Source organism: Xiphophorus hellerii, chromosome 20 (genome assembly GCF_003331165.1).
Source record: "Xiphophorus hellerii strain 12219 chromosome 20, Xiphophorus_hellerii-4.1, whole genome shotgun sequence".
NCBI classification, from domain to species: Eukaryota; Metazoa; Chordata; class Actinopteri; order Cyprinodontiformes; family Poeciliidae; genus Xiphophorus; species Xiphophorus hellerii.
This window is the reverse complement of record NC_045691.1, coordinates 7502711-7758038: the sequence shown is the minus strand read 5'-3', so window position 1 is coordinate 7758038 and position 255328 is coordinate 7502711. Positions and strand designations below refer to the sequence as shown.

General features: G+C 37.9%; 13 protein-coding genes and 1 non-coding gene across 22 annotated transcripts; 8 read left to right on the top strand and 6 right to left on the bottom strand.

Moving 5' to 3' along the window:
• Positions 1 to 9108: 9108 nt before the first annotated feature.
• Positions 9109 to 11774, top strand: LOC116709946 (guanylin-like). The gene is given in 4 exon segments (XM_032548674.1): positions 9109 to 9376; positions 9640 to 9738; positions 9740 to 9827; positions 11011 to 11774. Coding segments are annotated over 4 exon segments (345 nt in total). The 5' UTR covers positions 9109 to 9289; the 3' UTR covers positions 11082 to 11774.
• Positions 11775 to 12698: 924 nt separating this feature from the next.
• On the top strand, positions 12699 to 12770 carry trnap-agg (transfer RNA proline (anticodon AGG)). The gene has a single exon. It is a non-coding gene; the product is annotated as a tRNA-Pro (tRNA).
• An 18221-nt stretch (positions 12771 to 30991) lies between these two features.
• Positions 30992 to 49397, bottom strand: alpl (alkaline phosphatase, biomineralization associated). Its single transcript, XM_032549872.1, is given in 14 exon segments — positions 30992 to 32994; positions 32996 to 33058; positions 33060 to 33097; positions 34876 to 34995; positions 35097 to 35288; positions 35843 to 35977; positions 36108 to 36177; positions 36294 to 36434; positions 36642 to 36817; positions 37561 to 37735; positions 39001 to 39116; positions 40175 to 40291; positions 43776 to 43941; positions 49226 to 49397. Coding segments are annotated over 13 exon segments (1581 nt in total). The 5' UTR covers positions 43849 to 43941; positions 49226 to 49397; the 3' UTR covers positions 30992 to 32829.
• A 3362-nt stretch (positions 49398 to 52759) lies between these two features.
• Positions 52760 to 74163, top strand: ece1 (endothelin converting enzyme 1). Of its 3 annotated transcripts, none has more exons than XM_032549811.1 (19): positions 52760 to 52896; positions 61449 to 61535; positions 62635 to 62773; positions 63869 to 64081; positions 64920 to 65044; positions 65159 to 65305; positions 65677 to 65742; positions 65980 to 66168; positions 66289 to 66431; positions 66575 to 66689; positions 68632 to 68742; positions 68833 to 68931; positions 69079 to 69156; positions 69269 to 69372; positions 69684 to 69794; positions 70186 to 70253; positions 70371 to 70561; positions 71090 to 71185; positions 73284 to 74163. In XM_032549811.1, exons 2-19 carry the CDS (start codon positions 61449 to 61451, stop codon positions 73458 to 73460), a joined length of 2259 nt encoding a protein of 752 aa, XP_032405702.1. In that variant the 5' UTR covers positions 52760 to 52896; the 3' UTR covers positions 73461 to 74163. The 3 variants fall into 3 exon arrangements, with proteins under 3 accessions (XP_032405702.1, XP_032405701.1, XP_032405700.1); XM_032549810.1 differs by lacking the exon at positions 52760 to 52896 and adding an exon at positions 56225 to 56354 and having other exon boundaries at positions 63893 to 64081; XM_032549809.1 differs by lacking the exon at positions 52760 to 52896 and adding an exon at positions 56226 to 56354.
• Positions 74164 to 75523: 1360 nt separating this feature from the next.
• LOC116710633 (eukaryotic translation initiation factor 4 gamma 3) lies at positions 75524 to 131510 on the top strand. The gene is given in 36 exon segments (XM_032549777.1): positions 75524 to 76120; positions 88916 to 88985; positions 92612 to 92779; positions 96295 to 96387; positions 99046 to 99078; positions 104455 to 104475; positions 106410 to 106589; positions 107108 to 107219; positions 107364 to 107524; positions 108521 to 108646; positions 109624 to 109777; positions 110638 to 110858; positions 110861 to 111371; positions 112079 to 112167; positions 113928 to 114210; positions 114335 to 114459; positions 116211 to 116330; positions 116951 to 117106; positions 117216 to 117413; positions 117531 to 117677; positions 117751 to 117987; positions 119922 to 120026; positions 121593 to 121731; positions 122044 to 122150; positions 124098 to 124188; positions 125229 to 125346; positions 125425 to 125645; positions 125822 to 125934; positions 126150 to 126322; positions 127372 to 127497; positions 127615 to 127696; positions 127952 to 128050; positions 128237 to 128383; positions 128856 to 128937; positions 129050 to 129196; positions 130507 to 131510. Coding segments are annotated over 36 exon segments (5292 nt in total). The 5' UTR covers positions 75524 to 75965; the 3' UTR covers positions 130689 to 131510.
• Positions 131511 to 133301: 1791 nt separating this feature from the next.
• Positions 133302 to 142234, top strand: hp1bp3 (heterochromatin protein 1, binding protein 3). 2 transcript variants are annotated; one of them, XM_032549778.1, is made up of 13 exons: positions 133302 to 133432; positions 133846 to 133926; positions 134260 to 134419; positions 135588 to 135656; positions 135771 to 135927; positions 136013 to 136156; positions 136993 to 137052; positions 137822 to 137961; positions 138710 to 138800; positions 138977 to 139136; positions 140357 to 140468; positions 140554 to 140706; positions 140793 to 142234. In XM_032549778.1, the coding sequence occupies exons 2-13, from the start codon at positions 133860 to 133862 to the stop codon at positions 141376 to 141378; spliced, it is 1899 nt and encodes a 632-aa protein (XP_032405669.1). In that variant the 5' UTR covers positions 133302 to 133432; positions 133846 to 133859; the 3' UTR covers positions 141379 to 142234. The 2 variants fall into 2 exon arrangements, with proteins under 2 accessions (XP_032405669.1, XP_032405670.1); XM_032549779.1 differs by lacking the exon at positions 135588 to 135656.
• Positions 142235 to 143859: 1625 nt separating this feature from the next.
• sh2d5 (SH2 domain containing 5) lies at positions 143860 to 150992 on the top strand. The gene is given in 11 exon segments (XM_032549781.1): positions 143860 to 144260; positions 144644 to 144700; positions 144774 to 144854; positions 144925 to 144999; positions 145205 to 145351; positions 147603 to 147803; positions 148086 to 148172; positions 148174 to 148270; positions 148576 to 148681; positions 148768 to 148927; positions 150061 to 150992. Coding segments are annotated over 10 exon segments (1197 nt in total). The 5' UTR covers positions 143860 to 144260; positions 144644 to 144649; the 3' UTR covers positions 150253 to 150992.
• Positions 150993 to 151311: 319 nt separating this feature from the next.
• kif17 (kinesin family member 17) lies at positions 151312 to 184216 on the top strand. Its single transcript, XM_032549782.1, is given in 15 exon segments — positions 151312 to 152268; positions 152270 to 152368; positions 152508 to 152654; positions 152846 to 152947; positions 153935 to 154124; positions 154339 to 154773; positions 155386 to 155465; positions 155565 to 155730; positions 155854 to 155951; positions 156087 to 156202; positions 156773 to 157001; positions 157218 to 157476; positions 157593 to 157654; positions 157741 to 157861; positions 182943 to 184216. Coding segments are annotated over 15 exon segments (2394 nt in total). The 5' UTR covers positions 151312 to 152136; the 3' UTR covers positions 183101 to 184216.
• Positions 184217 to 184511: 295 nt separating this feature from the next.
• On the bottom strand, positions 184512 to 189438 carry LOC116710635 (specifically androgen-regulated gene protein). The gene is made up of 4 exons (XM_032549780.1): positions 189322 to 189438; positions 186721 to 186856; positions 186332 to 186527; positions 184512 to 186221 (listed from the first exon to the last, which is right to left on the bottom strand). The coding sequence occupies exons 2-4, from the start codon at positions 186823 to 186825 to the stop codon at positions 185134 to 185136; spliced, it is 1389 nt and encodes a 462-aa protein (XP_032405671.1). The 5' UTR covers positions 186826 to 186856; positions 189322 to 189438; the 3' UTR covers positions 184512 to 185133.
• Positions 189439 to 190772: 1334 nt separating this feature from the next.
• On the bottom strand, positions 190773 to 195744 carry yod1 (YOD1 deubiquitinase). Its single transcript, XM_032550218.1, has 3 exons — positions 195660 to 195744; positions 194276 to 194488; positions 190773 to 193364 (listed from the first exon to the last, which is right to left on the bottom strand). Exons 2-3 carry the CDS (start codon positions 194481 to 194483, stop codon positions 192670 to 192672), a joined length of 903 nt encoding a protein of 300 aa, XP_032406109.1. The 5' UTR covers positions 194484 to 194488; positions 195660 to 195744; the 3' UTR covers positions 190773 to 192669.
• Positions 195745 to 197492: 1748 nt separating this feature from the next.
• On the bottom strand, positions 197493 to 210708 carry pfkfb2b (6-phosphofructo-2-kinase/fructose-2,6-biphosphatase 2b). 4 transcript variants are annotated; one of them, XM_032549856.1, is made up of 17 exons: positions 210509 to 210707; positions 210014 to 210182; positions 209373 to 209498; positions 208356 to 208452; positions 206371 to 206437; positions 206181 to 206255; positions 204073 to 204129; positions 203816 to 203941; positions 203458 to 203664; positions 202876 to 203022; positions 202437 to 202541; positions 202198 to 202327; positions 202046 to 202108; positions 201896 to 201960; positions 200733 to 200900; positions 200008 to 200030; positions 197493 to 198127 (listed from the first exon to the last, which is right to left on the bottom strand). In XM_032549856.1, the coding sequence occupies exons 2-17, from the start codon at positions 210099 to 210101 to the stop codon at positions 198058 to 198060; spliced, it is 1614 nt and encodes a 537-aa protein (XP_032405747.1). In that variant the 5' UTR covers positions 210102 to 210182; positions 210509 to 210707; the 3' UTR covers positions 197493 to 198057. The 4 variants fall into 4 exon arrangements, with proteins under 4 accessions (XP_032405747.1, XP_032405750.1, XP_032405748.1 ...); XM_032549859.1 differs by lacking the exon at positions 200733 to 200900; XM_032549857.1 differs by lacking the exon at positions 200008 to 200030 and having other exon boundaries at positions 210509 to 210706.
• Positions 210709 to 211346: 638 nt separating this feature from the next.
• On the bottom strand, positions 211347 to 222369 carry phtf1 (putative homeodomain transcription factor 1). 3 transcript variants are annotated; one of them, XM_032550408.1, is made up of 17 exons: positions 222088 to 222369; positions 221838 to 221931; positions 220118 to 220174; positions 219955 to 220024; positions 219671 to 219829; positions 218338 to 218518; positions 217917 to 218037; positions 217299 to 217487; positions 216254 to 216499; positions 215935 to 216063; positions 214637 to 214906; positions 213432 to 213563; positions 213261 to 213347; positions 212959 to 213114; positions 212772 to 212867; positions 212289 to 212414; positions 211347 to 212080 (listed from the first exon to the last, which is right to left on the bottom strand). In XM_032550408.1, exons 2-17 carry the CDS (start codon positions 221871 to 221873, stop codon positions 212060 to 212062), a joined length of 2076 nt encoding a protein of 691 aa, XP_032406299.1. In that variant the 5' UTR covers positions 221874 to 221931; positions 222088 to 222369; the 3' UTR covers positions 211347 to 212059. The 3 variants fall into 3 exon arrangements, with proteins under 3 accessions (XP_032406299.1, XP_032406301.1, XP_032406300.1); XM_032550410.1 differs by having other exon boundaries at positions 218338 to 218404; XM_032550409.1 differs by lacking the exon at positions 222088 to 222369 and having other exon boundaries at positions 221838 to 221954.
• A 634-nt stretch (positions 222370 to 223003) lies between these two features.
• On the bottom strand, positions 223004 to 224427 carry ora1 (olfactory receptor class A related 1). Its single transcript, XM_032550181.1, has 2 exons — positions 224329 to 224427; positions 223004 to 224241 (listed from the first exon to the last, which is right to left on the bottom strand). The coding sequence occupies exon 2, from the start codon at positions 224228 to 224230 to the stop codon at positions 223289 to 223291; it is 942 nt and encodes a 313-aa protein (XP_032406072.1). The 5' UTR covers positions 224231 to 224241; positions 224329 to 224427; the 3' UTR covers positions 223004 to 223288.
• A 3591-nt stretch (positions 224428 to 228018) lies between these two features.
• On the top strand, positions 228019 to 230594 carry LOC116709791 (olfactory receptor class A-like protein 1). The gene is given in 5 exon segments (XM_075074309.1): positions 228019 to 228569; positions 228571 to 228636; positions 228638 to 228757; positions 228759 to 229034; positions 229036 to 230594. Coding segments are annotated over 5 exon segments (966 nt in total). The 5' UTR covers positions 228019 to 228155; the 3' UTR covers positions 229126 to 230594.
• The last annotated feature ends 24734 nt before the right edge of the window (positions 230595 to 255328 follow it).

Below are 255328 nucleotides of genomic sequence, written 5' to 3'. Positions count from 1 at the left end.
TTACTTTTATAGAACAAACTAGATCTTACTGGTTGTTTGTCTAAATCATTTTACATGCGTTCCTTAAACAAAATACAAAAGAGTTAGACCTGAGAAATTATAATGTCAATGTGAAAAAAAAAAAAAACATTTTCAAAACATACCAATTTTACCTAGGCTTTTACTTGTCGTCGAATTTAAAGTTTTATTCAAAATCGTTTTAAATGGATGTAAATCAAAACAAAAATCCAGTTTAGAAAAATCATTATAATCCCACATCTCAGACCCACCTGAGGACTTTTCCTGATTAGTGATAACTTAATCAATGACAGATTCTTCAAAACATTTCTTAAAACATTCTTACTCCATTAAATTAATGCTCTGAAAATGGCTGACACAATAATATTTTTAATTTCTATAATTAATTTCCCAAGTTAATTAACCAAAATATGCTTCATTATCACTATAAATTTTTCTATTGATTTCAAAATACTTTAGCCCATTGTCAGAACATCTTTTAATGGAGAACAACTCAAATCCATGTAAAATAAGCACATATAGTACCAGACCATATTTTCCTTTCACTTTTATGTGTAACCCAGATCAGACATGTCCTCTTAAATTTGTTTAAGTATTATAAAAGATAAACCCATACATATTCTCCCCCTTAATGATGCATGACTTGCTAATGCATCATTATTTCTATTACGTTAAATAACGATGTTGCTGAAACAGGGTTATTATTTAAGCTGAGAAAATCCACCCATATACAATGCTGCCCCCGTCCTAACAGGCAAACTTTCAAAACAAACAGAACAATTTATTGTAGCATGCTTTAAACCTTCAAGAGTGCTATCTTCCCAAAACACGTCACATTACAGTTTTAAAGCTGGTAATTCAATTTTACTCTCATGATTTTCAAATAATTAATTGTATGGCTTCTCAAAAACTTTCAGCAGTGTTTGACAAAACGTGTTTACCAATTAAGACTCAGTGAAGGTTATGCATAAACCAGCCAGAGAGACGTTGAAAAAGAAAAAAAAAAATCCAAAACATAGTCTTAATTAAGAAAATCCAAAAATGATAAATTGTGACAGATACTGGTCAGAATATTACCAAATCAACAAATGAAAGAAATTAAACTAAAGACCAAAGTTCCCTGTCCCCTGGTGAACGGGTCCAGAGGAACTGGTAACTCCAAAGAAAGAAATTAATTTGTTAGATTTAACAAAATATAAAGAACTGACACTTAAAATTAACTAAATGGGGGTCAAACTAATGAAAACAAATTTTAGAGAAAACGTTCCACTAAATCTAGGAAACCAAACTGCATCAAAATCCTGCCTCAATGTGATGGTAAAAACTCCCTAAAATTTATGAAATCCTTATATGTTTAGATTGCACAAGTTATATTGTAAAGTCACTACACTATCCTGAGCAATCTCTATTGTCAGACCATAAAACAAATTCTTAAGCCCACCATAAAACCCCCTTTCACCTCTCGGAGGAACCGACTTGTATGGCAGGAAAGAGAGCCAATAAGGATTTCAGGAAGAACTCCCAATTCTTTAAATACTTTAGTAGGCTTTGGCACTTAAAGCATCAGATATGTTTTAGTCTCTAATTGTAAAATTTGAACTTAAAAACCTTTTGTCGTGCCACTACTAAAATTGTAACTTATATTCAGACATTTTGTCAGGAGGTACTTTAAACGATGGGAGAGAAAATTATTTGCCTTACAGCTGCTCGTTCTCCCTTGCTGAACTTCTGTGAGCAGAGGTTGCTTTGTACTTAAAAATAGTGGTTTGCAAAGAGGCTTCACATGTTAATTAGTTGAATCTAGTGGGGTAGCAGTTACAGCCCAGCTCTGTGGCCCCCTGATCTACATTATTCTCTACAAAAGTTCCACCAGATCCTCTTTGATTAACCCATAAGTTATTTCTAACTTAACATTATCCTTCAACAACAAATTTGTACAGTGTAGCAAACTTTTTCTATATTTGATCAATTTCTATTTAACAAGAGAGTTACTTCTAATTTATCCTGTCTAATTAACAGTAAGTCCTGTAGATTTAATAATATTTTATCTATGCTAAAGTTTTGGTCAGTTTTAAAAAGACTGATTGTGAAACTATCTAAAATCGGTTGCATGCTACAGTTTGTTGTTATCTGAGCAATTCCTCTTACAGTTAGAGCCTGTTTCTCTAAAGATCTTTTCTGTTTTTTCTTTTATCCTCAACTCATTAAAAAGGTCCTATTTTAACTCATTGTATTTTATGCTATTTTTCTGCTACCTTCTCAGCCTAGAATGAATAATTAACATTTTTATCTACCATTTTAGTTGTCAATTCTGTTATACAGTTTTATTTTATGTATTTCTCTACTTAATCAGTCATGTATTTAGCTATTTATTCATTCACTTTATTTTCATCCAGTCATGTATTACTTTTGCCAATACATCATTTCCACAATCCCCTATGATCACAATTTTCATTTTATGTATTTACTTCATCCCATATTAGAACCCATAATTTTCCAATTTGTTCTCGCTTAATATTAATAATTTAGTCCAGTCTAACACATAGGGTGTCCTAAAAACTGGAAATTTAACACCACGGGACAGCACGAAAAAATACTCTGCAGGGTAATTTCTGCTTCTACTTGGCATCCAAGTGAGAAATTCTTGCTTATTGCATCCACTTACAGAGGTGCTGTTTACAGTCCCGTTGTATTCACATGAGATAAAATACCAAGTGGTATCCCATCTCCAGACACACACTCTGTCACACCAGCATGAATGACAACACAAACGAAGACATAAAACACAAAACACAACACATCTGGCCAGTTTTGTAGTCCGTCAAAGTTTCAGTCAGTCCTTATTTTATCAAAGTTTCACTGTAATTTTTATCAAATTTTACTGTAATTTATATCAAATTTACTGAAATTTATATCAAATTTACTGAAATTTATATCAAATTTACTGAAGCTTCAGAAATTGTCCAATGTTTTATTAATCTATTTTAATGTGTCAATTTAATTAATTTTAAACTCCAATCTTCAGGAACTTTTTAAATCCCGTGCACGTTTATGAATTAAGCAGCAGCTGTTAGCATAGCTTGAGCCTCCCTCTGTTTCTGTCTTGCAAGACGAAGTTTCTGTCTAGCTTCACCTAATTGAAGCCGTAGTAATCGTGTCTGCAAATTTACTTGCTCATATATATTAATTAAATCAGCAATCTGGTCCCGCGGCGCCAGACTACATGAATGGCCTATAGCATCGTTCGTCAACTCAGTGTCCATAATAACTTTACGATAAAACGCAGCAAAAGCAACGCAAATTCACACAAGCAGCGCTTTTCAAACACAGCGTTCCGCACAGACACTTAGCGCATACACACGCACACATACACACAGACACACACAGAGCTCTGAGGACAAACAGCGCACTTCCACGGCAGCCGGCACACAAATCAGTACACACAGAGAAATACAGAGACACAAACACGGTTTCAGACAAACGGAAGAGACAGAGGGGAAAAAATAAAAATAAAATGCCGGCTAAAAAATAAAAGATGCACCCTATTAAAATCTACCCCAGACTATTTTCAAAAATCTAAAGCCTACCCCAGGCTATTTAAAAAATCTAAAGCCTACCCCAGGCTATTTTAAAAAATCTAAAGCCTACCCCAGGCTATTTTAAAAAATCTAAAGCCTACCCCAGGCTATTTTAAAAATCTAAAGCCTACCCCAGGCTATTTTAAAAATCTAAAGCCTACCCCAGGCTATTTTAAAAAACACAATTCCTAAATTCCTTATTTTAAGGAGCACAGTAATGAATCTCCAGGGCAAAAAGAACATAAACTAAGAAAACCCAGCATTTATGGCAGAGGTAGCGCAAACTCCTCTGTCTGAATCCGCCACGATTCACTGTAAAGTGTACCACACACCACTATGAAAGTCTACCTCAGACAAGCGTTCCAGCCTTTTAATCCAATTCTAAGTCAACAAACTCTTGTAGAAACAATCTATCCTCTCCTGCAGCTTCGAAACTCCGCATGGCTGCAACTAGCCGCGACAAGTCACTCCGGCCCGACCACACGGTGCTACAAATAATCAAATAGCATCTTACCGCACCAAGTCGTCGAGCCGAAACAGGCCGAGCCGCCCGCCAAGATGTCAGAACCGGACGAAGCCCCCAATTATTAAAAAAGAGAAGTGGTTTCATGCTAGTTTTGGATAAAACGTTTGGCTCCTTCTTCCTCTTTTAATTTTTCCCGGGATGCTCGGCGAGCGGCGTTCTCCGTGGGCAACGTGCAGCGACGGCGTGCTGCTAAAACGAAACAACAACAAAGCGTGTTGACGTCACAGATCACAGAGTTTAATCTCATACAAAGCAATGAACAACAAAGCTGCAGAGGAACAGAGATATGCATTTTCTCATAAAAAATAAAGACACACAAGGGGGAAGACAGACGAACACAAAGACAGACAAAGGCGCCCACGTGGAGAAAAGATGGAAAAAACCTCTCTCTTTCGGCATGCTGTCCTGGAATTTTAAACTAAAAAGGTGTTTCCCTATTTAATGTATGCAAAGAAGGCGTTCTGTTGTTCGACCACTCAGAGACCTGTTCGGCCCCCCAAAGAAACTTGGAAACTCCCCTCATTACAGCTCAGATGTCTGGTTTTTATCTGAGTAAGAGGGCGGACCACTTCGTGCCCATCGCTGCCTGATACGGAAGATCCCTGGCGCCAAACGTCCTAAGATGAGATTTCACAGACACCTCCGAAGTCCCTTCTCCCATTGGAATTTAAATTTTATTGCTGTGGTGTCAGCGGGGAGGAAAAAGGGCCCTGCTTTGTCTGCTTACCGCATCTCAGACGAGACCTGTTCCAAATAAGAGTATTATACATAACTGTTACACATGTCGTAGATTAACTGTATTTAAGCAGTAAAATTAATCCTTTTTCTTAACAACAGATATGTTAACTTTTACAACCACATATATATAGTGTAACTCAGTTTACTATCGTTGTAAAAATGTTGCTAGAATTAAAGGTTTCTTTTTGTGATGGCCAAGTCTATAGTTACACTCCACTAAAGTTGAGTGCACCTTTGCACCTTTTATTCATCCAAACACATTCACACTTGAATTTGGAATGAAATTTTCATTGGTTGGTATAAATACAGTTGTTCTACTTGTAACCATGAACATTTAGCTCCTCATGTATTCATTGTTCATCTTTGTTTGTGCTTATGACTAATACTTGTTTCTTTTACCGGTTACCAGCCACGGCCCCTGACAGTTGCCAGACAAAAGATGGTGCCTAGAGCTAAGCACACCTAAATACATGGATTTGATTGGACTGCACTACCAGTTCTTACTAGAGAGGGGGGACTTGTATTTTCTTTTTTTAAAACAAATTTTGTACTTACCTAAATATTTATATTATAAAGTGTAATATTTTAGATTTCCATGTTTGGTGCTTAGTTTATTAACAAGCTTAGCTGCACTCTGTTGGTAGTTGTAGTTACTGGTTGTAGTGAGTTTTCTTACCCCTATTTTGTTGCAATGGTGTTATCAGCCAGTATATATACACCCTTTGTGTCATTTCTTTAAGTCAGTTATGTTTTGTTCGTACAGTCACCTAGTTTGCTCAGTTTTCCTTCTTTGACATTATTTATGAGCACAACATTTATTTTTTGTAAATACTATTTACAAAAAATATTTTTCTAATGATTCCTGTGACTCGATTTCCTCTCAGCCCATCACGCTTGTCTTAACATGACTCAAAAAAATTGGTGCATGAATTTATGTCCAGTAGGTTAGTTTACTACTCTGATGTGTTTACTGGTAGAAAAATCAATCAGGCAGCTGCAGCTCATTCAAAATGCTGCTCTGAGAGCCCTGAGCAGCACAAGGAAAATTGATTCTATTATTTTTACTGCCATAATTTTAGTTGACATGTTTTATTTTGTATTATGCACATTTTTTGTTATTACGACTCTTATTTTGAAAGGTTAAAGTAGGAAGGCCCATCCAGCATATTGCTAGGGAACCAGAAAAAGAAGATGCATGCGATATGAAAGCATAGCTTTAGCAAGTGACTATAAAAGGGTCATTTATGTTAAAGAATTTATTTAATAACCTCATTTCTACCTCGAAAGGAAGGGTCAGCCAGCGAGCTATGTTTATATGTAATTATGTCATTTTATGTCGTTATCGTACTCATGACACCGTCTCACTTAAGTTTATGTTGTATTTTAGTTCGACGGTGGTGTTGGTGTCAGTGGGTCAAGGGAAATTGTAACAAGAGCAACTTTAAGATTGACATTAAAGCTGACTTCACACCAGCAGCTCAACAAACTCTTTATTGCCATTAAGAAGAAGAGGCGGAAGTGATAATTATGATTCTTAAGTCACTGCAGTTAGGATTAGATAGATTTCAAATTTAGCAATTGGTCCATAATGCAATAAATTCTGTATCTGTTTTCTCAGTTTCTCATGAATGATAAAGAAATGGACTGAAGATTATACTAGCATATTAACATTAGTTTTTTTGTTTGTTTTTATAGTGCAGTAGTTTTAAAATCTTAGAGGATTTTTTTTTATTTTGATGTTTATCCTGTGTTTTGTGAAAAGCGGTTTAAATCAGATAATGTATTGGATGGTGCAGTATTAACAAACATTCCTTGCCTTGTACTATTTTTGTTTTATTGTAACTTCAAATATGAAATATATCTGAAATAATCCTCCCTTTGAACCTTCATTTTCTGGTCTCCATCTGCTCAAAGCTTCATCTCACCATGCAGTGGTATGCCTATTAGGTCCAATTTCAAAATTGGCTCACGATTTGAGACGTGAAAGTGCATGGTCCTCTGACTCTGTCATGGTTCCATGATGGATTGGACGCCTGTGCTTGTTCTAATGCTAATGAAAGCATGCATATGCACTGAGCAGTCTCCCATATAAAATTCAGCCAAATATAACGCTTATTTTGAGGAGGAACTTTTAAAGAGAAATTTATAGACAAAACTGAGAACAGGAAACTGACAAATGTGTGGAGAGCTGTGGTGCAGCTGACATAAATTGTATTGCAACACAGCCTTGAGCGCAACAAGGTCTCAAATTAGATCACTCCCACACTTCAACCATGAACTGGCTTTTCATTGCTGATCAAATAAATCCAGACACTGACTCACCATTACATCACAGATGCAGACGCAGGAAGATAGAAACTTCTCCTCTAGGAGAACAACATTCTCTGTTCAAAAGTACAAGATAATACATCCACTTTTTCCTTTTTCTAATTTTGGGGGAATTTGGGTTTATTTATTCTTGGAAAACTTTTTTGGATAACAAAAATGTCCAAACAGTAATAAAATTTGTACTACGAGGCTGTTTTTACTACCATCCATTCCTTTGATTTGTCAATGAACTGCTCTGTGACTGTAGGGGAAAGAGTAGAGAACAAACAGTGGAGAACTTAAACTGTCATGTTTTGTGGTAGCAGGTGGTGAGGAAGATGCTGTGGACCAAGGTTGAAATGAAGAAATGACTATTTTAATGATGATGAAGTCAGAAATACTAAGTCCAGGCAGGACAGAATGAGCTGAAGGCTAATAGCTCAATACTGGTAGCAATTAGTAAAACAAGAGACATCTGACAGCAGATTTGACACGACAAGATGACTAGACAGATTAGGAACAAGGACCACAGGTGAACACAGAAGGTAATCAGGGAAACGAGACACAGCTGGGAACAATCAAGGGGTAGACAGGACAACAGGGAGACTCATAGATACAGAAACCTAAATGAATACACAGGAAAAATGAAATCCTTACATAAACGCTAAATATTTAAATGTTTAAACTCTTTGCGTGGTTATTAAGATGGTATTTTTAGTTCAATCAAGCCACACTTTAAAGGTCTAGCAGTCGACTATTTCAGTCAAAAAAAGCATCTGCTGAAATTATTATTTTTAAAACACACTCTGATTCTTGCTGTGTATCTTTAGGTATGAAAGCATTCTCACCTACTCTTATAAAGTTTTTTTGTTTTGCTCCTAAATTGTGCATTTTGTTCTTGTCTGGACTGCCTGGCTCAACTGCATCAAGTTGTCTCATTCAGCTGGCAGAATGTAGTGAAAGAACTGTTGCACAATTAAAGATTTATATGACAACAACTGAAGGTGACATAGTTACTTGATTGTGCTATAAAATGGCACTGTGTGCCTAGAAAAACACATAGTGAACCTTTAATCATTGTCCTGTTCTTAAACAGTTTGTTGTCGTAGTGAAATTATTAAAGACATGAATTTCTTCTATTTGCTTTACCTGACAACAAAGTTCATGTACAACTTGTTCAATATTTTTTGCCTCTTTTAGCAAAAGTATAATTAAACTGAAGTTTTTGTTTATTTGTGCTTGAAATAAGAAGCTAAATTCTAACTTATTCTAATTTGTGTTAAGAGATTGGGATTGTATGGATTCTATTAAGTTTTAAATATTTTATCCTACTGCCTGGAGTTACAGTAACAGGACTGAATTTCCAGCTTTTCAATAATTTACTAATTTATTTGATTTTATATTGCACTTCGCTGGTCTTATCACTCAAAGCACTTCATGCTCCAAGACACATTCACCCAACTAAACCACACATTCATAAATCAACACACCAACTGATAGGCAATATGGGATTAAGTGTATTGGGTGTACATGGACAAATAAACATCTGATAAAATGCACATTTACTTGAATTTACCATTTTTATTTGAATTGCATTTAATTCACAAAAAAAATCTGTTCTTAATGAGTAAAAACACATCGGTGTTGCAGGTGGGAATTCCAGACACTTGCAAATATTATAAACACTTCAACAAATGACCTACATGATTCCGCTCCTTATGCATACAGTTTGTTTATCGTCCAACAGCTCTGCAGCTTCTATCTGTGAGAAAAGTCAAGAGATGAGATTTATTAGGTGGCACTGCGGGATGTTGAGAGTTGGTTTTAAATCCAAAGTCAACACTGGTTTATGATGATGGCACAGAGACCCAAGATAAGTGCTTAAAACACATGACAGAAGAGACACCATAAACAAAAAAAGAGGATCTAAATCACTCACTGTACATTGGAACAGCCTTTGATTATCTTTCTGAAGTCTCCGTTCTTTTACTCCCCCTGTCTTTCTCACTGTCAGGTGTCCATGTTAATAAATTACTTAACAATCTGTTCTACCACTTTATAAAGAGATTGTGAAGGAATCCAGAGATCACAGAAGAAACACTGCTTGAAACTGAAAGGTATTATGAATCATCTGAAAATGAGGGTACTCGCTGTTGTCCTTGTTTTGGTGCTTTGTGTGTGGAGGGGAACTTTGAGTGTTCAAGTCATGGTATGTAAAATATATAGTTTTACTTTATTTTTATTTTCTGAATTATTTTCTTTCTGGTTCACACTTGCATGTGTTCTTTTAATTAATCATGGTGCAAATCTTTCCAAGTAGCCCTTCCAATTTTGTTTAATTTAAAAAATAGGAATGTACTGGTCAAAGAAAACTTGTAAAGAAGTATTTTTCTAACTCTCTGTATGTCAAAGATTTGGGTTGAGCAACACAATTATTATACCTACAGCCTGTTCTCGAACTTTCCTCTGCAGGTTGGGGACAGGAGTTTTCCCCTGGAGGCAGTGAAGCAGCTGAAGGAGCTGATGGACTTGGAAGACAACCTTAACCCTCACCTCACAGAGACAAGTACCTGCTGCCGTTTGCGCCCACCCTCTCCTGCCTCAAGTCTTTCGCCCAGTGTGCCAAGGGAAGGGCGCGGGAATTATTTTCTCACGACTTGGTAAGGACAGGATGTTGGGGATTCTTTAGGCAACATAATTATGGGTTTTATCATAAAATACTCTTTTCCCAAACTTGCACTTAATCCACTTTTTGACCGTCATAAAAATGCAAACAACTTGTCAAACAACCTTGTTTTACATCCACTGTTTTGCAGTGGACGTAAAACAGAATGGTGAAATAAGAACGCAGTACAGTTATTGTACTGATTCAGTCAAAGTCCAACCTCACCCACATAGTGGAATTTATTAGTATTATGTTCTGCATAAATGAATTCCAATAAACCACAAAAAACTGAAACAATATGATATAAAAAGGAGATTCACCAAATTCTTCCACAAGGATTTGAGACTCATAAAAACACTCTGATTTATCTGGTTGTAGCAATGTTTCGAAGTAATAATTTTCAAAGGTTGTACTTATGTTGTTTTTGTCATTTTAGAATCTCTTATGTTCATTTTATACACTGAGCAAAGATTTGCACAATAACAAATCTGTTAAAAACAAAATCATTTGTTTTATTTGTATAAAACCTTCAAAGAGGTTGCACTCCTTTACGTCAACTTTTATAGTTTTATTGTGTTGAATGTAGTAGATTGGGGGAACGGTTGTAAGAAGCAAAATTACTTTATAACCAATCTTCTGTTCTAGATTGAAATCAATAAATGTGCTTCTTAAAATGTCAGATTGTTTAATATCAACTTTGCCTCTCGAACACCTGTGCTCTTATTTTTCCTTTAACACAGAAGTTTATTTCTGACTTTTGAAACAATAATACAGGAAAGGCCTCCTTCCTATTCCAGCTTAACCTTTAGGTTTATCACTCACACACTCTCCTTAAGAGTTTTTGCTTGGATACTGACACTATACACACGCTTTGGTTAGTTTACTCAAATACATTCCTAGAGTTCAAAGTTTACACAATGTATTATCCACATTCTGCAACCCCTGCACCATAAAGTACCTCTAGAATTATAATGCCAGAGAGAAGTGGCTTGTGAAAACTGAGCAAATAGTCTTTGGGGCCCTTTGAACCTCATCAAGCAGCATAATTGCAACTGTTCTGAAAGGGAAATGGACCCCCATTATAATTATAGGCAGCATTTAATTAAGCTGAAAAGTTTGTGAATGATAGTACAAGGTAGAATGAATACGAATTTACCCTTTGTTTCTTGTTTTTCCAGTGCACATCATCATGTCACCTGATCCTTGTGAGATATGTGCCAACCCTTCCTGCTTTGGATGTCTGGACTAAAAGTCCCAACTGTTAGATGCTCAAACACATCGATTGAGAGCCTCAAGGGGGACTCGTCTTCAATAGCTTCATTTTCCACATCTCTATGTTTAAGGCTTCCATGGAAATAACAAAACCCAGCTCGTCACCCAGCAATAAGCCCTTAAGGCCTCATGGCTCAGCGGTCAACAGAATGAATTTTGGATAGCAGTTACATTTAAAAATTATTAGATGTGGTATTTTTTTTATACATGCACATTCCAGATGTTGGTAATTATCTATTATTGCTTCAAAGTTTGTTTCAGAGATTTACCACATCACTTGAATAAGACATTCAATTTGGTAGAAAGCCAATGAAGTAGCAACTACATGTAACATAGATTTTTGCATGTCTATTATTGGGCTTATGTTTGGACACTCATGAATGACGCCTTTAATCACAGCTTCCACAGGAGTCACTCATCTACCCTTTAGACAACCTTCATTTAGTTTTATTTAAAGCTGCTCTCCTGCCTACGTCGCCTCTAAATTGCAGCTGCTCATCTATAAACTGCACAACCAAATGAGACTAATGGATCAGTTAATGGATAGATCAAATGAAAGAGGTGAACCATAACAATTACTGTAAAAAAAAACAAAACAAAAAAACAGTGGTGACTTATGCATGTTTGTACCAGTTTGTTCCTACAAAATTTGCATTAAAATGTTTTCAAATAAAAATATGATTTATTGCTTTGGTTAATGTTGTTCTTTTAATTATAATTCCAACAAATATTGTAACTGGGACATCAACAAAATGTTTATACCTTTGTAAAAGAAAATGCAAGCATCCATCTATTCATCCATCCATCTACTTATTCCAGTCGCGGGAGAAACCAGAAATCCACACGTCTCTTTTTCCACTCTAAAGTTCATTCTGGAGAGTGTTGCTGTGGAAGACAGTTATAGTCCCTCCAATGCTTTCCAGGGTCAAATAGGATGTGACAAAAACCTCCAAAGGGAAGCAGTCTGAGAGGCATTTTGATCACATCCCTCAACCACTTCATACATCTCAGGATTGAGGAGAATTTAAACCCTGAGCAGACTGTTTTTTATGAGCTAGCACAAAAATAGAAAAGAGGGAGACCTCTTGAATTAGTTCGGCCTTTGATTTTTGTCACTGCTGGACAACTGTCGCCCTCTCGCGTTAATTCACTGACATTACAACCAAGTAAAGGATATCAAAGTTTTTAACCGACAGGTATCCGAACTTAATGCGCAATCCCTTGATGACTAAGTAAACAAATGAAACGTCAAACTCTTTTTACGCATGTCAGTTACAATGAGTAGTAATAACAGTCGTTCTTGTTCAGTGAAAATCTCTAGCGTGTTAAAGCAATGTTGGAGCTGAGTGAAAGCGCCGAAGAACACTCGCTGCAAAATAGCACAGTAGTACGGCGCCCCCTACGGGACATGGGGAATTTTTTTCTTTTGCGTTCCCTCGCAAATTTGCGAGGGAACGCAAAAGAAAAAAATTCCCCATGTCCCCTAGGGGGCACCGTACAGTAGCGTATCAACATCACAAAACTGCAAAAAAAAAAAAAAAAAAAAAACGTATTACGTCAGACACGGACTTAGGCTCTCATTCATTCTACCGCGGGCTCGTTGGTCTAGGGGTATGATTCTCGCTTAGGGTGCGAGAGGTCCCGGGTTCAAATCCCGGACGAGCCCTCTTTTAATGTTCAGCCTTCTGACCTAAGTGATTGACACATATTGTAGACACAACCCATGCATTTAGTATCAATATTATAGAAATGTATTGAAAGTAGTATGTCAAAGTTAATTTTAGTTCTTGTGTAATCATACTGTTGTGACAGTATTATAACTACTATCTTGAGTTTTGATGTTTTATTAACATCGAACATGTTTTTTGATGTTAAATTAAACATGAAATATATGTCAAAAGACGTTTGTTTTGATGGTATCAAAACAGTGTTAGTTTTCATCTCAAGCTTTTAGTGAATAACCCAATAAGTTAACTTTATTTATGTTATGTAGTTTACATGCATACTTTTTTCTTAATAAATTGTGAAGTTGCTTTTTAACTGTCAGGAAATTTGCAAAAGAATATCATAAATATAATTTCTTTCTTCAGCTTTGGTGGGGGGTTTTCTAGGTTATTCCCACCAGAGGGCGCCCTACACTAAAATATCTTTTGTTCATACCATTTACTCCATGTTGCATAAAACTGTAAAATCCACAGCAAAGCAGCATGAGATTTCTTTACTATGTCCCTCTTCTTTGTTGATTTCTTTTTCATCCTTACCTTTTATCATCTAGATTTTGTTCATTTAGCTAGTTTGAATTCAATTTAGATTATTTACATAAAGCCAATACATAAAACAATTGTGATCTTGGGGAACTTTAGAGAACCAACAGATCCAATTTAAATACAAAATGTAAATCCATTTATCCATTGTCTCTACCCGCTTATCCACGTAGGGTCACGAACAGGGCTGATGATTTACTCCAACAGGTCACTGGATGAGAGGCCTGTGACCCTGGACAGGCTCGGCAGACCATCATAGATTGTAAATAATCACCATAATCCATTCATATTATGGTGTAACTGATTCAAATTCACTTGCACACATACCAATATAGTCTTAGCTATAATACTATGCAACCAAGTTCAGCTTATTCAGCTGGTGAATAAGTTTATAAGCAAGAAAGCCCAGATGATTGCATCAAGTCACAGATTTTGCAGCAATTATTATAAATGAGTTGGTTAATTTTGAAACAATCCCTCATGAGTAATAACTTGGCAATAGAGTGTTATTAATAAAATTGGATGTTTTTAAAATTATATTGCGTAACACAGATTATCTGTATCTCCACTGCCTTCTCCTTGCGCTCCCAGTACTAACTGCAAAAATACACCACTCAGTTAGAAATAACTGTAAATATACAGTACTGATACCAGGAAAATGGTATCAGTACTGTAAATCCTGCTTGTGTACAAGCTGCTCACACTCTCCCTCTTGCTCTCTGCTACAGTTCACCACATGAATGTAAATGTGCAGGCTAGTTAGCATGGCCATTGATGATGGCGGACAAACAGTTTTCCTCTGATGGTAAGTTGTTTCTCCACCATAAGTACATTGAGCAGCGTGTCCACAAGAATGATTGTCAACATTAAGACTTGCTCTGATTGGATGTTTTTAACCAGAGGTGCATTTCTGCAAATCGCAATAGTAGCTCAGGGAAAAGGTAAAGTAGCTTGATTTTTTTCACATCTTATCTGTCTGGTGTTATACTGCCAGTGTAGTTTTAACAAATACTTAAGAAACATATATATATATATATTTTTTTTTCTCCGAAGAGTTTTTGCGGCGCTAGTGGCTCGTATTTTTTTCCACAGTAGGCAGACAGAAAGAAGGGTGAGGAGACATGCGGTAAAGGTCGTCGGGACTGGGAGTCGAACCTGCGACGTCCGCATCGAGGACTAAGGGGCGTGCTAACCCCCTGCGCCACCACAGCACGCCCCAAGAAACATATATTTTTTATAAAGGTTACATAGTGCAGCTTAAAAGCAGATTAAATTTGGGGGTAGAAATTACAAAGGGACTTAATTACAAAGTTAGCAATGTAATCCATTTTGTCATACTAGTATTGCTCGACATAAATGAACAAAATGTAAATGTCTAAATAAAGCAAAATATTAAATGTGAGAGATAAATCTTTTACTGTAATTGTACAGTAAGGCAACTGTCCAATAAAAGTCATTGAAAGCAATAAAGTCATAACATCTTTCTAAACATTGCAAGGAGTAAAAAGAGGCATGAAAAATATTTGTCAATGTTTTGACAAATAATTTTCATGGGTTTTTTTTAACACTATTTCCTCCTTCTGGGATCTTACTTTGTCTTAGACAAAATAATTAAGTTTCAGACAATTACCAGTCTTTATTGGAAATGACCAAGACATGTCAGTTAACCCACAGTCCTGAAAAGGGATGGGGTGTGTGTGTGTGTGTGTTTTAGTACAGTGATCATTGAAATTACACTTTACTTTCATACAAGCTTCTGTTATTCAGCTCTTGTGGCTTCAAACGCACACACTGTTGGGAGCAGTACTCCTAGTCGGGGTGTCCTTGCAAAGTTCACAATAACCTCAGCCTTGTTTCCTGTCTCATGGAGTGAGATTACTCGGTGATGTTTGTAGGAACATTTGATATCTTTGAGAAAAGAGTTCTTTCATTTTCACAGCATGATTTATATGGAAAGAGACGTCTCTTATCCTGTTTAGGGTCACGTTTATGGAGCTTATCCCAGTTTACATGAACAGAGAGGCCAATGCTCTGTGTCTGCAGCATGGCAGGCAAACAAACATAAAGAGGGAAAATACCATCAATTTGTTTGGACACATTCGGAGTCCAAATGACTTTTGTTCTCTATGTCTTTGAACTAGTTCTTGCAAAAGAAAAAAACAGCAATGTGCCCCCTGGTGGGACAGATTCTAATCCAAATACTGTGGTTTGTGAACTATAACACTGCGCAGTTTGGAGAAAATGAGATTCAACCAGACTTTCAACCCTTTCTACAAAGTATAAATGTAAGGATTCTGTTTTTAGTCTCTGCTGTTTTTCTCTAATTTGAATTTCAAACTAAAACCAAGCCCCAGAGATGTAAAGATGAGAGTTGTTGTTCAACATGCTGTTCTCAGTCAAATCAAATCAAAACATTCTACTCCACCATTTTGAGCTTTGAATCACTTTGTAAAGCTCAAGAGCACTTAGGTTATGCAGCAGGAAAATAATCCAAAGCACACTAGAAAAAAATAAATAAAAAACAAAAATAAAGGTTTGAAGTAGCCAAGTCAAAGTTTAATCTTAAATCCTTTTGAGATGTTGCATTGTGATCATAAAAAACAATGCTTGAAAACCTTACAATATGTCTGAATTGAGATAATTCTGGAAAGAAGAGTGGACTAAAAATGCCTAACGGAGTTGCTGCCAGCAAAAGTGGTAGAACAAGTTATGTTTAGGAGACAATTGTATTTCACGTAAAAACTTGGATTGATTTTGTCTTCTGCTAAATAAAATTTCTGTAATAAATTGCACAAATCATCTTTCGCTTCTTTAGTTTACATGTCAGTTTAGGAGTGGAGAAATGGAGGTGGGGTGTATCACTCATTTAAGCCAAATGTATCTCACAATGCAACACTGTTCAGATTATTATTACAACATTGGATGGCCCAGTAGATGTTCATAGGATTGTCACAAGGAGTGCAGTGTACTGAGTTGCTGTCTTTGTCATTTATTGGAAACATTGACCAATATTTAAATCCTGTCAAAATCCTCTTTTTCGCAACACCATCAGAATGTTTCATGCAGTCACACCTTAAATTAACGGGACGTCAGGGACTATTTTTGATGTCCAGAAGCAAATATGTGTCAATCAACATTTCTCTAAAGCAGTTTCAACACTCAGTGTGAGGAAAGATGTTTAATAAGGTAGCCCATTTGGGGATGCAGGAGTGTGCTATGCGGTTAACACTGAAAACTTCTACATCTTCTCCAAATCCTGTGTGTTTTGGCTTGGTGATAACCAAAGGAGGTTAAAAAGTACAAATAAATGTTTCTAACGTATCTATGTAAAAATGTTAATTCAATAATAAATGTTGACTAAATAAATTAGAAATCATGTTAGCCAGCAAGTGCAAAGCTTGATTCTTACTTCCTGCATAAGTCAAAGCTTCCTTGTGCAACATAAAAACCTACGATAACCCTAATGTGGCCATGTGATTTCTATGCACATAAGTGCTAGGTAATTTTATCTAATTATTAATATTTCAAATGCATTTAATGCAATACTTTGAATATTCAAACTAAGAATATACAGTACACTTTATAAAATGTGTGTTTTTCTTGTTTTTGGCATATAAATTTCACAGTTTCTGTTTTCTTCTTTATTTTATTTTGTGTCCCAGAGATTTTCCAACATTGGCACAAGAAGAGGCTCCAAAAGCAAACTTTACTGAAAGTCACAACACATACAGTACATCCCCTCTGCTGAAATATTTGTCATTCTTCTCTACGGACCGTATACTTCTGAAGAACAGCTTTGCCAATTTAACTCTCAGCTTTTTACTGGAAATTAACGGCTTCAGCTGAATTAATAACATGGCATGTTTAAATAATTAAACATAACAATTATATAACAAATTAAAACTATCGAAGGACCTAGACTTTTTAAAAGCTTGACAAGTGAACAGTTTTAAAGTCAGTTTGTAGTGTTGTGACAATTTTTATCAATGTATCTCTGAAGATTTCAAAACTGAAATATTGCATTCATATTTTTAAGCAATGGTCATTTAAGCAGGCATACTGTGAGGACTTTAAGGTGTCATATGAGTAAAAATAATGACACCAGTTGCTCTGTTTTACTTGACGTTTGGTTATATTCGTTGTTATGCTTCAAATTGATCGTTTCATGTTTTGCCTCATATTTAACACATGCAGAATATTTTAAAGTTACTCCCTGTATTATCTGCCGTTTCAATGGTAGAAACTCTCCAGAACAGTGGGGGAATATATGTAAGTTCCAAATTTGGTCACTTTACAACCACAAACTTCAGTGCATTTTTGCTGAGAATGTAAGTGCTACACCAATACCAGGGAAGCATAACTGTGTGCTCGGAAGAAAAGGGCTCTTGCTTTCCAAAGTATTCAACAAACAAAAATCTGTCACATGTATTTGTATTCAGCCTGTAGGAAGAAAATTTGCATAACCGCATTTTCTCTGCAGACACAGCTGAAAGACTTTTGTGGTTTGTCTCTACCTGTTTTGCACATGCATGGACTGGAATTCGTACCCTGTCTTCTGTGTAAAATAACTCCATCAGAATTATTCTGTAGATTTTCAGTTAGATTAAATCTGAATTTTGACTTGGACCTTCTAAAGTAAGAACACCTTACTACGCCACCTGTAACTCTGCCTGGATGTTGAGTTTTGTTCCCTTGCAGGAAGCTGAACCTCTGCCCCAGTCTCTGGTGTTCTAACAGGTTTAAACTCAACCATTTCATTTCATTTCATTTAAATTTCCATTGTTTCTGATGAAAAGAAGCATTCTCACAGCATATTGTATTGTTTACTACTTTCTCTTGCTCTCTTAGCTAACATTGCAATAAAGTACATTGAGGTTGGAGGTTATGACATTGCAAAATTTGAAAAAATTGAAAGGAGGTGTGTAAGCAATTTTGTGTATCGCGTTTCAATAAAAATATTTTGTTTTCTACTATAGGGGCTAACTCTACTAAACTCAAATTTCCACTATAATACTTCATTGCCAAATCATTTGTGTTGTATCACTTGAAAGAAATAAATAACACAAAAAAGTAAATCTGATTGACTCTAGTCTGCAAGATTACTTAATCTTTTAACTCTTGCTTTCATTCTGCTGTAGTTTGCAAATAATCCGACTTATCTCGCTGCATGAGCAGATGGACAGATAGGCGTTGATTTCAGCAGTGAGATAATGCTGTGATTAACAACTTGTTACTTTTTAATGCTCTTGTGCTTGATCACGAACAAGGAGAAACTTTGGGTTTTCCAAATAAGGCAACTGTTGATGGACACTGAGATTGTAGCTAATTTTTTGCATGAGCTTAAGGGGTTTTCCACTGCATATAAATATATGTTTACTACAACTAATGGCCTCAGTTGATTGAATAGAAGAAAGCAAATGATGATTAACCCAGAAAGTTTGCTAGGGTATAAGTAAATCCCGAACTGAGGCTCATTAACATCCATCAAAGACTCCTTTGTTTCTGCCAATTTTTATACAGCCTTTCATGTGCCGTCATACTAAATTAGCAGCCAGAAGCGATCCGTTTAAATAAACAATAACTGGACATTCAGTTCATTTCATGCAACAAGGCAAATTCTTCAAATATTTTGTTGTATTTGAGCAATTATAAACAATAAAAAGAAACTGTGGCTTTAATAATTAGAATAATTAAAAATCCAAAGTACTTTGCTTTTAATTTCCTACTTTATCCAACAAATGAATTCAGCAGTTTTGAAGATCAGCCAATATGACGAGTGCCTTGATCCAGCTTTCTGGAAGATGATGGCTAACCTTCGCATTCCATGTTTTTGTCCAGCACAAAAAGAAAACAAGTGTCTAGGGGGCAGTGGATTATTGATTTTCTTTGGTTAATCTGTTAGGAGTTTCTCAACTCCTAGAGCAGATTTGTGTGGATTTCATGCTGAACAGTCCTTCAGAACTGCACCACAGGTCTGACCAATCAGCTGGAGTCTTTGGTCTCATAAAGCCATATCCAGTGGTGTCCATTTGAAAAATGTCCAGAAAATCTCACAGTCAAGATTAAAGAGGCTCTGACCTTTTTTTAGCTGATCCCCTACATTAAACCCCTTAAACTGGATGAAGACTGAAATATAAATTACAGTATATCATTTCTAAATAGAACAAAATAAAAGCCCCAACCTGTTTTGTGTAATTTAAGCCTAACTTCAGAAGAAGAGCTGAGAGTTTTTGTTCTATTTATTTTTATTGAAGTTAACGTTTAAAAAAATATCTACATATAATAGTGCTAGAGCAAGATGTAGGAGCCTGGGTCATCTAAAGCCTAATAATGAATAATGAAAAACAAAGAAATAATTATGGAAAACAATTTTATTGAAATAGTTTAGATTGTTTGTTTTTTTCTTGTTGTTTTGCCAGTTATTTTTTTTTCAGTAAAACTGCAAAAGTATGTGAACATGCAGGTGATACAAAATATAATTAATATTCAATATGGATATTTTAGTTCAGAGTAGGTTTAAAAAGCATACTTGTTTAAAGTAAGTAAGAATGGTAATATATAATTTTTATAGCAATTTTTGTGACGCAGACAGTTTTTGTCCTTAGGAACAAATACATGAAGATTTTAATCAATGTCTTAGGAATTAAATTTACATTTCTTTTCACATAGTTTTAAATGTTGGTTTAGAAATTAGGGTAAATAATTGAGCTCTGTTTAATTTTGGTTTATTATTATTATTATTATTATTACATAATTACTTTACCTGTTAGGGTTAAGCCTACTTTTTTTTTTTTTTCGCAGATTCCTGGATGTCTGATTCTCAGTAGTCTGACTGCCACCTGTCTTAAATTCTTAAATCATCAGTCTGTGTGTGTGGCTGTTGGGAAAGTGAATAATGATTGAAAAGAGAGGGCAAAGGGAAAATATGGTGCCCTGAGAGAAGTTAAAGGAGGCATCCTCTTAGCTTAAATGCTCTGAACACAAAACACAATACAGTTAGTCAAGCACAAAACCTGCAAATGCTTTGCTGAAAGCCTTTCCAAACTTTAACTGAAGATTGGTGGAAACCCCCTGAATATTCAACATTTCTGTGAAATGTTTAGCTTACGTAAAACACAAAACCACAGTGTTAACATTCTAGTCAAATCATGACTGCTATCTACAAATTCTGTTTACACTGCATTTTTTGGGGGGGGGGTTACATTGCATTTTTTATTTTACTTCTTGTTTTGTTTGCTGTTGCACAAACAAATTGGGTTTCGGAGTCAGAAAATGAGTGTACTCAAGGCGAGATGGTGGTCAATGAAGGAAACAGGATTATGATTTTGAGCTAAAAATTTAGGCCACTATGTTTCCAAAGCAAAACTAACACAGAAGAAAAAAAAACAGAAAAAATAACTTTTTGAAGACAAACCCCAACATCTTATGTCCTGTCAACATCTACACTTATTGAAAAGAGCTGCTATTAATCTATGCTATGTCTATATCTGCTCATTCTTGGAGGATCTCTAGCAGGGGTGGGGTCTATCGCTAGTGGTCATTGGGTGGGAAGAGGGATACACCTTGGACGGGTCACCAGTTTGTCACAGGGCAACATAGAGTCACACATGCAAGACAAATTACCATGCACACACTACTCACCAAAGGACAATGGAGATCAGTTACACACACTCGCAGGGAGAAGATGCAAACTGATTGCAGAAAGATCCCAGGCTGGGATCTGAACCCATATTACTACTTATTATACTACAAGGCTACATAAGAAGTGACTGAAAGTAAATTACACATTACACATTACTTTTAAAGGGGACACAGATAGGTTTTCTTCTTCATACTAACTGTAAAATGTTTGCAGTTCTTTGGAGCTGAGGGCTGCACAAACATTTCATAAGACACTTTCATGGTCACAGGATTTGATGGAGGTTCTGTAAACATTAAGGTCAAAGTTCTAAAAATAGACAAATAGGATACAAAGCACAAGCTGTAGCTGAAATCTGATGATTGTACAAGAGTTGCAAACGAAACAGCAAGAAACAATCAGCGGCACCACAGAATAAAAACAAAAACTTTCAGCCCTGAGACAATCCAACAAATGAATAATATAAGCTTAAGAGCATATCGACTGTAGACTCTATTGAGGTGAGTGTAACCGGGGGGAAGTAATATTTCATGCTTTTTCTATACATGCCATTCTTGCTCTTTAAATTTTACACGTGGGAAGAAAGCAGCTGTCATCTTACAAGTTAAAAAACAGCCCCTTCATCCATTAGACAGTTAACTTGCAACAGGTTTCAGCACGTTTCAGAAAAGGTTTCCTTTGGATCCTGTCACAACATTCCCTTTTTTCTTAGTAAATCAAAGCAGCAATGCATGTACATGCTGTTTAATTGGCCAATAAAGCTGATTCTGATTTCTTTGGTAAAAAAACAAGCAATCAAAGTGTCACTTTGCCACCTTCTGTCACATTATAGTCACAAACGTTTATATTCTTGCTTCCACATTACTTTATGGATATTTTATGAATAGTTTTCAAAACGTTCAAAAGCATGGCCTACATTTTTACTCAGTCGTCTGTACTCCTGAGTAAAACCAAAGATGAAAAGTTAAATAGTTACTAAATAGATACTCTACTGTATATTATATTCTCAGTATAAACTCAACTGTGCTGCCAACTTTTTTGAAAGAAAAAAAGTTAATAGCATCATGAAGACCCTTAGAGACAGGTTTGGTAATAAACTAATATCCTAACATTTCAATGTCTCCGTGTTCATTCCAAAATAGAGCATATTGTGGTCAGATGGGACACAAAACTGACCCTTTTGTCCCATTGTATGTCAACAAAATAAGATGCCAGCATTTTATTTTGCAGACATAAAAAAAAAAATTTGTCAGCAAATCTTTCCTGAAAACTGACAAATCATGTCGCTCTTAATGCATAATCTCAACTTTGAAACATAATGACAGAGATTAACAGATTAACTATTAACAGAGACTGTCAAAGTCTCTTTTAATAGGAAAAGGGATGGAGATGAATACAGCACAACTTTGAAAGATAATTCATTAGAAGCTGTACAGAACTGTTCACTGGGACAGAGATTTGTCTGCTACCAAACCCTAAATATGCAAATATAAAAATTAATGGTTTAGATTAAAATCATAATGACTTCAATTCAGTTGAGAATCTGTGGCAAGACTTGCTGTCAAAAGTTGCTCTTGAATGATTGTGCCTCAGCTTGAGTGTCAGTATTTGCAAATAAGGATGATCAAAGATTTTGGTTTCTACATGAGCAAAGGTCAAGGAAACATATTGCAATAGACGTGCGGCTTTAACTGCAGCAAAATGTGGTCCGTGCAAATTTCTGGGTCAGGAACATAAATGCAGGTCATGCTTTTAAATATAAATTTATACGTTTGAAAAACATGTTCTTCATTATGATGGTCACATAAATCACATATAATCTCATTAAAATACATCAAAGTTTATCGTTTTAATTCTGACTGAATGTGTAACAGTTGAACAAGTTTGAGAACTATTGCAAGGAACTTATCCTTCTGAAAAAAGAATGACTTTTGAATCAAACTGTGCAGAAGCCTGTTGCTAAGTTTTTACACAGCAATGTGGACGACCATCTGTTGACACCTAATCTGCATGTATGTGCTACCCTCTCTTTCCTCTCACTACCAGCACAGTGGGGCAGCCTCTCTTTGCCTCAAGCTTCCTCTTCTTTCACAGTAAGAACGGTGTTGGAAAATCGAACTGCTGTTACAGCAACAGCAGTTAACACATAAATACTGTGTGAAATTCTTCTGCTAACGTAACCTTCAGAAATGAAACATTAAAGCGTCTTTTTAATGAAAGATATGTATAAAAAAAGCAAATATATGACTAACTAGACAAAGACTGTTATTGACAGATCCACCAACTTCTGCAAATAGAAGGTAAATAACCAATTACATAGTGCTCTGACTTCAAATATATATCTGTTCATTTAGCATAAGGTTAATCAACCATCACAGTTTGACTTTTCTGGTGTGTTCCTTTGTGTTAGGCTCAGTCTTTGTGCATAATGTAAAATCTCATTAAAATACAATTAAGTTTGAAATTGTATTTCAAACTTAATTGAAATAATTAAGTTTGAAATACATATTTGTTATATTATTTTGTTATAATATAACAAAATATTTAAACTTTAGGGAGGTATTGACATGTTCGGATTTAATCTTCTGACCCACATGCAGAATCAACTAAGTTCAATTAAGGATATAGGTTTTATTTCTTTCAAACAAGCAACAATTTACAGGTTTCCTTGATGTATCAGGGAGTGGCAGTGTCATGCAATCCATGGCGTCTGGAATGAGAGTTGGGTTATTGGTGGCCTGTAATGAGTTGATCAGATGCAGTATAAAAAAAGGCTTACTTTTGAATGGACTTGGTGAAGCGTGGGAGAAAGGTGCCCAGGGGTCCTGTGTGGAGAATGGAGATGGAGCTTCTGGAGGCGAGTGCGAGGTAGGCGATGACCGAGAGCCAGGGGTCTGACTGAGCGGAGTGGAGATGGGGGGAACGGTGGAGCAGGCAGGCAGGTACTTGCTGGGGAGTTTCACAGGAGGAGAAAATGGTTGAACCGATTCCTCTAGAGCAGCGTTTCCCAATTCCGGTCCTCAGGCCCCCTTGCTCTGCATGTTTTAGATGTGCCTCTATTCCAGAGCAGCTGATTCAAATGATTACATGACCATCAAGTGCTGCAGAAACCTGTTGATCACCCATATATTCAATCCAGAAGGGAAACACCTAAAACATGCAGGGCAGGGAGGCCTGAGGACCGGAATTGGGAAACGCTGCTCTAGAGAGATCCAGTGACAAAAACCTAAAGGAAGCAAAAACAAGAACTATGAACTTCAGGTAGGTTCTCAAGAGACTGATCAAAAGCTAAAAATAGCCAACAACAAGAGGTGGCCAGAGTGACTACCAGTAGAGGTTAATCATCCAGCACTGAGTGAAGGCTCTGCTGCTCCTTTATCCCCAGCACTCTGATGAGGCTGATGAGCTCCACCTGTGAAGGCTGCCCAGGCTCTCCACCAAGATTCTCGCTGGAAGAGATGTGTTACTTGCACTCGCACACAGGAAGCCTGACAGGTATGATGCAAGACCCTGTGGTTTAAATAAGGATAGCACACTGGTAGCCCATTCTCAGTTTCTCAGCATATTTTTCTGTGGAATGTAACTTCAAATTATTTGCAAAATATTCAAAGTTGCCTGTTCACAATTTCTTTTTCTAAAATATTTGAAAGAAAATGCCACTTTGGAGCCCAAAATGCCTAGGTTCAATTGCTATTTGACCTGCTATTTGCTGGCATTTATAAAGCAACCGATCCATGGGGGCCATTATTTTCCTTGGCACTGATTGCCTGTACCCTATAGAGCTGAGATAAGGAACACTCTTATCTAAAACAGTTTTCATTTCTATATATTTGGTGTTTGAACTATTAAAATAAGCAGTTATAAGAGTTTTTAGAGGGGGTCTCAGGTTTTTTGCAATTTTTAGCTATTTGCCATTAACTGGGGCAGTAACCTCTATGAATAGGTCAACTGTAAAACCATGAGAGATTGTCACTAAATTGATCTGACATCAAACCTTAACAGAAACTCCTCTGCAATGTTTATCTCCATATATTGCCATAGTTTGCACTACAATTGTCTCTGCAGTTCCTGAAATGTTTTTTTGTTTGTTTTATTATTGTTGTTTTTTTTTGTTTTTTTTAATAAAATAAATATTTTAGTTGTAGTTGATATGTATTGATATTGTATTTGATATGACAAATCCCAGTATTGTTGTAGCTTTATGCCTGGCAGTGCAACACCGGGTACTTTATCTCAGGTGGACAAGGACTCTGGATAAATAATAAAGAGATTTTTGCATAAGTTCAAATATATAATGGAAGCAAATCTCAATCAAATACAAAGCAAAAATGTTATACTCATCACAATACATCATTGCAACAGTTCACCATCCAGCGCTGGAGCTTTCAGCTTGGTCTACCTAAAGGATAAACCAAGAGAAGCTGAAATCAGGATCCAATCCACAGTTTTTATTCTCTGTGCTACATCCCCTCTAAGGGATGTCACTCTAAAACCTTAAGCCTCTGTGATGTTCAGCGGTTATGTGTGTATGTAAGCTGCAGCTGTGAGCGTGTGTGCAGGCTAAAAAAAACACTCCCTGACTATAAAGTGCAACTGTGGTTGTACTCAGATCAAAGTTTAGACTCAAGGCAAAAAGTTGAACTTGAGGTGAAAGTTCAACACAAACAGTGATACAAAATCTACAATAACAATGTTTAATCTAAATATTTTATCTCAGACAAAATTAACTAAATAATGTGCAAATTGTATTAGGATTGACAGAAGTTTAGTGGTTATAGACTGTTTGACAAAGAAGCTACATAGATTAAGTGACCATCCATAAGCATGACTAAAAAATAAACACAGAGTGAAAAATCGACTGTATGACTAGTGCTTCCATGCTCTGTATCACTCTGGATTTAGGGCTCTGGATGATTTTTAAATGGTTGAGGAGTTGTTTAGGCAGTAGACGGCATCTGGCTGAATTTTTAACAACATTCCCTGTGGCAGTATGATAAGACACACCAGGGAAGAAGCAGTTACCTTATCAGTGGTCAACAGTTGGTGAATGCAACTAGTGAAATGATTTTTGCCTGACACACACAAAACACAAATAAATCAGGAATCTTGTTCGGAGACGTCAGTATCAGCAAAGCAGCAATTAATGAGATAGTCATCATGATTTATGGCTTTCATTAAGCTTGCAAAAAAGGAAATGTGGGACCGGAAAAGAGCTCAAACTTGGACTGGCCTGCAAGTCTTTTAGTCTATTTGCATTAATTGTTAATAATTGCAGTTTTATTGTTTTTCTGAGATATACAAATGTTGCTTTTACATTACTCGTTAAATTAAATAGATCCACAGTGATTTAATGTTTTTACATATCTTTTTCCTAAAATAATGGCCTAAGTTATTTAAGTCATTTTTTGCCAAAAGTGATTTAGGCAAAAAAATAATAATAATTTCTTTTGGCAAAAAAAAAAAACAAAAGGAGTCAGGCCATTATACTAGAAATTTGACGATATATAGACATAAACTCACACAGACCTATTTTACACAATGTCATTATTTATTTAACAAGAATGAGCCAACATGAGTAATAAAAATCAAAGCTCCTTTCCTCCATTGTTGAAATCGTCCAGCAGTAATTTTTGATTATGGGCTTGTGTGAGAAAATGGCTGAACTACTTTTTCAAATGTTGTAAAATATAGACGTTGTGGGGAGTTTTTTGCCTGTCTCTCCTAATGTTTCATTGCGACCTTTCAGTCAGGCTGAAATGTGTGTTTTGCAGAGGACATTACAGCAGCTTTAGTCTCATTTGACTTACGAACTTGATAATCTACAAAATCTCAGGTTTTATTTTCTGGGAAGTAGCTTACTTTAGTTAGTTTAAAAGACACTTTGTTAACGTGCTGTCAACCATGCTGCCATGTTCTTTTCAAAGACAAGATGCTTTCTCCTCGGTGCCCTTCCCAAGAAACTGTACTTGTTTAGTGGTTATCTAGTTGTGCTGTTATGAAAATCAATATGTCTAAAGAACATGTAACACTTGGATGTTTTTGCTATTTGTTAACTCTCAAATAACCTGGAAAACAAATGGAAACATCCAGGAGTTACATTTCAGACTTCATGGGCCTCTGTGGGCTTGTTGAGGTTCAGACTTCAAGTTGAACTTTATAAGACTTCCAGTTCCACAATGACTGCTTGCTTTTTTCACTGCTTTTCTTTCTTGCCATATTTTCATATGGAACACTGAAAAACCAGAACTGGGAATGTTTGACCTTTTTGCGAAGACTGTGTTTAAGCTTGCACATTTTTCTTCCAATATGAATATGTTTAAAGGTTACTTTTTTGAGAAACTTGTTTGCCATTTTATTCATGGTAGCACAGCACAGACAGGTGAAAAAAGAAAAAAAAAAGTTTGGTTCCTAAACATGTTCTTGACAGTAGCTCTACTGATGCTCTTCCTCTGTGGCCTTTTCAAAAGACAGTAGATGCATTTCAATTGACCATAAAATTGAGCAAATTGCAATTATGAAAATTCATTCACTTAATGGAAACAAGCAAATTTAAAAAAAACTCACTTTTTTCAATAAAAAGTTTTTGCGCTGGAATGAGTTTTTTGTTTTTTAATGCACCGAAATTAGTGTATTCCGCAAAACTGCAACAGAAAATTTTATTTGCATCACATAAGTCATGTGATCAACACACCAGCACGTTTGATGGAAGAGACAATGAAGACAACAGAAAGTGGTAAGAGGATGATGGTAGACATGTGTTTGAATGACTTTTCATGTAAACAACCTTATTCATGTGTAATTGTTCACAAAAAATATCTGAGCACTTGAAAAATTGAGAGCTCAAAAACAATAGAGCTAAGAACAAGGTTGAGTTCTTTAGAGTTCCACACACTGGCAAGTCTTTGCTGCTTCTTTGCTTATTTTATGAAGCCTCGTGCTTTCTAAGGTTGATTTCTTGGATTTCTTTGGAAAAAAATGAGGTTCTTTGATAAAGATCCAAAAAACTTAGCTGATACAAAACACCCTAGCTAGAAGTAAAAGTGACTGAATCAAATGGTCTGAGACGGATGAAGAATCAAATGACTGAATCTCAACCCTGAGCAGCTGAACCCTGAGCAGTAACTGAGATGTCTCAAAGAGCAATTTCATTTATGTTGCTTTAAGGCATTTTACTCTTGGATGGCACTCTGGAAACTTTTTAAGATGATCCAAGATATATATCATTTCAATTTTACCATGACATGCAGTGTCATTTTAAAATCCTTGTGTAGGCAAGAAATTTTTATATCTAGATTGAGTTCAGTGTTAAGAAAGGCAGAAATCCAAAATATTATTTTCTCCTGCATAAATAATGAGGTAAAAGTACGGTTCGTGATATTTGAATCATGTGAAGCTGATCTTTAAATTATGAGCTCTGTGCTTATGTTCAGTCAGCTTTGGGTCTTTGAAGTTTTATATTTATTTCTGCAAAATTTATGGCTGACCTATTTGTTACATTTCTGAACTTTAGGCAGATGTGAACATAAAGCTTTTTAGTTTTGACCTATTTATGGTTCTGCAGCATGTTTGTAAAAACTGGCTTCATTGTGAATTCCCCCAGCTTTTCTAAAAGATACAATACTATTGCATATTTGAAATGAATAACAAATAGGTTTTTTATTTTTTGTGTATTTACGTTTCTAAATATAGAAAAATATATTTATGTTTCTTGCATCTGTTCTGTTTCTGAGTTCAGATTCACTCTTATGTATATTATTTTGACGTTCTGTAATTCTCTCTTAACGTATCTAATAAGACCACATTTTGTTTACTCTTCACAGTATCTATGCTCTTATCTGCAAGGAAAAGTAGCTATTCTTCTCCTTCACCATTGAACTTTTCACAAGGATGAAAAGTTCAAAGAACAATAACCACATAACACCAATTTCCCAGGTTTCATCATACATTTCATCATTTTAGGAACTAGCCTGTTTAATTATTCTGGAACTAGATGAAGCACTGAGACTCAAATGCAAAATGTGTGAATAAGCCAAAGTTCACACACTGTGACACACTCAGATATAGCCTAACATCCACCGTTGATCTCTGAAAACAAAAGAGATGAAATAAGACAGGATTGTAGTTCACCCATTTGTGGTAACCCAGAAGAACAAAAGAAACTTCCTGATTATTACTGTGTTTGAAGCAGTCTCTGAGGACGCCTCAAAAAAGTGTTTAAAGGGTATACAATTAAGATATTAAAATAAACGAAGGATTCAGTACCCTCTGCAACCATGAGGAAGTTAAGGTAGAGAATATTGAGAATGAAAACATAATCCTGCAGCTGCATTTCTTAACCCACACATCCATCACTGCTTAGATTCAGCTGATTTTGCATAAATTAAGTTCCACATTTTTAAATGGAAATCGATCTTTAGGAGCAAACCTGTTATATTTAACTAATTAGATGTGACCAAGAGGTATCAATTTTACTCTTAGCTGCATCCAATAGAAGGCGTGTTTACAAATGGATGTTTTTGTTTGCTTGTTTGAAATTGCATCTCTATATACTAACCACACAAATAGTTATTAGAATGTCCAACTTTTATTTTGTTGCATGTTGCCTTTTATATTTGGATAATACACTGACTATCCGGCTTGTGTTGTTATTCAGAATGTTTTTCTCCTCAGTGTAGAAAACTTCATGTTATATGTTTATTTTTGATAACGAAAACCTTCATAAATCTGCTTAACAAACATAAGAGTCTAAACATCCATCCATTCATTTGCATGGTCCTCCAGTCATTTAAAGCAACTGGTCCAGCAAGAAGATCCTAACATTCTTTTCCTCAGTGATACTCATCAGCTCTTTAAGGGAGATTTATCTGACCCTGGAGCATCTTAATGACCTTACTGGCTACAGAGAAGCAGCAGTTTCAAAATGGCCTCCACGGGGCAGGTGAACAAAGCCTGGTTACCCTACAGAAGAAGCTTGTTTCAGCTACCTGAATGCAGGAGGTTGTTCTTTATTCATAGGCCATACCTCATGTTCTTTGGAGATTATTTGAATTAAATCAAAGTTCTTGGACAAATGTTTGTTCAATATTATTATTTTTATGGTATCCAAGAGTCTGTTGCAGTTATTGGTTGCATTGAATTGATTTATCATTTACTTATTTGTTGACCTTTATGTTTCTAGACACAGTCTGGGTTCAGAATAACACGACATATTGACGGTTGAAGTGAAGCTTACACAAAGCAGCTTTGAAAGTATTTAGAAAGACTAAGTTTCTAAGTTAAATTCCTGTTTGCGAAATGAGGAACCATCGTTTCTAGGTGTTTTTGTGGGGTTGCAAAAACACCATCTTACATCTGTGCAAAGTACGTAGAAAGTATATATAAGCAAGATCATTTCTTTGTTAGAGAATGCTCTGACCTGACTAACTCATTGCATTTGCTCCTTGCTGACATGCAAGCAAAGACTTCTGTCTTTATTGTTCTTTTTAACAAACAAATGTTTCTAACAGAAGTAAATCAGGATCTGTACCTTTGGAATACTTCAAACATTCTTTTGACACCATTATAACAAAACTGAATATGAGTACTTACCAATCAGTCACAATTACAATGACTATTCAAATATAAAACATGTACTGCTATCATATCAATACTGTATATGTATTTTTTGTATGACACTAAAATAATCACATTTGCTAAAGAGACGATAAACTTTCAGAACATCAATAGCACAGGCAGTCTGTTTTATAAACTAGTATTTTTGACATTAAAAATGTATTGTGACAACATGATAATTTCATATCCACTTGTATATACACCTCATTTTCTGTGCTCCTGCTAACTTAGGCCCTTTGATATTCCTCCTGATACACAGGAATGAGGAAAATGACAAATTTCATGTGCTAATCAAGTGAGATGAGTCACCAACCATGTGAAGAAACTTCTCATGTTTTATCTGAAGTTTAAAAAAGTTTTTAAGCTGAGCTGTTGTGTCAGGTATATTGATTTTATTGTTGAAGTTCTAAAAATATGTCAAAAAACAAACATTTACATACTTATAAATAGATCAAAGCCAAATATTTATCGGAAATCAAAATTTATTGGTTACATGGTAAAGATTACGATTGACGAAAATAATAGGTGAGCGAATCTTGTGTTCATGAGAATGGAAAGTGTTCAACTTGAAAAAATATATCCTTGTAGTCAGTTTAAGAAAGTGATTCTATCATGTTCAGACAGGAAAACGTCGTCTCCTGAAACCAAAACGTTCCAATGAATAAGATGACAACCTGTGGGAATTATTTGGAAGAATGCGAGGTAGTTTCTATTCATTCTGTCATACAATATAAAACAAGTTCAGACATTCAGCCCTGAAAGTTTCTAATGCAAAACCCGACATGTTTATACATGGCTGAACTAGCTCTATTGCCGTTACAGAGAGTCCAAAACTGAAGCTGCAGTGCTGTTTCTGATATTATCATGAGCTCTTCCTAACATTGCTTTAGGATATTTTGCATAACTGGTTGAACAGAGTAGTTCATACAGTCAAATTCAGTGAATTTGAAAATGAAGTCCACGAGGCTTATTTAAGATTAAAAGTAACTTTAAAAAAAACACATTGAAGCAGATAATAAACATATTTTTTATCATTACCCACATTTCTGTAATAAAAATGTTTTTTTATTGGTCTGAATATTTTTGAATTAAACTTGTCGAGTTTTAAGTAGTTGCTAAATGTAAAATAATTAGAATTAATAGAAATTAAAGCTTTTCCGAAGGTGATACGTTATACTTCCTGGAACAAGATAGGACAAGTATGGCTGTACAAAACATGTTTGGTAATTTTTTTCCACAAAATCATTCTTAGATTATGAAATTTTCAATTCACTCAATTTTGCCTTTTTTATGCTCTTTTGAGAATGAGCTGCTGTAGGGCCTGGTGTCACTTTAAATAAAGATAAGCTGCCGCTGGTCACGCCACCTTCAATTCAACATTTGCAACTGCACATGAAAATAACTGCAAACAGACGTGCAATTTTACAATCAAGTCCACAACAAAACGCTTGTTTTTTTGAGCAGCCTCTATACAGCGCATTCAGCTGTAAAACCAGAATGGGTTGCCAGGTGATGGGCTGGGCTTTGCTGGGGTTTCTAGGTGACGGACTGGATTTCTCTGGGGTTGCTAGGTGAGGAGCAGTGCCAGATGATTTGTGACGTTACATTCTGGAGATTTTTTAAACTGCTCATTTTACAAACACCAAAAAACATTAACTTATTGCCAGAAAATGGTTTTCTTGTGCTGTTTTTGGAAGCAGTAGAGACCCAAATGGAAGTACAAAAATGTGCAAAATATGAATTTTGCATTATACATCCCCTTTAAGATTTTCAATAGAATGTATGTATTTTTTCTTGTTGTGTGGCAGGAAGGTGAGAAATAGGGTGGTAGTTTTCCCTCTGACTTCACGTTTTCTTTTCCTGAAAGTGGGCTGACAAATCCCTCAAATCCCTCTCACTGCTTCCTAAGTACTATGTGGTTCAGCAATCTTTCTCATCTGCATGCCTTCTTCACTGAACTGAAGACACTGTACCAGTGTTGCTGAACACCGTCTTGGTTAAAAAAAATAATTATTTGAAAAATTACAAAATAATGGGGGGCAGGCGCTTTTTTAAATCGCTGGACAATAGTTTGTGAGTTTGCTGGTTAATTATGTAAAAACAGTCACATTACAAAAACACTAGAGACATTCGCAAAATAAAAAACACAATTGCTAAAATCTTAAATGTGAAACTGATTAAGAACAATATTAACAGGTGTCTGAGGAGGGTCAGCACAGGAGCAGAGTGATTGTGAGAATGGTTGCAATGCTGGAGAACATTGGCATTAAGCCCACTGCTCCGTCCTTCAACATACAGTGATTCTTGTTCTGGCCGATACAAGCTGCATACGCCATCACATGGGGGATGTAGTTCTGCTCTTGGACCCCATGCAGGCAGGTGAGCCATGGGACCCTTGGCAAAGACAGCCACGTCTTCTCCTCCATGAGTCTCCTGAGCTCAGAGGCACAGCTGCCTGGGCCTGGTAGTTCTTTTCATCTGCAAGACAGATACACAATGAGATGGTGAAGTACTGTATTATTTGTAATAATATAGTGGCAATCAAAAGTGCCGCCCCAAAAAACACGGGCTGATAAAATGTAATAAATGGATAAAATGTCAACTTTTTCTGATGTTAACAGTGTAGTCATCATCTATAATTAGAATTTCTCCTCGCAAATAACAGATTTTAGTTAATCTGTTACAAAGACATTCATCTAAATAATATCAACTCCAGAGCCTGATGCTGCCACCACCACATTTAACTCATTATATGGTGTTCTTTCGGTGTCTTGTGTTCTTTTGTTTTTGTGCCAAACATGCCATTTGGCATGACGGCCCAAAGGTTCAGGTTTGATTTCACTGTCATAGCACGTTCTGACAAAATGCTTTTAGAACATTTTGTTCTTTTGGCCCCATGTTCTTTGGATGCTTTTGTCTTTCAATGCTACTCCTTAGTGGAGAAAAAAGTAGTTGTCAGAATTCCTGCATCTCCTTCAGTTTCTACTTTTTCTCAGTTTTGAAGAAATGTCCAGCCTTTGAAACATTTCTATTATGCTACCTTTTCTCTCATTATCAGTGACTGCCTTAACTATGCCATTGTGTACAGTATATGCTTTGGATTTGTTTGTCCTCTTTAGGTCTTTTGTAACATTTCTTCAAACTATGGATGTATTTAAAGAACCGTCAAAGGACGCAAATGAACAGCTCAACTCTACCTCAGGTTAATCTGATTCACAATAATTGCTTACAGATAGATATGAACTAAAGAAGAACCACACAGGCTTTTTTTTTGCAATCGGGTTCTTACACCTTTTAGTTAATCATTTTTGATATAATAAACTATTTTTAATTTTTTGTCCTGTGATAAATTTGTTTAAATCTTCAATTCTATAGGATTTATGACAACATTCTATGCCCTAGAAGTCTTAAAATATTTCACCATTGTCTCATTTCCTTTTAAAAGAATGTGAATACTTTTGAGATCTAAGGTAGTGCAAGATGCTATTTTCTATATACTTTTAGCCACTAACGGTTATTTTTTTTAACTGATTCTCTGAGCATAGTGACCCTTGCTGAACATCCTTCTCTAAACATTAGTGGATTGCTTACAGTAAACATTAACTGTTTCTAGCAGACAATATTCATGATACCATCCCTGATGGGTAGGATTTGGACATTTGCGGTCTGCATTTTGCAATAGGCAAGCCTGGGGGAGTTTATTTAAATAGCACAATTCATACACAACGCAATCAAATGAAAGAGAGAAAGAAAAAAAATAATCCATAGGCATACAAGTGTTGCATAAAAAAAATATATTAAAGCACAGATGTTAAAGGTAAAAAAGAAAAATGTTTCAAGCAGTTCATTAGTCTGATTTCTTCACCATAGCTGCTGTAAACAAATGTTTTGCTCCTACTGCTGTGAGGATCCATTATTGATATGAATGAATGCCCTTTCCTTAAAACCTTGCAGTCCAAACTCAGAATAGTTTTGAATTTTGTCAGCAGTAATATACATTTATTTAAAAGAGAACAGCTTTAATTTGTTCAGACATGTTCAAATTACTTTCTTTGAAGAAAAAGAATCAAACAGAGTTCTGCACAATTATTGTCATCCAACTTGCAAGCTCAACAAATGTAACCATCTCTTCAGTGTAAAGCCGGGATATACAGTTATCATGGTTTGGTTTGATGTAATGTAATGGGTATGATGTAATGTAGCTGATGTAAATACTGTACATCCCAAACATGAGCAAAACCAAAAATTCTACTTACCATATTTAGCAACAGAAGCATTCTCTCTTTCACCTTTGACAAGTTTGTAACCAGGTCCATTTCCATACAAAATGGAGGTATAAGACTTGTGATCGACATCACTTGTCTTAGGGGCCAGACCTGTGGAGACAGCATTATGGATGAGACAAAGCTTGACCACCATTACAAAGAAAATACAACCTCACAGCTACACTTTATGTATTACATTTTCCATTACATACCAAATATTGTGTTTCCTCTCTGTGTGTAGCCTCCAAAGCTGAAAACGTGAGAATGGTCTGCAGTAACGACACTCAGGGTATCATGAATGCTGGTCAAGCGACCTGCAAGCCCGATGGCTCTGTCCATTTCTACAGCTTCATACAAGGCCTGCTTGGCCTTGCCCTCATGGTGTCCGTGGTCAATGCGTCCTCCTGTCAAATAGATTTACATTTTACAAGGAAAGCAGGTTGAAGGTCATTAAATCAAATGTTACATTGTATTGTAGTACTCTGAGAGTTCATTCTTAATTCCCCAATCCCTTTGAATGATTATGTTAATCATTCAAAGGGATTTTTGCTGCCAATAAGTCAGCAGCAAAAATGGCCTTTGAATTGAGAATGTTGCTTATTTTAGCAATATATGATTTTTAAGAAGAAGGCAACAAATTGCAATTAATCTATTAAGATGTTAACAGAGTCCCACCACTAGTTTGTATGTGCTTAGAGCAAACTGAAAACAAAACCAGACCTCTAGAGTAAATGCTTGTATGTAACAGACATTTTTAATTAATTTTTTTTAAAAACACAAATAAAGCTTTGGAAAACGCTTATTGTAAAGCACCGCCTTACACCGCCTCAGGTTTATTTATTTTTCTAAAACCAGTATCATATCATCTGAAAAACAAATACTTCCTACAAGGGAAAAAGTTCTGAGATTTCATAGAAGGAAAGATTAGGTGATCCTCCAAACAGAGTCAAGTGCATACCCTCTACAAGAAGGTAAAATCCATTGGGGTTATTCTGTAGAATCTTGATGGCTACCTCCACCATTTCTGTCAGTGAAGGATCAGTATTGTTGTTCCTGTCCAAGTCATAAGACATGTCTGACGGTTCAAAAAGAGCTGAAAAAATAGTCGCAGCAGACAAAGAGAAGCAAGTTATTACACACATAATAGGCATACAGCGAATGCAAAGAGTAATAACTTGTCCTTTACACTTCAATGAGAGTCTCATAATGAAAGTGAAACCTACCCAGCAGGTAATCCACATTTTTTGGATTTAGGGATTTGAGCTGCTCCTTGTTCCATACATAATGGGCCTTCTGTTCAAAGATTGAAATTAAAAATACTTTTAACATTGCAGTCATTTTAAACATGAAAATATGAAAATGTAATTGGGGAAGTGAGAAAACAAGAGCAGAACAAATAAAAAAATTACTTCATCCTTCATTTTGCTTTTCCATTCCTCCACCAGGTTTCTTTTGTCCTTCCGTGTGCCGCTATGCTTTGTTATATCTGGATATTCTACATCCGACATGTTTATGGGGTACATATATTTCCTTCCTCCACCCATAATCACCTAAAAAGTGGAAAATTAGATTTAATAGTCTTTAAATAGCTTTTTGTATTTGAAACACAATTAGTAAAGCTAAAATTTAAAATAATAATGCTTTTTATAAGAATACAAAGACAAGCATTTTGACTTTATTATAAAGAACTGTTTGCATTGCAATTAAAAATGGTATTTCATAAGTATTAAAAGTTGTTGCTGGAACTCTGTACTCACATTAATGTAGGGAATGTTTTCAAACAGCTGCCTGGCGATATCCTTGCAGCCGGACTGCAGTGCTTCAGCTGGCATCTCGTTGTCAGAGTACCAGTCTCTGTCAACGCAGTGGGCGTAGGCGGCACTCGGCGTCGCGTGGTTCACGCGTGTTGTTGTCACGATTCCCACTGACTTTTCTGCAATGTCGACACAGAAAGAACTGTCTGAATCAGGGTTTAATTTTTGAATGAAGAACAGTGACACTGGTGACTTACATTATTTTATAACTCAACTTTATCTCTTCGAACCTAATAATTTGCAATAGGTTGTGATTCAACTAGGATGAATGAAGTGAAAAGGTTTTAATACAGTTGAGGACACCTAAAGCCACATTAGATGTATTTCCAGCAGCCATTGTACAGCAAATACAGTGGCAACATCAGATGGCCAAACATGCTAGAACTCAGCTTGGGTTGCTAGTTAACGGGCTGGGCTTCACTGAGAGTGCTAGGTGACTCTGTAAAATATCTTTGAGTGTCCTAATAAAGCACTATGTCATTTATACTTTTAATATAGGTACGTAAAGGTGAGGAATGACAAACAAAAGTTTGACAACTTTTTCTAAATTAGCAGGCCATAAAACAGTTATTTCAGTCAAATGGATTTCACTTCATCTAGGTCAAAAGTTCAAATGCTGAATATGAAAATGCATCAACTGAAAAGCATGACCACAGAGCTTTTCTTCAAAGACTTTGAAGTCAGAACCTGAAGCAATTAGGTCACTGAAGTGAGTATTCAGCTCACACATAACATAATATATACAGCAATGATTCATTCTTGCAATTTGAATTCTCTTATTTCAACAACATAAAATTTTGAAAACAAAAAAATGGTAAAACAAAAATATGCCAGGGTTATAATAAATTTAAAGCCTCCTAACTTGCATCCTTCGCCCATCTGAGAATGGAGGTGACCTCGTTGCCCTTTGTGGTGTTACACTGGGAGCGAACAGCTCCTGCACTCACACCAACAGTGCCCTCATTAGCCTTAACCCCGCAGAGGTAAGCTGTGGCTGTGCCCGCACTGTCTGGAACCTGAGCATCAGTGTTGTATGTCTGCAAAAAAACACAAGTCAATAATTTAGTTGTATTATTTTTTTGTTAGCCTCATCAGGTTGTGATAGGATTGCAAATAAGTTGCATCTAGTCAACATAGAATAACAGGATGTAGTTTCAGGTCACATCTCATATAAATGTGCAGAGTGAAATGTGTCATAGTTTCCCCGTAGTGGTATCATTGCAAAGACAAAGTACATTAGCTTCAGACAGGGGATAAATGTTTCACATAAAAATGCACATTTAATCAAATCATGTTTGTGCTGCCAAAGTTGGTGAAATGATATATAAAAAGTTAATTCTAAGAGTTCTCAAACTCTGTAGCTGCATGTTTCACAATTTTAAACATGTTTCACATTAATTATCTTGAAAGTAACAGTATGTTTATCCAAAGACACATTTTGCTTATTGTCAATTCCCTTACTGTTGTTGTCCCTAAGTTGATATAGTGCTTATAGTGTTTCCTAGCATTGCACTGCATTACAACATACAGTACAGACCAAAAGTTTGGACACACCTTTCTAATTCAATGGGTTTTCTTTATTTTCATGACTATTTATAAGGCAAGAAATCCCACTTATTAACCTGACAGGGCACACCTATGAAGTGAAAACCATTTCAGGTGACTACCTCTTGAAGCTCATCAAGAAAATGCAGAGTGTGTGCAAAGCAGTAATCACAGCAAAAGGTTGCTACTTTGAAGAAACTAGAATATAAGGGGTATTTTCAGTTGTTTTACACTTTTTTGTTTAGTGCATATTTCCACATGTGTTATTCATAGTTTTGATGCCTTCAGTGTGAATCTACAATGTCAATAGTCATGAAAATAAAGGAAACTCATTGAATTAAAAGGTGTGTCCAAACTTTTGGTCTGTACTGTATATAATTTCAACTTTGATGCTTTGAAATGGAATCCCCTATATTACTTGTATAGTAATTTGAATTATTTACATTTGATATGTGTAAACCACCCATCAATTTGTTCATGTATTTTATGTTTTGTTATGTAAATGGAAGTTTGGAAAAAACTGACTTAAAAACAAGAATTAAATGAGGCCTAACTGACAATAAATGTAGCATTCTGATTGAAGTTTTTAAAGCATAAGGGTTTTCTTAAGTTTAAAGTTCTGGAATTTGTCTCTTTTTATGAAAGGTTGCAGGAGATTTTGCCCTTATTAATAAACTATTCACTTACCAAACCTTTTCTAGGTATAATGGCTGGTATGTTTTGACTCTGATTGTTCAATATTATATGATAATCTGACCTTGGCCAAAGAGACAAAAGGGAACTTGTCCATCTCCAGCTGCGTCTCTTCGCCGCTTTGTCCACTCAACTGACCCTTCAGTATCCGAGCTGCCGTCACCGTGGGGACGCCCATTCCTGAACAAGTAGGTTGACTTTTAGGATTGATTTTTGCCTAAGGAACAGGAAGCGTCTGAACACAGATTCCTAAACATTCATACTATCCCCTCCTTGTTTCATCATTCTTAGTTAGCAACACATCATCTTGTTTTTACTGACATTTTAGAGCATGTTGACTGCTGTCAGGCAAAATATTTTCTTTGATTCGGATTGCCTCAAAGTATTGCAAAAGAATTAGAGACTGTGGAATCTGCAGGAGTCTGTTCAGATGTCTCTAACAAAGAAAACAGACAAAATCCCAACAATATTTCATTTACATACTATGTGTTTAAGCTTGGAAGAAGTGGGCATTTTCGAGACTTTGTTGTTCATTTTTTTAGCCTGAATAACTGTCTACAGCATGCTAAAAATGATGATGGTAGAAAGCAAATGGCTATTTCCTAAAGTGTAGCTATAAACTCCAGCTTGACCTGAGAGTCTTTTTTGTATATTTGAAGTTGTGTGTGTTTTACAAATCCTGTGGTCTACAAAGAAACTTTCAGTTAAATATCAGCACGAAGAACAGATTATCTGTTGACCTGTGTAAAGCAAACAGACATATTCCAGTTAAACAAGTATGCACATTTTCTATGGTATTCAAAGACTGGGCTAATGTGATTATGAATGTAGCAATAAGCAAGAATGCCATGCTGTGAATGCAGGGGGAGAGACATCAGAGGCCCAATGAAGGATGAATGTTGTTGTAGAACCAGAGAGCATCCCTACATAAACAGAAGCCCAGCAGTTTGATGGAAGCTCAGCAGCTTTGCTCACTGCTATTGATTCACTTCACCCCGGTAGAAAACATCTCCCTCATTCTTCAAAGCTGAATCCTTGAATCTTTCCACCACTTATTTAAAACATCTGAGCATTTTTGAGTCTTTAGAGATGCGAAAAAAAGAAAACACCCAAAGCCCTGGAAGCTTGGTAGTTATTTTTCTAAAATTCAGATCCACCATTTTCAAATTCCATTCAACTTTGTCAAGGAAACTATTGTAACTTTTTGCAACACACAAAATGTACAATCAGAGGCTTACCATCTCCGAGGAAGAGGATAAGATTCTTTGCTTTCTTATTACTGAAATCCTGTTCCAATGAATCCTTCAAGGTCTGCTGAGCCCAGTCATTCCAGAACTTGGGATTTTTCTCTTGTTCTGGGTAATTAAGTGAAGAACTCTGGTTAGATTCATACCAAACTAAGTCACAAAAACAGATAAGATTTTGTAAAACTGTAAATGTGCAGGTCCCTGAAAAGTGACATGTTAAGACATGTTCTAGATAAGGGACACCAGGGGCCAATGTCCCTGTAGAAGTGGCAATGGCTGCTGCTATGGATCCTGTATAGATCTGGCACAGAAAACATTGGAACAATTTCATTTTTTGCTTTTACAATTTTACTTTAATAGTGAGTTTAAAATTATAAGGTTACACTTTTAGCTTCCCCAGATCTCATTAGGGGTCTGCAACTTGAAGCTTCAGAGATGCCAGTGACTCTGTCTTGTAATAAATTATTTTGATAATTAGTGAAACACTGAGTCAATCAGAGAAATGCAAATTTGTCTTTTATTTATTTAGAAGATCAGAGTAATAGCAAAATCATTTATTCTCAGAGATAAGACTAGAGAGAGAAGTAGAGAAGAAAGAAGAAGAAGAAGTTAAACTTAACACATACAATTCTCTTTAATATCTTCTTCAGTCACTACACAGCACCTCCCATCCTGCTCCATCCTGTAGGGAGTTTCTCTCAGTTTTTCCATCTCTGGTTAATTGGTACTTCCGTCCCTAAATCAAACCCTCCTTTGAGTTTCCACCAAATCTCAAAAGAGCTTCCACCGATACTCAGAAGAGTTTCAGTGGAAAGGTGAAGAAAAACTTCTGAAATCTCTGTTATCATAAGCTTACCGAAGCTGTCATAAGCTTCGGTGTGAGGTGGTGAGGCAGAATGCTGTAGACCCAGATGAGATGAATGATGGTAGTTTAATGATGAGAAATATGGAACAAAAAACATCAAAAGTCCAAAACCCAGGCAGCACAGCTGAGCGGAAGACAAGGGCTCAACACTGGTAGCTCTAGTCAACGAATGGAAAGCGCAAACAAACTGGTACACACACATACGGCAAGGACCCGACAGAGACGCAGGTGACATTAAATACACATGAGGTAATAAGGGAACGAGACACACCTGGGAACAATCAACAGGAAGCCAGAACAACACGGAGACTCAGAAGATACAGAAACTCAAAATAAACACACAGAAAAACACAGATCACAACAGTACCCCCCCCTCAAGGGCGGCTCCAAGACGTCCCCCCCCAAAAAAAAATCAGTCCAAAATCAAAACACAACAAGGGTGGGCGAAGGGGCACTGGATGGGGGGACAGAGTCCAAAACAACAAAAAAACAACCCAACCGGGGTGGGGAGTGACACAGGAGGCGACTGTGGAGCTCTGGGGCCACTGGGAGGCGACGCTGGAACTCTGGGGCCACTGGGAGGCGACGCTGGAGCTCTGGGGCCACTGGGACGCGACGGTGGAGCTCTGGGGCCACTGGGACGCGACGGTGGAGCTCTGGGGCCACTGGGACGCGACGGTGGAGCTCGGGAGGCGGAGACTCGGAGGAAGCACTGGGGGGCGACGAGGGAGCACTGAGACCACTGGGGGGCGACAAGGGAGCACTGAGACCACTGGGGGACAACGAGGAGGAGGCACTAGGGGGCAACAAAGGAGCACTAGGGGGCGATGAGGGAACACAGGAAGAGGGCTCTGGAGGGACACAGGGGAAGCACCCACTAACAGGGGCAGGAGGCGCGGAGACTGAAGGTGTGGAGGGCGCAGGAGCTGGAGCCGAAGGAGCTGGGGCAGGAGGCGGCGCCGGCCCCGGAGACGCAAGAGTTGGAAGCTGGAGGTGGTACTGGTCCCAAAGATGATGGAGCTGATGTGAAGGTATTTCTTTGAATAAATGAGTCGTAAAGCTCGAAAACTATTTCTAATAAAAATGAGTCTCTTTTGAATTACTCAAACAGGTAACAAAATCTTCCTCGAAATCTATTTGAGAAATGTTAGGCGGGAGTGACAGGGAAGCATTGGTGGTGGCTGTTGGGGTGTGAGTCTGATACTTCAAATGATCATAGTCCGACTCCAGTTGCATTTCCTCCAGCAGGAGAAGACAGGATCTCCACATCTTGGTAGAGATTCCTCTGTGCCAACTCCAACTGCTGCTGGATCCATTCCTCTCAGTCCATCTGGGCCAAAATGCAGCAACCTCACCTTACTTACTCTTGGTCGGGTCCTACTGTCATAAGCTGTGGTGTGAGGTGGTGAGGCAGAACCCAGATGAGATGAATGATGGTAGTTTAATGATGAGAAAAATGGCACAAAAAACATCAAAAGTCCAAAACCCAGGCAGCACAGCTGAACGGAAGACAAGGGCTCAACACTGGTAGCTCTGGTCAATGAATGGAAAGCGCAGACAGATTGGTACACATACGGCAAGGACCCGACAGAGACGCAGAGACACAGGTGACATTAAATACACATGAGGTAATCAGGGAAAGAGACACACCTGGGAACAATCAAGGGGAAGCCAGGACAACACGGAGACTCAGAAGATACAGAAACTCAAAATAAACACACAGAAAAACACAGATCACAATAGTTCATTCTTCCCAGTAAATAAGCCAAAGTTTCTATTTTGTCATTACAGTCTCTATGGCTCACTTAATATATTAAATGACAACATTTTGCACTACTGTTTTTCTTTCATTCTTTTGTTCTGTGCCCACAAAAAAAGACATTGGCCTCACCCTGGCCCCCTGGTAAATTTAGTCTGGAATGACCACATGTCATATGGCCTCATATTTACTTTAACCTTTAAAAAAAACTGTATAGGAAATAATTAATAGATTCTTAATCTAATATGATAGAAACCCAAATATGAAACATTTGTTCAGAAGAAACAAGACATTTCAAGAATGAATGTAATGCAGCAGAACTGACATATTTGTTCTTATTACAGGTGGTAGGCATCAAATTCACTTTTCAGAAACCTGAACTGCTTTTCTTAGTTTAAAAAGTCTTGAATTCTGTCAGTAACAGTTCACCAACTTCACCAACTTCAAGACAGTGACCTGCCTTTGAATCAACAGATAAGATAGTCTTAGAGAAACCCAGGTAAAAATTGTGAAATATTCACCTGATTCTGATGTTGATAAACTTGTTTTAAAAAAAAATCCCAACCAGAGTTTAGGGAGCTTGAATATAACCAAGTCATAGCCACACAACAATGGATAAAACACTGAAGCTCAAAACGGAATAACAAATTCTAAAACTGGACTGTTTGGATTTTCCTGTCATTAAACAGTGACAGCTGTTACCCTAAAATACCCAAACCTCGGGACAACAGGATGCCCAGTATTTGTAATAGCATTAACACAATGAATTCCTGTTATGTACTGTGGCGCCGGCAAACTGACTTCAGCGGGTGAAATATCCAGTGCTTTGAACAGGATGTCCATGTAAACAAAAATCGACTTCCTTGAAAAGTCAAAACATACTCCTCCAGTCCTGAGAATATGTCCTTCAAGAATGATATCTATTTAACTACTAACTCTCTGTATTGTTCGGTTGCAGAGTAACTCACCAGGGAATTGTGGTATCCCCATGCATCCAGAGATCAGAAAAGAGCAAGCGATGAGCAGGCCTGACGTCTTCATATTGTGGTCTGATTGTGGCTGATGCGTAACTCTAGACAGACATAAGATGCCGCTTTGGGAAGCTGTGGAAGGCTGCCTGCAGCGATGTCACAGCTGCAAAAGAATAAGATCAGAGGCCAGTAATTAAATATGTGTCATTTTTGTATAACCGACTCTGACACACTGGGTTAATATTTATTTACTCCAAGATGATTTGACTAAAGATACCTGTATCAAGCAAATAGCACTGCTCAATTTGGCAAGTAGGATATAATTCACTCTCTGTGGGTGATTTTAGATTTAGTAGAAGTGGAGTGAAATTGGTATGTTTATGTTGTAACAGTTAGTTTACAACTGACAACAAGCTTCAGAGCTTTGAGACATAAAGCCGTATTTTGCAAACAACACTCTTCTTATTCCCTTAGAGACAATTCTTTGAATGCAGACACATGTATAAAATAAACACAGTGTAGGTCGGAAGTTTGGATAGACTTATCTTACATTAATACACTGAGTTGATCTTTTCCATGGCAGAATAAGTAAAAACTCACAAATCATAGTACATATAGAGTAGTATACAATTTCAATGATTTTGAAAAAAACAACAATAATTTATTGCAGATGTTTAAATTTATCTTGGATTATTTTCTCTGCATTTTTTTTTCGAAATGACAAATACAGACTCAAATATGTACAACATGCTCATAGGAATAAATTAGATTATCATTGAAAAGTACATTTATTTCTGTAGCTCAACCTAAAGGCATTTCTCTGTGATGTCTTACACACACAGAGATGTATTTCAAACATTGTATCCATCCATCCATCTGTTGCCTATATCTTCCTGTCCTTGCATGATTGCAGTAAGGCTGTCATGGACCTTACCACAGTGGCCGCTTTTCATTGGCTGATGCCCATTCTACGTGGTCACGTGCGCGGCCTTCTCACAAACACACGCTTCCCGTTAGCTAAGTACAGCAGTACTGATACAACTACTACACCTTGAAGCCTGTCTGCTACACAGTCTTACGTTAGCTAAACAGATCAATATGCAATGTGTACTGTATCTGACATACACTAAAGATTTTATTTTAGCAGAAAAGGCTTTGGACTAAACTGTTACTCGTGTTAGCCACGTTAGCACCAAGTACAGCTAGTCAATCAACCATCGCTGTGTTCAGGGAAGCGCTGATTAATAATCGAGAAATAAATATCAAGCCTGGAAACTTGATATCGTAGCGGACTGAACGTTATGTTTTTACCGTAATCTTTGCTCGTCTTGGTTGCCACGGTAACAGGTGTGCTTAAACTACAAAGAGAGAGAGAGTAAAAAGGTAGGAGTGGTTTTGAGTTTATCACCTGTTCGGGTTATTTTACCTTTGTTTACCTTTGCTGTGGCGCATTACAGCCGCTGTAGTTTCTAGACGTTGGACTAATTACCTCGTTCGTTTGTGAGTTTACGTCATTCACAACAAACATCAAATAGAACAAATATATTTCATAAAATTTTAACAAACAAATGGCTTCTACCACGATAATTATGTGAAATTAAATTAATTATATTCCAACTTAGGAAGATTTGCCTTTACCTTTACAGAGCTCTTTGGTTCCTCCTATCAGTCTGTAGCTTCTCATATGACGTGATCAAACCAAATTTCAGATCTACCATAACTGACTGACACTTTTGTTCACAGTACAATTGTATTGTTGTTTATTATAATAAATAAAGTTCATAAAAAATAAGTAAAAAATAACTGACTGACACCTGCTGACCTCAGGTTTGCAACCAGCTCGTGACTGAGAAACCAGTAACCTCCTCCCAGATGATGACATGAACTTGTTAGTTCCTCTGTCCATTGTAGAAGCTGATATATTGTGAAAATCCGGTAGAAATGATGCACTAATTGAGTCACGTTTACATAGAAACAAGGCGCCGCAAGACTTTGTTTGTGAGACTTGCGGTCACGTGGGTCGGTTGTGGGCGGAGCTTGGTAAGGTCCATTGGGTGACACACCCTCAACATGTCACCAGTTCTTAACACAACAACAACACAGAGCAAACAACCATGCACACACACACTCTATGCACAATTTAGAGATCAATTAACATGCATTTATTTATGTTTAATTAGATTTTAATATCTGTATAATCAGAGTGAAGTTGAACCAAAGTCACATTTCTTGTTTGTGTGTACAAACTTAGCCAATAAAGCTAAATTTGAAGTTCATATTGATACTTTTTGCTCACAGCTAATTAATATTTAGTTTACAGATTTAGAATATTGCATAAGATAGATTTTAAACTGGATTTTTTTTAAGGAAAAAAAAACAAAACTGTAAGAAAAAACATATTACAAATTTGTGTTTTTAAATTGAATTGCTGACAATTTTATGATAGTCTGATTTACTGAGCTTCAAATAATTAATGTTTGATTCAATCTTAGCAATTCTGTCCATTCTTTTTGGAAGAATTTTCAATTAAGTTGGTTACTTCCTTTCAAATATTTGTCTTTAAACTTTACTCTAAAATGTTCAACTAGTCTAATTTTGGCGTATAGGAAGAGGATTCTGATGTTAATGTCACAATGCTTTATCCATTTTAAAACTAGGTTGGTAATGTATTTGGAATCACTGTCCCATTGGAGCAGCAAATTGTCTCCAGGTTTCCAACCATCTGTTTGAAATTGTCTACCTCAAATTAAAGGGAAATTGTCTAGGATGTTCAGAAATAACTCAGGAACCACTGCAGGCTACTGAAACAACCAAGACAAAACAATAAATGGAAAACTATCTTCAAATTCCTTGTCTTCACCTCAAATCAACAGGTAAATGTGTTAAAGCAGGACAAAGATTGACAGTAGTCCAAATACAAATCAAAACTGGTTTTGGACTGAATAAAGCAGGCTTACAGTAAGCTTCTGAAATTGCCCCAACATTAACACTGCTGTTTGAGGACTTTGCTTGAAAGTGACTGGTTTAATGGTGGCAACAAAAAGTGTTTTTGTGTTATCAGCGTTTGTGCATACATTTGAGTTTATATGAATAATATTTTTGACTATGTGCACAAAAAAAAAAATCCGAACTAAACTCAAACTTGAGCACCCATTTTTTTTGCTTTATTAAAGTTGTACATTTACCATCAGTTAAAAAGATAAAACAGTTTAAATCAATCAATGTGTTTTATAACTAGTGTCAGTAATCTGTTCTTAACTGACTATCCTTTCAAAACTAAAGGAAGATCTATCAATATGTGTTTGTTCTTAAATCTCTATTAGCTTTGTTTTTACAGTTTGTTACAAGCTTCTATGACTCCCTATGGCACACGCTCAAGCCAACACATCATGCTCAATTAAATCAAAATATGAAGAACTTTCTTTCCATTATGCTGCAGCAAAAAACTATAAAAAGCTTAAAGCTGGGGACCATTTTATCAGTAGAATTTTAAATAATATGTCAATGAATGTGTTGTCTGAAACTTGTATGTTTCAGCTTAAATATTTCATGTTGAACTTTATTCCATTTATATGTCAAAGTATCTACTTTTTGTATTACCTCAAGAGTGTTGTTAATGTTTGTTTATTGTAAATGTCTGCTGATTGATCTGCCTATGTGTCCTGCCCTCCCCACCTCCAAGATTCTTGTAAATAACACAAGTAAACACAAGAACCTGTTCTTAATTACTAACCTGGTTAAATACAGGTTAAATGAAAAATAGAGTATGTGAAATTTTCATTTTAACTCGTAAGGGAATACAGAGAAGCAACATGCTCAAGCTGAATATTACTATCTGTTTTCTAGTCATAAAAGCACAACAAAAAAAAATCAATCAAAAAGTAGATCCTAAAAGCCCCAAAAGGTCTTAGGGAGAAATAACAGAACAGCTAAAGTTGAGCTTGAGGCCTCTCTGCAAGCAGTTATGACCACAACAGGGGCCCTTATGGGGTCCTGGCCTGCCAGCCTTTCAACTATAATTATCCACACCCTCCTCCTTTCTTCCTTGTGCTTATGGTCAAGGTCATTTTAATGGGATTGAGCTCCAGAGCATTGAGAGGTTTAAGGGCCATAACAAAGCCGATTAACAGCAAATGATTGACTGGTCACGTCTATGTCAGGAAAATAAAATAAAAGATTCTAGATATGAATTATTTCAAGACAAAAATATTTTACCCAGGTCCCATCAGACCTGGGTAAACCTCTTGAACCTCTTGATTCTGTTTATAGCTTCCTGTTCCTGCTGAGCTGCACGCAATCCTCTTTGATGCCAGACTCTTTGTAACTAACAGTCAAGTTCTTCATTAAGTGGTTAGATTACTCAGAAATTACTGTATTTCTCACCAGTCTCTGCTCCATTAGGTACAGTACCAAACCTCCCCACTTTATGGCTGCCTCTAATAAAACTTCAAAACACCGGGAGAGAAAATCTTGTCATCACCTTCCAAATCCTAACCTAAATTGGGAACAGGACCAGACTCTAGTAGGTTTAATGAGAAACAGGCACCTTGGAAATAAACAGGCTCCGAACACTGATGCCAGGTTGTTTCCTTTACCATTCCTCAGTTGCATTTTGCCAGTTGTGTCTGCAGCAGCACAAGTCCTCAGAAGCGTCCAGGTCCACCCAGAGGCAGTGATCCTGCCAGTCTGCAGGTGAAGTAACAAAGAAGAGCTAAAACTGCCACCATCAGAGCTCCAGACAGCAGCGTGGTGAGCAACAAATGAAACCCCGCTTCAGACATGACTTCGATGCTGCCAAACTGGTGCCAAATAGGGTTTCCAGTTCTTCCGTGTAGATGCAGATCACCTCAGGCTCAAACTGCCAGCAGGTTGTTGTAGCAAGGCATGGATTAGGCTTTTTATTATGATGTAAGTGGAACAGATGAGGGCTTACCTTCATACAGCTTAATCAAAATGAAGGAATGAGTGTGTCCTTTACCCCATCCTGCCAGGATTTCTAGTTCTAACCACCAAGGCTGGCAGGACACAGAATCCTGGCCCCACTTTTAAATGGGCAACTTGTTTGCTTCTCACATCCAGCCTCTTGCATGCTCAGAATGACTAAAAATATGTCTGGATTTACCACACAAGCTGGGGCTCAACCCAATTTTCTGCATACGTTTTAAAGGATTTAGGGGGGGAAAAGAAATAGAAAGAAATCCTACACAAGAAAGGTACAAAAGGATGCGCACTTTGCAAAAGCGTCTGTGCAGCAGGTTACTAAAACCCTCTAAAACAAACCCAGAATTGCTTGTTTTAACAATCCCGTAATAAACTGTAGCAAGAAAAGCGCGCAGAAAAAGACGATCGCAACGCATTTATTCATTTCATCTCACCGACAGCGTGGTGTCTCCCAAAGAAGCCGGTAGTGTGTTGCAAAACAAAAAGTTTATCCCAGTTTTACTTACTACGGTGGACTTTGTGTGGCACAAATCTACATCCAAATGTGTCCGCGGTCCATTCAGCTCCCTTCACCTTGAAATCTATGTTCTTTGTGCTGCATTCACGCTGCTTTTTATAAGGCCGGACTTGTCCGGATCCCAGAATAGCGGTCTGTAACCCACGAGGAAGGAGAGAGAGAAAAAGCCCTTTAGAAATAACGATTTACTGCTTTTGTGGGAATACGGAGCAAGAGCGCCACCTGCCTGTGGATCCACGCACTACTTCACGATAGACTATCATTACAACGAGTGATCACACTTGAGTAAAAACGCTCCAATATAATAATAATAGTACAGCAAATCCTTTTTGTTGCAGACTTTCTGTATTCATTCTACCATAAACCGTTTTTTTTACTAGAAGCACTAAAGTGTTATGTTTTGTTACACTAAAACTACCATATTCTTAGAGCTGTACTTAAGTTTACATCATCTACTGACGACTTACAATGCAGTCAGAAAAAAAAATCGGAGCAACAGTCCTTAAAATTACAGTATTATTAACTAACAGGGTGGCTACTGTTTTTCATTAGAAGTGGAAAATGTCTGATTGATTTTCATTTTTACTTGTGCTGAAAAAGCTGGGTTTGTTATGAACTGCATTTGTAATTTTAATTCTGGCCATCATTGATAATAGTTTAAACTGTTTTTCATTCAGCACTTATTCTGTAAATAAAGATGAAGGAATTTTAAGCTTTTATAAATGGAAAGTCACGTTGAAACACAACACAGTAGTATAGATTTGAGGTCAGACAAGATAATCTTATCTGCATAAGTAGAAGGCAATTGAACTTCTGTTGAAGTTCAAGAGATGTTTCATGTCTCATCCAAATGGCTTCTTCTCTTCTTAACATAATCGGAAGTAACAAAGTTTTAAGTTGTAGTCTGAAAAATTGCATTAACAGGGCCCTTAGGGTCACAAATAGGGCAATTAGGACACGAGTCACTACCATACCCTCTGTTCAACTGCATCGTTGTTGCTTGACAAAAATGTCCCTAAAGAAGAAATGTGAGTTGTTAATCTAGTGTCTCAAGCTGTGAACTGATGTAAAATAACCTAAGGAGACAAGTCAAGACTTCATTGTTGTTAGAAAGATGAAATCTGAGGTTACTACCTTTATTTGGTGTTGGCTTTTCATGTTTAACATAGATGAATTCAAAGTTCCTACAATTACTCTGCATCTGCTATCTTTTAATGTTCTAGTTGCCCACCCTGTCAATAGATTTACATTTTGGCTTACTCTTTTCATTTTCGGGTGGCAGATTGATCAGAGCTCACTAAGATGTTTAAAGCTTGGGTTATTTATTGTAGCCCAACTCTGCATTGAACATCTTTATATTTGTTGGTTTGTTCTCTAAATATCCTATGAAACATTTGGAACTGCTATGTTTTATGTATACATGTTCCAGTTTAAACTTTCCTTTCTTCCTGTCATTTTTTTCATGTATATTTTCTTGTTTATTTGGGATATTTTCAAATTGCTATTAAAATTGATTGTAACCTCTTCTGTTTGAGGCCTACTTTTTACCCTCCTGTCCAAATTTACAAATGGTCTCCCAGACTTCTAAACATTTCCGTATTCAAATAATATGTGTATCTGGGCCTTTCTACATGTCTGTCTCATATTTTGCTGCACAATAGGACTTCCGCCACTGTTGATATTCAGTAAAACTCTTTGGTCAGTTTAACATTCTGTCCTTTAGATGTCGCTGTAGAACGTTTTTCTGTCACTACTGTCAGATTACCTAAGGTTTACCTAGATCTTGGCTTCACATAGGATGCGAAATGCATAGTTATTTACATATGTTTTTTGGGGTTTTTTTAAACCTATCAATTCCCATTTTAAAATAATTCAACACAATATCTGTTTGAACAACCTCCTGTCAAACTGTTGTGTAATTAGCCCACTCGTGTCTTTGTAAATCCAGCATGATAAAGCGATTTTTTTTTCTACTGTAGCCTGTCAGTGCATTTCAATTAGTGTTAAACCCCACTTATCTGATGTTTACTCAGTGCATTTAATGGACTGTTGAGCCTGCATATTGATATTTTCAGAGTAAAAGCATACCCTGAGAGGCCAATCAAGAGCTTTCATCACAGCTTGTGTTTTTCTACCAGCCTCATTAGTTTCCTCTTCTGAGAATTTAGCCCGGTGTTATTTTTAGTTAACCCTATTTTTGCTTCTCACTACTAAAGAAATGTAGTTTATTGCTATGTACAGCATACAACTGCATGCTGCAGTAATTGTTGTTACTGTCACATACATGTTACAGTACAGTTGGACTGATTTTTAGTGTAGTTTATCTTTTAATATAGAGCTCAGGGAGACTGCTGGAAACATTCTAAAGAAAAAGAAGAATATTGCAAGGAAAAGGATAGTTAATCACAGCTAATATTGCAATATTTCACCATAACATCGCCATTTATTTTTGTTTGTTTGTTTTGTTCCTTTTGTCATAAAGGGTGCTTTATTTTTCCAATAATATTCTGTATTTACACATGCAAATGTTTTATTCCAATATGGTTGTTCAATTACATTCCAAAATTATTTATGATCTAACCTTTCCTTCCATTTCTTAAACTTCTGCAGGGGTTTACTACTTTATCATGAACTTATTATATTTTATTTTCTGCAAATATAGAAATGTCCTCATTGACCTCATGTGGAAGAAAGTGACTCTCTTCTCTTGTATTTCACAAATTTCTACATTCTCTAATAATAATAATTTTGGTGTATTAATTTTACAATAAAAAGTTCATGTCATAAGATTTCTGCCTTCTTATGATTAATAAAGTTTGGGGTTTTACCATTTTTATTGGTGTTGTTTTGTCTGTCTGTCTTTGTTTGTTTGATTGTTTACTTTCAAGGTTGAAGTACAGGTTGCATCCCCAGGTGTCAGTTTGAAATATTTATAATTTTTATTATTTGCATTAATATTAACAATTATTTTGCCAGGAAAATACCATAGAGGTTAAAAATAATTTTGCAAGAAAATCCCGGCCAAGACTGGGAGCAGCATCCAGAGTTTACCGAACAGTCAAACTGTTCTGACTATTCTGGAAACATAGTCAGAATATGTTTAAAGTCATATATATATAGTCATATATATGACTAATAAAGTTAATAAAGTCATATATAGTATGACTTTATTCATTCATAATATATATTAATTAATAAAGTCATATATAAATTTATATAGGAATTTATATAATTCCTATATAAATTATATGAATGTATATAATTATTTGAAATTTATATAATTCATAAATAAATTAATAAAAGATTCCTCAAGCTGCTTGCTTAACTATGTGTCGAAAAGAAAGCTGTTAATCAAAAACTTGAGCTTCCTGCAAATTACTCGTTTTAAAGTGTTTAAAGACTAGCTGCACTACATGCCTGCACACTAACTTAGAGTTCAGCATGACGTCGCCATTTCGCCGCCTGGTTAGGTAGTGACGTCCACTGCGTCATGATTTCCTGGAAATAGCGGTCTGAGCGAAGCGAGTTCTCAGCGGGGTGGGAACCATCTTGACAGAGTAGCACGGTGTCTTTGGTCGTTGCAGCTGAAACTCCCTCACTGTCCCCCTGGTCAGAGTACTACGAAGTCACGGCTGTGGCGGCGGACGGAGTCACAGCAGGGTAAGACCGTGTCCTCTGGTTGTAGTTAATCTTTATGGGCGTAATCAACTCTTGATTTTAAACTGATGGGGGTTTTATGACATGTGCATGATGTGATTTGGCCACAGAACTGTACTACGTGCTGTGAAGAAGATGTTGACATTGTTTTTAAAGAAAGTTCTGGGAGTTTGTGACATATATGGTGTGTGGAAAATTGCATGCAGATTGTTGCTATTATGTTCAAAATATATTTTTTAATTTCTCCTAAATAATCTAATGAATTTATAAATATTATCTTGTTTCTATATTGATCTTACTTCTAACATTTGCGATTATTTTATATAGATTTTCAATTCTCCTACGATAATGGCTCCCATTTGTCAGCTTTAAGCCTTAAGGGCCATGTGGTCACATATTCCCAGAGGTATGTTAAGTGACTCATACAGCCAGCATCATATTTACACATCGACCACTTAGTGGCCTCAGTTATTGCCAGTGACCCATTTAGTGACACTTTATCTCCAGTCCACCAGCTGCAACCAAAACATCATTTCAGCCAAAATATGTGTGTAGCCACAACACAGCTGCACGTGTTTGTTTTATTCTATCTTATTGTGGCCAAGCTGAATAGATAACAGCCAACATGATCTAATGTGGCAACAGAAAAGATATCACAAATCATAAATGTAGTAAAGATACTCTAATTTTCCATATAAACTGTCAGTAGAAGGTTTAATATTTTAAGTAACAGTATATTTATATTCTATAAACAAACCACCACAGAATATACAATGTTTTCCTGGAAAACTAAACACAAAAAGGAACAAATATGCAAACAGCTACTTAAAACTCAGTCTTCAAAGATCCTGTGAGACAGTTTCTTGAGAAAATATAGATTGCAGATGCAATCTATATTTTAGTTTAGTTAAGTTGCACCCAATGTGGGAGGAGACATGTCCTTCCACATTGTGTCACTGCTAGTTCTGCTTTGCAATCTTCTTGCCTAATTTATTGCTCCAGTATGTCAAACCTGAAGGTTAAAGCTATAAACCATTGTCCAGATGTACGACCTGAAAGGATGTATGCGCAGAAGGTATTTGATCAGTATTTGCAGGGACTCCTGCTTGGGTGATTTACTAGTTTATTAACATTCCACAACCTTGGCTCTGCTTTTCTCAAGGGATCTTGATTTACTCTTTGGTTATTCATTACCTAGGTGTGAATGGGAGTGTGCTGCAGCCTGCCACAACAACTGCTAGAACAAGTAATCTCCTGTTATCTGGCTGTGCCTGTGGAAGCTTCCCTGTGCCTTTCCTTTAATCCTCACCTTATGTTGATAAAAATCTTGCCAGCAGGGTATTTAATTATATTTAGGCAACAGCTTTTAATAGTATTAATGTGTGTACTATGCAAATTCAAAGTTTTCACATTCGTTCAGCATAAAGCTCTGACTGCTTAAAGTTGACACATGGCATGATGGTGAAATGAGACATGGCTGGCTGATATTTGATCCCTGTACATACGTCAGAGCACCTGAAATGTATACAGAATTGTGACTCAGAGTCTTCTGATGGCCAGGAATCTGAAGAATTTTAACGCTGCCACCTAGATATTATAAACCAGTTGAGAGAAAATGCAAGCTCTTTATTTTCTCAATGCGGCCATGCTAATGAATCACTAAAAATAAAATCCAAAGTGTTATGATTCTATTAAAGTCTTTCAGCTTAGTCTAACAATCCCACTGTAAAGCAGTACAAAGCCGATTTCCTGGGAAAGTGGATTTTATTTTTCATTTAACGCTGTACTATCAGGATGGGGGCTTTTTTTTTGTTTTCCAAAGGAAACATCTCAGCTCTGTGACAGTTTTGTCTTATCTGTGTCCTTCAGGCTGAAACGCAGGGAACACCGATGATAATGTTAAAGCTAAGAGGGTTTGCATTTATGAAGGTCAGCTAGCACACCCTGGAAATGGAACAGGGTCAGATTTTGCATACATGGGAGCCCAGGGAACCAGACAGTCTTTTATGCAAACTTACATAATACTTTTACTCCCAGATGGCAGGATGCAGAATTGGAGCAAACATGAGGGTCGACAAGGTCATAATTTCCTGCAAAACTATTGATGCTCTTTGAACTTCTCCACATGTTGTTTTAACCTCAAAGTCAAATATATTTGATTGGGATTTTATTTGGTAGACCAACACAAAATAAGACATAACTGTGAATTAGAAACATAAAGAACATTTTATACTAATATTATCCCTAAGTCAGTATTTTGTTGAAACATTTAACCATTTGCTCTTCATGTAGTGTTTTGTAAATATATTTTTTCTTTTTCCTTTCTTCTCCTTCCTTGGCCTGCCTCTTTTTGAGGAACATCATGTCTTTGTAAGTTTGTTGCTCTTCATTAATCTTTCAGTCTTTGGATAATGGATGGAACAGCCCTCAGTGAAATGTGAAAACTCTGAATATTTCCTTACATAATACTGCTTTGTACTGAGATTAAATGACATACATGTAGACTCTATTTACTACATACTAAATTTAGTTGCTCTGAATTTTAATTAGCGGTATGTGAAAAAGTAGGCAAAATACAAGTGCACCCCACACTTTTGAGTTTTATTTTTTTCAAAAGGAGGAAAAAAGATCTCTTTCCTTTCACTTCACTTCACATATTTCAATATTTTATTTTTCTTAACAGCCTGCATATTGTTTTATTTTACAGGGCATATTACATTGGATGTATTACTGATACTTTTTCTAAGATATTTGTTTTTCCTGAAGCTGGTTTATTCTTAAGTTTTAGATAGAACAGGAAGTGGGAGCTTTTCTAATGTAGCTTTGGTTTCTTTATGTGTCTCACTGAGGTTATGACTGTGTTGGTCAGAGGTGATTGCAGAAGTTTCAACAGAAGTCTGTTCTTTTACTGTTGTCAAGTAGATTGCCACATAATGTAAGGCCCAGGTTTGCACTTGTTTGTGGCATTTAGTGATTACTTATCATATGCGGTCTGAAACTATATCTAGATCTTGAATCCAGTGACACAAGATGGTAAAATGAGCTGAAGAGTTTGTAGTCCATGGCATGTACAACCAGAAATCATCACATTCTTACTTGTTTTGTGCTTTTTTTGTTCTTGTTTTCCTCAGAAATTAGCTGTGAAAGGGTATCCACCGCAGCACATGCAGCACGCCGTCTCAAACACACAAAAGTTATTCTTGGAGGAATGCTCTAACGCTGCATATAATAGTCTGGTTCGCAGGATCAGTGACGAATTACTGACGCATGTTTGAGGTTTACTGCCTCACTAAAGGGTTGTGGCCTTGTGTATTAGCAGCTTTTTCTATGGGAAGACATCGTGGGACACTTTGGGGGATTTGCTACAAACCTTCTAGAAGTGACTATAACCACAAAATTTGTGTTTTGGGACCTAAATGTCTTGGACCTACTTCTTAGTTCTTTTCCATGGTAATTACAAGGTAGGTGTTGAGAAACATTTTACGATACAACACCCCAACCACATTAGGAAGAGCGTAGGTTTTAGGTTTTTCATGTGTATCACCTGATTTTAGGTGATTTAGAAATGCATACAGCATTGGTTGCAGTTATTGGTGAAGATGTGTGAAAAATATATTTGACCTCATTAGCATTAGAACAAAGTCAATCTTTCATATGAGCACATTTAACATAAATAATTCCACATTAGAAAATAGTTTGTCGCTTTTCAGTAAAATGTTCTGAAATATTTGGACGAAACAACATCAAAATTCTTTGTCAGATTTGAAAAAAAAAAACACTTTCCCCAATGGTAATCACAATCCTGAGATTAAAGTCATACAGAAAACCTGGAGACTGATCTGGAAAGATGAGTGTATAAGAGAAGACACAAGATTCTGGAGGAAGTATAGATTATAAAAGATGCAAAGGTACATGACTGTATGCTCCAACTTTGTAACTGTCATTAGAAGAGCGAGGGCTGTCCTATTAGCAAAAGGGGATTGCACCAACAGATTTTCTCCACTGAATAAGTGTTCTCAATCAAAGGTTGGGTTTTTCAGTGTGAGATTATGCTACTAAAATAAACAATGCATTTATCATAAGCATCTTTCTGCTGGGTGCCATTGAATGTCTCCAATGTTGTACATTTGTAGAAACTGATGTAATGCTTCTTGTTTTAACTGATAATGACATGTTTCCTCAAAAGGGGCTAATATTAGTCACCAAATAACATGAACAGAGGAAGGGAAGTTGTGTTTTCACTAAGAACTGATTCAGCCTAGGGCTTTCAGTTTGTGTGGTAACATGTTCCTGCACTTCAGCAGACTTCAATTCCAGGAAAGTGTTCAAAAACAGTGAATGTGGGCTTAGGAATGTGCGTTTGTGACAACAGCAGGGTCGATGCCAGTTTTCTGCGTTGATCAGCACACAGATCTAGCACAGAACGGATGATTAAGTCACAGATGTTTTAGGGGAATGTCATACTTTTTCAGCCAAAAAAACCCCCAAAAAAGCAATAGTTCTGACTGTTCACCAAGCACTCTTTGTTTAGTTTCAGAGGAACCTCTGTAAACCCTCAGTAAATTATAGGGTAAACGTTAATGGAGCAAAGGAGGAATGCGAGACAAAAGAAAGAAATCAGATAATTGTGTTGCCATTACACCTTTCCATGCACGTGAGTGGTAACATAGAACCCTTGTATAATTGAAAAATGTCAGACAGTTATAGTAGCTCCCTTTCTTTTCACCAGCCCCCATCCATCCTTATCTCGCTCCATCTCTCAACACATTTCAGTCCTCTGCCCTTTCACAACTTCACTGTTTTACTTTGCTGATCAGCTCTGGGGCTTTTAAAAGACATAATAAACTCACCAGTACAGGGAGAGTTTGAATATGAAAGGAATTTTCTTATTACTCCTTAAGTATTTATAGGAGGCAAACAGTAATCTCTTACTGTCTGTACTACTGGGGTTACTTGGGAACATCTTGTGTAACAGAAATAAGCTTTAACTGGAATCTGTGCTCCTTGTTTGACTGCAATTGTTTAAGATGTGGGAATACAATTCTTCAATGGCATGTTTATATGCAGCAAGTTGTAAGTAAGCTAAAACAAGTATTCAAGAATAGATTACAGTTCAGTTGTGTTTATAAAAAAAAGATCTAAACCATTTTACTTAAGAATTCATGGTCTGTAGTTGGTTTGTTTTGTATTTAATGGATTAACATGAGCAGATAAAAACCAGAGTCTGAGGGTTCATGTAGGGCTACACATCTGATGTCGAGCAGGTTCACATTCAGACAAATTTCTCAGGCCCATCTATGTTCTGTTTTGTTTTCCCGTCTGTCATGGAATGAGTTGTTTTTCTGTGACGCTGCCTGGAGATTAGTCACCATTTATACAACACTATTAAACATACTGAAGTCTCTTCATTGTCTCACATAAGTTGTATAAACAGACACATTTTAGTGAAATTAATTGCTGAAAATGTAATTGATATCAGTAATTTCATAAAGGAACACTCAAAGCTAGACCCATGTTGCATAATGGTGTATATGAGTTGGTTTTTTTGTCTGTTTTTGGTTTACATCTAGCCTGGTAAACATTAGCCCTTTGTCTCGTACAGAGGGTCTGGACCCTCGACTATTGAGAAATTACTTCTTGCTGGATGCGTGAACTTTGTTGAAGCCCCCCACTGTGAAAAGAGAAGTGCTGAACTGGATGACATCTTTGCCAGCAATAAAATGTCTTAAAACATTCCTCTTGCTCCAACTTTAATTGCTTAATATTTGGATTTGTGGACAACATGAATGGCTTCACTCACGTCCTCTGCTGCCATTGAAAAACTATATTCAGACTGCAATTTTGAAACAGCACAGAAAATCAAAGCTTTTGTTCATTACGTCTCTTTCTATTCCAAACGTCCCTGATTGGCCAGGTTGAAATTCTACCAGAGAAATCCATCTCAATGGGAGAAATCCCAGACTGAGGGTACATGAGAATTAAGCAGAATTGCATAGGAAGGCAATGGCCAAGCTAGCTTTCATTTAATGAAAACTTGATTTCCAATGTTTCTCAGAACATTTTATTATTACCTAAGTTCAATAACAGAAATATTTTTTCACAGAAAATGTGGACCTACTAAAAATATGTCTGTATTCTGTACTGTATTTCCTCTTGATGCGTGGGACCTTTTTTGCATTATTTACTGTATCAATTCAGCATGGCATGAAGCCAGTAAGCGTTTGGCTCTGCTGAGGTGTTACGAGGCACCAGTTGCTTTAACAGTGACCTTCTGCTCTTTGGGATCAGTGGGCCTGATTTCCTTTAACTTACTCTTCACAGTACTCCTTGCTTTCTCTGAGGGATTTATTTAAGGTACATTTCCTGCACAATAAATCACAGTGAAGCCATGAACATTAAGCAAGTATTGATATTTTTGCTGTGTGTGCTAGTGCCAAGGAAAATGGCACTAGCTGGCCATTTTCTGGCCAGCCATTAGCTGGATGGTACTAGCTAGAAAATTAAATGAACATGTCCAAAATGCTTGTCAGCAGATTAGAGCATGAAGTCCACTGAAATGATTTGGACGGCTGCATGGACTTTGGACCAACAGCAGCAGATGAAATGGCTTCATAGGTTTTAACTAACTTTGTGAAAGTCACACTAGACTTCAATTAACTTGGTTTCTGTGCCTCTCCACTGTTTCTTCAGATTCTGAAATGTCGATTTCCAAATTAAATTCATTGTTAACTTTCATCTGAAAAGAGAACTTTGGACCACTGAGACAGTTCTGTCGCTGTCAGGTGACTTCTGACATTAACTCTGGTTCATGAGTGGGTTTACACAGAAACTGCAACAGTCATAGCTCATGTCTTAGATATGTTTGTGTGTGGTGACTTCTTAATCAGCTACATTCTTTGTTAAGTTAATCAGAAACTTCTAAGTGTGGCTATTCTTTCTGCCTGTGTTCCTCTTTTCTACCAAGCTTTTTCTCTTCCCTTAACTCCAGCATTCTGAGAGCAGGCAGCTTTTTTAAGTAATAACTTTTTGTAGCCTTCTGTCATTTTGAAGAAGTTTTAATGACTATGTGTTGGACAACTGTCTAGTTGTCAATCTCTGTGATTGTGTTTGCTGTGAAATTACATCACAGTGTTGAAAATCGTTTTTAGCAGTTTTATGTCGTATACAAATTTTCCCAGAAACTGAATTTTGGCTGTAAATTCTAATCAACTCAGTTGGTGTAAGCAACTACCTGAATCCTACTTGTAAATGACACAATACAGCAGAAAGAGATTAGTGGCAGGATGCCTCTTTTTAATCAACGTGGAACATGAACGTTTAAACATGAAATGCAAATTAATCCGAAGAGTCAATCTCAACATATAGTCAAACACTTTCAGACTTCTTTGACTAAATATTGCTGTAAAAACTTTTGTTCGTTTTTGCTCCATTATCAAAGTTCCTCTTAAGGAACACTAATAATTTACTTACAAGCACAAACTTGTCAGCCTAATCAGATAAAACTATAATTCCAATTGCGCAAGTGATATTTCATATGTCGGACAGTTCTAGTTCACAAAGAGTGTTTCTGTGTCTGTTTGCATCTAGAGACAAACTAAACAGGAACAAAAAGACATTTTTTACACCAAACTAAACTTGAACAAGCTCCAAGAAGGACTTTCTCTGCAGTATGATAATTGAGTTAATTGTGCCTCTTAAATCTGAAAGAGACTGAGATTTTATGGGGTGAAAGAGGATGATAGTCAATAGGCCTGATTGATTTACATTCAAACAAGTTTCAAAAAGTATTCTCTCCACTAATTGTTTAATCACGTGTAAACTATTAGAACCTTTTGGTTAGTATTTGGTATTTTAAGGAGCATGCTGTTGTGTATCAGGTAACACAACAGAGAGCAACCACATGCAGTTGGAGGAGGATCTTTTGTTTCGATGCACCACCCCTGAGTGTATTTCGTCCTATAGAAACAGCACTGGGTGTGCTGTAGCGGTGAGATTCCCTCCCTAAACCTAAGTGAAACCACATTGAGGAATGTGCTCACACAAAGACACACATCGTCACACAATCACTTGCGCACACTCTGCCTCAGTCATGTAAATCGCTCAAGTCAGACCTCTTTCCTGTTTTTCACTAGTTCCGTGTTTGCAAAGAATGGGCTGAGGAGGAAGTTCAAGAAGAGAGAAAGAGAGGGAGAAAGAGAAGGAGCTTTTAGTAGGACTTTCAGACAGATTTTAGGTGTTACGTCTGTCTTTGTGCCTAAAGCAATGGGGGCTGCGAGAGGTGTCGATAGGGAAAGTGCTTTCAAAGAAGTGGACTGACAATTTTTCATTTTCTTAAAAGAGGGTTTGGCTTTTGGATTAAATAGTTTCAACCTGAAAAACAGAGTTTTTCCTGATGGATTTTAAAGGACAAGCCTGGTCTGAAACCTCAAGAGCTGAGGAACAATAGACATTAGAAATGAAAAACCCTCTCTTTCACATCTCTCACCTGGGAAAGATAGGGGCTTGAATGGAACATGGAAGCACTGAGAGAATCATTTCTTCATTTGACTTTTCAGATGTCAACCTATAAGAGAGCAACGTTAGATGAGGAGGAACTGGTGGACTCTACCAGTGATGATGTCTACGGATCATCACCCATGCAGGTAAAAGCCCAAAACTGCTTTAGATCAAAATCAGTAATTATTTTCACTGCTGTATTATCAGTCCCGTTTAACCCTTCATACTCCAGAAAACGGTATATTTTCAAGTAAATGCTTTAACAAAAGGCTTACAAAATGAACATAATTGACTACACTGCTCTGCATGAATCAAATTAAACACTATTATTACTACATATACATCAAAAGCACATCTCTAACTTCTATCTGAATTTTTCCAACAATGTGTGTCAAGAAACATACTTGTTGATGTGAACAGAAGTTGTGAATAAATAATAAAGAATTAAAAAGTTTAAATTGCATTGGCCCAGCCAGAGTCCAGACTTCATTCTGACAATTTAACTGTTTAATTACATACCATAAAATGCACATAATCATTTTTGCTTGAGTCATTTCTTTTTATTGTACATTTTGGTCTATTAAATATACATTTTGGTCTATTAAATAATTGAATTCCTAAATTTAAAGTTATGTAGAAGATAATTTTGTTGTTTCCCTAGTCTCTTGATTGTTTTAGAATCAACCAGAAATGCATCTGGGGAGCTTAGTTATTGTTTTGATTCAAATCCAATTCTTCCTTGTTGTTTTAGGTTAATTAGCTTAAATTTTTACTGGCTGTGAAAAGCTGCAGATTGAACATGCTTCCACAGCGAGACTTTAAACATGATTAAGAGAATATATGATTAGAAGTGTAAAAACCAAGTTGAATGATATAGACAATAAAATAAATACAATAATATTTTTCAAACAATGTGTCTGTGTATGTCTACACATGTTTAACATCTGTGCCAATGCTTAAATGTCAATAGAAACAATTAAAAGGATGTGTAACCTTTTCTTTTACCAACTTTGAGAATGCTTCATAGAGAAAGCATTGTGTTCTGAAATCAAACCGGTCATCCAATCTCTCAGAAATCTTTAGCAGTTTTGTTCTATGATAGGTTAATTCATCAAGGTAAAAATAACCAGTTTGTATTTTAAAGCTTTAAGTCTTTGTGATTCAACCCTACAAATACCTTTCTACCAGGTATCTATGACTCAAATAGTTCAGTTACGTACTTTATGTGTGTATTTCTATGCACAGGTGAACTTTTTGCCAGGCCGGAGCAGCATGTGTTGGGTGGACAAGACACAAAAAGAGAAGAGGTTGCTGTTTTTAGTGTGTCTCCTGTCAGTCGCCCTGTTCATATCATTCATCTCTGCTGGAGTCTTTTATAATCAAGGTGAGCTTAAGGCTTTTTGTACCCTGAAAGGCATTAACTGCAAACACACGTCAAGTTTCATTGGAATTTTTTTGTTTTTGCTCAATTAATGCAAATTAATCTTCTTAAAATAGTGCACATACAGTCATGGGTAAATAGTTTTTCTAATGTCTGTTATTTAACAGCCCAAGAAGCTGATTAGTTTAGCATAAATACCAGAAAGGATAAGAATCATAATAAGAAAAAATCATATTTGAGGCAAAATAACTTAGAATTTTGCTTGCAGGTTGATTTGTTCCAGAAAAAGTATTTTTATTTTTGGGTTATGCACATCAGTGTGCATAATTTGCACAGTACTTTCTCATTCATTTTTCCTTTTGCTGGGGCCACACCTTAGCACTGAGCTGCTTGAAATCTTTCCCTTGAGCCTGTTTATAATGGAAAAGATCTTTTCGACTGCCTGCTTCACATCAGTGTTTGTTTCCTCAATTTTACCATGGGAAACAGAATGCCATTTCCTCCTATTCAGGATCGCATGTTGGATCACACTTTGAAATAATAAAAGGAACAAGGATGAAATGTCTTCTGGGAAAGCCTAACTTCATCACTGCTCATAATTTTGCATCAGTCTCTGTCTCGTTCCTTATATGGCTGGTTGATGGTTAAAGTTTCAGTTTAGGCCAACTGTTATTACTGAGTAATAATGCATACTTTCACTTCTCTAAACACTGAGCATTTTCTTACTTAAAAGTTTTTGTGGGTACATGAAAGAAATTAACACACTTTAACACTGATCTTCAAGTTCCTTCCTTTTTTAAATGAATCTGTTCATCATTTTCTTTCTCTTCAATTAGACAATAAAGAGTTAGTGATAGTTTAGATGATAATTTCCCTAGTCAGTTCTCAGCTGACTGTTTATAAGAGACTTTTCTTGGGACAAGTATTCCCTCCAGGTTGTATTCTTTGGCTTAAAAAATGATAGCTTCCAGATGCTCTAAAAACCCTCATGCATATTTGTCTTACCATGAAATATTTTCAAATTCTCTAATGTTTCCCACAAGCAGAAAGTGAAATATCTAAAATGTTAATCTTATTTTTTTTATCTTTCTGTTGCAGCTCATCCAGGCCTGTGTCTTTCAGAGCCATGCATTACTGTCACCAGCTCTGTCCTGGGAGCACTGGACAGATCTGTGGACCCCTGCCATGACTTCTACAACTTTGCTTGTGGGGGCTGGGTGAAGAACAACCCTCTTCCAGAGGGGAAGTCCCGCTGGGGTCCTTTTAGCAACTTGTGGGAGCACAACATGCTTGTGATGAAACGTTTGTTAGGTAAGTGTCTTCACTTAAAAAGCCCATGTTCACTTTCTGCTGGACCAAAACTTTGGAGCAAGATTTTTTAAACAAACATGATGGCCTACATCATTCCTGTTTTAATGTCTTTTCATTGATTTCTTGTCCATTTTAGAATTCATTGTAAAGTACTGACTTTAAGGGTCCTTCATGGTCAAACTTCTTTCTATATTACTTAATTGTTAAAGCCACACACCACAACATTAACCCTCATACCAAAATCTACTTGTATTCTCAAGGACCTGGTATAAAACATAAGGGGACTGCTCTTTTCAGACTGTTGAAATGAGATTCCTTTGTTTTGCATAATAATGATTTAAAATCAGCTGAAGACATTCTGCAAATACTCTGCTGCCTTTGGCTTTTAGTCTTGATTTAGGAATAGGACTTGTTTTCGATTCCTAAATCAAGACTAGTCAGAGTCTGTGAGAGCAAACTATCAGGAGCACAAATTCAGTTGGAATAAATTATCCAACAACCAAGCAATGTTTGAATCATTTTTCAAACATTCTGTAGCATCAAAACTTCCTCAACTCACTGAGGTTTAAAGGTTATTAAAGGTTTAATGTCATCAGCATAGAAGTGATAGGTCATATGAGTAAGCAATTGTAAAAGACACAAAAAAGCATTGACGTAAAATAAAAATGAGAGTAGAGCCATGTGGAACTCCATACTAAAGAGTAACCAAAGGTGTTTTAAAGTTCGGTTTTTCAACAGAAATTCTTCCAAATGATAATTAAACTGTCTTTACCCAAAGTAAGATAAAGCCATTTTCTGTTTTTACTGGCCTCATTTATCTTGTTGTATACTTGGGCAGAAAACAAAACTGTGAGAGGACTGAGTAAGGCTGAGGAAAAAGCCCAGCGATACTTTCAGGCCTGTATGAATGAATCAAAGATCGAAGAATTAGGAGCAAAGCCTCTGCAGCAGCTAATCAGCCAGGTATGCTTCTTTTACGAGTACTTACACATCAAACAAATGAACAGTTCCTGTTGTTGATTATTGCTTCCAGATCTTTGCGTCATTGTGGGTCTGATTAATGCCTGTCCGTTTCAGATAGGAGGGTGGGCTCTGACTGAACCCTGGGACAAGGACAACTTCCAAGAAGTTCTCCGAACTGTCTCTGCCAGCTTGAGGACCTCCCCTTTCTTCACTGTGTTTGTTAGCACAGACTCCAAAAACTCTAACAGCAATGTCATCCAGGTATACATTTTTTACTTAATGCATTTATTTGTCAAAGCTATATATTGATATGTGAGGAATGCCTTTTTAGCAACATTTTCAATGATATCCCATCTGTTCCACATCCAAATAAAAGCAGCTTTTGTTGGCTTCCCTAAAGCATACGATTTTATGTATGACATTCTCGTGATAATCCTCACTCTGTTCCTTGGACGTGTGTATATCTGTTTATCCTTAAAGATGAGATTAACCAGTTCTAAAGAGATGATCTGTTGCGAGCCTTTGCTCTTAAACAGTCATGCTTATAACTGAGGAATGAAAACAATATGTTCTCTCTGAGTGTTAAAATAGAAGAAGGGCAGAGATTCATGGGATGTGTCTTTTAACTGTAGGTGGATCAGTCCAGCCTGGGACTACCTTCAAGGGATTACTACCTCAACAAAACAGCCAATGAAAAGGTAATATAGGGTAATTACACACGGTAGAATGCGGGTGTTTGCAGTTTTAATCTCAAGTATGCAAATTTTATGAATAATAAATATTTTAATTTTCTTACAGTGCGTCATAAAGTGTGTCCTAATATTAGCATGCACGTGAATACCTAAAATGGCTCTTGTAGTTGTTTTGAATTACACACACATATTGTTCCCCTCTACTACTGCTCTTTTATTGTGCTTCTCATGTGGATTCTGCAGTATCTCACAGCATACCTCAACTTCCTGGTGGAGTTAGGAGTTCTCCTGGGTGGCTCGGAAGAGACGTCAAAGACGCTCATGAAAGAAATTGTGGACTTTGAAACCTCCCTGGCTAACATCACAGTGCCTCTGGAGGAGAGGCGAGACGAGGAGCTTATTTACCATAAAGTACAGGCGAAGGACCTGAAAGTGAGTGATGGCATTGGCTAAAAGAAGCATGAAACACAGGTCTTTTTCATGTGGGTCTGCAGGGAAATGGCAGGCATTGTGTTCAGAACTCTCTAAACCTTCATCCATGTCCTGTTTCAGGATCTGGCTCCTGCGATTGACTGGATGCCTTATCTGACAGAAGTGTTCACACCTGTGACACTTAATGACTCAGAGCCTGTTGTTGTCTATGCTAAAGAATACCTCCAGAAAGTTTCTGAGCTCATATCAAACACAAATAAAAGGTAAAATTATAGGTCATTTTATTAGTAACTCTGACTGCATGCTTTGCTTTTTAAATCATATATGCAAAGGCAAAAGACGCCCACAAGGGCCATGGTGTTTAAGGATGAGCAAAAGCAATGATGTGACGTTTTTTTTTTTGCAGCCTACTCAATAACTACATGATAATGAAGGTGGTGAGAAAAATGGTTTCCGTTTTAGACCAAAGATTCCAGGATGCAGAACAGCGCTTCCTTGAAGTCATGTATGGGACTAAAAAGGTAAAAAAACCAAAAAAAAAACCCAGACATTTAGGCCTTCAAGATCATTTTTTTAACACAAACTCAGGGGCAAACTTGTTCATATAAAATAAAAAATAGTGATATTATGCACATTTGATTTGGCAGCTGATTTTTATCTTTATAAATTTGTAGCCATATTGTCACATGTTTATCGGAAAAAGAGAAGCTGGGAAGAGTTGTTAAGACACCCGATTGGCTGTTGGTTATTTTCCTTTTATAGTTCAGCGTACAGTGGTGGTGAAGTTGGTCCACAAGGACATCATTTCTTGGCACTGTCCTCTTGACCTTATGTACTTCCTTATTCATTTTTTCCCATATTTTGTTTTTACGTAGCACAGATAATTGGGTGCAGCTGCCAACAGAGAAGCAGAATTTACCCAATATTAAAACCAAACACTGATAGATGGTGTGTCACATCACTGACTGTAATTTCTGAAACTCATTTTCTTTGGTTTTCCTTAAAATCTCCTGTTTTTTTGTTTTTGTTCTGTGAACAGAAGTGCTTCACAAATTGATTAGTGATGCTCTAAATATCCCAAGATCTGTACCATAATTAAAGACCAAGTGCAAGATTATGTGTAAAACTCTTTTTAAAGATGTTTTTTTTATTTGTCCAAAATTGTAATAAACACGTATCCTTTCCACTGCCCAATTTTACAATTCAGTTTGTCACTTAACATCCCGATAAAGTACAATGAAGTTTGTGGTTGCAATGTGACAAAAGGTGAAAATTTTACAAAGTGTATGATTATATCTGGCAAGTACCATGTATAAATTTAAAGCATAATATTCACTATTAATCTAACTATACTATTCAAACATAGGTCCATGCATTGAGTAACCCTTCAGTGAAATCTTGTCTGTGTGTAACGGTTTGACTGTCAAAAGCTCCATTGACCCCAGCCCTTATCTTAGCCAGATCCTTTTCCTCCTGCTGTGCTTCTTGTAGAGTTCAAGCTGTAAAAACAAACCGACTCTATCTCTCTGTGTGTGTCTTTGTGTTTTTGCTTTGCGTGAGAGGGCAGCTGTGTCACTTTTTCCATCCTGATCTGTGTGCTTAAGTAGATTTTTACTGCTTTGCTTGCTCAGAGTTCTCCTCACTTCCTCACTGTGACCTTGTTCATTTTTTCCTACTTGAACATGCAGTATCCTTGTCCTTCCTTTAACCCAATCATGTCTTTATCAAACAGGGACTGTATATCACCTGGTTATAAGCAATCTGGTGAAACAAAAATCACTTCCCCCTCCAGGGGGTCTTTTGTGGGCTCTAGTGTCCCTTATATGACAGTAGGCTGTAGACAGGAAACAAGGAAGGAGAGGGGAAGACATGCGGCAAATGTCGTCGGGTCCGGGAGTCGAACCCGCGACGTCCGCGTCGAGGACTCAAGGCCTCCAAATATGGGTTGCGCTAACCACTACGCCACCACGGCACGCCCATTACACATTTAAATTTTAATTGGCTAAACAAAAATGCTTTTTCTAGATTGCTGAAGTTTCTGTTCTTTTTTTTCATTTAGATTTTTTTGTGTCAGATATAAGTGGCCACCAAATGAACATGTGTGGGCTTCTGTTGTTGTTTACATTGATATTATATCTAAGTGTTGCAATTTTACTGGCGATAGCCCACCTTCTTGAAACATTGCACTTTGCTGCAGTTTCACCATTATTCTTCTTGTACAAACATGTAACCTACACCTGAAACCAAATCCACCAAGTAACATTAATCATATATTCCTTCTCATCATTCTAAATTTTTTTTAAATATATTACTTATAAGCTTTCAAACCAGTATTTACAAGCAAAGAATACACTTCAGGAAGTGACCATAATTGAACATTTTCATTTTGTGAGAACATATAAAACATGTGAAGTGATGTAGAACAGTTTCAGTCCTTGACATGTTTTGTTGTTGTTTTTGTAGAGCTGTACTCCACGTTGGAAGCTGTGTGTAAGCGACACAGACAGTGCCTTGGGCTTTGCTCTCGGTGCCCTCTTCGTCAAGGACACTTTTGCAGAGGACAGCAAAACCATTGTAAGCGTCTCATGCAAAACGTTTTGCTGCTGTGTGACATGATGGGGTTCTATATTTATTTTACTTATCTCTGTTTTGTCTGCACTTCAGGCTGAAGAAATGGTTGCCGAAATTAAAGGGGCATTTGAGGATAGCTTGAGAGATGTGAGCTGGATGGATTCAGATACAAAAAAAGCTGCAAAGGAGAAGGTAAAAGGAGGAGACTGATTATTTTCGGTCAATGAACCCTATCACTAGGGGACTGTTGTTGCAAAACAGTTAAGTGACAGTGAAATACAACGCTGCCACCTGGTGTAAATATGTGACTTTTACAGTTTTTACTCTTTTCCTTTGTAGGCAGATGCTATTTACAACATGGTTGGATATCCGGAATTTATTATGAACGCTACAAAGCTGGACAAAGTGTTCAATGATGTAAGTACTCTTCTCTAACAGCACATGCTATTTCTATGTACCACCTAATCCCATTTGATTGATTTAAAACAGATAAATCTATTTTCCGTTCCCTGTCATTGCTCTTTTTTAGTTTATGGTGGTGTCAGATCTTTACTTCCAGAATGTCATGCAGTACTACAACTTCTCAGCCAGAGTGACTGCAGACCAGCTGAGGAAAGCACCCAACAGAAACCAGTGAGTTGTTCATTGTCGCCCATCTTCATTTAGAGAAAGAGCATGATTTGATGGGAACACCTTCCCATTGTGCTGACTCAGCAAAATACTGCTGACATCCACAAATGTTCCCAGGCAACCAGCTTCTCTCCACTGAACCGATCCTTGTATTTAATTAGGCTGTGTTGGGCGGGAGGTTAGTTTACTGTTCTCATGCCCTCTGAACTGATCTGTAGTCCACCTGGCATGGAGATTGAGAGAATCATTATTCTCAATTTGTTGTGACCTTGAAGTGAGAAACTTATTTCAGCTTTACGGCTCTTGTTTTGCAGGTGGAGCATGACCCCTCCGACTGTAAATGCTTATTACAACCCGACAAAGAATGAGATGGTTCTACCAGCTGGAATCCTTCAGGCTCCGTTCTATAGTCGATCGTGGCCCAAGTATGTCACTCTCTTTATGTCAAGTCCATCACGTTGTCCGTACTTTTCCCACTTGTGAATAATGGAGAAGTCTTTCATTTTGGTACTCTTCAACTGTCAGTGATGGAATCTAAATCAAAAATTCAGAGAACTACACTGTATGATTTTTAAGCACTTAATTTCCATCTTATTCTACAATTATTAGAGCAACTGATGAATATAACACCTGTTTAATTGGAAGATTGTAACCTTTAATTTGAGTATTTATTCATTTCAAAACAGTCCAACTTTTTAAAAATAAGCCTTTGCTTCTTATTTTGCAAGCATGATTTCTTTCCCAAAATAAAACAACTCTTTCTACTCATAAAACAGCATTGTGTTTTTAAACTCTGGGTGCAATTTTTTTTTACAGAGCTCTCAACTTTGGTGGAATTGGAGTTGTCATGGGTCATGAACTGACTCATGCTTTTGATGACCAAGGTTTGTAAATAAAAGGAAGATAACCATAAAGATATTTTATTTTTTATTAAAATAATAATTGTAAAACAGGCTTTTTTTTTTAAAAGATTCTGATATGCTTCATGATTTATTTAAAAGGCAGGGAATATGACAAAGATGGAAATTTGCGCCCCTGGTGGAAGAATTCTTCTGTGGAGGCCTTTAAGAGACAGACCCAGTGCATGGTGGAGCAATACAGCAACTATAGCATCAACAAAGAGCCTCTGAATGGAAAACACACACTGGGAGAGAACATTGCTGACAACGGGGGATTAAAAGCTGCTTATAAGGTGGGATTTGATTTTAAAGATATTTTGTTGATATTTTTCAAAGAAATTAAAAGAAACTGTTACCATATGTGCTGATAAATGTTTTTCGTTATCATAATTGTTATAAACCCTTATTCACATGGGAACTGTAGAAATTTTGTAAGAGTTTACCATGTATAATCCCAGTGATCATCCCTGCCGTGTTACTGTGGTGTCAAGGTTGTTGATAGTCATCTGGATTTTTCTGCATTGGAAAATGTACGCAGTTCCATCTACAGTGAGGTCTGGAAAGGCAACAGGTGGTTATGAATGGCCTTGTCAGCTTCTGGTTACTTCCTCACATGAACACATTCTTTCCGTGTAATCAAAGGTCATATGCTATGAAGCAGATGAGAAGGTAACAGGGAACTGAAGCAATGACTGAGCAGGAAGCAAAAACATTTCCTCTGCAACATCGGTCTAACTTAAAGCTAGTGTAAACATTGTACTTTTCTATGGGGAGGGAAAACTGATTCCATATGTGTAACATGAAAATTTGTTGCTTTGAAGGCCTATGTGAACTGGATCAAAAAGAATGGCGAGGAAGCAACGCTGCCGGCTCTGGGAATGACGAATCATCAGCTGTTTTTTGTTGGATTTGCACAGGTTTGTATATTTCACTAGATATTCTTCCCTCTGCTGATTGTACTGGCATTATGTTTTAAGGTTCAGCTTCATTCTACTTTTAAAAGCCAAAATAATGAGCATAGAGTGACAAGTTGTATGCTGTTAATCCTAATAACAATAAATATCCACAGCAGGCTTTAGTGTTTATTTCAAGTTGAAAATATGTAACTATAGTGTTGTGCAAAAGTATTTGCTGCCTGACAGATTTCTTCTTTTTGCTGTTTTTGTTTTGTTTTGTTTTCATCACACCTTAATGTTTTAGATAATCAAAAAATATTAGACAGAGATAACCTAAGTAAATACAGAAATCAGTTTTCAAATTAGGATTTCATTTTGAAGAGGATTAAGCCTTTTGTAACATTTACTCCTCTTAAATCATGGCTTAACAGTGTTCAGCCACATTTTTGGAAAATTAAGTTCAGTTTCTGTTGTCACACCCAGGTCTGATTTTTGACTGTTGAATCAAGGATTCACTTACAATAATTCACCTGACCGAAAGATCTCACCAGCACACCCTGTCCCAATTTAAAGAAATTAAAGAGTAAATTCAAAACAAAGTTAACCCTCTATGGCATGACTTTTTATTTTTTGGGGGAAAAAATATTTTCCTGCATTCTTTGGGAGCTTGGTGGTCCCTAATTACATGTCAATCATAAAATCGGACTCTGACACCTCCTGGAACCAGATTTGGGTTTGTTGCCTCAGGGTAACATTGGTCTAGAACACCAAGATTTTCTACACTGATTATGAGAAATGAAATACAAATCAAACAAAAACTATATTCATAAAAAAACTTTTTTTTGGACAAAAATATGTCAAAAATCATGCCCCCCAAAAAATAAAATAAAAGGGCCAAGGTGAGGTACAGATATGTGGTTTGTTGCCTGAGGGCAACGCCATGCCATAGAGGGTTAACTAACTTTGTTAGCTAACAAAGTTAGCCCACAACTGACAAAGCTAGAGTGCCAGTCTGGAGTGCCAGACATTTTAGTCGGGAAAGTCTGGCACTCCAGAAACTACAGTGAGAAACATTATCCACAGTGGTGAACTTTCCCAGGAGTGGCTGCTTGCTAAAATTACTTCAAGTACACATCAGCAACTCATTCAGAAGGTCACAAAAGCACAAAACCAACACTTAAAGCTCTGCATTATTTAATCACTTAATGCCAGTGTTGAACATAAAATTTACACATTTCAGAAAACATACTAGCAGTCACACATTTTGATGGTTGTGTGATAGTCTGTGGTTGCTTTTTAAGGACCCAGACAACTTGGTGTAATTGATCAAACTATGAATTCTCCTCTCTTGCTGAAAAACTTGAATGAGAATGTCTGGGCATCAAGTCCTCCAACAACAACAAAAAAAAATTAAGCTAAAGTCTAGACTTGGCCACTCCAGAAAGATCAAGAAGACCCCAAAACAATTAAGCTGAAATGAGTGGGACAGAATTTCTTCTGTGATGTCAGTTATTGCAAACACTTACTGGCAATTATTGTTGCCAAAGGCGACACTGGAAGTTGTTAGGTTTAGAGGGAAATTACTTTTTTACATAGAGCTAAGTTAGTTTAGAAATAAATTTAAAAGTGGTCAAGCAGACTCCAACACACACCTTTCTAAGAGGATGATTCTGATTTAAGGATATGTGTGGTGGAGATAAACACTTTTAAGCTAACTTTAAGCTCCAGCTTCATTGGCTCATTTTAACTTGTTATGCTACCAACTAATATTTTTTTAGCCCAATGATGTATAAACACAGGCACTCAGACATAAACATTTTGTATAAAAAGGTTCTCCATTCACTGGTTGGAGCTCATAGATTCACATTGCTGGCAAAGAACTAAAGGAACACATGGAAGAGATCTGTAGTTAAGACACTACAAAATAAACATACAAGTATCTCGGTAATAAAATTTTAATCACTTACCCCAAAAATGCCTCAAATAAGGTGTTTATCTTAGAGATATTTAAAAAATCCATTAAAGATATAGAAAACAGCTGTGATCCCAGAGGCTTGCCATGAATTGGATAGATGAGAAAAACAACAAAAAATATATTTCTTTCTTTTTTGGCTTTTAGGTATGGTGTGCTGTAAGGACACCTGAGAGTTCACATGAGGGTGTTATCACCGATCCCCACAGCCCATCAAGATTTCGAGTCATCGGTACCATCTCCAACTCACGGGAATTCTCAAAGCACTTTGGTTGCAAAGCAGATGCTCCAATGAACCCAAAACATAAGTGTGAGCTTTGGTGACACCTTCGCTGCCTAGCACTGTCTTTCAACAAATGGTGAAGTGGGTACAGAGAAAATACCACAATACCAACAATACTGAAGTCTCTTTGGATGAAAATACAAGAACCACTAAAACCCTTAACGCCGTCCCACTTAATGCTTGTCAGGATCCTTATCTGGGCAACATGTGCCTGCTTCATGTGGAAGACAGCAATGTTTGCTGCTTCACCACAAGAACTATTAGTGTAGAACACAGCTTTCCTCAGCTTAAATGTAGCTATAAATCTGTTTTCTACACGAGAATCCCATTACATAGTTAAAAAAACAGTAGGGATTGTTCAGATTATGCAAACTGCTTGTTCCACAAGTGACAAAGAAACAAATTGATGTTTCTTTCTTTTCGTGTGTATACTATCTTAAACTATGCTAAGATCTGCTCTGGTTTATTTATAGTTTATATATATAATTTTTTTATTTTTTTTAAAGCAACAACATGCAAGATTTATAACAATATAATTTACTTAAAAGTTGTATGATTGTTTTTATTCTACTGCTTTGTCATTGAGCCGTTGCAATATTTCAAAAAACGTTATAAAACTGTTTTTTAGAACATGAGCAATTTTTAAGCTATGATGTAACATACATTGTCTTTTTTGTAAAGGTTTGTCACAAATTATTTTGTATAGTAAAATCAATCTTGAAAAAAATATTTGTGCCAAAATAACCTGTCTCTAATTTCATGTGTCATTTACCTACAGCTTCTCCTCAGCAAATGAGAATATCATTGAAAAGTTAATGCACTTCAGTATTTCAATTCAAACAGCAACATTCATTCATTCATAACATTGATTCATTACAAGAAATAATAGATTTCAAGTGTTTGAAAGTCAATGACCAGAAAATAAAGATATTTATAAGACTGATAATTTGATTTTAATGGGCTTTTCAGTAGGAATATTGTGGTATAGCCAACATAACTATGGGAGAGACTTCTGATTTGGTAGTTTTCCTCAGATAGGCCAATGATATCCTCCGCAAGTTGGGTAAGATATAATTCCTAAGGAAGCTAGCTGTTCACTGTGCTGTACCAAAGCAAGCATGTTAATAGAAATTGTGGGAAGGAAAAAGTTTGGTAGAAAAAAGATGTACAAGTATAAAAGAGAACCAGAGCCCAAAAACTGTGAAGAAAATCCAGGTTGAATCTGGTTAGAGAGTGAAGAAGAGGCAATGACCAAAATCTCTCTGGATTTGGTTGACCAGCAAATTCTTAACCACACCACATACATTATCTATATCTATGAGTTTCTGTCAAGACGAAGATGAGACAAAGACTGCAGTTAATGCAACCTGGGCTACTTAGCAGACTTAGCAAACTGCCATGCCGTAGTAACTGATGGAGTAATTCACACAAAAAACTTGACCTCGGTCAACATTTTTGTATTAAAAATTGTCCTTTTCACTTTATGCAATATAATTACAGTATCTGCGTAACTGAACTTGGGTTTCATTGACTTGAAACCATAATAAACTACACTGAATGAAATAAACACGGTAATTATTTTTCAAATATAAACAGGTTTTGTGTTTAAATTCAAATTTCCCAAATCATTTAGATGACATTTTAATTTACCGAGATAAACCTATAGTTTATCTTCAGTAGGAACTATTCTTATTTTGTATACGCAAGTCTTGAATTTGAACGGTAGATGGCGCTGTCAACACGTTCATGTTAAATTGTAACTGACAAACGGCATATTATTTCAGTAGCTTGTGGCTATTTATTTATTCATCTATCTATTTATATATTGTTTATGTATTTATGATTCATGTAAACTTAGAAATTACAAGAAGTATATAACATGGTGCATATAATTGTGGTCACAATTGTGGTAATTTTTGTTTTACTGACGCTTTTAAATCCTACATTAAAATCTAATTATATGAAGTATTTAATATGCTAATTACAAACAATGGGCAATAACAGCATTAATATAAAACAAGCAGGTTTTGAGGCGATGTGAGGCGATGTGTTTGATTGAAGGTTAGTTGATTAGCCGAGCGACTCCGTAACTGGCCGAGAATTGCCGAATCATCTGTCCTGCCCGGACTGCTGAAAGCGGCCGCAACGCCATGTTGGCGAAGTCTCCCATCTCTGTGAGAAAAAAATGATAGAAAACATAATTGCCGAGAAGAAAAGGTAAATCGCCGAGGGAGGAAGAAGACCGCGGCGATTGTTTCATTTTTAAGAAACGAACCGAGCCGGATCCGCAGCGGTTCCGGACGGACGAGGGAGGCTAAACCTCCCAACCGTCCCCATGAATAGCACCGCTGATCCGAACAGCGACTTTCCATGAAAAAAGACGTTTGTGTTGCTATTCGAGCTTCGTTATCCCAGTTCGTTAAAGGGATTTGGGGCCTGCTTCAAGATCAGCTGCGCTTGCTTTATGAATGCAAGCTAAGCTTTGTTTGCATCAGTATTTATTAGTGTATTGTTTTTGATTTTTTTTTTTTTTTCCTTTTTTTGCGATGAGTTTGCCACCGAAAGTGGTCAATAAGACCGCTGTCGCAGTTAGCGGACCTGGAAGTGGCCCCTCTCCGTCGAGCCAACTGCGGACTACCCTGACCTCCGCTCTATCGGGAGCCCAAACAGCTCCTCAGCCGGGCGCTGTACCACCATCTTCGTATCCTTTCACATGGGTAACACAAACTGGATCATATATATATATCTTACTCTATTCTCTGACAACATCTGACAAGGGGATTTGATTATTGGAAGATTGTAGTTGTTGGATGTGGGATGATGGTTTCAGTTGGAGGCAGCTGGGAGGGGAGGGTACAATTAGCCTGCTAAGTGTGCTAATGTTAGCTAATCAAGCCGGTAGTTCTAGCTAACAAATATCAAGTTGATTTTAAGTAGTTGACGCTGTTTTGTATATTTTCTTATTTATGTGTCTAGATATGTCAATCTCCGAGTTGTACCCTCGGTTTTTATTTTATTTTTTAATAATGCGCATAATGGAATATAGTAAAGCTCCAGCACAGGTTGCTCGCACCGGTTACCGGCTTTGTTTAATGCTCATCATAAACTAGCAATATGTTTCAGCCGCATTAAAGCGCCAATGCGGCCAAAGATAAGGCAAGGGCAGACCCTGTGTTTGGAAAGTGCTCAGGTCAGAGGATGCTACATCGCATAGTCGACGGGCTCCATCCATTTGAGCGCCTTGACTTGAGTTTTTTTTGTGTGTGTGCGTGTGTGTGTGTGTAATTGAGCTAATACCGGCTAGCACTAGGCCTGCACTTTAGGAATTGTTTAGATATGTTAAATCCAGAGGAGCTCTTGAATGGGTGATGAAGTGGCTCTTGAAAGCGGTCATACAAAACCACAGATCTACCTCTCGTCACTCTGAACTGATTGTTTAAGGACTACCAGTTGAGAACTTAAAAAAAACACTTGCGGTATGTTCTTGGGTGCTTAGCTTTTATTGCTATAAAATTGTCTTCCTACTACAGTTACCTTTCAGTTAGCTCAGTGGTGGCCTAACATTACCTAAGCCTGTTTTTGGTTGAGTGAAGTCACCGTTGTTGTCACCTCCTGTTTTATTCATAGCGTGGTATCAGTAGTGTTTCTGTGAGTAAGAGAGTATTAGGTATATGTGTATTTCTGCTTGCTACTGGCAAAACCATGTGTATTTGTGATTTAACAGCTTGTGATATCTCGACCTGATTCCCTGCCACCCACAATCACAGCCACCCAGTTTCTTATTTCTCCAAGGGCAGTGAGTAGCAGGGTATAGCAGGTCCCAGGGCAAAGCCCACAGGTGCTGATAGTTCAATACACAATTATGTAATGTTTTGGAGCTGCCTGAAGGTTATCCGAGTGAGCAAAACTGCTGTATCTTGTCTTTGTTTTCACTCAAGGTGTTTGAAATGACTGTTAAATTTTCCTAACCTACTTTCAGTTGTGCGTTAAAGATATCAAGGCAGAGCTGCTGAGTATGCTATGAATATAACTGTTTTATTAAAAGCCTGATTGCTTCACCTCTAGCTTTAGGTCGACATGGGTTTTATAGCCACTAATCTAGCTGTAAAGAGCAGAGTTGGAATCATGGTGTTTAGGACCATTTAATAAATGTAAACAGGACTCCAAATTTCTAGAAGTGTAATGTATATTTATTCAATTTTTAATCAATTTGATAAGCAGATTCTCATTGTGCCATCAAAAGTCAGTTCTCAAGGGCTGGTATCCTGCATATTTTAGTTCATCACTCCTGAATCAAATGATGGTTCATTAGCAGGCCTCTGGAGTACTTTGACATGCTGAGGAAGTTGGACCATTTGAATCAGCTGTATTGGAGCAGTACAACGGCTGGACATCCCTCATTTAGGGGCCTTGCATAGTCGGACCGAAGTTGAACCGTAAATCTGATTTCAAGTGCTTTCGGGACATTTGTTTTCAAACACACCTTCAAAGTCCACAAGACACACTGAGCCGAGTTCCTATGGTGTTTTTCCATATTTGAGACTTACAAGAGTATAGTCAACACATCAGTCCTGACAGACAGGAACAACCATTACGAGTTTACAAGTTCCTTCAGAGGAGGAAATAATTGGTGAATTGCACCATCTCATTTTATTTCCCATTTTACTGTAAGCCCAAAGAAAGAAAAGAAGACATTGTTGGGACATTCACGCCCACAGCATCAGACGAGAACCAGGGAGGTTCTTAAAATGTAGTGTTTCGGTCCATCAGTACGTCCTTCCTCAGAGCCTAATACAGTTGTTCCTTAAAACTATCCATCCAGCTCTGTGGCTGAAACTAAGGCTTCTTGAAGTTGAGTTGTTGGTGCTGTTTTCCACATAAGCAAACACACCCCCGAAATCCTGACCAGGCACGTGTTAGTTTCGCATGCAAAGGAGGGGAAAAACATTCACCAAAATGGTTGTGACAGAAAGGGGCAGACGACACGAGGCTGAGAAGAAAATTATGCAATTTTCATCATGCAACTGCGGCAATGAGAACTGATTTCGGCAGTTTGGCCCGACCATGCAGAGCCCTCTGGGGTTTTTGTACTTCGAGTGTCCCCATTCAACTTTTTCACTTACCGATAATGATACGATATCAGCACGAATCATACATAGTTTTGTTACTTATTTTGTAATGTGGATTGTTAGAGAAGGCTTGGTCAGATGATATTATTCAAACATAGAACAATAGTCAACAACATTAGCTATCAGAACACCTGACCCATTTTCCCGTACCTACCTAAAATAATGATCTTAAGTCATTTAAACTATTTGATTTCTGAAATCGGTATCAGATCGGGACACCCCTAAATTGTACTTGACTACATGCAACTTTTAAGGGTCATGGACAAAAGCCAGACAATCAGTAAATACATTATTAAAAAATTATAACATTGTCAGCATTTCAGATTTAGAAATTGGTATAGGTGGTAGTTTTAGGCTATGCATCTGATACTATTGATTGGTTCTTAGTTTTTTGAGTTGTAATACTGCATGACACCATAAATCATAAAAAGGGATTGAATGAACAGCAAATTAATATAATTGCTATTAAAATAAACACATTTCTGCTGAGAAGTTTTATAGGTGTGTGTTCTCTGTGTTATTAGCCTTGTCTCAGTACTGGACCAAATAAAAGTTTTGCATTTCGAGGAACATGTCCCTCGGAGAGTTGCTGCTCGTCTGACCTCTTGCTCCGCCTCAGCCTCTGAGGTCAGGAGTGTGGGAGCATGCTGCTCTGCGTCTGGTCATGGGGGCTCTTGGCATATGGGAATTCCTGCTTGAGAATGTGTGTGTTTGTGGAGTCCTGAGATGCGTGGAGATTTACAGAGGCACGGCGGTGCTGCGTGGCATGTGTGTGTGGACACACAGTTCGTGTCTGTTCCTGGTTGTCCAAGAAACACCCGGCGCATGCGTCTGCTGCTGCGCCTGCCAGACAAAAGCGCTGCTGCTTAGCATTCGAAGTGAGAGGCCAAGGTGGTGCTTCCCACCATCTGCCAACAAAAGCCCAGGTCACCCAGCTTGTCGAGGCCCCCCCCTCTCATTTTCTTCCAACCCCCCATAGTTTACCTCACCCCTCTGCTGTCCCAGCTGAGAAAACTGCAGGCTTTTCCCCCCAATTGCCCCTGGTCTTTTCCTCTGGCATCTCCTCAGTTTTCACATTCATGGTCCAGTGGGTTCATCTGTCTTCAAAAGGGTTTCCGCCTTTTTGTCACTTTCTGCTTTGCAAGTTTGCAAAGTTCCTTATATTTATGGTTGGAGCATAGACCAGGTGTTTGCACAAATGGACCTTTTCCAGTAACAATCAGTGAACTGTAATCCTACCATTGCAGTTGTGCAGCTTTGCTGTGTTTATAACCAGCTGGTTGCTCGTACAACGGTGTATTCCTGCATTTCGGGACAGGTGTATGCAGTCTGCACAACAAAATATTCTCATGAGCATACTCACTGTGGGCTGTTATAAATAAACTGCTGAGTTGAGATGAGCCAGCATGCAGGGCTGTTCTTTCCAGGGAGGGAGTGGGCTGATGAAGACAACCTGCATACCGACAGCTCTTTCTTTTACACAATATTTAGAATAATTATTTTTTGTTGTTGTTGCAGAAAGCTTTATAGTAAATATCCTTAAAGAAGTGAGACAAGGTTAGATTGTGATTTTTAAATTAAGGCAGCTAGGTTAGAATCTCCCTAGTTCTACTGCGAAATCTTTTCCCATATTCTTAAAACACTGCAAGAGAGCTTCAGTCTCTGTTGAATGTGCATCTTTTTATCAGGGAGATTTCTTCCTGTAGTACAAAGATATACAACTTGAGTAAATTCAGGTTTGTGAATGTGATAGCCCAATAACTCTTGACGTCTTCATTCTGAACCTTTCCTGTCAAGAACAGTCAGTAGAGATTTGTTGTACACCCCTGCTGACCAGAACGGGATGTGCAGTGCCTTGCTAATGTAGTCACACCCCATCAATTTATTTATTTATTGCTGTATTACCACCACAATTTTCAATCTGTGTAGAAGAATACTGATCCTGGAATGAAAATCTGAAAAAAAATTATACTATTAAAGCAGAGATGTAGCCTCGAGGAGTGTTTCCTAACTCTGGTCCTCAAGAAAATCAAGAATAGAACTAAACGTGGTTTATTGTGACAGAGGGGAAGAGAAAAAACAAAGTAGTGAAAATTATTAGCTTGGACCAAAGTTGAAATATGTTCAAGAAATAAATTCACTTGAATCAGTGGTTGTTATTCACTGATTGTCTCCACCCAATCCAAGTGAAGAAGACGTCCAAAACTGTCCGTTTTAGATGTGCAAAATTGGTAGAAACATCCTCCAACAAGCTTGAAGGAAAGTGGTTGACTTGGGTGTAATAAACTATAAAGGAAGTATAAACTTCCTTTATACACCATAATAACACTATGTGCACAACTATTAGGCAAGTCTTATGTTGGAGGATTATTTTTAGTAATCACCTGCTACAATTCACCCAGTTAATCCAAAATGTTAATAAATCTCAAACACGAATGTTTAAGAAGGTAAAAGTGAGGTTTTGGCTTTCATAGGAGAATGTTTTTATGTGCACAATTATTGAGCCGCTGTTGTGCAGAATTATTATGCAATTAAATGAAAAACACATTTTCCACTCTGACTTTTCATATTTTCATCTGTTTAAATGAGAACTATAAACAACTCCAAAATGTTCAAATAAGCATTTTTGACATTAAAAATAATCAGTAACCAGTATAGCCACCCATCTTTCCATTAACAGTAATAAGCATTCCAATGACCAGTTTCTTGATTTGTTGACAGTTGACTCTTTATGCAGCAGCAACGACAGTTTCCCAGACATGGTTCAGAGAGGTGGGCTGTTTTTTCACAAGTTCTCAATTGGTTTCAGGTCCGGTGAGGAAGGTGGACATGTCATACCTTTTTAATATGTAATGGTTTTACTGGCTAGTTCTGTGGAGGAGTACTTGGATACATGTGACGGAGCATTGATCCTGCATAAAAATCATTGTCTTTTTGAAAGATGCAGACTTCTTCCTAACCAACTGCGTGAAGAAAGTGTCTTCTACAAACTGGCAGTAGGTTTGGGATTTGATTCTGAGCCCATCTTCAACCCAAAAAGCTCCAATTAGCTCATCTTTAATAATACCAGCTCACAGCAGTACTGTACCACACCTCCACTTTGCTCGCATATGACTTGAAGTGGAGTTCTGTGCCTGTGACTGATCCAGCTGCAAGCCCATCCATCAAGAGTCGCACACATTTCATCCATACAATCTTTGAAAAATCCCTTTTCAGACGTTTCCTGGCCCAGCTTAGACGCTCCAGCTTCTTGCTCTCCCAGTTTGGTCATGTACGTCACCCAGTGAGATATTCAGGTTTTATGGACAAAGGATGTCACTTTATCCGAAGAGTAGAAGAACTCGAACCTCCACATCATGCTGCTGTCACTGTTGCCCAAAAGAGGGAAGTTGCTCCTTCTTTTGCTTTTGTGTTTGCCCTTGCTTGTCTCATCAGTAGTTGTATAGTTCACTTTTCCTCAGAAAGCAATGAGCTAATAATTCTTCCATACCACATCATCAGCAGTTTTATACTCACAGGGAAATAACACTTAGCTATTTATTACTATTATTCTTTTATAATCCAATTAAAAGTTGGAATGTATTTTCCCATGTAGTGCTAAATCCATTACCACAACTTTACCTATTGTTTCTAAACCAAAATAAACAAACATTCATGTAATTAATGAAAGTATGATTGTGTCTGATGTAGAGCTGTAACTAATGATTATTTCAGTTATCAATTAATTGATTATTGTGACTATTATTTGAATAAAAAATGGCACATTCTACAGAATTTTCATTTCTGAACCATTTTTAATGCAATATTAAAAATACATTAAAAGATGCAAATAAACAAATGTTTCAGTTCCTTATTTTAAAATTAAGAAAATAAACATTTAAAATTCAATACCACAGCATTCCTTTAGTAAATCTGAACCAAGTGGAACTAAAGCTATGTCACTTGAGAAGTTTTGGCTAAAACATATTTACAGCTAAATGTATATATTTTTGCACAGTTTTATCTTAATTGCTGTTCTGAATATATCTTGTTTTCATTAAATGGTCTTTTTTGAGCTTGAATACATCAATTAACAATTAAACGATTATTAAATTAGTTGACAATTATTTAAATAATCAATTAATCATGTTAATATGATTAATTGATTCAGCCCTCTTCTGATATACTAACCACTTGTTAAGGTTGTTGCATTTCCTTTTAATGTTTTTTGACTTTCTTGAGTTCATCATGGTTTGAATTCATATACTGTAGTTCTCATAAGTCTTTGAGGAAGCATGTATTTGTTTTGTACTGAATCTCTGCTTAACTTTTCCCCTAACTTTTCTAAAAGATTGCTTATAGTTTGTGTTGCAGCCATCTAGAACCATTAAGATCTGGTTTGCTTGTGTTGAGCCACCGTTCATCCATCCATTGTTCATACTGTAGTGAAAGAGCAGTCTCAGCAACAGCAGACAGGCAGTGAGAGCTTTGTGAGTTTTGCTTCACACAAATACACACTATGTGTGTGTGTGTGTGTGTTACTGTAAGTGGCCAGTGAGCCTGCAGGGAAAAGAAATGTTTGTATCTGCACCATCTGGGCTGTCTCCACTCACTTCCTGTACCTCCACTTAAAGCTCCTTGCAGCACTTGAAGTTCCAGGTACATCTGCTCATTCAACATAATACTCTATTTTCCGAAAGGTTTTGTGCGATACTTGGACCATAGTTATGAGACGTAACAATTCCTTCAGCCCCCTCTCTAAATAAGAAGCTGCATATGTGTAAAGTTATGACAGTGTAGATAGCACCCCTTAATTTATGTGATGTATGGATGGATAAGCCAAGTTGGCAGACATATCTCACCTCTTACTCTGAACCTTTTTTGCTTTATTTTCCTGGTCCCCATGTATGATTTATTTAGTTACTAGGCTGTTAACTTTACACCCCTAAATTATTTATTTATTCAGCAATGGCAGATTACAGTTTATCACGCAGTATCATCCTCCTGATCACACCCCTGCTGTCTGTAAGGCTATATTTCCTCATCTCTTTGCCTTTCTCCCTTCTCCCACATACTCAGCACTTAAGTGGCTTTACAGTAAGCTAATGATGAAGCATGAGCTACAGCAGCTTTACTCTCCTAACCAAGGCTTATGTGTCACTGTGAGGCAAGGGGACATGGAGGAGTGGTTGAAGCTACTTTATGATTTTTAAAAGGAAAAAGGAATCACATTAGTTTGTCAACCCTCAAATTTGGTGTGTAAACTATGTAAAAGTTATCCTCAGGCTATTTGTTAGCATTGATTATGGGATCTTTGGAGTCACAGATAGTAAAACTTTGAGTTTCATCACTCGAAGCCCTCGGTTGCAGAATGTTTTATACATTCATCTAGGGCTGTTGTAAAAGAATATCTTAGTAATCGAGTACTCTATAGAATATTTTTACGATTATCCGAGGAATCAGATTTCCCTTCTCTCTCTTTATCTTTCTTTCTTTCTTACGGTTCACTCCAAAATCGTACTCGAGGTACTTGAATCATTCGAGGAATCCTTTCAGCCCTACATTTGTCACAATACTTCATATTCACTTTTTGTTCAGTGGCATAGAAAGACATAATGACATTGGAATTCTCAAGCATCACCTTATTATGCAGTTGACATAACTTTTTCCCAAGACACACCAGGCAGCCACTGGATCTTTTTATTTATTTTTTGCCTATACACCATGTATACACGTGTGTAAGTTGTTCCTCAAGTATCACAACAATGCTTCAATATTTTGCCTGCAGTTTTGAATATTCACTCACCTCATGATGCTGCATGCTTGAAACTAAAAGTGAAACTAATTATGTTAATAATTATCTCACCACTTTGGGCTCTCACGAAGCATTAAAATATTATTCCCTGATGGTCAGTTGAGTTTCACAAGTTTCCTACACAAAAGCATAGCTTTTAAAGAAAAGAAAAACCTAATGTAGCACTTTCAGAGTTTCCGCAGGTTTCACAAATTCAAATGTAAGACTTTTAAAATATTTTCCAAGATCCATTATGAATGGAATATAAGGCCTATATTCTTACAGAAATGTACAAACTTCGCCCAGCCTCCTGGTGATGAATTGGCAGTTACCCATGATAGATGAAAAAAGCTAGCTAGCAAGGGTATGTTAGCAGTGAGTTACTGGTAGCCTCAACTGTCTTGAGTGACAGGATACAATGAATATGTCTTCCGGTGACTCAAATTTTGCCTGAAAAACAAATCACGCGAGAAAAAAAGACATAGAATATACTAGATTAAATAGCCTTGTCAAGACAAAATTTAAGACCTGTGATTGAAGGCCAACTGATTTTTAAGATGAATCTAAGACATTTTAAGGCCTTAATTTTACATAATGATTTTAAGACATTTTGAAGTTGCACAGGCACCTGAATTTGGAGCAAAGAGCTTTTTCCAACTTATATTTACCACAGTCAACATTTTAGAATTATGTTTCACTTCTGCGTCTTAACATGAAAACAATTTCATGTTAATTTCAAACAGAACAATAACACTCTTGTAAAATTTAACATGTCTACCTAATACTTATGTAACAGTGTGAAAGTTTTATTTTTATCATGTTTATTGTGAAAAAAATTATTAAAGTACTTCAATAACATCAGTGTTACAATTAGTAACAGTTGTAAGTGGTAGTAATTTTTATCACTTTCTCACAAACATATTCTGGCTGGTTTTCATTGGCCTCATGCTATTTAAATTTCTAAGATTTTTGCACCTAGATAAGGCTTTTATTGTGAAGTTTTGCTACATTTATGCTATCGATGGAAGCATAAACTTCTTCTTATTTTTTTTTTAATGTCTTTTTGGAATGTAATCAGCGTCCTGCTGGTATCTCATTAAATCTGACCTGCTGGTAACCAATTAACTAGCATTAACAGAGAAGGGTCATTTAACATTTCTACCTTTGGAGCCCAGAGACGGGTCGACTGACCTGAAGGATCCCAGATCTCTTTTGCTTACACTTTTTGCATGATTTTCCACTCCTACCTTCTGGCCTGACGGTCAATGGCCACATTTACAATTGAAGAAGGGATGCTAATTTGAGCCATCAGAGTCGTCAGTTTGGACTCAGGGTCTTTTGACCCTCTTTCGGGACTTCAGGGGGGAGGTCGAAAACCCTGGTAATTACAAACCAGACCATGTGTGCAGGTGTCCGGCTAAATTTGATTGAGTCACCGTTGGCCTCTAGCAGCAGCTACAGCGCTCTCCTATCTGAAAGTTGTGGAAAAAAACACATTTCCATGTGCCTGTTCAAAAGCCAAAGTACAACTACCTATAAGACTTGGTTCTATTTGGATTAAATATCTCTGGGATGCATCGTAACTAAATATAGTTTTGTTTTCCTTTTGGCCAGTCAGTGTACCAGTAAGGCAATTCTTAATGTGAGTTTTAATGCTCTGAAAGGTGATGAGGTATTGTTTCCTCAATACCTTATAACCACAAAAGTTAATTTATTTTTGACATCCATGTCTCAAAATGTCAGTCAGTAATCTTTTTTGTAATTTTGATCAGTTGCAGATTGTTTTAGCAGCACTAGAGCATTTTAACATTATGCTTGTCTTTTTGCTCCCTGCAGAACCTAAACAGACTCAAACCCAGTTATTTATCTCTCATTCAGATTGGTTTTGACTTGCATGTGGTGCATTTATCTATGAAGCATCTGCATCTTTCTGGTTACTCGGTCAGCCTCAAGAAGGGCCTGATTGAGATGATGTTTCACCGCAAGACATTTGATCTTGTGTTATGATACTGCTTTATCCTTCAAGAGCCCATAATTGCACATATTGCACAATAAATATTTATACTGATGGCAAAAAGTCTTCGTTCTGTGGTGGTGAAGGGGGATTTTATCTCAGTTTTGGTCTGTTTGTTCTGAAACTGTAGGAAATAGGAATCCAGAGTTGTTTTTAATGAAATAACTCTGCTACAGATGAGAAAGCTGTGCAGTTCTCTGAATGGGTGCAAAAAAAACAACTATTTTTTTTAGTAAAATCTGCCTCTTTCTTCTTAGATACTCTTCTGCAGAATACAATTTCCCCAGAATGTCATATGTTGGAGATTTAGAGCTCAGCGTATGAAAACGTGTTGCATTTTGCATGACTGCAGGTGGTTTTTCCTTCGGAGAAAATAGAAATCTGCATGCTGGCTTCGAGCCATTTGGCTGCTACTGGAAGAAAGTCCTGTTTTTATTTTTTTGTTTTTTTTTCTCCTGGATTTCTTCACCTCCTCTGATAGTTTTTGCATCTGCTTTTCCTGCCTGTGTCAGCGCCTGGTTCGCAGGTGGAGGTGCACCTGTTCAGGACAGGTTTAACCTGGGTTCACCTTCAGCTCTATGGTTTATGGCCAGTTGTCACAGCTTTTGCTGTCAACCAGTGGTAGTATAGTGCTTAGGAATGGGAGACCTAGACATGGTTCTATCGTGATATCTTGTGGTACTATTGTGACAATGACTGTGACCGCATGGGACAGCAATCGCAGCTCCACAAATATTAATACTGTGCTGCTTTAGGGCACCAGTCACATAAAGAAGAGTGATTTGTATCACTATCTACACATAGTAATTGCAGTTACTGTAATAATTTAGTGATGCTCTCAATAAAAATATTTAAAAAAAACTCTTGAGAAAACAGCAAAACAAACATTGCTGCAGATAGTTTTTTTGGGGGGGTGGCTTAAAATCATTAATTGAAATCTATCATGATGTTAAATCACAATTATTATAAGAAATGTATCATGATAAATGATAAACCATACAATAAATGCCCTTCCCTAATAAAGCCAATTGTTCATGTTATTCCTTTTCTGATTTACATTTTTTATTAATGGAACAGTTAAGAAACTTTTTATTGATTGATTTTTCAGACAGTAGTTTAAAGCTCTGTCATATGTTTATGCTGTCAAATACAAATAAAACCCACATGTTGAGGGTGCTGAAACTGCAATGTTTGACAGTGTTTCCTTTATCATGACTTATTTTTCTAACTGAGTCATAAATAGTCATTTTTCATTACTTGCAGTGCTGCATTTCTTGGATGATGCAGGCTGCATGAATCATTAAGGAATCAGGCTTTCAGGATTATATTTCCCCCTCTAGAGTTCAGTTCAGGGAGAATATTGTGTCTTTACACAACATGTTGTGCTTCCTCCCACCTAAACTGTCGTATGATGGAGAATGTCAGCCGCTAATTGCTACAAATATCCGTGTGTATACGCATGTGTAAAGTGGAGGCGGCAGGGGACACGTATTGTTTTTCGAAATTTTCCCCGGCAGTGAAAAAGATCTTGTTTCCTGCTGTGCCTCCGCGTTTTGAACCGGCAACTTATTTTTTTTTTTTCTAAGACTGCTTCTTCACTTTCTTTATCTTCCTCCATCCCTGTTGTATCGCTGGGCTGCGGGTAGGGGTGCTGGCAGGGGTCCAGCAAAGATGACGGGCCCCTCCAGGCAGGAGGGGAGTGAAGAAAGGGAGCTTGGAGCAGAAGGAGGCGTGATTTGGGTGAAAGGAAGAGAGCCAGACGTTCTGTTTCCCTTAAACCATGTGATCAGTGGTGTGTGAGGCGGCCTGTCACAGACGGCTGCCTGAGCAGGTTACTAATCGGAGGGCTTCCCTCTGCTGTTTGAATATTACACATTCCCCTCTTTTGTCCGTCCGTCCTAACGTTTGATGTCTCCCCTTAGAGTCTCGTTATTACATGTTCCAGAAGCTGTAAAGAAAGTTCCCTGGGCCTTAATAAAGCCAAAAGCATTATAGATGTGTGTTTTTGATGAGTGGTTGAGGAATCAATAAGCAATCATTATTATTCTACAAGCAGTGGGAGAGGAGAATGCATACAGATTGTGCTCTTCCTGTGTTGTCTAATCCTCTGCTTTGGCAGTCACCCAGTGTGAAGTAGCCCAGAAATCCATGTCAGATTTTCCTTTTAACTCTTTCAAAAATGATGAAGGTACATAGTGTACTCTGGGAGATTGGGCATTTTGGGTGGGGTGATCTGGGGATCCATCACATTAACTACGCAAGCCACTGGGGTTTAGGGAAAGGCCTTCACTGTGAATTCCTCTGAAGGTTGAAGCAAATGCAGTCAAATCAATCTCTCTTTTTTTTTTTTGCAGAGTTCTGTCACTGTTTGATAAAAGCTGAACTTATCTGAAGTCCTTAGATCTCCTGTGCATCACTTTATAAACTAGTTAAATTCCACCCATGTGGTTCAGTTTGCTGCATGTAGAGTTAACAGTGGTTTTTTTGGCTTTTATCTGCAAAGCTGTCCAAATTTTTTTTAATGGAACACATGTTTCAGTTCTCAGATTTCTTGAATTTTCTTTAACGCACACTCCCCAGAATTCCTCGTGTTCAGTCTTCACTGGACGAACGGCTCTTCTCCACACAGCCTGGAGTCGCTGTCTACAGCGTGAGTCTCTTTACTCTGGGTTTTGTTTTTGTTTTGTTTTGTTTTGTTTTGATTTTCCTTTATCTAACCAGGAATGCCCCATTGTGGTACAATAACGCTGCCAGGCCTCTCCTGGTTCAGTGAGCAGCAAATGTGTCGGGGATAAATTCATTCAGTGACAGCATAGAACAGATAAGACATCGATCATACTTACCCCTTATATTTATTGAAATTGATGGATATTTGTTTAAAATGACTAAGTATGTTTGTACAACTTATATTCTAAAAAAAATATAAAATTAAAGCAGACATGAAGATTTTTTTTCTAAGTAAGGACGTCCATTTACGGTAACTAAGTTTACAGGTGCTTCACAATTGATGAGAATTTCAGTGCAAAAGTGATTCATTTCAGTAGTTCAATAAAAAAAACACTTGGGTATTATTGCACACAGTTTTTAATAATGTACTAACATTCATTTCTTTTCATTTTGAAAATTGGGTCTTCAATAAAATGATTTTCAAAATGGGAATTATGCAAATCCAGAGTTTGTTTCCTGTGAAAGTTTTTCTACAGATACGTGTGAGAGTTCATTCCAATTGTGGAAATAGATAGGTCTTGGTTCAACTGAAAGCTAAAATCTGGTGACTTTCACATGACAGCAGGACAGCAAACTGTCCAGCGAGTCAAATAGGGAAAGTGAGAAAATTATTACAAGAACATTACATGTTATGAAAGCTTTTAAATCCTAGCTTTGATTGCTCTGTGTCTCTTGAGCCACTGTCTTTGTCTTGTGATTCTCCCTCAAACTCTTGTGGCCCTTGCTTCGCAAGCTTCTCAAGGCTGCAGTTAATCCAGTTGGTTTTGTATCTTTTTTTTCCTACCACCTCACCTTTTCCTCTTCCTCAACATGCCATTGATATGAAATTCTGTGATCCACCAATTTATCTGGTGATGTGGCTTGCCTTCAACGTGGAGGACAGAAGACGTGGCACTGTCTTCTGGACAGCTGCCAAGTCAGCATTCTTCCCCATGATTGTGTTGGCCATAATATAACCCTTTTGTGAAAGACATTGTTTTTATTAGTCTTATGCAATATTCCTATCTTTACAGAAACATTTTTTATCAGCTGTAAACCCCAATTCCAAGAATTAACTGAAACATCTGAAAAATATTCAGATAAATAATGAGTAATAAATATATTCTGCAAGTATTTATTCTTTATATCATAAGCTTTTCTTTTATATATATAATTTATTTTTTTCTTTTTTGACCCACTTTGAATCACCAAGCTGCACGCCTAATTTTTCCACAGAATTTATTTTTTGGTGATCAGGGGTCTCATGCATAAGAGTGTGCAGTTTTCACACTAAAACTTGGCGTATGGAAACATTTAGAAAAGTACGGCGCACAAAAAAATTCCAAGAAGGAAAGACCATCTACCCTGTAGCTAATGCTTTTATTAGTCCTCATGTTTTTCATCTGGAGGGCAGCGATTAAATTTGGTTGAAAGCTACATAGACTTTGATATATGTCTGTCAGTTGGAAACTAAAAGGTCATTCACATCAAGAGGCATGACGGTAACAATGTGAGCATTCATACTGCTGAATAGTACTGTTCAGTAACCTGGTATGTCAAGCACACACTGGATGTTCAAGCCGTCTTACATGCTGTAAGCACACTGTGTAGAGATAATTCTGACGCTTTAGAATAACGTCTCACATTACTCACACTCTGATAATTTGTTCTTTTTTAAGAACATGGTGGTATATCCTGAAATCAAAATATTTGCCTTCATCTCTTTGAAAGAAAATGTTTATATATTATGTATCTTGTTTTAGATAGGCCTCGACTGCAATCTAAGGCGATAGGAATGTTAGTTTCACTTTCCTTATATTTGCTTTTGCTCATGAAACGAAACTGACTGGTGTTTTTTCGCTAAGCATAAAAATGAAAGTTGTAAGAAAGACTACTAAATTGTTACCACTTGACGCTTCTCATGTATTTAAATGCAGTAGTTATGAGCTAAATGATGTAATGTAGAGGCACTTTCTGACATGAAAAGCTGTCCTTAGGACATTTCTGAGGTGTGGGAGGAACATTAAGCAAACTGTACAGGAACGCCTCTGTTTGCCGGAAAGAAAGCCTATTCATCATTCAGATTTATCTCTTACAACACAACAGTAGTATAAAAGATAAGGTTTTACAAGATGTTCTACTTCTGAAGAATAGCTTTTTCTTTCCCTGTTGTTGCAAAGTGTTAGAATGATGACACTGGTTGAAATAACCAGTGCTGATGACATGGGATGGTAGTTGTGCAGGGTGGAGGTGGGGATTACTTGGTCACTGTTGTTGCTCCCCCTTTCTCTCTCTCTTTTCATGTACAACCACCATATAGCTGCTTACTGCCCCTCCCCCATCCGATCACTCTCAACTGTATGTCCTTAGAATCAGCTTCTGGCCTGAAGTAGAGCAGGCCCCTCCCCTGGCAACAGCAGCGAGTGTTTTTATCCTAGGTCATTTGAGGGAAGTGGGCCATGCTGTAGAGATGCTGCAGGGATCTCTACTGTAGATGCATTATGTCACTTCAACTGCTGTACCTAGAAATCAGCCACAAATCAGACAAATGGAGAGCATGTATATGAAATAAGGCCATAGTTTAAGCTATATTTTCAAAGATTCAGATAGTAAGTCACATTTTTGATGAATCTGTTCTATATTGTCTAATTTTGTTTTCATAATAGTAACACATCTGTTCATAACAAATTTTGATCTCTGGCATTGTTTGAAGCAGTGCTTTTTTCATTTTAAGCTTAAAAATGAAATATAAAATTGAATCATTTTATATTTCCCTCTCATAGACAGAAAAGTGAGCTGCTGACATAATCTGTTTAAAATAACTTCCTTTTTAGCCTCATTACTCACTTTCCGCTTTTTTCTGAGTGGGATAAGCGATCAAACACAAGGAGCCATGTTTCAAATTAACTTTCAGAAGTATTTAAAGACTTGATCACTGAGCAGACAAACTTGATTGTTAAAGATGTAGTGTCTGGTGCTTTTTTGATATAATAGTTACAAGGGAAAAGGTAGTTAATTTGAGTTATTTTACTTTGAGCATTCTTCACTACTATCAAACCCTAAAAATTTCCTTTAAGTCCTAAAGAAAAAAATGTCATGTTTATTATTCTTGAAACAGTATTCAGATCACTACTTACTCTGTTCAGTCAGTTTCTCATGCTATGTTTACACTCTGTGCAGCTCTATTACTATTACTGGGCTTACTTTGCATGACTACAGTGCATTTATTGCACCAGGTGTTATCAATCTGTTACAGATGAGTAGGGTTGTAATGTAATTATTCAACCATCTGAGGTCTGTGTCCTCTCACTGCACAGTCTGGGCTGTGGTCTTGTGCAGCCCACTGTGCCAGTCTTTCATCAGACCACAGCAGCTTCATCGACTGCAGGTCTTCACCTCCGCACACACACTGGGAGCAATACTTCACCTTGAGTTCTTAATTTACACTCCTCAGCAGGAGGGGAGGACTAATCACCTGTCGAGTCCCGCCAGTGCTGTTCCTGCTCTGCATACCTCCGTCACATCTCATTTTGCGAAGGCGGCTAACCACTCTGCTTTTATGCCGCACAGGTACCCAGGCACGCTGGCCCCGCTTACACAGCTCACGACATCACAAAGGGACACCCTAACTTGGCGGGAACCCCGCCTGGTCATGCCCACTCCCCAGCGCTCTCTCAGGTATCAGTACCCACAGCTTCCCCATATCGCTACCCTAAGGGCTGGGAGACAGGCGGAGGGGTGAGTTTGTTACTGCGGCCGCCGTCATCCTCTCTCCATCTTTCTGTCAGTCTCTTCATTCGTCCTTTTTGTCTGTCTGTGACTTTGGATGTTAGGGGTTGGAGGATCAGTTGTTAGCATTGTTATTTAACATAGGGTTCCCAGTTGTCTGGAAAAGATTGAATTTGTTATTTAAGGATAGGTATAGCTAAAAAGATTAGTATGGAAAAATGTATTCCTAATTCCTACTGCCAAAGTCATTTTGCAATACAGCGAATATCAAATCCTAATGTGTGGACTTTGGATATTGCATATTTGAGTTTTGATCACTGGAAATTATTTCATAAACTTGTAGAAAAAAAATTATTTTTAGAAATCCTTAATAACAAACCAAGGATAAGTTTGTTGCAATAAAGCAATTAATTGTACACTAAAACAAGCTCGATTGTTTCCATTTGCAAGATTTGAGTCTGGAGAACAAATGTGCTGGCATTCTGAAAACTCTTAGGTTGTATTGTATTCTGGCTCAGAAAATTTCAAATTGCAAGATGAAAAAAATGTAAATATTTTAAATGCTACTTAGATATTTGAGGGAATATGTGAATAATAACATTTTTTGCCTTAAATATTTTTTTCACATTTGTTTTTCTGTTCTTTTGTCTTTCTCACTGTTTTTCTTTTCCAGTTTAGAATCATGTGCATGAGTGCACTGATTTAATGTCGTAGTATAAAATCATAAAGCCCCACTCAGACATACTCTGCTGTGCTGAACATGACTGCATGTTCAGCCTTCTCAACTCTAATGACTTTCACATATTGCAAATATTTTGGCACATGCCTGAACTGAGAAATCTGATTGAGAGAGAAGCACAACTGTGACTATTGGCTTAAATTTGTGTGATATCGTCACCCAAATTTGACATTCTAAATTATTCAGAAAATAGCATTTCAAAAGAAAATTATATATTTTAAACACCAATATTTACAGTGGAAGTAAAATTTAATGTTTATCTTAAATCGGAAAAGCTGAGCCACAATCTAGTCAGATTTCTTTGTAATATGCAAGCTTAAATCACATTTAATAAGTGAACTCTGAAGCTAGTTAGAAACACTTTTATGTTCGCACACAATAACTAACAATTTTAGAGAGAACTGCCACTCTGAAAATCTCAACGTCATAAAATCAAGATTAACTACACAAACTCTGATATATTACAAGTGTTTATTTTTGCTAACTATGGCTTATACCAAATGATAGACCAAAATTCAGTGTAAGAAAATTAGATTATTACATAAGACCAATAAAGATTAGTTTGTTATAGAGATTTCATACCATGTTATGGTTTATACTACCATGAGGAAAAGTGCTGAATTGACAGTTGACAGTCATTGATAACCTTCACAAGGAAGGTAAGGCACAAAAGCTTATTTCTATAGAATCCGATTGTTCAGTGGTCTGTACCGAATAGGGCTGGACAACTAGCTTTAGATGCTCAACTTCTCTCAGCAAGCTAAACAAAGTTGGTGGCATCGACTAACAACCTGAGTAACTTACACAACAGCTGTTTCAGGTTTTGCCACCGTGCCTCATAGCTGCTTAACAGTCAATAACAGGGGCGTCTCGAGAGGAAACCATGGATAAAACCCACAGTATTTGACAGTATTTCATTTATTTAAAACAAAAATTAATCACTAATTATCAATATCAACCAATTTAAAACCCTTATATTGTGATATTTTTCCCAACCATATCACTCAGTCCAACTTGGAAAAAGATCTAAGTTGCTTGAGGTCCAGTGTGCCATTTCCACAGTCTCTGATGATTTAGGGAGCCGTGCCATCTGCTGCGGTTAGCCTTCTGTGTTTTTATCAAATCCAAAGTCTGCACAGTCGTCTACCAAGAAGTTTCAGAGCATTTCCTTTACTTCTGCTGACGAGCTCTATAAAGATGCTGGTTTCGTTTCCAGCAGTACTTGGCACCTGCTGACGAAGCCGAAAGTTGCATTACTTGGTTTAATGATCCCTGTGCTGGACCTGGCCAACCCAAACACCATAAAGACTCTTCAGGGTGTTATCAAGAGGAAGATGGCGAACCAGAGCCAACAATGCAGATGAGCTGAATCAGCCATTAAGCCACATCTGGGCTTCTTTAACACTCCACAGAGTTAAAGGTTGATTGCTTCTGTGACATGCTTAACATTATATAAAGTAAGACAAGAGGATATATTGCTTTTGAGTAGGTCAACATTTCTGTTTTAAAATTCTCCATGTTTAGATTTGTCATTAGCTGTAAGGCATAATCATTTGAATTAACAAACGTTTGTGCTCTATTAGAAATCTTTATTTCCTGACAAACGGTAATCCATATAATTTAAAAATAAGAAATAAAATAAATCAAGTGAAAAAGTCAAACACATCCACCACAAAGCAAACAGTTATTCAATATTTAAAAAAAACTTGAGGTATGTCTTATGTTGCTGCATGTTACAGTTGACAGAAGAGTTGTTTGACATATTCAAACGGCATATACATTTATACTTATATCTCTGTGTATGGTATGAGCTTCACTTTTTAGACAGAAGTATTGAGAGTAAATTACCTTTTGATAATCTTATTTGTTGAGATGCTCCTGTGTGTGTGTGTGTGTGTGTGTGTGTGTACAGTATTGGTTTCATAGGTTCTGTATAGTTATTGTCAAAATCCCTGTGTTTTTTCTGACTAATTTTCCTTTTGAATGTTGTTTTTTGTATGAATTTGCCTGGAGTTTCTTTCTGTATAGCTGTGGCGAGATCAGTGGATGCATAACTGAGACAAGATTGGGCCGTAACTAAATTAAGAGTGACAGAGCCGTAACTAAATTAAGAGTGACAGAGCATGAATGTGTGGGTTATTAGATAAAATACTCACTGCTCTTCCCCTCTAGTGAGACATGCATTACCTCCGCTGGGGTAAAACTACCAACATAAAAGGTCAGTTCATGAATCCCAAAGACATAAACACTGTCAGACAGTGACGTTGTTGCACTGCTGGCACCTGCGTTAACTCTGCAGCTCCTACTTTGCATAAATCCCGACACCGTGACTCAGCGTCTCTGGAAGCGAGTGACTCGACTTATGAGGAATCCAGTTGTTCCTCTTTACTGTCATAGTCTACTGACCCACTGCCTCACCCCAAAGCAGCTGATGTCTCTCACCAGCATTCTATAAATAGTCGAGTCAGCCAGAACAAACTACAATTATCATAAGCACAGCGACAGCAGCTTAAAGGATGGCAGATCTGCCTAAGCCATCCTGTGCCGCATTAGATTGAGTATAAAGCAACACAGGATTGGGAGTCCTTCAGGGTACCAATTATCTTCGCCAAGTACTTAAGCTTCAACTGAAAACCACTTTTCCCCACAAACCTCCATTGCCAGTGGTTGTATTATTCTAGTATTTACTTCCTGTATGGTGTGAAATGTCATGATTGATTTGCTCTACGTTCTCTAGTCTGTATCGAATTCTCACCTGTTTGCGCCTGCTTTCTTCTTTTGACAGTCACCATACAACACTGGGCAAAACGCCGGCTCCACTCCTTTAGTGTATTCTCCCCAAACACAGCCAATGAATGCACAGCCACAGAGTCGCCCGGTGAGTTTCTCTCTGCTTCCACACTTCCAGCTGACTCACCTCAGACACTTTAAGCTCTATTATGATTCTATTTGAAGTCGGGCATCTGTGAATGGAGGGAATGGGGGGGGGGAAGAAAAAAACCCAACTTGAGTCTAGAAGCCACTAGGAGATTCTTTGTTGTCTGATCGAACTGCCAAGGTACTTAACACAGTTATAATAATTCAATGAGACTGTATTGTTTCCTAATGAGCTCCCTGTGGGTGTTCTTATCGCTGATGACACACAGGAAATGAGTTTATGCTGGTGTCATTTTTTATCTTTCATGTTAACCACTATATAACTCCTTTCTGTAGCACACACAGCAGTCTCTGCTGTGCATATTAAAACATCAATTCTAAATTAAATTAAATTAAACTATTTGTGTACTGTCAGTGTTTGGAGTATGGCAGTTTTTGGTTTTTTTAGATTCATTTTTGACAGCTTGATTTAAATTAGGATCAGTGTACTTAAGATACATTTCTACTACGAGACACATTTCCCTCAGATTTAGTTTTTCGCCACTGTCATTTTCCAAGGCCATTTTGTTTTTTCTCTTTTTTTCATGAGCGTTTCTAGTGTGTAATGTAATGTAAGCTAGGAATGGGCCAATTTCACTGTATACCAACTTTAGACAGGCACTTTCTCAAAAGTGCTAAATATGTGTTTCATGCACCGTCCTTTAAACACCGTGCGTTTAAGCTCCTTTAAATGAAATCCCAGAGGCAGTGCTGGGTTTTATCTAGTGTCACTAGTTGCAGAGTGAACATCATACCTGACCTGCTGCTGCCAGCTGAATGGCAGCACCAAAGGAGGAGAATTCCTCCAAACACTTTTCCTTGTTTAAACAAAAAAAGTATGTTTAAAAATGCTAAGAGTCCAGACTTGGCCCCAGAGGAGCCTCACCTAGCGCTGCACAATACAGTGAACCCTCGCTATAACGCGGTTCACCTTTCACGGCCTCGCTGCTTTGAGGAGTTTTTTGTACAGTTTTTTTTTCCAGAGTGCATTGTGTTCTGCGTTCTGATTAGCTAAACAGTCTCCGCGCTTCTTCTCTACCTGCGTGCCAATAACGTTACGGTATTTAAATATACAGCTCGGCAAATTTTGGCAAATATTTTTGCCCAGAAGAAAAAAGAGCGACAACAACTACCGATAACTATGTTCTTCTCTCGAAAAAACACACCTGCACCACAGGCTTCAGAAGAAAAAGCCACTAGAGAGCGGAGTCAGGCTGCAGCGTCACAGTCAGAGGAACAGTGAAATACGCGAGTCACAATTTCTCATACTGTACTTCGTATTGATGATTACGATGATTATTTGTAAGAAAGCGTTCTAGTTGTTAAAAAAATGCTTAGGCCCTGAAAACAGGTTTTGTTCTTTGGTTTCAATGTAGAGTATTTAATTATGCTGTATAATAATTGTAAAAAAATAAAGGTAACTGATTTCGCCTATCACAGGTTCTTTTCGGAACGCAACCCCCGCTAAAAACGAGGGTTCACTGTATATTCCAAATATATCTTTCAATGTGCACAATATCAGCAATGCAGAAGGACTATTTGGAATGTGATTTTTGTTGGCTGTGATATTTCAAGTCTGAAAACTTTAGCAACTTGGACTTCATCTTCTGTGTCAGATGTGAACATCTACTGCTATGAAGTTATCATAGCAGTAGATGTTGAAAGCATCACAACAACTGATGAGATAGTGAAGCGTGAGCAAATGAGACGTATATGAATGTTGTAATTAATGCTGTTATTGTTGTATTGGACAACAAGGTGACGGTTGAATTATGCTATATTATTCTGTATCCCTGGCTGCTACCCACCACTCCTTTATATAACAATTTAATGACGCACTTTCTGACACATGACGCATGAGTATTAGCATGTCTGTTGGTAATACAAAGTTGCAAACAAAACAGGTAGTACAGCTAAATAAATAACCCAAGTCTACTTAAAAAAAACCTTTTCATTACACCCCTTTGTAGTGTTTAAGAAAATTGTTTTTTCACTTTTCATTTCAAATATCAATATTAAATTAGTATTTTCTCTCAATATTTAAGATGTAATTTTGATTTGAGTCTTGAAATACATCTGTGTCCAAAATTATGTGGGATCAGAACTGTTGTTAAATATTTAAAACAAACTGATTTTAAAATCTTCCTCCTGCATACATGAAACACGCTCACGGATTTTTGTTTTTTATTCACTCTTCTTCTACGGATCTTCTCACCAAAATTTTAAATAACTTTACATGTATTATTATTATTGGACTATACAATGTATTAGATACATTAAATTAAAATGATCAAGGACATACGTGTTTTTAATTCTCTGATTGAAATTTTCTGTAAGCATCATTACAATATAAAACCTTGATGTTTTGTTTACATATCACTATACCTCCTGAACCTATACCAATGCATTCAGTAGACTTTGTATTACTGAAGTCGTGTCATACATCTTGTGCCATGTGTCTTTAAAGCTTTGCTCTGTGGTATTTTTATTGTATTTTCAAGCCTCTGCCTCCATCGCTCATCCTAAACTGTATCTGTGTCTCTCTTCTGCTCTCTATTCTCCCCGCTTTGCCATCACTGCTTCACTCTCCTTGCTGGACCTCTCCTCCCTCCCCCACCAGTTTGCTACGGGCCCTCGACCAACCCACCATCAGGTAATTTACCCCTGCTGGACGCCCCTCCTGCATCCCTCTTTTGCATCATCATCATCAAAGCAGTGTGCTGGTCACTGATGGCAAAAGAGCTTTTTGTGGAGGGTCTGCTTGTGCTTAAAAAATACAGGTTTAAAACAGTTTTAAGTACCTTGGAACACTATAAAAGGGTGTTCCAGTGAGCTATGACTTGTGTTTGGGTGGTGTTGTTTTTTTTTGACATCTAGACTGACTTTAGTTCTCTGCATATAATCATGTCAATATGTACCTGGCTTGAACTCCCTTAAATAAGTTGCTGTACACTTGTTGAAATTAATTGCTTTTCATTTTTATATTTATGTTCCTCATTACATTAACTTTATATTGATTTGGGTTTTGTGCTCTTAGGACTAAGTAGTACTGCAATGAGTTACCATTTTGGGATTTCAGTGTAGTGTTCTGCTTGGATCCCTTAAGGAATTATTCAAGATGGTGATCAATTTTAGATGTAATTGTTTTCCAGAAGCCTGTTGCCAAATTACTGGACTGATTTATACTCAAAATTTTGTTTCTATACATGCTCAGGTGTTTGGTACTAAAAAGACTTTTATGGGTTATGTAAAAACTGCTGATTTCAACTTTAATATACAAAGTTATGTGCAAATTCTGATGCCTGATTTCTGTGCAGTAGCTGTTCTAGTTATGTCTGCGGTCAACCTCATTAGAGGAATATCTTGGCAAAGATTACACCTGATTTAAAATGATATTATTTCAAGCAGATGCCTGAAATGTGTGCTCCCTTGTTGGAATGTTTGACGGTGTGAAAACTTTGGTAACAGCTGTGAATTTCAGAATTAGCAGAATAAACTAGTGCAGCTACTAATGGTTTCTAGTTATTGATTGCTGTGTCGATTATTCTGATGATTAATCGGATAAAAACATTGGCACATTTTGCAGATTTTTTTTAGTTAAGCCTTTTTATACAAAATTTGAAATTGATTCATTGAAGCCCTAGTGTAAGAGTGAAAATTGGAGTTATGACACCCACGAGTCTTGCACTAGTATAAATTAAGTAGTACTTATGAGAAAAGTCTCTACATTGCAAAGATATAGAAGAACCAAATGGTCACGTTAAGGTGAGAGAAAATTTCTCAGGATGTTTAGGAACAACCCAATAACCTAAAAAAGCTTAAGCCTGACTTTAACTAGATGTTTTAGAACACCAGTGTCACAGATTAATGTTGTCATGAATTGAGACTGTCTTGACCTCAAATTTGTGAAGATGAGATGGATGTTTGGAAAATTCAAGTACAGACTTTCAAGCCAAAGAAAATGTTACAAACTGTTAAGCACAGTGGTGGTAGAATCATGATGTGTGGTTGTTGTAGCGCTTCAATCCTCAACCCAAACCACTAAGAATGTATGGCATCTAGTTAACGGTCTGTTCCAGCAAAGGAAACCATAATAGCCTATCTAGTCAAACAGCCAGATAGAATCGCACCAGTTATTGATGGATACAGGAAGCAAATACTAGTGTGGGAGTTTGTGTATAGTTAATTTTCATTATATATGCACCTTTTTAATAAAATATATTGTATAATTATTCTACTCTTAAAAATGTATTGTTCAAATAAGTCTTCAAAAGACCTAAAATAACATTTCTGGCAATTATGAATTTACCAATCAATTAAATTTTATTTGTATAGCGCCTTTCAGCAATAAGGCAACACAAAAATACAAGGTCATAGAACACACAGTCAACAACATTACACTTTGCACATCAGATTATTGATTAATGTTTCATGATTAGGTTTCAAAAGCAACTCTAAACAGCTGAGTTTTTATTCTAGATTTAAAGGAACTCAGTGTTTCAGCTGTTTTGCAGTTTTCTGGAAGTTTGCTCCAGATTTGTGGTGTATAGAAATCTGGAAGCTGAATGCTTCCATGTTTGGAGACTTTACATAGTGAACAGCTGACTCACTCTGTTCTCTCAAGCGCAATTTTGTCAGTTCACTAAATTCAGAAGCAGATTAATTTAAAGTGTAAACCTGTAAAATGTTCTTTACTTTCATAAAATTCAGACATAATGCTTGTAAGATTCTGTTAAATCTGTTTTAACAATAATCTGACCCCACACCAGAACATAGACATGAGAACTGTTAGTTCAGTGCTTGCATTGAGAAAATCTGGTGCAATCTTCATGAGACTTTGATTTTATCAGTATGTAAACATTAAGACTGCTGTTTATTGGTCTTTTGGCCATTTGATTTCTTTAAAGCTACAAATAAGAAAAAAAAATTAGACAAACGATGGCAAATTACATAATCACATCTCACTACTTTTAGAAGACTTAACCCTTATTGACAATTATTTTTTATTTGTGATAATATGAAGTCACTGCTGGTCAGGTAGGAAGTATTTTGGAGTATATCTATGAATGATAGAGTGCAGGTCTGTTTTCCTGACCGACACTTTAGGGAGTCAGAAACTGGACAGCTGACGCATGCAGAACAAACATCTGTGGATTTTGAAGGGCAAATTGATGTTTGTGTCTGACAGGTCAGTGTTTACGATGTTTGTGTGTTACCTAGAGGATGGAAAGAGTCTTAAACCTGTCTTGGTGTTGACATTTATTTCATGTGGCTTTGAGTTGGCTTTGTGTGTGTTGATTCACACAGCAGCTTGCCATGAGACTGATGCGTTCATTCATTGTGCTCTGAACGAACAGCCGCCGTATAACTCACTCTGTAACATCCTCACCTTCTGGATGTTTCCCTTTGGACACATTTTAAGTAGACTATTAATAGTATGGTGTCAAAGCGTAACGGGTGTGTTCGTTGGCGATAGTGTGTGTGTGTGTGTGTGTGTGTACACACACACTGGAGTGCATGCTCTGGCTGTCACAAACTGGCTCTGAGATTTCTTGTGCCACCACGGAAGTGGAATTGGAAAGCAGATGAAGCCGAACAGTCGCTCTTTATACTCACAGAGAAAACAGCTATTGTTCTCCTGAAACACTCTCGATGCACAGAAAAGGAAGCTTTAATATGAGAAAATTGATTTGGCCAAAATACTCTGTTTGAACTTTTATGGATTTGAAGCATGACGTCTGTGTCGGTTTCTTTGAGGAAGAAGATCTAAGTCAGACATTATTTTCACCACAAAAACAAACAACTTCTGTTTTCAGTAAGTGGTTTTATTATTAGTATTTCTTCTATAAAAGGTTCTTCTTTGTTGGTTTTGCTTTCAGTATTTTTATTTGAACTAGCAACACCACAGGCCATAATAGCAAGTGTTTGCTGTGATTTCCAATCACTTAGGAAACATGTTACTCAAGAGATGGCTGATATACCACTAAGGCTGGCTAAAACATTTTGTTGCTCACATGCACTAACAGACTTGCACCTTATTGACATGCAGCACACAGTTTTATTTAAACAACATCTTTGCTCAACTCAGCTGCAACCTTCCTGTGCTGGAACATGCCATTAGACACCAGACATTGCATTGTCTAAATGAAGCTTTGCAGAGTCGAGTAGACATTATCAGGTGGATGTTTTTAGCAATAGGTGAGGAATAAATAATGATATGGAGTTTTGCACTCTGTCTCAACTATTAAAGTGTTAGACTTGTGGAGGCACATGTAAGCCTTTGAGAGTTGATATCAACAGAAGAAGTTTAGCTGAGTCAGCAAATGTGCTGCAGATTGGCTATAAGTCATTGTTGGAGTAAAGTTTGCAGCTGGCTAGAGTTAAAAAGTGTCAGTTTAAGAAAAGATGAGAGTGTGATTTCAAAAAGGGAAAGTACCTCTAAAACGCTAAGTGGCTTTTCAAAGAGAGGGGGCAAAAACAAAATAAAAAACGATATGGTTTTTATTTAACATATTGGTATCGGTCCCATAACACAAATGGCAACAAGATGGAAATAAATATCTGCTGTTGATTGGCCCAGTTTTACTTATTGGACCTAAATGTTTAAAAATGACTGACATCGGCCGATGCTGATGAATTATTAGAGATGTGTGTAATGGTTGTCGCCCTTAATGACAATATATTGGATATTGATATTTACCCAAAATGTGCTCATTGGTGCATCTCTTGTGTAAGTACATGAAGATTTATTCATTTGTGGAGATGTATTCATCTGCGGTTGGCATTCTTAGGCTCTGCTATTCTCAAGCCCCAACACTTTCCCATAATTGTTCATAGATTGACTTTCATGCTCTGAATGCTACCCTCACCTCTAACTTTGACCTCTAACACCAAGCTTAAGCACAAACTACACCAACAGGTTGTTAAATTTTAACTTTGTCATTCTATTTGCAATCGTGAATCAGAAATGAACTTGAACAGGTTTACACTTGTGCATGTCCCCAAATAAATAAGTCATGCACAAACTGGGAAAAGCGTTTTTTGGCGGCAAGGTGGGGTTGAGTCCTAAATGGGTCTGTGGTTCAGCAGTAAACATGTTCTGAACAGGTTACATCATGAAAGAGTTCACAGCAAGCACTCTGAGAATTTAGCTAGCTGCAAGGGTAGAACCTTAGAATCGAATCTTTTTTGCTCTTTTTCATTGTCTTTTTTTAAGAGGCTGACCTTAAGGGTGGTTGCTTAAATCTGTTATATTTAATTTGTTTTTAATTTAAAATGGGGAAATTGAAGTCCACTAATGCTTCCATTTCAATTGGAAATAAATTAAAGAGGAATGCTAAAAGGACAAAGTTTCCTGCTTTTATAGAAGATATTGAAACACTGCAAGCTCAACATCAATGTCTGTCAAGTTACAAGCGCAGAGTTAAGACTTTTGCTCAAGGATTAATGAGTACCACACTCCTTTAATGATCAAATCAGGACAAATTAATTTTTATGGCAGTCTGGGAAATAAAAAAAACAGACCCAACAGTTTGGTTGAAACAGACACTTTCCATCTATAAAACAGCTTACGGGTAAAGACTGTTGAATTAAACCGGATGTTGCGTTTTTAAGATGACTTGTTGTGAATTGATGCTGCATGAATACGATGAAAGTGAGGCAATATTTATAGATGAGGTAGTCTGGCGGTGCAGAAGTTTTTTAGTCTATACTAAGCCAAAGGTGAGTCACTACTGTTGAATCTTTATATGTTGAGTAAGGAGAATTTCTCACCTGTGACAATCTCCATGGTTTAATATGATTTTGTGAGAAAGTTAGGGTTGTCAAACCGGCACTGTTGTGCCGTAGGGTAGCTAAACCTCAGATTTTCTCTGTCATTGAATGCTAGTTAAAATGGCTAATGAATGATGATGAATTTGTGTGTCAAGTGGAAGAAGATGCTCAGCTTTCTGTTTGTGTGTGGATGTTTAAATCTCACCAATTTATCCTCCCACTGGCCTCTCTTTCTTTACTGCTTTCAAACCCCAAGGGAGGATTCAGGCCCATCCAGGTAACACTAACATCCCTCTGTGTCGAGTCTCTGCAGAGATGCATGGCATGAAGAGGATCATCCTGAAATGATCCTGTCCCTCCTAACGTTTAATCCTGTGCACCTCCCCTACCCCTCCTCCATCTTTACCGCAGTAAACACAGAGTGTGGAGGCTTGTAATTATCGTTTTATTCTCTAATGTCCTTTAGAGTGCCACTAGAGGACTCTTTTGACACTTTTAAGTTTGTCAAATTGGCTCCATTCATTACTCATCTTTAATGAGCGTGCACAGCGAAATAAATTGCATGCCTAATATGAGAGATGCGGCATATTCCCTTTGTAAGCGTTTTCTTTGTTTTTGTTTCTTCCTGTCAAAATATTTTCAGTGACGTTTCTGAATTGTGTTGTATTGAGCAAGTTTAAGTGGTTTCTGTGTTGCATAAAGATCTATTTTAGTTTCCCTTTTTGTTTTCAGCCAGTGTTATAAAGTTGTTTTTGTCTTTTCACTATTTGTTGCCTAACCAAAAGTTTTCCAGAGAATTTCACTGAGAATGTCTTTAGGTGACTGTTAATGAACAGTTTCCTGTTCATTTTCCACATTTCCCCCACAACTATTTACAATAAAACCACTCAGGCTAATATATTATGTGAAAGGTGATTTCACTCTTGTGTATTTTTAGACAGTTTTACAGCCTTGTTTTATCCCTGTGTCCTACACTTGTGGGATATTGTGACTGCGGTCGAATATTCCAGGTTTGGCCTAGCGGCCTTCTTTGTATTTTTTTTTTCTTTGTTGTTTTCTCACAGAATTACCTGATTTTAAGCACTTCATTTTGACGTGCTTTGCAGAAGTCACTGTTACTGCATTTGCAGTCATTTCTGTTTTAGCACGTCTAAGGCAAACTGATATATGGCAAAGAAAGTTTAGAAGATTCTAAAAATGTAATTTTGGTGGCAATGCCTGTGCACAGAAATGGGTACTTGTGGTTTGCATAGAAAATATAATTTTTGGCATAGATGTCGATTTATTGATTAAAATATATATATATATATATATATATATATATATATATATATTTGTAACTGAAATTCAGAATACATTTAACCAATTACATAATTAGTGCATAGAGTTACCTTCAGAAAACTTTCTAACCCCAGTGGTAGGGATGCTAGAGCAGTCCATCTAATGGCTCAACATGTTTTTGAGATAAAAATGTTTAAAGTTGACAGGAAAATTTGAAAATATCACTAGGTAATTATGTGTTGCTGGAAGACATTAACAATACCTAAACACCAACTATGAAGTCTTTAAAAAAGGCTAACATAAAAAACCCTAAATAAATAAACAATGCTTAGCCTGGTGGGGGCGCAAGTAAAGCCTGGTGGCCCGCCAGGGTCACCAGGTGCATGTTGTCAAAAGTGCACATTGTATGTTTGATTTGGTTTGAGTAAAAAAAAAAAGGTTCCATTGGAATCAAATATCTGTATTTGTCCTATCCTTTTTGACTGGTAGCCATTTTGAAACTGTGTACTTTTCATTTATTTAATTGTGCTGATAAAACTGTTACCATGGGCACTTCAAGTTTTCAGTAACAACATGTGGATTTTCTTTTCTTATCTTCGGTTTAAAATTTTTATTGGTTGTTTTTGGGTTTCTAGCTTTATAGAATATTTTTTGATCTCAAGTTTCTGAAAACAATTATTTACCAATAAGACATATTCAGTATTTTTATTTAGGAGCTCAAAGATTAATGCCAGCATGCATGTTTCTAAGTATTATTCTGCATTTCATTCAACAGCATAACTGATTTTAATGCTGAAAATCCAAGAGACATTTTTGAGCTGACTATAAACAAAGGCTCCCGTTGGAGAAAACATCTGGACACCTTAAAAATAAAAAAGTCAGTAACTGACATGTCTTGTTTTTTTTCTGTCTTTCTTATATTACCCTCAGTTTTTTCAAAGGACTCAGATGCAGACTGCGAGGGCCTCGATGCCGACAAACTCACCCTCCATTCGTCCGGGTTCGCAGGCTCCCGCGGCGGCTGTCTACCCCACCAATCAGCCCATCATGATGACGATGGCCCCAATGCCTTTTCCTTCCCCACAGGCTCCACAGTACTACATCCCACAGGTGAAATGCAAACCTTCAAAAACTAGTTTTTCTGTTTAGCTTGGCTTAAAAGTGAATCAGGCAGAATGTTTTCAACAGTTCTTGCTAGGCTGCTCAGCATTATTTATGTTGCTTTTACTTTTGTAAACTTAACGAAAGTAATTACAATTTTTATTCAGATTGATTCATTAATACTTTGTGCAGCTGAAATTAATTTTACATCTCTCAGTTTTAATCATATTTACTGAATGTGAAAGCCCAATGTTAATATCTACATAAATGAAATTAAACCATGCAAAATCATAAATTTTATCAGTGCATTAAAATTATTGATCAATTTTAATGATCAATAAAAATCATTAAGATATAAACTACATATCTTTTGATGTGTAAGCTGAACACAAACATAGTCGCAAGCTTATTAATGTCAGCATCTGTCATGTTTTTTGTTGGGGTTTTTTTTTAACCTAATTTAAAAATATTAAGAAAACATTTTGTGTGTGTGTTATTTTCACTCACTTTCTCTTGTCTCCCTCCAGTATCGGCCCAGTACACAATATGTGGGACCGCCACAGCAGTATTCAGTGCAGCCGCCTGGTTCTGGCACCTTCTACCCCGGTCCAGGACCAGGGGAGTACTCCAACCCATATCGTGAGTCTTTCACCTGTCATTAAGCACATGCAGTCTCAAATCAAAAACACTCATTAGCATAAATCCACATCAGCTCTTTAGTCTGGAACCAGAACCCTGCTTTTACTAAAAAATGTTATTTTCTTTTCTTGTAATCTGGTTCAGATCCCCTCAGGTACCACCCTCCGGTTTCACCCTCTGTCCCTGCTCCAGTTCCTACAGCGGGCCCAACCTTCTACCCTGGCCAGACTCTGTTCCCCCACTCACCCTCGATCATAGTGCCTACACAACAGCAACCTCAACCAGCCAGGCGTGAGAAGAAAACAGTAAGTATCTTAGTAGTTTTTTCTGATTTATGTTCTTTGCTAGTTCTTGTATTTGACATTTGTACACATTAAGTCACCAATTCACTTGGTAACAGAAATATCAGTAGCTTTCAGGATGTTTGCCCGTGACCATGGAAAACACATTCAGGTTGCATATTTTTTTGGAAGTGTGAATGGCCACGGTAGAAAATCCGATTTGACAAAAAATCGGAATTGGATCACTTCAGGCTGCAGTGTGAACACAGCCTTAGTGCTGCAACTAACATTTATTCTAATAATCAATTATTCTGATGATTAATTGGATAAAGAAACATTGGCACATTCTGGAAATGTTTTATTCTTTTTTATGCAAAGCTAGAAATACACAAAAAATGCAAACAACTAATACAGTTCCTTTTTCAAATGAAAACATTTTCAAACTTAACATGCAATATCCAGCATTCCTTTACTGAACACTCGGTCATTGGTAGCTAACTTTAATATGTGAAAAGCTCAGCCTTTTCTGCTTGACTTAACATCAGTACAGTGTAGGGCTGATCTGGTGATTATTTTTTTTGATCAACTGGATGGCGAAAGGTGCTTATTAGGACAGAAGTTGAACCAGGTGAAGCTAAAACCGTGAAAGGAGTTTTTGGTAGAACAAATTCACAGATAGGGAAGATTTTAATCTTAAATGCAAATGTATTTTTTTTGTTGTTTAATTACTACATTGAGTGTGTTACTCTTTCCGAAAATTGTCATTTTTTTGAGTCTGTATAATCCAGTTAATGGTTAATTGATTACTAATTTAGTTGTTAATTATTTTTATAGTTGATTAATCATGATTCATTGATTAATGGATTGGTAAAATCAATTAATCACGATTCATCAGTTATTTTAATAATCGGTTAAGGTTGTTAGGTGAAGCTCATTCACTGTGTCTGCCTTCTGCTTGGCCTCAGACTTTAAGACTTTAGTGAGGTCCCTGTTTCTTTTTTTCTGCCATTGTCCTCACAGATCTGTATCCGCGACCCGAATCAGGGCGGTAAGGATATCACAGCAGAGATCTTGGCAGGGGGCTCAGGGAGCAGGAACTCAACGCCCCCTGTCTGTCCCCCTCCCTCCACCCCAACACCACCACAGGTATGGCTCTTTTAAGACTCTGGGAGATCTACGATACATCCGCATTATGAGAAGAGCCATGAGTTAATTTTAGGAACAAACGAATGTTCTTTCTTAGTAATTTATTACAATAATTCCTAGAGTCGTAACTTTATTAGTAAAAACTAAGTGGCTTATTACACCTTAAATTTTGCAGATATGTTGGGTAGTAAATACAAATATGAATGTTTTCAATGTCGTCTTATGTGATAGAGCAACACTAAGAGATGCATCATTGCAAACAGGAAGGAAAATTAATAATATTTAACAATTTTCCCAACAAATAATCTGAAAAAGGAGGTGCGTATGTGTATTGAACCCCAAATAGAATAATTTCACAAGGCACTTTAGAACATTAAGACGTGTAGTAAGAGGATCAAGGCCTTGTTATGTTTAAAACGTCTCTCTCTGTTTTCCACCTCTTTTCTTTTCCCATTGCTGGTTGTTTTTCCTTCCTTCTACAGGAGATTGCATCAGTCTGTAAACTCCTGCAGAATCCTCTCATATAGCCCTGTCTTTCCTGAGTCAGCATGTTTCTATCCTTGCAGGAAGAAAATGTAATTAGTTTGACTTGCTGCTTAGAGTAACTTGGATTGTGCGAACAATCCTCAGACAAATGAGACAAACTGATTTCAAATTGAATTTCTCGTCTAGATTCTGAAGAGGAATGTTAGTGATTTTTTTTCTCATTGTGTGTTCCTGGGGATCTTAACAGCGTCTTTCCTGTTCTCCATGTTTTCATTGTCCTGAGCTTTCATCCTTCTCTTTACAGTCCTCCCACAATCATCCTCCCCATCATGTTTCTCTTCCACCGCTGTCTCCTTTTTTCCCACTTGTGGTCTTGTGTATTTGTATGTTTACTTGCCTACATTTCAATGCCTCTATTTTCTGGTTTTCTGTGTTGATGGACTTTATGGCTGCACCCTCATTATCTTCGCATTTTCTCCCTCAAATCACAGCACCCGAGCAGCAGCCAGACTCCGGAGCAGCAGCAGTCACAGCCCCCGCCCCCTCAGCAGCAACAGACTCATCCCGGAGGCCTGGCGCTTGAGCCGCAGCAGATGCAGCAGCCGCCGCTAACGACCGGGGCTTCAGACACCAAACCAGGGCCAGGTCTGCCCAAAAAACCTCCTTCCTACATCCCAGGCTTTAATAAGTTCAAATGTTCTTCCAATTTTTACTTCAAACACAAAAATGATACCTTTGGTCCGAATAATGAACATTCAGACATGTACAAAATATTTCTTCTTGTTTCAGCTGGAACACTTTAACTGGAGACATTTTAAAAACATCTCCTCTTGTTTTCTCAAGCAGGGTTTGATCAGTGCTTGAAATTCTTGAAAATACTTAAATTTCAAAAATATGTTTTCAGGGTTTGGAAAGTGCTTGATTTCTGTACATAGTTTTTGAAATTGCTTGCTAATCCATCTGCACAGTTTTGTAATAAATCTTTAGGAGAAAAAACTCCATGTAGGAAGTCAAGTGATTTAAGCATTTAATTTGCACAGGAAGTTCAGGAACCTTTACACAAACCAATTTGTCTGATGTAGTGCATGTTTATTATTTCTAATGACTCAATGACTTATTAATTGAAATGAAGGTTGTCTTAAATGTTATACAGTAGTTATTGAAATTGAGGGATTTTTTTTAATTTAGCTAAATTAGTATTTTGTTCTATAGGGTGTGTGAGAGAAAATTTTCAAAGCATAAAATTCAGTAATATTTTATTAGTCACATAGCATCATAATCGATTAAATGATCAGCAGTAGTGAATTGAAAGTGTTGTCATTTGTATTGTTTTATCTCCAAAGTGTGGTGCTGGAAAATGTTTGAAAACTTACCTTGAAAATGCTTGAAAAATGCTTGAAGTTTACTGTGGGAAATGTGTACAAAACATGTTCAACATTTACTTTAATATTATCACTGTTTAGTATCCTTCTGCATCATTTATTTCTTTCTCTTCTTCTTATCAGTGGATTTGCCAAAACTGGAGCCAGTCGTCCAGACGTCTTCCTCTCCTGCACTCCTGCAGCCTGAAGCCCCTATAGAGAGACTGGAGGCCGATGTTTCTGTGTCTGAGCCCTCTGCCTCCGTTGAGCCAGAGCTTCCCTTCCACGCCGGCGCCACAGCCACTCCGCCACCTACAGCAGCCAGCGCCGGTCCCTCAGCCAGGGAGCCCGCTGCTTCAGCCTGCCTTCCTCTGGTGGAGAGAGCAAATCACCCATGGTAGCACCTCACATGCCCAACATGGACAAAACTCTTCCAGAACCGCCGCAGACTTTTGATGCTTCTCCGTCAGCTGCCCCCAAGGCTTTGAATGGCCTCGCCGACTCAGGGAGTGAGCTCGACGCTGTGGCTCTCGAAGTCCCCCTTGTCCCACCGGCTTCTGCTCCCGCTTACAGAGATGCCTCCTCCTCTGAAAGCGCGCCCACTGACATGAGGCCAGAGGTTCCAATTGCTGCTGCGCTCTCCCCTCTGTCACCTGTCGCCGTGGTGCCTGTCACCCTTACCTCCAGCCCCCTCCCAGCCCTGCCAGTCATGCTCCCCCCCGGCCTCCCGCCTCTTGTGCAGGCCACAGCAGAGGCAGATGAGCCAAGCAAGACCCTCGACGTAAAGGACCTCATCTCCAGAACAGGAATGGACTCGCAAAGCGAGAGCAAAATGGATTCCCAGCAACAGGCGCTGATCAGGAGGAGCCCTACAACAGGTGACGGGATTCACTTTCAAATAGCAAGACTCTAATGTTCTTTTGTTCAACTTTGGAGGTTTTTGTTTGTATAAGTTGGGCATGGGCACACTTCAAGTACATATATTTCTTGTGTTGCTATTTTGTCCTATTTTTGACATTTTAAATAATCAGATAGATTTTTGTTTGTTTTTTGGACACTTTATTTATATTGCTTTTCAAACGAACAACAAACAAATACAAGGTTTCTCCGCAACCTTAGAATGGTTTAAATGAATGTATCTAAAATGAAGGCCTGAAAATGTCTTAAAATATATTTTTTACAAAATTAGTTGGCCTTAAATACATTAATCATAGTTCTTAAATTTTGTCCTGCAAGAACTATTTAATGTTGTATGTTCTATTTAGTTTTTTATTTTATTTTTTTTCTCACAAGACTTTTCTGTCAGGCAAAGTTTGAGTCACACGCTGACATCTTAATTGCATTCTGTGACTCGAGGTGGTTGAAGTAAATTTTTCATATACGTGGAAGTTGTTTCTGGTTACCTTTTTAAATGAGGTAATAATTTAAATGTCTTTTTAAATTAACATGGGTTATCTTTGTCTGATATTGAAACTTTTCACCAGAAATAAATGTGACCAAACCATTGTTACACACTATGAAATGTTTGCATTTACTTTACATGCGTTTTCTGATTGCACATTAACACTTGTCTGTTTTCTTACAGTTAATCAGACTTCTTCTGCTATACCAAAGACCTGGAGAAAACCAAATGAAATGTTCTGTGCTGGAGATGCACCTCACAAGGACGATGAGGTCTGTTTGTTGGAAACAAAACAATTGGTGACTAAACAAAATGTTGGTATTTAGGTTTTCTTGTAGTTGAAAGTGTCAATGTAGTGGGACAGAGTGGGTAAAGGGGAAAGAAAAGAAACAATGTGGGCAAAAGCTCAAGAGAAAAATATTTCCACATGTGGAGAAGGGAGGCAGACAGAAACGACATTCTGTCGTTATAGTCCAAAAAAATACGGCAAGACGACTTCAGCCATCTTTAACCATCTTGTTAGCCTCTCTAAGTTATTTGTGCTTTTTTCAAGGGTGTTGCCCCAAAGTCTTGTTGTCACATCATCAAACAGAAACAAATAGCCTCAAGCTGCTTATTTCAGGCTTTAGGAGAAGTTCTGTAAAGAGTTTATTTCAAGTCAAAAAGCTCCAAATCTCACTGGCTTAGATTATAAGTTGGTTCAGTTTACCGCCTGTTTCAGAGTTTTGTCTAAGTGATACAAATGGCTACGCAAAAAGAAGCATGTGGAGGCGATTCTGGTTCATTTGGAGGTTGATTGAAGTTTTTTTTAGAAGTTAGAAAATCCTTAAGACTTGAGGAGTGCTTTGTTAGCCGACAAAGGTCTTTCCTCCTCAGTGTGACAGCAAACCTTAACAGAAGGCATACAGCATGCGGTTATCATTCATTTTTTTGACAACTTAAAATTAACAAATAAATACGTCAAACTAGTTTTGGCATAATAAAAAACCCAAATTGGCTCTACAGGTTTCTGTCTATTTTGCTTGGATTTTTATGTGGGTGGTTATCATCCAGCTGTTTTGTTGAAAAGTCATTATTTTTTCATTCATGTGAAACAGATTTAACATGGGGCTGGGCGATATGAATTGGGGAAAAAAAATTGTCATGAAAGTGCAGATTTCCAATTTTTCTATTTTTTTCCTAAAAAACAAAATTCACGAATGATTTTTTTTTTTTTAAATCCCTCTAAAAGTGGCTTTTATTTCAATCTTTCCCTCTGTGAGTTGTACAACAGATTTTCGGGGTCAGGCTGAATCTTTTACTTAACTGTCAAGAACATAGACATAGTATTGGCAGGAAAAATGCAAATCTACCAGAAAAAAACATCATAAAATTAGAAAAGAGAAAAAAGTGCTTTGATAGATAGATCTGATGTGGCTAACTCAGTTCATGTGGTTCTTTTTTTGCAAAATGGATCGTCCTGCAAACAGAATCGTTTCAATGTCCTGCTACTGATGATAATTTCATGCTATTAATGTGTTAAAAGATTAAGTTTTTCTAAGTATTACTTGTAAAACTTAGAGCAAAGTACCACTTCACAAAATACTCAACAGTCCTCATTTTCTTCTCATAGAATTACTACTTTTGTTCTTTTAATATTACATCTTTATGGTCGCATTATTTAGACTATTTTGACTGTATTCTTGTAATAAGAAATCTCAACCTGACCCTTATATCTGGCCTTAGATTTGATCTGAATCCAAAGTCCAAATAGATAGAAGCGGTAAAACATGCTTGTCAAACAAGATGGCGGCCTTGAGAAAGCAGACATCACTATGAAGTAGAGCATTGTCCAGGTTCTCCAAAAATTAAATCTCCAAAAACCAAAAATTTGATTAATCAATAAGATAGATTTATCACCCAGCCCTAATTTAGTGTTTAGATTTTCACATTTTATGCTCTTATAAGATGTTAAGGAAACTGCAGAAAAGCAGCATCTTTTCTGCAGTTCGAGAAAACCTGCATCTGAAGACTGAATCTGGTGTCCACTCAGGAGGAGCCCAAATTTGTCGGCTCGCCTGCTGGAGACCAGGCCCTTCAATTGGCCCCCCTCAGCTGCAGCCCTGGGCCCCTGCCGTCAGTCTTCCCCTCAGCCGTCGCTCCCACTAGCAGCCCCGATGCTGACGAAAAGTCCAGCGTTTCTGAGGAGAACTTCGAGGCGGAGTCTGAACCCCTGAGAAATGGAGCAGGCCACACCTCCGAGACAGAGAGCAGCGATGGTGGCACCACCCCTGGAGACAAGGAGAACTCCACGGGGACTCCTCAAGATGTGGAAGGTAAGAAGTCTCAGCAGACAAGATTTTCTACAAATTCTTATTTTTATACGACAGTATTCAGCAAAGACACTGTTTGACTTGCCTGTTGAGTTTTTTTCTGTTTCAATCCCTCTTGGTTTTCCAGACCTCGCTGATCCGAGTGGGAAGCGACAGTATGGTAGAGACTTCCTGTTGGGCTTCCAGTTCATGCCTCAGTGCATACAGAAACCCGAGGGGCTCCCACCAATCAGCGATGTGGTGCTAGACAAGGTAAGGTGACGCAGATATGATCATTCTTTTAAAAAGAACATATTTAGTTCGACACATCTTACTAAACAGTCCTCTTAAGAGGTCATGCATGTTCCCTATTGAGCTTTTCCTCCACTCAACTTTCCATTACTATTGCTGGATACAGCCAGCTTCTTTGGCAATCATCCACTTTGGCTAATTGTTCACAGAAGGTGTCAATAACTGGTAACTCGTAGTATTTGTATTGAAAATCCCTTTTTCTTTTGATGCCATGTGGATTAGTTAGTAATTGTTTCTCGCTCCTCCATCTTTCCAAATTTGTTCAATTTGCCGTTGAATAAAGGCCTCGAAGGCCAAGCAAATGTTTTAAAAAATATGTTTTTTGGTGGTGGTTTTTCAATTTCTCTGAGAAATTAAAATGTTGGTTTACATTATTGTAAACCCTAATTTGTCAAACATAACAGAAATAAATACTTCAGATATATCACTCTGTAATTTATTTTGATAACAAGTTTCTCTTTTTATTGTTTCTGATTCATTCATATGGAAGAGAAACCAATACATCACCATTAGTTTCAGTTGCGTATGAGGTTATTTTGGTGCTATTGAAATGAAACTTAACATATTCTGTTGAAACATCCACAAATTTTCACTCGCATTATTTACACAAAGAACTGTCAGACTTCCTGCAGCTTGAATTCCAATGGGTTTGACATAATCAGTAATTTCTGCTGCAGTTTTCCGTTTTGTCTGAAGCTCTTTGCTAAGTGAAATTTCTAATGTTCGTGAGAAATTCATGATGTAACTGGATCTCCTGTAGATAATTATTATCCATCAGCTACATTAATAATAAAGTAATCAAGTCTTTTATTATGAAGCTTCATCCATTTTAATGTGTCTAAAATGATTGTTTAATCTGAATTATAGGTTATTAGTTGGAGAAAAGATCACTTATGAAGGCTAGTGCTGGGACTTTGCCGTAAATGTGTCTAAAGATGAAGCAATAAAGAATAAACAAATTAATTATGAGCATAATCTGTGGTGCGGATTCCACTTTGGGTGATGTATTAAATTAATCTAATCTATTCAGTACAACAACATGGACGTGGTTTTAGTTTGTCAGAACGTCTTGATCAAAGTTGAAGTAGCTTGGTTTGCTGCTCAGATCCACGTCTTTGTATGGGTGGAGGATATGGCCCGCTGAAATGCTGTTTTGATTAAAATCACATTGCTATTATGTCACTCTTGGCAGCGTTAGGATTACTTGCCCCTCCCCCACTTTGTTCAAACAGAACGGTGAACAGTTGATTGGTGCCGTCCCAAAGTTTCGTTTTTCTCACAGGGAGAGAGACGAGTTTTTCTGGAAAAGCTCAGAGAGGAAGTCATGGACAGCTGAACGACAAAAAGTCTGATTTGTTCTCCCCCACACACTCCACTCTTCTTCTTTTTTTTCCCTCCTCTTCACTTCCACCACATCTGGTTCCAAAGTACTGATTGTCTCTCCGAACACGCCAAGCATATTTTAATATCAGTTTAGAAAATGGTGATCATAAATCAAACCCTGATGCTTTGGTCTTCCCATCATTAATAGCAGGTCAACTATAGAGGATTACTGAGGAGGAAATTCACACGCACTCTCTCTCTTACAGGGCATGCTGAGCCCCTTCTGCTCTGTTACCAGATTTGTTAGAAGATCACTGCGCCCCCTGCTGTTTATCTCAGCCTGGCGTGTGCACACATGCGTAACGGTGTGTATGCTTTGTGTCACGCAGATGAACCAAAACAAGTTGCCATCTCGGGCAGTGGACTCCAGGGTGATTTCCAGGGGTCCCGATTTCACACCTGCTTTCGCCGATTTTGGGAGGCAGATGACCGGAGGACGAGGAGCGGCTGTGAGTCACACACACAAATCCAGACGATAGCCATTCATAAAATCACACACACTCCTGGGCGAGAAAAACATGTTCTTTCAGCAACTATAGAAGGTAAATATATTTGAGTGATATAAATTTGCTATGAAGGAAAAATAAAGGTAATAAAATCTTAAGAAAAATGTGGATTTCTACTTTTATACCAAGAAATTTCACCTACAAACCAAGAGGAAAACTGACCGCCTTTGTAGAAATAGAATTTTATTACAGTATTTTGTAGTACTATTGTAATAACGATAAAAGTGACCATAAAAAAGCTATTTATTGCAAATTTTTTAGATGACTGGATAAATGTTGTTCTTGAAAAATGTTCAAGCTTCTTTACTTAAAGAAGTGTGATTTAAATCACTAAACTGCACTTACAGGCTTCATTTAATCATATTTTTGAATTTATTGATATTTATTGTTGCTCTTGTGGAAAAAAAACAGGAGAAAATAAGAAACAAAATTTTAGTCAATTTTTTGAACAGTAACTATAATCTATCGTAACAATAGATTACAATAAATCACAATTCTTATAACAAATTTTTCTCGATAAACGGTACGATAAATGTCCTGCCCTATGTTTTCTGCAACCACAGCTGATGAACATGGGCACACGCCGGCCTCCACCCAGGAAGATTATCGTCAACGTGCCCGTCAACGATGATGTTCAGCTGAAGAAGTCGGAGAACGCCTGGAAGCCCGGCATGAAGAGGGAGGGCCTTCCAGAGGATCCAGAGATGCAGAAAACACAGGCAGGAAAACAAAACAACTCAAACACAAAGGAAATGCTCAACACTAAGCTACATTAATGTCTGAACTCAATCTTCCCTTACGGGTATTTTTGTTTTCTTTTTGATGCAGGAGCTCTTCAGGAAGGTACGAAGCATCCTGAACAAGCTGACGCCACAGAAGTTCAACCAGCTGATGAAGCAGGTCACCGATCTGACCATCGACACCGAGGAGAGGCTCAAAGGGGTCATCGACCTGGTTTTTGAGAAGGCCATTGATGAGCCCAGCTTCTCTGTGGCTTATGGACAAATGTGTCGGTGCCTAGCTACGGTAAGCAATGCGTTTAATCAACTAGCATAGGTGTATAACAAAAAAATAGAATAGAGAGTACTGCATCTTAGTCAAATGGTTTCCCTTATCCGACTTTTATCTGTTGTTTCTATGCAGCTCAAAGTACAGATGACGGACAAACCCAACTCCACTGTAAACTTTCGCAAACTGCTGCTAAATCGCTGCCAGAAGGAGTTTGAGAAAGACAAGGCAGACGACGTGGTGTTCGAGAGGAAGCAGAAAGAGCTGGACTCTGCTGCATCGGTTTGTCTTCTCATTAGCATTTTCTATTCTGCTTCCAGCTACTGGAGCTGATGTTTGTCCTTCTCGGCGTCAGGCGACAGAGCGCGAGCGGCTTCAGGAGGAGCTGGAGGAAGCCAAAGACAAGGCCAGGCGGCGCTCCATTGGCAACATCAAGTTCATCGGCGAGCTCTTCAAGCTCAAGATGCTGACCGAAGCCATCATGCATGACTGCGTGGTCAAGCTACTGAAGAACCATGACGAGGAGTCTTTAGAGTGCCTGTGCAGGCTGCTTACCACCATTGGGAAGGACCTGGACTTTGAAAAGGCCAAGGTGAGCAGCAGGAGGTTTAAAGAAATATACTAGATTGCTCTAGCTTTGAGCAAACCGTTCAACTGATACCACTTGTCGGTGCAATACTATAAAGTTAGTGTGGAGGTTAGTAGCTCAGTTTAACAGACTTAATTGCCCCAAAATGTTCTAAGGCAACTGGAAAAAAGCACCTCGTGTTCCCATAAACGTGCCTGGCGTCTCTGTTGGACACAGAGCAAAAATACACACTGTTCTCTGTGTGTCAGGTTAGCTTTTTATTTGGGATTAGTTTACTCTTTAACAGCTAGACTGCATTTTGCCACCTATAATCTTTTTGACGTGATGTACCATTGGTGTTTTTATTGCAGTTTGAATGTTAGGACTCCTAAGGTTCTAAAGACGTAAAAGTGAGGTCTGTGGTAGGATTTGATCTAGCAGTGGTTGGGTGCCATTTACATTGGGATGTGGTTTATCTTCTCAACAGCATGGAAACTAAATGTGACTTAGATCTGCTTTGCTGCATCAGTGTTCCTTCTGAAAAGTGTTTCCAGGTTACAGAAAAATGAATTAGACAAATGTCAATAAATGGTGCCAATATTTTTCTGTCATGCCTGTTTAATTTATACAGCTATTCTTCTGTATCTCGGAGGGTTTTTTAAACACTAGTCAGTACTTTAAAGGGTAGTATTATGTATTTTCTAGGTACTTAGTGCCATTTTATAGCACAATCAAGTAACTGTTAACTTCAGCTGTTATAAAAATGTTATATATTTATTTACATACCACCGATAACTTATAAGAAATGTGACTTCACCATTAGATGCTTTGAAATTGGGCCTCTGTCTTCTTCTGTCTCTTTAAGAAGCTCCTACTCTTTCCGACACGCCGTCTTCAACACGTCACCACAACAATGCTCCTACATTATTTTATTTGCATCCGTTCTTTGGAGTGTTGAACAGAGAAGTAGTTTGTATGATAAGCTCCACCAGGTGTTTGCTAATGGCTCTTGGAGGAGCTGACGATGATCTGTTCAGAACTTTCTGTTCAGATACTGGTCAGTCATTTCAAAACAGCCACAGGGAGGTAGTGAGTCCTGTTCAGGTCCTTTGTAAAATTTAATGAAATAAATGTCATACATATGTTTTAAAGTGCAGTCAAAGGACACACCACCGCTCAGTCACCAATGTCGTTCCAGTTTCTGGAGTCTCTCCTGTTTCTTCCTTTTCTTGAAAGTGATAAAATATTTAATCTCAGCTGGAGTTTCTGCTGTCCAATCCAGGTTTACTTTGTCACCTGAAAGTCTCATAGCTTCTTCGCTTGTCTCTAAAGATAAACTTGAGCAGACACAAACAGCTACAGAATCCAGTAATTTCATGTTTTGTTTCTGGAGTTTTCCTGCAAAGCAGGGTTTTTTTTTATCTCTTTTGATATAAGTTGTTAATAATTCAGCCCAAAATTAAAAAACAGAGATTTAAGAAAGGTAGTCCTTTGTTTTGCAAATTATAAAACTTTGTAACAATTGTTCAAGTCCGGATATCTGACCAGAGCAGATTATTGGACAAAAGGCTGGAGCTTTATTGCAATATTATAATTATTATAATGTAATCATTATTGTAAAAAGTAAAAAATAAAAAAATGTAAAAAAAAATCTTGTATTCTCAGCAGAAAACAAGGTTTGAATAAAAAAAACCCTAATCTTTAAAAATTGTAAATCAGTTTTGGGATCCATGGCAAAAATAATCAAGGGTTTATAAAAAAAGGGCAGTGCAAAATCCGTCTGTCTCTCTCACTGGAGAAGAGCGGGTATCAGGAATTCATAATCCTGATTCTTCAGAAATCTCCCAGTCAGTACCCAGATCCAGTACCTGGGATCGCATCCATAGAAGATTTTATTTTCTGGCATCAGAAACAGAAGCTCATTTCAAACCATCCAAACACTGTTTTTTCCTCTGCAGCCTCGCATGGATCAGTATTTCAACCAAATGGAAAAAATTGTCAAGGAGCGGAAGACATCATCTAGGATACGGTTTATGCTCCAGGATGTTATAGACCTAAGATTGGTAAGTGTGTCATTCTGGTACTTTTATTTTTAGTTTCATAAGTTTAAGATTTCATTGTGCGCTCTTTCCCACAGAGGTTTGTTTCATTGTATCTGGGTTTTTTTTCTCACTTATTGGAATGTCAAACTTGGCTGTTCAGGTCGTGTTGTGCTGAACCTGTTGTATGCCATCAGCCTTGGAGTCAAATTTCAACTCTTTTACGAGAAAGACTGATTAGTCTCCCAATCGTATTCTAAAAATAATGATGGGTTTTTATCCAGAGTCTACTGTCATGTTTAAGATGAACAACATCGGGATGATTAGACCAGTTATGTGGTTTAATGCAGTAACTGTTTTTAAAAAATCAGGAGAAGAAACCCTAAATCATGGCCCAGTTAAATTAAACAAGCAAGCAAATGGACTGTAATAAACTAATTTATGTGAAGGAACAAGGAGGAAAACCTTAAGGAGGAAAACCTATCAACTCTTCAGTTTTTGTCCTCAGAGCTAATTTAGGCAGTTTTCTATTCAAAATGTTTGACTGATGATTAAAATAAGAAATATTTTCATTAATTAAGAGTAACTAGAAAAATGGCTTTATCAGCCAGAATTGATTTATAAAAAATTAAAGAGGATATATGTTTGTATCCTCTTATTTTAAGGGGCTTTAACACTTACTTTTTCATACCTATCAACTCAACAACAATAACAGGTTGGTTAGTCAGCGACTGCTGCTTGTTTTAACACATGGATTTTTTAAATTTATGGCTTTTGAGCCTTTTACTAACAAGTCTTCAACTTTTTAGATTGATTTGTGGACAATCAACAGTTTAATGATTTAAGAAAGTAAGATTACTACTTTGGGCAGCCATTGAACAGGTTTTAATCAGGGATGCAACTAATGATTATTTTACTAATCGATTAATCTACTGATTATTCTGACAAGTAATTGATGAATCAGATAAAAAATGTTTTATTCATTAGATTTGTCATTCAAGCACTTAACGTTTTTTATACAATATTAGAAATGCATTAGAAGATGCAAATAAACAATTAATTTAATACGAAAATAAATTTTTTCTTGCCTAACATGCAATAACAAAGAATTCCATTAGTGTTCGCTAGATCAGTTATAGCAAAGGAGGCATCTGCAGCTAAAGAAATAATTAAATATTATGATGTGAAAAGCTTAGTCCTTTCTCCTTGACTTTACATCAATACAGCATAGGATTCAAATGTTGATTTTATTTTATCTTTTCAATTAACTGATGAATAATTTGATGCAAAAGGTTCCTAATATGATTTTTTTTTTTTATGGAATTTGAACCAGGTGAAGCTAAAACCATGAAACTTGACTTCTGGCTAGAATATGCTTAGACGCAAAATTGCCTTTTTTGTGAGCATACGCCAGCTGTTAACATTTAATCGATTACTAAATTAGTTGAAGATTATTTCAGTAGTCGATTTGTCACGATTAATCCGATTAATTCCGATTAATTGTTTCAGCTCCAGAGTATTAAATCATGGCATTGATGTTGAGCTGCTGTTTATCATGTGTTGTCAAATGTCGTGCTGTTTCCTCTACAGCACAACTGGGTGTCGAGGAGAGCCGACTCGGGCCCAAAGACCATCGAGCAGATCCACAAGGAGGCCAAGATTGAAGAGCAGGAAGAGCAGCGAAAGGTTCACCAGCAGCTGCTCTCCAAAGACAGCAAGAGACGGCCGGGTCAGTCCTGTAGTCAGAATCCTCTTTAAAGCTTAGAGTCACACATCGGCTCGGGAACCCTGCGGGCATACAGGCACACTTCCTGTCCGTACAGTCTGCAGAAATCCCATTGTGCCCAGCAGCAGACAGGAAGCCCCCCTCACTGCCTTCCATCTGTCACCTGACTTATAATATTTCATCATATGCGACAGACATTGTGGAAAACGTCTCAAATGTCCTTTGTACAAAAGGTACAATTTCACAGCATCATTGAATTCATGATAAAATTCTATTTTCTCTTCTTGTTTGTGGCGCGTTTATTTGGTGACGTAGATCCACGAGAGCAGAGGGAATCCCGCAAAGAGGAAACCTGGAGCACTGTGCCCATGACAAAGAACAGCAGGACCATCGACCCCAATAAGATCCCAAAGATCTCCAAGGTGAGCCATTCGCCTGAGGCTCATAGGCTGCGTTCACACAGCCGGCGAATTCGACCTAAATCCTCTTTTTTTGCCCAAATGCTACCCATATTCAGCTTTTACACGGCAATCTGAATGGCCAGATTCTGATCTTTTCACCCCCAAAAAAATCCAATCTGTGCCATTTCCATATCTGGTACTAATTTGGATACTCATCTGATTGTTTTCAAATCAATCTGCAGTCAAAGCAATCTGTTTTAATAAACAGTTAATCAATTAATCAAATGATAAATTTAAATAAGCTTAATAATTTCCATTCTGATTATTAATGTTTCCATTCTGATATTTTGTATTCATAATGGAATATTTCCTACTTTATTTATTGTTTTTGGTTCCAGTGTTAAGTACAAAATTTTACAAAATTAAAGTTACTTGGTCTTTCAAAGGTGAAACTTGCACTATTATGCCTTTATCAATGTATTATTTGTCAAAATGACAATATTGCCATTTATCAAAATATCTTTTGGGACAACTTGTCAATTACAGCTGTTCAGACCCAATCCAGTGCATTGGACAGTTCTTTACCCAAAGTGTTCAATCTCCTCATTTGGCCCTAAACAGACCAACATCTTTCCATGACCATGAAAAAACATGAAGTGACTCATTGGATCAGTTGGAGTTAAATAACTTGTTGCCAGCTAAAAGATAATTGCCCTGCAGTAATTATCCAATCGGAGGCCCGCTAAGTTAAATCCAGGTGGCGATTTGTGTTTTTGTCCTCAAAGTTGCCGTGTTACAAGCAGGGAAAATGGACGAGCAAAAGACTTTGAGCAAGTTTGACAAGAGTCAACTCATCTTTTGGCAATAAAGAGGTTTGCATAAATCACTTTTGGTAAAAAATGACTTTAGCCATTTTTTAGGAAGGTGACAGTAGAGGAAGTGAAGCTGAGGTGTGTGCTTCCACAAAAAGCTATGGCAGCTCAGATTATTGAAGATGTTGATTCTGGTTCTGACAAGAAGATGCAATAATGTTATACCTGAATAATCCATGCAAGATTTTTATAATATAAAAACATAAAACTGGAATAATTTTGCAGGCACAGAATCATCTTTCCAGCTTATATTCTCTCTCTGTAATAGAAGTGATGATGCTTCATTATTTTTTTGAGTGATTTTTAATTTTTTTTTAACTCTTAAATTGAAGTAAAAGGAAAACTTTGCAAAGTTGTTGCAAATTAGACACTAGATTCAATAGAAGATTTTCTTGTAATGCCTTAACTCTGCATAAGTGATTTTTTAAATTTAATGTTATGAAATGAGAAACTAATTCACAAAGAAAGTATGCAACTGCTCGGTAACAAGCCAATGTTTTGTTGCAGTGTGATGAACTGTTTCAGCACTGTACTTTAGTTTGTCATGTCGCGACAGGTCTCTCACCTTCATTAAGCGTTTGTCCTCCACGGCCACTCACGGCTGGATTTTTTTTTTTTTTTTTGTAGAATGAAATTTACCGTTTCCATACCGACAGGATGGGTCTTGTGGAACAGAACTGTTCTTTAAAGGCTCCCTGCCCTCATCTGGTCTGCATTATTGTGGTTTAGCTTCTGCAGTGCATTTAGTTGCCTCCCCTGCTGGATGGATTGGGTACTGATCAAAAAACAGTACCCAAGCAAAAAACAAATACATTTTTTTTACCATAGACTGTAACTACTTCTTGATTTCATTTCCAGGATTTATGGACTAATTAACACCTCTCTTGACCTCCCAAGTTTTCCATAGGTTTATGGGGACATTCAATTATTATTTTTACTTCTGCTTTTAAATGCTGTCTCTGGGGACTTTTGGTTAGTTTTCAGCTATTTTCATTTATAAATCATTAGATCACTGGCTGAACATTCTCATTGCGTTGTTTTTTTTTTAATTTGTTGAGGTTTTCCCAGTTTAATGTAACAAAAACTGCATTTGCAGCCTCAGATGGATGAGAAGATCCAGCTGGGCCCTCGGGCTCAAGTCACGTGGGTGAAGGGCAGCAGTGGAGGGGCCAAAGCCAGCGACTCTGGTAAGAGGGGAACCAACTTACGAACGAACAAGATTTAAAACATTGAACTAAACATGAATCATAAGTTGATTCAATTGTGAAATGAAGTTCAAATAAGACCCAGTGGTCAAGGTTAACATGATTATTTTCACATTAGCTGGAACTAGAAAAATTCTTAATATCTAACCTTTTCCTCAACGTTTTAAAAATCAGTTTTTATATTTTAAGAAAAATTTAAATGCATTTTCAATTTACAGGGATTGTACAAATTCTAGAAATCCTTAAAAATGCTAGAATTAGAATTAGGTGTTTGTTTCAGGTTTTGGGAAATGCTTGATTTCTGTATAAAGTTCTTGAAAGTTCTTGATTTCTAAACTGCACAGTTTTGTATTAAAAGTTTATTAAAAGACTAAATTTGGAAAATCTTATTGTAATTGAAAGCAGATATTTTCATTCACTCAATCAAAAGACACATTTTTCTCACTGCGTGAAGTTAAACCAGACTAAACAGTTCTTGTTTTAGGTTAGATACAATCAGGTTTTTTATGACTTTCTTTGTATATTGTGTTTGAGCATTTAATTTGAGCAGAAACACAATTTGTTTGGATTTTTTTCAATGTAATTATTTATTATTCCTAATGGGTCAATGATTGTGTTATGCTTTGTATGGTAAACAACATGATTGAAATTAGGGGACTTTTTCTATTTAATATGTGTTTTATTTGACCAGTCGGGTGTATAAGGTGTGTGTGAGAGAGATTACAAAACATAACATTTTGTTATGTTTTAGTTTACTTTGTCTCGGTTTTATAATGTAGAACACTTTCACAAAACATTATTAACATTAATAAATTATATTATATAACAGTGAATTAAAACTGTTCATTTATGATGTTTTAATCTCCCAAAAAGTTTGAAAACTTTTCTGGAACATGCTTGAAAATTGCTTGAATTTTACTATGGAAAAATGATTACAAATCCTGCCTTTCTTGACAAATAGATGAAAAAAGCAATTTTATTGTGTTCTTTGTCATTGTTTTCTTTCATTCCCAAACCATCAGAACTATCTCGGACCGCCGGCCTGAACCGTTTCTCTGCACTGCAGTCCACACCTTTACCTCAGCCCTCCACCACGCCTCCACAGAACCCCGACTATGAATCCAGAAGAACTCTGGGAAGGTAGAACATGAGCCCACCTGGAACTTATAGCTACTGGTTTTCCTCCACTTTGTTGACCTTTTCTTCTCCACCTCGCAGCAGTCGGAACAACGCGGCCAGAGAACGCAGCGAAAAGCCGCTGATCTCGGCCCCGTCGTCGTCGCGGCCCGGCCCGTTCGTCAGGGGCGGTAGCTCCAAAGAGCTGCTGGAGACTCAAAACCCAGAGGAGCTGCAAAGAGAGCGGGAGGGAGCAGAACCCCGGAGGCCGAGCGTCGCTGAGGACAAAACCGAGCCGGAGCGCAGCAAAGTCAGGGAACCTGGTGAGAACACTGGTGTGTTTCTAACATGATTAAAATCGACAGATTGTTGTTTTGTCGTTGTGTAGTTACAGATTGAACAAGATGACTCACTAACAGACTCTGTTTTGCTAGAATAAGATGTGGCTGGCTTTATCAGCGCTGACCCAGCATTGATCTAAATGTCGCTCTTATTCCAGTGAAACCTGAGCCAGTGGTTCAGAAGCCAGACAGACCTGCCCGGTCAGAGGAGGAGATCGAACGGAAGTCAAAGTCCATTATTGACGAGTTTCTGCACATAAACGATTACAAGGTAGCTCTGAATTCAACACACTGCTAGTTAAATGGAGTGTTTTTCTGCAACGTTTCCTTCAAAGCCCAGTATGCCTTCAGGGTCAGTCCTGACCAGCAATCATTAGAACAATTTTGTGACTCTCAGAGTTCATTCCAGTGTAATCTGCTCCAGTTCCAGTTGTCCTGTTTGTCCTGCCGATCTTGTTTTGATGATGATATCTCGTTTTCCTGCAGGAGGCTGTCCAGTGTGTGGACGAGCTGGACTTGGGCTCTCAGTTGCACATCTTTGTGCGCGTCGGGGTGGAGTCGACCCTGGAGCGCAGTAAGATCACACGGGACCACATGGGCCAGCTCCTCTTCCAGCTGGTGCAGCAGGGAATGCTGCCCAAAGCACAGCTATACCGAGGGTCAGTCCACCTGCTGCCGGCCTCAGGTTTTAGAGGGAAGCCAGCAGAAGTTTGCACCAGAACTGTTTCTGTAAATTAGGAAAAATATATTTTTGTACATATTAGGGCTGCAAGTAATGATTATTTTAGTAATTGATTATTTTGATGATTAATCGGGTAAAAAAAAAAAATTAAATGTCACATTCAAAAAAAATTTTATTTAACAACTTAAGCCTTTTAGAGGGCATTAGAAATACATTAAAAGATGCACATAAACAAAAAAATTTGTTTTATTCCTTTTTAAATAAAAAAATAACATTTTATTTCCTTAAATGCAATAACAATGGCATCCCATTAGTGAATTTGAGCTGAGTGAAGCCATTTGAGTTTTGAGTAGAATGTATTTATAGACAAAGGCGTTTTCTTATTAAGTGCAAAATGTATCTATGTTTTGTACAGTTTTGGCTTAATTATTGCACTGAATATATTTTTCTTCATCAAATCATGTATAAAGTTATACATGTATAAAGTTATACATGATTGTGAAAAGATTAAGAAAAAGAATGTTTAAATTTTTTTAAATTGTGGAATGCACTAAAATCTGTGGTCTATAAAAAAGTTCATGAATGAAATAAGACGCATAAAAACATCAGATTTAAATTCCACACTTCCTTTTAAGAGCACTGATATCCTGATTTTTCTTTTAATTCAGGTTCATATGTTTTTTCTAAAAAGGTTTCACTAATTTTGTACATATTGAGTTTATGTTAAAATTATCCCATATTTTTTATGACCATTTCAATATTTTATAAATTAAACTTCAAGAAGATTAGTAACCATTTTTGCTAGAAATTAATGGAGATTAGTTTGGTAATGGCGATTACCAAACTAATCGAAATGGCTTGTCGGTGAAGACAAGTGTAACTATTTGTCTTCTCCGCAAGTAGTTACACAAATAATTAAAAGAAAAACTTCAGACCTTCAGATGTTCTCTGAAAAGTGTGTCTTCCATCTTAATTTCATTTTGAACCTTCTATTTCTAAGCTTTGCTGCTGTTTGCGGTTCCTCAGGTTTGCAGACACGTTGGAGCTGGCCGACGACATGGCCATCGACATTCCCCACATATGGCTGTACCTGGCTGAGCTGCTCAGCCCTTTGCTGAAGGACGGATGCTTCTCTATGAGAGAGCTCTTCAGGTGGTCCAGCCGATCCTGCATGAGTGTTTCACATGTTTATCCAGAAAGAAAGTGCGTATTTTTTCTGTGTTCCACCTTTTTACATAACCTTCATGACTCCTTTTTGTCTGTTTACAGTGAATTAAGCAAACCTTTGCTTCCTGTTGGAAGAGCTGGGATCTTAATATCTGAAATACTGCACATACTATGCAAACAAATGGTACGCAGCACAAGGTTTTTTTTTTATGTCACCTGACACTCATTTTTGTAGCATGTTTAGTTATAACAAAATAGGTGAACAATTTTCTACAATAAACCATCAAGTTTTTACCTTTTATGAACTTTTATTCATAGCATTTAGTTTGATTTACTACAATTCTACTATATTGAATTACTATCCATTTTTGGCTAAGTGAGGTAAACAAGACACAGTCCAGACAGAAAAAATGGATGTTGTTGTGTTTTGTTTTGACAGAGCCATAGGAATGTGGGATCATTATGGAGGGAATCGGGCCTGAACTGGACCGACCTGCTACCAGAAGGCGAGGATGTCCAGGCTTTCATCTCACAACAGGTTTGGAAGTTAAAAAAAGGAGCTGTAGATCCCTCATCTGAGAAAACATTTTTTTATTTTTTTATTATTATTATTATTTTACCGGTTTAAGTCTTTTACCGTTTCCATTCACTCAGATGTTCTTCTATCTGTTTCATCCTTGTCACTCCTCTCCTCTCCTTTTTATTTTTATTTTGTTCCAAACAGAAACTCCAGTTCCTTCAGTCTGAAGGTTCGAGTCCTGAGGAGGTGCAGACCAAAAGGATCTTGTCTCCTGAGGAGCTGCGTCGGCAGCTAGAGAAGCTCCTCCTGGAGGACATGGCGAGCGACGAGCAGATCTTCGACTGGGTAGAGGTACGCCACTTTAAAATCACCCAGAAGACCAGTTGGGTTTATTTATATCACACCAATTCACAACATTTACAATCTCATACTTGACTGATTACCGTTTATATTGAACTATTTCCAATATATCAAAATCATATTGACAAAAAATCTGTTTATGATGTCAGTTGGTTAAAAGGAGGAGGAGCCAAGTCAATATTGCCTTTGTATTTCTATGAAGTACTTAAAGAAGAGCTGTGGTATTCTATCAGCTGTACTCTGTCACATGCACTTCAGTTATTTAATCCCCTTTAAGTGCTTTTTTTGTAGTCTGAAGAGCACTGCTAACGCTAATGCTTCCATTAAAGTTTCACATGGAGTTGGCAGCGCAGTCAACCAGCCGAATATCCACACGTGTGTTTTTAAAAAAACTTTCTTTCCAACTAGTTTTCTTTTCGTTAGTGGCATGAACTATCTGAGCTGATTTAGTTTTTCTCTCCAGGCAAACCTGGATGAGTCCCAGGCGAGCTCGTCTCCCTTCCTGAGGGCTTTGATGACGGCCGTGTGTAAAGCAGCAGTGAAAGGTAAGCACTTTAACGAAGAGACGCTTCGTTAATGTCTGCATGTACGCAGCGGCAAAATCCAAGCAGAGCAGCCTTCCATGCACCAACCCTGCCTCTTGCACTTCGCCCACAGATGAGAACCCTAACTGTCGTGTGGACACGGCCATCATCCAGAAGAGGTTGCCTGTTTTACTCAAGTACCTTAACTCAGACACTGAGCGACAGCTGCAAGCACTTTATGCACTTCAGGCGCTGATCGTTTCCCTCGATCAGCCTCCAAGTAAGTGCTCAAACAAAGCAAATATTGCCATGGTTTTAATCCTTAAAACATAAGAGGGTGATTAGTACTGAACACAGATGTTATAGATATTATAAAAAAATTGCTGTTAACTACAAAGTTTTCAGTATTAGGCTTTACAATTTATTTACCTTTTACCTTATAAAATCAAAAAGCACAAAATAGGGCTTGTACAGACTTGAAAGTATAAAAATTTGTTTATGTTTAAAATACCACCTCCTAAAATATCAACATCTTTTTTAGACAGATAAATAGGGTTTAATGCATTGACAGATTTATCTCTAACTGACATCTTTTCACAGCTTTGGTTTTTGCTCATTTTATTGATCGTTTAGTTTTTTTTTAGCTACTCACGGAGAATTTAATCAGTTAGTAATTAATTCAGATTAAGTGTGTGTTGTTGGTTGAGGTTTCAAACGTGCAACTCACAAACCCAAAATAGGCAAATGTTTTGTTATCCAGAATTTCATGAAAACCACAAAAATCTTTGACATTTTGTGTGAAAAGTATTAAATTTGGGCATGAAAAATGTGTGATATCCCTTAATATTTAGAATAGCAGGAACGCAAACAAAATGTCCTCAGTGTTATAGTCTTTAATGAAAGGAAAGCAGGCTGTAACTTTTATGCGCATTTATTTTTACATATTTGTTAAAACTATCACAAATTGAAGAAATTGAGCTCTACCTTTTCCTTGTGGTCCTACAGCTACCCGCAGAAATACACCACAATGTCAGAAACAATCAATCAGATCCAGGAGGAGGGTCTTAGCGCTCTCAATCACTTGTGTATGCACCGTAGCTGTGTCAATAACAGAGAAACAATTTACTGTTAAAGGGAAAGTGTTTATCCACCATAATCGGTAGCCATGGTAACTACCCTGAGAATTCATGACGAACTCTGATGTGGGGAACTAGCTGTAGACTGGCAGAGAGCAAGAGGGAAGTGTAAGCAGCATGAACACGAGGATTATTGACCTACTCCTTCTCTGATTGGTTGTTTCTGACTGCAGATGTATTTTTGCAGATGGCAGTAGGACAACAGGACGGATGCAGAGGAGCTCAATTATTATATTTTTTTTTTTTGATTGAATCAAATTATACTGTCACAACATAGTGACAGTTTTAGCTAATATGTCAAAAGCATATTGTTTATAAAAGTTTCATACTGCAGCTTTCACGTAAAGACAAAAAATATTTTGCATAAAATGTTTTTGTAAAGCATGTGTTGATCATAGATATGGAGGGAAGATGTGGGAGGGAATCGAGGTTCAGCGTTTCTGCTCTCTTGCAGACCTTCTCCGGATGTTCTTCGACTGTCTGTATGATGAGGACGTCATCTCAGAGGACGCTTTCTACAAGTGGGAGTCGAGCAAAGACCCTGCCGAGCAGGACGGCAAGGGCGTGGCCCTCAAGTCCGTCACGGCGTTCTTCACCTGGCTGCGGGAAGCCGAGGAGGAGTCGGAGGATAATTGACAAGGGCGACTCCCGGGACACGGCGTAGTGGAACGGCATCCTTAACAGCAGAACAAATTTTTCAAGTGGCTGCACGGACAGGGCGACGTGTTTACGGCTGGAACTTTGTTTTTGTTTTGTTTTCCCTCCCCCTGCGGTACAGTCCTGAAGCCTACCGCCATCTTCAGTTTGGATTCCAACGATGGAAGCACTAAATACTGTATCATACATAGAAAATATTTTTGTTTTAAATTTTAACTTACTTTTTTTGTTACTTTTTAAGAAGAGACTTAAAGATAAATAGGTTCTGGACTCCTTAATTTATTATTTTTTTAAGGACTGCAAATACGAAAATTATTTAACATTTGCAGATGCTCACAACAAGAACGCGACAACAGAAATAACAATATAATTACTTATAATAACAAAATAATTGTGAGATAAATATCCTCCCTGGATTTCACTCTGGTTGAGAACAGGGTAAAAAGCATCTTTATTTTAGGATGAAGGGGAAGCAGAAATGAAAGAAAGGAGTGAATAGACAAGAACTCATAACTCTGTTGGTCAAAGGTCATCTTGTCATTACCAGGAAGTTATTTTCTTCTGCCTTGGCTCACTCTGCGTTATGAACACCTCAAGAGAGGGAAAATATGCGTCTAGGAAGTGATGCAAATCAGAACTTATCAAGTTGCGCAGATGAACAAAGTGATAAAGAACAAAAGTTCAGCATTCAAAAGCTAAAGGCCAGGGTCGCTGAAAACAAGATGCTTGTAATACTTCTTCCGACCTACAGAGCAGAGTAAAGCTTGTAAATACATTAAAGACAAAAAATGTATTTAAAAGGTTTTGATTCTTGTGACTCATTGTTGTGGGAGGTGTGGCTTACAGAGGTCGCTTCTGATGACTGCGGGGTGTGTGGTGTGTTCAGGTTTGGATGGAGAAAAGAGCAGCAGTGAAAATCCTAATTTAATCTCCACTCAGTCAGATGTTTTGCAATTATTACATTTTTTGAGATAGTGGCTTTTATGTCACAAAATGGGTTTTCATTTCATAAATACTGTTGCCATATACATATTTACTGTACACCATTAAACAACAGAACAGCTAAGGAGTTTCCTGACAGCTTATTAGCAAATTTTAAGCGACAATTTTTAAGTGCAAGTTCACACCGAATCCAGAATATTAACAATGAGCATGTTCTTGTTTTCAACCTCCTACTTCAATACGATCAGTTAAAGTGGCAACTTTGGGTTTAGGGAAGTCCTAACACATTTTAATTTAATAAGATAATATGGATAATTATCAGGAGCTGTGTCTATAAAATCATGATATTTTAAAGATTTAATAGGTTTATGCTTGTCTCACTTGACCACCAGGTTTTTCTTCAGAAATATGCCTTTATGTACATATTTACTTTCATGTTTTGTTACGGAAAGAATCAGTTGAAAGCTTCAGAATTGAAAATACAGATACTCATTTTTAAAACTGTCCGCTATGTCCTGACAGTAGAATATGACCCTCCTTTTGGCTCTGATTGGTCGTTTCATACAGGGAGCAGTGCATTGCTACAAATGGCAGTAGGACCACAATGAGGCGGCAGGGGAGCTCAATTATTTTCCACAGATTATCTGTGTTGTTTTCTACTGGAGGACATAGGGACAGTTCTAACAAATATGTGAAAAAAACATATCTTTTAATAAAAATTACCTACTGCACCTTTTAGAGTTTTTAGGTTGACAAACATTTTGAGAACGCTGGGTTTCACTTGATCTCCAACAGAAAATTATGTCTTGTTCTACATGTATTTACATGAAAGCTCTCAGTTTAATGGTCCTATGTTGCAATTATTACCTGTGAGCATGGTGAAATAAGGATCATGCGAGATTCCAGATACAAGCGACAGAAATGAGTTCTATTATAGGCCTACTACCTTGGATATTTTATCCAAGGCATTTTTCTTTCACTCTTAGCTCTACAAACAGATCTGATATGATAATGATAAAGATGGTTACCAAGAGAGTCTTCCTGGGAAATAAGTTAGAAAAGAATGACTTCTTAATTTTATTGTCCAAAAAAAATTTGATGTTGTGACAGACCACTAGGGGGCTCTATTCACACCGAGATGACTGGGTGTTTGGATTTAAAAATATGTTGTTGTTTTTTTATATAACGACTGCTTTCAGTCTGGAACTTGTAAAAAATTTCAGTGGACTTTATTTGTTTTAAGTCATTTGACGCTGACCTATTAATGACTCCAACTGAATAAGGGATGGAATAATCCATATTTGTCATCTTCAATTCAAATTCAAAAAACACTACATTCACCCCCCAAAGGGAAATAAAAAATGATTGCCAAAAACTGTTGCTGTAAAAATCTCAAGCATCGCTAGTATATTGCTTGTGTTGGGCACCAATCTTCTGAACAAGCGGTCTAGTCACCAGATAAGACACGTTCAAAGACCTTGAAAAAACCGGAAAATGCTCTGATTATTTTTTTTCTCTGCAGCTAAACTGTCATATTAAAACCGTATTTCCGGCTGTACTTGATTATTGGGGAAAAAACGGTAGTTTTATTTTTTTTTATTTCAGCCATAAAAGCACTTTTTTTTGTTATTATTATGATTTGAATCTTCTGACGTGCAGCGTGACACCGCACGTCATCAGCGGTCCGAGTGGGGCGGGGCTCGTTAACGGAGAATTCGAAATAAAGGATCCTGCAGAAATCTCACCTGAAGCTATTTCACTTGTCAGCAGCGCAGTGAAAGGTAAGCTTGCTTTGTGTTGCAATACATTTTTTGCTGAACATTAATTTGCATCGATTTCATGCTCGGAAAAGCCGCTGCTTGTGGAGTTTTTGCTCCGTGCAACTGAAATGAATTTTATGTGCCTTGTGCGACGCCATTACTGTGCTCCCAACCCCACGGACAAAATGGCGAATGTGGCGAAAAAAAAAAAAATTGCAGCTCATTGTTTGGAGCGGACGGGATGGGTTTGTGTAAAGCTGGCGGTTATGAGGGGTTGTTGACGCGGGTTTTGAAGGGGGTCGTGCTTTTCGCGAGAGGCGAATTGCACCTCTAGTTTCAGGTGGAGGAAATGAATGAAGTGGGTTTGGCTCGTTGGAAGCACGCACATAAACAAATGTTCATGCTCATGCATATGGCTTCTCCTTTTCGTTCAGAATAATCGTCTGTGATGCCGATTCGCCGAGCAGCCGCAACTCCAACCCAGGAGAAGGCTCCCTCTGCGGCTGCAGAGAAAGGTGAGGCCGGGGTCGGACATCCCTCGTCTCCTCCCCTCCCCTATCCGTGGACCCCTGAGCAGCACCACCCACGAATATCTCACTAAGAGCTCGGCCCACACTACTCTGTTTTAGGATTGATCTTAACTTCAACATGGTGCTATTATTCACTATTTACACTTTTCTTTACAGTTTATAACATTCACATTAACAGTATTTCATCAGATAGAATAACTCCATTTTTTTAAGTTTTAGTTCAACATCTGGATATATACATTTCAGTTCATTTATATTACTGCAAAAAATATATATTCGCTGTTACTTCATTGTTCCGTTTGTTTTTTGACTTCAAAGAACAAGAGGCCTCATCTGGAGAGTCGCCCCCTGCTGATAAAGAGCAGGCTGCATCTTCAGCTGCCCCAGCAGAGGGGGAGGCATCGGGCGATGGAGAGACCGAGGAGAAGGCAGAAGACGGACCCCTGGAGACAAAGGAGGAACTTGGAGACGGGAAAGAGTGAGTTACGGCCTAGACCCGGGTTGCAAGTGAAAACCCTGCGATATTTCACTTTGATAGCACTTTTATCTTTTTAAATTATCCTTACCTCTGCTGGATGACAGCTGACTGCTCACGTGGTTGCAGTGTCCCCATTCCTAAAAGATGTGAAGTCCTGTCACAGCCACAACCATTTCCCTGCACTAGATTAGTCAAACTGACGGATGTGCTCACAGTCTTGGAGGAGTCCAGGAGGAGAAGACAATGTCCTCTATCTTTGGTTTGTTTTCTTTGGACAGGAAGTGTCTGCCCACTAGGGTTTGTCACTGCACAGTTCAATGCAACAAAAGTTTATTTTTGGAGCAGCATCAATCTGCGTCCTTGTGATTTTTCTTCTCTTGGTTTTTTTAATTTATTTTTTCATGCAGAACAGATTATTCTGCGTTTTACAAGTTGGCAGGTCTGCAGTCTCAGCCCATATGCTTGACTGTCTGCATTATTGTAAAGTTTAAATTATTTTTAATTGGAACAACAAAAACCACTAAGTGGAACTTTGAAAAACAAGCTGATGTGCTGAAACTAAGCCTTGTTATCCATTAGGGCATTCTGTTTTTAAAGATATTTATTTATTTGGCAGGGACAATGTACATTAACTTTGCTGTAAATGCATCAGAATTAGCCAACTGGCTGTTTTTCATCCATTGTCTCTGGGCAAATTGTCTCACTAAAAACAAAGAAAGGGTTATAAAATGATAAAACGGTTACAATGAACTTTAGTGCACAGAGGATAGCGTTGGCTTTACAATAAGATTTTGCAGTAATTACTTGCACCTGTACTATTCAGTGGTAATATTTCAAACATATTAATCTTTAACTCTTAATAGCCACACTAGCCATTTAAAAAAGTAAAGCGCAAATTTTATGGAAACTTGACAACAATTAACTCTTGGAAATATTAGCTGCAATTCTGTTTTGTTCATAAACTGTTAGATGAAGGCACTTGGGTAATATTTGATTAACTCTTTTTGTAAACTTTACCCTCTTCCTCCTCCTCTTCTCCCAGACTTCAATAAGTAATTTTGCGTCTGTCAGCTCTTGGATTGGTGGCATTTCAGCTCAAATTACCGTTGTGGTCATTGAGACCGATGTTCTGAAACTTAATTTTGTCTCTCTTGCCGGTGACAAACAGACATAATGTGAAATGCCAGGACTGCGCGGCTGGACAGTGCTCAACACACTGCTATGTTCTCCTTCTAAGGTGAGGATGTGATAAAGATAAGGATAAGGGTGGTAACGATCACAGTGAAATATCGCTTGAACCGCACTGACCCATCCTCCTTCACTGAACTTGTGTTGCTCCTTCTGGTGGCAGGATGAAAGATGGCGTCAAGCATAAGAAATCCAAATCCAAGAAGGTGAAACGGACAATTCCTGCATGGGCTAGCGTCACCACACACAAAAAAATCCCCGTGTCCAACTTTGCAGGCACGCAGAACAAAGTGGAAAACGTCCTTGTCGAAGCAATAGGGGTGTGTACCAACTCTGAGCTCATCTTGGTCTTGGTCGTCTTTTGGCAGCATTTGTTTCTTTGAATACTTTTTGTTTCCCTTGCAGTCCTCCAATGAGAGGTCTGGGATGTCCTTCCAGTCCGTCATGAAATATATGTTGAAAAAATACCCAGGGATGGAATTTCACAAGAAGAAGACTCTAATCAAGAAATCAATGAAGAAACACTTGGAAAAGGGCACCATCAAACAGGTAAAATGTTTTTAAACTTCTCCTACAACACTTTTGAAAAGGGTTGTGCCCTTTCGTAGATTGGTGTAATTTTTTTTTTTATCACACTAATTTTTGTCGGACAAAAATAACTTCAGTAAAGAAAAATTATTTTTATATTATTTAATTTGCTAAGGGACAGAGCTATCCAAACCTACCTGTCCCTGTGTGAAAAAGGTAACTCCCCCAAGTGCCCTCTAGCAAATCATGAGTAAACCTTTAGTTTCACTTGTCACATTTCAGTCTTAATATCTGACAGATCTGTAAAATCAAAGCACTGCAATAGAACCTACTTTTATGAGGAAATGGGTTAAAAGATCTCAAAAAGTAGCATAAAAATAAAGTCAGGAAAAGCTTATGCTAAAGGTGTTTTTTATACTGCACCAAGAACTATTAAAGAAAACAAAATAAAAACATTTGAAGAAGATGCTGATCACAACTTTATGAAATGTAAACAAAAATGGAGTAGCGTGAGATGTTTGTTTTTTAGGCTTTCTCTTTTGTTGTGTTCTTTTGGCAAAAGAACACGACTCATTTCTCCAGCTAGCGCTAGACTTATTTATTTATTTATGGTTGCACCTTTGTTTTATGTGGTAGGGGTGCCAATACTAAAACACTTTATTGATGTTCAAATGAGTTTAGATGTTCAGTACAATTATATGTACACTTTCTGTCCATCCTTACAGTCTTCACTTATCTAGAAGATTAAGCCTCTAATTTGTTGCAAATGTTCATTTGTAATTTTATTGTTGTCGACCTTGGGCTAACTGTCACAGGCTTATAAATAAATCCTCATTTGTGTTTTCCCTGTCTCACAGCTGAAGGGTAAAGGCCTTTCAGGAACCTTCGCCATTGGAAAAGCGCTTCCCCAATCTAAGGTGTGTTACCGTAGAAACGTCCTTACAACCTTTTTAAGCTGGACTGTTTCCTGGAATAAACTGTGTGCTGTCTCAAGTTCTCAAACAATTTTTTTGTCTATATTGGGTCCACATTAAAGTCAGATTTGCTCATGTTTATATTTAGCTGTTGGAGAATGAAAAGTACCCACACTCTGGTCCAAGTAAAGCCTCTAGGTGACCTTAAAACTTCCATGTGGCAGCAGATAACAAGAAGCTTTAAGTTTACAGCAGAATGTTGGTGTGACTTAGTAACTCTTGTGGTGCTTTCCTGATTTGAAAAAGTACATTTAAAGTTTAAAGGGCCAGTTACTGAAAATTGCTGGGGGGGGTTTTATTTGTTTGTTTTGCATCAACAGTCACATCTCAATTTTATGGCATGAGCTCTCATAATATTAAAACTGTTGACATATTGTTCCACAATGTGATATGTCTTTTGTAAAGTGTTATCCAGTTACTGTTATACAGTTGTGGTTTACCAATAATTTATTTAAGCCTTACATCCTGTAGTTATGCTGATCACATTTAATGTTAATTAGTCAACAAAATGGTGGCTGGTCATATCTGGGTATTGATTGCAGAGTTTTTAAAACACAATTTGTGAAACATTTTTAATTTGTGAAGAGGGAAGAAAATATTAGTGTGGCTTAGTTACTCAAAATTGATTGATTGTCAGCACATAGTGTATGGTCTCGTACTAGATCTGATCTGCGCTCAGATCTAATTCTGCTCCATCTCGCAACGTTTCTAGAAAGGCGTTCCGAAGCAGGAGCCTCTGGGAGACGCCCTTCCTCTCATCATCACTCGGCTCTGTGAGCCCAAAGAGGCCTCTTACAATCTGATCAAGAAGTATCTGGAGCAGCACTTCCCCAGCCTCAACATTGAAAACAGGTGTGACAGGGATCCCTCGGGGTGCTCAGCTCTCCCTAACCTTTGTTTTCCACATTGTCCAGTAAAAGCCACATGTTACAATTATTACAAATCTCCTTTAAAATTAAGATTGGTAAATGGTTCTTACAGGGATCTCCAACTCTGATCTTGCAGACACTGTCCTGCAAACTTTAGTTTAGGGATGCACACTATATTGACATCGACATCGGTATCAGCAGATGTTGGTCTTTTTTTTAAATTTATTTAATTTGTCCAATTAAATAAAACTGGGCCAAAATTAACAAGTTATATTTATTTCCATCTTTTTGACATGTGTTTTTGGAGGGTCCAAGATTAGTCATGTTAGTCTGGAGTTGGTTTTTTTTCCCAATGTGTTGAAATTTAGGCAATATTTGGAAATATCGGTTAATGGCCATAACATCAATATTCATTTTGGCTGTCAACATCAGTGCATCATAGCTCCAAAACTCCTGAATATATTTGAAACATAAACATGTCTTACTTGTTGTAGGGTAACATTATTACTCCGCTATTTTTCCATCTTTGCCCACAAAAGACCTAAATATTGTCACACGTTGCGTAAATCAGGCTGTTCCTATAATTGATTCAATATATCGAACTCTCGATGAACCAAATCCTCATGAATCACACCATTACAGCTAAAGGAATAATTGGGGAGATGGGAATCTACTATAAGATTTGTCCTTTGATTAGATGAGTTGAGTTGATAGCCTTGTTTTTATCTAAGGCCTGATCTACTGAAGACAGCCCTGGTAAGGGCGGTAGAGAAAGGACACCTGGAGCAAATCACAGGGACAGGAGCGAGAGGAACCTTCCAGGTAAATCTCCAAATACTCCTCTAATCTCACCATGTTAGCATTTTCCAAATGAAGCTATTTATTGAAAAAAACCATGATTATTTTTCCATGTACTTTTTTTTTACTGTTGCTGTTCTATTATGCAAATGTTGTCAAAGTTACATTTGTTCATGTCTCCTGTATTGTTTCCTTCCCAGCTGAAGCGAGCTGCCAAAGAGTCTCAGCTGAAAGGCAGCACGTTGGAAGATGCTATCACGGTTGCGATCACAGCTATGAATGAGCCCAAAACCTGCAGCACTACATCCCTGCGCAAATATCTCGTAGACTCCAACAAGGACGTCAAGGAGAACTTGTTGGGTAAGTTCCTGTCTGTCCATGTTCACAGTCCTCAGCTGGCCTAACTTAAAAAGGATTACATGCTTAAGTATTTTCACTGTTAGTGTGGATACTAAACCTAGAGGCTTCTTAGAGTAAATCCCTGCAAAATGAGGGTGAACTTAAACCAAACATGCATCTCCAATAATGGTCAACATCAGTCAAACGCATTTTACCAACCAAAGAGATTTCCTCATGCATTCAAGGAAGACCACTGCTTCAGAAACCTTATCACTTAAACCTTTCATAAAGTTTCAGCATGATCAGGCATGTGTACAGGTGCTGGATGACTGATCAGCCTCAAAACATGCAGAGCCAGTTTTAATCTGAAGAAATCCATTTTAAAGTGAGCATTGTGAGACTTACAAGTCTTCACTTGTTTTCGTTTTCTTTTTTTATATAATTACATTGTGTCACACAAACTCTTGCCTTAGTGGACAATAAACTTAATTCCAGTTTTGCTTGGAACTTAAAGGCAACCTATTATGTAAAATTCACATTTTGCACAATTTTGTACTTCCATTTGGGTTTCTACTACTTCTGAAAACAAAGTGTTTAAAAAAAAAACACCCAGCTGTTTTTTGTTTTATGGTGTCTGAAAAATTAGCGGTTTCAGAAACCTTTGGAATGCAATATTACTAATTAACAGGCAAAGTACAGCCTGTTGCCAAGCAACCTGAGCAAAGCCCTGCCCATTACTTAGCAACCCAAGCTGAGCTCCAGGACGTTTGGTCAGCTGGTTTTATTTCTGTATGCGCTAAAAAAGACGAGTGCTTTGTTTGTTGACTTGCCATTCCGAAACCACTTGCTGCATTTTTGTTGGTTGAGCAGAAGACTCTACTTCTGCTTATCAAAGATGTATGGTTGTATAATTGCACGACTGTTTGCAGCCATTTTTGCATGCAAGTGTAAACAGTGAGTATAGTGGTGTGGCCAGCAGCAGCTTATTTAGACATAAAGTGACAAGAGGCCCTGAAACCGGCTCATTCTGAAAGGAGCTCAAAATAGGCAAAACTGACGACACTAAAATCTAATTATCTAAGAATTATTTTGTACAAAAAAAAATTAATAAACATGTCTGGCTAGTTCTATGGGCTATACAAAACTTGTTCTTGGAAGTATAATTATAAGTCACCTTTAAAATACATTTTTAAACAACCTAAACAGATATATGTTACTAAAATGGGAACTCTCTTCTTCAGTGGCCAATTTGAGGAGGACTCTGACCAAGTGTAAAGTTCTGGGCTGGATGGAGCAGATAACTGGTCACGGTTTCACAGGGACTTATCAGCTCTCGTTTCCGTTTTATCCAAGGTAAACCACAACTTAAAAAATATAAAATAATTAAATATATTAACATGTACTGAGGCATAGATTTTTCTTTTTGTTATTGTCATAGCCCTACAACACTGTATCCAGACAAGTTTAAAGATGTTCCAACAAAAACAGTCAAGCGGAAGCGGTTTACAGATTCTTCAGACGAAGAAGATGAGGAGGAGGAAGAGGAATCTGAGGAAGAAGAGTCAGAAGATGAGGCTCCAGTTCGTAAGAGGTAACTATAAACTTTTTTAATTTTATTTTTTTCATAGTAAGCTTACACTTTTTGTTGCAGCATCTAACTCTTGAAATCACTCTTAGGAAACCTAACAAGAGGCCTCCACCTAAGGCTCGGCGCCCTCCGCCAGCCAAGAAACCCCGCAGCGTCAGTAAGTCGAAGGCTGGAGGTAAAGGTCGAGCACTTGCAAAGAAGTCGCCTGTCAAGAAAACTGTGAGATCGGGAAGGAACCCACCTAAAAAGGAAACTGTATCAACACCTAAAGCAACACCTGTGAAGAAAGGGGCTCCTTCAAGAAAGTCTAAAACACCAGCTGTTAAAAAGCTAAGCAAAAAAGGCTCCAGGAAACCCCCATCCAGAGAGTCGTCCCCGGACGAGCCCAAAGTTGAAAAGGCGACGACAAAAAGTGGTTCCAGGCGGATAAAAACCGAGGAGTCCTTCCCTGAGGAGCCGAAAGTTCTAAAGGAGACGACGAAAAGCGGATCAAAGCGACCCAAAGTTCAAGAGTCGTCCCCCCCCACGCCCAAGGAGCCCACGCCCAAAAAGCAGGCAGCCAGAGGTGGGCCCAAAAAAAAGGCACAACCTCCGCCTCCCAAGAAAGCGGACCTCCAAAAAAACCCGAAAAGCAGCAAACAGTCAGCTCGAAAGTCCAAGAGAGGAAGATACTGAACCCATGAGCGCCTTCCAGAAACTGGGCTGTGCTGAACAGTCTGCAGCTTTGTTTCAATGCTCTCTCTATTTTTACCATTGTTTTCTCTGTTTTAGAGGGCTGTAGTTTTAACGTTCATTTTGTTTTGTTTTTTACTGTAGAGTAAGAACATTATCTTAACAGTTGCGTTAGCCGTGCATTGAGGGTGTGTTGAAGTACTTTTTTCATGATGTGTAGAACAGCTTGGTTAGTCTTGCCGTTAAAGCTGCCAGTTTGGGAAAGCATAGCAAAATTCACCATACTGTAACTAGTACCATGTCTTGACTTCTGTTTGTATGTGTTCATCCACTCAGTGCTGGTGGCTCACATTCCTAATCCCAACAAAAGAGAGTTCAGTGTTCTTTCTAAGGCGGAAGTGTCAGATTTATTTTTATTATTATTATTATTAAGAGGTTAAAGACCTTAGACTGTCAGTGTTGCTGCTCTATAAAAGAGAGAAATTTAGACTGTTGTCCAGTGTCTTAAAACTCCAATCCTGTACAGTGTGGCCAGTACAGGATTGGAGTCTGAAATCTTATCCATATTTGTAATCTTTATACTTTTGGGAATGTTTCATGTTCAACCAGCTGCCCTGTTGATTTAAATGAGGGAAAAAAACACTTAATATTGAAATCACAAATGAAATAATATGTCTGTATGTAATCAAGCATATACATTGGTTTTAATAGCTTCACAGCTGTTATTTAGTTCCAAATTATAATAAATTTGCATTGTAAGAAATGGAGGATACCAGCTCACACATACCCTGCATGCATGTATTCCCTGTGTTATGCTTTTTTTTTTTCCAAGTCATTAATAAAATGGCTATATTTGTAATCTGTTTGGTTTTTTTTGTAAGCTGCTTGGATCTGATTTGCTCTCTGGGTATCTTTGAGCAGAAAAGATAATCTGTCTCCAGATTTGTGACCCACATTTTCAGATTTTAACTGTTATTTTCCATGAGTTTTGCTGAATCTCTTTTTTCCCTTTCTATTTTTTTTAACTTGAACCTTGCATTCAATGTAATATTGCCCTTAAGTGCAATAAGCCACATTTGAATAATGTAACTTTAGCACATTATTCTAAAGACATTTCTTTCTTTTAGCAGTAGAAAGAAATGTCATTATTCATTCAATCATAAACCTATTTCAAAATCTCCAGTATCCAAATTTAGTTCAAGGCAAACTAGTTTTTTTATTAATCATTTTAAATGAGTAAAACAGTCCAACGTTTTGTGACTTAAGTACTGTGTATTGATTGACTTGCAAATAATCAAAACCGTTTTCACAGGCAAACTAGCAGTTCAAGCAATTCCTTGTGCCTGGAATCTCTTCAGGTTTGAATAAATGTAGAGGATTGTGTCAGGGAAGGGAATCTGACAATAAAAACCTAAGCCAAATCAAATATGCAAACCACAAACATGGAGTAAGTGAACCCTGAAGGGAAAAGTCTAGAGAAAAAAATTGAGGAACCCATTCTGGCATCATTCTTGTCCTGAAGTAATTATAAAATAAATTGGTTTGTATCAGAAATTGGATCTTGGTGTACCATTTTAAGATTCTTTAATTTGAAAAAGAAAGCTCATTTATATAGATAAATTCATTCATCAGCTAAAGGAACCTCTTAGCTGCACCCAAACATATTCATGGAAGGAAAACTGCTGAAGAAAATGATGTAACAGATGACTATTAAGATGATTGTTAACAAACCCATTTTAATAGTTACATTTGCTACAATCTGTCGCAGTTTCTTGTCAAGCCACTCCTGAACTATTGTCAAAAGCATCTTACCTAGACCAAGGAGACAATGACTCAACTGTTAAACAGTGGTTCAAAGTCCTATTTTCAGATAAGGGTCAAATTTGCATTTCATTATTAAAACGAGGAAAACTGGAGAGGCGGGGTCCAGGTTTCCACAGTTAATGATTATTGGGCAGCAAAGTCCTGGCTGTGGTCCACTGCGTTTCATTAAGTCCAAAACCAGGGCATCTGTCTGCCGCGAAGTTTTAAAAAGCAAAGAGGAAGATGAGTGACACTACACCAAATCAATGGCGTAAAAAATATTTCCAGTCAGCATTGTCTGTATTTAACAGCATGTGTAAATGAGGTGATTGAAGACAGAGGCATGTATCTCAGAAGCTGCGATCCTGACTGTGAGTCATAATAATGTATTTAACTAAAATAAATACTTGAAATATGTCTGTCTATGATTATGCTTTTTAAAATAACTACAGAAATGGTTACCGTTTCAATGATAATTTAATTTTTAGAGATGCACCTGAAATATACAGAAGCCAGAACATTATGACTCTATTAAGAGGCGACTTTTGCCACTTGGGTGCGCTCCTGTTCTTTAGAATTTAGGCTAATGTCAACGTAAAAAACAAACCAAAAAAAACTATATAAGTCTCATTACTACAACAACATGAAGATCTTTGTTCATTGTTCATTTGCCTTGCTGGTAGTTTCGGTGTTTGGTTTGTTTTGAGCTTTAGGTAATTTAGCCAAAACCCATCAGGGCAAAACTTTTGAGGAGGACTTGCTCGAATGTTTTCATTGAACTCCTGAGTTTCGTATTGAGCAAGAAGCAGGAATGTGTGAGGAGCTGCCTGGGAAAGAATTTCTGGGAAGAAACAGCTGGAGGGCGGGGGGTTTGACTCAGGCTGTCGTCTTCCGCCGTCTTCCACATCTTGAGAGAGAAAAAAAGGTTCATTTTCACCTCTCTTCACACAGACACGCCTCGGACTAACTGCGCACCTGAGCCGCCGAGCAGCAGGTAAAGGTGAAGCGGACCTCGGTGTGTCTGCTGTCACAACCAGGTACATAGAAGACGCAGATTGACATTGAGGTTCCGACTCAGAAACGTAAGTATCTGTGATTTTAAGTTGTTTCTTTTCTTCTTCTTTTTTTTTTTTGAGACCCAGCGGGCTGAAATTCAAGTCGAGACCTTTCAGTAAACTGAACGGAAATTGCTCAAGCTTACACGCCGCATTCTTGTGTTTTTCCTGGACATTTTGAGATGGACTTGTACAGTAATGACAAACAAAACATAAATGAAAGAGGAAAAAAAAAACCCAATCTGCAGTGATTAAAATTGTGCAAAAGAAAGCGGAGTGAGCGCAGTAATCCTTCGCCCTAATTCAAACGAACCTCCAAACGGGACAAAATCCGGATTGTAACGTGATAAGCATTTAACATCCTTTTGAACTATTTTTCTATGTGAGGTTTTTGTTGCTGGATAAAACAGGCAAGCATGGGAGAGACACAAACTACAGACGATGGCACAGTGACACGATCAGCAGAGGTATGAACACTCATCACCTGTATATTGAAGTACAATTGTAGGTTTTCTTAAACTTGTCTTTTCTCTGGGAAAGTATGTTGGGTCTTTTCTTGTGGATGACTGCTGCTTGGATGATCAAATAAAGCAGCTGCACACACAGCTGAAGTACTTAAAGGTGAGTCAGTTGCTGATATTTCAATCATAGTTGTAAAAAGAAATCTAACGCAAAGTTTGTTGACAACCAGGCTTGCAAGAAAATCAGGCCGGTCACCTTGAAGTTCTCACTCAAAGGGGTGAAAATCTATGATGAGGATGAAATGGTAAGTGTATTTTTTTTGTTGTTAAAAACATCCAGTATAACAACCTGCTTCAACTTCTTTCAATCACATCTGATTTTTTAAATAAGTCTTGACTTGATTTTATTGCATAACTATCACAACCTGCAATTGTTTCAAACGTGATTTCAAACAAATGGCATTTATGTTTCTGTTTGTCTGACTCTTTGATGTCTTCCCTGGTCCAAAGACCCTCCTAATGGCTCATGCATTGCGAAGAGTCTCTCTGTCCACCGCCCGCCCAATTGATGGCCAGTTTGCCTTCGTCTCCCATAACCCAGGCAGCACCTACGGCCAACTTTACTGCCATGTCTTTAAGGCAAGACATGCCCGAGCGGTAAGGAATCTCTTCAAAGTGGGATAATAAAATGTTGCTCTGTTAATTTTCTGACTGAAAAACTGTGTAGGCTAAATGTGCTTTTATAACAGAAATGATCACATTTAAACTTCCATTTGTCTAGAACATTATACATAATATAGAAATTTAAACTACTTTACTGCATACACTTTCCAGCATTTTGAATAACAAACAAAGAAAACTAGAAATCGCAAACAAATGTATTTGATCCCAACAGGACACTCAAGTAATTTGGGGGGAAAAAAATCAGGTTCTGTGACTAACATGAGACGGAGCATGTAGACTAACAATGTGCATGTCATATGATAACCTATGATAATGTTCTTTTACATAGAGAATGATTACGCAGAGGCATAACCTGTAATTTTGGAAAGAACATTATGTTACCCTGAAGGCGAAACATCTGAGGATGAGTTATTTTAACTAAAAAGGCTACATCTGAAAGAAGTTTATGAAAAAGGAAAAGAAAAGATTTTATTTCAAAATGAGAAGGATCTTAAAAAACGTGCAAAATTTGACATTTAGAAAAAATGGACATACAGTTGAAACCAGATATTTATACACACTGTATGAAAACATACACAGCCTTTTTTCCTTCCTTTTTTAACATAACTAGCCTTAATTATACCATTTTAGGTCAGCTAGAATTACCAAAACTATTTGAGAGTTTATATAGTTAGCTTACTATGCTGCAAAACATTCTGGGAAAGCCTTGTGCTTAATTATGGCTTTGTAAGCTTCTGGAATTCAGAAGCTTTGCTCCATTTTGAGCAAATTGGAGCAACACCTTTGGATGTATTTTAAGACACAATTTGTCCTGGTGTGAGATCATAGAGAAATTAGACAAGATATCAGAAAGATAACTGTGGATCTCCACAAAGTCTGGTTCATCCTTTTGTGCAAATTCCAGATGATTGACGTTGATCCGTTCAGTTTTATCGAAGTATAAACAATGGTTTTATCCAATGGTATGATGTCTAACCATCATATCATTTAGGGAGGAGATGGGTTCTCTATTATAGAGATGTCTGCGTTTTAGTGAAAGTGCCGCAGTCACATAAGTTGGGTAGCAACACTGACTAAAACATCACTCCGAGAGGAAGAAGCCAGTAATAAAAACAAATGTATAAAGAGCCAGGTAAGAGTTTACAAATTTGGAGACATTTCCTGTGGTATAATGAATCTAAAATTTAAGTGTTTGAAAAAGAGGGAAGTTTGAAAGACTGAGTTGAACCATGCCAAATGTGATGCACCTGAGTGTCGGCATCATGTGCACTTCACAAAATGAATCAAATCATGAAAAAAATAACATCTCAAGACATCATCTAAATGGTTAATGACCCTGAATGTTCTGCCATATTAGTAACAAATTGGTTTAAGGATGGAAAAGTCAATATTTTAGAATTACAATCAGTACTTTTATTCCAGAGTGAAAACGATCATCTTCTACCATACTAAGACAAGAATCTTAAAAATAAAGTTCCAAGACCACTCCTGCCTGTCTTTGGAAGCTTTGCTTCAGTTTGAAGCCAAAAAAAAACAACCAGCAGCACTGGGCATATGGAAAAAGTTGCTGTATTATTTTGTAGTCTGTTAGTTTCTTCCAGTTTATATGAAAGATCGTGCACTCCTCTTGCAAAAATGTGTACATAAATTGGTTTGACTAAAATAAATATCTTTTTAAGATCGGTTTGGCATCAAAACACCAAGAAAGTGTCCTGTTAACCTTCTTGGCAAAATGATCAGAAATTGTTTAGATATTAGCATGGCAGTATATCAAGATATGTTAATAGCTTTATTGTGGTAATATAAAGTGATTTATCGAAGAACCAGGTGATTAATATAATTTTGTGCTGTGCAGTTGCTTTCTGCATTATATGAAATCACATTTCATTATATGAAATCACATTGCTACATTTGGCTCCTGAAACTGTATCAGACTAACTCATGAGTTTATCATTGCCTTCAATGATATTGCTGACGAAACAAAATTGGAGTGCAAATTAAACTCATGCGCTGTCTGCTAACTAGAATTAGCTTCTTGCACTTTCTTCAGATGCATCAAAAGTCCTGTTCATAGCTTTACATAAAACTACTTTCTCCCCCATCCTCCCTCCAGGTTAATTTCAGGAGTTTAGAAATTCTGCAAAATAATGTTGAAATCTATTTACAAGTTATGAGCTGGAGAACCAATTTTTTTAAAATGTTCTCTCTCCCTTATTTCTCACAGGCTCAGTTCTTGAATTTGCTGCTCTGCCGATGTTTCCAATTGTTTTATTTGGAGAAACATCCAGAAGAGGCGCAAGAAAGTTCCAGTGGGTCATTGCCGCAGCGTAATCCCTCGCTGCTCAACCACGGCTTCCCTCTTAGCGTCAGTGCCCTAGTTTCCTTTAGAAGAGCTCCTTTTCGAGGACTGCGGTTAAGCACAAAGGTTTGGAACCTCAACTCTTTCATCTTTCCATCTACTAAACATTTAATTAAATTCTGAAACGATTGTTTCAGAATTTGATATCTTTTGATAGATTTGTGCATTAGTTTGACACATTATTTAAAAAGATCTAAATTTGCTTGAAATTCTATTTACTTTTAATTAAATAAAGCTTGGTTATATACAACCCACAAGGTTAAAACAACAAATTACATCCTGGTTTAGGTGTCTCCAATTTTATCCACATGCACTAGATGACTTTTTTTTTGTTTGTTTTTAATTTAGAAATCTAAGAAGTCGTCCAATGACCTTCCTGACAGCCAAGATGATGTTTTTTCCTCTTCCTCTCCCTCACTGACGCGGAAGAAAGTTCATCCGCGCCAAAGGACTACATTCTGGAGCTTACCGCTCCTTCACTTTCACACCACTCAAACAGCGCAGCGTTCACGAGCAACTAAGTGTGTCACAAGGTGGGCCAAGAGTTCACAGCGCGCTATCAAGAGTCAAAGAAATTATTAGGTAAAGCAGACTGTTTGGTGTTATGTGCAGGGCTGTTGCTCACTGTTTTGGTGTGGATGACTGAGCTCACACATGGTTAAACATTTCTTCAGAGTTTGTCACGGTTTGGTTTACGTTCACAAATGTTACTGTTAAGAATAGACACACACTGACTGCCTTCCAACACTAACAATTACCATGGAGTGTCTTTCTTTTCCCTCCCTTGGGATAAAAGGAAAATTCAAATTGATTACACATTTTCTTAAATTTGAAACAGAAAAGGGTCAGGACAATGTGCCAGTGAGGAGATCCCGGGCTCCAAGTTTAGCCGAAACAGAGGAAGCATTGGCTCAGGCTGTGTGGAGTTGGGCTGGTCTTGCAAAGTAAGTATATCAAAGTACTTTAAGTATCTTGCTTTCCCAGATTCCTTTATGTTGGTAATTCATCAGTGTTTTTTTCTTCTCTGCAGTGACAGCAGCTACTCCCTCCTGGCAGATGATGTCATGGGATCATACCTTCTGTGCCCTCATCCCAAAAAACCTAAAAGTGGTTCCCTTATCGTTCACTTCCCCTCCGGCCTGAAAACCCACCTTATAGAAAACACTCGTAAAGGGAAGTTCATGTTGGAGGTAATCATCATGGTCACTATACTTGTTTGCCAATAAAAAGTACACAGTTATGCAGTGCTAAACTAATGATAAATTTATACAATTGCATAATAGGTACAGTGCCATGAAAAAGGATTTTATGCCTTATAGAGTTTTGCTATTGATGGAAAAAAGCTGCACAAGCTGATAAAGAAGGGTAGTTCTGTTATGGGACTGCTCTGGAGCATTGAAAGATGGCTCATAAAATGAAGAAGACAGTCTACAAGTATGAGCAACTTTGTATTTGGAGACTGTAATTCAGCAACGCTGAGAGGCTTCTTCAGATCTGCTGCTCTGTAGACTGCTAAAGGATCCTGCCTGCCTGCTCACACCTATAATAACTCTTTGAAGAAGACATTATCCCTTTATCCCTTTGAATTTTCTGTTGTAGTTAAATTTTAAATGTTATTGGGGTTTTACTGGTATGTTTTGGCACAATTTCCTTACAGTTCTGGAACAGGATTTCAGTTCTGCCGAGTCTCAACAATAACCCATAGCAACTTCTTGATTTCGTTCCTTTTTAAAAAACTTTAGTTGTACATTTGTTGCGACTGTGCTTCATATCACTGTCTTGTTGCATGACCCAGTTTTAGCTGCCAAACAGCTGGCCACAAATTTGACTTTAGATTACTCTAGGATACAGAGGAGACAATAAATCACTACAAGGCACCCAGTAATGTTAGCAAAAAAAACCACCAACCCCATGACCCACCCACTGTGCTTAAAAGTTTATGTTGTAATGCTGTTTAGTGTTAATTAACCACGATGCCATCCATTATTTCCCAAATATTTCAGTTTTAAAAATCCAGAAGTCTTAAAGTTTGTTTGCTATATGTAGGCCTCAACTTTTAAAAGAATAACCTCTAAAATTTAATGTGTAGTTCTTCATCTGAGAACTGCAATTTATATATATACAATATATATACTGTGTATATATATATATATATTCACACACACACACACTAGAATTTTGGTTCCCTGTGTGCAATGTTGCAAGCTTTTAGCATAAAAAGGAAAATAAGAATTTCCCTTTTCATGCAAAAAGTCGTCAAATGTTTAAAATAAATATTAAAAACTATACTGTCTAATTTTAAGTGTGATTTTTTTTGTGGCAGAAATGCAGGAGAGAATTTCATTCCCTTGGTGAACTCATTGAATACTACTCGGTGACCCCGGATGAGCTGCCTTGCCAACTATGCTGTGCACGTGTGAACCACTGTTATGAGTGGGAAGAAAATACCAACACACAACAAGCTGCAAAACCATACAAAAACTCAACCAAAGCCAGAGTTAAAAGTTCACACTAAAAGTGAAAGGCAATAAACCCTGAGGAATTAGCTGCCAAGATGAAATGAGTCAAAATATGAGAATCTCTTTCTTTTGCACATTTTTTATTTATTTATTTTTAGCATTTTCACATGGTATATTGGGTATGTTTCACTCTCTAAAACACAGTGCTCCTATTATCAGTGTTGGCACATGTCTATGCTTTTGTATGCGCCAGATTCCATCAGGGCAGCTTATTTGTCAGAGATAATGTTGAGTGCTTGCAGCTTTTATGTAAAGTAAAAGTTTAAAGTATTTTTACAAGCCTGTAAGGCTTTTGACGTTTAAATGTTTTTAAATATACCCCCTTTAAGTGTGGATTTTATTGCTGGGTCTTACTTTTTCCTTAACCCCCCCCCCTAAAATCTTCTAAAGATGTTACCTAAGTAAATAACCATGTTTTACTCCGATTGTCCTTATCTTGTCTACATATTACTCTGTGTTTAAGAGATTGTATATGATGTTGCACTTTATTTTCAGTCCATCATATTATGTGCAGTTTAATGTAACAAAGTTTAGAGCACATCAAGATTGTCTGTGGTGGTGGAAGATTTCTAGTCCATAATTTCTGATTAGTTATTTCTATGACCAATCAGCATAATTTTTTTTATCTCCATTTTACAATAAATAATGGACTCTTGTTTTAGTCCACATCTCAGTAAAATATGTGTCCTATCATTTATGCCTTGAATTAAATGCAACATTTCACTCAACATTGGAATATAATTCAACCTTGCATTTTCTTTTTTAATGTTTGACAAAAAAGCACCAGGTTACATTTACAACAGTAACACAAGACAGCTTAATTTTTTGATGCCATAAAGAAGTTTTTTTTTCTCAGAGAAGCAAATTATAAAAGAATAGTCATTTTGATTTCTTGTTTCAGTGTGTATAAATACTTCAGATTAAGCTAGTTTCAAAAGATCAAAGAGTTTTTCACTAATGCTCATTTGTGAGCTAAGATTTAAAGTCTAAGATTTCTTATATATATATATATATATATATATATATATATATATATATATATATATATATATATATATATATATATAAGTTATAATATGAATTTTAAAGTATTGTTACGCTTATTGAAGTTAAAAAAAAATACTCGGAACTTACAAGTTTGTATTGTTGCACTCACGAAACAGACAGGAGTCCTTCTTCAGTTTCGGCAACTTTATTTGCCCCACGCTGTGTGTATTTTCTTTTGGAATTGTTCTCCTCAGAAGCAGCCGGGCACAGACTGACAGAAAACCGTTACAAAGCTTCTTCTTTTTCAGAGCTACAACGTTACAACTGACCAACTGACAGTACTTCCGCTACCCAACCAATCAGTGACGTAGCACACAGCGCAGATTCTGTAATGCTTCTGCGGCTGAACAAAAACAACTGGGCAAATAAAATATATTAAATAAATGAATAGAGTGTTTTATTCATAAATTTAAAAAAATAGTAATAATTTAAATAAAATACTTTTAGGATGCAACAGTATCCTATCTTTTTCTTCCTTCCCAAGATGGCCGCCCGTTTCGGCCGCTTTGACTCGGATTGGGCCTTTAAGGTTGCTAGGTAACGTTAGAACGCTACCAAGAGAGGAAGACCCGAGACGTAGAAGCAGGGGATCCAACGCTGTTTCTGACGAGGTCAGCAGGTGCATAAATATTTCTCTCTTCTGTATTTGCTAACCTCTACTGTCGGGAAGAAAATTGTTAATATAATTCTTCTAGCAGTTAGTCGTTGAGTCTTGTTGCTTCTGACTTTTATTAAGTATCTAGGTTTTCATAAGACCTAAGCTTTTCCTCTCTTCGGTTAGCAATAACCGTTTCTAACCCCATTGTCCCCTGCTGTGAGGTGGATGTTAAGCTATGGGTTCAGAGTCAGTTAAGGTGGTGGCGAGGTGCAGGCCGCTGGATGACAGGGAGAAGACTCTCTGCTGTAAGATGGTTCTGTCCATGGATGTCCACCGGTGCCAGTGCTTCATTGAAAAGCCAGGGGCACATGGATGAGCCACCCAAACAGTTCACTTTTGATGGGACCTACTACATTAATCAAACTACTGAGCAGCTGTACAACGAGATTGCCTATCCTTTGATTGAGGTAAGCAGCTATAAATAAATGAATAATGAATAACAGTAGGTCACATGCTTGTTACTTGATACTCTCAGTCACCTTACCTCATGATTGCATCAAAGTCGCAACTGTGGTGCGATCCTTTAACACAGATGTATGTATGCAGGGTGTTACTGAGGGATACAATGGCACAATTTTTGCCTACGGGCAAACTGGAAGTGGAAAATCTTTCACCATGCAGGGGGTGTCTGAACCTGCAACTCAGAAAGGTGTAATACCACGAGCTTTTGAGCACATTTTTGAGAGCATTCAGGTATGGCTGAGAACTCTTTTTTTTTTGTAGCTATGTCTCAGATTTAGTTTGTTGTTTTAGTCTTTCCTAAAACAACAAACAGGGGCATTGGGCATGTATCGAGCACACTTAGTTATAGTTATTGTCCAGACTTGCCTAAGCTGTGTTTGCTTAGGAAGAGTAACTGTGCTTACTATTTGTGTGCAAGACAGTGTGCTGAAAACACAAAATTCCTTGTGAGGGCCTCATACCTGGAGATTTACAATGAGGAAGTAAGAGACCTTTTGGGAAGTAACACCAAACAGAAACATGAGGTTAGTCTTTGTTGTTATAACAAATTTGTGCATATATTTCAAACATTTATTCCTGTTGTGATGGTTATTGTTTACACACAATAAAAATTGAGTTTCTCAAAAAATATTGTATCAGATCAATAAGAAGAAAAGAGACATTTCTACAAATAAAGTGTGATCTAAATTGTGATCATGTTATTATGGCTATGCTGTCATGGGGAAGATTGCTGACTTGACATTGTCCAGCAGACAGTCAATTACATCAGGGTAAAAATGCCATTGCTGTAGAAGCTGGTTGTTTTAAAAGATCGATATTCACATATGTTATTGGAAAGTTGAGTGGAAGGATATTTCCACATTGTGGATCTGAAATATCCACATTGTGATTGTGAAGCAAAGCTAGTTAAAGTTAAATCTTACACACATCATCTGTTCCTCATATTAGCATTTCCTGAACCAATTGCAATATTAAAAACATCTTACGTGCAGCTAACTAAGGATTGAACTGTTGTGTAGTGGTGCAAAGTGCTCTTTATAAAGTAAAGTCAATTTAGTATTTTTTAAAATTAGATTTATTTCTCATTCCATTTCATTTGTTGATGACCGCCATGCTATGAAAACACCTACATAATAATTCATTAAAAAATCCCCTGGACCAAATATATAAGGATACTTTTCAGTAGGCCCAAATTTCTTTATTAAAATATATTTTTATTTTTTACTGGATTTGTAAGCCATAATCTGACACATTATTAAGCCATAATCATCAAATCATCTAATTTTTAAAACAATCCCTGAAATAAAATTCTGGTGATGTTGTAATTCACTTATATGTACTTATAATTATAACCAATTTGCTTATTTGTGTCTTGATATCTATGCACAACACTTACTGCTCATGTTGCCATAGTAACATGAACTGAAGTATTTTGGAGAGGTCAAGGTGTTTTAAGAGGACAATGGAGTTGTATTAAGTGTGTGTTTTTATTACGCCGTTTGAATGGCTAGCTGAAAGAGCACCCGGAGCGTGGGGTGTATGTGCCGGACCTCACCATGCTCACGGTGCACAGCGTAGGGGAATGTGAAAGAATCATGGAGCAAGGCTGGAAGAACCGGGCAGTGGCTTGCACGCTGATGAATAAAGACTCCTCCCGCTCCCACTCTATCTTCACCATCCGTTTGGAGATCTGTAACACTGGTAAATATGCAGTCATTTATACAAAGACTTTGACTAAGCCCTGCCTCATTTGTGTTATTTTGATCTTACTTTGCTGTTCTTAAACATTTATTTTTCTATTCTGTGGCATAATTTTAAAGTTGCTTCACTAGTTGATATTATTTTGGTTTATTGTTTGAAGACAGATAACTTTTTCTGGATTTTTTTTTGTTTTTTTTATCAACCAAATATTCAGATCCAGCCGGTCAAGATCATATACGAGCAGGCAAACTTAACCTTGTAGACCTGGCAGGAAGTGAGCGTCAGTCTAAAACTGGTGCCACTGGAGAGCGACTCCGTGAGGCCACAAAGATCAATCTCTCCCTCTCGGCTCTGGGCAATGTCATCTCTGCCCTGGTGGTCGGCCGCTCCAAGTACATCCCCTACCGGGACTCCAAGCTGACCAGACTGCTGCAGGACTCTCTGGGAGGAAACACACGGACATTGATGATCGCCTGCCTCTCACCTGCTGATAACAACTATGAGGAGAGTCTGAGTACTCTGCGCTATGCAAACCGAGCCAAGAGCATCCAGAACAGACCTAGAATCAACGAAGACCCCAAGGATGCTCTGCTGCGAGAGTATCAGGAGGAGATCAAGAAGTTGCGGACCCTCATCTCAGGCCAGCTAGGTATCTCTGACCTTTAATGTAAAACTAGCCTGATTACAGAGCTGCTGTGCCTTGTAAAGTTTTTTTTTTTTTTTTTTACAATTAAATGTTTCAGATCGTTACATTTTTATACCAAGCAAAATTAACCTAAATATATAAATGACAAGTTAACCTCTTACAGAAAAAAGCAGTTGACAACTTCAAATCACTGCTGTCAATTATTTGTTGTAACTGGACAAAATTTGGGGGAAATTTGGCGCACTCTTCCTTGCAAAATTGTTTTATTTCAGCCCACTAGAAGGGTTTTTGAATATAATTGTCTTGCTTAAAGTCATCTTAAATGGATTTAATCCAGACTTTGACTATACCACTCCATACATCACACTACCACCACCATGCGGTGACAGAAAAAAACTATTTATTCTTGTTTGCTATCAAAATGTGTTTAAGGACCTGAAACGTTTACGTGTAAAAGAGAACAAAAAAAATATACATATCTGTAAGAAGTTATACAGTTTTTCAATACTTTGTATGCATGTTTTTAAAATTTAATAATAATAAAAAGTAATACAAAGGAAAATTGTAGGAGAAAGTCTGTTTTTAATTACCTTTTTCCTTTAAATTTTTCTACAGCTCTTCTGTCTGGTCAGCCTGCAGATGCTCTTTCACGGTTGCCACCCAATGCTGATGAAACAAAGGAAAAGATTAAAGAGGCAAACAGACGATTCCCACACAGATATATCATTGCACATTGAAGCAACCGTTACACAACAACCAGTTGATTGATGGTTCTTCTTCTACTGTCTCCACAGGAGTACGAAGAAAAGCTGGCAAAATTGCAGACCGAGTACAATGCAGAGCAGGAGTCCAAAGCAAAGCTGCAGGCAAACATTATTGCTCTGCAGCGCTCATATGAATCAAAGCTGTCTAATCTGGAGAACGCCAAAGCCAGCAGGGGGAGCTCTGACCCTATGAAAGGTAAAGGGAACATTTCTTACACTTTCCTTTTACAATATATCTGTACAGGAGGATGATGATGTTCCTCTTTTGTTACTTACTAAGCCTCTGCTACATTTAAATTTAAATCTTTTTCAACATAAGTGAGCTCCAGCTGTAAAGCTCAAGATGAAGAGAAAGAGAGCACACCCAACACTGATCAAATCAGTCTCTCTACAACCTACTTCACTGGGAAAGGTATGGTCATTTTAATGTGACTATGAATGATAAAAAGCCCAGATGTAATTCCGAAAGGGATAAAGAACCCCCCACTCCCACCACCACCACATAACAATAAATTCAGTTTCTTTTTGTGTGTCATCATGTTGCTGAGGCAGCCTGATGCGTCTTGTGCTGCAGTCAGCACTCAGAAAGATCCAGATGGAAATGAGCTCACGTACTCAGATGATACCAAATCAAATGAGCCTCTGGACCAGAAACATGTACTGGAAAGGTATGCGTGCTTATCTCAAATTTTATATTGTGTACTTTATTTACAAAATTGTGTGTGTTCTATATTGATAATTAATCTGGTTCAACTACTTGCCTTTAGGAGACCTCCACTTACTATGTAAATTAGTGCTGCAAATTTCAGCTGTGTGTAATATGAATAGAGCTGTTGTGTGAAGGTATTGGAAGTTTGTTAGAGAACATCAATAGAAAAATCTGGGCTTTATTGAAGAAGGTTAAGAAAAAGATAATTTTTGAAACAAGAAGACATCCCATTTGCAGTTTGCAACACGAAAAGACAGAGCAGATATGTGGGGGGAATGCTCACTTTAGTCTTTAACTACACTCAAAAAGGTGTGTGTGTGTTCGAAAAACTAAAAATCTTTAAAACCACGTATCCTTTTTTCACTTCACTAATATTGCAATATGTGTTGATTCATTACATAGCATTCCAAATTAATACTTTGATTGTTGCGGTTCTTATATTAATAATGGGGTTAAGGGTATTAATACTTTTGCTAGGCACTAAATATACTGTTGTTCTGATGATTTATTTCTTCCTTTATCTCTCAAGACTACAGATACTAGAACAGGAAGTAATAGGAGGGGAGCAGGCCAGGAACAATGAGTTACAGCAGAGACATCGGCAGAGGAAGAAGTTCGCAGATCAGAGAAAGGCCCAGCTCATCAACGCACTGTCAGAAGACAGTGAGGAGAGTGACAGTGTGTTATTGAATGTGTACAATTCAATCCAGGAAGAAGTTCATGCCAAAAGCCAGATACTGTCCAGAGTCCAGGGTAAGGTGGGTGGCAGTAGCTTCAGGGGCAGAACTTGAAGAACATCTGTGAAATTTAAAAGGAATCAAGCCTGGAGCTGATTGAGCTTTTAATGTTTTATTATTGTGTCCAAAATTAAATTGTACATACCACAGTTTACATGTTATTTATACTGGATAAATTCTTTTTTTCTTTTTGTTTGTTTTTGACTAAGCCAAGATTAAATTATTTTGTTCTAACAGTTGAAAGCAGCCAAACTGGAGATCCGTGACCTCCAGGCGGAGTTTGAACTGGAGAGGAACGATTATCTGGCAAACATTCGCCGGCTTGAGAGGGAAGGCCAGCTGCTGAACAGCCTGCTGGAGCGCATGGTGCCACTGGTACGCCGAGACTGCAACTACAGCAACCTGGACCGCATGAGGAAAGAAGCTGTTTGGGATGATGACAGTTCCACCTGGAAGCTGCCAGATGTGATGGTGCAGAAAACAACTCTGCCTTCAGGTAAGGAATATGATGCAGTGTCATGGTGAAACTTTTAAACACTTTTAAACTAAATCCAAGTGTGAACTCCATCATTTTTTGAAGATTTCTTTTTCTGCTTGTTCTGCTTTTTGTAGCAGTGACTCCAAATCCTTCATCCCGCAGAGATTCAGGTTCTGATCATGCCGAGTCACTTATGGTGTGTGAATTTATAGATTGTCTTTGACATCAAATACACACTGTTAATTAAACTTTGAAAACACAAGCATATGTTTATATTTACAGGTTGAAGAAGACAGGTACAAGGAATTGCTGGATCGCAAAGACAGTGAGAATATTGCCAGCAACTACTTTAAGTCAAAAAGAGCCAGTCAGCTGCTGAGCGGTGATGCTGTTAAAGGACATGGTGAGTCAATCATCAGTGCAGACATTAATAATGCAAAAGGAACCGATTATGCTAAATTCATATTTAGCATGGTTTTATACTTCTAGTTGGGTCTCAACTGCTACCAAAAACAGCCCACATTCTTAAAAAATCTACTCAGCCATTTTTTGGCTACAAGTTAATGTTTTGTGGTATCTGGAAAATCAAAAAAGCTCCTGATTGTTGAGTCACATTCCATGGACATTGTGCAGTTACCTAGCAACCCCAGACAATCTCAGCCCTGTTATCTAGCAACCCAAGCTGAGCACCAGCATTTTTGGTCAGCTGGTCTTAATAATAACAATACATTTTATTCATAGGAGCCTTTCTCAAAACTCAAATAAAAGATACAACAATAAAAAATAATAAAACCACTTCAATAGAAAGAACAATAGACATCAAATAGAATAAACATTTGTAATTATTAGGCCCGAGCAGCAAAGCGCTGCGAAGGCCTATTGTATCTGTACTGTTTATTAGGCCCGAGCAGCAAAGCGCTGCGAAGGCCTATTGTTTCTGTACTGTTTCTTATTATTAGGCCCGAGCAGCAAAGCGCTGCGAAGGCCTATTGTATCTGTACTGTTTATTAGGCCCGAGCAGCAAAGCGCTGCGAAGGCCTATTGTATCTGTACTGTTTATTAGGCCCGAGCAGCAAAGCGCTGCGAAGGCCTATTGTATCTGTGCTGTTTATTATTATTAGGCCCGAGCAGCAAAGCGCTGCGAAGGCCTATTGTTTCTGTACTGTTTCTTATTAGGCCCGAGCAGCAAAGCGCTGCGAAGGCCTATTGTATCTGTACTGTTTATTAGGCCCGAGCAGCAAAGCGCTGCGAAGGCCTATTGTATCTGTACTGTTTATTAGGCCCGAGCAGCAAAGCGCTGCGAAGGCCTATTGTATCTGTACTGTTTATTATTAGGCCCGAGCAGCAAAGCGCTGCGAAGGCCTATTGTATCTGTACTGTTTCTTATTATTATTATTACGATTCTGCCCCCCTCTTCGTGTGCCTTTTTGGGGGCTTTATCATATTCAAAAACTCACCAAACTTGGCGGTCGCAACTAGAAAATTTAAAAATTTTGAATTTTAAGGTTGTCGCAAAAATCGCAAAAAAAATTGCTGAACGGCGGCAACTAGCAATTTTATGTTGACACAATGGTATGAACGTACTTCATCGTAGAGACATGAAATTTGGTACACCTGTAGAGCTCACCAAAAGACTCAGAACTTACATTTAATGTTATAAGCCAACTATCACAGAAAGTCGGCCATTTTGTATTGAACGTCCATTTTTTACCTCGATTTTGACGTTTACAGCCTTCGTATTTGATCGAACTCCTCCTAGGGATTTCGATTGATCGACTTCAATCTCGGTCAGTCTGATCATAAGGCATGTTTGATTTAAAGTTATCAAATTGGTGAGTTTTGGAGCATGTTGAAGGGGGGTTAGCAGGGGTCAAAGTTCACCTACTCGCCATGAAACACGAAACTCTTATATTTCCTATACAAAAACACATAGAGGGACCAAACTTTCAGTGATTGATCGTCATCGGGTGCCCTACACTACCCTATGGTCAAATGATGACATCACTTAGGCCACGCCCCCTGAGAACAGGAAGTGTCATGTTTTACTGTGAACGGTCGCTATCTTAGCCCTTTGACCTAATCAACATGAAACTGTGTCCAGAGACAGAAGACATGTTGGTGTGTTGAGGATTCCAACCCTGACCGGCTTTGACATAGCAGGTGGGCGTGGCGGCGTGGCGAAGTGACCTGTAACGCCGTTGCCATACGTTTGGCTCTGAATTCCACAATTTCGGGCCCAGCTGCTCCAAACTCACTAGGATGGATCCTTATCCACCCACCGACAGGAATTCATAACAAAATTTGGTGGGCGTGGCCTAATTTCTCTATAGCGACCCCTAGAGTATTTTAAATGAACAGCCCCAAGCCATGCTTAAACCTAGAATTACGAAACTTGGTACACATGTGTATCTTGTCGGGACGTACAAAAAAGTCTCTTAGAGCCATGGTCGAAACCCAACAGGAAGTCGGCCATTTTAGATTGAATTTCATTTGACCTCGATTTTGACGTTTACAGCATTCGTATTTGATCGAACTCCTCCTAGGGATTTCGATTGATCGGCTTCAAACTCGGTCAGTCTGATCATAAGGCATGTCTGATTTAAAGTTATCAAATTGGTGACTGTATGAGCTTGCTGAAGGGGGGTTACCAGGGGTCAAAGTTCACCTACTCGCCATGAAACACGAAACTCTTATATATCCTGCACAGAAACTCACAGAGACACCAAATTTTCAGTTATTGATCAACAATAGGTGTCCTAAAATACCCTGTGGTGAAATTATGACATCGCTTAGGCCACGCCCCCTGAGAACAGGAAGTGTCATGTTTTACTGTGAACGGTCGCTATCTTAGCCCTTTGACCTAATCAACATGAAACTGTGTCCAGAGACAGAAGACATGTTGGTGTGTTGTGGATCCAAGCCCTGACCGGCTGCGATGAAGCAGCTGGGTGTGGCGGCGTGGCGAAGTGAACTGTAACGCCGATGCCATACGTTTGCATCTAGATTCCACATGTTTCGACCGAGCTGCACCAAACTTGGCCTGACTCATCCTGGTGTGATACCTGACAATGCTATGTCATCATATTATGACGTCATCTAAGCCCCGCCCCCTCAGAATGAATTAGAGAGATCTTCTGTGTAATTACATAATAAACAGTCCATGTTCGTTGTTTGTAGGGCAATGCTGCCCTCTGCTGCCCACTGAAATAGTTTCATTATTTCAGTAATTCGACACCAGAGGGCAGCATTGCCCTACGGAATGAAAGTTCAATGTTGTAATGGAGGAAAAAATTAAATAATTTGTAATTCTAACACAAAAACTGACAGAGACACCAAAGTTTGAGTTATTGATCATCCTCGGGTGTAGAATAATATCCAATGGTCAAATGATGACATCACGTAGGCCACGCCCTCTGACAACAGGAAGTCTTGTATTTTACTGTGAACGGTCGATAGCTTCTGCACCAAACTTTGCACGAGTGACCCTGGTGGGATCCTTGACGACCCTATGTCATCATATTATGACGTAATCTAAGCTCCGCCCCCTCAGAACAGGAAGTGCCTTTTTTTTCCTTGGAAAGCTCCGTTTATGGCTCTCTTGACCTAATCACGATGATTCGGATGATAAACTCTGTCAATGCTCGCTGCTGGCTGAACCGTGTGGGCGTGGCCAAACGGCGAATATCAGTCCCTCGCCATATACATACGTTTGGCTCTAATTCACACATGGATCATCCGATTGGCGCCAAAATGGATATGTATGACCTTTGTTCACCTCTAAAGAGCCCAACGGGTTTGAGATGTAATTTGACTCCACTGCGCCCCCTAAGTTAATTCATCGGCCGTATCTTCTCGACGCATCGACCGATCTGCACCAGATTTTTCGACAGTCGTCGGGGAGCGCCGCCGAACGCATTCACGCCTGTCGCCCGGTGGACAGGCGGGGAAAACGCGCGACAGCTTCTGCGGCGGCTAGCGGGCGGCGATGCTGGAAACTGCGGCAGAGCTTCCGCGGTGGGGAGCGGGCTGCGGCTCTGGAAAACGCGCGAGAGCTTCTGCGGTGGCCGGAACCCCCGCGGTGGCCAATAGGCCGGAGCGGCGCTTGCTGCGAGGGCCGCCCGAGGCTGCTTGCAGCTTTAATTATTCTTATTTTTCTGCCCCCCTAAAGAGGCGCCTTTTTGGGGGCTTTATCATATTCAAAAACTCACCAAACTTGGCGGTCGCGACTAGAAAAATTCAAAATTTTGAATTTTAAGGTTGTCACAAAAATCGCAAAAAAAATTGCTCAACGGCGGCAACTAGCAATTTTCTGTTGACACAATGGTATGAACGTACTTCATCGTAGAGACATGAAATTTGGTACACTTGTAGAGCTCACCAAAAGACTCAGAACTTACATTTAATGTTATAAGCCAACTATCACAGGAAGTCGGCCATTTTGTATTGAAAGTCCATTTTTTACCTCGATTTTCACGTTTACAGCCTTCGTATTTGATCGAACTCCTCCTAGGGATTTTGATTGATCGGCTTCAAAGTCGGTCAGTCTGATCATAAGGCATGTCTGATTTAAAGTTATCAAATTGGTGAGTTTTGGAGCATGTTGAAGGGGGGTTAGCAGGGGTCAAAGTTCACCTACTCGCCATGAAACACGAAACTCTTATATTTCCTATACAAAACACAGAGAGGGACCAAACTTTCATTGATTGATTGTCATCGGGTGTCCTAAAATACCCTGTGGTGAAATTATTTTTTTAAGTAGGCCACGCCCCCTGAGAACAGGAAGTGTCATGTTTTACTGTGAACGGTCGCTATCTTAGCCCTTTGACCTAATCAACATGAAACTGTGTCCAGAGACAGAAGACATGTTGGTGTGTTGAGTAATCCAACCCCGACCGGCTGCGATGAAGCAGGTGGGCGTGGCGGCGTTGCGAACGCCGTCGAATTTCGTTTGGCTCTGAATTCCACAATTTCGGGCCCAGCTCCTCCTAACTCACTAGGATGGATCCTTATCCACCCACCGACAGGAATTCATAACAAAATTTGGTGGGCGTGGCCTAATTTCTCTATAGCGACCCCTAGAGTATTTTAAATGAACAGCCCCATGCCATGCTTTATCCTAGAATTACGAAACTTGGTACACATGTGTATCTTGTCAGGACGTACAAAAAAGTCTCTTGGAGCCATGCTCTAAACCCAACAGGAAGTCGGCCATTTTGTATTGAAGGTCCATTTTGGACCTCGAGTTTGACGTTTACAGCCTTTGCATTTGATCGAACTCCTCCTAGGGATTTCGATTGATCGGCTTCAAACTTGGTCAGTCTGATCATAAGGCATGTCTGATTTAAAGTTATCAAATTGGTGACTGTATGAGCTTGCTGAAGGGGGGTTACCAGGGGTCAAAGTTCACCTACTCGCCATGAAACACGAAACTCTTATATTTCCTATACAAAAACACATAGAGGGACCAAACTTTCTGGGATTGATCGTCATCGGGTGTCCTAAAATACCCTGTGGTGAAATTATTTTTTTACGTAGGCCACGCCCCCTGAGAACAGGAAGTGTCATGTTTTACTGTGAACGGTCGCTATCTTAGCCCTTTGACCTAATCAACATGAAACTGTGTCCAGAGACAGAAGACATGTTGGTGTGTTGTGGATTCCAACCCCGACCGGCTGCGATGAAGCAGGTGGGCGTGGCGGCGTTGCGAACGCCGTCAAATTTCGTTTGGCTCTGAATTCCACAGTTTCGGGGTGAGCTGCTCCAAACTCACTAGGATGGATCCTTATTGACCCGCCAACAGGAATTCATAACAAAATTTGGTGGGCGTGGCCTAATTTCTCTATATCGCCCCCTAGAATATTTCAAAAAATCAGCCCCAAGCCATGCTTTAGCTTAGAATTACGAAACTTGGTACACATGTGTATCTTGTCGGGACGTACAAAAAAGTCTCTTAGAGCCATGCTCTAAACCCAACAGGAAGTCGGCCATTTTAGATTGAATTTCATTTGACCTCGATTTTGACTTTTACAGCCTTCGTATTTGATCGAACTCCTCCTAGGGATTTCGATTGATCGGCTTCAAACTCGGTCAGTCTGATCATAAGACATGTTTGATTTAAAGTTATGAAATTGGTGAGTTTTGGAGCATGTTGAACGGGGGTTAGCAAGGCTCAAACTTCCCCTGTGATCGACTGTGTAATACAAAGGGCTTTGTCATGTGTAGGGCAATGCTGCCCTCTGGTGTCGAATTACTGAAATAATGAAACTATTTCAGTAATTTCAGTAATTCGACACCAGAGGGCAGCGTTGCCCTACGGAATGACAGTTCAATGTTGAATTATAGAGGAAAAAATTAAATAATTTGTAATTCTAACACAAAAACTGACAGAGACACCAAAGTTTGAGTTATTGATCATCCTCGGGTGTAGAATAATATCCAATGGTCAAATGATGACATCAAGTAGGCCACGCCCTCTGACAACAGGAAGTCTTGTATTTTACTGTGAACGGTCGATAGCTTCTGCACCAAACTTTGCACGAGTGACCCTGGTGGGATCTTTGACGACCCTATGTCATCATATTATGACGTCATCTAAGCCCCGCCCCCTCAGAACAGGAAGTGCCGTTTTTTTCCTTGGAAAGCTCCGTTTATGGCTCTCTTGACCTAATCAAGATGATTCGGATGATAAACTCTGTCAATGCTCGCTGCTGGCTGAACCGTGTGGGCGTGGCCAAATGGCGAATATCAGTCCCTCGCCATATGCATACGTTTGGCTCTTATTCAGGCATGGATCATCCGATTGGCGCCAAACTGGATATGTATGACCTTTGTTCACCTCTAAAGAGCCCGACGGGTTTGAAATGTAATTTGGCTCCACTGCGCCCCCTAAGTTAATACATGGGTTGTATCTCCTCGACGCATCGACCGATCTGCGCCAGATTTTTCGACAGTCGTCGGGCAGCGCCGCCGAACGCATTCACGCGTATCGCCCGGTGGACGGGCGGGGAAAACGCGCGACAGCTTCTGCGGCGGCTGGCGGGCGGCGGTGCTGGAAACTGCGGCGGAGCTTCCGCGGTGGGGAGCGGGCTGCGGCTCTGGAAACCGAGCGAGAGCTTCTGCGGTGGCCGGAACCCCCGCGGTGGCCAATAGGCCGGAGCGGCGCTTGCTGCGAGGGCCGCCCGAGGCTGCTTGCAGCTTTAATTATTATTATTATTATTCTGCCCCCCCAAAGAGGAGCCTTTTTGGGGGCTTTATCATATTCAAAAACTCACCAAACTTGGCGGTCGCAACTAGAAAAATTAAAAATTTTGAATTTTAAGGTTTTCGCAAAAATCGCAAAAAAAATTGCTCAACGGCGGCAACTAGCAATTTTCTGTTGACACAATGGTATGAACGTACTTCATCGTACAGACATGAAATTTGGTACACTTGTAGAGCTCACAAAAAGACTCAGAACTTACATTTAATGTTATAAGCCAACTATCACAGGAAGTCGGCCATTTTTTATTGAAAGTCCATTTTTTTCCTCGATTTTGACGTTTACAGCCTTCGTATTTGATCGAACTCCTCCTAGGGATTTTGATTGATCCGCTTCAAACTTGGTCAGTCTGATCATAAGGCATGTCTGATTTAAAGTTATCAAATTGGTGAGTTTTGGAGCATGTTGAAGGGGGGTTAGCAGGGGTCAAAGTTCACCTACTCGCCATGAAACACGAAACTCTTATATTTCCTATACAAAAACACAGAGAGGGACCAAACTTTCATTGATTGATCGTTATCGGGTGTCCTAAAATACCCTGTGGTGAAATTATTTTTTTAAGTAGGCCACGCCCCCTGAGAACAGGAAGTGTCATGTTTTACTGTGAACGGTCGCTATCTTAGCCCTTTGACCTAATCAACATGAAACTGTGTCCAGAGACAGAAGACATGTTGGTGTGTTGAGTATTCCAACCCCGACCGGCTGCGATGAAGCAGGTGGGCGTGGCGGCGTTGCGAACGCCGTCGAATTTCGTTTGGCTCTGAATTCCACAATTTCGGGCCCAGCTGCTCCAAACTCACTAGGATGGATCCTTATCCACCCACCGACAGGAATTCATAACAAAATTTGGTGGGCGTGGCCTAATTTCTCTATAGCGACCCCTAGAGTATTTTAAATGAACAGCCCCAGGCCATGCTTTATCCTAGAATTACGAAACTTGGTACATATGTGTATCTTGTCAGGATGTACAAAAAAGTCTATTAGAGCCATGGTCGAAACCCAACAGGAAGTCGGCCATTTTGTATTGAAGGTCCATTTTGGACCTCGAGTTTGACGTTTACAGCCTTTGCATTTGATCGAACTCCTCCTAGGGATTTCGATTGATCGGCTTCAAACTCGGTCAGTCTGATCATAAGGCATGTCTGATTTAAAGTTATCAAATTGGTGACTGTATGAGCTTGCTGAAGGGGGGTTACCAGGGGTCAAAGTTCACCTACTCGCCATGAAACACGAAACTCTTATATTTCCTATACAAAAACACATAGAGGGACCAAACTTTCTGGGATTGATCGTCATCGGGTGTCCTAAAATACCCTGTGGTGAAATTATTTTTTTACGTAGGCCACGCCCCCTGAGAACAGGAAGTGTCATGTTTTACTGTGAACGGTCGCTATCTTAGCCCTTTGACCTAATCAACATGAAACTGTGTCCAGAGACAGAAGACATGTTGGTGTGTTGTGGATTCCAACCCCGACCGGCTGCGATGAAGCAGGTGGGCGTGGCGGCGTTGCGAACGCCGTCAAATTTCGTTTGGCTCTGAATTCCACAGTTTCGGGGTGAGCTGCTCCAAACTCACTAGGATGGATCCTTATTGACCCGCCAACAGGAATTCATAACAAAATTTGGTGGGCGTGGCCTAATTTCTCTATATCGCCCCCTAGAATATTTCAAAAAATCAGCCCCAAGCCATGCTTTAGCTTAGAATTACGAAACTTGGTACACATGTGTATCTTGTCAGGTCGTACAAAAAAGTCTCTTGGAGCCATGCTCTAAACCCAACAGGAAGTCGGCCATTTTAGATTGAAGTTCATTTGACCTCGATTTTGACGTTTACAGCCTTCGTATTTGATCAAACTCCTCCTAGGGATTTCGATTGATCGACTTCAAACTTGGTCAGTCTGATCATAAGGCATGTCTGATTTAAAGTTATCAAATTGGTGAGTTTTGGAGCATGTTGAAGGGGGGTTAGCAAGGCTCAAAGTTCCCCTGTGATCGACTGTGTAATACAAAGGGCTTTGTCATGTGTAGGGCAATGCTGCCCTCTGGTGTCGAATTACTGAAATAATGAAACTATTTCAGTAATTTCAGTAATTCGACACCAGAGGGCAGCATTGCCCTACGGAATGACAGTTCAATGTTGAATTATAGAGGAAAAAATTAAATAATTTGTAATTCTAACACAAAAACTGACAGAGACACCAAAGTTTGAGTTATTGATCATCCTCGGGTGTAGAATAATATCCAATGGTCAAATGATGACATCACGTAGGCCACGCCCTCTGACAACAGGAAGTCTTGTATTTTACTGTGAACGGTCGATAGCTTCTGCACCAAACTTTGCACGAGTGACCCTGGTGGGATCCTTGACGACCCTATGTCATCATATTATGACGTCATCTAAGCCCCGCCCCCTCAGAACAGGAAGTACCGTTTTTTTACTTAGAAAGCTCTGTTTATGGCTCTCTTGACCTAATCAAGATGATTCGGATGATAAACTCTGTCAATGCTCGCTGCTGGCTGAACCGTGTGGCCGTGGCCAAATGGCGAATATCAGTCCCTCGCCATATGCATACGTTTGGCTCTTATTCAGGCATGGATCATCCGATTGGCGCCAAACTGGATATGTATGACCTTTGTTCACCTCTAAAGAGCCCAACGGGTTTGAAATGTAATTTGGCTCCACTGCGCCCCCTAAGTTAATACATGGGTTGTATCTCCTCGACGCATCGACCGATCTGCGCCAGATTTTTCGACAGTCGTCGGGCAGCGCCGCCGAACGCATTCACGCGTGTCGCCCGGTGGACGGGCGGGGAAAACGCGCGACAGCTTCTGCGGCGGCTGGCGTGCGGCGGTGCTGGAAACTGCGGCGGAGCTACCGCGGTGGGGAGCGGGCTGCGGCTCTGGAAAACGCGCGAGAGCTTCTGCGGTGGCCGGAACCCCCGCGGTGGCCAATAGGCCGGAGCGGCGCTTGCTGCGAGGGCCGCCCGAGGCTGCTTGCAGCTTTAATTATTATTCTTATTTTTCTGCCCCCCTAAAGAGGCGCCTTTTTGGGGGCTTTATCATATTCAAAAACTCACCAAACTTGGCGGTCGCGACTAGAAAAATTCAAAATTTTGAATTTTAAGGTTGTCACAAAAATCGCAAAAAAAATTGCTCAACGGCGGCAACTAGCAATTTTCTGTTGACACAATGGTATGAACGTACTTCATCGTAGAGACATGAAATTTGGTACACTTGTAGAGCTCACCAAAAGACTCAGAACTTACATTTAATGTTATAAGCCAACTATCACAGGAAGTCGGCCATTTTGTATTGAAAGTCCATTTTTTACCTCGATTTTCACGTTTACAGCCTTCGTATTTGATCGAACTCCTCCTAGGGATTTTGATTGATCGGCTTCAAAGTCGGTCAGTCTGATCATAAGGCATGTCTGATTTAAAGTTATCAAATTGGTGAGTTTTGGAGCATGTTGAAGGGGGGTTAGCAGGGGTCAAAGTTCACCTACTCGCCATGAAACACGAAACTCTTATATTTCCTATACAAAAACACAGAGAGGGACCAAACTTTCATTGATTGATTGTCATCGGGTGTCCTAAAATACCCTGTGGTGAAATTATTTTTTTAAGTAGGCCACGCCCCCTGAGAACAGGAAGTGTCATGTTTTACTGTGAACGGTCGCTATCTTAACCCTTTGACCTAATCAACATGAAACTGTGTCCAGAGACAGAAGACATGTTGGTGTGTTGAGTAATCCAACCCCGACCGGCTGCGATGAAGCAGGTGGGCGTGGCGGCGTTGCGAACGCCGTCGAATTTCGTTTGGCTCTGAATTCCACAATTTCGGGCCCAGCTCCTCCTAACTCACTAGGATGGATCCTTATCCACCCACCGACAGGAATTCATAACAAAATTTGGTGGGCGTGGCCTAATTTCTCTATAGCGACCCCTAGAGTATTTTAAATGAACAGCCCCATGCCATGCTTTATCCTAGAATTACGAAACTTGGTACACATGTGTATCTTGTCAGGACGTACAAAAAAGTCTCTTGGAGCCATGCTCTAAACCCAACAGGAAGTCGGCCATTTTGTATTGAAGGTCCATTTTGGACCTCGAGTTTGACGTTTACAGCCTTTGCATTTGATCGAACTCCTCCTAGGGATTTCGATTGATCGGCTTCAAACTTGGTCAGTCTGATCATAAGGCATGTCTGATTTAAAGTTATCAAATTGGTGACTGTATGAGCTTGCTGAAGGGGGGTTACCAGGGGTCAAAGTTCACCTACTCGCCATGAAACACGAAACTCTTATATTTCCTATACAAAAACACATAGAGGGACCAAACTTTCTGGGATTGATCGTCAATAGGTGTCCTAAAATACCCTGTGGTGAAATTATTTTTTTACGTAGGCCACGCCCCCTGAGAACAGGAAGTGTCATGTTTTACTGTGAACGGTCGCTATCTTAGCCCTTTGACCTAATCAACATGAAACTGTGTCCAGAGACAGAAGACATGTTGGTGTGTTGTGGATTCCAACCCCGACCGGCTGCGATGAAGCAGGTGGGCGTGGCGGCGTTGCGAACGCCGTCAAATTTCGTTTGGCTCTGAATTCCACAGTTTCGGGGTGAGCTGCTCCAAACTCACTAGGATGGATCCTTATTGACCCGCCAACAGGAATTCATAACAAAATTTGGTGGGCGTGGCCTAATTTCTCTATATCGCCCCCTAGAATATTTCAAAAAATCAGCCCCAAGCCATGCTTTAGCTTAGAATTACGAAACTTGGTACACATGTGTATCTTGTCAGGACGTACAAAAAAGTCTCTTGGAGCCATGCTCTAAACCCAACAGGAAGTCGGCCATTTTAGATTGAAGTGCATTTGACCTCGATTTTGACGTTTACAGCCTTCGTATTTGATCAAACTCCTCCTAGGGATTTCGATTGATCGACTTCAAACTTGGTCAGTCTGATCATAAGGCATGTCTGATTTAAAGTTATCAAATTGGTGAGTTTTGGAGCATGTTGAAGGGGGGTTAGCAAGGCTCAAAGTTCCCCTGTGATCGACTGTGTAATACAAAGGGCTTTGTCATGTGTAGGGCAATGCTGCCCTCTGGTGTCGAATTACTGAAATAATGAAACTATTTCAGTAATTTCAGTAATTCGACACCAGAGGGCAGCATTGCCCTACGGAATGACAGAGTTCAATTTTGATCGACTGTGTAATACAAAGGGCTTTGTCATGAAACTATTTCAGTAATTACAGTAATTCGACACCAGAGGGCAGCATTGCCCTACGGAATGACAGTTCAATGTTGAATTATAGAGGAAAAAATTAAATAATTTGTAATTCTAACACAAAAACTGACAGAGACACCAAAGTTTGAGTTATTGATCATCCTCGGGTGTAGAATAATATCCAATGGTCAAATGATGACATCACGTAGGCCACGCCCTCTGACAACAGGAAGTCTTGTATTTTACTGTGAACGGTCGATAGCTTCTGCACCAAACTTTGCACGAGTGACCCTGGTGGGATCCTTGACGACCCTATGTCATCATATTATGACGTCATCTAAGCCCCGCCCCCTCAGAACAGGAAGTGCCGTTTTTTTACTTAGAAAGCTCTGTTTATGGCTCTCTTGACCTAATCAAGATGATTCGGATGATAAACTCTGTCAATGCTCGCTGCTGGCTGAACCGTGTGGCCGTGGCCAAATGGCGAATATCAGTCCCTCGCCATATGCATACGTTTGGCTCTTATTCAGGCATGGATCATCCGATTGGCGCCAAACTGGATATGTATGACCTTTGTTCACCTCTAAAGAGCCCGACGGGTTTGAAATGTAATTTGGCTCCACTGCGCCCCCTAAGTTAATACATGGGTTGTATCTCCTCGACGCATCGACCGATCTGCGCCAGATTTTTCGACAGTCGTCGGGCAGCGCCGCCGAACGCATTCACGCGTGTCGCCCGGTGGACGGGCGGGGAAAACGCGCGACAGCTTCTGCGGCGGCTAGCGTGCGGCGGTGCTGGAAACTGCGGCGGAGCTTCCGCGGTGGGGAGCGGGCTGCGGCTCTGGAAAACGCGCGAGAGCTTCTGCGGTGGCCGGAACCCCCGCGGTGGCCAATAGGCCGGAGCGGCGCTTGCTGCGAGGGCCGCCCGAGGCTGCTTGCAGCTTTAATTATTATTATTACGATTCTGCCCCCCCAAAGAGGCGCCTTTTTGGGGGCTTTATCATATTCAAAAACTCACCAAACTTGGCGGTGGCGACTAGAAAATTTAAAAATTTTGAATTTTAAGGTTGTCGCAAAAATCGCAAAAAAAATTGCTGAACGGCGGCAACTAGCAATTTTCTGTTGACACAATGGTATGAACGTACTTCATCGTAGAGACATGAAATTTGGTACACATGTAGAGCTCACCAAAAGACTCAGAACTTACATTTAATGTTATAAGCCAACTATCACAGGAAGTCGGCCATTTTGTATTGATCGTCCATTTTTTACCTCGATTTTGACGTTTACAGCCTTCGTATTTGATCGAACTCCTCCTAGGGATTTCGATTGATCGGCTTCAAACTCGGTCAGTCTGATCATAAGGCATGTTTGATTTAAAGTTATCAAATTGGTGAGTTTTGGAGCATGTTGAAGGGGGGTTAGCAGGGGTCAAAGTTCACCTACTCGCCATGAAACACGAAACTCTTATATTTCCTATATAAAAACACATAGAGGGACCAAACTTTCACTGATTGATCGTCATCGGGTGTCCTAAAATACCCTATGGTCAAATGATGACATCACTTAGGCCACGCCCCCTGAGAACAGGAAGTGTCATGTTTTACTGTGAACGGTCGCTATCTTAGCCCTTTGACCTCATCAACATGAAACTGTGTCCAGAGACAGAAGACATGTTGGTGTGTTGAGCATTCCAACCCCGACCGGCTTTGACATAGCAGGTGGGCGTGGCGGCGTGGCGAAGTGACCTGTAACGCCGTTGCCATACGTTTGGCTCTGAATTCCACAATTTCGGGCCCAGCTGCTCCAAACTCACTAGGATGGATCCTTATCCACCCACCGACAGGAATTCATAACAATATTTGGTGGGCGTGGCCTAATTTATCTATAGCGACCCCTAGAGTATTTTAAATGAACAGCCCCAAGCCATGCTTTAACCTAGAATTACGAAACTTGGTACATATGTGTATCTTGTCAGGACGTACAAAAAAGTCTATTAGAGCTATGGTCGAAACCCAACAGGAAGTCGGCCATTTTGTATTGAACGTCCATTTTGGACCTCGACTTTGACGTTTACAGCCTTTGCATTTGATCGAACTCCTCCTAGGGATTTCGATTGATCGGCTTCAAACTCGGTCAGTCTGATCATAAGGCATGTTTGATTTAAAGTTATCAAATTGGTGACTGCATGAGCTTGTTGAAGGGGGGTTAGCAGGGGTCAAAGTTCACCTACTCGCCATGAAACACGAAACTCTTATATTTCCTATACAAAAACACAGAGAGGGACCAAACTTTCATTGATTGATTGTCATCGGGTGTCCTAAAATACCCTGTGGTGAAATTATTTTTTTAAGTAGGCCACGCCCCCTGAGAACAGGAAGTGTCATGTTTTACTGTGAACGGTCGCTATCTTAGCCCTTTGACCTAATCAACATGAAACTGTGTCCAGAGACAGAAGACATGTTGGTGTGTTGTGGATCCAAGCCCTGACCGGCTGCGATGAAGCAGCCGGGTGTGGCGGCGTGGCGAAGTGAACTGTAACGCCGATGCCATACGTTTGCTTCTAGATTCCACATGTTTCGACCGAGCTGCACCAAACTTGGCCTGACTCATCCTGGTGTGATACCTGACAATGCTATGTCATCATATTATGACGTCATCTAAGCCCCGCCCCCTCAGAATGAATTAGAGAGATCTTCTGTGTAATTACATAATAAACAGTCCATGTTCGTTGTTTGTAGGGCAATGCTGCCCTCTGCTGCCCACTGAAATAGTTTCATTATTTCAGTAATTCGACACCAGAGGGCAGCATTGCCCTACGGAATGAAAGTTCAATGTTGTAATGGAGGAAAAAATTAAATAATTTGTAATTCTAACACAAAAATTCACAGAGACACCAAACGTTCAGTGATTGATCATAATCGAGTGTCCAATAATATCCAATGGTCAAATGATGACATCACTTAGGCCACGCCCCCTGAGAACAGGAAGTGTCATGTTTTACTGTGAACGGTCGCTATCTTAGCCCTTTGACCTAATCAACATGAAACTGTGTCCAGACACAGAAGACATGTTGGTGTGTTGTGGATTCCAACCCCGACCGACTTTGAGATAGCAGCTGGGCGTGGCGGCGTGGCGAAGTGACCTGTAACGCCGATGCCATACGTTTGCTTCTAGATTCCACATGTTTCGACCGAGCTGCACCAAACTTGGCTTGAGTGATCCTGGAGGCTTGTCCGTCAATCCTACGTCATCACATTATGACGTTATCTAAGCCCCGCCCCCTCGGAACCGGAAGTGCCGTTTTTTTCCTTGGATAGCTCTGTTTATGGCTCTCTTGACCTAATCAAGGTGATTCTGTGTTGGATGACAGATAGGAAGTTGGTCTCGCTTGCTTTAAAGCGCCAAGAGTTTTCAATGGCGGCAACGCCGTTCGTATACGTTTGCCTCTACATTCCACATATTTTGACCGAGCTGCACCAAATTTGGCATGAGTGTTCCTGGTGGGATGCCGGACGATCGTACGTCATCATATTATGACGTCATCTAAGCCCCGCCCCCTCAGAACAGGAAGTGCCGTTTTTTTTCCTTTCAAAGCTCTGTTTATGGCTCTCTTGACCTAATCAAGATGATTCGGATGATAAACTCTGTCAATGCTCGCTGCTGGCTGAACCGTGTGGGCGTGGCCAAATGGCGAATATCAGTCCCTCGCCATATGCATACGTTTGGCTCTTATTCACGCATGGATCATCCGATTGGCGCCAAACTGGATATGCATGACCTTTGTTCACCTCTAAAGAGCCCAACTAGGTTGAAATGTAATTTGACTCCACTGCGCCCCCTAAGTTAATACATGGGCCGTATCTCCTCGACGCATCGACCGATCTGCACCAGATTTTTCGACAGTCGTCGGGGAGCGCTGCCGAACGCATTCACGCGTGTCGCCTGGTGGACGGGTGTGGAAAATGCGCGACAGCTTCTGCGGTGGCTAGCGGGCGGCGGTGCTGGAAACTGCGGTGGAGCTTCTGCGGTGGGGAGTTGGCTGCGGCTCTGGAAATCGTGCGAGAGCTTCTGCGGTGGCCGGAACCCCCGCGGTGGCCAATAGGCCGGAGCGGCGCTTGCTGCGAGGGCCGCCCGAGGCTGCTTGCAGCTTTAATTAGGCCCGAGCAGCAAAGCGCTGCGAAGGCCTATTGTATCTGTACTGTTTATTATTATTATTCTTCCCACCTCTTCGTGTGCCTTTTTGGGGGCTTTATCATATTCAAAAACTCACCAAACTTGGCGGAAGCGACTAGGCGGTTTAAAAATTTTGAATTTTAAGGTCGTTGCAAAAATCGCAAAAAAAATTGCTCAACGGCGGCAACTAGCAATTTTCAACAGACCCATTGCTATTCACTTACTTCATCGTAGAGACTTGAAATTCGGTACAGTTGTAGAGCTCACTAAGACGCTCAGAATTTACAAGTAATGTCATAGTGCAAGTATCGCAGGAAGTCGGCCATGTTGGATTGAAGGTCCATTTCGGACCCTGATTTGGCCGTTTACAGCCTTCGTATTTGATCGAACTCCTCCTAGGGATTTCGATTGATCGGCTTCAAACTCGGTCAGTCTGATCATAAGGCATGTCTGATTTAAAGTTATCAAATTGGTGAGTTTTGGAGCATGTTGAAGGGGGGTTAGCAGGGGTCAAAGTTCACCTACACGCCATGAAACAAAAACCTCTTATATTTCCTATACAAAAACACATAGAGGGACCAAACTTTCAGTGATTGATCGACATCAGGTGTCCTAAAATACCCTGCAGTGAAATTTTTTTTTTATGTAGGCCACGCCCCCTGAGAGCAGGAAGTGTAATGTTTTACTGTGAACGGTCGCTATCTTAGCCCTTTGACCTAATCAACATGAAACTGTGTCCAGAGACAGAAGACATGTTGGTGTGTTGTGGATTCCAACCCCGACCGGCTGCGATGAAGCAGGTGGGCGTGGCGGCGTTGCGAACGCCATCGAATTTCGTTTGGCTCTGAATTCCACAGTTTCGGGGTGAGCTGCTCCAAACTCACTAGGATGGATCCTTATCCATCCCCGAACAGGAATCCATAGCGATATTTGGTGGGCGTGGCCTAATTTTTCTATAGCGACCCCTAGAGTATTTTAAATGAACAGCCCCAAGCCATGCTTAAACCTAGAATTACGAAACTTGGTACACATGTGTATCTTGTCAGGACGTACAAAAAAGTCTCTTAGAGCCATGCTCTAAACCCAACAGGAAGTCGGCCATTTTAGATTGAAGTTCATTTGACCTCGATTTTGACGTTTACAGCCTTTGCATTTGATCGAACTCCTCCTAGGGTTTTCGATTGATCGGCTTCAAACTCGGTCAGTCTGATCATAAGGCATGTCTGATTTAAAGTTATCAAATTGGTGACTGTATGAGGTTGCTGAAGGGGGGTTACCAGGGGTCAAAGTTCACCTACTCGCCATGAAACACGAAACTCTTATATTTCCTATATAAAAACACATAGAGGGACCAAACTTTCTGTTATTGATCATCAATAGGTGTCCTAAAATACCCTGTGGTGAAATTATGACATCGCTTAGACCACGCCCCCTGAGAACAGGAAGTGTCATGTTTTACTGTGAACGGTCGCTATCTTAGCCCTTTGACCTAATCAACATGAAACTGTGTCCAGAGACAGAAGACATGTTGGTGTGTTGTGGATGCAAGCCCTGACCGGCTGCGATGAAGCAGCTGGGTGTGGCGGCGTGGCGAAGTGACCTGTAACGCCGATGCCATACGTTTGCTTCTAGATTCCACATGTTTCGACCGAGCTGCACCAAAGTTGGCCTGACTCATCCTGGTCTGATGCCTGACAATGCTATGTCATCATATTATGACGTCATCTAAGCCCCGCCCCCTCAGAATGAATTAGAGAGATCTTCTGTGTAATTACATAATAAACAGTCCATGTTCGTTGTTTGTAGGGCAATGCTGCCCTCTGCTGCCCACTGAAATAGTTTCATTATTTCAGTAATTCGACACCAGAGGGCAGCATTGCCCTACGGAATGAAAGTTCAATGTTGTAATGGAGGAAAAAATTAAATAATTTGTAATTCTAACACAAAAACTCACAGAGACACCAAACGTTCAGTGATTGATCATAATCGAGTGTCCAATAATATCCAATGGTCAAATGATGACATCACTTAGGCCCCGCCCCCTCGGAACAGGAAGTGCTATTTTTTTACTTGGAAAGCTCTGTTTATGGCTCTCTTGACCTAATCAAGATGATTCGGATGATAAACTCTGTCAATGCTCGCTGCTGGCTGAACCGTGTGGGCGTGGCCAAATGGCGAATATCAGTCCCTCGCCATATACATACGTTTGGCTCTAAATCACACATGGATCATCCGATTAACGCCAAACTGGATATGTATGACCTTTGTTCACCTCTAAAGAGCCCAACGGGATTGAAATGTAATTTGACTCCACTGCGCCCCCTAAGTTAATACATGGGCTGTATCTCCTCGATGCATCGACCAATCTGTATCAGATTTTTTGACAGTCGTCGGGGAGCGCCGCCGAACGCATTCACGCGTGTCGCCCAGTGGACGGGCGGCGAAAATGCGCGACAGCTCCTGCGGTGGCTGGCGGGCGGCGGTGCTGGAAACTGCGGCAGAGCTTCTGCGGTGGCGAACGGGCTGCGGCTCTGGAAACTGTGCGAGAGCTTCTGCGGTGGCTGGAACCCTCGCGGTGGCCAATAGGCCGGAGCGGCGCTTGCTGCGAGGGCCGCCCGAGGCTGCTTGCAGCTTTAATTATTCTTATTATTCTTCCACCCAAATGAATTGCCTTTTTGGGGGCTTTATCATATTCAAAAACTCACCAAACTTGGCGGTCGCGACTAGAAAAATTCAAAATTTTGAATTTTAAGGTTGTCACAAAAATCGCAAAAAAAATTGCTCAACGGCAGCAACTAGCAATTTTCTGTTGACACAATGGTATGAACGTACTTCATCGTAGAGACATGAAATTTGGTACACTTGTAGAGCTCACCAAAAGACTCAGAACTTACATTTAATGTTATAAGCCAACTATCACAGGAAGTCGGCCATTTTGTATTGAAAGTCCATTTTTTACCTCGATTTTGACGTTTACAGCCTTCGTATTTGATCGAACTCCTCCTAGGGATTTTGATTGATCGGCTTCAAACTTGGTCAGTCTGATCATAAGGCATGTCTGATTTAAAGTTATCAAATTGGTGAGTTTTGGAGCATGTTGAAGGGGGGTTAGCAGGGGTCAAAGTTCACCTACTCGCCATGAAACACGAAACTCTTATATTTCCTATACAAAAACACAGAGAGGGACCAAACTTTCATTGATTGATTGTCATCGGGTGTCCTAAAATACCCTGTGGTGAAATTATTTTTTTAAGTAGGCCACGCCCCCTGAGAGCAGGAAGTGTAATGTTTTACTGTGAACGGTCGCTATCTTAGCCCTTTGACCTAATCAACATGAAACTGTGTCCAGAGACAGAAGACATGTTGGTGTGTTGTGGATTCCAACCCCGACCGGCTGCGATGAAGCAGGTGGGCGTGGCGGCGTTGCGAACGCCATCGAATTTCGTTTGGCTCTGAATTCCACAGTTTCGGGGTGAGCTGCTCCAAACTCACTAGGATGGATCCTTATCCATCCCCGAACAGGAATCCATAGCGATATTTGGTGGGCGTGGCCTAATTTTTCTATAGCGACCCCTAGAGTATTTTAAATGAACAGCCCCAAGCCATGCTTAAACCTAGAATTACGAAACTTGGTACACATGTGTATCTTGTCGGGACGTACAAAAAAGTCTCTTAGAGCCATGCTCTAAACCCAACAGGAAGTCGGCCATTTTAGATTGAAGTTCATTTGACCTCGATTTTGACGTTTACAGCCTTCGTATTTGATCGAACTCCTCCTAGGGATTTCGATTGATGGACTTCAAACTTGGTCAGTCTGATCATAAGGCATGTCTGATTTAAAGTTATGAAATTGGTGAGTTTTGGAGCATGTTGAAGGGGGGTTAGCAAGGCTCAAAGTTCCCCTGTGATCGACTGTGTAATACAAAGGGCTTTGTCATGTGTAGGGCAATGCTGCCCTCTGGTGTCGAATTACTGAAATAATGAAACTATTTCAGTAATTTCAGTAATTCGACACCAGAGGGCAGCATTGCCCTACGGAATGACAGAGTTCAATTTTGATCGACTGTGTAATACAAAGGGCTTTGTCATGTGTAGGGCAATGCTGCCCTCTGGTGTCGAATTACTGAAATAATGAAACTATTTCAGTAATTTCAGTAATTCGACACCAGAGGGCAGCATTGCCCTACGGAATGACAGTTCAATGTTGAATTATAGAGGAAAAAATTAAATAATTTGTAATTCTAACACAAAAACTGACAGAGACACCAAAGTTTGAGTTATTGATCATCCTCGGGTGTAGAATAATATCCAATGGTCAAATGATGACATCACGTAGGCCACGCCCTCTGACAACAGGAAGTCTTGTATTTTACTGTGAACGGTCGATAGCTTCTGCACCAAACTTTGCACGAGTGACCCTGGTGGGATCCTTGACGACCCTATGTCATCATATTATGACGTCATCTAAGCTCCGCCCCCTCAGAACAGGAAGTGCCTTTTTTTTCCTTGGAAAGCTCCGTTTATGGCTCTCTTGACCTAATCACGATGATTCGGATGATAAACTCTGTCAATGCTCGCTGCTGGCTGAACCGTGTGGGCGTGGCCAAACGGCGAATATCAGTCCCTCGCCATATACATACGTTTGGCTCTAATTCACACATGGATCATCCGATTGGCGCCAAAATGGATATGTATGACCTTTGTTCACCTCTAAAGAGCCCAACGGATTTGAGATGTAATTTGGCTCCACTGCGCCCCCTAAGTTAATTCATCGGCCGTATCTCCTCGACGCATCGACCGATCTGCACCAGATTTTTCGACAGTCGTCGGGGAGCGCCGCCGAACGCATTCACGCCTGTCGCCCGGTGGACGGGCGGGGAAAACGCGCGACAGCTTCTGCGGCGGCTAGCGGGCGGCGATGCTGGAAACTGCGGCAGAGCTTCCGCGGTGGGGAGCAGGCTGCGGCTCTGGAAAACGCGCGAGAGCTTCTGCGGTGGCCGGAACCCCCGCGGTGGCCAATAGGCCGGAGCGGCGCTTGCTGCGAGGGCCGCCCGAGGCTGCTTGCAGCTTTAATTATTATTATTCTTCCCACCTCTTCGTGTGCCTTTTTGGGGGCTTTATCATATTCAAAAACTCACCAAACTTGGCGGAAGCGACTAGGCGGTTTAAAAATTTTGAATTTTAAGGTCGTTGCAAAAATCGCAAAAAAAATTGCTCAACGGCGGCAACTAGCAATTTTCAACAGACCCATTGCTATTCACTTACTTCATCATAGAGACTTGAAATTCGGTACAGTTGTAGAGCTCACTAAGACGCTCAGAATTTACAAGTAATGTCATAGTGCAAGTATCGCAGGAAGTCGGCCATGTTGGATTGAAGGTCCATTTCGGACCCTGATTTGGCCGTTTACAGCCTTCGTATTTGATCGAACTCCTCCTAGGGATTTCGATTGATCGGCTTCAAACTCGGTCAGTCTGATCATAAGGCATGTCTGATTTAAAGTTATCAAATTGGTGAGTTTTGGAGCATGTTGAAGGGGGGTTAGCAGGGGTCAAAGTTCACCTACACGCCATGACACAAAAACCTCTTATATTTCCTATACAAAAACACATAGAGGGACCAAACTTTCAGTGATTGGTTGTCATCGGGTGCCCTAAAATACCCTGCAGTGAAATTTTTTTTTTATGTAGGCCACGCCCCCTGAGAGCAGGAAGTGTAATGTTTTACTGTGAACGGTCGCTATCTTAGCCCTTTGACCTAATCAACATGAAACTGTGTCCAGAGACAGAAGACATGTTGGTGTGTTGTGGATTCCAACCCCGACCGGCTGCGATGAAGCAGGTGGGCGTGGCGGCGTTGCGAACGCCATCGAATTTCGTTTGGCTCTGAATTCCACAGTTTCGGGGTGAGCTGCTCCAAACTCACTAGGATGGATCCTTATCCATCCCCGAACAGGAATCCATAGCGATATTTGGTGGGCGTGGCCTAATTTTTCTATAGCGACCCCTAGAGTATTTTAAATGAACAGCCCCAAGCCATGCTTAAACCTAGAATTACGAAACTTGGTACACATGTGTATCTTGTCGGGACGTACAAAAAAGTCTCTTAGAGCCATGCTCTAAACCCAACAGGAAGTCGGCCATTTTAGATTGAAGTTCATTTGACCTCGATTTTGACGTTTACAGCCTTTGCATTTGATCGAACTCCTCCTAGGGATTTCGATTGATCGGCTTCAAACTCGGTCAGTCTGATCATAAGGCATGTTTGATTTAAAGTTATCAAATTGGTGACTGCATGAGCTTGCTGAAGGGGGCTTACCAGGGGTCAAAGTTCACCTACTCGCCATGAAACACGAAACTCTTATATATCCTGCACAGAAACTCACAGAGATACCAAACTTTAAATTATTGATCATCATTAGGTGTCCAAAAATACCCTGTGGTCAAATGATGACATCAATTAGGCCACGCCCCCTGAGAACAGGAAGTGTCATGTTTTACTGTGAACGGTTGCTATCTTAGCCCTTTGACATAATCAATATTAAACTGTGTCCAGAGACAGAAGACATGTTGGTGTGTTGTGGATTCAAGCCCTGACTGGCTGCGATGAAGCAGCTGGCTGTGGCGGCGTGGCGAAGTGACCTGTAACGCCGATGCCATACGTTTGTTTCTAGATTCCACATATTTCGACCGAGCTGCACCAAACTTGGCCTGACTCATCCTGGTGTGATGCCTGACAATGCTATGTCATCATATTATGACGTCATCTAAGCCCCGCCCCCTCAGAATGAATTAGAGAGATCTTCTGTGTAATTACATAATAAACAGTCCATGTTCGTTGTTTGTAGGGCAATGCTGCCCTCTGCTGCCCACTGAAATAGTTTCATTATTTCAGTAATTCGACACCAGAGGGCAGCATTGCCCTACGGAATGACAGTTCAATGTTGTAATGGAGGAAAAAATTAAATAATTTGTAATTCTAACACAAAAACTCACAGAGACACCAAACGTTCAGTGATTGATCATAATCGAGTGTCCAATAATATCCAATGGTCAAATGATGACATCACTTAGGCCACGCCCCCTGAGAACAGGAAGTGTCATGTTTTACTGTGAACGGTCGCTATCTTAGCCCTTTGACCTAATCAACATGAAACTGTGTCCAGAGACAGAAGACATGTTGGTGTGTTGTGGATCCAAGCCCTGACCGGCTGCGATGAAGCAGCTGGGTGTGGCGGCGTGGCGAAGTGACCTGTAACGCCGAGGCCATACGTTTGCTTCTAGATTCCACATGTTTCGACCGAGCTGCACCAAACTTGGCCTGACTCATCCTGGTCTGATGCCTGACAATGCTATGTCATCATATTATGACGTCATCTAAGCCCCGCCCCCTCAGAATGAATTAGAGAGATCTTCTGTGTAATTACATAATAAACAGTCCATGTTCGTTGTTTGTAGGGCAATGCTGCCCTCTGCTGCCCACTGAAATAGTTTCATTATTTCAGTAATTCGACACCAGAGGGCAGCATTGCCCTACGGAATGAAAGTTCAATGTTGTAATGGAGGAAAAAATTAAATAATTTGTAATTCTAACACAAAAACTCACAGAGACACCAAACGTTCAGTGATTGATCATAATCGAGTGTCCAATAATATCCAATGGTCAAATGATGACATCACTTAGGCCCCGCCCCCTCGGAACAGGAAGTGCTATTTTTTTACTTGGAAAGCTCTGTTTATGGCTCTTTTGACCTAATCAAGATGATTCGGATGATAAACTCTGTCAATGCTCGCTTCTGGCTGAACCGTGTGGGCGTGGCCAAATGGCGAATATCAGTCCCTCGCCATATACATACGTTTGGCTCTAAATCACACATGGATCATCCGATTGACGCCAAACTGGATATGTATGACCTTTGTTCACCTCTAAAGAGCCCAACGAGGTTGAAATGTAATTTGACTCCACTGCGCCCCCTAAGTTAATACCTGGGCTGTATCTCCTCGATGCATCGACCGATCTGCATCAGATTTTTTGACAGTCGTCGGGGAGCGCCGCCGAACGCATTCACGCGTGTCGCCCAGTGGACGGGCGGCGAAAATGCGCGACAGCTCCTGCGGCGGCTGGCGGGCGGCGGTGCTGGAAACTGCGGCAGAGCTTCTGCGGTGGCGAGCGGGCTGCGGCTCTGGAAACTGTGCGAGAGCTTCTGCGGTGGCCGGAACCCCCGCGGTGGCCAATAGGCCGGAGCGGCGCTTGCTGCGAGGGCCGCCCGAGGCTGCTTGCAGCTTTAATTATTATTACAATCGTGCTTCTGTTTGCAGCCATTTTTGTGTGAGTGTAAACTTGAGTTGGGAGGCGTGGCGCTTATTTGAATTTAAAGTGACAAGAGACTGTAAGACCGTCTCTTCCTGAATAGAGCTCCAAATCGGCAGAATGGAGCAGAACAAAATCTCATTATCTAAAAATGATTTTGTGTAAAAAAAACTTTTTTGAACATATTTTGTATTATCCTAACTTGTTCAAGGAAGCATAATAGGTCACTTTTAAGCAGAGTGCTACTTTGTTTTGTTTATCCATGATTTAACAGCTCAGAGTGTTAATTTTTTTTGGAACATTGTAATGAAGCTACAACATTACTTAAACCATGTCAGCTTATTTAGAAAATCAAGTATAAATTACTGTTGAACATTTATTGTTACCTTTACAGTGAACACATACAGTACATCGTAATGTGAAAAAGGGGCAAGAGATAACTATTACCCGTTTTACTTCCTTCCATTTTTCTCCTTTTCTTTCACTTATTCTCTTCCACTGGTGCAGCAGGCTACCATTCTGTGAACGGTTCCAACATGAACCCCTCTCCCAGGTCAGACCCTGTCCTGCCGCGGCCCTTTCGCCTAGAGTCTCTGGAAGTTTCGGTGCCCAACGGGAAGGCGAAGCGCAGAAAAAGCAAGTCTCACGTTCATAGTGAAGAGACATAAAGGGACTTTGGTGTTTCAAACAGGAAGCTGACCTCATAAACATTTGATTTTGACTTGAAAGAGTTTGTATACTGGGATAAAATAAAATATTTATTGCTAGCAACCTACTTTTTTTGCATCTTTTATCTGGAGTTGTAAGACTACAATCCCAGATTTTTTCCCCCCAATTACTTAAAAGTTTGATTTGCTCACTTAAGTTGCTTTAGTATTTAATTGGCTGTATTTTTGTTTAACAGTGCAACTTGTGCCATTTAGTTCAGACAAAAACTATTAAGAAATAGCTTTGAGCTGTAGTATAGATACATTGATATAGATATCTCTCCTTTGCTTTCTCTCAGCAAATGCACACTCAGAATTACTGTGATTAAACTGAATTTATGCTACATAGTGATTTACTGTATTTTTATAGCATGCTTAGTCCATTTTGACACACACCACCAGTGTCTGCTGCTCATCTCCTTCAGGGTTAAATGTTCAGAGATATTATTCAGCATATGTTGATTATAATAATTGTTATATTTGAATTCCTGTTCCTATCAGAGGTCGGAGGAGAAATGGGCAGACTGGTTCGAGCTGATAGGAAGGCTACTAGACATTTTTGTCCACACAACTCTTGGTCACTGTAATCCTCTTCTTTTCTCATTCTGATGCTCTGTTTATCTAAATACATTGAGTTGTCAGTGTGGTATTGATGGATTTCCATATTCATACCTAATAAAGTGGCCAGTCAGGGTATTTTGTTATCACTTGCGTTAACATTGCAGCAGATGCACTTTATTCCCACTTCTTTTTCCATACTGATAAACTTAGTCTTTCCTGAAATGTGTGTTGAGCTCAGATTTGGCTTTTTTTTTAAAAGAAACGTCCTAGTTTTTTTTTTATCTATTGATTCATATCACTAAAGCTGTGTCGGTTTTAAAATTTGATGCCTAACTTTTGTTCAGACATAAAAGACGGAGACACCAAGCCACTATTAAAACTTTATTCAATGCTAATACACAAGCTGTTGAGTCAGAAGAGTTCCATGTGAGGGGTATCAGGAAAACAGAGAAAACAGATTATCTTCAGCAGCACATGGGGGTTGTCCACAAGATAATCGGATAACAGAAGAACAGCTGAGCAGGCTGTGTGAGTGGCTGAGTGGCCCTGTAAGATGAGTAGTTTAGCTGATGTTCTGTAATGAAAGTACAGAACGGAATTCTTCAGTTTCAGAAAAAAAAAGGAAAAATAGGTCAAAAAGCCTGCAGGTTATTGTAAGTTGATCAAATTACAAGGCCAAACAGTCTCCTTGTTAACAGCTCTGCAGCTGCACTGCAAAACTCAAAATGTGCTCTGCTGTTTCTGTGGTCTGGTTGGACGTAACATGTAATTCTGAAATGAGCACAATAAACAAGGCTTTCAAGATGCGGTACATTCTGTGCAAATTTTTATTTTCATAAGCATTTGTGGAAAACACAGAGGATTAAAACATTTACATATATTTATTGGTTTTTAACAGTAATTGGAATGTCCAATTCAAACATGAACAATTCAGCTTTCTCTTAGACGATGTAACTCAAGCATGCGGAAAAACATAGTTTGGTAATCAAGTATTTGGGATTCATTTTGCAGTTAATTAATGAACAACTGCAAAATTATACTTCACAAAATCCCAAAAACAAATAAAAGCTGCAACAACTCTTCTTCAGGCACATCTGTGAAAAGTGAACAATCAACAATTGTCAGTTAGGGCAATGCTCCTTATTCACAATTAGGCTGATTTAGTTTTTGGTTGCCTCATTTTTTGCTGTATCAAGCTGATTACAATACATATTTATTTTTGATTTAGATAACATTATCTTGAGAAAAATATACAGAAAAGAATGGGTTTGAAATGTGCAAGGCATATTTTGAATGATTTTTGGAACTTAAAGAAGTGTTCTCTTTACAAATGAGTCTTACATTGTAAAGAGTTGGAATGCTCAAAGTTCCCATGTAATACTCAAACACTCATAAATCCTTTCAGTTAGACACACTTAAGCTATATGCAAGGTTTAACTCTTTAGCAGACCAAGTTTTCGGAGAGCCTCTTTTCGATCTGATCCCACTCCAGGAACCATCATCGCAGTGTAACCCACTGAGTCTACAGGGGTGTCGGATGAAGACTGAGATGTGGTGGTGGTTTTCATTGACTTGCCATAAAATTTGTGCTGTGGGTGCTTTCCCTTGTTTTTGTAGTTGTCTTGTTTACCGGAGTGCTCCAAACCTTCTGTCTTCAACCCACTGGATTGAGACTGAACATGTAATAATAAAACAGGCTGTTGTTCTTCCTTGGACGGCTGATGGACGCTAGCACTGTTCTTCAGAGGCCTGTTCTTGGGTTCTGTTTTCTCTTGAGAGGAACAGAACGATGGGTTTCTTGTTGGGTCTGATGGATCTCTTGCAGGTTTTTTAGAGAGAGGTTTTGCTCTATCCTCATGCTCATGTCCTTTCAGGAGGCCGAGCTTCTGCAAAGCTTCCAGCCTCACTACCTCAGGATTTGTTGCTTGTTTGACACTTTCTGAAAGGTCTGTTGTCATGGATTCATTTTGAATTTTTGGATATATGTTGGCAGGTATTTTTTTAGGTTTTGGGGGCACAACAGGAGGTAATGCCTTGGGCTTGTTCATGTCTGAGAGGGATTTATCAGGTTTTGTGACATTTCCCAATTTTGAACCTTCCAGTGGTTGTCTGTCCAAGTCTATAGTGTGATCAACTGTTGGACATAAAGGCGTCTTCCTCTGGGAGGCATTTCTCCGCAAATGAACTAGTGCATCATAAGATAGAGGTCCTCTTGTTAAAGGGCCTTCAGTTGGCTTGGCTGAGTTTTCTCTGGGTTTTGTGGAAGACGGTATCACATTAACCTCTGAAGGTACTGGGGGAGCAGTACGTTTCTCGTTGTGACTGGGAGCTGGTTTGTTGTGCTTGGATCTGAACTGAGACTTAGGAGATGCTGTTTTGTCTACAGGAGTGAGTGATTTGGTACTGGGAACAGAACACTGAGAACCACTCGCCACAACAAGAGGTGTTGGAACAAGGTAGCTCTGCATGTGTTTGGTGTCAACATTTTTCTTGATGGGTTGGTTACTTGGTTTATGTGAGCCTGAAACGCAAACAAGTGCAGGTTTTACACCCAAAATACAAGCTTTCCTTTGTTAGAGGACTCAGTCAAAACTGAATCATAATCTGACATGCTCTAAAAAATGAACTCACTGTTGATATTGCTTTTGGTCAGAGAAAGAGACAGGTCAGCCAGTTTGGCTGAAATGTTTCCAGAGGCGGGAAGTTGTTCAGGTTCATCATGAGAGAGTCCACTATCGTCTTCATTATCCAAAGACTCAATAGTCTCCTCCAAAAACATTAAACAGGCCTTCTCTTCTGCAGAAAGATGCTCTAGACTATCTTCACTCTGAAACACAAATGAACTCATGAAGCAAACATAATATAAACATGAATGATGACCTAAAGATAATAAACCTCAAATACAAAACAACAAACACTAAAAAAACCCCAAAGACATTATGTAGCATTATGGTCTTAATATTTCTAGCTGCTTTGAAAAATGAGCACAAAGATTTTTAGGTTTTGGAGGCAAAACGTACAAAGCCAGAGTTTGCGCTGACAACGCTGTCGCAGCTACCAGCACTTTCCATGCCATTCATTGTTGCTGATTCAGTGCCGCCAGGCCAGGTATCGCTTTTGGGCATTTTAGTCAGTCTCACACAATGTTGTTTTCATCTGTAGAAAGAGTTTAAATCAAGAAAATGAACAAGGCAACGACAAAATGTATTCATGCAAATAAGATTTACTATCAGAGAGACAGCTACTTAAAATTGCTTGTAATCTGTCATTGTTTGTTAAAGACATGCAATAACAGTCCAAGTCATATCTAATGTAAATATCTGTGACATAGATTTTTTTTCTTCTGTAATAGTCAACAAATTAAAACTGTACATTAAAACTGCATACTGTTTACAGCTTTCATCCTCATAAGATATAAATGTTGTGTGGAAAATAATTCAAGTTTGCTGCTGTGTGTATCTGAAATTGAACCCTACTGTGTGGTCGACATAAAACCACTGTGGGGCCATTTATAAGATGTTACTCATGTTCATTACTGCAGACTTCTTATTCTTGTCTTCCTCTAAGACTGATCTACCCTTTCTTATCTGCTGACCTGAAAAATTGTGTAAGCATTGTTTGTTGCACAACCGCTGCTATATTAATGATTAATTTAAAAATCTTTTCAAGAAAACAAAGGGAAATATGCACTCATTGTAAATATTGGTTTGCCTTAATTCATCATTGATTCATCATCTGCTTTGCTCTAAAAAAATAATAGCATAAAACAAATCAATATCATATCCTGAAACTGTGAATAATTGACTCATAAACAGAAAGTCTTTATGAGTGACTGAACTAAACCTGGTAGTAAATATGACAATCATGTGAATTATTTTTTAAACAGTACGTGCAGCGCAGCAATCTTGGATCTTAAAATCAGCTTGATTATGCTGGACTGACTTTTAGAGTTGAATAACTCTAAAGGTTAGGCATAGTCTTATTTTTAGATTACATAAAAGTTTTAAAATGTAAAATGAGATCATAAAGTAAAGTGAGGCATGTGACCCATTTTAAATTACTCTTGTAGTTGGTGTTATTTTATTATTGTCTGATAACTTACTTTAACTTGTAAAGGACTCTGACTCTTTATGATAATAACCATTACCAAAATCTTATCTGCAAGATTAACTAAAGTTGTATCCAAAATATAATCTTGGGTTTATGCTTTAACATTACATATTGTCAGTCTGCCCACAACTCGTTTAGTCTTAGACTGTTTAAATGTATTTCCTTTACCAGTTCCACTGAAAGTTGTCTCTATTTCCTCAAGAGGAAATATTTTCTGCAACACTGGAGTGACTCGCATGCACAGAAATTTTCCAGCTATAAAACCCCAATTTCAAAGAATACCAGGCTATCATACCTTAGTGTTTGACAGATAGCTCCTGTCCTGCCCAGCGCATGTGACTTGGATTACAGCACACATGGCACTCCTAATCTTACTTTACTGGATCAGTTTCAGAGGAAGTGGAGGGTGACAGTAATGGACTACAGAGAGCTATTCTATATCCAGTTTACACATGTTATTATCTTAATCCTTTTTAGTGTAAATGGTAGGCATTACTACTGCTAAGATGTGTTACATTTTTACCAGAGCATTGCCATTTTAAGATAAAGATGTGCGTTAATGTTGCTATTTCCCAGATAGTGCTGCAGATTTAGTATAAAAGACCCTTCAGTATGAACCTGGCAACACTCACCAACAAACCTTGGGATGCATTTCAGCACCTGAGGCAAGGGCAGCAGGACAGACCCACAAAAACATCGAAGGCACAAAAGCACTTGTGTTCACTGTGCAAGTTTTGGTATGTCAATCCAAGTCTGTAAAACTTCCGAGGCCCTATTGCCACATAAGTAGGTACTGGGGCTTATCTGTAGTACTGTATATATAGTTCAATGTATAATTCTGAACAATACATAGTTGTTGATATGTTGATAAGGTTTAGTTTGACATAACCTGTGGCAAATACCCCAAAACACCTTACTAAATTTCATTTTTAGCAGTCACATTTATTTCTAAATTATTACCATAGAGTTATGACTTTTCTGTTTGTTTAATTCATCTGCATTGTAAAAATGTAATTCACCAAGCCTTTATCTCAACACAGATATTTTATTACCCACAGAACAAGGATATGGCTACCACCATAATGTTCTATATACAGCAATAAATTTAACTGCCTCAAGGGAGTTATGTAATAAGCAACATCAACCTTTTTTGTTTTCCCAGGACAGCAATAAATCTGCATCTAAGTTTTAATTAGGGCCTAAGTCCATTTTTGCACTCTTTCATAATGTGTGCTACAATATTCATTAGAACATCCACTGATCATTAAGAACCCAAAACTGTAATACATTGATATAGCTAAAACTTAGGTAGTGACCTAATTGTCACTTGAACTGCCAACAGAGTAAAATATTCTAAGTAGAAGTCGTTGAAAGTGGTTTGAAACATGTAGTTTATTTCATGAAGATAATTAAATATATTAATGAACTGAATTCTTTACCTATACACATGGATGTATGACAATAGCCAGCTAATACAGTGATATTTACCATTAAGTGATAATGATGCCTACCTGTCTGAGTCCTCGCGCAGCCCACAAGTAGGACAGTCATCCTCCGGCCCGCATTCAATTGTGCGCGAGGTAAGCGCGAGGATCTGAAAACACCTGCATGGACTTTGAGCTCTAAGCTCTCAGCCAATCAGATGGCAGCACTATCCTCGAGGCACGAAAGGCTGTCGGCGTCATTTTATAAACAATTGTCTGTTTTGTATTGTTTCAGGGTCAGCAGGTTCGAGTCTAGGTTTTTATAGAATTTATTTGACAATAAACTAATTATATTAAAGTGCTTTAAATAGTGTGATTTAATGTCAGACGCTCTTCCCTCCCATGAGTCGATTTTTCCCCTGTCATCGGTTTGTAGAGGTACTAAAATGTAATACGACGTCCTCAAAAAGATATTTGCAAATCAATAATTTGCAAAAATCATTTAGAGTTTAAGAAAAAAAACTATTATTGCTTAATTATATGTGGGACAGAAAACAGATCAATTAGTTTGGGTTGAAAAAGTGATTGCACCTCTTGATCTTAATCTCTAGCAGTGGTAACTGCTGCAGTTGGTCAAACAGTGACTGAATAAAACCTGAATCCTATTAAGTGAGGGTAGCTTAAAATAACGTGGTGTAATCTCACTATGACTTAAAACAGGCAGTGACAAACACCTTCCTTATTGTGAGAAAATATGGGTTATATTTTTAAAAAAATATACAGCTATCAGAGAACACAATATTAAAAGGTTTAAAATTTTTTTTTTCCAAAATAGTTTAATTAAAGCATTAAAACCAAAACAACATATGTGTAGATTCATTATAGTAAGTGAAATATTCCTTATTTTTATTTCTGGTAATATGGGTGACCATGCAGCTAAAGCAATTAATAGCGTTTCTCCTTTTCTGTTGGTCAGAAAAGTTTTGAGCAGCAGAGTCACAGATCTATCTGTGACTCTGCTGAGTCACCCAATATTTCTCCATGAGGATTCACCCAGCCAAATTTTATGGCCAATCAAATACAATGATGCAATGGTTATTATAACAGATACTGGCTGATTGAGGAGTGGCTTGATAAAATAGCTGCAAGTCATGTCCTAGATACATCTGTATTATGGCTCTTAAAGAAATTGACACCAGCTGCAATCTATGCCTTGTAAATCTCACTGAAAATCTTTACTAGGCTTCGCAATCTCTTCTTGACTGAGACACACACTCCTTATGGCAATTTGGAGAATTAACCTAATAGTCATTTTTGTGGGAGGAACCGGCGTACCCAGAGAGAACACACACATGCACAGGAAGTACATGCAGCCTTAATGAAGAAAGGTCCGAGACTGGGAGTTGAATCCTGGACCTTCTTACTGATACAATGATACCAAAGGAATCACTGTGGAGCCCTACTGCAAGACTAATGCATCCTAAACCACAACTGTGACTGTGAATTGTTTGTTTATACAATAAAACTCAAGACAACGCTCTTGGCTATAACTTTTATTTGTGACAACACTGGAAAAAAAAAAAAAAATCAAGTAAACCCAGTTATTCCATAGTGCTTTGTGTGCCACATTCATTGTTGTTGTTAGTCATGAAAACCTGGTAAATACAAATAAGACATTAATGAGCTTGCATAAAGTTAATTACCTTATGCATGCTCATTAACCCAGAATCATTGCTAAACAAACTACAAAATTTAAATGATGCACAACACACATAAAAAATACAACTCTAGTTTGTGTTATATTTCATCATACCCAACTCATCACCACCACACTGATGTTTAAAAAGTTAAATTAAATTAAATCAATCCTTCCACAGTCAAACTTACCATTTTGGCTACAACTCAGTACCAATATCGTCATAACAAAAGTGTAAAAAAGAAATACTGGTTGAATGCAATGTTGGGCAACAAGAGAACTGTCTGAAGAAACAAAAAACTAAATTACCTCCAAATAAACTTTCTCTGACCTGGTTATTAAATTAGTGTAATTTCATGCAAAGCAATGATGCCTGACTTAATCATAAAATGTGAGAACATGCTCCAGTTGTGCAAAATGTACAGTAGAAGAGCGGCAAACGTAAGTCAACATGCACCAAATACTAAGACCTTAAGTGTCTCATCAACACAGAAGCAGGTGCAGTTTTATGTTGCGTTAGAAGTTAAAGGGTTAAACCTAATAGTGAATGAAATCATAATTGGAACAACAAAAATCCCTTAAATATTAGATCAGAAAGTAAACAGTTAAGGTTAATTAGCAAAAAAGAAGAAAAACATTACTGAGTAAAGCTGATCATACACACCTTATAGTTAAGATTTCTAGACCACACCTCTCACACTGTTAAACTACACACTTTTAATACATTTGTTTTTTTTTTCTCTTAAATGTGCAGCAGTTCAAAAATACAAAAAACTTTCACAGCATGATATTTAAGCCAGAATTACAAACTCCTGTGAACCTGTTAAACCAATCAAATAAATCATGAGCTACACATTTTGTAAAATGAGTTTACAGCACCTTTGTTATTTTAAACAAAACAAGATCACTGGTCAATGGCAATCTTCACGCCAATAACAAAAAGGACATACTTGAGCTAATTTGGACACACTTTGCTATATAATATTTTCATTTAAAACGTGTTTATTAAATCTTAATGTCAACTGCTCCATAAATTCAGACAGATGTCATAAACAGCACATTTGCAGATGTATGACTCTATCTTAGCAATAAAACACATTACTTGTGCTCAACATCTAGATATCTGAAGCTAGACAAATAATCTGACCAATTAAATTCTGACATCTGTCTGCAAACAGAAAAACAATACTATAGAACCAACATGGATAACAGTCATACTTGCTGTGCTGTGTTTAAGACAACAGTGAATCAGATCACGTCTCTGTACAAATAATTCTTTGTCGTTGTTCTCAACCCTTTGCAGAGACATGTACAAAGTAAGTTTGGTCAGTTGCGGTTTAAGTAGCGGCAATTTGGTGCATTTTCAACTTGAAGCATAAGCCACATTGGTTCCATCAATGAGATGAGTGATCTCAGCAGACCAAAACAAATCCTAAGAATTGTTTGCATATATAACTTCACTCCACTGAAAATATCTGAAACGACCCATTACCGACCCACAAGATGGATAAGTAACAGAGTACTACAGTAGCATTTTTGACCTTAAGAGCTTTCAGCAGTTAGAAGGTAATACTGAACCAATTAGAGGCTTAACACAGTGTCTGAGGATTCTCCAAATATGTCAAAGGATAATGTGAGGTAGAGGATAACACAAGCAGGCCAACAGACTTTGCCAGACATGAGGGCACAGGAGTTGGAGGTGGTTGTATCTGTGAAAGGAAGAGAAGATAATACAGCTTTCACACTTCACCAAAATTGGTGTGGCCTGTCTCCTTGGCATGCTCACGGGCCTCCTTTTGTCCCACCAGGCCCGTCTGGCACACCATGCAGCGCAATGCAAAGCGGTTAACGTCAGTGAACTGACGCTTGCGGCGGGCCTCGTCCGCCAGTTCAAGGGCTTGGGCCAAGATGATGTCATCAGTGGTAGAGAAGATAGTCTGAGGTGGGGTCTCGGAATGGGGAACCTCTTTTTGCAGAGGGTCATAGTGGATGCCGTCGTAGATAAGCAGCACGCGTTTGTGGTATCCAGCATCCTCTCCGAATCTATCTACCCGAACTGTCTGGGTGTCCACCACGCAGATCTCACACTGGTAAAACTTGGACAGGATGGACACCTCAATGGCTCCCCCCCAGGTGTCGTCACGTTTTATCCATGCGCAGTACTCCTCGTTGGTTTTTCCCAGGACTGCCTCACAGTAAGCTGTAGGGTCACTTGACACTATCTGAGCTATAAGGCTGCGCATTTCGGGGGCACAAGCGGGGTCATACACACCTCCTTCGACTACATAATTCACACTAGTAAAGAGGCAGGAGTTGTCTGCTGGGACGACTCGACGTGCCAGCACAGGAGAGAGTTCCAAGTGGGGCGCTTTCACTATGGGATGATCCTGAGGTTTCAACTTGTTCTTCTCCTCCTCAACAATGAGTGTGTCTCCTGTATAGAATGATACAATAACCCAACACTTGATTTTTTTTTTTTTTTACCAAACTGATTGAAAAGGAACAAAGAAAGATTATATTGAATAAAGGTATCCAACACTAGCTCGTAATAAAATAATATTGCTATTCTATTAGATCTAGTCCTAAAAATTTAAATCTCATATTTTTCATTCAAGATTCTATTTCTGATTTTAACTGATTTTTTTTCTTGCTTTCTTTTCTAAAAAAAATAAATAAAAAATTACAAATCTCAGACAATATTTTCAAAAAGCGGCTTGTATTTCAATTGACCCTTTTCTGAATTGGAAGGATTTTTTAATTACCAAAGCATAGTCATAACATTAGCAGAATAAAGATGCAATTTTACCAGAAAACATCTTTCTTAAAATTACGACAAAAAGTTGTTTTAGTGAGAAAAAACTTCGATAGAGTTATCAGCGTGACCAGCTCGGTTCGTGTAGACCTTTCTTCTATTTCTAGAAGTAGATCTAGAAAGTATTTTTTATAGAAAGTAATTAAGTACTCTTTATTTTAATTTTTTGTTATTTTTCATGTTGGAATTCTCATAAAATTTGTACTTAGTTCCTATATTATTCCTTAATTCTGGTAATATTATGACTTTATTCTCATACTACAACTATCTTTTGGTAGTAGTATTACTTTATTCTCGTAATTAAAAGAAGGAGAAGAAGCTGGAAAACACGCTTGTCAAACTAATTCTATCTAATACGTTTAGAGTATAAAAGACACATATACTGTATATAGATATAGATGTCATTACATTGCTGCATATTCCTGATTCTTAAAAATTACCCTCTTTGAATCAGTGTTAGTATTTTAAAAGCATTAAAATATTTGATTTAATGACAGCATGTCATCCGTATATTTTCCCTGCGTGAAACATACCTGATTTGATGGGATAATCTTTTAAATGGGCATCTAAATTTCGGAGATCAAGGCTGGATGGCGGGTAACCAACCATTATTTTCTGCACATTGCATGGGATCCCTGTTAACTCCTCCACTTTGCTCTTCAGCTCCTGGACGCAGGACTGGTGAGTCAAACCTTGCATTATGTGGCTCCCGTTTTTGGTCTTACAGCGAAGCCGCAACATCTCGCCTGCAAAAAGTATGCAATGTCAAATCTTTGTGTTAAATATCTCTCAAAACCTATGGATATACTCATCCACAGCCACAAATAAGAAGAAAAGCATGAATTTAATTAATTTTACAATTAAACTGAATCTCCACAAGGCTAGTGTGATCAACATGTTGGGCTATTATAGTTGTCTTTGAGAGATTTTTTCTATTTATTCAGGTCCAGCGTCTAATCTGGTGGATTTGTTACAGTTTGTTTAACAAATCCAAGTTTTTTTCCAAGTAAGTTGTTTTTCTACTTCTTCTGTCTTCATTATTGCATAATACTGAAACAGTATGAGGTAGATCATTCATTTTAACCCAAAATAAAAATGCTTGTAAAAAGAAATACAGATGTCTCGACATTTAACACAGTTAACATTTTATTTCTGAGTTTATTACTAACATGTAGAACACTCCGGGCAAAGCTCTGGGAGTCCCTCCCTTCCAGTGAAGTCATGCTGACTGTGTTGAACTAAAGTCCATTTTATAATTATTAACAGGGATTTTTTAGATTTAACTGATAGGAGAAATTCTGAGCCTGTATTCTCTGAATTACCTCCAATGGATCCTGTTATGATTCAGTCATGATATAACGTGTACTCAGCAGGAGGCAGGAAGCTATCATAACCAGGACACGGCTAACCCACTGTAACCCGTGATTTAACTTTTTAAACAAAGCAGCATAGGTCTAGAATGACAACAGAACTGCTGACCAGTAGGAGAGTAAACACGCGACTGCTCCACTGCTTTGTTTTGGCTTCTTTGTTCCAGTTAACGACTTCATTCATTATCACGATCCTAAATACAGCAGGCTAATCTGATAATACAGCACCAAACTGCCAAATTTAGATTTTTATACCATAAACTTATAAAATACAGATTTTAACGACAATGTGTTCAAACAGTTTGAGGAGATAAATGAAAGAAACACCCGTCTGAGAGATGTTTACGCTGGCTAACCATGACGTTAATTGTGTTGCTAACATTAGCAGGCTAAGTTAGCCGTCAACCTATCTACGCTCACAAAACAGTTCGAGTCTAAGCTTTCCATATCGTTTACCTGATTAATACACCAATCATTTGGCAACTCTGAAATGTTACACGATACGTTAAACTTTCAGAAACAGCAAAGTCTGTTGTTGTTTTCTTACCTGACGTTGACTTCTACCCTGCCTGCCTTAGACAAAACACGTAAAGCGAAAGGAAGTGACGTCAGCTGAGCTCTAAGTGAAAACAATTAAACCAGTACTTTCCTTTTTTGTTCACAACTATACAGTTTTTGCTTTTTATTTTTTGGGTGTTATTGCTTTCAAAGTTTGTATTCATGTTTATGTGCTATATTGTTTAAAGATTAGTAGTCTTGTCTACGGGAACCTCAAAATTTGTAGTAAAAGAAAAACAATTCTCAAAATTAAGTAATTTTGACATTATAATTTCTGGTTCTTAAAATAGGACATGTTTAGTCTAACTTCATGTCATACTGTGAGGAAAAAATACAGACTATTTTTTATAGGTTTCTTTCACGCTTTAAGGGTATCCGGAATATATATATTTATTTATTTACATATTTTTGACACTAGATATGCAAAATGTCGTATTTTTTGAGTTTGGGAACTAAATTCAAAATATTTGAAATTGTTTTTATTTAAAAAACAACAATTTATGACTAGTTAAAAAAAGTATGTGCACATATTTAAAAATACACTCCCTGAGTGGGGATTTCATTTCAGAAAACCACTATGTTTATCCCCTATAAAAAGACTTGACTGAGCACAGGGCTCAACATAGAACACATTTCTGGTTATTGCAAATTGGAGGAAAATTTGTTTGAATAATGTTTTGGAAAAATTCTAATTATATTTATAAGGTATCACCAATCTTACTTGAATAAAATTTCTGAATATCCAGTGCAAATAACCTTATGGAATGAAGAATAAAAAAATAAAAAATAAAAAAAAAATATATATATATTTATTTATTTATTTTTACCAAAAATACATGAGACACAGAGATAGACCTGGAGTTTAAAGTGAGACTGCTTGCTTGTACAAAAGCTTTGCTGTTCTAATGTTATTTTCTATCTACAGAGCTTGTTGAGACATCTGTAGGTCAAAAAGATATTCCAAGCACTACATAATGTCTTACATATATATGCATTACCTACTGTAAGAATTGGTCTCTTAACTTTTTTTATTGAAAAATAATAATTTGGAAATGCTTCTTTTGCCTTAATTAATTATTTTGTAATTGTGTTATTTGTATAATTTTATTTTATGGTTTGTTTTTCATTTTAATCTTTACAATGCCATATGTCATCAGACACATTTTACAATGTGTCTGATGACATATTGTAAAATATTAAATCAGATGTCATGAGTTACGCAGTACTTAAGTCAAGTTAAGTTTACTTTTAGTGGTTACTTGCGTACAATTTTTAGGTATTCTACCTTTGATTACAAAGGTAATAATAAAAACAGTCTCTTGTAAAATTTTAAATGTTTTTCTGTTTTTTTAAAATATGAATCAGCAATATATCATGAACACAAATGGCAAACATGTCCATTTTTAGGCTTAATCTTTTTATCTGCTACAATTCCCAATGGCATCACAGATATGGGTCTCAAATTTGATTTCTGACAGATAAATACAGTATTCAGGCATTAAGACAAATAAGTGGTGAAAATGGTATTGAATCCTTCTTAATCATTGCAGCTGTTTGTGGGTGGAAAATATTAAGCAGGAAGGAAACATTTTGTCCTCAAAGTTGGCAACAAGATCATTGGCAAGCATGGCTCGGTGATGCGATAAGCTACTCTAGCTCAAACTGTTTACGAAATGAATACTAATTCTGTTAGAAATGTGTCAGAGAACGATGCATCACAATTTGATGTGTATTGGGCTGCATGCTGATCATACTGATCACTGGATCAGTATTAATTTTTTTCGAACATTTGAGAAAAATTAAAAAGCTAAAAAAGACAAAAACACATAAAAATTCCTTTATTTATTTGACTACATTCTCTCCAGGTCAGATGTAATTGATGATGTCCATCCAATAAGAATCCCTACTACAGAATGCTTGTGCAGCATATACATAGGATTTCATTGCAAAAATATTTCTATGTCATCTACATTATCCTGTTGTGAAAACAGCTTATTTATAACATTCGGTGTTATATGGAGACACTTATTTCTAGCAATATAGTTGACATTTACTAAGGCATTGCAGTATTTACACAGAAAATGGCACCAAAGCTGTCAAGTACAGCATGTTTTGGTTGACTATTTTCATTTGGTGCACATACACTACTGTATATTAGTGATAAGGGTTTTCAGTCTTAACATGCATGAAGACAGAGTGCTTGAGATAAACAGCAACGTGTTATTTTGCGCTCACGTGTTCATATCTCAAGCGGGAATCTTTCTGTTCCCTGTAATCTTGATATTATCTAGAATGTGGTAAAAAATGAAAAGGAACAAAGCCCTCCACTGTTTTGACTCATAAAAGACCAGAGAAGCTGTGAAGAAAAGAGGATGCGGATCCAACCTTCACTCAGAAGCGGACACAGCCACTAGTTTCTTCGCTGCTGTCAAAGTCGATTCCTTCACACAGGGAGTCCTTGGCAAAAAAAAAAGAGATGTAACCAATATTTATAAATAATTTTCTTAGAATATAAAATGTAGTTTGAAATAACTGACAATCTCTCCAGAGTCCCAGTAGAATTGGAAATGTTGATAATTATTTAGAAAGTAACAATGTTTCTTTAACAAATACAACATAAATGAATGAATTAATAATTAATTCATTACCATAATGTAATTATGGTCTCTGTAATCCTATAGTCTTGTACAACATTAAGACAGTTCTGGGCAGCTGTTTACACACACTCATGTTAGGCTGAGATTTTAATGAATATCCTGAATCTTTCTTTTTTCCAGAACGGAAATATTGCTAAATTAATAACGCTAAAGATTTTAAAGAAATTAATGAACAAGCTTATATCCACTACAAACTTTTTCAAATCCATATGTGGTCAAAAAGGCACATACATTTATGCCCCCACTAATGTCTGAAGGGAAACCATGTTTTTTCATAGCCGTAAACCAGCTGGTGGAATCATTCTGTCTGGCTATTTGAGCATTGTTCTTGTCAATATTGATAGAACTAATTTGAAATGGTTGGATCCCTGGCACAGATTTCTAAACATAGTTCACAAACTCTCTGTAGGGTTCATAAGTTTGATATTAACTTGCTTGTTCCATTCCAAACCCATTTTTGATGTGTCCAATTGAAACACCCAGTTGAGTCCAACTTCCAACCATCCATCTGTTGATATGAGGGGAAGTTAATTAGTTGATAATCCCTTTTTTTAATTATTACAATAATTTGCAATATAAGGTCAAAACAAACTTTTATGATTCTACTGCCATCATGCTTGACATTTGGAACAGAGTTCTAGGTTTGAAAGCATCACTTTTATTGATTGCTGTCTCATCTAACTATAAAACTTTTCTCCAGAAAGCATTTGGCTTGTCATGTGGCCAGCTCATTTTTTCTTGCATGGCACCTTCTTAAAACCCCTGAAAAAAAAACCTGGTGCTGGCAGTATCACTGATCTTCAACATTTAGTTAATGACAGGTTTGACTTTGACAGTTCGTAGGTTTTTCTTCAACATCATCAACCAGTTCCATTCATCTGAGATGGGCAGGTTGAGTAAGGTGGTTAAAACTTGAACAAAGAGTTTCTCAAACATGGTAATGATTACAGTCATCAAAACTGATTTTACAATGAATAAGACAATCCCCAACCCTATCTGTTGAAAATTTGTGAATTATGCCAGAGTCTATACCAGGAACAAACCAATTTTGGTCACCACTGGTGTAAAGAAGAAAGATCATAATGCAGTCAGAATAAACCCACAAGCTTACTGATGGCAAAACAGAAAGTTTTCTTATGCTTCCAATTCTAGTCTCTTAAAATGACTGATGTCATAGCCATATAATCATTCTACGTTGGCAAAAAAACATTGTTCTAACCAGCTTTTAAATTCTAAACATAAAACCACTGATGTCCATGTGAACTTCTTGAACTTTACCGAAGCAGCTATTGATTTCTATGATGCACAGTATGCATCCAGTCAATAAATATTTTTGTCAATATTTTACTACATTAAGAAATCTCAAGAACCAACATTATTAAGTCTCACAGATAATAATTTGTGAATTGGCCTTATGTAAGAGTATCAATTAATCAATGTATGATAGTGTACTTTAGATAATGTTGCTGAGGCAATAAAAAACCTGACAGTAACTTTCACTGTGCAACGGTAATGGGAAATAACAGAAACCAGATCAACAGAAAACCATAAAAATAAAACAAGACCATAAGAAATCTTAATTATTACACATATTTTCACATATGGATCATTAGACAATGAATTGAAGGGTGGTAAAGAAAGTAAACGGTTGGCTACTGATATTAAGTCTCAAATACTCACAAACAACTGCTTCCTGTCCGAGTCTGTAACACAAGTTTGGAAAAAGCGGAGAGAGAGAACACAGATAGAAATGGGGAGAAGGGCAGAAGCTCTGTACCATAATGCAAGGCCAATGAATGAACAACACTTCCATGTATGAATATGCTTGAAATGTTAGGAATATCACTCAAATTACTTCATTATTTATTTATTTTTGTGTAGTATATTCCTTAATCTGGGACCTGAGTCCAAATTTTGTACCACAAACAAGCAAGGTGGTATGACAATAAAAAAATAAATAATTGAATAATTTTTTTCTCCTAACTTTTGCAAAACATTTATGTCATATTTGTTCGATTATTTGAAGGTAGTGATTGTACAAAATACTCCTAATGTTTGTGTGTCATTTGTTAACAGAAAAACTTAACAACAAAGCAAAGAAGTGACATGCTATTCTGCATATTCAAGCTGGGGACAATGTTTTGTTGAGGTACGGATCATGCGGGATGATCAGTAAAAGGAGAAAGCAGATTTTTCAAGATGCAAAACATGCCCAGAGAAAGAAATACAAACACAGCGGTGAAATTTATGTAAGTCATTTGCAGCTTACACACACTGAATCATCAAGAAAGTCCAGAACTGAGTCAAGAGGATGCTTAACACAGGGTTATAACTGTGGTGGAACGTGACTGATTACAGGTGACAGTGACAGACTTAGAGGGTGAGCCTGCAACTCTGCCACTAACTTGGCTTTGCAGTCTCTCTGGCATCAGAGCCGAAGGGGTAGGGGCGAGTGGTAGCCATGGCTGATTTCCCGCGCTGTAGAGCCTGGGCCGCTTCACCTGGTCGTAACTGGACAAGGGAGTGTAACTATTCCGGCGATGTATGAGAGCAGAGTCCCTCGGAACCTTACCCTGGTCAGAAGATGAAATACCGCAAGGGTTAAAGGAAAAAGATCGGGGGACAGATGAGACGGGGGAACCACCTGAATGGACACAGCCATTCTAAATACCTGCCCACATTAATGGACAGATACAGTGGAGCTCTGACTGACGAGATAAAAACCTGCATCGGAAAGTATGTATCTTAATAGAAAAACTAGAGTCTCTTGCAGAAGTGTCACATTTTGTCACATCTGAAATATACATGTCTGAAGTGGAAGGATGAGGAGAATACATTTATTACAAATAAAAACAATTACATTTTTTTGCCAATTTCACTGTCGTGTCTTTGTGCAACAACAATAAAATAAGTCTAAGTCTAAAAGCTGAAAAATATAGTGTGCACATCATACTTTCAATAAAAAAACACATTATTTTCTTTCAATTTTACATAATGCGCTGCTTTTTGTTCTCTACCAAATTAAAGAATATTGATAAAATCTCAAGAAGATCAATGCTATGAATACTTTTGTATGGCACTCCATTTAAAGTTGGAAATTCTGGCCTAATTGTGCCTCACACTCTTTTTTCAGATACACACAATAATTGAATCAAGATGCAGTCATATTTAATGGTAATAATGAAGTCAGCCAAGCAGTTTGCATTATCAGCCACAGCTTCCAGGGAGCTAAAATATGAGTAAAAGTAAACCTTATTTAAAAGTGTTAGGTTCAGAGCTCAAGCCAAGCTGATTAATTAAAGTTAAAGATAGAAGAGGCAGAACAAAACTGGGCTGTACAGAAAGGCATCAGCAAAGCCTCACATGAAGGGATCCAGTGCAGCTGCGGCGCCAATGTGTTGAACTAACAGACACAACAAACAACACTTTGGTAGCATTTAAATCAGATGCTGACATTTTCAATCAATCAAATCGATAAAAATATGTCACATTTAATGCATTAACTCAACACAGTAGCACTAAAGTTAGCAAATGGATATCAATTGTAGTTTTTGAAACTCAGACTTACAAGTGGCCGGTCTCGGTGTGTGTTTACCGCCTCCACATTCAGATAAAACATCTCCACTTTACAACCTACAAGAAAGAAAAGTTTGAATGCACTGGATGCTTGTGAATGCTGCTTTTTAATTAGACAGCCATAGTTACTGGTATAACTTACCATATGCAACTGGAGTTAGCTTAAGCACTGTGTGGAGTGGACATTTCATGTAAGGGAGATCATCTGTGGAATAAAGAACAAAGTATATCATATATCAGCAGCTTCATGTGAGATTGGCTACACATTTTAGTGTGTCTATGTGTTTGTTTGACCTGCACTCTTGTCCAGGAAGTAAGCCAAGAGACAGCGCATCACCGCCTGGTGGCAGATAACCAGGACATTTCCCTGTCTCTCTAACTCCATGATAACAGGCTCAAGGCGCTGTACAAGGTCTTGGTAGGACTGACGGAGAGGAAGAGACAAGAGGATATAACAGTTGCTACACCAACAATACAGCTAACTATAAGAAAGTTAATTATTTCCAGGAATAAAAAATGGTCCTGATGGTCACCTCTCCTCCTGGGTAGCGGTAGTGGTATTTATCCTGGTCTCTCAGAGCAAACTCCTCTGGAAAGGTCTCCTGGATCATTTGATAAGTCATCTCCTCACACACACCCTTGGGAACAACAATAAAATAAATGTTGATACAGTTGATATATTTGGCAGTAAAATGTATCAAACAATTCTGAAAAAAAAAACAGAAATAAAGAAATGGAATTCCATCTATATAAAGACTATCCCAGCAAGCCATTTTTATCCCTAAACAGGGCTGAGAATCAAACATATGGGTGATGTTTATATCAATCACATATGGTTCAGATGCACTCAATAAGACGCTTCTTTGATTTTGGCTTGTGTGAGATATTATGTCCTTCTAAACCACAAGGCTTCATGAAGCTAACAAGTTTACTAAGCGCATAATGAGGTGAATTGGGTTCTTTGGTACTGACAGCATCAATCTCATTGAGGATTTTCCACTGCTCATATGGCACACTGAGTTCCTCTGCTGTCTGGATGGTCCTTCTCAGCTGGCTCGTCCACACCTTCAAATCCGACAGCTCATACTCTTCAATAAAATCTCTCAGGGCGTGGGCAAACTGGGAAATGAGGAACAGGTGTAGTTGAGTTTGATTATTTTACTTGGTAATGCTCTTTAATCATGGGAAAACAGAAAATTAGAAGAATTAAATAATAAAAAAAGAATTGTGTGTATTTTAGCAGTTCTTAGCTCCAATAAGAATAAATGCTGTTTTTGTGTTATTTGTTAGGCTAAGGACTAAGGTGTGAATTGAGTTTAGGTTAGGTTTTTGAGTTAGACATATACTAGCAATGATTAGGTGCAGGGTAAGGATTAGGTTAGGCCATAGAAATAAATGAAAAATGAATGGAAAGAATGCATAGTTCATGTGAAGATAGAACGATGTAATATGTGTTTGTGCATGTCATACAACAGTAAGGTATAGACTTTTCTCATCTTAAGACTGGCTTTGCAGCTTATAAGAAGAGGTGAAGTAAACAACATGCTGCTATACCTTTTTTCCTCTTGGAGAAAGCTCAGCGTCTCCTCCGATCCGTCCTTCCACATTGTGGTTGCTCTCTCCGTGTCGACACAGGTAAATGGAGTGTGAGTGGACATGGATGTTCATGAGGTAATAGACTATCTTGCTTTGGATGTAATCCTGCACTCGGTTCACCAGAAAACGCTGGCCCACATTTATAACCTTGATAAAAGAGAGGTCTCCTGCAGGGGCATTGGAGGAAATGTCTGGTAAACACCGCCATCTGGTGTTTAATTTCTGAATCACAGCTTCCTACAACGTCAACATTACTTTTTTCTTACAGATACAGTGAAGAGATTGTTTACTGTATAAAGTATTTGACAAATTCTTACTTGTCATAGTCATCAGGATCTAACGGTTGATAGGTGACCTTGTAGCACTCAATCCGTTTCAGGAAATCCTCCATTACCCTCTCTCTGTGCTTCTCAGGGTAATCTGGACTGGAGACTTTAACTTCCTGCAAAAGACATGGGACCTGTTTAAATATCTTTAACAAGCAGTGCATCTATTACTGTGAACATTACCAGATCAAGGCCGTGATAAAGATCAGAAGTCAAACCTTTACAGACGGGTGACATAAGTTCATACCAGAATATTAGCAGCAATGACATCTGGGTCATCACACACTGACTCCACAAAGAACACCTGTTGGAAAAAGAGCAGACTGCTTGGTCAGTTTACACTGATCATTTGTGAAATTCACATTTGACTACGTCGTACAGTTTTCCTAAGGAAAATGTTATAGATATGTTGAAATGTTTTATTCAATTGTCAATTTGTGCCATTTCTGAGAGAATGATTGATAGATCCTTAATAGGAACTGGATCAAATTGAGATAATTTGATACTTCACTTGGAAAATAGAGATACGTACGATACAGTTTTTACTAAACAAGTCAGAGCAATGCTGCTTGAAGAATTGTGTTTTGTATTCAACTTTATTCAGTATCCCAAATCAACTTTGGGATGACACAATATGCATGAGTTGCATTGAAAACAATTAAAATAAGAAGTTATTTCTAAGCATTGATTATTGTTGGCCAGGTGCATAAAAAGTTAAAGTTTTATTAGATTTGTGTACGCCTTACATTTGGTTGCCCTGTTATGCTCAGAGAGACAAGAGAATTAAATGTTAGAACTCAGTTTTTATTTCTGTTCAGATGTATTTCATATGTAAGTGATTCTAAAGATGCTTAAAAAATTTTTCTCTTTCTTGAATCCTAAGTGCTAAACAGTTTCTCTTGCCGTCTACAGAAACATATACATCAGACACTTCTGAAATTAATGGGGATATCCTGATTAAGATATGTTGTTTTTTCAGTACATCTTCACTCTGATTTCTTTCACTTGCTGCCAGTGAGTACTGTCTTACTGCTGCCTCTAGCAGAGCTGACCTAGTTCTGTACCGCAGTTTGTGGAAAACAGGCGCAGTCAAACAGAATGTCAGCAGAATCGGAGGAGACAGAGCTTCCAGGGATACTACCCTTAGACACCTGAGTACTTTCGGTTCATTTAGCTAACTTGGGAAAGGACTTCATCAAATCAGCACAGAATGGAGAAAGCTTTAAGGGATGAGAGAGAAATTAAACAGCAATGAAGCAAAAAGGTTTGCAGAAAGGGAGGTCATGTTGGATGGTCACCCCATCAGTTTTATGTTACGATTTAAGACGTTTGGGACAAGAATAATCCCTTGGTCTCTCAATGCCACAACAACACGTAACATGGTGGCACCTAAGACATGAGAAAAATACCAAAATGTTCACTCGTCGAAAACTAGAAACACCTAAAGTTCCAATCATTGATGGATTTTAATGCTTTCAATAAAAATACAAATTGAAAATGTACTATATGTGCTGCACCGAATGAAACAGTGTCAAAAAAATAATTTTGTGCAACAAAACACATTTCCACTCAAAAGGAAAACAAAACAAAACAAAACAAAAACACAGACAAGTTAAAACCTAATTAAAACTGGTGATGAATGACGTGAGAATTTCTGACCAAATAATTTCCAATATCTGTTGCTGTCCTGTTGCTTATCATTTTACATCAGGTAAAAAGTTGTGATGAAACATGCTAAAGGTATTACTGTAATATGTTAAAACAGAAATTAGAAACAGTTTGAAAGTTTCTATTAAATTAGACATTAAATACTCAGACACACAACCAAATATAAGCTATCTTTATGGTTTTAATCATTATAAAGATGTAGATTGTATTATTGTTTCCACGTTATTTTTTGTGACGTATGTAATGGGTTTCTCTTGCAAATGATCAAATGGGTCTCAGGAGAATTTTCCCATATGAATAAAGGATTATTAATACATTTATGATATGGAGCATGCTGTATTTTACTGAGCTTCAGCACCCGCAAAACCCAACTCAGATCAGTTTTAAAAGCAGATTGAAAAAATCCTTAGTGAAACCTGCTATAGTCTTTGTAAAATTACAAAAATTAGTCACAACATCTAGTTCTAAGCATTTTTCTCTGATCCCGCTTCTCTGCTTGTTTGAGCCAATGTATTATCCAATAACATGCACTCATTCTCTACGAATCTTAGGAATAGAAGGCCAGTTCACAGTATGCATCTTGTCATAGCTGTTGAACCACAGAAATTCAAGGCTAGCTTTCATTTGTAAAAGCTTCAGGCTGCACATTCAACCGGCATGAATAAATAAAATAAAATACAGTTTTACCTTGAAGCCATTCTCTTTCACGAAAGCTTGAATAAGATCTCGCCGATCCCTCGTTGTGTTTGTTGCATCAAAAACCTGGCAACAGGCAAAAAACAGAGAGAAACATTTGGAGGACACTGTAGTATCATAACTTTGCCAGATAGGTTAATGTTTTGCGATTAAAAGACATTGAAAATACATGGAAACTTACTGCAATCTGACCCCCCTCCTCTGTTAGGTAGACCCTCACGTCCTGCAGAGCCACCAGAGCACACTGCCTGTGGACAGGAGGAGAATGCAATCACAATTCCAAAAACGATCATAAAAATTACATTATAAAAGTATGACAGTAAAAAAAAGATTAAATGCTATAATTCTGTGTGGAGTATAATTTTTTAAAATCAAAATTAACTCCAGTTATATTCAGCTACATTCAGTTAGATTCAATCAATGCATTTTTATGGGACAGAATTTAGATGGATTGCTAAAAGTTGTCTGCTAAAGAATACACTACCCCAATTGAATTCAGGCATACAAAAAAAAAAAAAACTCTGAATATTTTCAATGGATATTTATTTCTTTTTGATAAGTGAAGTTAAAGGTATTTAGGGAATGTATGCACAGGCTGCACACTCTCAACTTTATCTCAGGCACAGTCACATTCTTGTTGGTGGGAGGGTTTAAGAATTACAGTTTTGTGATATGTAGCGCTATTTCAAACTATGTTTTGAGGACAAAAGCATCCTCAGCTGTATGAGTAAAGCAAGCATAAGGTAGGCTGTTGATCCCACATGTGGAATTTGCATTTGGAAACTTGTGACTTGAATCCGAATGTGGCTAAAGCTCTTATCTCTACAAGGAAAACTGGCCAATCTTAGGCTGCAAAACAAAACAAGTGCTTCAGGGAAATGGTGGGAACATTCAGAGCAGCCAAATCAGCAGTTTGTTATATTTTGTGGTAAAGACGAAAGAATGAACTGGAGAGGCTTGAACATCTACAGAAGACAGTGGAGCTGAATGGTGGGAAGATATTTCTTATGGTAAAGTGATGTCTCTGTCTGCCAAATGAGAAGTGTTTTCTAGAAGATAAACATGTCAATTTCCAACTCTATGACAAGCCTCAAAAACAGAATGGCTAGACTAGATAAAAAAAAAACAAAAAAACAATAAGAAGACTTTTCTGAGACAAGATGCGTTCTGAAAAAAAAATCAATCTGCAGCAGAATGATGCAAAGGAAAAGAGTCACACAATCAAAAACACCAACAATGATCTGGAAAACGCAGATAGCCAAACTGATGAAAAAAGTCTCATACTGCGTTTTATACTTATGATTTCAAATAGTACCTCTGTATATTTTTCTGGAATGTAAAGGGGTATCCTGATTTCCAGTACTCAGCCTGTGAAACAGACTAGCTGCAGAACAATCACACAAAACTGAAGGCAGAAAGATTCATCTGGCAAAAATGCACAAAGAAGTGAATTCATTCCTCACCCGCCTTCAGGTCCAGACTTCACTCAGTAGTTTCTACAAAGGATTCTTAAAGTGCCCATGCATCCTCTCTCCACTTCTCTAAATCCGAATAACAGACTATTATTACAAAATGTAAAAACTACAACTAGAATCCCTTTCAGTCGTCTCCTCTGACAACAAAATGACTCAACCTGAGTAATATTGATACCCGGATAGCTGTGCAGCACAATGGAGAGCTTGTGTCGCAGAGTGACAGCAGCAGCTTGTTTGACATCTAGGTCACAATTCAGCACTGGGACACTTTTTCATGGTAGCCATGCATTACAAATTCCATTTCAATTACTTTAACAGGACAAAATCATGAGAGAAGAAGAGCCTTCTTACTTCTGGTTAAGCCTTTTGGGGAACTCAGTGCAGATTTGGAGTTGACAGTGTTGACTCATACAAAAATCTGGTGGTCATAAGTGTGTTTTATGCCTCTTTGTAGATGTGTGTGAGTATCAGTTTAGATTAGCACAAAAAATTTGGCTGACTGTGGCCGAACTTTGACTGCTGGCCAACAAAACAGCTTAGTCACTGATGCAGCTGAAGGGTGCAGAATGGAGGAAATGAAACACGCAGATAGCAGTGATACTACAGCTTCTCTTGATATCACACAGAAAATGAACACTCTTCGTAAAGGCACCCGAAGATAACTCATATTTGGCCACAAAATGAAACTTACTTTCTTATTTTCATGGCTTCCTCGTTGTCGTGGCGGAAGAAATCATAAGATTTATAGGCTCTGACTGCCTCTCTGCGATACACACCCAAGTTAAACACTGTGAAATAAAAACACTTCATCAATATAATACACACACTGTCATTCTAGAAAAAAATAAACAAATACCCACTGATTTTATCCAAAATGTTAGTCCCTACTCAATGTTCTAGCACATATAGTAGTATCTTGAATTATCAATACACATACACTATGTGGATGACATAGCTAAAACAAATATATTTCATGCTTTGTTTTAAATGTATTTATCATCTTATTCCTATCTTGTTTTGAACTTAAATACTATTAAGAATCTGAAATAAATATTCAAAATTGAATCCAGATGAAGATATTGCTAACTATTTGTTGATCCATGTTTGTTCATTTCAAGTATAACATTTTAATGCATTTCTATGAAATGTCCTGAATCTTCCATGATTTCTTAATGTTTCGTTTTGAAAAAATCCAGTAGTTCTTCGAGTCTTTTAAGCTGTGTTGAGTGTTAAGTCTAAAAAAGTTTTGAAGCGCTAAAAAACCTTTCCTTTGGACTTTGGCTTCTAAAATGTGAGCAGGACGTCATGTTGTTTAGTGTGTTTCAATAAGGTGAATGGCATGGTATAGAAAATGCATAAAAGAGCAGCCAACATCTACAGGAAATGTTTGAAAGAACCTTCAAAAAAGCCTAAAATGCACCAGCTTAAGATCATTTTAAAAGCTCTAAGAAAGTCTGTGTTCTTAGAAGCAAAACATTTATACAAAATATTACTTATAGTAATATTTTTTTATTATTCCTTTTCATCCTGTACTTTTTTCTAAGGGTTTATTATACCTGTGTTACCTTGTAGGCAAACTCAGCATGTAAGATATATATTTTATTTATTTTAAAATAGAGAATAGTGCATAGAAATGTTTAATTGATGTCTAATATGCAAGTCATATGCTGGACTTCCTAAGAATAAAATGTCGCTCCTCAAGCTTCACCTTTGGTTGGAACGCCAATCCAGTTGAGATAACGTGTGAGTTTCTTTGACATGTAGGTCTTTCCTCTTGCAGGCAGGCCGATCATCACGATCACTGTTGGAGAGTTTGTCATATAAGAAGCCCATGCTGTAAGACAGATCCCAAAAAATTAATGACCAGCATAGACGAGATCAAGTCATGTGACTGCCTCCTGATACCCAACATGTTATAGAATATATCAAATTGGGTACATAATAACTAGGCCATCATCTGTAGACTGGACAAAAATAATTGTCTCTTTGGACACAAATATCCTTTGTGGTCTCAGTTCAAAGACGGAATGAGCAGTGGAAACATCCTGGGAATGAAAAGCAATTTTCTTAAGAATAATGGAAAGAAAGTGTCACACAAAGTTTTTTTTAAATTGCCAGTCAGAATTGACCTTTTGGTCATCTTGGCCAACAGTCGCTTACTAACCTATTTGTAATTTGGAACCTTAAACAAATAACCTTCAGAACAAAAGATGTGATTAAAAAAACATTTGTAAATTGGAACCGGAGTGGAACGGACAAAGCATGAGCTCACGTTACAAATGCACCTGGATTCTTGACGCAGAACTTATTCAAATCTAAATGTAGAAAACCAACGGGGAGTTCACTTACAACATTTCTTCTCCTTGCATCTCGGGTCTGTTCTTTTGTCTTCTGTGGAGTTTGTGGAAGCTCCATTGTCTCTTTGGGTGCAGGACATGTCGAAATTTAATCAGTTTTTATCTAAATGAAAAAAAAAAAAATCTGCACATTCTCAGGGGGACGTTGTCCAAACTGATCTCTATATGAGGGAATGAAAAAAGATAGAAAAGGCAACATTTAAAGAATTGTTTCCATGCAAATTCCAGAAAAAAACCTGCGCCAAAATTAAACATATTTATTAGTATCTGAAGGTTATGACTTTATGTATCCCTGGCAACATCGATTGCTCATTTGGATGTAGAGGACCGGAGACACTGCCGCTACATCATCTATTCGATTACAAAAATATTTTATCAAAATCATGCGACGCGACCTCTAATGACCAAAAATGTGGACATTTGTTTGACATTATCTGCACAAGTCGCATTTCCTTCAGCATAGCATACAATGCATTAATAAATTTACCTGATCGCTTTGCAAATCCGAGGATCCTTTTAAACCATAGCACCGCCTCTGCAGGATTTAAATGCGGATAAATCCCCGGATCAGCAGGACCGACAGTCCGAACCGGACACTGCGGTCGGAGGAGCCAGTCTGGTCGGTTGGCCCGTCCTTCGTGTTGAGGCGCGTCCACAGCGCGCTGGCGTCTGTCCGAGCTGGAGGTGCGCCTCCACGTCAGATTTGAGTTTTTTTTTCCTCTCTCACTCTACCGTAAAGCTGAGAATAGAAGCAGTTCTATGGCAGCGCCATACACTCTACACTGTACAGCAGCATTTCACCATTTGAAAATCATTAAAAAAACAAACGAACAAAAACAAACTAAAAGGGATCTAAAAAGATAAGACAAATGAGAAGGCTAACTTCAAATATTTAAAAGTGAATATCAACTTTTAAAATTTGCTTAATTTCTTTGTGAAATTAGCTTTTTCTCCCGCTGAAAAAACATGAAATTTACATGACTATTTACAGATAAAAAGTCCCAATTAAGCCTTTAACCGTTTCACAAGGAGTATAAGCTGAAAGAAAACCATAGATAAAGAAGCTGGCTGTACAGAGCTTAATGGGAAGTTTAGTGGAAGGAAGAACTGTAAAATATCTATTAAAGTATATATATTTTATTCGTTCATATGTAAAATTTTAATTTTTTCTCCTAAATTAAATTTCGAGTTAGGCAGCAATCCATAATATTTACAATACACAAAAATACTTGAAATAAATCACTTGATTTAATATTTTATGCTACATTAATTTCCCTTGTGATTGTTTAACAATTTGCACTATTCATAACTGATAGAAACATGGCTCGGTGGAAAACAATTTATTCTCCAATATCAAAAACTATGTGATTTTATTTATTGCTTTTTTATTTATTTATTTATTTTTTACAGTGGTTCTTGATAAAAAGTGGAAAACAGGGTTCAGAGATTTACAGATAAGAAGTCCAAGAGCTTAAAACAGAAACCCAAATAAATAAAGCACAGCTATGGTAAAGAGCTGTTAAATACACTATGAAAAGTCAGTTCATATGTGATATCTTGGCTTGAGACAGCAGAAGTATTTGATTTTCCTTGTCCTAAGAAAAGATTAATAAAAAAAACAAACTATTTACATGATAATATCTGCATTTACACACCATGTTAGACTACATATCTGTAAAAGACTACAATATAAATTTGAGTGCCTCAGAAGCCGGAAATGATCTCAAACGTCAGCTTGCTGCTACATTAAACCACTTCCAGAGGGACATTTGAAGGTCAAAGGTTAGGTGCTTCCATAATGGCAGAGCTGATGGAAAGTTTTAAAGCCACCTCAGCTGAGCAGCTAGTAAATGTTGCATGAGTGATTGCCGGAGCATCTCTGGCTTCTGAATGGCCGACGGTTTATGTGGAAGGCACAGTCAGCACTGAACGCTGTCAGTAGGTTTGAGCACGTTTTGCATTAGAGAAGGCGTCTGCAGGAGACGGAGAGTGTTTCTGGACTCCAGTGTCTGATTGTTAGTGGCTTGTCCTCTTCACATTAGGGCTTGATTTTCCACAGCTGGAGGAAAAGAAAAAAAACAAAGATTCATTCAAGAAAAATTATTGTAACCAAAGTAGCTCTTGGGACAGAATAAAAACTGACATATTTGCATGTAAAGAACTCCTCTGATAAAAAACACTTTGCTAAAAGTTAAATTTCTTGTTTGTAGTTTATCGTTCCAAGAAGATATTGAGGATTTTTAATTCCTCATTGTAACGCGACTTACTCTGATATTGAAGCCCAGCAGGTCACTGACGACTGCAGAAACAGCAGACAATATGATAACCTTTGTGATGTTGTAGATCAGAGGGTTCATGGTCAGACCCAGCAGCCTGAAGGGGGTGTCCAACTCCTAAAGAAGGAATGAAGAATTACAAGAACTTATTTAGCAATTTATGGCAATTAGATGATTTCCTTTAGATATATTAAATTAAAGAGGACTAAAAACAAATGCACAACACACTTAAGATTTTTTTTATATATATGAAAAACTGAACACCATAAATCCTTGTCCATCCAGTTCACCATTTCATCTGCACATTTTTCTATCACAGAGAAATCCTGGTTAAAGACATTCAAATTTTTGGTTGGAAAAAGAATAAAACGTGCAAAGGTTAACAAGTCTAAACTTTAATCTAGACAGGAGCTTTTGCTCAAACAAGGGCACAAAGCAAACTTTAGCTACTGTAAATGAAAATTCAGTTCTTACCTTCATCAGCTTTGTGGCCAGTTTTAAGACGTTGTTCACTATACTGAGCTGTTCTTTCTTATTAGGCTTTTTCTCCATCTTCAAATACAAATTAATCTGCAATCAAAAAAAAAGCATCATTTATCATTTGATTCTACATATGATTTAACTGGTGGTATAAAGGAATTCTGCAGCCAGAGGGCGCCACCTGCTCAGTGAGCAGCACTGAGGAGTTGCTGTATTTGGAGTTGGTCTCTGAGCCCAGCGTGGCGAGCCGCAGCAGGAAGGGGATGAGGGAGAAGCACCACACCACCAGCTCCCAATTAATTAAAGACTCCAGGAACGTTTTGTGACTGTTTAGAAGCTGAAGAGGAGAAGAGATAATGTTGGAATTTCCAATAAAACATTTGAGCTCATTTGTTTAACATAAATCAGACAATATGCAAAGACATTGGAATAAAATCAATGTTATCCAAACACGCCGGGTCTGCTCCGGTCTCTCACACTGACCTGAGCACAAATGATGAATGAAATGGAAAGTGCTAAGAGGAAGATTGTGGAGACAATGACATCTACAGAGCGCTGCGGTCCTCGTCTCTGCAACGAACAAGCGGATCAGAGACAGCTTGTTTACAAAGTGCAAGGTAATGTTTTAGCTGGGCGATAAAGGAGGACACTTACCCTGAGGAAAGAGCGCAGCGCCAGCCACATCTTGATGTTTTGCACTTTCTTCAGCCTGAAGTGAGGGATCTCGGACTTCTTGGCCTTTCGAGCTGAGGTGAGATGGCTGAAGTACTTGGCAAATAAGAGTCTCTGTTGGGGAAATGTTGAGATACACCATAAAAAGTCATTAATAATCACAAATAATGATATAGATGTGAAAAAATGACTAAATATTTAATTCAAGACGTACAATTATTTCTCATTTGTGAAAGTTATAAGTATTTGTATCCACAGTATTTTGCAAAATTCTCAAGTTTACCACTTATGCAACAAAAAGGAATTCATCTACAGATAAAATAAATGTTATTGACTGACTGTGTAGGACTTCTACAGGGCCTTTATTTGGACATTTTCAGCCACTTCACTCACATTCAGCAAATACAAATAAATGAGAGAAAGTTTAACACTTAACAACTGTATCCAAAATTATTTAAAATTCCCTTAATCAAAAAATGCATTGTTTTTTTTTCAAAAGCTGCTGTCCAGATTTCAGAAAGATCACTCAAGCTCACCTTAATTACAGTTTGCCACTGGCAGAACATATGATGATCAGTTTTTAAAATAGAAAATTCTTTATTGTTCCTTATTTGGGGAAAAGATATATTCAATAAATTTGAATGAGTTCTGACAATGCCCGTTTGTCAGATTAAAAGTGCCTTTTAAAGAAAACAACCTTCAATAAATGTCCTTTTTGTTAAGTCCACATTTCTTTATTAAAACTTTTTTGTTAGTTTGATGTAACATTTTAAGCTTAATTGTTATGTCTTCCTTCACTGTAAGCATAATTTCATCATAATTAACAGAAATAAAGCCTTTAACACAGTAGTGTGTGGATAATTTATCTGTATAATGTGCTTCACTTACTTAACTGTTACTGAAATAGACATTTTTCCTAATATTCTGATTTACTGAATGGATCTATAGGTTCTACATAGAAAGGACAAATATACAGAATAAGAAAAAAAATGGAGTTATAAATCATATAGTAACAAAGAAATTAATAAAGTATTATTAACTGATGCTTTTTATACAATAGTGGTAAGAAAAGGCTTTTGTAAGGAGGAATAATTTCTCTTTGTGACATAATATTATAATGTCCCATTGAGAAACAGTTTGTAAGGCCATGTACATATTTCTGCAAACAGATTGAATTGATCACTCACCTGTTTGTAGGTTCTCTCAGCCACACACATCATGAAGAAGAAGAGCCCTATGAGGCAGACTCTGAGAACTGTTGTGATGAAGAAAAAGGCGTAAGCTCGGTAATCCCACATGCCCAATGCGATTTCGACTAGTTGCTTTAGGGACAGTGAGCTGAGGCCGGACATGTCCAAACGCTGAGCCAGGCGGAAGGCGAAGGGCAGCAGCGCCAGAGTGGCCGTCATGAGACCACTGAGCACAAGGTAGCCCATGCCCTGTTCCACCATCTTTACCTGTTGGCAAACACAAAGTTGCACACCAAATACAGAATAACAATTCTTCATAAATGTTTGAGCAGAGCAGTTATTTGATAAACAAAAGATAGTTTGTAAAGTTTAATTTGAGCGCAAGGACTTTGAATGTGGAGTACCATAAGGTTTAGTACTGGGACCTGAAATACTTAATTTAAATATTTATGACAGTTGTAAAATGTCCCGCACATTCATTTAGTTTGTAAATGACAAAAAACTGTAAAAATACTGTAAAAATATATGTTGAACTCGAGAAGCTATTTTAAAATTAGATTTAAAATAATTTTAAGACTTTTGGTGGCCCAAAAAAGAATTTGACTGATGGTTTCTGTAAAAACAGTGTGTAGGGGTATAATAATGTTCTACATTTAAATGGAAATCTCGTATTTTGAACATAAAATGTCCAAAAGAAATGGAATTTTGAATAAAATTACATTGTTTTGAATTCCCCAGCGCTTCATATATTGTTTTGTTCAACATTACGACTAGCTGTGCACAAAGCTTGAAAGAGAAAAGTTTTAAGTCAATTTGCAGAATTTTTCAACATCTAATGAGGATGGGCGATGGGTGGCCTACATTAAAGCAGAATAATTAAGATAAAAATGTCTTATTCAATTTAGGGAACCCTTTGAAAAATAAAAAATAGACATTATAATGTTTCAATAATACTTGATAAAAATGATGCTGCATGCAGTCGATTTTGGAGTGGTTTTGCGACTATATTTATAAATGGCAGGACAGCTTTGTGTATTTATTCTAGAGTGTTGTAATATGAGAACAAGAAATTATAACCATTTCTTCTTCGTCCGGCTACTTTTTTTTTATGGAATCATTCACTTTTATTTAGAGTCATATTTCAATTTAGCATGAATTTAAATTTTTGACTTAAATATTGCTGTGTTCTACTCACTTTTGTTAAACTTACAAATCATCAATTTCCTTTAATTTAAATTATTACTTTCCTTAATCAAAAAGGAAAGTAATAAATGTTCGAGACAGGACACACTTACCCGTGTGAGAATGATCCCGCTGATCTCCAGGACCGACATGTCTGCTTTCTTGCACTCACCCTGCTCCCATATTATGGCGCTAACACGGTCTTTGGATGGGTGGCACGCTTGAAGCCAGTTTAGCTGGCTCTGATGAACAATACCAAGAGATGAAACGTGTGAAAACACAGTGATTAAAGTTGCAATGAGATTTAAAAAATAAGTATACAGTTTGTTGTAACAAAATAGAATAAATAGCAAGACAGCTAAGAGTAGCTGCAACATAATGAGATATAAAAAAGACAAAAAGATAAATATTGTAAGACAGATTTATATTTACACTGGTCAATCCTTGCTGTAAACCTTCATCATCACTGCTTGATGTTGTGCTTTGCGGAAGGTTCATCCCAGCCTGGAACCTCCCATTCCCCTCACAGTCGCTGCTCCCCGTGGAGGCGGAGTCAGGGCCTTGCAGAAACTCCTCCCACATCGTGTCGTCAGTGTCAGAAGCGGGACGAGAGCCCAGCCTGAGTCGATCGATCTTATGAGGCTTTATTTCGGTGGGTCCCTCACTCTCCTCCTGATCCTAGACAAAACAGTGCAAGTTGCTTTGATTAACAAACAAAACTGCAATATTTCATAAAATAAGTTAAAACAGAGAGTGAGAAATTTAAAAATGACTCATTAGTGCTACCATGAACAGGTTAGGATGGGTCAATGGGCTACACAAAACATGCTTGTTACATTTTTAAACAAAATCATTCTTAGATAAATATATTTTAGTCTGGTCAGCTCTGCCCATTTTGAGCTCCTTTCAGAATGAGCTTTTTTAGGTTCTCGTCACTTTAAATCCAAATAAGCTGCTGATGGCCATGACCCCCAACTGCAACGTTTACACTGCAAACAGATGTGCAATTAAACAACGTACAACTTTAAAAAGCAGATAAAGACTCTGCTGCACAATCAACGAAAACGCAGCAGGTCATTTCATTATGGTAAGTCAACAACAAAATACCTGCATGTTAAGCACCCATTGTTCAGCGCATACTGCGGTAAAACTCCTTGACTAAAAGTGCTGAAGCTCTGCTTGGGTTGCTAGGTAACGAGGGTTGGGCATGGATGGAATTGCTAGATGGTACAATGCTTATGGAATTGTACCGTAGGACAAGTAGGAGATTTTTTTTGAAACAGCTCACTTTCCAGACACCAAAAAAACACATTAACATTGATTAAAAGAAGCACTTTATGATTTTTTAAATGCATTTGGCCTATTTTTAGAAGTAGTTGAGACTCAAACAAAAATATATAACGAAGCAAAATGTGAATTTTGCATAATAGGTCCCCTTTACATTTCCATTTAAATTCATTCAAACGATGAGTTTTACCTGAGGTTCGGCTGTGGGCTTGGGGCTGAACTTTATGTTCCTCTTCCTAACAGGAGACACTGACGGAGATGACGATTTTGGGTGTGCCTTGCGATGATGTAACGATCGAATTACCTCCACTGGTTGCTCGCTTTCCCCATCGTCACTAGAGAGCTCATCAGATGCTCCAAATCCTGATTGACTTTTGCACTGAAAGAGAACATAAAGACAGGTATAAAAGATTTATATGTGCTTGTGTTTGATGTAATGTTAATGTTTTCATAAAGGAACATTGTGTTATAATGGTTACAAATGCAACTTTAACTGGATGTACACAGGTACACAAGAAGGGTATTGCAGCTTTATTTACTTCATTGCCACTGACATAATTGTTCTCTGTATAATTTTATAATAAAATTAAAAGGTGATATTTTATCTGCGATAGGATGTAGATTTTTAGTAGCATTTTGATAGCTCTACCATACAGGCCAAATTTAAGGAAAGTATAAGAACATTTCACAGAAAGCATTTTGAAGAGGTTTTCAAATTGCCCATGATGCTCAGAATAGGGCTTTTACTCTTCCATTTACCACTGTTCACCCTGACTCTAAAAATACTGACAGAGATGAGTGACTGTACCCGGCTCTCCATGGTCTTGTATAATCGCTGGCTATCTTCAAACTGCCAGGGCCCCTGCTGCTCTGTGTTCTCGCTGTCAGTCTTTTCCTCTGATTTTTTCGACCCTCTGCCCTTCCTTGGCCTGAAGGAGACAGAATTTAATAATAAGTCTTTTGGAAGAAAAAGAAGGAGGGATATTAAATATTTCTTAAACCGTTAAACACAACAAAGAAAACAACAATATATAGTTTTTTCTTTTTTTATCTAATTAAGACAAAACAAGTATGTGAGCAGTTAGCAAAATGAACAATAAAATTTAAATATTGTGTAGCACACTTAGGAAACAACAAAAGGCCTCTGGCTTTGTGTACTTTATGTGAGAGTTTACATATGAGCCAAGTGCTGTGAGTCTGTTAGGATATAAAGAGCAAAGATAAACCACCTCCTCCTGCGTGTAGGGCTGGTGCTGCTGCTAGCAGCTGGACTGCCTGAGGGCCACCGGCTGGACTCTGTTGAAACAATCTGGCAGTGAACGGTGCCCAGCAGCAGCATGAGACACATGGGCCCGAACACCTCGCTGGCACTGGCCCGGGGGACCTCCAGGTACAGCAGCACCGCTGCCACTGAGGGGAGCAAAACGTTTGGCAACAACAAACAAAGCGCTCTCTTAGGGGAGGCATTATAACAGAATTCATGTGTGCTAATGAGCTCTCATCTGTGCTGCTCAGCTGTGGAGGGAAACAGGGCACAGTAGTGCATAAATGAATTTAAACAAACATGAATCCAGTAAGTGGAGGCTTGATTAAAATGTAGTGTCACTGCACAACAAATAGAAATTTCAACAGAATGGAGCCACCTAAACACAATGTTTTCACATCAGTCCCAACATAATTGGTTCCAAAAAAGTCTAAATAGCCCATTAAAATTACACATAGCAGGACTACAAAGGCTAAAGTCTTTTACAGTGGAGATGATGTTATCTTTGTCCAGGGGCACATGCTTAGTAGAATTAAAGTGCCATGTATAGGGCTGAAACAATTAATCGGATTAATTGATTACTGGAATGATCATCAAGTAATTTAATAATTGAATTAACTGGAGTACGTAACCTCATACATTCTGTATGTCAATTTATCCTGATAACTGTCCTGCTGTTTTGTTGATAATAATTTGTTGAAAATAATAAATATATATCTGAAAAAGAAAATCTGTTAATCAACCTTTTGCTAGCCAATCATTAATCAGTAAATCCAAAAAAATGATGTTAAGTCAAGTAGAAAGAGCTGTGCTTTTCACATGCTGATGTTTGAAATATATATTTTTCAAACTGCAGGTGCATTCTTTGCTATAAATGATCAAGTGTACACTAAAACAATGTTGCCCAACACTGCTCCTCAAGGCAGACTGCCCTGCATGTTTCAGATGTTTCTCTGCTTTAACACACCTGATTCAGATGACTGCAGTTCAGCAAAAGCCTGTCAATCAGCCATCAATTGAAATCATGTGAAGCATGAAATGTCAAAAACGTTCAGAGAAATGAAGGAATGGTCTGTTATTGCATTTTAAGAAATTTTATATTTATTTTCTTATTTGAAAAAAAGAACTGGAATATTTGCATTTTTTTGTATAAAAAGGCTTAAGTGGTTAAAAATGAGCTAATTTTTAAATCTGATTAATCAGTTAATCATCAGGACTAATCAATTGTTAAAATAATTGTTAGTTGCAGCCAGACCTATACATTAAGAGGAAGATGAATGAGTTTACCGTGGGCTTACCTTGCAGAAAATATAACATGAGGATGCATAAGGAGATGGACCTGGAGGTCACCTGGATCCACCAGTGGAAGAAGAAAGGGAACAGCAGAACTCTGACCAGACCTTTTCGAGTCAGCGCCGTCCATTGATTCTCCGGTTTGGCTTTACTGAAAGTTGATCCTGTGGCGACAAAATAACCAGCAACATTATTGAAAGTATATGCTATTCACATCAGGTAGTTAATGTGTCATTATAGAATCGCACGCTACTTTACATAAAATATGTTAAGTAATGATTCCTCTCACCTCTTACTAAGTCAACATCAATGAGGTCAGGTTTGATGTAACCGGTCTTCTTTGGTTTTCTCTCCAAACCCTTCAGTAAATAGAACCAGAGTAATTATTTTAGCGGAAACAAGACATAAAAACACCTACAACTTTGAAACAATAATAAAAAAAAACATCTTACGCCTAAATCTGCTTTCTCCAGGGATTTTTCCCAGACTTGCTGGTCATAGGCCCCGATCTGTAACCAGAAATAGCACTTTTTCATTATTTTGTTTTCAACAACACATAAGACCTGTTTATTTAATTTACACTGACACATGTTAAAGAAAAGCAAAATGTTTGATCAGTTAAAGCAAAAAAATCTCTTCTTTACTGTTACTACTGTGCTTATTGTTGGGCTTAGAACTATCTTTAAAATATATACATCTCTTAGTCTAAATAATATACATGGACATTTGAAGGTATGAGTTAAACTCCGACAGATTAAAAGTTCAAGTCTGGCAACATTAAACACCCTTCTGTGTTCTTGTTTGTTTCCACAACATGGTAAAACAAGCCATACTTAAGCAGAAGCTAATTCATTCTCTTTCCAGACTTTCATAAATTCAAAAGGAGCGTCCTGCCTCTCCTTTCTCCATACAGGCATTGCAACTTTCTATGCATGTTTGCAGTTGTTTTTGTACATGATTGACAGGTGGCCATGTAAAACAGAATACCATCACAACTAGCTATATCACAAACACTAACCTTTCTGAAAATTTAAAAACAAAAAACAAACAGCTAGTTATAAATTTGCAATAATAATCAACTATCGTGTTGGGAATAGTAATAGATTTTGTTATTTCAATACTATAAACCAGAAGCAAAAATGAAACAATAGCTGTACAATATCAGACCCAGAAAACCTGATTAAATACAAAATGTATTTCTCAAATGAGTATTAAATTTAATACAAAAAACAAATTCCAACTAGTGAGAATCATTATTAATATATCGACAAAATATGGAACTGACTGAATCTTCCAAGGAATGGCCAGCCAACCAAAATTTGTCCAAGAACCCATTTATAAATTACCCAAGAGGTCACAGCAAAACAAAGAACATCATTTAAATCACTGCAGAACTCACTTATCTCAGTTAAGTTCGGTGTTTATAATTAAGGGATAAAAAAAATAGACTGGGTAATATGGAATCTGTGAGACAAATACACAGCGAAAATGAAAAAATAGTGATGAAAAAGAACATAAAAGCCTGTCTGACAATAGCTAAAAACATTATTATTGCCAAGACATTTAGGAAAATATTCTGCGGATATACAAGACAAAAGTAGTAAAACAAATACAAATTTTAAAAAAAAAAAATGTAGCAGTTTACAAACATTTTGTTAATGGAATTAAAGCTGCTTCTCTGCTTTTACTGAGCAAATCCTGAAGAAAAAAGTCAATTCAACAGTCTGTAATCAAGCACTTGATTCAGAACAAACCAGTTTGTCTCCAAAAAGAATAAAATAAAATAAAATAAAATAAAGGTTTAGAGTGGCCTAAACAAAGTTCAGACTTGGAAACAGTGATGGAACTGGTTATTAGATTAGGGAGTGATTATTTCTTCTCATAAGGCCAGATTGGTTTGGTTAGCTTTTCCCCTTCATACATGCAACCGTCATTTAAAAACTGCGTTATGCATTTAAACAAGTTATCTTTGTCTGATGATTAAATGTATTTAATGATATGAAACATTTAAGAGTGATGATTTTTATTACTTTGTCAAAAGCAGGAAATCAAACAACTTCTGGATTAATATACAAACACAATCACTAACAAAACGTTATTTTCAGGTACTAAAAATACTATCCATCTCTGTATAAAATCTTAACATTGTTTAAAGATAGATGATGTTCTTACCTTCTCTTGATACCAGGCTATTCTGGCCATTGTCATCAGAGACTGGAAACAGTACCCTCAGATCATGTCATTTTACTGGACCGAGGAGGAGAGACTGGGCAGAGGTTCAGATTAGATTTAAACAAAGTCAAACAGGCTGACAAACTGCAGAACTATAAAAGAAAGTGAAAGAGAATCGCTTTGTTAAAAAGCTCGTATATGTTTTATTCATTCAGTAAGCAGTAGAATTTTTTAAAAAAATGAAACTTACCTAAAGTTAAAGTTGGTTGATGAACTAAACTGGAACGAAATCTTCAGAAACCATAACAAACGGATTTTAGGATCGTTCCAGCATTTTGTTGTCAGACTTTGCCGCCCATACTGTGTGATTTACTTCAGCTGAAACATGTCAATACTAATAACGACTCATTAATGTTCGCTTTAAATCCTCACATTGTTTAAAAGCGTTTTCCTCGACATTATTTCAACTATTCTGGACTTTCAGATAATTCTTCCTCTTCCCTTTTCCGGGGTTTATTGTGTTGATACATGAATAGTTATTTTCCCCTCAGTATTGTCTGTCAGGAGAAACCTGACATCCTGTTTGGGATTTTAAAATCTTAAAGCAGATATGCAAATCCAAAAAAACCCCCAAAACACTAGTAATTCTTCGTTTTACAAAAATGCGACATTTTCAAGCAAGCATGAAAGCATTGCTTTTAATTTTTCCAAACGGATCATCGTAAACTGCTGCCTGAGAAGACAAACACGGGATAAAAGTAACGAAGCGGCGCTCAAAATTTCAGCCAATTAGAGCGTGACGAAAAAAAAAGTGTTTAGTGTCATTCAGTGAACCGTTAGATAAGAAAACGTATTGTTATAGGTATATTGAATATTTGCTGTCATTAATACATTTAATGTAACATATTAGCAGGACAATATTCCATATTTTACGTTTTTGTAGGAATAATAAATCTGCTGATATTTCAATTAAGAAACTAACGATGATGACTGTGGCTCACCAAAACGTGCGAAACAAATTTAAGTAGCACGTGGATTACTACTACAACTTCTATTAATTACTATTACTTTTACTACTGCTATTCTAAATTAAGACATAATTGCTTTTGGTAACCAAAAAATTAAAAACCAAAGACAATGTGCAGCAAATCCTTTGGGGAGAGATTCTTTTAATTATTAGAACTTTATAATTAACAAGTTAGTCCACAATACGTTACATGCATGTACAAACAACTTTTACATTTAAAATTACAATCTCATCTTGATTTTGTTGTTGTAAAAATGCTGTATTCTTCTACTCAAACTAACCTAATCCATTACAGTATTTTAGAAATCTGAAGGACCAGTGAAGTACTAAATAATTATCTTGGTAAAAATGCTAAAAGACAAACAGGTTTTATAGGTTTGCTGCAATGCATCCTAGATGGCAGGCTATCAAGGCAGAGACAGAGTCATTTCTCATTCGACTCTTGAGTGTCCACTAACGGTTGGTCGTGCTCTGCTACACACACAATCTTCCTCTTGACCTTCTTGTTGGATGAAATGATAAAGTAGGGGCTGAGGGAGGCATAGCAGGAGGAGAAGAACACCCTCATGTCAGCCACTACTGGTGAAACCTTTGATACCGTCAACATGTAGATCCAGATCACATTATCAATGCCAAAAAACACAACGTAGAGAACCACCAGGGTCACCACAATTTTAGCCGCTCTAGTTTCTGACCTGCTGCCATGAGAGCGACGGATCCCTTTCACCTGTTCGCTGTGGCGGTGCAGAAGCAGGAGGATGTATCCGCTGGAGCCCAACATCAGGGCTACAAATGCAAAATCCCTCCCAGAGACAGCCACTCCGTTAATAACATAGGACATATTGTCTCTGAAGTCCACATGACAGAAGCCGAGGTTGAGGGTGAATGCAGGGATGGTGCCGTTACGTGGAGCCATGGAGAAAAACGGAGCTGCAATGCAAATGGCCATATTAAGGAGCCACAATGCTGCAAAGGTTGGAAGGACTAGAGAGGGAAGCATAGGTTTCAACTTGGACAATTTGGGCCCTGCAGGGGCTATTGTCATGGCCTGAAATACGCTGAGCATGCAGGTGATGCACACAGACAAGGCCCGTCCAATGCGATAGGCATAGATCACCGCCTTACAACCAGGGTCATTCAGAAGATCCTTCAACCCAAACACAGTCATGGTCTGTGGCACACAACGAGTCAGCAGTAGCATCAGGTTGGCAAAGGCAAGGTGGCAAAGGATCATGTCCACAGGAAGGAGCTTTGGTTCAGTACAGATTATGCTGGCGTACGCCAGAAGCACAACAGCGTTCCCCAATATGCCCAGGCCTGTTTGCAAGAGGAAGGAGACCCCTTTGATAGTCACACAGAGATCCATACCACCAAGACCTGCATGAGACAAGGTTTAAACAGTAGGCATGACAAAAACATCTGATGCAAACCACATAAATCTTAGTTAAATCATGTGAAACAAACCTTAGTAATCCAAATCTGATAGACCTTACTCTCGCTTGAAGCTACGGATAAAAAGCAAAAGTATTTTAGTAAACAGGCTGCCAAATAGCCTGTGAGAGACAATTTATAATCCTCAAGGTCCCTCAAGACTGCTGGCCAAGATTCAGCTCACAGTTTGGCAATTTAATGCAATAAGCTAACTTTGACTCACATTGTCTCAGAGGAATAGAGTCACAAACAAAACACTTGACTTATTATAATACAGTAGCGGCTAGTATAAACTGGGATGCTTACAGAGTGATTTCCCTGATCTCCCTGTTACTATGATTTCTTAATGAACACATTTCTGAGGAGGATATTGTTAAAACTATTTTATGTGTCAGGAATAAAATAAATAAGATTTATTTTTAGAGGTAGTCATCAAATAAGTTAAAGCGTTGGTATTTTATCTCACCCTCGGTATGAAAAAAGGTGGGTGGTACTTACTTTTACTCAGTTACATTTATTTGAGCAACTTATCTGGAAAAGTTGTACTTTTCAGAGTAGTTTTAACCTACTCATATTTTATACTTTTACTTGAGTATTTTTGCTAGTGAATATTATTGTTATGATAATCCTCATAAATTTTTCCACCCAGATGCGAGTAACTTTGCTGAATAATGAACAAGAATATTTTAACCAAAAATACATGAGACAGATACAAACCAATAGTTTATGTTAAAGGGAGACATCTTGTTTTAATATAAGCTTGGCTGTTTAAATGTTATTTTCCATTTGCTGAGCCTGTTAAGACATTTGGAGATTAATTAGATACACTAAACACTACACATTGTTAATGTGTACACTACTGTAAGCAATAGCTTCCTCAGTTTCATATGGAGAAATTGATTTGGAAACATGTTTTTTCTGCTTTAATATTTGTTATTTTGTAATTATGTCATTTGTTTTATTTTTTTCTTTTAGTTTCAGTTTTAAATGACCAGAATTTGCACATAACTTCATGTAGTTGTTTATTTTTCCTGTCTGATGGGCATTATTGTAAAATATTAAATCAGCTGTTATGATCTGGTACACAGCACTTAAGTAGCATTTTTACTAAATAGCTACTTTTTTTTACTTTTACTTGAGTAAAAATATATTGAATATATTGAGTGCTAGTCATCACTCAATATATTCAACATTTAGGGTATTCTGTGACCGTCATGAACTTTGTCTGACATTACATTGAACAAAATCATCTTGTATTGGACACAACAAATCAAAACAATAAGTAAATAAGTTATAAATAGTACATATAGAGATGTGTGTGTGTGTTTTAATAAAGAGTTCCTTTATAAATAAATACATTTTCAACAATAAAATTATGGGTAAAATATTTGAATCACTTTAAGATACATCCTTGCTAAAAGAAATGCTTCTTTTTCATTATAACAACTTAGCTGTGCTGCTTTATGTAACCATATGACAAGTTCAACTGTTTTTCATGCCTCCAGTTTTGTTTTGTTTCTACGAAATTTGCTTTTCACTTTCCATAAAACCAGAGAGAGAAGGAAAACACAGTTAACCAACAAGGGAACGAAACAGTGTGTAATTTTTGTGTACAACTATTAGTTTTTACGAAAGGACATATGGTGCTTTGTTGTGTGGTCTTTTCTGACTTTATGTCTAGAGAGCATATTAAAGAGACACAGAGGAGCAGGACAATTAACTGCAGGTATGTAACAATACCTGTTTGCAGTAATTAGGGGCAGAAGCAAATCTGGTCAGTATTAATTTAAAATGCAAGCCTCCACAGTTTGAAATGTACCTAAGGGATTCTTTCAATGAAAGTGGAGAATAGCATGTGAGCCGCATATTTTAGTCTAAATGCACAGAGAGTTCAGGGTCCATCAGCTGGAACCGTCGCTTTGAATGCTAACTGTTTTTAGGACAGGTTGTTTTTGTCACTGGGAGTCTTCTATGGAAAAAATCATCATTAGAGAAAGTCTCTTCCTTAGTGTTCTTTTTCACATGTTTACATGTTCAATGAGTTAATTAGAAAGGCATGTTGAAGCTTGTTCTCCTCAGGGGAATACAACACGTCCTGTTGAATTTCCCTGAGGGATGTTATTGAGGCCCTTTCCTCCTGGCAAGTAATTTTTCTCTAATTGCCATCATAATTATTATATCAAAAATACATTTAATAATAATTAAATCTATAACAATGTAACATTTTTATATTGATTATAAAAGTCATATCTAGAATAAAACAGCTGGTGATTATAAATGTGCAATGGGATATAAATTTGCTACACTTGTGATCGATTTTCTATATCAGTGCAACATCTTGTGAAAAGGAATCTTTTGCTCTTATACTTAGTTTGAGTTGAAGGGGACAATGGCACATTATTTCATCTTGTTTATGTAAGAATATGTTCCCTAGAACCTCTTAGACACTCATTTAAATTAGTGTTTTCTAGTGTGTTTTATTTTTTAAAACACTAGCAAAATAAATGAGTGGGATTCAGTCATATTCAAATGTGTTAAATTTCACAAACATAAAAAGTCTAAATAGATTTCTTTATTTTGCCAAAAATTAGCAAAACCAATGTAGCATTTCAACCCACTAAAAGCTATTCTGAACACCAAAGAAGTGAGCAGTTAATCCAAAGATAGCATTCATGTAGTAGTAGCACAACTTCCACATTATTCTTACTCAAGTAAGGTTGTAACAAGGGTGCTATAAAAAGGCTACTCTTTTTTTTACTTGTGCCACTTTATTTATGTCAGAATATAAATTTAAAGGGGGAAGTCCAATAGAAAACATTTAACATTCAACAGGGGTATTTTGAGGCATTTTCAGGGAAGTCCCTTTTTATTTCTGTTTTGGCCACAACCAAGAGAAACCACCTAAAGACTAATTTCCAATTCCGTGCAGAGGGACCTGCAGGTAAATTATGTCACCTACTTGCATTGACGTGTCCATCCAGAATTGTAAAGATTTATTGCCTTTGGACATATACCACAGCAATAAGTTGGATTTTAAGATATGTTGTTATGGTAAAAAAAAAAAAAACCCAACAAAAAACAAAAATAAATAACTTAATGTTAAGCATCGTCTTAACATTAAGTTAAGACAATCCTGGATGTGACTTGTTTTATATCTCTCCACTGGGGGGCACTGTGGTATTGAAAGGTAACTGAGCCTTTAATGTAACCTGTAATTCATTTAAAAATGATTGAAGGAATCTAAACTAATGAATTATTAAAGCAGATGGTGTTTATAAAAAAGTATTTAGAAACTAATTGGAAAAATGAAAAATAAGACATAATAATATGTAACAAAATCATTTCCATTTGGTGAAACATAGACATTGATAAATTATCTGATCATTTTTTACACTAAAACATTGCTCTATATGTTCTTCCTCTCGCTACCATCTTGCTGTCAGCTCTAATGTGTTTTGTACCATATAAATGAGAACAATCAGTGGCTTCTTCATGTTAATCTGGTCTGTCTAAACCCAGTGAGAGGACAGAATCAGTCATCTGGATTGATCTCAAGTAATTGGAGGCTGAGGGAAGAGAAGTCAATGGACCATGCAAAGCAGAACCAACAGCTGCTACCTGTCTCCAGGTATAAAGAAAGAAAAAGTCTACTGACTTCATGACGGGATCACTGTCTGTCAGGCACAAGTTCAGCTTCAGAGCTCTCAGCCTTCCTTACCTGCCATCAGGTGGGATTTTAACTTCCACCAAAGGTTTTTTTTTTCTGAGACCAGCTTGAATAACTTTAAACATTCAACATTTTGTCAAATATCATTGAATGATTTTCTATCTTTATTTATTGTTTTTACCTCTCTGCAGGAATGCCATCTAATGAGGATATCCGTGGGATGCTCTTTCTGTCGCTCACCGTTGTTGGAGTTCCTGGGAACATGGCGGTCATTGTTGCCTTCCTCCTTCTTATCCTTCAAGAGAGCTGGCTCCTTGCAGCAGACGCCATTGTCCTGCATCTGTCCTGCACCAACCTGGTGGTGGTGCTTGTACGCTGTCTGATGGAGACACTGGCGTCCTTCCACCTGGCCAATGTCTTTGGAGACATTGGCTGCAAAGGTGTGATCTTCATCTACCGAACTTCCAGGGCCCTCTCTATCTGGCTTACCTTTCTCCTTAGTGCGTATCAATGTTTGAGTATTGCCCCTCCTGGATCAAAATGGGCCTCTCTCCGCACCTTAGTGGCCCAAAGTTTACCCATTGTGTTCGTCTTCCTCTGGGTCCTTCCATGCTAGCCTGAGTGCAGGGGCCATATTGTTCTCTGTGAGCTCCAAGAATGTGACTGCTGTGGCAACAAGCTGCTGTCAACGTGGAATTCTGTTATGTGAATTTCCCATCAGATATCCTCAAAAAGGTTTATGGGGCAATACAAGTGAGTAGAGATGTGGTGCCTATGGCCCTCATGACTCTAACCTAGCCTTATCATTCTTGTTCTCCTCTACAAACACAGCCAACACCTTAAGGGGCTCCGTGGCGCTGGCCATGCTGGTTCAGGTACCTGCGGTTCCAAGCAGCGGGCTGCTAAAGTCGTAGTTGTGCTCGTGACAATTTATGTTGTTCTTTATGGGGTCGATAACTGTCTTTGGGTGTACACACTCACTCTGAGGCACACGATGAGCTCCTCGCTGATCTCTGACCTGCGTGTGTTCTTCGCCTCACTGTATGCAGCGCTGAGCCCTCTGGTTATCATCAGTGTCTAACAGGAAGGTGAACAGCAGGCTGAGGTGTGTAGCACAGGAAAAGCCTTTGCTGGGAAAAACAGCTCACCTTCGTTCTATATGAGGGCAATCTGGGACGGTCGATTGCACACATGGCTGGAGGTGAAACCGAAAGCTGAGATGAAACTGAGCTTTTCTAATATCTGGGTCATGTGTAGGTTATTCTGTTGAAATCATACTTTCTGACAAGAATTACTTTATCTCTGTTAGAACATTCTAGAGTTGAATTTTTGGAGTTTTTTTTTAATGAGTTATTAAGCAAGTTGCAGCTCTGTAAAATAACAAAAAAAAAATGATCACAGCAACCTTTTTTTTTTTCTCAAAAATTATGATTTTTAAATGTTTGACAACCATCATGTGATACTGATTAGAATTAGATCATCACCCTACCCCAGCAGTAATGTGAAAGACTAATGCCAGCACACATGAAAACTATAATGCAAAATCCAGACACTGATTTCTCAACTTTAAAACAACCATTAGAATGGTGTTGTTCAAAAAAAATATGAATATCTTCTTTTTGTTTTATTGGAGCCAATATATTGTCAGTGAAATAATTCTTATTTAAAATATGGGGAAAATTTATCGATTGTTTATATAATTAAACAAAAATGTTAATTTTATTCAAGCACATACCTATAAAAAATAAGAGCAGATAATTGGAACTTTTTCCTATAATTTTTACAAATTTTCTAGCACTGTATTTGACATTATGTGTCCCTCTATATGAAAGAAAATAGTGGCAGCTACATCTCTCCTGATCTAAAAGTGTGTTAATTTTCCTGGTTTATTTCTCATGTACCAGCAGTACAATTTATATTTCATGTTGCTGTCAAATGACTTCCAAGTCCCCATTTAGCCATTATTAAGCATTTGAATAGGATGTGGGAAATGTTCCGTGATAATCAGGCAGGTTAATTGCCACACTCAGATTTGGTTGAAAACCTGACTCCAAAAGTACATTCTTCATAGCTCAGTCATAAAATAAAATGTTCATTCTTTTTTCTTTCTTTTTTATGTGTCCTGTCTGGCAGAAAGGAGTGCTGGAACAATACATTCTAAAATGTTCATTTCACAATAATGAATTATTCCATTTATTCCTGAAAATGTCTGTCTGAATCATATGTAAGCTTGTAAAATGTTGCAAAAGATGAAGAAGAGTCACAAAATTGTATTTTATTTTATTATTCATTTTGTTATAAGGTATGGAGAGTTCACAGTTGATGTGGCAGTGAAAGAAATTTGGAGTCATAATGCTGCGAGATAAGAGAATCAAGGACATAACAACCTCCGTCACTGACAGCCCAGAGACATTCAGTGGTTCTGCCAGCTCTCTGTTATCCTGAAGTAACTCTAAAGTGAAATCGGTGTCACACTTTTAATCTGCAGGTGAGGAGAGAGAGGAGAAACCCTAGCAGTGCTTGTGCAGAACTGTTGCATTTACCAACAAGATGACATCAGCAATGAAGAACATTTAAAGGTCACATCAAAGAGTAACATTTACTTTTAATTTAAAAGTTTCAAATGTTAAAACCTATCATATTTGCTCTCAAAGCTCTTTCTCCAGATGAGAAATCTCATGTGTTTTACTCTTCAAACCACTGAAATCTGATTGGCACTTTAAGACAGACTCCGGTGGAATGAAGGATAGAATACATGGATAAATTCGGGACCCTGCAGCTGGAATACTGGATGCCGATCTGTCCTTTCAGGGCTTTCCTGTAAGGAGAAAAAAAAGTCAAATCATTAAAACAGAGAACAAAGACACAAGAACAGGTTCCATCAGGGTGTATGTTCAAGTGTCTGAGTCTGTGTGTGAAGGGTGCGTCAGGAAGGCCTCTCCCCGCACAAGACAAGACCTGTTGTCACAGCGTTCTGTTTTTCTGAAGTCTTTTGAGCCTGGAGAATGCTGAAAGCAGTTTAACATGATCACACAAGCACAAATGCAACCTCCTACTAGTCTTCCATTTCTCACTGTAGATTGTCTATTTTTTTCCATTCTATCTTAATGTTGGATAGAAAACAGAATTTGCTACCTTCCAAGCAAAACGTCCTGCATACAGAGAAATTAGAAAATGAGTGGATTTTAGCAAAACTGAAAATCCTACAGGTGCATCCTATTTGCGTGTAGTTATGCAAAATATACAGATACAAACCTGTGTAAAAAAGCTGTCAGAACTGTCCGGAGTGTCTTGTAACACAAAAATCTCAAAATCCTGCCAGTTGATACCCCAGGACTGCTGATGTGCCGCGCCTGACGTGAATCTGTTTACCTGCACCAGGTACAAATCTTTTTGTCCCTCTGTCCACCAATAGCAAAGCAGAAGAAGGGTTGAACCAACCCCCCCTTTTTTTTTTGCCTGGGAGCAAATCCACACCCTGCTGCAATTGAATGTTAACTCAGAAACATCTCCTCCCCCGCAGAAAAATCTTTTTTTTACCAATTCGACAAAGTTGATGATAAATGAATTTACAAGGTGCAAACAGGAGCAAAACACTGCAATAGCACCAAACAAGCAAGACGAAACAAAAACATTCAGAAATCAATGTTTTTAGAATAAGCAGAAGTAATTTTTATTCCTTTATTCCTATATCAAGTTTTAGTTAATTGGATCTCAAAAAAGTAAAAATCTAATATATGCCTCTGATGATGTTTAAATAACTAAAACAGTTGGAGCTAATTCCTGTTTCACTAATTAACACATCCTAAGCTACATTTGGTTCGGTGCAAATGAGAGACTTGCTGTAATAAGCTCTTTTTGAGTTCACTGATAACGTCTCTGTTGTTTCCATTTATGGGATTTTTCTTTAGGCTTGTTGTTTACAGGATTTATTTGTCAAAGAGAAGCCACAGACAGAAAGTACTTTGTACTGGTATATAAATCAACACAATAAAATGATCTTTGACTGCAGAACTGATAGAGAAATGAAGAATTACAAAGTAGAACTCACATCTGTTCTTTAAATATGCAAACAACAGCTAAAATACCTCAGAGTAATGTGCTCTAAAGTCTGACCCAATAGCTGCCAGCAAATATTTACAATTTTGATTCCTTTTTTGAAAAATATATATGATCCAGAGTTGACTATCTGTGAGTTTTTGTCTTACATCCACCTGGTTTAACTGATTTCCTCAGACTCACAGTCATGTTACAACTTGCCAGGAATGTTGCTCTGCATGCAAGCAAGGACGCCTGTTCTGGAGCAAAATACAAAGCCAAAGAACTATTTAAAAGAAAACAATAATAAGATACTTGAATCTGCACATTAAGGCATTAACTAGTTCTAACTTCAGCATTACAGTATGGTAAGAAGTAAGTCAAATTTGTATTAAATCGATGAAATATGGCCAGCTTGTAGGATTAAGCAGATGATTGATAGTGCTCTCATGTTTAAGCACTACCTACAGTAAAGTAGCAAGAGTCAGCAGACTATTAATTAAGCATAAAGGACAGTGAGAAACAGCTTGCCTTGGTATTTTCAGAAATAAAATCTGTCTTTCACAGTTAACCCTAAAGTCATTAATTAAAATTTTGAACTGTAGATCTGTATCAAAATTAAACACACTTTCTAAATCCTGATTTTTTAGAGCTCAAAATTGACTGTGTTAGATTACAGTACGGTATTCATATCCTTTAAACTTCTTTTGGTGCCTCATTTTCCAGGATCACACTGTATTTAGCTTCATCCATTTCACCATCAATTCTGGCTAGCTTTCCCATCTCTTCTTAAGCCAGGCATCCACACAGCTTGATGCTGCCACCACCATGTTTCACAGTGTTCAAAATTATGTGAAGTTTTACTTTTTCACCAACAACAGAATTTTGTATGTTGACTAAAAAGTTACATTTTGGTTTCATCTTACCAGCGCACTGTTTTCCATGCATTTGCTTTGTCCCCCATATGACATTTACTTGAAACCACTCATGAAAACCACATTTGTGGAGTCCAAAAAAAAATGTTTGTTCCGTCTGCAGATTTTACTACCTGGCAGTTCTGGTACAAATTTACCAAAGTGTTTTTTTTTTTTTTTTATGTGGGTACAAAACAACAGACTGAAACAAACAAAAACAGGGTGGTATTTTTTGTTGTTGAATACATTAAATGAGCCAAAGAGCCACTTGTAGAACTCTAATCTAACAGATAAAAACTGTGATCAGCTGAAGCTAAAAGTGCAGCATCTTAATTTTTAATTCATTTTTTAAGTAAAACTGTAAAGGTGAGAAGTGAAATTAGTCCAAGGGAGCAATTAGCCACAGTCTCTGTGTCAGTGCATATCATCATAACAAATTACTTTAGTATAATGACTATGTCTTGGTAGGTTTGCTGATGTGTAATACTATTTAAAATTTCAGGTAATGGATCAAACTGAGTTCAGTGGGATATTCAAAGCTTGGGATACTGTTTTATAATCTAAACCTGCATTAAACGTTTTCACAGTTTTATTTTTAATCCGTCTGCTTTGTATTCATAATGTCTTTAAGATGCTGTTTTTTCAATAATGTTCTTTAACAAGCCCTTCCGAGCTTCACAGAAGAGAAGATTAAATCACACATAGCTAGTAGATGTGTGATTTAAAAAAGAGTGACTTTTGGAAGCATGGAGTTGGATTTTATTTCGGGGTATCCAAATAAAGAGGTCCTAATACAAATACATGTTGCACCTTATTGATTTTTCTTTGTAAAAAAGTGTAAACCATGTATTATTTTATTTCCACATCACAATTATGAACTATTTTGTGCTGTTCAAATACATACATTCTTGAAATATAAAATACTTTGAAGTTTGTGGTTGTGACATGACAAAATCTAATTTTATTTAGCAAAAAATTTAAAAAGTAAACCATTTATTCCATGCATGTAAAAATGATAATGTAAAACTCTTGAATTTTCCATGGAAGCAGGAAGAGTGAAGCAATAAGACTATCAGGAAACTGTGTAGTCATACAGTATACGCAAGCACTTGGTGAGAGTGGAATGATGGTCACTGGCCCCCCACTCAGAGAACACATGCTCTGCTTCCCTAAAACTGCTTCTTATAAAGAAAAGATAATAGCAAGAAAATGTTGAGTATAAAAAGGGAAAACAAGCACAGAGATGTTTGGAACTTCTGAAGAATAACTGAATATTTAAACTCTTTCACCAGCAATGTGGAGGGAGACAGCTTGAAGTGGCGGAAATGAAAGCAAAGACAAGCCCCGACTTGAACTAAAGCATCAGTGGTTGCTACGTCAGTATTCTCTCAAAATGTGCACGTGATTTTTTTCCAAGTATTTTTGTTTCATCTTCACACAGGTAATCTCTCTGAGATCAAGGCAATATTTGAAAGCAAAAGAGAGAAAAAAGTGTGTGTCAGACTAAAAACAGGCTTCAACCAAACATCAGTTTGAGGGGATTAATATGTTGATAAGCCAATCCTGGGTCCCTGGGGGACTCTGAGTCATGCTAAAAGCTATGAGAAGGCATAAATCCACATTTGAATCTATTTAAATTATCGTTTTTCAAAGGCGGGAGACAAAATGATTGCTCAGAGCACTTTTTTTTTTTTTTTTAAGCTGAACCAAACTCAATGGAGGATTGTGAAACAATCACAGTTTGAAATTTTGAACATTTTGTTGAGTCATTCAGGAAATGCGGCAGTATTACTTTACACAAACACAGTAAATGAGACATACAGAACTCTAATCCTTGTCAACAATGTAGCATTTGTGCCTCTACATACATCGACTGCAGTGCTCTGAAAAATATTTGCCATCCTACGGATGTCTTACTATTACTTTTTGATACATTTTACATTTTGTATAGTCAACCACATTACAATATGAGACAAAAAACAAAAGCAGTTTTAAAATTAGGATTTTTTTTAATTAAGGGAAAGTTAAACCAACCGTTGTAAAGAAATAGTTTGAATTAACCATGATTGCCCACATCTTTTGGAAAATCTGAGTCTACTTTCACTATCCATATCAAGACCTGATTTCTGCTATAATCAATAAATCACTTACAAAGAATCTGCCTGACAAAATGAAGAATAGGCTGCAAGATCTCAAAAATCAATTCAAAATGTCCCAATCTAAAGAAATTCAAAAGCGGATTAGAAACAAAGCAATTGCATCTGTCAGTCTGGAAAGAATTACAAAGCCATTTCTTTGGTTTTGGGTCCCCAGAGAATAACAGTGAGAGCCATTATCCACAAATGGGGAAAATATGGAAATTAACCTTCCCAGGTGTAGCCTGTCAACAAAAATTACCCCAACTATGCATCAAAGATTCATCCAGGAGGTCATTAAGGCATCCAGAAAAACATTTAAACCACTGGAGGCATCACTTGGGTTGATATTCAACAGTTAGGATGAGAGCAGACAGAAATAGCTTCAGCACTGCTGACAAAAAAAAAAAAGTAAACACAAAGGCTTGTCTCACATTTGCTAAAAAACATTCTTGATGATCCTTTTGGGAAATAAATGAAGAAAAAAAATGAAGATTTTTGAATGGCCTATACTTAAGATCTCTTGAGCATAGTACGACCTTGAACAGTCAATTTATGCTTAAAAACTCTGTGGTGAATTAAATTATTTAATTGTGCAAGAAAGACTGGATTGAAAATTCTTCATTGCAAAAGTCTGTGATTATATGTTATCTTAAATGCTTGTTCGCAATTGTTGCTGCGAAAGAGGCACAACAGGTTTAGGAGGTCATCACTTCTTACCTATGTAGAGCTAGGTGTGTTTGCGTAATTTGATTCCTTAATAGATGAAAACTGTATTTTATAATTACTCATTTTACTGGAATGATACAACAAAGACAGCAAAAGCTGAAGAAATGTGTTAGAGGACAGAACAGTTTTTTCAGCAATGTGTTTGGTTTTTATGTAATGCAAAGTAAGTGATGCTGTTGTGATGTTCAGTCGTAGAGCCAGAGTTTGAGCACAAAACTTTCAAACTTCAAATAAGTAGTGTTGACACAGACAATCTAATTCCCACAAGTAAATGAGAAAAATACAAATGAAAAAAACTAAGCAAAACACATTTTACTCATATAAAACTCATATGTATATTGCATTTTTCATTTTCATGTTTGTTGTCATAATTCTGAAACATAATTGTATTCTGTAGATTGGAGCTATGTTCTAGAACAGTGGCTCAACAAACATTAAGTTTAACCTTACAGAGTGTATGAGTGAGTGAGATGATAAAGCCTGGGGCTCTAAAACAATGATGCACTATGGCAACAGGAAAATAAACAGGAGTGGCTTCATTTCAATCCACCAGAACGGAAAAATTAAAGCATTACTACAAATGCTTTCCAAAGAAATTTGGGCCATTTATCAGAAAGATTTGCAGAAAGGAATAGCTCAGAGTTTGAAAGTGGGATTGTTTTAGGACATTCTCACCAGTTCACATTTAATCTGCAACAACACCTCTTGAAACGTCTTCAGTTTGATGAAACAGAGATTAGTTTTCCAGTTAAATGTTAGTGTGGAACTAAAGCAGTGGATATCTGATATATTAAAATATTCCAAACTCAAAACTATAATGCAGGCACTATTTTTTATAAACATTATTAACTGGAGTTTATGATGACATTGATTAATCAAATTTTATTACCATAAAAAATTATCACTGTAAATAATATACAATAAGATAAATGCCCACTCCTACTTCAAACATGAGAGGAAAATGTTTGTAAACTTATTTCATAAACAGATTGACAAATAAACTCGGAAGGATGAACTAGTTTATTTCTGTCGCTTTTGGTACATCTTAAGAAAGTGGCAGCCATATTGGATTTGAGTTTTGAGTCACACTGTGATTAAGCACTTTTAAAGATTGAATTCATACTGATTGGTACGAGAAAACGACTTCAACTCACAAAAAATGAAATAATATAGACTTAAATGAAAATAAGCATCTGCTGCAAATGTTAAGTCTGTTTAAAGGCTTATAAATACTTCTGAATCTGGTGTTGGTATGATGTGGTAGAAGTCCTGATCAGACTTGCAAAGCTTTCCTTGTAGATAAGGTTTACATAACCTATTTTTAACATCCCTTCATTATATCTGAACTACATCTTTAAGACTAATGGCAACACTCGCTAGCAACAGTACAGTATTTGTTCAAGGAGACATACACGCAGCTCTAATAGCCTTAGTAAAAACATCTTCCTATATTTGTTGTGATTTTTTGGCAATTCTAACTCCATAATTTACAGAATGCTTCTCAAAAATATAATACTGGATAATAAGATAATTTACATTAGTACAACTGTAAATGTGTTTTAGGAAAAAATAAGACGCATTTACAAACTAACTTTTAGCATCTGACAAAATCTGATGCTAATGGTTGTTCTCAAGTTTATGTAAAGACTTCGGACACATTGAACATGTTTAATAATACTGGCCTGCTTTTCCTCTCTAAATGGTAAAAAAACATCATAATCCTTTTTCTCAGCTGGACTGCTTTGTCTGGACTTTTGCTTTAAATCTGTGGGATATTGGAGCCTCATTAAATGAATCGTAAAACCATTTTTTACACTTCAGGTAGGATTAGGTTTCTGCTTTACAAGACCCTGTCCGTTTCTCATGTTAGAGGAACCTGTAGTATGTTGTTACAGTTGTTGGGGTCAAATGTAGAGTTGAGACATGCATAATGTAATTTTTGTCATAGAATTTGATGAGAACAGCAGAAAAATACAGTTTGATTAACGCATTTTTCCAGATAATAGCATATATTTCCCCTTTGTTCTTCTGTAACTCAGATTTTGAAACTGTAAAAACAAATATAACCATAAATCAAAAATAAACCTCTTTTTTGTGTTACATTTACCCTGTAACAGGAAGGATCTTGCCCTTTATCTCGATCATCTTGCCCCCTAAATGCCACAAAGGTGGAATTTTCCATGAACTCCTTCCTTAAGTTTGCTGTGGAATTCAGACAAGATTCAGCAAGCCCTGCAGAGCTCGGCATCTCTGCAAGTAACCGTGTGCTGAAGTGCTTGTGAACGTCATGCCCACCTCCTTAATTCTGCCTTTGGGGGGTTTGTTAGGCTATTACTCAAAGAGCAACTCTCTCCTGTAGCGTGGGTAGTTGTTTAGTCGATTGTTGGGATTCTGGAGTGGGCTGTTTCAGGGATCAGTAATCTCTGCAGTGAGCTCTGCTTGTCTTGCCAACTAACTCATAAATGTAGTTCTTCGTTTAAGGCTGAAGTACAGGATAATTTTTAAACAGAATTAAATCTATTCATTCTTCTAAACAGGGGAGTGAATTGGCATAACTCTTAAGCTTAAGCTGCAGGGAGACATTTACGACTGCTCTATTAAACTGCTGCAGATTGCAATCTGTGCCTCAAAGTAACAGAGCTTGTAAAGTTATACAACATTGGGCATGTGCTAACAAAACAACTGCACACATCTTTGCACTAACACCCTTCACGCAGGTGCGGAAAGTGAATGATAATGTGTGGAGGAAATGGCAAGAACAAAATGTCTCTTTGGAAAACAAAACACACCAAAAACAGTAATTTGAGGCATATACTTTTAGGAAATAAATAAACAAACCCCTTAAAGTAAATTCGATGTATAGAAGATGACAAATTGTTTAGAGATAAAAGATGTTGTTATATTGAGCTTTACTCCAACGCTCTATGAAATATTGAGTCTCTCTGAGAGTTTTCATGAAAAGCAGTGTCACTCCTCCCAGATAAAGCTGAATAATAGATCTTATGGATCCTCTATGGATCAGACATCTACCGTCAGTGTAATTACAGAAGACATGAATGGAACACTAACACCATCTGTATTGAATTTCTTTATTTTTTATTTTTTACTAGTAAGAGTTTAACAAGTTTAAATTTCCAAATACTTCCTCAGAAAGTAAAAGGCTGTCTCACAGAGTTTAGGGGTAATGGTTCAGAAAAAGTTCAGCAAGCTGAATTTTCACTTTTTTGTTGACGTGAAACTGATCAGAAAACAAATCGGGCTGTGCACATCTGAACATTTTTGTACATTTAGGACAGAGTGCCACCTGTTGAAATTTTTAGGGTATTTCAACCTTAACTTCCATTTCTCTTTAATTTTAAAAATATTTTATGCAAGGACCCATATGGAAGAAAACATGCCATCTATTATTTCTCAAATTAAGTATGAGTATAAAAGCATAAAACCAGTTTTAGTCAAATAGAGTTCTGAAATGGTTCTGAACTGCAGTTGGCAGTTACTGGTTCCTGTTGATAATACACATTTCACTAGTAAGGACCATGCAATAATGATGAGCTTAGAAGTTTATTAAAGTAGGAGTTGAATGGTTTGATTGCCTGGATATGGAGATGGGTCATCTGGAGAGACTCTCAGGTTCCGTCTTCAGGGAAACTGCTGTTCCGATCAGTGTGTGTGCAAAGTAGATGGTTGAATTGGTTTGGAAATTGCTAACATCTGTCTTCTCTAAAGACCTAGGCTTAAAATGTTTCTTTCTGAAAAAAGTTTAGGCTTTATCTTCTCTCTCTTAACACAAAAACATACAAATTTGTTGCAAATTCTAAAATCGAATTCTTTAGGGGGAAAAGATTCCAGTCAGAAATTATGCAAGGTGGAATAAGATAAATAAAATGTAATTTAGTTAACAACTGCTAAAGATTTGAAACTGGTGCAAAACTTCAATATACAACAGAACTATGATGGCATGGTTTTAATCAAAGTATTCACACAAGTTGAAATGGCCCAGTCAAAGTCCACACCCAAATTTGATTGAAAAAATGGCAAGGTAAAATTGTGACATTTACACCGTGTTCCAAATTATTATGCAAATTGGATTCAAGTGTCATAAAGATTACATTTTTTGTTGTGCTATTAAATTTATAGATGGTATTGTGTGACAGGGCCCTTTGTATCACTATAATTAATTTCAGAGAGCTGGGTTGATTAGTTTGTCTGGTGAGCTCAATTAAAGGAAATCTCCTTAAGAAGGATGTTCCACATTATTAAGCAGGCCACAGGTTTCAAGCAATATGGGAAAGAGAAAGGATCTCTGCTGACGAAAATCATCAGATAGTGTAGTGCCGGATGACAAGGTATGAAAACATTAGAAATTTAACAAAAACTGAAGAGTTATTGTACTGCTGAAGAGATTTGTGACTGATTCAGAACAAAGATGGGTTTGTACAGATAAAGGCATAATGAGGAAGGTTTCTGTTAGACAAATTTATCGGATTAAGAGAGCAGCTGTTAAAATGCCCTTACAAAGCAGCAAACAGTTATTTGAAGCTGCTGGTGCCTCTGGAACCTCAAGGTGGAGGATCCTCCAGAGGCTTCCGGTGCATGAACCTACTATTCGGCCCCTAACCAGAGCTCACAAGCAGAAACGGTCGGTAGTGGAAACAGCCGTACATGAAGATTAATTTTCAAACAGACTTGTTCACTGATGACTGCTGTGCAACCCTGGATGGTCCAAATGGACGCAGTAGTGAATTGGTGGTGGACGGCCACCACATCCCAACATGGCTGTGACGCCAGCAAGGAGGTGGTGGAGTCATTTTTTGGGCCGAAATCATGGGGAGAGAGCTGGTCGGCCCCTTCAGAGCCCCCGAAGGTGTGAAAATTACCTCAGCAAAGTATATGGACCTTCTGACTGAAAAGAAGAGCAGTACCTTCCGTAGCAAAATCATCTTCATGCATGACAATGCACCATCTCATGCTGCAAGGAGTACCACTGTGTCATTGGACTGCTATGGGCATGGAAGGGGAGAAACTCATGGTGTGGTCACCATCCTCCTCTGACCTCAACCCTATTGAGAACCTTTGGAGTTTCCTCAAGCAGAAGATCTGAGGGTGGATTGCAGTTCATATCAAAACAGCAGCTCTGAGAAGGTATTCTGACATCTTGTAAAGAAATTCAAGCAGAATTGATCCACAAACTCACAAATTCAAAGGATGCAAGAATTGTGCAGGTGACGTCAAAGAAGGAGTCCTATGTTAACATGTGACTGGGTCTGTTAAGACGCTTTTGATTGAATTAGCTTTTGATTTTAGTACATGTGATGCTGCACATTCAAAGAACGACCGTTTGCAGTTCTTTATGATCCATAAAATGTTTAGAAAATCTGCAGTGCATAATAATTTGGAGCAGTGCATTTTGAGCTTTTTATTTTTGAAAAAATACTGTTCTCATGGTGAGCTTTGTTCAGTAAAATTTGATTTATACTATAATAGTTCATGACTTGAAAATTATACTGACCATCATTTGCATTGACCATTTAAGAAAATCTGAGAAAATATCACTTGCATAATAATTTGGAACATGGTGTAGATATGATGTTAACCAAGATTCTGCATGCAATTACAATGAGATTAATCAATCTTTCTCTGGATATGCAAAGTAAGTATACATATCAGAAAACTTGTGGCTGTAACTGCACTGAAAAAACTGTTCTTGGAAAAAAAATGCAGCCTAAACATAAATGGACAGCACACTTTCCATTTTTAATATGATAAAAAATGTATCATCTTACATTTCCTTCACAATTAAGCAATACTTTGTGTCAGTCTGTCACATAAAATCCCAATAAATTCCTTTAAAGTTGGTGATTCTAAAAAGATGTGACTACTTTTTCAAAGTACTCCAGCAAAGGAACAAGATGAAAATAAGATCTTCTCATCTTTCATCCACATATAAAACACTGACATGTAGCCAATTAATATGGATGATGTGGGAACATTTCACAGCTGAACTTCTCCACCTTCTGTCTTCCCTGTGGTTTTTAAAGTTACCCTCATCAACAGCAGAGGACATTGGACTTCCAACCTCATCACCGCCCCCAACAGAACCGAGACCCTCTCCCTGACCTTGGAAAATGTCCAAACCAGCAGCATGTAAGCCCCTCAGGAGATGAGAGAAGTTACATGATGAAGGTCAATGAACTGCAAAGTTGTTGCATGCTAAGGAGCTCTGCTTCTTCAGAGACATGAAGTCTTTGTGCTTTTTCACCGACACTAAAGATAACTGCTGGGTCACAATATTTTCATGCTTTTACTTCTTGTATTCAGATGTCCTAAGCGGTGTCCAGCTTGTGTGATTGCTGCGTCTCGTCAATCATGCTTTGAATGGCAAATGCCCTCTCAGTTGGCTGCACTTTTTAAGCTCCCTCTCTCTATTAAAAGCATATTTGAGAAGTATTCAAAGCGAACACAAAGTCTGCCGTGCATCAACAGTTTTATCTGAAGATACAATAAAAGTCTTTACTGAAAGAGAAAAGGCAGAAGGCAGAAATTGAAAAATGCATTATTGAGGAAAATGAGGTCTAATGTTGGATCGATTTGTGAGTCTTTTAATGATTAACAGCCTTTGATTGATCCAGTGCTCTATGGCAAGCACAAAGGACACTAAGAGGGGGCAAGTACTTTGCTTCTTTTCAGATAGGCAGTCATTTAATCCTAGCAGGAAAAGAAAAAGTTTTCTAAAAGGACCTGCAATTATGTAACTTTATTCAGGTTTATATATGGATTAACTTAAGAAATGAAAAGGTACTGGTTTTGCAAAAAAATAATAATTAATTTACTCATTCAAACACTTTTTAATTCGTAATATAGAGTCATTGAAAAGTTAATTTATTTCAGTCACTCAGTTTGCCGCAAGTGTTTCCAAGTTTTACCTATTCGTGCATTTTTCTTTGGAACAGGATTCCAAGTTATAAGTGCAGGATTCTCCTAGTTCCCTAATTTTGTTCATGGAGTATGTCTAAAATATTCTGAAGAAAATGCAGCTTGGGTAGATGAAAAAGTTCAATACTTCATACATTATTGACCGACTTCTGCAAAGCAGCCAATTCAGGATCTGCATTTATTTTTCTCTCCACTGATTGGCTGAACCCCAAGAGTGAAAATATGGCAGGCTGTAGATGTCAGCTTCTGCAGTAGTGCCAAGACAGTTTCCACTGTGTGCCATATTAGAGCACATGCATTTATCTGGTGTGTGAACTATTAAAATGTGTTTCTATGCATATTTAGAGGGGTTCTTAATGTTTTCATGCTTCTATTTTTTGTAAAAGCATGAAAACATTACTTCAATTGATTTTAACCTTTCAGTTGTGGTCCTTAACCCCTGATTCGGATAACCAGAAATACACAGTCAGTGCAAACCAATTACATACACAGATTCGGTTTCAATATAAACAATTCAATTTGATCCTCTGACCATCCCTTTGAAGACTTAATGAAGATATTCCTTCTGCTAAAATGGACAAACCATCAGTTGAAATCAAAGCAAAACCCCAAATGAATAAAATACCTCTTACTCTACTTTGTAGTAAGCTACAAAATGAAATCCAAATATATAGAATGAGGTTTGTTGCTTTGGAAAAGAACTGAATAGGTAAGAATAGATCTGTGTAGATTTGCAGAACAAACATTCAGTCTCTTATTGGTTTTTATTCTAGATATAAATTGATCAGTCTAATTTTATTTGTCCAAAATATATATATATTTTTTGTAAAGTTTCAGTTTGAGTAACTCTACCTTCTTAGACTTGGCAGATACTCTCTTGAATTAGTGTTGCATCATCTCCTTCCCTTTTTGTAAACAGCTTTATTTTAAAGCATTTGTTTCGCTGCAGAAATTAGAACAGCTTATGAGCAATGTAAAAGTGTTATTATAATGTAAATGCTGTTTATTTTAAGCTCTTGTTTTGGAGACTTATGTATCACCAAGGTATCTATAGTTTGAATACTGATTGAGGTATCCAGGAACTGATGAATTAGTACCATGCTGATAGATGCAGAATGAACAAACAGCAAGACTCAGTGTTGGTATTACTAGGTTTGCTGCTTATTTAAAATAGGTTATGGACTGTGTTTAAATCTGGGAAAGGTTGAACATATGGATATTTTACTATTTAAAGGTGTTAAGAGATTTTTGCACAGCTTCTTTCAAATTACTTTTTGAAAAAGCGTTTTGGGATGACAACTTTCAGTTATACATAAGAAAAAAATTGTCATCGAAGCAAATTATCTGTAGATTGCTTTTCTAGCAGAAAAGGTGTTGAGGGAATTTCATTTACAGATGTTTTTCAGTGTTTGATTATTTTTTCTGCTTTAATCTCTTTCTTTTCAAGGAGCCCTGACAAGTAAATAAAAAAACTCCATGAATAAAATCAACGCCCCTTTCTGAATGCTCAAAACACATCTAATCAGCACATGTAAATAAATTAGTCACTTGTAGTTTGTTAGGGCTTTCAAACTGTCACTATAGGAAATATAAATATGCGGAGGTATGCAAACCCTCGAGTCAGTATGTAATTCTTTCAGCAATGTGTTTCGGAGTATGTCTACTAACTTTGCACATGTAGAAACAGAATTTTTTATTCAATAATTTTTCCAAACAGCTCAGTCAGATTGGATTGAGAGCTTGAAGAGCTATTCTCTGGTTTCACCAAGAATTGTTGATTGTTTGACTGAATCCTTCTAATTGATATGTTTTGAGCCCAACCGTTCAGTATGGCCCTGCTGAAAAACAAATCCCCACTGCAGTCTCAAGTCTTCTGTTTTTTTCTTTCTAAATTGCTGTGCGTTTAACTTCATCCATCTTCCTATCAACCCAGACAAGCTTCTCAATTCCTGTTAAAGAAGCACATTGCCAGAGCATGATGTGTCCCACCACCATGTTTCACCAGAGGGAGTTGTGCTCCAGATGACTTGCTGGGTCAGGTTTTTCTCCACACATGGACTGACTGAGTGGATCTCGTTAAGCTTGGTAAAGGGATATCTGATGATTCATTGTAAATCTCTTGATTTCTCTCTGCAGGCTCACACTGTCAGCCGAATACCTCGCAGAATAGCAGTCTTAGAAAAGACTGCAATGCAAAGCAAAATGTTCATCCCGCAGCAGTTTGTGTTATCCTATTACACTGAACATTTTTACAAGAACTCTGAAGCAGGAAAAATACATTTTATGATGTTGTCTATATATAATTCTTCATTATTAACTGTCATGAGGAATTAACTTTAATACTCAGATTCCTTTTTAAGCCTTACTTGCAATATTCAAGCCTTTCCCCCCTGTATTTAGCAAGTAGAATTAAAAGGTTAAACATATTAGTTGTCGCGGTAAGTGGCATACATTGTATTTACTACTGATCATGAAAAGGAAATGGGTTTGAAATCATAATCATAACTGCATATTTTTAGAGTGGCCTGCTAAACCTATGGCAGACTTTTGGTCAGCTATCCCATAATAACTCATTAACTACCATAGTTTGGCCATGAACATAAAATAACTTCAACAGTGTGTCAGTTTTCATAACTGCTCTCATCTGACCAGAGAAGCTTGCATGCCTTTTGTGTCCTGTCCTTGCAGCTTTTTGTAGATTTTCATAAATCCTCCAGGTAATCTGACCTCAGTCTTCTGTCTAGGTGATGTGAGCTAGTGGGTTGTATACAGATTCTACTGAAGACAAATCTTTTTTTGTCATCTTTACGTTATTTTTCCAGGGAACATTAAATTCCGCACTGAAGACAAAGTGCAATGAAATATAAAGGCAGCAAATATTTCATAGGAATGTTGTTCTTCTCTTTTTCAGCTTCACACAATGATCCACAGAAAGGTCAAGCATCTGCTAAGAAAGCATGATGTACTGTAGAGTTGCACAAAAGTGACACCTGGCATATTTCTGTGTTGATTCCCTGGTCTGTCTGCAACATGTCACTGTCGCAATACACTGCATTGTTCGATGTCGGCCCTCCCAGAGCAAAACACACTTTTCCTTGCTACCGTGCATGATGAAAGGTTGCAAATGGGCTAATTTGCAGCTTTGACAGCCCCAGCCTCAGCAAAAAGCGGTTAGTAATGGGGTTTGAGGTGCCGCTTCAGCGACTGTTGAGATGGGAACGACATGGCTGAAACTAGGCATAGGTCAGGCTTCTCTGGAAACTCTGACAAATTAAAAACAGCAAACCTTTGACATTTATCATGCTTGGAGTCTGCAAAGGTCATTCCCTATGTTTGCCACTTTCATTTTCCTTCTCTTTCCCCTCCGGACATGTTTTTCTGTAATTGCTTGTGGGCTGCTGCAAGCAGAGGAATGGGGAGCCGTGATTTCAGAGAAAAACTCTCATAGAAACAATTTTTTTTCGTTTTGTTTTTACAAAAGAAGCAGAGAATCTGAGATGAACAGAAAAGAAACATATTTGTTTGACTCCTGTTCTCCATGTTTCTCATATAGATTAGCGTGCCGTACAGTAATGATTAGTGATCTATTTTTTGAGACTTCTGTTTAGACGTAAACTGCTGTTGTGTGAAGAACCACTGTGAAAACACATTAAAATTCATTTCTGATTTCCTCATAGTGCATCATTCCACACCATAAACACTCAAAAGTTGTAATCCCCCTGGACCATGACTGTCTCATTTAAATGGTAATATAATTCTCATCATTCTTAATTTAATGTGCTCCCTGGCATTTTCCGTTCATCTCTGTAATGCTATCCCATTTGACAAGCCAATTTACGACTTGGGTTGGTCTAGTTGCTTCAGCATTGTGAGGTTAAAGCCGTAATAAATCCTGGTGATAAAAGACAAAAAAAAAAAAAAGAAGGCGACACAGATTTCACCTGAGATCCATTTTCATTGATTTCCCTGCCGCTACAAGAGAACACAAGATTCTAGCTTTAAGATGGAGACAGCGCAGCCAGAGAAACACCACATGTGAGGAATGCGGACTGATTGCCCTTTTTGCTCTCCCGTTGTCAGAGGTGGCATTAGTGAGCCTGAAAGCAAGTGTGAGTGATGACACAAGCGGCACTAGAAAGACATATCAGACAGATTATAGCTCTGGCGACGGAGTAGAAAGAGCAGGGCCAGGCTTGATGCAGTCAGGAGTCATTTTGGCTGACCTTTCTGGGAATTACAACTGTGCATGACCCAGAGCGGTGTCTGCTTGTCACCGAGACAGTCTGGAGCTTCTGTAACCATTTTCCTCATCAAGGCCAATAATTTTGACAATCTCAAAACTCTCTTTAGCCTCTGACACAACTTCATCAGAAATTTGAATTCTGCAGACTGCTCTGCGGCTCAGTCTTTGATGATATGCTTGTGAGACTTTGCAGAGAAAACCAGAGATTATTCAACTCCTGGAACTTATTGTGGATAAAACACAGCATTAGGGGTTGATCATCATTCAGGTGGCGGAATATAAATGGGGATTCATACAGGCAGTCAAAGCTTGAAATCCTGTGATTAATACATGTAATCCTATGTTAATTTATGGGGTTGATGCGTACGTTCATGACTCACTGCAACATTCCTGCTATTTTGAACCAGATTTGCTTCAAAGGATGCATTTGCAATTTCCATTTTCACAATTCCTAGGAAACATTTAATGCCAGAACTCTGTTCAGTTTCTATTTTTCACTCCTACATCCCTACAACATTCAAGGCTGACAGAAGATGCTACACCTAAAAAAAAAAAAAAAAAATCTACAGTTATATTAACTACAGAATTTTAATGTCTGTCACAGTGCTGTACTAATGCACAAACTTTAATGCATTTTATTACAATTTTATACACAGTGTGAAGTGAGTAAATAAAGATGCAAGGATTTGAATTTTGTTTTTAAATATAGAAAGTTGAAGTGTTTCACTTATTTATGGTCAACCACACCCAATAAAACATTTTACAACCACCTGTTACAACAATTACAGCTGCAAGCCTTTTAGCAAATGTAGAGTCTGAAGAGTCCAAAATAGCTCAATTACATTGTCTGCAATTAATAACAATTTTATTGAAACAGCTTCTCAATTAGACTTAGGTCTAGACTTTGACTGAGCCTGCTCAAACACATGAATATTCTTCAACCTAAATGGTTCATCCCTTGTATCAACCCTGAATAGAACTAAGAAAAGTTGAAGTTGTTTGAATACTTTTGCAATGCTATGTGTTTACTAACCCTAGTTTATGTGCAAACCTTCTGTAAAAAGTCACTATTAATAATTAAATAATAATAGATTAACTTTTGAAAGCAGTGTGCATGCTAATGGTTTTGTCAAGTTCCTTCTATTTTGATATGAGCATTTAATTTAATAAATCAACAGTGTCATGCATCCACATCGCGGTGCGCTGGCTTTGTTGAAAAGAGGACAAGTAAGACATTGGAATTATATCATATAGAGTGGAAAGCATCCAAGGGGAACTTTTCTAATATAAAGTTGCCTCTGAAGAAGTTGCAGACAAACAGAAATGCTTTAAATGTATCCAAATACAAACAATGGTTTCCCTGAAGCTTTTGTCACACAGGCAAACATAAAGTCACTCAGCTTGAAAAGAAAGGGAAGCAATTTCTTCAAGGTCCCGATCAAAATAGATTTGGTGAAAAGTGAGACAGTAACAGAAGCACAGAGGGAGAGACAAAGAGGAAATAAAGTTACGAAGTTAAATTGTCATTCTACTTGCAACAATATCTGCAGGCTTGGGCTCAGTTCCAGAAAATAATAATATATACAAAAAGAAAAAAAAAAAATCCAGACATCCACATAAATCCATTTTCTTCCCCTCAGCATTTTCCTCCCTCAAGAAGATTTTCATTTATTCATGACAGTGCTGTGTCTATGTTTTTCCCCTCTCTGAATATTCCTGTCTGTGTTTGATGTGCTGCGCAATCCAGCCTTTGGATACAATGTGTTTTGAGAGACAGATGAGAGGAAATGATTCATTCATCAGACAAAAGTCTCAGATACAAATCCCAGCTGACCTGCTGATCACATGGTTGATATTGCAGAGCGTCCTCGGGGCAGATGCAGCCCTGCTGTTTATTAGGACCTTCAGCGGAGCATGGTACATCGGTCATCATCTCCCCGGGAGTGACTCTGTGTGACAGCAAACACAAGCTGGTCTCGCCGCTCAAAATACACACATTGCACCACATAATTCAAACGTCCAACCACATAAGAAACTGCAGGAATGACGGTGAGATATGAGGGCCGGACAGATCTGTCAGAGGGGTAATTATTTTCAACAAAGAGGAAATATAGATTTGGCCTCAGGTGTGTGCCTTCCTACATCCACAGAAAGTCTGCGAGTAAATGTGTCACATCAGAACTCTGTGGAGATAGATATTGTATGTCTGTATATATACAGTATATGCTCATCAAAACTTTTGGGATTTCGTTGGACTGGCAATTTTAGAAGCAGAGTGAGGGAAGATGAATGAAACTGTCCACGTTGCTGAAAAGGACATATGAAAACTACTGGGCTCATTTTATGCAACACTATCACATACAGTATATGGGCATCCTTGGGGAAAGATTTGTAAAAAGTCTTAAAACACAATCATCATATTTAATAAACCTTAGAAAAGTTAATTTTCAATCTGAATGAATCATTTGGGAATAAATTCTATATTAAGAAGCAATTGTTTTGAAAGGAAGACAGTTTTTGGCACCCCTGAAGGTAATATATTTTGTACAATCCCCTTTTCTCAGTATGACAGCACTTTGTCTTGTAAAACATTTCACAATTAAGAGCATACTGAGATAGAAATATTTGCACACCACTCTTTGCACAGTCTCTGTAGATCTTCCAGAGTCCTTGGACTTCTCTGATTTTACTTCTGATGAACAATTTTTGGGTTGATTTCTGCCATATGTTTTGTGTAATTACATTGGTGAAAGGCCCCATTTTTAGTTTCCCAAGAGAGTTTTTATTTGAAGTGTTTTGCTATTTCAAAGTTTTCCATGCCTTGCATCACAGATTGCTCTTACCAGTAGACAAGAGGGAATTTTCCACATACTCATCACTCCAAAGTCTACCTCAAGTGTTTTGTTGCTGAAAAGCTCAATCTTACTCTCATTTGACCAAAATAAACGGTTGCTATGTAATGGTGGGACAAAAAAGTGTTTTCCCCTATCATATCTCACAAACTTATAGGCAATTAGAGTCATAATTAATAATTTAGAAGTGAATATTGGTCATAGTATTTTTTGTCAAAGCAGGTAATATGCTTTTCTTTAAGCCCCTATTTCTGTTTTAAAAATGTTTTTCTGTTTGATGAAATATTGTAATCTAAAAAGGTTTTGTTTTCCTTAGCCGTAACCAAATAAAATCACAATTAGCTGAAATAAAGGATTTAGCATACTAGTTTGTATATATTTGGTTATAAAATGTGCTTCACTTAGTGAACTGAGTTACTGTAATAAATTAATTTTTCAATAACATTCAAACTTAATGACTATCAGTGTGTAAATAAGGTTAAAATCTTGAGAGTTCACTTTTAGAGACATAAAAGAGTTACATCTTGGAGGTAGAAATCTTTAAACTCCTGCTCAGTACGTTTGGTGGTAAGTTAAACTTATTGTCTGGCTTTCTTACTCACAGTTCCAACTGCTTAAGATGTTATAAATAATGCCCTTCATTATCCTACGTATGTAATTCAATATAGGTCTGCCTCACCTTAAGACAGCAATGCTGTCTTGTTTTTCCTAATTTAAAAATTGCCTTTGAAAATTGGGCTAAATTGTGTTGATGTCCCAGAAACACAGGCAGTGATTGGTTGAAAGATCCTTGACTGCTGGATACTGTTTACCTTAAAAAAATAAAGTATAAATTTAAAAAGTGGTTGGGTTACACTTATTCATTAAAATTGGTGATTTTTTGGGAGAAAAGAAGCAAAAGAGTAAAAAATGCTTAATGTAGGATTAATGGTGGAGGGTGTTGTAGTGTTCACTTGTAACACAATACTAAATGCAAACACAACTGTCATGTCAAAAATAAGTATCATATTAAAACCATATTCAGTGGCAAGCACATTTTAAAAAGAATAATTTTCAGTGTTTGGTGGTGATTTTTACTTTTTTTTTCCCCTCAAACACTTTCTATTCAAAGAAACAACCAATGTACTATCTGTAAGCTGAAAACAATGTGACTCACAAATAGTAATAATTGTAATGATTTGAGGGTCACATGCCACATTTTTTTCAGGCTCATTTGGTTTCTTAGAAGCAATGGAGCATGGAAGGAAACCAAGTTGTTAAACCTAATTTAATCTCAAGCTAAAAAAATTATGTAATACATTTTCCATGGGGATTAAAAAAACATCCAGATTTCATTAGTTATGTATCACATAAACTAAATATGTGGCTCAGGAAAGCCATACATTTCTCTTTTATATCCACTGGCATAATAAAGTGCCTGAGTCCTGAAAAAATTATTTAAAATTTAATTTACACATACAAAAATAATCCCTTGTCCTTAGTGTTTTGTATTTGAGCATCCAATGTCTCAAGCAATTGAAGAACTTGATCTCAGTCACTGAGGCAGAATTAATGTGGATCTTGACTTCCTGTTGTTTTTTATTTTGCCTCCACTTTAACACCAGATTGTACTAAACTCCTTGTATTTTGAAAGTGAAGTGAATAAAAACGTACCCAACAACCACAACATTTGGCTCTTTCAACATTTCTGTTCTTAATCAATTAAAAATAATTCAATAAGTCAAACATAACTTATTCTTCACAATTAAGATGAATGAAAATGTGTCTAAAAGAGATTGAGTTTGTATTTAATCTACAGTAAAGATGTTTTACTGGAGCAAAAACGTATAAATATATATTTTTTATATTCCCCTGCTGTCTTTTAAAATCCTCATTTACAAAGTAGGATAGAGTTTGTTGAATAATGTGCAGGTCATTTTAAGTTTCTTTTGACAGAACCTCAATTTTAATCATTTAGTCTAAAGTTAGCTCGTTTCTACGAAAGCAGGCATCAATATAAACAGATTATTTGCAAATGTATAACTCAAAATAACTTGAACATAAAGGTGAATAATAACAAAATCTGGAGCTTGTGCCAGTCAAATCTATTTTAAAGGATTAATTTGATTACTCTGCTTTTAGAAGATAGTGAGTCAACATTTCTTTCTCACTGGCTTTATTTGCTCAGTCATTGTGCAACAATTTGCATATGTTCTATTCTGAGCACAGACTCCATTTACTGCGTATATTGTGAAGGAGATCAATAATAAAGCTGAAAGTGGAAAAAGAAAGAAATGCTAAAGAGATGTAATCAGTGCTGCACACTAATGTGCCAGTTTCCTGAGAAAGACACATCAACATGTTTATTAACATGTTGATGTGACATGTTCAGTAACCAATTTGAGAATTATTATTAATCAAGGTCAGTGGCTCATTTCTTATTCTGCAAAATAAACCAAAATAACCTCTAATGTTTGTGCTTTCTAAAAGTGACCCCTGGAATATCTGCAGTCAGGCAACTCTGAATTCTTGCTGTGGTTTTGGTTAAATGGCTACAATAGAAATTTTTCCTTAACTTGTTTTTTTCCTTAACTTGTTTTCATCCTTTTGACAGCGCTGATTCACTCTGCTTTATTTATGAATCCAAATTTATATTTAACCACACCAATTTGCAGCCACAGGATATGCTCAATTTATTTCTACAGAATATTTATATGCCATTTTTATTTTGCCTATAAGGAAAACATAATTATTTTTATGCAGACAAGTATTTTCATCCAATAAGCCAGATGCAAATAAGTACCAGTAAGAAGGTCAAACATATTCAAGACTTTTAATGCCAAAATGCTTTTTTCCCTAAATCTTTAAGTGCTTTTAAAATGAGATGCACTGTGTCCTGAGTGATGGCTTATAACACATTCCTAATGCTTTTCACTTGCCTTGTTGATAACAAAATTGGCTCTCTCAAATCCCTAAGAAATGAAAAATTGATTTTTGCCCTGCTTTACATTTTTTCTGAAGAACATATAGATGCACAAGGCTCTAATGTGTGAAGTGGGCAGGTTACCAGAGTGATTTGGCATGAAGAGTGCATCCTACTCTGCAGCATGTGGGAGTTGCTGAGTGTGCTGGTCACATTTTCTCCACCTGTTCGCAGAGTGAATGACCTCCAGGAGCAGGTAGACTTCCCAGCAGGTTACGTTTACTGTCAAGCCAAGCACACAGGGAAGGTGTATTTGACTGATGAAGCCATAAAAGGGAAAATGATACACTGTGTAAACTTTAATTTCCTCAGTAGAATATAAAACATAAAATAGTTTTTGTACTTCCAAATTGTTCTTTTTTAGTGTTTGTCACACATATCAGATTTATTAGGGGACAGCAGGATAAATGTACTGATGTCACCTCAATGTTGTCTTTTTGCTGATTGGGTTGGTATCTGGCCTCAATGAGGTCCATTGCTTTTCTGTCTATATATTTACCCATGACCGGACTGCTTTCATTGATGTGCAACATTTCCTTATTAAAGTGCACATTGATTTTATCAAACCTGTTGCTGAATACAAATTAAGAAAAGAAAAGATAGAGTCACTTTTAGGGTTGAGAAGATTTGCAGAAGTTAAAATAAAATTCAAATCACAGTTTACATACTGTTGACATGCCAAGCAAATACCTGACACTCAAATACCTGAGAATTATAGTAAACTGCTTTCTGAAAAGTACCTTTATATAATAATCATGTTTATTTTGTAAGAAAGGATATCAGTGAAACCACAAATATTTCATAACAACGTGATCTTGTGTTTGACCTTCTGGCTGTGATGAAGGTCATAGTTCAGCTATTCACAAACAAACTTTTCTATAAATGTTCTAATTAATCATGACAATACCCAAATAAATAATCAAAGCTTGATTTTAAACAGTTTGTTTTTTCACAGCTCTATGAAATCAGGGCTAGGGTTAGTTTTAATAAGCATGTCTTTTAAAAAAAATTTTTTTTAGCGAAGTTCAGTTCTAAACACATACATATAATTTGTGAATCAGACAACACAGCTTCTGGCTTCCAAACAAGTTTTAAATAGATATAAAACACAGTAAAACCCTTTAAAAATACCTCAGAGTTTTACAACACTGTTAGCCTGCAACAGTTTGGTATAACAATGTGAAAGAAACAGAAGCCACAAAATGTCAGCAAATGCCAGCTGATAAAAATGCATGACTTATTGGTCGAACCGCATGATTTCGTATCATGTTCACACACAACTGACTCTAACTGTCCGCCTCCTCCTGCAGTGAGATAATGACAGCAATAAGCAAGTGATAAACAGAGCTGCTACAAATGGATCAGAGAATTTAATTTTCACTCTATTATAACTGAGAAAAAGGGGCACCTTTCTCCTAATTTAGTTAATTTAGGAAATTTCTATTTTATAAATGAAGAAACTTTGGGCCCGATTTCTTTGTGTTGGGGAACTTGTGAATCAGATCTGGTTTTAGTGTAGGGTTTTAAAATGTATTTTGATCCAATAACTTAGTAGAATAAAGCAGTCAAAATCTGACACGCACTTTCTTTTTGCTCGAGACTAAATTAACACAAGGATTTCATGTATTTTGTATTTCTACTGCTCATGTGCAAAACTGGTAGAAATGAGCATCAAGGAACCTGCAGCCAAACTTTCAGGGGAAGGTGGTTAAGCAAATTGTTTAATCAGTTAACCTGAATTTAAAAACACAGTAATGATTTCATGGTTGGCTTTCCACATCCAATTGCCAAAGTACTCTTTGGGAGGATAGCACAGTATAGATATTTAAAATAAAGCAAAACGTATGTTTTCTTACACCTTCTTGCAGCAGGATAGGAACTTCATCATATCATCACTTGATGAACAACTATGTCTGCAAAACACGTCTGAAATTTATTGTTCAACAGCACCTCTCACTGAAGATAATTAGAAAGCAGTGCTTGATAATGCAGACACTAACAGGCACAATTAGTTATTTGGGTATAATTGCCTTTTTTACTAAACAAATGATATTTAACAAAAAAAAAAACCAATATAAATGCAAATTTGATATTCCTTAATTAACCACACTTTCTTTCTTGAACCAGTTGAAGAGACTTTACGCCTAAAGTGCTCTGAATGTTTCAGGTTAGAATACTGCAAGTCAGGTACTCTTCTAATTTCAATTCAACAATGGTGTGTTTCGGTGTGCTCTCCATGAAAGTGTCTGACATTTTGCTGCATTCACTTCAGGTAAATGACAAAACACGTCAAATCCATTTTTAAGGAGTATAAATTCAAAATCTCTTTAAAGACACTTTCATATAATTGTGTGGAGAGATGTGACAATGTACAAACTTTGATTTTATGAACAATGAATAAAAAAATCACAGAGGAGAGGGGCACCAAAGGCAGTTTTCATATGACTAATAAAGACCTTTAAAACAAGAGACGAAAGCATACAATCGCAACAGAGTAGTAAAGATTAATAATTGCTTATTAATAATAAGCAAATGGATATAAAATTTGCTTCTGAAACAT

Coding starts and splice junctions, on each gene's coding strand:
- ece1 (XM_032549809.1), top strand. CDS start 56,310: ATGTCTTGGACCTACTTCTTAGTTCTTTTCCATGGTAATTACAAG. Junction 61,536..62,634: donor ACGGATCATCACCCATGCAG/GTAAAAGCCCAA, acceptor TTCTATGCACAG/GTGAACTTTTTGCCAGGCCG. Junction 69,795..70,185: donor TATAGTCGATCGTGGCCCAA/GTATGTCACTCT, acceptor TTTTTTTTACAG/AGCTCTCAACTTTGGTGGAA.
- yod1 (XM_032550218.1), bottom strand. CDS start 194,483: ATGTTGCGGCTTCGCTGTAAGACCAAAAACGGGAGCCACATAATGCAA. Junction 193,365..194,275: donor AGATTATCCCATCAAATCAG/GTATGTTTCACG, acceptor CATTCTATACAG/GAGACACACTCATTGTTGAG.
- LOC116710635 (XM_032549780.1), bottom strand. CDS start 186,825: ATGCCCAAAAGCGATACCTGGCCTGGCGGCACTGAATCAGCAACAATG. Junction 186,528..186,720: donor TCAGCGCAAACTCTGGCTTT/GTACGTTTTGCC, acceptor TTTGTGTTTCAG/AGTGAAGATAGTCTAGAGCA. Junction 186,222..186,331: donor GACCAAAAGCAATATCAACA/GTGAGTTCATTT, acceptor TTTGCGTTTCAG/GCTCACATAAACCAAGTAAC.
- hp1bp3 (XM_032549778.1), top strand. CDS start 133,860: ATGCCGATTCGCCGAGCAGCCGCAACTCCAACCCAGGAGAAGGCTCCC. Junction 137,053..137,821: donor AAGCGCTTCCCCAATCTAAG/GTGTGTTACCGT, acceptor CAACGTTTCTAG/AAAGGCGTTCCGAAGCAGGA. Junction 138,801..138,976: donor GAGCGAGAGGAACCTTCCAG/GTAAATCTCCAA, acceptor TTTCCTTCCCAG/CTGAAGCGAGCTGCCAAAGA.
- phtf1 (XM_032550408.1), bottom strand. CDS start 221,873: ATGACAATGGCCAGAATAGCCTGGTATCAAGAGAAG. Junction 220,175..221,837: donor TAGCCTGGTATCAAGAGAAG/GTAAGAACATCA, acceptor TTCTGGTTACAG/ATCGGGGCCTATGACCAGCA. Junction 214,907..215,934: donor GCGGGATCATTCTCACACGG/GTAAGTGTGTCC, acceptor GTTTGCCAACAG/GTAAAGATGGTGGAACAGGG.
- ora1 (XM_032550181.1), bottom strand. CDS start 224,230: ATGGATCTCTGTGTGACTATCAAAGGGGTCTCCTTCCTCTTGCAAACA.
- pfkfb2b (XM_032549856.1), bottom strand. CDS start 210,101: ATGTCCTGCACCCAAAGAGACAATGGAGCTTCCACAAACTCCACAGAA. Junction 209,499..210,013: donor ATGCAAGGAGAAGAAATGTT/GTAAGTGAACTC, acceptor TCTGTCTTACAG/CATGGGCTTCTTATATGACA. Junction 204,130..206,180: donor TGAAAGAGAATGGCTTCAAG/GTAAAACTGTAT, acceptor TTTTTCCAACAG/GTGTTCTTTGTGGAGTCAGT.